Here is a 288,358-nt window from a genome sequence, read left to right as displayed (position 1 = left end):
ATCTAGATAAAATGACTATCTTGCCCTTTCATAACTATAAGGACCCGTAATGCATTTAGCTATATTTAAATGTCAAGGACTATTTTGTAAATTCCAAAAATAATAGAACAACCCGTAAGGCTGGCCAACCTCGCCGTTTCCTCTTCTTCAAACATCCATGCCGAATCTGGCTCGAATTAAAGCAACCATCACAACAACAATGATGACCTAATCTTTGAAATCTAAAAAATCGCATCAACGCCATCTCCCCCAAAATAACCATCATCATCATCTTCATCAAGATCCTCCTCTCTTTACTCTCATCTCACAATGATTGAAATCAAACACCAAATCAACAAACCCCTTACGAAGCCATCGCCGACATCATCAACAAACCAGTATTTTAACAGTACTGTACCGAAAGTACCGGTACCTAAAACTCCAAAAAGTGAGTACCGAATAGCTACCGAAAAATAATTTGGTATGGAAATTCGGTACCGGTACAAAGTACCATATGCCCATCCCTAATTGTGACAACTTGTAATAATAACATAACACTAATTATAACAATATATATATTTTGTATATGCTAAATTTAGTTAAATTATCAGCAACTCATCTAGTAAATCTATAACTAGACAATTATATTTGTCTTGTAGTTTTTAATTAAAAATGATTTAAATTAATAAAAAGAATTAATTTATTTTATAATTTGATTAATCCTTTTATTATTAAATAAATTACCAAAAATTATTACATTTGATATAAAAATTCCATGTCTTATATACATGAGTAAACTGTCATTTTGGTCCCTGTGGTTTGGGCGGTTTTGCCATTTTAGTCCAAATCTCAAACTTTTTAAATCTGGGTCCCTGTGATTTCACTTTTATTGTCATTTTAGTCCAAAATTCAAAAAGTCCCATTTTTTACTGTTACCAGCTGTCTATTTTGTCTTTTTGTGCAGTGGTATTTTTATCCAACTGCTTTAAATTTAACATTTTCTTAATTAAAAAACTAAAGTAAATAAATTATTAACTCATTTAAATAGCCTTCTTAATATTCATAAACACTATTTTCATCATCTTCAACCCATGGATCAAAACCCTAACCAGAGACATCTTCAACCCCCTAGTAAAACCCTAACACACAGTAGATCGAAGCACATCATTTTCAACCCAAAACCCTAACACACAGGGTATGCCATCTGTTCCCATCATTTGCAACTGAACTTGCCGAACATCCAACACCTGAATCACCGGTTTCGCGTCCGTCGTTTGCAAATTTCCGCTACATATCTCCGATATTGCGCCTACCGTCAGTCTCACCGCCATTGATGGAGGTTAATTGCAGTTGTGTGTGTAAGAAGATTTGTAATTCTGGAAACCCTAGAGAGAGAAAGTATGAGAGAGAGGGAAAACAGGAACTGAATCTTGGTGTTGGATGTTCTGCAATTTCTGGAAACCATAACAGAGATAGAATAATGTAACACACAGGGTATGCCGATGATGAAGATGATGACGCCGGTTTGATTGAATTCGTGTGAATCCTCATTGTTGATTGAATCAGGTTTGTGTCATAAGTTACCTCATTGTTTATTGAATCAGGTTTCATTGAATTGGTGTGATTCAGATCTGAATCGGTTGGGCGAAATGGAGCCGGAGATGGTTAAGAAGGAGTTTGAGAAGGTGGTGGTGCTGGTGCGAGAGGGTGGTGGCAGGTGTTGGTGGGGGTGGGGGTGGGGGTGCGAGAAGGGTGTGGCAGGTGGTGTTCCATCGGAGATGCGATTAACCAAATATGGATTCACCAAATACCAATGTCGGAACAAGAAGGAGCCATCTTCTAGGTATTTGGTGAATGAAAATATATATTATATTAAAATCAGAATGACCAAAATGCCCCTGCACAAAAAGACAAAATAGGCATGTTGGAACAGTAAAAAATGAGGGTGTTTGAATTTTGGACTAAAATAGCAATAAAAGTGAAACCACAGGGACCCAGATTTAAAAAGTTTGAGATTTGGACCAAAATGGCAAAACTGCCCAAACCACAGGGACCAAAATGGCAGTTTACTCTATACATTTTTTTTGGAAAATTCAGATATAATATTTGTGAAGTTTTATTTTGATAAATTTGTATTTTCTATAATTTTCTATATGATATATATCACGAATAAAATTCGTAATAAATCCATATGATATCCATAAATTCCCAAAAATTACACAAACTAATCTAAAATGATAATGAACAATAACATAATTTCAATTTCACCACAACATATGTCGAAGATCAAAAGCCCCAAATTCTAAAGTCCAAGAACCCTAATTTAACATGAAATCAGATTTGGATTCGTGTCCTTCTATCACAGAAATAGATAGAAGGGTATTGTAGAGCATGAAATACTAAGAAAAAAGACTCAAGAATCACCAGATTTGGCTTCAGATTGAAGGAGAAATCAAGGAGAAAATATACAAGCACTAGAAACTTCCTTGCTTAAATTTATGAGATTGGATGCTACTTTGCAGGTTTTGAGAGTGGGGAAATTGTTATTTTGGATATTTTAACCAAATGGGCCAAAAGTCACAATTTGGTAAATTGATTGACCAAATTGGCTAAAAATGGATTTAAAAGTCAAAATACACTTCCATTAGGATTTTCAAACTTATAATATGAACCGTGATTTAACTCGGTTTGTAAGTTTTTAAATCAACATATCATATGAGGATGAAAGTGAGTATTTCAAGCTAAATTCACTCTTTGGTTCCTAAACATGACCACAAGAATTCTAATACTTGATATAAGATAATTGGTTTTGATTAAGTCATGTAGATGATGAAAATGATTATAAAAACATTATATGCAACTACTGCTAAAGTTTGCGTATTTACCAAAATTGTAATGAACCATATGCGATTAAATACAATTGGGATATTGTTAACTTATTGGAAGCTTAATTTGACAATGTGATGCATAGAATTCTAAAAAAGAGTTCTCAAAACAAATATATACTAAAGTTTCCAAACTTGTGTATAAGCTTATATACGTAGCGATTATTAAGTAAAAAATATAAAAAAAAATTTGTGTGTTTTTTTATGTTTTTTTGGGGTTTAGCTTTTAGCATTTAGTTTGGGTGAGGGTGTGTGTGTGTGTGTGGGGGGGGGGGGGGAGGGGTTAGGTTTTTTTGGGGGTGGAGGGTTTAGGCTTTTGGGGTGGGGGGAGGGTTAGGTTTTTTAGGTCTTTTTAGGTTATTTTGTTGTGTTCACATTGTTTTTTGCGGTTCTCACAATAAAGGTGGTTCTTAAATGAACCTTACCCTATATATATATATATATATATATATATATATATATATATATATATATATATATATATATAAACTATATATAGGATTAGGTTCAAGAGTGAACAGTAGTGTAGTTTGTGAACAGAGCGAACTAATCCTGGCCATACATGTGTGTAGATCAATGGCCAGGATTTGATGATGAAATACACTAGTGTATTTTACAATTTGATGATTAAATCCTGGCCATCCACGTGTGTAAATCAATGGTCAATATTTGTTCACTCAGTTCGCAAATATATTAGTGTTCACTCTAGAACCATACTATATATATATATATATATATATATAGAGAGAGAGAGAGAGAGAAAGTATAATGTACAAAAAGGCTTATCCTACATTAACGTACGCGACAACATATATAACTTGCGTGATTTTTTTTTGACCAACTATAACGTGCGTGATTTGTATCCCATGCGTGATTATAAGGCTCTCATGCGTGATTTTGTACCTCCATGCGTGATTATCACAAAAACTAGGGTTCCATGCGTTATTTTTCCCTGATCTGATGGTTGATGCTGTCGCGTACGTGAAGTACGATAAGGCGTCTTGTATGTTAACCGCACTCTATATATATATATATATATATATATATATGGTAGAGTTAATCTACAAAAGATGTTTTCATGATTGTCACATTTCAATCTCTTGAGCTTTCTTATATTTCTTAGAACTTTGCTAATTAGTAGGGGAACCTTAATCTTTATATATGGGAATAAATAATTTGATAACGCATAGGGCTGTAAATGAACCGAACGAACACGAACAAGGCCTTGTTCGTGTTCGTTCGTTAAGGAAATAAATGTGTTCACGAACGGTTCATGAACACTTACCGAACGAGATTTTATGTTCGTGTTCGTTCATTAAGGAAATGAGCGTGTTCGTGAACGGTTCACGAACACAAACGAACACAAATAAATTTGGCGAACGCGACGAAGGATAAAGAAAGATGGCCCAGAGAGTAGTACTCGAACTTGAATCCCTTATTGTGGAACGGAGATCGATCGTATTCGCCAATATAAATAATGAGAAATGAAAGGGAAATGATGAATAAACAAGGTGAAAGTGGGTTTCCAAGTTTAATTGTTAGGGTAATAAAATATATAAAAGTTTAATAATATAAAAGTACAAATAAAATATAAGAAAGTACAAAGATCTTCAATTAAAATACAAACACACGAACATACACAAACACAAATCAACGAATGTTCACGAACACGTTCACGAACACCTTACCGAACGTTCACGAACACAATCGAACGAACAAGACCTCTGTTCATGTTCGTTCATTTAACTAATCGAACGAAATATCTTGTTCATGTTCGTTCGTTTATTGAATGAACGAACATAAACGAAATTCCCGCCGAACGGTTCACGAACTGTTCGCTGAACGTTCGATTCGTTTACAGCCCTAATAACGCAGTTAAGTTGTGAAAACCCAATAAAAAGCCTATATAACAAACCGCTTTTGTATTAAAATTTTAGCGCATGTAATATATATATTTTTGAGTATTTTTAGCTAAGGCTTGAATAACTCCAAAAAGCGCTGAGTTAAAAAGAACAATTTAACTTTTAACATGACAGGTGTGTAACATCATTTACTGCTAAACAACGCTTTCGTTACATCCTTGTTAGATCGTGGTTATGGTGGGGCTTGAGTTGGGGCATTTGTTGACACGTGGAACGGGAGCCTCCCACCGGCTAGTGACGTGTCCGCGAGGTATGGCGGGACGTGGGTTGGGTGCACCGCGTGGCAGATTATTAAAAAAAATTACAAAAAATTTATAAAATTCACACAACATTTAAAAAAAACCTACAACTTCATTAAAATTTTAAAAATTACATAATCCTAAAAATTACATAATTTCTAAAAATTACAAAAATAACAAGCCTAGAGCGTTAGATAAATTTCAAAAGGGCGATCTTGTCGAATGCCCTTGGCTCCTTGCCTCGAAACTCTATGTTTGCCACCGACACCCGGTCCTCGTGGCTTAACACGCCGCTCGGAACGGCTCGTAGTAAGCCTTGAAACGATCGAGCTTGGGCCGTAGCTCACGCCATTTGTGTTGGCACGCGTTGAGGTTGTGGCGGTCGTTACCGACGTTATGTCGGTAGGTTGCGAATGCTTCCGGCCAATATTTTGTTTGGCCTGGTGGCCGACCCTTCATAGCGTCAACGACGCTTGTGACGAGAGCCAGTTCTTCTTCGTGAGTCCAAGATGCCATGTGGATTAGCGGGTTCGAGAGAAGTGGGTAGCCGGGGGGACCAGTAGGTTAGCGGGTTCGAGAAGTGGGTAGCCGGTGGGGTAACGGGTTCGTGGGATGGGGGGACCAGTGGGTTGGGGGTTACATTTTATAGGGGCTGTTGGGACCCCCGGGTGGCGGTTTGGTTTTCCCCCAAACGGTTTGAATTTAAAATTCAAACTTTTGAAATGGCCGCTATGACATGGCGGGGTGAGCGAATAGGAGGAAGCCAGCTAGGTTTGTCAAGACCGCCCCACGCCCGTCTTGAAAGCGAAGCCCCAAAGGCCACGCCCCGACCCAAGCCCACCCGGGGTGGTGGCTTGGGCGTTTTCCTCCAACCCATGCCCCATACCCGACGGCCTTATAGGTTCTTTACTTATTTTTTAAAATAACTCTACTTGGATTTTTTATTTAAAACGCTTGAATATATATATATATATATATATATATATATATATATATATATAGGGAATGAATAATGAGAAAACTGGCTTAAATGAGAAAACCAAAAACTAACAAAAAAAGCCTAAAAACATACCCAATTTTTTTTACAATTTTTTATTAAAAAATCGCTATTTTGTATGTATGAAAAAAAATTTCAATTTTTTTTGTACTGCACATGTGCACTAATACGGAAAGCCTAAACCACTTAACCCACCCCCCACCGACACCCCCAAAAAACCTAACCCCCCACCCCCACCCCTAGAAACCTAAATTCACCCTCACACCAAAAGCCTAACCCCCCCCCCACCCCCAAAAACCTTAACCCCCACCCCTTCCGAAAACCTAAAACTAAACCCTAAACATAAACCCAAAAAAAACCTAAACCCCCCACCCCCTAAAAACCTAAACCCCCTCCCCCACACCCAAGAACCTAATCCTAATCCTAATCCTAAACCTCCAAAAAAACCTAACCCTAAAAGCTAAACTAGATTCAAAAGCTAATTTTAAGCATGTAATGCATATGTGTAGTACACATATAATGCACATGTGGAGTCCTAAAAAAATTTTTGTTTTTTTTTAAACTTTTTTTTTCATACACAAAAAATAGCGATTTTTTAATAAATAATTGTAAAAAAAATTGGTATGTTTTTTTGGCTTTTTTAGATTTTTTTAGTTAGTTTTCTAGTTTTCTCATGATTCTCTCTCTCTCTCTCTATATATATATATATATATATATATATATATGTTTATTGGTGAACAACCCCCTTGATAGTGAACACTAGTAAACTACTTGTAAACCTTGATTATCAATACACAAGTGTAAATTAATGGTCAGGATTTGATGATGAAAATACATTAGTGTATTTCATGATTTGATGATTTAAATCAATGGCCAAGATTTGTTCACACAGTTCACAAATAAATTAGTGTTCACTCTAAAACCCCACCCTTATTGCGAGAACCGCGAGAACCAATGTGAACACAAAATAAAATCTAAAAAAAATAAAAAAAAACACTCAATTTTTTTAATATTTTTTAAAAAAAGTCGCTATATTTCGTTACCAAAAAAAAAATCTTTTTTTTTCGAGTAACATTTATCCATGCACATGTGCATATGTATCATTACTTCAACAAATTCGGTAATTGACGTGTGCGCGTATATACATGTTTTTACAAAGAATATAACACACGATTCAGTTTTAAGTTTATAAAAATGATTTATACTTCAACATTAAAACACACACGAAAGGGCAAGTGTACCCCGTCATATATGTAGTAAAGTATCGGTAAGAACCAAGTGTCGAACCAAGGATGTGGGCGGAGAAATAATACTAGACCTTTGTCATTAAACTACCGGTAGGAAGATAAGTGAGTGATTTTCTAAAAACTAAAATAAGCATAAACAAGTATTTATAAAAACATAATAGACTCCAAATAAGAAAATATATATATAGCCTTGCTTTATACACAACCAAAGTATATGAACTAAGTCGGTTTTGTCACTTGAAACATTTGATCAATTTTCCATTTTCAAGACTATTAGTACCCCTTTCGGGAATCCTAACATGACAATCATTCGGAAAGCTGAAACGATAAACACATTTTAACCACCTAAAATTGTTCTTTAACGTGCAATTGATAAATGTCTATGAAAATCCCCTAAAGATAAGTTAGTCATCCGTTAGGAGTTTTCTAACCTCACTTAATCAAGGAAAGTGACACCAATAGACACAATGCAACCACCGAGACAAGCATATACTAGATTAAATCACAACCGAGTTCATTTTACAAATCTTGAACATAAATTCACCAAGATAGCAATTTTGGCCTGAACTACTAACTAAGCTACCAATTTATATCAAGAATTCATAACAACACCATTTAACCCGTTAAGGTCCTTCCGTGAGGGAAAGCTTTCTTAAGTAATAATAATTACCCCTTATTAACCCACTAACCATTTCTAGTATCATGGTGTACACATTTTAAACAAGTTAAACAAGTTAAGCATGTTCAAAGTCTACTAATACATGATTAATTAAGCTTCATCTTTCAATTATCTCAACTAACCACATACTAATCATCCAAGATAATTACTTATAATCAAGAAATCAACATCAATAAACAAGGTTGCAAACTAATCATCAAGGATTAACATAGAAAATGCTCCAAAGTGTCATTACAAACATAATTAACATACCAATGGTTGTAATTAAGCAAGGAATACTAGTGTTTTTGTCCTTAGGCTTACAATAATACATAATCATCAACCTTAAATGCTTGAAACAAGAACAAAAACATGGAAAGATTGGAGAATCAAACCATAAACAAGCACAAGATTGAGAATCCGGATAGTAACGGAGCTAAACGGCACAATGGGGCTTGAATCCGGGTGAAAGCTAATGCCTCCGGAGCCTGTAAAATCGCCTGTTAAGCTCCCAAAAGTCCAGAATTGCGAATAGAATGCTGCTGTCTTTTTTTATAACTTTTTCAGATCGCACGGTCGTGCCAATAAAGTGCACGACCGTTCACTTTTAAAATCCTGTTCACCATACCGAGTGACATCATCAAGTCTTGGTTCGGTCTTCGTATCCGCACGGTCGTTCCATGGATCGCACGATCGTGCATATCCGAGTAAAGGCCGGAACGGGCAACTGCACTGGCAGTGCATTGCCGGGCTTAGACTGGTCATCGCATCTGCACGGGGTACCAACTGATGAACGGGCGTGCGTCTCCGAGTATGCCTTGCATTCCTGATCGCACTGGCTGTGTAATGCCGGGATGGGCTCTGTTGTCGGATCCGCACGGTGGTGCCACCAACTGCACGACCGTGCAAGTTGCCAAGGTCAGTTTTCTTCACAGAAAGTTCGCAGCTTTGTCGTTTCGCCCTGAAAATCCTCGTTTTCACCATCTTCTTGTTTGGCACGCTGTTTTAGGCCTGTAAACACAAATACACCCAATTCAGTATCTGATTCTCGGTTTTACGGCCAAAAATGCGTAAAATAGGGGTAAAATGGGGAAATAAAACATAGGTAATTTGGTGAATATCAAACCTCCCCACACTTGAACCTTGCTTGTCCTCAAGCAAGCTAAAACTAAAATGTAATAAAAGCTAGATTCTAACAAGAACAAGTATTTACCAAATTACCTACTAATATAACTACAAACGCTTAGCCGTTTTTTCGAAACGCAACATCAAGTGATTTAAACCAAACAAGCACATTCAAATGTATGTATGGATAACCAAAAAGCCGTGACTTCACTCCGATTGACTTAGCACGCTAATCTTCACACACCTCACAATGTTCACACACACACTCGGTTTTATTTTTGTGAAACATACATAAAATGTGTATGTGTAAACACTCAATGCCTCGACAATGAAACGTGTAATGTCATAAGCTTGTCACAAGATCTCAGCTTCACCAACTAACATGCGAAAAAGTGCAAATCAAGAGGTCTTTACGGGTTGTAACGATAGGCTTGGGTGAAGGGTATGGAATGGGAATTTTAAAGTGACGAAATGGTTAAAACTCGGTAATAGCGTTTAACTAGCGTAAAATAATAAAACTCTACATACTAACGCCTTAAAAAGGCGACTTTTGCGCAATCGAGCTCATCAACGAGATTTAAAATTGCTCGAATTTTGTCGACTTCACCCTATTTTAGGGTGTTTAATTTTCTAATTTTTTTTTATTTTTTTCACATATATATATATATATATATATATATATAATCTAATAGCTTTGTACAATGAACAACAAACTACAAGAAACGCTAGTTAAACGATTTTTAACCAAGTTTTAACACTAAAGGTTTAAAAATAAAAAGGCTAAATTTGGCTAAGTGGGTGATTTTGTTGGGTAAACAAAGGAAAACACGGGAAAGGCTCAACATGGTTAATCCTAAGGGGTAATGTAGGGTTTAGGGAAACATAACACATAGAACATGGCTAAAAACAAATGGGTTCTCTAAGTGCCTCTATCACTTCTACACGATTTCACACGTTTATGGTCTTAACAAGCATGCTAGTGACAAGTTCTAAACTATGCGTGACATCCGGCTCACTCCTACTCCAAAATGAACAAACATATAACAATTTTAAGGCTCAAACATGCTCACATAACGGAAGGAATGGGTAAAAGTGTGAAAATAAACATGCAAGTCTTTCTTTGTTTGTTACGTTTTCTAGTTATCTTTTTCAAAATTTATTTGGCTTGTCGGGTTTTTATCATATCTGAAGCTTTCTAAAACAACTAACCGGTTTATTTACTAAAAATATATACAAATTACTGATTTTTTTATATATATGGAGGACAAACAAAATCAAAGTCAAAATGTTAAACCCCCTCCCCACACTTGAATTCGCATTGTCCCCAATGCGAAACCCGAGATATAGAGAAAAAGGAGAATAACACTCCCCTGAAGATGATTTAGGTGAAACGAGTCTCCAAAGCTGTTTCTGTGGTGTGCTCCGGTCCAAGATTTGCTTCTAAAATCTGTAATGATGTCACAAAGCAAAGTAAAACAAAACAGAAGGCAGAGACAATCTAAACGGAAACAAACCATAATCTACATAAATAAAAAGCATACTAAATATCCGTACATAAAACATAGCAAATAAACTAAAATGTCTGAAAAATACAATACATAACCGTGGGTGTATGAAATGAAAACCAAAATGAACACCCGAAAACATACTACTAACATAACACCACATCCACTAGCACAGAACTCCCACTACTGCTCATCATCCGCACCTCCTCCTGTGCCGGATGGGCCTGCCCCGCCATAATCACCTGGGTTCCCGAATGGGAACTGTGGTGGGGGCCCAAAGTGGTTAGGGTAGGCGTTCTGAAGCCCCCCAAATATGTATGAAAATCCAGCATGCACCTCCTGGCGCATGAACTCTTGGTTCGCCCTCAGCTAATTTTTTTTTAATTCGCAGCTACTCTAGACTGGCCCGCTGCTGCTCATGGCTGACCTGCATCTGCTGGAACTGGCCATAAAACTCTGGGTAGGAGGGGATGCCAGGAGGCCCGTGCTGGTACTGCGGGGAGTGATGCTACTGTGGTGAGTGTGGTGGTGTGTGTGGCGGCTCCTCATGATGCTCATGTTGCTCCTCGTCTTCATCATGCATAACCTTGTCCTCACCATCCCCTGGGAGTGGAGGCAACGGGTCCCAGACCTCGTTTTCCAACCCTTTCAACCGATCCTCGTGGTCGGTTTCTGCTATAATCCCCATGGCTTTCAAAGAACGGATGTCAACATACATACCCTCGGTAACCAAAGTAAGACCCTGAACCACCTCATCAGTCATTATACCCATGCCGTAGGCGAGGTTGATGTGGACCCCCTCCGCGAGCGCATAAAGAAATATAATATCCGGTGTTGGACAGTTTCCCAAACTGTCCATGCGCCCAGCTATGTATGGCTAAAGATGTGGTGCATAACTTTGTGCAAAGGGTCTCGTAATCTTGAAGCCTTGGACATCCGAGGATCATACGGCCCGCCAATTGCAACTCGCTCCCAAAACTCACCCCGCTCGTCTTCGCTAGGGAAGGTGAACTGATTAGTAAAGAACTCGGAGTCCATGTCTTCATCGGTATAAATACCGAGTCTTCGACCTAACCTTCCCACGGTCCAACTGTGCCAACGACCGCCTAACCTGAAATTTATCCGTTTCTTATAGCAGAAGTTTGGAACTTTACTCGCTTTTGGCTTGTCATACGAGTAGGTAGCGAAGAACTCTAGCGTAAGCTCTAGATAGATTGGCCGGTCAATGTTGACCAATCGTGCAAGCGGAATTGTTAACATGTTTTCGAGCCGATCGCGTTGATTTCATTCAGTTATAACATCCTAATCCAACCTTCTAGGGATGCCGAACTGATTCCGCCTTTGCCATAGTGCATTAAGTTTCGGAATGCAAAGACTTTCTCGCGTGTCGTTTTCATTGAATTGGAGAAACGGATGGTTCATCTGCATGAGGGATTACAATTAGAATAGGAGAAGCAGAAAAAATATCATTCGGAACAGCCTAACACATAGTTATGAAGGTTCTGTCTTACTGATCTGGGCGATTCGCACGGGCGTGCGACCAGACGCACGGTCGTGCATCCCCGAGACCAGTGCCTGTTATCAGAATCTGCCGGAAATACACGGATAGTGCCAAACTCGAACGACCGTGCGACTCCGAGATCACAGCAAAACCTCGTGAACATCCGTAACTGAACGACCGTTCCACCCGTGGAACTATCGTGCGACAGCGATTTCTGCAGAATTCGAACCCCCGAACCAGAACAACCAGACTTTTTCGAAAATTATCAAATTTTTGGCAAACAGGGGTTGGAAATCCGACCGGATGTTCACGAATCACATAAATCTTACAAGGGTTAGGGCTTCAATTGTATTTCTGAAGGGAACCCTAAAAGGCCTTGAAGAAATCGGACAAATCTACCCTAGAACAAGGATGAAACTGAAAATCGAAGAGAAAAAACATACCATGCCGAAGGATCTGAGAAGCCGTGCGAAAAATGGTGCGATTTTGTGGAAAACTTGGTCTGGAACAGCTGGTGCAGTTTAGGGTTCGCGAATGAGGATGGGGGCTGCAGATAAGGGCTTTTATATAGCACAAATGACCAAACTGCCCCTGGCCTCTCGCACGGTCGTGACGGCATCCGCACGGTCGTGCGTCTCCGACTTTGACCGATCCTGGCACGCTGACCTCGGCAAGGCACTGAAGGTGCGACTCGAGGTGCTGGCTCACAAACGCACGGGCGTGCGGTCGGTGGCACGGTCGTGCCAAATCTGCAGAGCAGCCTGTTTGCTGCAGAATCCATTTCTAGCTGTTTTTCCGACCTTTTCTCGCTATTTTTGCACTACACTAACTGTTTTAACATTGTTCCAATATAGAACCTTCGCTCGGCACGTTTAAAAACTGTACAAACCTACGAGATCTACCAAACACGCGAAAAACACATAAAAACGATAAAATCACAAATATGGACAATTTTACCCCTAAAGCGCCAAAGACACTCTTGCTACATTTTTGATCCTCGAGTCAGTAGCATAGACTCTCCTCCCCACACTTAAGCTATATGCGGAGTGTGGAGCTCGATAACCTCCACCGCCGACTCGATCGGCCCTCCAACGTAAAGCTTCAAGCGATGCCCATTTACCTTGAAAATTACGCTGTTCGCGTTCTCAATTTCGACTGTCCCGTATGGAAATACCTCTTTTACCGTGTACGGACCCGTCCAACACGAATGCAATTTTTCCGGAAATAGACGCAACCTCGAGTTGTAGAGTAAAACAAGATCTCCCGCTTGGAATTGTTTATGGTCCTTCAAGTGTTTATCATGGAATCTCTTGGTGCGCTCCTTGTATAACACGGAGTTCTCATAAGCGTGTTGTTGTAGCTCCTCTAACTCGTGAATCTGAAGGAACTGGGCTTCACCTCCGGTTTTTAGATCTAGATTTGCAGTTTTTAGAGCCTACATCACTTTGTGCTCCAACTCCACAGGTAAATGACATGCCTTTCCGTAAACAAGCCTAAAGGGAGTAGTCCCAATAGGCGTCTTGTAAGCCGTAAGGAAAGCCCAAAGCGCTTCATCCAGTTTGTCTGACCAATCCTTGCGGTTTACACCTACCGACCGCTCAAGGATCCTTTTCAACCCCCGGTTCGTGACCTCCACTTGCCCACTTGTTTGTGGATGATAGGGCGTGGATAAACGGTGATGCACACCATAATGGGACAAAGCTCTCTCGAGCTGAGTATTGCAAAAGTGTGTCCCTCTATCACTGATTAGTGCCTTTGGTGCACCAAACCGGGCAAACAAACTCTTTAAAAATCTCACGACTACCCTAGCATCATTGGTGGGCAAAGCCTGTGCTTCCGCCCACTTCGATACATAATCAACCGAAACCAGGATATATTTGTTTCCTCGTGAGGGGGGAAATGGTCCCATGAAGTCTATCCCCCAGATATCAAAGACTTCACATACCTGTATCCAGTTCTGAGGCATTTCATCGCGTGCCGATATGTTTGCTGCCCTCTGACAAGCATCGCACGCACTGACCCACTTCTGCGCATCATGAAATATTGTCGGCCAATAAAACCCCGAATTGAGCACCTTCTTAGCGGTGAAATTGGCACCATGGTGACCTTCTGTAGGTCCCTCGTGACAGTGGCGCAGAATGTCAGTCGCCTCTTTTCCCGAAACACATCTTCTTTTCACCTGATCAGCACCAACCCTAAACAAGAAAGGGTCATCCCAAATGTAGTGCTTGACGTCCGAAAAGAATTTCCTCTTTTGTTGGTGAGTCAATCCCTTAATCAGAATCCCGCAAGCAAGATAGTTCGCAAAGTCGGCGAACCAAGGTGACTCATCGCACATCTCAACACTCATTAATGACTCGTGTGGGAAATTGTCATTGATTGAGTCCCAACGCATGTCCTTGATGTCTCCATGCTCCAACCGAGATAGATGGTCAGCCGCTACATTCAACGCACCCTTTTTGTCTTGAATTTTGATATCAAACTCCTGCGGCAATAGTATCCATCTGATGAGACGTGGTTTAGCGTCCTGTTCGCTGAAAAGATATCTGATGGCTGCGTGATCAGTATACACAATTGTTTTTGAAAGCACCAAATACGATCTAAATTTGTCAAATGCGAATACAACCGCCAAGAGCTCTTTTCCTGTCGTGGTATAATTCTCCTGAGCGTCGTGAAGAGTCTTGCTCGCATAATAGATCGGGTGAAAGTGCTTTTCTTTCTTCTGTCCTAAAACGGCCCCTATAGCGAAATCGCTCGCGTCGCACATAATTTCAAAGGGTAGACTCCAGTCAGGTGCGACTAAAATAGGGGCCTCAATCAAATTTTGCTTGAGAAGGTTAAAAGCCCTCAAGCAATCATCCCCAAAGATAAACGGAGCGTCTTTCTCCAACAGACGGGTCATGGGCCTAGCAATTTTTTAAAAATCCTTGATGAATCGCCTGTAGAACCCCGCATGACCAAGAAAGCTCCGAATCGCTTTCACAGAGGTGGGCGGTGGAAGTCGTGAAATAATATCAACTTTGGCTGGATCGACCTCTATACCAGCACGCGAAATCTTGTGTCCCAAAACTATGCTCTCTCGTACCATGAAGTGGCAGTTTTCCCAATTTAATACAAGATTCGTCTCTTCGCACCTCTTCAACATCTTCTTTAAATTTTCCAAACAATGATCGAAGGAATCTCCAAATACCGAAAAGTCATCCATGAAAACCTCCATAGAATCCTCGATCATGTAGGATCGTTTTCAGACCCGAACGAGTCGTTCAGAGGAGTTTTTATCTGTTTCAGAGGCGGAAACTAAGAAACAGACTTCGAAACAACTCGCAAATCACTTTAAACAGCCTTTTGGTTGATATAACACTGTTTACAATTACAGGAAAAACCGGCAGCACCTCGGTATCCAAATCCAGAACTGATACATATGATTTCACTTGAAACCCTTTTATAGGAAAGAGGTTCCGCTGAAAGTGACAATGTGCATTTCAAGCGGAATCAGAACTTGTTGATTTTGCTTGAAAGTAACACATGTCATTTCAATCGGAATCACACTAATTAACACCTAAATCTGCTATTTTCTCGTACAACATGCCCTGATCTAACATATCTAGTGTAAGACTCGATACAAGACGAAGTCGATAGATGTATGCACCAACAGACTCCCCCTCAGATGTTGACGAGTCTTAAGTGTCGAGTCTTCGCATCTTCAGTCTTTATCAATCTTCGGGCTTTACTCTTTCTATCAGCACCAACATGCTCCCTTCAAATACTAATGTCTTCCAGGGTCCGAGTCTGGCTCTTGAGCTTTCTAATTCTCTTGATCAGATCTCTTGATTCCTTAAGTTCATCAGCATCATCTGCTTCAGGATCGTGATCTGGTTCATATATCTTTCCATAGAAACCTCAGGTATCAGAAACCTGGCACTTTCTCAAATTCTCTTTGATGTTGTTCCAAGATCGTGACCTGGCTCTTATCCAGCTCAGGTTATCTGCACATTCTCTACCTCAAAGTAAATTTCACAAATTTAATCATTTGACAAAATTTAGATATTCAGACTTCCCTCAAATTTAACCATAAAGATTTATCAATGATAAACCAGATGAACCACTTATAAATTTCTTTTAAAACCTATTAGTGTGAAAAACACAGACCCCCCCTCAATACGTGCTCATCATGTCTAGAACTTGGAATTTTGAAAATCAGCTCTCCAACACCAGTTGTCAACAATCTTTTTGAATCTTTCAAAAATTATGTTAAAACACACTGAAAATCTTTTTGGATTTTTATATGAAAAGCAGAAAAGAGATATTTACAAACAATATTTTTTTTGTGAGTTTGTGTAAGAGGATCATTATCAGTTTTGAGACACATCACTAACACCGTTAAGCTTCATTTCATTTTAAGTTATAAACAATTCACTTAGATTGTCAGTATGTTGATCCACTTAAATTCTCACACAAAGTTAACTGCTTCGAGATACGATATTAGTGTTTTAAGCACTTAAACTTACCCGTGTGTCCCACTACTTGAATATACTCCTGTATTCAGATCCCAATATTCAGTCTTATAGGTGAGTATACCACAGATGATATCTGTAAAAGGGTTAGATGCGAAACCGTGAGAGCTCAGGTCAGAACTTCTGTTCAGTAGAGAGATGACGGCTCGACTTTTGGTGTGTCCCCTTTAGAGGATCTTTTCTTCAACAACAATGATTATCAATTTTATTGTTTCATCATTTTTGCTGAGGGCGGCGCTATATTTCAAGCATTTGCAGAAAGTATTATACGGGGACTAGGCCATTGCTTCCGCAAAATCAGAAGTCCCGGGATAATACCCCAGATATCACTGAGTATAAAGACCTAGTATCTCAGAAAGAGGGACCTTTCAAACAAGATTTCGGTGGTTATCCATATATCCAAGAAATATTACCCTCGAATTAAGCAAGTTTGAATTTAAGTTTATATCTCGTCACAATTTACTAAATGTGCAAAAACCTACTGGCATATCATCAGTGAGATTGTTTATCACATTTTTAACTTTCCATTTCTTTAGCATGTTGTGACAGTCCACTGATGTACTATCATTTCCTCTTTTATACAACGAAACTCATTTTTGATTTTATCATGTTTTTGGCTTTTTCAAATTTTCTAATATTTTTGGTTTTTCTGAAATTTCTTATTCCCCCTAAAATTCAAACACATTTAAAGAAATTTGACAACAAACTATATAAGAAAATTGACAACTGATATCGAATTGCTTCAAATCGCCATCCACTTGGCATAAACAATCAGAACTCCCCCTTTCAACAAACTATTTTCCCATTTAGATTTCAAAACACTTAAGTTTGTTTTAATCAAAATGGTTTTTTCCGGAAAATAAGTTTTGTTTTAACTACTTGTAGGTTCGGGGTAAACTCATCACATTGTCCATTTTTAACCACATATATGAGATTACATCAAGTTCATATGAATGACCTTGAGTAATCACTTTGTCAGAACAAGCCTCTGTACCACTTGTAAGTAAACACTACACTTGTAAGAAAATCAAGTACAACTTAACGTCCCTGATTTACCTCTTGTAGGAATATTACATCTATACAAAATCATTTTACCAATCAAGATGCCGATTCCTGCTTCACACTTACCAACCTGGAAGCTCCGGCAATTCACAACCTGTAAAATTTAAACAATTTTAAAAACTTTCATAAAAACTATTTTAACAAGAATGATGCCGATTCCTGATCCGCGATTACAAACTTGGGATCTCCGGCAAGTCAGGTTTTTCAATGAAAGAAAATGTCCACCAAAGCCTGACCAGCCTTGGGTGATACCAACTCTTCTTTAGTTGGGGTGTAGGTTGCTTTTTTTGTAGCACAAAAGTCTTTTACCCCTTTAACCTTCCCATCGATCATTTTTCCAAAAATTTTCTTCACATTTCCATTAAAAGTTTTCTCAACATCAAATTCATTCTTTTCAGAATAAAATTGATTCGAGATATCAACTTTCCCAATTTTTTGTTTAAAATTTTCAGTCCTCAATGGTGGAAAATTCTCATCATCCATTGGAGGAACTGAGTTTTTACTCTTTTTAACAATCTGTGGCTCCTCTGATTTTGTGGAATCAGATTCATCGCCAGATTTTGCCTCAGATTTCTTAACAACCCACTTTTGGTTGTCAAGCTTCACACTTCTCCTGTAAAACCTTTTCGAACATTCACCAACTTCATATGTTGAATTTTTAAACACTTTAAATTTCTCAATTGGTGGTTCGGTTTTATCAACAACTACTTCTTTCAGTTTTTCTAAGACTCCCTGTTTTGTGTTGGATGCTTTGGGACAATTCCAAGCTATGTGTCCAACTTCCTGACACCTATAACAGGTTCTAGTCTCTATTCTCTGATGAGCTTCACTTTTCTTCTTCTCAGCAAGAAATTCTTGATTTGATTGTCTCCAAAATGAGCTCTTCTTTTCCTCTTCAGCAGATGGACCTGAAACAAATTTTGTATTTTTAGAAATTTTCTCATTTTTATAGTTTTCTGGAGGAATAAAACCAAGACCTTTCTTTTTGAAATTACCATTATGGTTTGGTTTCTTTTGAGAACCAGAACCAGAATTGTAACCCTTTTTCTTGTTTAAACGCTGTTGAACTCTTGAAGTGTATTTTTTAGGTTTTTCAGTAAGATTTAAATCCTTTATTTCAGAAATATTAATTTCTATCATTTTGAAAACCATTTTAATCATTTCAATTCTAACACTTCTTATTGGAAACTCTTTATCAAAATATAATTTGTCAGAATCATTCAAAGTATATGCAACTTCAAATGTTTCGTCCTTCAAATTAGATTTTGACAACAAAAATTCTATACTATAAACCCGTTTTCCCGACGTTTTTGAACTTTTTCCAGACGAACTCAAACTTCCGACTGACAAACACGAACTTTCGGATTCGGACTTTGACTCTGACTCCTCGTCCTTATCCAGCACCTGATCGACCAGTCTTTTTATTAATTCGGACCCATGATCTGTGTCGGACGCTGTGAATGTGATGTCAATGTTGTCTGGTAATACATCGGTTAACCCGGAATCTAACTTTATATTGACTGCCTTTTTTACTTGTTCCTCATTCGGTTTTTTAGGCGAGTACCCTTCCCAAATTGGAGGCGGACACTTATTATAACAGACACTCTATTTTTTACCAGTATCCTTTTTCTTCTTTGGTTGTTCGTCTTCAAACGCTTCAAAACCTGCAACAGTTGGATAAATTCGGTCAATTAAGTAATCAGAACTTGAGTAACTTCTTAGTAATCGTCTAATTCTTTCATTTTCAGCTTTCTCAGTTTCCAACTCTTGCTTCCATTTAGCACATTCTTCGATGTAAAAATTTATCTCTTTCTGCTTCGACATCATTGTTGCATTCATCATTTTCAAAGCATCTTCTCTCTCCGAATTTGTTTTCTGCAAACTATTTAAAGTTCTGTTCAATACATCGTACGACTCTTTCAAATTCTTGACATCAAACAACAACTTTTCTTTTAACTTTTCTGATTCACTAAACCTCTCGTCTTTTTCTTCACATTGTTTGCAAGATACTGAACATGTAAGACATGGTTTTGCGACTTCAACAATCTTTTCGACCTCCACAATCTTCTCTACTTCAACTATTTTCTCCACTTCAACTATCTTCTCAACAATCTTGATTTCTTTCATTTCTTTTGCAGCTTTTCTCTCTTTGAGTTTCTTCAGTTTATCTGCAAAATAAAATTCAAAACTGTCAGAAGATAAATGAGTTTTTCCAACATTTATCTGTTTAATTTCTTCATCATCATCATCACTGCCTTCTGTTGAACTGTTTTCTGAAGAAACAGATTCTTCATCTTGACTTTTCTCTTCATCAGATAACACAGCTATCCATTCCTTCATCATCTCTGGCTTTTGAACAATCTGAGCAATGAAAGCCTTAAGATTGGGATTAGCTGGAATGTACTTGTCCCAGCTAAAACCTTCAGCCACTTTCTCATTATCTTGATCAATAATGCCATAATAAGCTTTCTTATTTGCATCTTCGATCATTTTTCCATGTGCAGTTTGTGAATCCTTTTGTTGATGCGGTTGATTGGTGATTTGTTGATATATTGCCTTTCGATAGTAATCATCTTTTCCAAAAGGATTCTTTTATCCACTATTCTCCTTATTTTTTCACTCTCTTTTGAAGTGACCTTTCTCCCTGCATTTAAAACAAGTAACTTTAGATTTATCAAAACCTAAAGCTAAAAGATGAGCATCCAAAAAATCATTTCTTCCTGTGATCATTTTGAACTTTTCAGCTCTTCTCAGAACACTTGCTAAAGCCCATTTTGTATCCATAAGCTCCAATTCCTCTGCATCAATCTAGTCGTAATCTTCTTTTGTTAGCATCGGATTGCCAATTCTTCCAGCAATCAATCCTTCATAAGATTCCAACGCTGTAAGCAGCAATGCCATATGACTTTTCACAACTTCTTCTGAAAAATTCTGTCCATTTTGAAGATGTAATGCCACATTGCACTGAATCATATGTCCATTACCAACATTTGCACTTTGAACACTTGGAGGATTAACATTTGAAAATCCACTAGTGTTGACTGAACTTTGACTGACTAATCCAGATGAATTTCTTGCACTAAACGCGGTTTGGATCTTTGGACTAGCTTCAACAGTTTGAACATTTCCTTTGTAGTACAGTTTGATATCTTGTTGATGACTTGAGCTGTTCATTCTTGCAATCTTCTGCTGTTCAAGATCTTGTGCCTCAAGTTTTTCAATAAACTGTCCGATTGACAATCTGCTAAACTCTCCAGAATTCTTTAATATCATGAGATAAGTACCCCATTCTTTCTGCGGTAATGCGTCAGCTAACTTCTCGACCCATTCTGCTGGAGTTTTAGTAATTTTCAACTGAGACATGGTACGCACAAGATGACAATATCTCTCAATGAGAGTCTTTGTAGTTTCCCAAGCATACTAGTAAACAACTCAAACTCCTTTTTCAGCAATGATGCTTTACTCTTGAGCATTTCTGTACTTCCTTCAAATTTCTTCTTAAGTGCTTCCCAGATCGAAAACGCACTCCCATCATGCTGAAGCAAAATAAATATGTCTTCTTTGACAGCTTGTTGTAGGAGACTAATCATCATTTTCTCTCCTTTATAACTGTCTCTCTCTTGTTCTGTGAATTCTGAAAAAATTTTATCAACTTCCAACGCAGACTGTGGTCTAACATACTTGGTTTCAATACTTTCCCAAGCTCTCAGATGGTTTGCCTGAACCCAATTCTCAAAACGATTTTTCCAGCCATGATACTCTTCAATTCCCATAAGTTTCAGGGGTTTTTGTAAAGTTCCTGTTTCATTTTCCAAGTTCATGTTTTGAGCAATGGCAGCTGGAGTACTTGAAGATGTAGCAAACGCGTTATAGAACTCTTCTTCCATGATTCGGTAACACGTTTTTCAAAAAACAACACTTTTCAAGCGAAATCAAGTTCAAGCGGAATACACTACTAAGCAGAATACCCTGAAATAACATTTTCAAGCGGAATACCCAACTAACAGTTTCAAGCAGAATCAGGCAATTTGGAGCGAAATCACTGATTTCACTTGAGCTTTCAAGCGAAATAACTATTTTCAAGCGGAAACAGACTATTTCAAGCGGGATCACTGATTTCGCTTGAAAATTTCAAGCGGAATAACACTTTTGGAGCGGAATCTGAAGGTACTCATTCAAGCGGAATCACAACTTAGGTCCATTTTTACCATTTTTAAGCCGTATTTCGTCCTGAAACTCTCAAGGGTTTGTTAAAACACAGTTTTGCACAATATATGAGAAAATTAGCCGATTTTAACCGTGAAAACTTGTTAATTTTGAAAAGAAGGTGTAGAAAACAGAAATTTTAAGCTGAATCGGTAAGAACTCCTCCTCCTAAGCTCTGATACCACTTGTAGGATCATTTTCAGACCCGAACGAGTCGTTCAGAGGAGTTTTTATCTGTTTCAGAGGCGGAAATTAAGAAACAGACTTCGAAACAACTTGCAAATCACTTTAAACAGCCTTTTAATTGATATAACATTGTTTACAATTAAAGGATAAACCGGCAGCACCTCGGTATCCAAATCCAGAACTGATACATATGATTTCGCTTGAAACCCTTTTATAGGCAAGAGGTTCCGCTTGAAAGTGACAATGTGCATTTCAAGCGGAATCAGAACTTGTTGATTTCGCTTGAAAGTGACACATGTCATTTCAAGTGGAATCAGCTTCTTCAAGCGGAATCACACTAATTAACACCTAAATCTGCTATTTTCTCGTACAACGTGCCCTGATCTAACATATCTAGTGTAAGACTCGATACAAGACGAAGTCGACAGATGTATGCACCAACAGATCATATCATGAAAAATTGCAACCATGCATCTCTGGAAGGTCGCCGGTGCATTGCACAACCCAAACGGCATACGCTGGTAGGCGAATGTGCCAAAAGGGCAGGTAAAGGTAGTCTTCTCCTGGTCCTCAGGAGCAATAGGAATTTCAAAGTATCCAGAAAACCCGTCCAAGAAACAGTAATACGAGTTCCCCGACAGACGTTCCAACATCTGGTCGATGAATGGAAGCGGGAAGTGTTCCTTGCGAGTAATGTCGTTGAGTTTATGGTAGTCAATGCAAACTCGCCACCCAGTGACGGTACGGGTAGGAATCAGCTCATTCCTATTATTTGGGACTACAGTAATACCACCTTTCTTGGGTACTACCTGCACTGGGCTGACCCACACAGAGTCAGATATAGGATAGATCAATCCGGCATCTAACAACTTATTCACTTCTTTCTTGACCACATCTTGTATATTTGGATTCAACCGCCTCTGAGGCAGTGCACAGGGCTTATACTCATCTTCCATCAGAATCTTGTGAGTACAAAAAGAAGGATTGATGCCTTTGATATCCATAATCTTCCATGCTATTGCTTTCTTATGAAGTTTAAGAACCTCGAGAAGCTGTTTCTTCTCCTCTTTCGCCAATGATGCTGAAATGATGACCGGTAAGTGACACTCCTCGTCCAGAAATGTATACTCGAGATGTGGTGGGAGTTCTTTTAACTCCAAGGACGGTGGATCTTCAATCAAAGGTTTTGATTTCTCGTCATCTACATGGCCAATGTCTACAAACTGATCCGGACCTCGGGAACCATCATCACTGACTTGGAAAGTCGGCTGCTCGAAATCGTGGCCCTCCTGCGTAATGCCAGTCAGGTCACCACACGACAGACGTGTGTCCGTATCAATCTCTTCAATAGTGCCTTGGAAATGAGAGCACACACATGCGTCGACAATGCCGACATAATAAAGCATGCCATCGTGACTTTGCGGATGCTGCATTGATCTTTTAATATCAAATGTCACGTGCTCGTCATTTACTCGGAGCGTGATTTGGCCAGCTGCCACATCAACAATCGTCCTCGCAGTATTGAGGAACGGGCGCCCAAGTATCAGTTGCACTTTTGAATCTTCATCCATGTCAAGAATAACAAAATCCACGGGGAAAACAAGTTTATCGATTTTAACAAGCATGTTTTCGAAAAATCCACGTGGATACTTGATTGAACGGTCTGCCAATCGAATACTCATTCTAGTGGGTGAAGGCTCACCCAGATCCAGTTTAGTAAAAACCTTATAAGGCATAAGGTTGATACTCGCTCCTAAATCAGCCAACGCATGGCTAACAAACATGTTTCCAATCAAACAAGGGAGCGTGAAACTGCCGGATCTCCCATCTTCGTGGGCAGACAGTTTTGCAGAATGGCAGAACAACTTTCATTCATCACCACACAGGATATATCCTCGAGCTTCTGCTTATTCGAGAGGATGTCCTTTAGGAATTTCGTATACTTTGGCATTTGGGCCAGGGCTTCAACAAAAGGTATGTTTATGTGCAGTTGTTTAAACAATTCAAGGAACTTACCGTATTGTTCTTCGTTTTTCTGTTTCTTCAGCCGGCTAGGGTATGGAATTGGAGGAGTGTACTCTTTGACTGGCTCCTGGACTTGTGCTGTACTTGCTGGGCGTAGCCTAGCGTGCACCTCGTCCGGTGTATTAGTCGGGACCGTTTCAGTGATCGGTGGTGAGTCCGATATGTTGGGTCCTATAGTCTTGCCACTCCTGGTCATAACTGCATTTACATGCCCGCACGGATTTGGCTCTGTGTTGCCTGGAAGACCACCTGGGGGTCTCTCCGACATCATCTTCGCCAGCTGACCAACCTGGTTCTCGATATTCTAATCGAGGCTTTCTGACTCCTCATTTCTCCCTCCTGAGCTAGAAAACGATCTTCGCTTTGTTGATATGGTTTTTCAGCCAATTGATTTGCACTCGTGGAGCTAGAAAGAAGCTGAGCCATCATTTCCTCCAGCTTAGAACTTGATTGAGGGGCCTGCTACTAGGAACTACTCCCGGCACCCTGATTCGGATTCGAATATGGATGTGGCTGGAAAGGTTGGTTGTACTGCTGGAATTGCTGACCGTGAGCCTGCTGCGGTGCTGGAGCGCGCTGGGCAAATCCTTGTGGGTTCTGATTACCTACGTTCGCTCTCCACCCAAAATTTGGGTGATTCCTCCATCCCGGGTTGTATGTATTGATGTACGGGTTGTTCTGTGGTCTCACCTGATTACTCACAAAATTGACCTCTTCTTGGCCCTCATACACAACTCCCTGAAAGCATGCACCAAGCTCGTGTGACACTCCGCACTGGTCACATCCAGAACTAGCCTGTGCAGCCATCTGGGACTTATCAAACTTCGCCGACAGAGCTAAGATTTGTGTAGTAATTGCTGTGTAGTCGTCCACCGCGTGAACTCCTGGGCGAGATGATGATGATGATGTCCGACCTCTCTCTCCCTCTCGACGTGAGCTAGACTTTAACGCAGCCTTTTCGATGATAGCATAGGCTTCATTTGGCGTCTTTGTTCCTAGGTCGCCTCCTGCATTCACGTCTAATCTCTCCTGCGTATCATAATTGAGTCCTTGATAGAACGTCAAGACCAACTGTCTTTTGGAGAAGCCATGATGTGGAATGTCACACCCCCAAAATCCACAAGCGGAGTATCACCGCTTGGAGGCGTGACTGACCAGGATCAAGCCACCAATCATATTGAACAATGTAAGTAGTAAATATAATTCAACCAACCAACATGAAAGGTGTTCAAAACCAAAACATAGTTAAGTATTTAGCGGAAGCATAAATGTAAAACCCAATGTAAGTATTAAGTATGAAATAAGGTAATGTACTTAGCATGGCACACACTGCCATGTCCCACAACGACCGCGCCTCCCTGTGCAAGCTCCATGAGTAACTAACGACCTGCAAGGCATGTAGCAACGAATCAACAACAAAGTTGAGCGAGTTCACAGTGGGTTGTTTAGTTAGCAGTCGTTTCGAAAATCGTATGTTCGTTTGTAACCCATGTATCATGTTAATTAGTATCACGGTCTCCCGGAGACATGTTGTGAAGATTAGTGGGGGCTTCCCATGTATTACTAGACCACACGTATCGACTGCTACGAAAATGTAAGAGGTGCCCTAAGTCAATGTCTATCAGCATTGACCCTTTGCCCATAGTCCATTAGTACACGCCCGTTCGGACGACACGGTGTGAGGTTTGTTAAACCTAATAGCGCTATCTACTAATGACCCACTCGCCATAGGCCTCGGCGATTAAGTCGATAATTGAGGGACTTCAATTGATAGAGTTGATGGTCTTAAAGTCGTGTACGTAGGTTTTACGTACGTGCCCTTCAATCCGAGGACAGTAGTAAGTAGTTCATAGTAATGATAGTTCGAGTAGTTATTCAATCCCATTCCCAACCCCTGGGAATCCCATGCCTTGGAAAGAGTGTGAACTCACCTTGGTCTGCTCGGCAGATAAACAAAAGGTCACTTGAGCTGTATGTGGTCAACCACGTCCTAACATGGTTACCATACAAGTCAGGTCTATGGTTTAAGTAGTGCACGTATATGTTCTACACGTATTCTAACAAGTTGTATATAAGTATTGATCATGGCTTACAAGTATAATCATGGTAGTTAACAGTTCATACGAGTTCAACAGTTGAAATCACATAACAAACAAAGCCCAAGTATGCAGCCCAAATGGTTGGGCTGGTAACAGTTCACAAGTCCAAACAGAATGTGTGATTAAGTGGTCTCGAGTCGAGACTAGAGATCTCGAGTCGAGACAGTGTGGTCTCGGGTTGAAGTCTTGATGTTCTCGAGTCGCAACTAAGGGTCTCGAGTCATGCATTTATCACTCGAGACCGGGTGGTCTCGAGTCAGGTCTCGAGTCGCAACCAGACCAGCAACCGTGGTCTCGAGTTATGCTGTTTTTGTACTGATGATGCGTGATCTCGAGTCGAGACCGAGAGTTCTCGACTCGCAACCCTTGTCGAGACTAGGTGTGTAACAGATTCCTAATTTGCAGCTCATTAATTCCGTAACACTTGCTAGCAAGTTTCGCAGTTTCAATTTGGATCAAATCAACAATTAACTCAGAAATCATGCAATATCATATCACCCTAATAGTAATCAAACCATGAACAGCAATCATCGAATCATTCGAATCAGTGATTTCAATATCTATTATGCAACCTTAATCATTCCAACTTGATTACATAAAAAACAATCATATGTATACATACAGCCGATGATCTTATATCCATTCGGTTCCATATCAACATTAAAGCATTCATCGATATCTTAAAGTAATCTAACAGACTTGCTCATCATGCATTTACAAGCATAACATATTAACATCAAACATCAAATAATACCTAGTTACTCGATCAACAAACATCAATCATAACCAAAACCAAACAAGGATATAACACTAACCGGTTAGAGAAAAGAGCAATGATTGATCCAAATCACAACAGCTTCGATAGAAGGAGAATGTTTGCTCTCGCACAAGGGTGAGAGAGGGAGAGAGAGAGCTTAGGGTTTGTGTGTGTTTTCTTATGTTTGTAAGTTATGAGAAACAAGTCCTATAATGGGTATGTGTTGCGCACACAAGGGGAGTGGGCCGAACCCTTTCATTGGCTGCCCCTTGGTCTCGAGTCTTAGTATAGTGAGTCGAGCAAAAGAAGTGTACGGCCCAAAAGGGCTTTGTGCGATTAGGACAAGTGTTATGCAACTATACTTATAACATTCACATAAAATCACGTAGCACATAATATAACAACGTCGTAGCATACATTGAAATCAAGCACATCAATCCATCAAGTAACGTTCATACAAGTTGCGTCAAAACACAAAGAAAGGTTCTGGAGTACGGGTTGTCACATTATCCCCAAGTTGAAAGAAATTTCGTCCCGAAATTTGGTACGTACTCACTGAGGAAGCTAGTTAAGTTGCATGGTTTTCCTGGTTTTCCTGGGGTGTCACATCCTCCCCCCGTTGGTTTGGAATTTCGTCCCGAAATTCCGCAGTAGCTTCAGCCTCAGTAGTGGTTGTACTGTTTGCGAACAATTGGGGATACTTTTGTTTCATTTGGTCTTCGCGTTCCCAGGTGAACTCTGGGCCACGACGGGAGTTCCAACGAACTCGAACAAGAGGTATTCTGGTGTGCTTGAGGACCTTAACATCCCGGTCCGTGATTTCGACTGGTTCCTTGACGAATCGCAACTGTTCGTCGATAGTGAGCTCCTTCAAAGGAACTATAAGGGTCTCATCTGGCTGACACTTCTTCAGATTCGACACGTGGAAAACGTTGTGAACTGCACCGAGTTCTGCTGGTAGGTTTAGTTTGTAGGCCACTTTGCCTATTCTTTCTATGATTTCGAAAGGTCCGACGTACCGCGGATTCAGCTTGCCTCGTTTGCCAAAACGAACTACACCTTTCCAAGGTGAGACTTTAAGTAGCACTCGATCCCCAACCTGGAACTCGAGTGGTTTCCTGCACTTATCAGCGTAGCTTTTCTGACGGTCACGAGCTGCCGCCATGCGTTGTCGTATCTGAGCAATTCTTTCCGTTGCGTCTATCACAAGTTCTGGACCAGTAACCTGACTATCACCCACCTCTGCCCAACAAAGAGGTGATCGGCATTTACGCCCGTACAATGCCTCAAATGGAACGGCTTGAATGCTCGTGTGGTAACTGTTATTGTACGAAAATTCCACTAGCGGAAGATGTTTTTCCCAGCTGTTGCCGAAATCGATTACACATGCACGCAGCATGTCTTCTAGAGTTTTAATAGTGCGCTCAGACTGCCCATCCGTCTGAGGATGATAAGATGTGCTCATGTCCAAACGTGAGCCAAAGGATTTGTGCTTTGCTTGCCACAGTTCAGAAGTAAAACGTGCATCACGATCGGAAATAATGGAGGTCGGCACCCCGTGCCTTGAGACAGCATCCTTGAGATATTCGTCTGCTAGAGTGGAGAACTTATCCGTCTCCTTGATAGCCAAGAAGTGTGCAGACTTTGTGAGTCGATCCACGATCACCCAAATAGTATCATTCCCACGTTGGGATCTAGGCAGGCCAGTAACAAAATCCATGGAAATTTCTTCCCATTTCCATTGGGGTATCCTTGGTTGCTGAAGTAGGCCTGATGGTTTCTGATATTCCATCTTGACTCTCGCACAACTCAAGCACTTGCCGACGTAAGTTGCTATGTGGGCCTTCATGCTAGGCCACCAGTACGTAGTTCTGATATCGTGGTACATCTTATCTGAACCTGGATGTACTGAGCAGCGAGACTTATGTGCTTCATCCATTACCAGCTCGCGTAAGTTTCCATAATGTGGGACCCAAATGCGTTCAGTTACATAGTAGGCGCCGTCTTCCCTTTGTTCTAACTGTTGCTTTGAGCCGCGTAGGGCTTCAGCCCTGACGTTTTCTGGTTTTAATGCTTCCATTTGAGCATCTCGTATCTATGCAGGAAGATTAGACTGGATGGTGAGTTGCAATGCTCGTACACGCCTAGGTGTAGTATCTTTTCGACTTAGGGCGTCAACCACAACATTGGCTTTGCCTGGGTGGTACTTGATGGCACATTCGTAATCGTTCAAAAGTTCGACCCATCGTCATTGACGTATGTTTAATTCCTTCTGCTTGAAGATATGCTCGAGACTCCTGTGATCGGTGTAGATGGTGCACTTGGTACCGTACAGGTAGTGTCGCCATATCTTAAGCGCAAAAACAACAGCTCCCAGCTCTAAATCGTGCGTAGTATAGTTCCGTTCATGGACTTTAAGTTGACGTGACGCATAAGCAATGACCTTGTCACGCTGCATTAACACACATCCAAGACCCTGAATGGATGCGTCGCAATAAACCACAAAATTGTCTGTGCCCTCTGGCAATGAAAGAATAGGTGCGCTGCAGAGCCTGTCTTTTAAGTGTTGAAAAGCGGTTTCCTGATTACTACCCCAACGGTAGGTGACACCCTTCTGTGTCAGTAGTGTAAGCGGCTGCGCAATCTTTGAGAAGTCTTTGATAAACCTTCTGTAGTACCCTGCCAAACCCAGAATTGGCGAATTTCCGTTGGTGTACGCGGTGCAGGCCAGTTCTTAATCGAGTCTACCTTGGATGGATCCACATGAATCCCGTCCTTGTTTACCACGTGGCCTAGAAAGTGGACTTCACGAAGCCAGAAGTCGCATTTCGAAAACTTGGCGTATAACTGTTCTGTTCGAAGGAGCTTCAAAATGAGCCGTAAATGCTGCTCGTGTTCCTCCTGACTCTTGGAGTAGATCAGGATGTCGTCGATGAAAATAATCACAAACTTGTCCAAGTAAGGCTTGCATACTCTGTTCATAAGATCCATGAAGACTGCAGGCGCGCTTGTTAACCCGAATGGCATAACTAGAAACTCGTAGTGGCCATAGCGAGTCCTGAATGCTGTTTTGGAGACGTCCTCATCCCGGACTCTCAGTTGATGGTAGCCTGACCTCAGATCTATCTTCGAATAATAGCTCGACCCTTGCAATTGGTCGAACAGGTCGTCGATGCGTGGAAGAGGATAGCGATTCTTCACGGTCACCTTGTTGAGTTCACGGTAGTCAATGCACATCCTGAAGGTACCGTCTTTCTTTTTCACGAATAGTACTGGAGCTCCCCAAGGCGAAGAGCTGGGACGAATAAATCCCTTATCCAAGAGCTCTTTTAGTTGCTTGGACAGTTCTTCTAATTCTGATGGAGCTAAGCGATACGGTGCACGAGCTATTGGTGCTGCTCCTGGAGCTAGCTCGATCTGGAATTCGACTTGGCGATAAGGCGGTAGCCCAGGTAATTCCTTTGGAAACACTCGAGGGAAGTCACACACTACAGGAATATCCTCAAATCTCTTCTCTTTCGTCGAGGCGTCAGTAACGAGTGCCAAAATGGCAGTGTGGCCCTTTCGTAAACACTTCTGGGCCTTCAGGAAGGAGATGATGCCAACCACGGCACCACTCTTGTCGCCTTGAACTTCGAGAGGTTCTTTACCAGAACGGGGAATACGAACAATCTTCTCCTTGCATAGGATCTCTGCTTGTTGTTGGGATAACCAATCCATCCCAATGACGATATCGAAACTACCCAAAACTATGGGAATGAGATCGATAGAGAAGGTCTGACCAGCGAGGACAAGATTACAACCTTGAACTATGTGTGTGGCCTCTAGACTCTTACCATTAGCTAACTCTACGACATGCTTGGTGTTCAAGGGTGTTGGCGTACGCTTTAACAATTGACTAACTTTTTGAGACACATAACTGGTATCGGCACCCGAGTCAAATAATACAGTAACATAAAAGTCGTCGAGAAGGAACTTACCCATTATCACGTTAGGATCATCCCTTGCATCACCCTGTCCAATCACGAACACGTGGTCCCGGCGTCATTGTTTCCATTGTTTCCCCCGTCGCTATCCCCATTGTCGTTCCTGTTTCCATGGTCGTGGTTCTGATTCTGGTTCCAGTTCAACTGTGGACAGTGTCTCTTGTAGTGATCTTTAGCACCACACTGAAAACATCCTCTAATACTCTGTTGTTGCTGCTGATTCTGTGGAGCTTGAGGCTGCTGTTGTTGTTCCTGGTTTGCACGACGTGAGTTTCGGCAACCCTTGGCTTCATGACCAAGCTTGAGACACCTCTGACAACGACCCTTGTTGCGCTGGCCACTGTGGTGCCTGTTACAATTGTTGCACTTTGGGTGATTTCCTCGATAACTACCCTGCCCGTGACTACCAGAAGACTGCTGACTGGGACTCTGGTAGTCATCTGTCTTTCGCTGCTGCGCCTGAGACTGAACCGAAGTTGACCCCTTGCTCAGGTTTCCATCCCACTTGCGTTTGTTGTCACTAGGAGTGTGACAACTGGCACAAAACCGGTAACTTCCGTACACTTTAATTATTATTTAATGACTGCAATTATGTGCTTAAATGTCAACATTGACTGATTAGATGCTAAGCAAGTGAATTCATGCACGTTGTATACTACAAAATATTGCTTTATGCATAAACGAGAGCGTTGCGTCAGAAATAATAGTAAACTCACCGGTAAGACACACTGTGTCAACAGAACTGCAGAAAGCAGTCAGACATTAGAATTGAGGCCTAGGTGTAGGTCCTACGACAAAAGTACATTAAAACCCAAGAGTACATATAAGGGTTTAATTTATAGACGTTGCGAAAGCAAAAATAAGCACTAAAAAGCACCCGAAACGCACTTTAAGTGCAGAATTTTGTATAATTCAGCAATAATTCAGCATTTAGACATATAAATATTATGCAGAAATTTCGTTTTATCATCCAGAATATTTCCCTAAGTGTTGGGAATTGAAAGGGTACAAGAAGGGTACTTAAAAGACACTAAAAAGTGTAATTTAGCACTTTAACGGATTGATATCCAACCGAACCACCGGACTTTACCCGGAGCATAAAAATATTGTCAATGACATTGTTTATACTTTACTGAGCTAGTTAGGGTCCCCGAACACCCTAACACCCGTTATAAATTACAACATACATAATACACTAAATTAATTTCCTAATAAAATAAGCTAGCACTAACTTTTAGTTAAAAACAAACCAAACCACCCTCCCTTGTAACCGAACGGTTCCTCTAAGAGAACCACCTCCACAAGTCTTTGATTTTTTTTATCTCATTTGCCTAATATCTAGAGGACATAAGACCCTATGGGTAATTGTGAATTCTAGTTTATAAGATAATACATGGGATCACAATTTTCATGCACCCACCAAATTACATTTCCTTCTTTTCCCTCTTTGAAGATCGGCTGAGAGCACACACACACCCACCTCACTTTCAAATTTTGAGCTTGCTATTTTACCAACTTACAAGTGTGTTAGAGTTCCTACACACAAGCTCGGTGCTTACGGAATCGCGAGGACCTCACCACAACGCTATTAACCACCCATTTTTCGTCTAGTTTCTTCCCTAGCCTTGTGCTAGTAGTAAGTGACTCTAAACGCCTTTTTGACCTTGTCTAGAGTGATTAGTAAGAGATTTGGCGGTTAAAAATCATAAACACTAAAGATCACCAACTAAAAGTCTTGTAAAATGATGAACTTGTTGGATAAAAGGAAAGTAATGGTGTAAAACTTGTTAAACTTGTTTTGTGATGATTATTTTGTGTTGTTTAATGCTAGTAGTAGTTCGGATCGTCATCTAACCCGACTAGGTTATGTTCATAAAACATGACCTAGAGTATGTTAAAGTGTGAAAGTGGTTAGATAAAGAACACTACTACATGGTAACATGAACTTGTGTAAAAATAATTTTTCTTATGAAATGGAGTTCTAAACTAGTAGATCTAAAGATCTAGAAGTGGTATTTTCGAAAAACCAACTGTAAGACGAAACCATGTTTTAAAACCGGATCTTTCATGAACTAGAGGTGTTTTTATGAACAAACAAGTGTGTGGACACTTGTGTAACAAAAGTTTTAACAAGGAAATAATTTTCGTAAAAACCGACTAGAAGTTGTGAAACTTCATATTCTTTAAAAGTAAAGTTTTTAAGAAATTAAACTTATTTTTAAAGATAACAAGACTTACTAAATGTGCTAGTAAGTTACTACACATTTTTGTAAATATTCAAATTCATGAAATGGAGAAATTAGTGATTGTTGTTGATGATTATTGTTGATAATTGTTGTTGATGATTGTTGACGATTTAAAAGAAAATAAACACATGTTTTGAAAACATGGGAAACCTCCATTTTTAGGGGAAACTCTGTCAAAATTTTTATAAATTTTGACACTTAGAAAAATATAAGTTTTTGAGAAACTTATTCCCTAAAAATGTATTTAAGAGTATTACCAAGGTTTCCCTAATTTTTGGTGATAAGAAATGAGGATTTCTTTAAGAATAAAAATGGATATAAGTATGTATTTTTGAGAGAAAAATATATATTATTTTATCACCAACTTTTGTGCTAAGTGTATATAGTATGTGTTATACATGCTAGCGTATTAAGACTTAAAAATACACTAAATACTCATGAGGAGTATAAACATAAAAATAAACATACAACATACAAGATACATAATTCGGGTGCAAAGTGTAAAACACGAGATACTTATATTAATTTTAGAGAAAATAATACAAGTAAGATACTTAGTTAAAAATATAAAATATTTTTAACACAAGAATATATACACCAAAGAGAGTGACTGTACTTGTGCGACGCAAGTCTAGAAACTAACGTTGAGAAAACGCGTATAGGTTACGACGTTAATTAAGCAAACCCGGTGAAGTTTACGACGCAAGGAACGCAAAGTTGTGAGTTCATGCTCCCCTTTTTCTCTTTAACTGTTTTCAGTTTTTATAACTTCGGGGGTGAAATACATGTACAAATGTACAATATTTATAATTGGTATGATATAAATACAAGAAGTACACTTGGTGAGAACGAGAACCAAGTGTGACGAAATATAAGAATATGAGAAGTACACTTGGTGAGAACGAGAACCAAGTGTGACGAAATATAAGAATATGAGAAGCGCACTTGGTGAGAACGAGAACCAAGTATGAGGCGTTATGAGAAATGATGCGAGAAATCGTGTCACGAATAGGGTACAGAAGCACCATTAATCAACAATATACCTAGACCACAGAACAAAAGGTTAGATCTAACGGGTGCCGGGCAGCCACACTCTCGGTGAGGGCGAGAATCGAGTAGTGCTTTTGTGTCTCAGAATATACCAATTAAATGCCTAAGGTTTGGTGACTTCCTATGTCGTGTCACATGTTAATGGCTTTGCAACCCATTAACAATCCTGATATTTACAGGAATACTTTATTTAGATAATATTTATACCATACTAAAACTTGATTAATACTTGAAGTACGTGGGGTACTCAAGAAAACGGGAATTAAACTTGAGTACGTGGGGTACTCAAGAAAAACTTGAGATATACATGTGTACGTGGTGTACACATGAATACATGATTTATATTTGAAAACTTGATTTTTACATAATACAAACTATGTTTTCATACAAAGTATACAAACGTGAAATACAAAAACTGCATGAATTCACACCAACATTATGTTGACGTTTTTTCCAAAACTCACATGTATTTCAGGTAACTAAGGTGGATGTGCGCGCGGTCTTACTTATGCTCGTGGATGTCGCTTATGTTTGTCTTTAAATAAAGTGTAAACCTTTTAAGACAATGTTTTATGTTAACTCGCGATGCAAACGCTAACTTATGTTTTCAAATTATGGTATTTGAAGTTATTATCATGAGCATATAGTATGTTTACTCTTCGTATGCAATGAGAACCTTTCATGATCACACCTCGTGCTTCCGCCGCAGAAAGGGGTGTGACAGATTGGTATCAGAGCAGCGATTGTAGTGAACCAGGATTCCTTCTCGAGTCTAGTCTACAATCTCTAGGATCCTTTCACGAAAACATTTTTTCAAAGAGTTTTCATTGCATAAAACGTCCCGCGACATCCACTACCTGAAACTGTTTACATGAGTCTAGAAAAGACACTACGAGACTTAGGGTGCACAGGAGTAGCACTTTCCTTTAACTGAGAAATTACTTGCAATTATGTGTGATAATTAGCATATACTAGATGTAGAATACCACTAGTACACATGACTTTGCCTGGAAACAATGGCCCATCTGAAGGAAGAAATACGAAGATGAAACGAACTGTGCGGACTGTGCAAGGAGTTACGTAATTATGGATGCATACATAATTATGGAATTCAGTGCACAGAAACCACAACAAGTCTTGTCACGTGTAGATTCCCTCAGTGCAAGCCTACTAAGTACTCTGCTAGAGTAATAATTGTTTGATGTCACTTATGTGGTATATCCCTGTGAATATATATGCTACTACTCAGTGTTGTAAAAATCGCGACTAGGCGACGATTAGTCGGCGATTAATCGCTAGTCGTCCAGTTACTGAGTAATTTTTCTTAAATCGGGCCATTAACCGACTAGGTCCGACTAGGCCAGCCAAAAGTCGACGATTCCAGCAAAAAAACCTGTATATTCCGGCCAAAACCTCTAAATTCCGGTCAGTTTCCAACCAAATCATTTGAATTCCAACAATTAATCATGTATACTTAAATAAATGAGTTGAGTAAGATTTAAAACCTAGCTACTTAAAATATTTACCTATAAAAATGTATATATTTATACATGAAACTGAAATTTACATATAAAAAACCCGATCCGATTAATCCTGATTAATCCCGAGTAATCCCGAGTAGTCGCTAGTCCCCACTTCACCGGCCGACTAGCGACTAGCGAGTTCTCCAACCTTGCTACTACTGTTTAGTTCGACGACATCAAACAAACGTTTAACCCTGTTGTGTTATGTTCTGTCAGAACATGGCACTCAGGAAAGCTGTGAATGCTCGGAATGGTGATCAACCTCCTCCTCCCCTACTGCCAAAGACTGCTGAAGAACTGAACGCTCTACTAGAAGAGAGGATCTCTGCTGCTATCGCTCAGTACGAGGCGAACCGTACCCAAGACAGTGGAGGACCAAGCAATGCTAGACGTGACGGGCATGGAGATTCGTCTAGAGGAAACGCAGCTCAAGGTAACCTTAAAACAATTTACTAAGCATGAAGAAATTATTGAACGGTCCTTGTTTCATTATTTCTTCGATTGCTCATAAGTGAATTGGTTGGGTTAATTACAGGCTGCACCTTCAAGCAGTTCCTCGACTGCAAACCAATGAACTACGATGGACTGGAGGAGGGGTAGCATTTGTGCGTTGGACGGAGAAGACTGAGGCCACTATCCGCATGAGCAAGTGTACCGCAGATCAGCAAGTCACTTTCGCTACTGGACTGTTTGTCGATGAAGCACTGACATGGTGGAATTTGCAAGTTCAAACGCTGGGTGATGAAGCCGCGTACGGCATGACTTGAGATGAACTGAAAGAGAAAATGAGAGAGAAGTACTGCTTTCGTGCCGAACTCCAAAGATTGGAGACGGAGTTCTGACACTTGACTATGGTTGGTGCTGACATCACTGGGTATACACGAAGGTTCCATGATTTGTCAAGGGTGATTCCTTATATGGTGACTCCGGAATTCAAACGTGTTGAACGCTACATTTGGGGACTGGCCCCAGAATTTCGCAGCATGGTGACTTCAGCCAACCCCCAAACAATCTCTGAGGCTGTAACTCTGGCTGTCAGCCTTATTGAAGACTGTGTTCGCATGCAGAAGCTATCATTGAATCCGACAGAAAACGCCGTGACGCATGCTGAGTCGTCCGGTGACAAGAAAAGGAAGCATGCAAACCTGAATCAAGCAACTCGCAACAACAAGGGTTCCAACAAGAAACGTGACACCAACCCCTCTAAGGAGGCAAATGCTGCAGCCAAAGGGTACCAAAGCACCATGCCTAAGTGCCAAAAATGTAAGTATCATCATGATGGAGCTTGTCGCATTCCAAGGTGCGACAAATGTGGTAGATTGGTTCATCAAACGGAAGACTGTTGGGGTAAGGGAAAGAATCGAAATGGAAACGGTGCTGGTAACAAGAATGGTAACGGGAAGGGGCGGAACCAAGGATGCTTCCGTTGTGGAAGCAATGATCATTTCATGAAAGACTGCCCAAAGAAAGACAATGCTCTGGATCGAGCATTTGTGATTGGAGCAAAGAACGCACGCGAGGACCCTAACGTGGTCACCGGTACGTTTCTCGTTAACAATCACTTTGCATCCATATTATTTGACACTGGTGCCAATTATAGTTTCATGTCTGTGGAATTTAAACGTACGTTTGGAATAGAGTCTAGTAGATTGGATATTCCATACTCCATAGAACTAGCCAATGGTAAACTTATTGAATCGGGCGAAGTTGTCAGAGGCTGCACATTAGGACTTGGCGAACGAAATTTTAGCATCGACCTCTTACCTATTCAATTGGGTAGCTTCGATGTAGTAGTCGGAATGGACTGGCTGTCCAAGAGCAAAGCTGAAGTTATTTGTTATGAGAAAATCATTCGCATCCCTTTAGCGGATGGTGAAACTCTCATCGTACATGGAGAAAAACGAGACGCGCCTCTTCGAATCATCAGTTGCATGAAGGCACAGAAGTGCTTAAGGAAAGGATGTGTTGCCTTCCTAGCACACGTTGTAGATAAGAAGACTGAGGAGCCGAAACTCGAAGATATTCCTGTGGTGAAGGAATTCCATGATGTTTTTCCCGAAGACCTGCCAGGACTACCTCCGCAACGACAAGTCGAATTCCGTATAGACTTGGTTCCAGGAGCCGCTCCTGTAGCCAAGGCACCCTATCGACTTGCACCATCCGAAATGCAAGAATTATCTACACAACTCCAGGAGTTGTTGGATAAAGGATTCATAAGGCCAAGCTTCTCGCCCTGGGGAGCTCCAGTATTGTTCGTGAAGAAGAAGGATGGAACTCTGCGAATGTGCATCGATTACAGAGAACTGAACAAGCTCACTATCAAAAATCGGTACCCACTACCGAGGATTGATGACTTATTTGATCAGTTGAAAGGATCAAGCTACTATTCCAAGATCGACCTTCGATCTGGATATCATCAGTTAAGGATACAAGAAGAAAGTGTACCAAAGACGGCATTCAGAACACGCTATGGACATTACGAGTTTCTTGTGATGCCATTCGGGCTGACGAATGCACCAGCGGTCTTTATGGATCTGATGAACCGTGTATGCAAACCATATCTCGATAAATTCATGATTGTATTATCGACGATATCCTGATCTACTCACGGACGAAAGATGAGCACGAGCAACACCTCAAAACCATTTTAGAGCTGCTGAAGAAAGAGAAACTGTACGCAAAGTTCTCAAAGTGAGAATTCTGGATTCGCGAAGTACAATTTCTTGGTCACGTGGTGAATGAGAAGGGAATTCATGTAGACCCGTCCAAGATTGAAGCCATAAAGAATTGGGAAGCTCCCAAAACCCCGACTGAAGTTCGGCAATTTTTGGGCTTAGCGGGCTACTATAGGCGATTCATCGAGAATTTCTCAAAAATAGCTCAGCCGCTAACTGCCCTTACGCAGAAAGACAAGAAGTATGACTGGGGTGTTAAGCAAGAAGAAGCTTTTCAGCTACTCAAAAACAAGCTATGCGATGCACCAATATTGTCACTACCTGAAGGCACGGAAGACTTCGTGGTATACTGCGACGCCTCGCGACAAGGACTGGGTTGCGTGCTCATGCAACGCCAAAAGGTCATCGCTTTCGCTTCAAGGCAACCGAAGGTGCACGAAAGAAACTATACCACTCACGACCTGGAACTGGGCGCAGTAGTATTCGCCTTGAAAATTTGGCGACACTATCTATATGGTACTCGATGTACAATCTTCACAGATCACAAAAGCCTGCAACACATATTTGATCAGAAGGAATTGAATATGCGCCAGCGGTGATGGGTCGAGCTGCTAAATGATTACGACTATGAGATCAAGTACCATCCTGGAAAGGCAAACGTTGTAGCGGACGCATTAAGTCGAAAGGAAAGAGTTAAGACCCTAAGGGTTCGAGCATTGGAAATGACTATCCGAACGAACCTCACTTCACGTATTCGTGACGCACAACAAGAAGCCCTTAAGGTGGAAAACCGCAAAGCTGAATACCTCCGGGGTGCCTTGAAATATATGGTGCCAAATGAAGAAGGAGCCTTATACTTTAAGAAACGTATATGGGTACCGCTCTTTGGTGGCTTACGAGAAGTCATCCTTGATGAAGCGCACAAGTCAAGATACTCGATCCATCCAGGATCGGACAAGATGTATCAAGACTTAAAAGAATATTATTGGTGGCCAAGACTCAAAAGCGACGTTGCTGTCTATGTTGGAAAGTGCCTGACCTGCGCTAAGGTTAAGGCTGAATATCAGAAACCGTCTGGCCTACTACAACAACCAGAGATTCCCGTATGGAAGTGGGAACAGATCTCGATGGACTTCATAACAAAGTTACCTAGGACCCCTAGAGGGCATGATATGATATGGGTGATAGTCGATCGGCTAACGAAATCTGCGCATTTCCTACCAATCCGGGAGAAGGATAGCACCGGAAGGCTTGCAGAGATATACCTAAAAGAAATTGTCACGCGTCATGGAGTGCCAATCTCCATTATTTCAGACAGAGATGGACGCTTTGTCTCAAGAATCTGGCAATCATTCCAAGAAGCCTTTGGGTCTCAGCTAGATCTGAGCACGGCATTCCATCCACAAACAGACGGCCAGAGCGAACGGACTATACAAACGTTAGAAGATATGCTTCTCGCATGCGTCATGGATCTAGGCGGCAGCTGGGATACTCACCTACCTTTAGTTGAGTTTTCCTACAATAACAGTTATCATACAAGCATAAAGGTCGCGCCGTTCGAAGCTCTTTATGGCCGCAAGTGCCGATCGCCCCTATGTTGGGCAGACGCTGGTGACAAACGTATGGTTGGTCATGAACTTGTACAAGAGACAACCGACAAGATTGCGCAGATCCGAGAGCGCATTAAGGCGGCTCGAGATCGACAGAAGAGCTACGCTGATCAAAGATGAAAACTATTAGAGTTCGAGGTGGGGGACAAAGTGTTGTTAAAAGTCTCACCTTGGAAGGGCATAGCCAGATTCGGAAAGCGTGGGAAGCTGAATCCACGATACATCGGACCATTCAGAATCTTGGAGAGAATTGGTACCGTGGCGTACAAGTTGGAGTTACCGGAAGAACTTAATGGAGTACATGATACATTTCATGTGTCCAACCTCAAGAAGAGTCCAACACAAGAGAACGTGACCATCCCTGCGGATGAAGTGCATATTGATGACGCCCTCCGATTTACAGAACAACCCGTCGAGGTTACTGACTGGAAAGTCAACAAGACCAGGAGGAGCAGTGTGAAACTAGTCAAAGTACGTTGGAACTCTAAGCATGGGCCCGAATACACATGGGAGCGCGAAGACCAGTTCAAGGAAAAGTATCCCCACCTATTCAAGAAGACTCATGCGAGAGTTAGTTTAGTCTGAATTTCGGGACGAAATTCTTTTAACGGGGGGAGACTGTGACAACTGGCACAAAACCGGTAACTTCCGTACACTTTAATTATTATTTAATGACTGCAATTATGTGCTTAAATGTCAACATTGACTGATTAGATGCTAAGCAAGTGAATTCATGCACGTTGTATACTACAAAATATTGCTTTATGCATAAACGAGAGCGTTGCGTCAGAAATAATAGTAAACTCACCGGTAAGACACACTGTGTCAACAGAACTGCAGAAAGCAGTCAGACATTAGAATTGAGGCCTAGGTGTAGGTCCTACGACAAAAGTACATTAAAACCCAAGAGTACATATAAGGGTTTAATTTATAGACATTGCGAAAGCAAAAATAAGCACTAAAAAGCACCCGAAACGCACTTTAAGTGCAGAATTTTGTATAATTCAGCAATAATTCAGCATTTAAGCATATAAATATTATGCAGAAATTTCGTTTTATCATCCAGAATATTTCCCTAAGTGTTGGGAATTGAAAGGGTACAAGAAGGGTACTTAAAAGACACTAAAAAGTGTAATTTAGCACTTCAACGGATTGATATCCAACCGAACCACCGGACTTTACCCGGAGCATAAAAATATTGTCAATGACATTGTTTATACTTTACTGAGCTAGTTAGGGTCCCCGAACACCCTAACACCTGTTATAAATTACAACATACATAATACACTAAATTAATTTCCTAATAAAATAAGCTAGCACTAAACTTTAGTTAAAAACAAACCAAACCACCCTCCCTTGTAACCGAACGGTTCCTCTAAGAGAACCACCTCCACAAGTCTTTGATTTTTTTTTATCTCATTTGCCTAATATCTAGAGGACATAAGACCCTATGGGTAATTGTGAATTCTAGTTTATAAGATAACACATGGGATCACAATTTTCATACACCCACCAAATTACATTTCTTTCTTTTCCCTCTTTGAAGATCGGCCGAGAGCACACACACACCCACCTCACTTTCAAATTTTGAGCTTGCTATTTTACCAACTTACAAGTGTGTTAGAGTTCCTACAAACAAGCTCGGTGCTTACGGAATCGCGAGGACCTCACCACAACGCTATTAACCACCCATTTTTCGTCTAGTTTCTTCCCTAGCATTATGCTAGTAGTAAGTGACTCTAAACGCCTTTTTGATCTTGTCTAGAGTGGTTAATAAGAGATTTGGCGGTTAAAAATCGTAAACACTAAAGATCACCAACTAAAAGTCTTGTAAAATGATGAACTTGTTGGATAAAAGGAAAGTAATGGTGTAAAACTTGTTAAACTTGTTTTGTGATGATTATTTTGTGTTGTTTAATGCTAATAGTAGTTCGGATCGTCATCTAACCCGGCTAGGTTATGTTCATAAAACATGACCTAGAGTATGTTAAAGTGTGAAAGTGGTTAGATGAAGAACACTACTACATGGTAACATGAACTTGTGTAAAAATAATTTTTCTTATGAAATGGAGTTCTAAACTAGTAGATCTAAAGATCTACAAGTGGTATTTTCGAAAAACCAACTGTAAGACGAAACCATGTTTTAAAACCGGATCTTTCATGAACTAGAGGTGTTGTTATGAACAAACAAGTGTGTGGACACTTGTGTAACAAAAGTTTTAACAAAGAAATAATTTTCGTAAAAACCGACTAGAAGTTGTGAAACTTCATATTCTTTAAAAATAAAGTTTTTAAGAAATTAAACTTATTTTTAAAGATAACAAGACTTACTAAATGTGCTAGTAAGTTACTACACATTTTTGTAAATATTCAAGTTCATGAAATGGAGAAATTAGTGATTGTTGTTGATGATTATTGTTGATAATTGTTGTTGATAATTGTTGACGATTTAAAAGAAAATAAACACATGTTTTGAAAACATGGGAAACCTCCATTTTTAGGGGAAACTCTGTCAAAATTTTTATAAATTTTGACACTTAGAAAAATATAAGTTTTTGAGAAACTTATTCCCTAAAAATGTATTTAAGAGTATTACCAAGGTTTCCCTAATTTTTGGTGATAAGAAATGAGGATTTCTTCAAGAATAAAAATGGATATAAGTATGTATTTTTGAGAGAAAAATATATATTATTTTATCACCAACTTTTGTGCTAAGTGTATATAGTATGTGTTATACGTGCTAGCGTATTAAGACTTAAAAATACACTAAATACTCATGAGGAGCATAAACATAAAAATACACATACAACATACAAGATACATAATTCGGGTGCAAAGTGCAAAACACGAGATACTTATATTAATTTTAGAGAAAATAATATAAGTAAGATACTTAGTTAAAAATATAAAATATTTTTAACACAAGAATATATACACCAAAGAGAGTGACTGTACTTGTGCGACGCAAGTCTAGAAACTAACGTTGAGAAAACGCGTATAGGTTACGACGTTAATTAAGCAAACCCGGTGAAGTTTACGACGCAAGGAACGCAAAGTTGTGAGTTCATGCTCCCCTTTTTCTCTTTAACTGTTTTCAGTTTTTATAACTTCGGGGGTGAAATACATGTACAAATGTACAATATTTATAATTGGTATGATATAAATACAAGAAGTACACTTGGTGAGAACGAGAACCAAGTGTGACAAAATATAAGAATATGAGAAGTACACTTGGTGAGAATGAGAACCAAGTGTGACGAAATATAAGAATATGAGAAGCGCACTTGGTGAGAACGAGAACCTAGTATGAGGCGTTATGAGAAATGATGCGAGAAATCGTGTCACGAATAGGGTACAGAAGCACCATTAATCAAAAATATACCTAGACCACAGAACAAAAGGTTAGATCTAACAGGTGCCGGGCAGCCACACTCTCGGTGAGGGCGAGAATCGAGTAGTGCTTTTGTGTCTCAGAATATACCAATTAAATGCCTAAGGTTTGGTGACTTCCTATGTCGTGTCACATGTTAATGGCTTTGCAACCCATTAACAATCCTGATATTTACAGGAATACTTTATTTAGATAATTTTCATACCATACTAAAACTTGATTAATACTTGAAGTACGTGGGGTACTCAAGAAAACGGGAATTAAACTTGAGTACGTGGGGTACTCAAGAAAAACTTGAGATATACATGAGTACGTGGTGTACACATGAATACATGATTTATATTTGAAAACTTGATTTTTACATAATACAAACTATGTTTTCATACAAAGTATACAAACGTGAAATACAAAAACTGCATGAATTCACACCAACATTATGTTGACGTTTTTTCCAAAACTCACATGTATTTCAGGTAACTAAGGTGGATGTGCGCGCGGTCTTACTTATGCTCGTGGATGTCGCTTATGTTTGTCTTTAAATAAAGTGTAAACCTTTTAAGACAATGTTTTATGTTAACTCGCGATGTAAACGCTAACTTATGTTTTCAAATTATGGTATTTGAAGTTATTATCATGAGCATATAGTATGTTTACTCTTCGTATGCAATGAGAACCTTTCATGATCACACCTCGTGCTTCCGCCGCAGAAAGGGGTGTGACAAGGAGCACAAGTTGTAGCAGCATTAACACGTTTCGGTAGTTTGTTTTGTTCTACCGCCTGATCTTTGAGACGATGAGCAAGTCGAGTGACTTGCTGGATAGTGCCAAGATTAGCCGCGATCAAATGACTCTGAACTTCTGGCACCAGACCCTTGAGATACAGCTCGATACGTTTGGTGGGAGGGTCTACCATAGTGGGACACAATGTGGCTAATTCATTCGATCTCTTCGTATAAGCCTCAATTTCAGACCCCGTCATCTGTAAGTTGAGAAACTCCACCTCTAGTTTGTGGATGTCATCCCTACTGCAAAACTCTTCCTTAATTAGATCCTTGAAGTCGTTCCAGGGGGGTGGCATTAGCAGCTGCCAGCCCTAACATTTGAACTTGTGCTTCCCACCAGGTTAACGCGGCACCTTCGAGTGTTCCAGCAGCAAACTTTACCCTACGAGACTCAGGGCATTCACACATCTCAAAATCAGTTTCGAGCCTTTCGAACCAATGGAGGAGGCCTACAACTCCCTCAGTACCACTGAAGGTACTAGGTCGGCAATCCATGAAAGTTTTGTACGTGCTTAAGGGTGGTTGAGCGTTCTGACCTGTTGCGCGAGAAAGATAAGACAAGGTTAAGCGCGAGAGTTGGGTCACGAGAGTGGGATCTAACATCCTAGGATAGGTTTGGAATAGCAGGTTATACCTCCTGCCTGAGCGGCTGCAAGTGCCGCAGCAACTTGTTCGTTAATCAGAGCCGTCAACTGGGCTTGAGTCATGTTAACGCGTCCACTCATGATCTTGATAACAATAGGGAAACATGAGTGAGAGAGGTTCGTGAAAGTGCGATGACAAAAGAGAGTAAGCACGCATGCATTTCAAACAATAGTCGCTACGTTTATCTAAGCATACCATGAGCAAAGTTCTATGTAATCTAGCAAGTAGGCAATGTAAACATGAATAGTAGTAACTAGAGTGTTGAGTCTTGCACGTGGAGCGAAGCGTCGTTGTGGATCGTCGAGTACTGTTCTGGTTATAGTCTGGTTTTAACAAAAACTTTTCCCCTTTATTAAAACCAAGTTCTCTATAACCAATGGCTCTGATACCAATCTGTCACACCCCCAAAATCCACAAGCGGAGTATCACCGCTTGGAGGCGTGACTGACCAGGATCAAGCCACCAATCATATTGAACAATGTAAGTAGTAAATATAATTCAACCAACCAACATGAAAGGTGTTCAAAACCAAAACATAGTTAAGTATTTAGCGGAAGCATAAATGTAAAACCCAATGTAAGTATTAAGTACGAAATAAGGTAATGTACTTAGCATGGCACACACTGCCATGTCCCACAACGACCGCGCCTCCCTGTGCAAGCTCCATGAGTACCTAACGACTTGCAAGGCATGTAGCAACGAATCAACAACAAAGTTGAGCGAGTTCACAGTGGGTTGTTTAGTTAGCAGTCGTTTCAAAAATCGTATGTTCGTTTGTAACCCATGTATCATGTTAATTAGTATCGCAGTCTCCTAGAGATATATTGCGAAGATTAGTGGGGGCTTCCCATGTATTACTAGACCACGCATATCGACTGCTACGGAAATGTAAGAGGTGCCCTAAGTCAATGTCTATCAGCATTGACCCTTTGCCCATAATCCATTAGTACACGCCCGTTCAGACGACACGGTGTGAGGTTTGTTAAACCTAATAGCGCTATCTACTAATGATCCGCTCGCCATAGGCCTCGGCGATTAAGTCGATAATTGAGGGACTTCAATTGATAGAGTTGATGGTCTTAAAGTCGTGTACGTAGGTTTTACGTACGTGCCCTTCAATCCGAGGACAGTAGTAAGTAGTTCATAGTAATGATAGTTCGAGTAGTTATTCAATCCCATTCCCAACCCCTGGGAATCCCATGCCTTGGAAAGAGTGTGAACTCACCTTGGTTTGCTCGGCAGATACACAAAAGGTCACTTGAGCTGTATGTGGTCAACCACGTCCTAACATGGTTACCAAACAAGTCAGGTCTATGGTTTAAGTAGTGCACGTATATGTTCTACACGTATTCTAACAAGTTGTATATAAGTATTGATCATGGCATACAAGTATAATCATGGTAGTTAATAGTTCATACGAGTTCAACAGTTGAAATCACATAACAAACAAAGCCCAAGTATGCAGGCCAAATGGTTGGGCTGGTAACAGTTCACAAGTCCAAACAGAATGTGTGATTAAGTGGTCTCGAGTCGAGACTAGAGATCTCGAGTCGAGATAGTGTGGTCTCGGGTTGAAGTCTTGATGTTCTCGAGTCGCAACTAAGGGTCTCGAGTCATGCATTTATCACTTGAGACCGGGTGGTCTCGAGTCAGGTCTTGAGTCGCAACCAGACCATCAACCGTGGTCTCGAGTTATGCTGTTTTTGTGCTGATGATGCGTGATCTCGAGTCGAGACCGAGAGTTCTCGACTCGCAACCCTTGTCGAGACTAGGTGTGTAACAGATTCCTAATTTGCAGCTCATTAATTCCGTAACACTTGCTAACAAGTTTGGCAGTTTCAATTTGGATCAAATCAACAATTAACTCAGAAATCATGCAATATCATATCACCCTAATAGTAATCAAACCATGAACAACAATCATCGAATCATTCGAATCAGTGATTTCAATATCTATTATGCAACCTTAATCATTCCAACTTGATTATATAAACAACAATCATATGCATACATACAACCGATGATCTTATATCCATTTGGTTCCATATCAACATTAAAGCATTCATCGATATCTTAAAGTAATCTGACAGACTTGCTCATCATGCATTTACAAGCATAACATATTAACATCAAACATCAAATAATACCTAGTTACTCGATCAACAAACATCAATCATAACCAAAACCAAACAAGGATATAACACTAACCGGTTAGAGAAAAGAGCAAAGATTGATCCGAATCACAACAGCTTCGATAGAAGGAGAATGTTTGCCGTCGTACAAGGGTGAGAGAGGGAGAGAGAGAGCTTAGGGTTTGTGTGTGTTTTCTTATGTTTGTAAGTTATGAGAAACAAGTCCTATAATGGGTATGTGTTGCGCACACAAGGGGAGTGGGCCGAACCCTTTCATGGGCTGCCCCTTGGTCTCGAGTCTTAGTATAGTGAGCCGAGCAAAAGGAGTGTACGGCCCAAAAGGGCTTTGTGCGATTAGGACAAGTGTTATGCAACTATACTTATAACATTCACATAAAATCACGTAGCACATAATATAACAACGTCGTAGCATACATTGAAATCAAGCACATCAATCAATCAAGTAACGTTCATACAAGTTGCGTCAAAACACAAAGAAAGGTTCTAGAGTACGGGTTGTCACATGGAACATCAAGTAACAAATCTTTAAACCGCTCCCAGGCCACGTGCACCGACTCTCCCTCATCTTGACGAAAGGTCACAATCCGGTTTCTCAACTTGGTTGTTTTCTCAGGCGGAAAGTATTTTTGCATAAATAACTCCGCCAGCTCATTCCAGGTCCTGATGGACCCAGCTGGAAGTGACATAAGCCAAGCTCTCGCTTTGTCACACAATGAGAATGGAAACAACCTCAACCGAACAACATCCTCCGAAACATCTCTAATGTTGAACGTCGAACATACCTTGAGAAAAGCAGCTATGTGTCATCCGGGATCCTCATGCTCGCGCCCGTCAAATTGTACCGAATTCTGCACTATATTAATAATGCTAGATTTAATTTCAAAAGTAGGTGCATCTATAGTAGGTCTAATAATACTGGGCTCCAAGCCTGTTCCTCCGAGCTGATTCGATTCATTCAAAGGTCGCTCGTCGTCTGCCATGATTACGTCTCCTTCGTCCCCTGAGCCCTCGGCTTTAGCAGGTACCACCGGCTCCGGCTCACCAGCTGCGAGCAGCAGCCCAACCGCACGAGATCTTTCGCGAAGACGTCTCCTCAGATCACGTTCAGGTTCGTCTGACGGCTCAACAGCGTCTGGAGCAGGGGTTGAGGACATCAACCTACAAACGAAAAAATGACACAATGAATATTTTATTATTATAATAAGGATGTTTTTTTTTTGGCTGAAATGAAACAGACATTTTGTAAATGGGGCTGAAAAATTTTATAAAAATTCAAGAATGGGCCCGAAATTTTATACAAATTAAAACAACTAAAATAATCAAATCGGCTAATGTAAAAATGAATTTTCGGAGCCGAAAGCTCAAATAATAAATGAATAATAAGTCCGAATTTGAACAAATAAACGGAATAAAAATTCACAAGTGTATGAAATAAGCGTGAAAACGAATAAATTGAATTAAAAACAAGAAATATTAACAAATATATAAACGAATAAATAATCAAGAAAATATTCACAAATATTAACAAGTATATACACCGATAAAATAATGACTTGGGTCGTTCCTAAAGCTCGCCACGTCCCCGAAAATGGCGCCAAAAACTTGACGTGTGCGCGTATATACATGTTTTTACAAAGAATACAACACATGATTCGATTTTAAATTTATAAAAATGATTTATACTTCAACATTAAAACACACACGAAAGGGCAAGTGTACCCCGTCATATATGTAGTAAAATATCGGTAAGAACCAAGTGTCGATCCAAGGATGCGGGCGGAGAAATAATACTAGACCTTTGTCATTAAACTACTGGTAGGAAGATAAGTGAGTGATTTTCTAAAAACTAAAATAAGCATAAACAAATATTTATAAAAACATAATAGACTCCAAATAAGAAAATAAATATATAGCCTTGCTTTATACACAACAAAAGGATATGAACTAAGTCGGTTGTGTCACTTGAAACATTTGATCAATTTTCCATTTTCAAGATAATTAGTATCCCTTTCGGGAATCCTAACATGACAATCATTCGGAAAGCTAAAACGATAAACACACTTTAACCACCTAAAATTGTTCTTTAACGTGCAATTGATAAATGTCTATGAAAATCCCCTAAAGATAAGTTAGTCATCCGTTAGGAGTTTTCTAACCTCACTTAATCAAGGAAAGTGACACCGATAGACACAATGCAACCACCGAGACAAGCATAAACTAGATTAAATCACAACCGGGTTCATTTTACAAACCTTGAACATAAATTCACCAAGATAGCAATTTTGGCCTGAACTACTAACTAAGCTACCAATTTATATCAAGAATTCATAACAACACCATTTAACCCGTTAAGGTCCTTCTGTGAGGGAAAGCTTTCTTGATTAATAATAATTACCCCTTATTAACCCACTAACCATTTCTAGTATCATGGTATACACATTTTAAACAAGTTAAACAAGTTAAGCTGTTCAAAGTCTACTAATACATGATTAATTAAGCTTCATCTTTCAATTATCTCAACTAACCACATACTATTCATCAAAGATAATTACTTATAATCAAGAAATCAACATCAATAAACAAGGTTGCAAACTAATCATCAAGGATTAACATAGAAAATGCTCCAAAGTGTCATTACAAAATAATTAACATACTAATGGTTGTAATTAAGCAAGGAATACTAGTGTTTTTGCCTTTAGGCTTACAATAATACATAATCATCAACCTTAAATGCTTGAAACAAGAACAAAAACATGGAAAGATTGGAGAATCAAACCATAAACAAGCACAAGATTGAGAATCCGGATAGTAACGGAGCTAAACGACACAATGGGGCTTGAATCCCGGTGAAAGCTAATGCCTCCGGAGCCTGTAAAATCGCATGTGAAGCTCCCAAAAGTCCAGAATTGCGAATAGAATGTTGTTGTCTGTTTTTTATAACTTTTTCAGATCGCACGGTCGTGCCAATAAAGTGCATGACCGTTCACTTTTAAAATCCTGTTCACCATACCGAGTGATATCATCAAGTCTTGGTCCGGTCTTCGTATCCGTACAGTTGTTCCATGGATCGCACGACCGTGCATATCCGAGTAAAGGCTGGAACGGGCAACTGCACTGGTAGTGCATTGCCGGGCTTAGGCTGGTCATTGCATCTGCACGGGGTGCCAACTGACGAACGGGCGTGCGTCTCCGAGTATGCCTTGCATTCCTGATCGCACTGGCTGTGCAATGTCGGGATGGGCTCTATTGTCGGATCCGCGCGGTGGTGCCACCAACTGCACGACCGTGAAACTTGCCCAGGTCAGTTTTCTTCACAGAAAGTTCGCAGCTTTGTCGTTTCGCCCTGAAAATCCTCGTTTTCACCATCTTCTTGTTTGGCACGCTGTTTTAGGCCTGTAAACACAAATACACCCAATTCAGTATCCGATTCTCGGTTTTACGGCCAAAAACGCATAAAATAGGGGTAAAATGGGGAAATAAAACATAGGTAATTTGGTGAATATCAGTAATACGTAATCAGGAATAGACAATTGCACTTTAATTTACAATACCATCCGTAATACACTACTTTTTACATTACCAATATTCAAATGCACATGTGTATCATTAGGTATAACCATGATATAACGTGTTTTGGTACAAAAAGTTTGTGATTTTGAATGGAAAAGTAGGCCCATATACATGTTTTTTGGTTAGTTATATCTAGTGGTTGATGGTTTGGTTATAGTTGTCAATTTATGATGTAATATGTTGATTGGATGGTATAAATGGTGTTTACATACGTGTAATAAAGTGAAAATATTGGTAATGGTATTGTATTATGGATGGTATGAGGTAATGGTATTGTATTATGGATGGTAGGAGGTAATGGTAGTGTATTATGGATGGTATGATAGATGAAAGGGAAAGTGTATTCAAAGTAGTGTAACAAAACACCTTATTTCATGTTGATACATATAGATGCACATGTGCATTTCTAATATTGGTAATGTAAAAAGTATTGTATTACACATGGTAGTATAAATGAAAGTGCAATTGTCTAATATTTGTAATGAATTACGGAATTTGTCAAAGAAATGACAAAAATGCACATGTGCATGTTTGTGTATTATGGATGGAATGATAGATGAAAGAGAAAGTAGTGTACCAACACACCTTATTTCATGTTGATACATATAGATGCACATGTGCATTTCTTATTTTGTTAACGTAAAAAGTAGTGTATTACACGTGTTAGTGTAAATGAAAGTGCAATTCTCTAATATTTGTAATGAACTACGGAATTTGTCAAAGAACTGATACAAATGCACATGTGCATGGATAACTATGACTCGAATTTTTTTTTGAATTTTTTTATTATAAACGAAATATAGCGATTTTTCCAAAAAAAATAGTAAAAAAATTTTTTTTGGGTGTTTTTTAAATTTTTTTAGGTATTACTTTTTGTATTCACACTGGTTATCGCGGTTCTCGCAATAAAGGGTGGTTCCTAACGGATCCTTCTCCTATATATATATATATATATATATATATATATATATATATATATATATATATATGGCGGGGCTCATGCGAGAACCACCTTTATTGTGAGAACCGTGAGAACTAATGTGAACACAACCTAAAATAGCTAAAAAAACCTAAAAAAAACCTAACCCCCACCCACCAAGCTAAATGCTAAAAACTAAAACCCCCAAAAACCCTACCCCCCCCTAAAAATAAACCTAAACCCCCTCCCCCACCCCCACCCCCAAAACCTAAACCCCCAAGCTAAAATGCTAAAAACTAAACCCTCAAAAAACCTAAAAAAATATAAAAAAATCAAAAAAGAATCTAAAATTTTTTTTAATATTTTTTATGCTTAAATCGCTACTTTTAGTGGCAAAAAAAAATTTAAAACAATTTTTTTTTAATTTTTTTTGACTTCAAAAAGTAGCGATTTTTATATAAAAAATATTAAAAAAAATTGTTTGATTTTTAGGCATTTTTGGTTGTGTTCACATTGGTTCTCGCGGTTCTCGCAATGAGACGTGGTTCTCGCATGATCTTCTCCCTATATATATATATATATATATATATATATATATATATATATATGGTAAGGTTCATGCGAGAACCAACTTTATTGCGAGAACCGCGAGAACCAATATGAACACAACCAAAAATAGCTAAAAAAACCTAACCCCCCCCCTTAAAAAAAAAGCTAAAATGCTAAAAGCTAAACCCTCAAAAAACCTAAAAAAAATCAAAAAAACATACAAAAATAGTTTTTTTTTTTAATATTTTTTACATTAGAATCGCTACTTTTAGTAGCCAAAAAAAAATTAAATTTTTTTTTTGCTACTAAAAGTAGCGATTTTTTTATAAAAAATATTAAAAAAAAAAATTGTGTGGTTTTTAGCTATTTTTAGGTATTTTTGGTTGTGTTCACATTGGTTCTCGCGGTTCTCGCAATAAAGGGTGGTTCCTAACGGATCATTCTACTATATATACATATATATATATATATATACACATATATATATAGGGGATGGTTCAAATGAAAACCACTTTTATTGTGAAAACTTGAAAACTAACTAAAAAAGCCTAAAAAAACCTAAAAAACATACAAATTTTTTTTTTTTTACAATTTTTTTTAGAAAAATCGCTACTTTTTATATATGGAAAAAAAATTTCAAAAAAAAAGAAAAATTGGTTGTACTGCACATGTGCACTAATACGGAAAGCCTAAACCACTTAACCCACCCCCACCGACACCCCACCGACACCCCCCAAAACCTAAACCCCCCACCCCCCCCCCCCAAAAAAAAACCTAAATTCACCCTCCCACCAAAAGACTAACCCCCCCCCCCCAAAACCTAAACCCCCCCACCCCCCACCCTCCCGAAACCCTAAAACTAAACCTTAAACATAAACCCGAAAAAAACCTAACCCCCCTACCCCCCCCCCCCCACAAAAACCTAAACCCCCCTCCCCCCCCCCCCCCCCCCACACCCAAAAACCTAATCCTAAACCTCCAAAAAAACTAACCCTAAAAGCTAAACTAGAATCAAAAAGCTAATTTTAAGCATGTAATGCACATTGTAGTACATGTTATATTGCACATGTGCACTACTATAATAATAGTATTGAAAACAAGACGACACTATAAATCTTTTTTTATGTTATAAAAAATATGCTCGAATATACTTGAATGAAAGATAAGAAAATTTGTGATCTTATGGTGCCATTTTTGTTTTAAAATGATAAAGTATGGAGAAATGGGAAATGTTTGAAAAGTTATATATTTTTTGTTTCAATTTTACTCCTCTTTCATTAAAAGTCTTCCCCCTCTCCTTTTTAGTGGGTTTTAGTTAGTTTTCTAGTTTTCACAATAACTAGTGGTTTTCATTTGAACCTTCCCCTATATATATATACATATATATATATATATATATATAGGGGAGAGTTATTTTGAGAACGCTAAATATTGCGAGAACCGTGAGAACGAATAAAAAAACCAATCAAAAACAATTTTTTAATACAAACCTCATTGTAATTAAGATACAACATCAAAAAATGAATTTACAACATTAAATAATTCATCTCTCCTTTCAAAATCAATTTTTTTAGATTTTTTACACATGTGTAAATATAACAGATCTACACATGTGTAAATGGCAAACTTACACATGTGTAAATTTTCTTTATTTACAAATTCACGTAAATTTATACTTGTAAACTAAATTTCTAACATTGTATTCGAATAATAATGATACGTGTAGAAAAAAAATTTGAATTTGAATTGTTTTTGACCAAGTTCTTGCGGTTTTTTCATTTGTTCTCACGGTTCTCACAATATTTAGCGTTCTCATTTAAACCTTCCCCTATATATATATATATATATATATATATATATATATATATATGTATATGTATATGCTTTAAATATTTTTATAAAAAAATGATGTTAGAAACATAATGTTACATAGGTGTTACATAGAGTTTTCAGGATTTTCACACATTCATTGAGTTTTTAATATAGCATTATCATATATTACTCGTAGGTAAGGATTTCTTACTTATCCAACCTTGTTGAACGATTAATTACACACATATTTATATATGTTAGATGTTGAAAAAGTTTTCAATTTATCTTTTTACAAAGTCATCTTAAAGATAAATGATTGAAGAAAAAGGGCCCATCCTTTTTGACTTCATCCTCCAGGTATTGAATTAAAAGGAGGGGAACTGTGGACAAGTTTGATTCTTAGATTATACTCTTTGTCTCTTTTAAAGAATGATAGGTAAATCAGCATACCATTTTCTTCAAAACACATGTCCAGAAAAATGAAAATTTTGATATGTAAATTTATATCTTTATGAACAATATACAAAACAAACCGTTATATATATTTAAGAAACAAATGAAGCAGGTTTAGAATTTTATTTTCCATTCTGCTATGGGATAACAGTTCAAGTGCAAATGAGTTGAGATGATCAGCCGAGCCAAAGCTCGACTATGCTCGAGCTTGAGCTTGTTTAACTTATTAAAGCTTGAGCTCGGCACAGTTCGAGTTTTGTTTGTTAAGCTCGAGCATGGTTTATCATAATGTTATAAATAATAATAATTATTATTATATAAATATATATTTAGTTTATTAAATAAATGCTATAAAAATAATAGGACTTGTTTAGGCTCGCTAGCCAGTTCGACCTCGATAAGTGAAGCTGGGCTCGGTTTGTTTACACTCCTAATAACAGTGTTATTTTTAACTGATAAGAAAGTTATTTATTTAATTTTTAATTATCTAACTAATGTTATTCATTAAACTCGCCCATGTATTTAGTATTAGCAGATCAAAACAACCAAATAAAATTATAATCATTGGTTCACTGGAAACCATACTGTTCACTTTAAATACATGAATTACTAGTGAATACTGAATATATTGTAATACATTAATGATTTTACAGAATAGTATATTTTATACCTACACCAATATGACAATGATGATTAATTAGCAAATAATTTTATATTTAGAGTATCGTAACAAAAGTATAATATATAAAAGTCGGCTAGCTTATTGTAAACTCATGATAAGACGACCATGAAAACACATTTAGTTTTAGGTCATATATTCTAGGCCCTACCGAACAATGAGGTTATTTTCAACTCCAAAACCAAATAACAAAAAGGCAAAACCCAGCAATACATGGCCATAAAGTCTTGAATTAAGCTTTTCAGATTCTGTAGGTGTTACGTGAAGTAGTAATATCCACACGATGTTCCTGTATGTTGATGATTACACGATAAGTGTTTGTATGCATATCGTAAAGTTCTTTGTTAGGAATTGCCTTTTTAAATTAATTTAATAAGATGTATTCAACACATGGAAATATTTATTTTTTAAGATATAGTATATCATGGTCCAATTAAATAATCCAATTAAATAAAAATGTTTTTAATAATGAAAGTTGTATGAAGGATTGTAGTGTTGATATAACTCTCATCATGATGACATACCATGCATCATAAAAGAATATTGTGAATATGAGTCAGATGAATCAAATCTATGTTTGTTGTGAGTATTTGTCAGATAAATCAAATCTATGTTTCAGTATTTAGATTTTCAGAAACATCAATTTTAGTTATAAACAGTCCGGTTATTCGAACTTAAACACAGTTGGTTAGTTCGGTTATTCTATGGTCAATCCCCTGGTTGTAGGTGTGAGGCAATTTAAGCTTATTCCACTTTGGGCAGGCGGGGTAGTGAGTGATAAACTCCCACCACGTGTGATAACAAAGAACACACCACCCCCACCCCTCAATTTCCACGTGTTAAACTTAATTCGTGTGATAAACTTCACGCGTGAAAATGTCGACCGTTTGAAAAGGTTGTGAGTGTTGTGAGTGATGGGTATATAAGGAATGTAGATCATAATTTGATAATATCAATTATGATCTAATATCAATTATGATCTACATTCCTTATAGGGTATTGTTGGTTGTTGTGAGTAATGAACATTTTCACTAAAAAGTTCGTGAGTGATGGAATAATGGTTGATGACGTGGCAGAACTTGATTGGATGTTGTGAGTGATGAGTGAATGATGAGTGATCAGCACCCCCACCCCCTTAGTAAATTCAGTTATATATGTTTTATAATATATAAAAATAAGAAAGTTTAAGCTTCTAAATTTAAAATAGGTGGAAAGTAAAGTATATATTATTTATCATGAAATTTAAAATAGCTGGAAAGTAAAGTATATATTATTTAGGGTGATGGTATCTACACATCCCCTAAATTTTTTGTACATCCCTCAATAGAAACTATATAGGCCAATACGCTTCCCATAGGGTTTGAAGCATTAAATGCGACACCAATAGGAAGCGTATTGGGCAATACGGTTCCTATTGGTACAATATTCTCTGACACGCACGCTGTGCAAAACTATACAGGTCTGAAAAGTGACCCAATATGAAGCGTATTGCCTAATACGATTCCCATAAGTTTAATAGGAAGCGTATACACTTCCCATAGGGCTTGGGTTGGTGAATGCATTAAATCAATAGGAAGCGTATTGGGCAATACGATTCCTATTGGTATAATAGGAAGCGTATGGGGCAATATGGTTCCCCTAGACCCAAAGTATAGGAAGCGTATGGGGCAATATGGTTCCCCTAGAGCCAATGTATAGGAAGCGTATGGGGCAATATGGTTCCCTTGGTCCCGTAATCTGAATTATTTTTATAAAAATGTGTCAAAAAAACGTTTATACATTATTTGTATAACTTAAATTCTTTTCGTTTTAAATTTGCAGATATGGCGTCAGATGATGAGATGGATGGCGCGGGAGATTTCGATCCATGGGCCGGTGACGATTGTTCACGATATCCATATATGATATACCCTTCCCAAACGTATGAAGCGAAATGGTTCAATAAACTTAGGGAGATGAAGGTGGGGTGCATGAGAGGGATACATTGGGATTCGTTAGAGACATGTGGGGTGGCGGACACTGTTCGACAGGTATTTGAGATGTCGCTTCGTCAATTTGCCGTCGCCACTGGTTTTTACACAGACTTGGAGTTGGTTCAGGACGTGTATACCACGGCTATCGATCGTATGCCCGAGGATGAGTTGATTGCCTGGTGGCCCACCATCAGTGAAGGTCCATACACCAAGGCGGAGGAGGTCCGATCCTCGGAGATTCGCGACCCGTTAATTCGTTACTTGCATCGTTGCTTTAGCACGGGCATCGCGACCCGTGACAAGAGTTGGTTATAGGTTTGTCGGGACGAACCGTCAGGTTTGGGCATGGCAGCCGTTGGTACATCACCCGCGTTTGGAGGCCGAGGAGGTTCAGATGCCTCAGATGGCTGAGCAGGATGGCGGGCATGATGATGTTGAGGTCCCGCCTCAGCATGAACAGGGGGATCATCAGCATCCACAGAGAGCTTATCGCGCGGTTAGGTTGCCTCGGTCAACCAACCGTCTTCTTGATAGGATTTTGCGTAACCAAGATAAGCAAATGCGACTTCTAACACTGCATGGTCAGGAGATAACATCCCACGGTCGCCAGATGGATCAGATGCATGATGACATAGGGTGGCTGACGACTGGCATGGGTGAAATGTATAAGTACATGGGTATATCGGTTCCACCCCGTCCACCACCACGAGTTTATCCGGACCAGGGCCCGTTCTTTACGCAGCAGCCCGACCCGTCCATGCCATCCTTATAGCCTTACGACCCGTCCTGTACTCAGCCCGACCTTTCCTTGCCACATTTTCCTCGGTCCGGCCAGACCATGCCGTTCTTTCCTCTGTCCGACCTTTCCATGCAGGTATGTTATTTTGTTTTATTTCATTTTCTACGAAAAATTTTAATGTTATGTAATGAGTATTTTGTTTGAATTTTTTATATGCTCCACGCACGTCCTATACATGGCACAACCCGTCACCCTCTACTAGGCGTGGCTCGAACTTTACAGAGGAGGAGCTCTCTGAGTCTGACGAGGAGTCTGACGAGTATTGATGATGATAATGGTTTTATTATCATATTATGTAGTACGGTACGAACAATTGAATTTAATTTTAAGTATTTGTAATATTTGTTTAATTTGGATATGTTTAATTTGTTTGGATTGCTTAATTTCACTACGTCTTTTATAAAATTTATAACAAAAAAACTAACATCATTTTATAACAAAAAAACAACTTAATTAATGTTTAAAAAAATAAAGTTAAAAAAGATACTAATAACAATATGTTGTTCTTGCAAAAAAAAAAAAAAAAATTCCTGCAGGGAACGTATGCCCTATATGATTCCTCTTGTCTTTTGAAAAAAAAAAATCATTAAGGGAGCGTATGGCCCTATACACTTCCTTTTAGCTGACCATCTTTTGAAAAGTTTGGTACACATATAGGAAGTGTATTGCTTAATACGTTTGGACCCAGAGGAACCGTATTGCCCTATACGCTTCCTCTGGTCCCCTAATAATTAGCTGACCGTCTTCTGAAAAGTTTGTACTTCAAGTACACATATAGGAAGTGTATTGCTCAATACGCTTGGACCCAGAGGAACCGTATTGCCCTATACGCTTTCTATAAGGTTCAAGGGATGTGCAAATAACCAAGGGGGGATGTGTGAATAACCAAGCCCATTATTTATCATTATTTGCAACACAACCATAAATGTATGATAATCTGGGTAGCCCACATGATAGATGTACATGGGAAGATTTTAGATTTAAACTTAGCTAAAGGGAAATAATTAAAGGAATCACATTTGCCGTTCAAAAAAAAAAACTATAAATGTATAAATAATTTTATCTATAATAAATAAAAATCTCAAGGTTGGTTTTATTAATGGATCGGTTCGGTTAGGATTTAAAAAAAAAAAGCTTAGTCATCGTTTTTTAAATTGGTTCAGTTTTTCGACTATGACATCGTCAATTATTTTGAATAGACGACATGGTTCCAAAAGTCGCTAGGTGCTCTCTAGTCGATCGACCGGGGAGTTGAGAGTACTCAGCCTACGCAGAAAGTACTTGGAGATATTAAATTATAAAGAAATTACTTTTCGGAAATTAAATATATATATGTCAAATAACATAAATTTACTAATATTTATAACAAAATACGTGAAAATGATATTTATTCTTTAATATGATAAGCATAGATATTATGTTTTATTTTTTTAAAAGTCAAATTCGGCCCGAGTTAATCTACTAGATCTGATTCTGGCCGAGGTTGACCGCGTTTGATCGATTCCGAGTAATTAGTCGGAGTTGAAGAAAGTTGTGTCAACAATCTACCTTGTAGCGATTACTCAGAAAGTACTCAGCCTTGGAGATCTTATTTTGCAACTATGGTTATCATGATTTAAGCTGACACTATAACATAATCGTTTTTAACATAATTGATTTAATGTTCATCAGTTTATGTACATGTGTGTGCCCGATTTTGCTCTCAAACTTTGCTGAACTTACATTGTAGTAAAGAAACACACCCCATCAGTTTATGTACATGTAATTAGTCGAAGTTGAAGAAAGTTGGTATATAATTAAGCCATTATATATATGGGATTGACTTGCAAAATTAAAGCACAGTGAACATATTTAAAACTAAAGTTGGTATATAATTACCCCCAAACATTACAAAATGAAAAGTTAATATCTTAGAATGTGATTTTAAACTATTAGTACCTAAGTATGTTACTTTGTGCAAACCACAGGGACTAATTATGTAATTAACTCATATATATATATATATATTGTTAGTGAAATATGATGAATAGTAATTTCAATTTTATAATAATATATAGCTTTTTATTATTTTATATTTTTAATAACATATTTTTAATTTTTTTCCTTTTTTAAAACCATATATTTCCTATACCGTTTTTTTTAATAATTCTCTTTTCTTTTTTAGAGCATATATTATCGATTAATTTGATATTTTTTTAATAATTTATGTTTATAACTTTTTTCTAAAAACTTAAGTACGTAGTTATGATTGATTTTTCCCGGACATTCCGTTATAAGTTTTGTTAAAAATGAAATTGTACTTATAATAAAGTATTTATTTGGTATCATAAAACAGTACGATGATAAACTAAACCGTTCTAATTGTTTGGCTTTCTAAACAACATTCTATATTTTCAAATCACGTTTATTTTACATTATCGTTTGCTCGGTTTCGCCGTAACGCGCGGCGAAAAAAAAACTAGTTATATATATATATATATATATATATATATATATATATATTGTTGACGAGGATTGATGAATAGTAACTTTATTTTTATAATAATATATAGTTTTTTATTCTTTTATTATTTAATATATATATATATATATATTTTATTTTATTTTATTATAATAGTTGACGAGATTGATGAATAGTAACTTTATTTTTATAATAATATATTGTTTTTTATTATTTAATATATTATAATAGTTTATTATTATATTTACTTTTAATAATATATTTTTCTTTTCTTTTTAAATATAAATTTCCTTTATCTTTTTTTAATAATTGTTTTTTCCTTTTTTGAACATATATTAATTTATTGATTAATTTGATACTTTTTTAATAATTTACGTTTATAACTTTTTTTATAAAAACTTAAGCACGTAGTTGTGCTTGATTTCTTTCCCTGATATTCCGTTATAAGTTTTGTTAAAACCGAAGTTGTACTCAAAATAAAGTATTTATTTGGTATTATAAAACGGTTCGATAATAAACTAAATACTTCTAATGGTATGACTTTTAAACAACATACTTTATTTTCAAATCACGTTTGTTTTACATTATTATTTGCTCGTTTTCGCCGCAACGCGCGATATAAGAAAACTAGTTCTATTTAATTTATAACACTAATTCAGTGATTTACACCGATGCCATCCAAGAATAATTTATTTTTGTTAGGTGACACAAAAGAACTTTTTGAACATATAGCTGTAATACATAACGGGAAGGAATACCGAAATTTGACTCCACACCTTCACAATTCAGAAACGTTTTTCTAAAATTTAGTCTTTTTTTCATAAAATCAAACTAGCATTAATTTCTCTGTATTAAATCTTTTGAGAATGTGGCTATCAAGCTATTATTAATGAGTTTGATATTACAAAAAAAAAAATGAAAATAGTATTTCATATCTTGTTACCGTAAGAGTCACTTTAATGTGGAAAGATTGCCAATAAGCTAGTGGTGATGTGGTAAGGGAGAGACCTTGTGTTCCAAGTGATTCAAGTTCAATTCCTGCCCCTAGCATTTAGTTTCTGCGGCACTTGGTGATGATGGGAGACTAGGCGAGTAGGCGGCGATTGCTAGTTCGATCCTTGAACTGAGCGGGTTTTACCTCACCGCACTGTCGTGCCTTCGGGCGAGTGTTCACGGGCTTCGGCCCTAGGTGGGGGTTTTCCCCGGTTCGGAAGGCGAGTGTATCCCGATGTGGTGAATTTCGCCAGTAGCCCATTTAGAGGATTCGTTGGCCGTTCAAAAAAAAATGTGGAAAGATTGAAGAGAGAAACAGGCACTCAAGGGTAAGTATATTAACCCTGACAAACTATCACTCGCTACATCAAATTTGGCTTAAAGTACCCTTTAGCTATTAGGTACCGGTGGCGCCCACCCTTCTCGTGAACTATATATTTTAAAAAATTTAATAAACAAACTATTTATATACATGAATTTTGTATCATTTGATTTTTATAAAAAGCTGTTTTTTAATTACTAACAATAAATATACTTAGATTATATAGTTTAAAAAGATGTAAATTATAAAAGGAAAACAAAGTTGAAGCTGAAAATGTAAATAGCTTTTAATAAATAGTTTTTAGGAACACCAAAATTATAAATAGTTTTTAATTAAAAAACTTGTAAGTTCTTTGTAAAGTCAAAGTTGATAAAGTTCTATGTGGCCATGTATACACCGCACAAGAGTTGAAATATGTGTATTAAAATAGGGTTTTATTCATATTAACTATTTTTAACGCATGACAGTTTTCATTTATTTAACCATTAGTTTATTATATACTTAAGAAAACTCTAATATAAGAACAATATTATATAACTCATAAAATTAGATATACTAAAAGGTTTAAAGGACAATAAGAAAACATTTTTTTCTCATCCAACATTTTAATTATATCAACTTCTTTATCTAAGTGTATTTGTTAATTTAATGCATTAAGCTATATAAATCATTTGAAATTGTCACCTTGAACTTTTATGATATTTCTTTTATTTTTAAATTGTTGGCATGGTTATGATAAAATGTTTGTTGGCTGCTCAAAAAAAGAAAAAAAATGGAACAAACCGTTACATTAAGTTTTGAATTTGTTGATGCGAAAAATAGTCGTGTAAGAAAACAAAGTTAGCAAGACCCACCTCAAGGGATGTTGTCTTACCAACATTTTTCGATCTAGACATGATAAAGGTGTGTTAAAATACGTTTAAGAAAGCAAAACCGATTTCTTATCCATTTATCAAATTAACTACCCTTTTTATACCTTCACATAAGATTCAAATGTTATTGAAATTAATAATTAAGAATTGTTGAAAATTGTTAAGGTTTTTTTCTAACTTATTATTTTTTTTATATATTAATTTCTGGTTTTGTCTTCCAGGGTAACAACCTAAAGTCTACTTGAAATCCTTTTTTACAACACATGAACATAAGAGATGAACCCACACCGGTGTAAACATTTTATAACCTTTGAAATAAAAAAAACATACCATATGAAACTAATAATGTGTCTCAATCAATTCAGTGAATCTAACAAAAGGATATAATTGATATGATTGTGTGTTTATAACTGTCATTGATGCATTTTATCATATTAATACATAGCTCAAAGTCAAAAGCATAGAAATAGATCGCATTTTTTTATCTGTTTTGTATATTGCTTTTAGATGGAAAAATTGGCTGAATAAAATATTACCTTATCAGAAAAATAAGAACAAGAGAAAGATAATTGTAACATGACGATATTGACCGAATCTGTATCCTCTGATAAACGACTTGCCTTTTGTTTCCTATACGGCAATCTCTAGGATGTCAACTTTGACTAATATGTAAGGCTATAGGAACATGAATGGAAGGCTACACCACCCCCTTGATTGATCCACCATGGTTTGCATGGATTAAACCATGGCAACCATGGTCCTCCTTTCCATTTTTCAACCAATCATTTCCTTTTTGTTTAGACAAAGATAATAAATAAGGGGCTAATGGTTTGGGTCATGACCATACCCTTAGGGTAGTGGTTTTGGATGGTGGATTAAAGATGAGTTACATGGCACTAACATGGAGGGTCATGGTGGTCATGAGGGTCATGACCACACCCTATAGCCTAAATAATGATTAGTCGAACTTTTAGTTTGAATGTCTACGTGCCCCACATGCTCAGGATTTTCTGTCTGTCGCACCTATTGAAGGCTTGGGGCAACACATGTCGGCTGTGGAATACCGTGTTATCCTTAGATACCGACTGATGATTCCTTTGTTCCCAGTTGACGAGCCGTGTCCGGTATGCCGCAAAGCGTGTTTGGATTCTTTCGGCGAGCACGCGATCCACTGTAAAGAGCTACCGGGGTTTAAATATCGGCATGATTGGGTGAGAGATGTGTTGTGTGATGTTCTTAAGCGGGCCGGGATCTCTGCCAAAAAGGAGGCTCCAGTAAATTTCCTGACTGACCCCTTAGAGGGGAGGTCCACTTTACGCCCGGCGGACATCCTTGTGTTTGGATGGGAAGGGGGGAAACACGCTTGTGTAGATCTAACTCGAGTCTCCCCCCTTGTCGGGCTCAAGGACAAGGGCTTTGTCGTAGGGCAAGCGGTGCTCAAGGCAGAGGCGAGCAAAGTGGCAAAACATGAGAAAGCCTGCCTGGAGAATCAACATGTGTTTGTCCCGTTTGCGTTTGATACCTTTGGTGGTCTCGCTCCTGACGCTGTGCGACTTTTGAATCGGGTTCAAAAAGTCGTTAATAGTAATTCTTCGTCGCCAAAGGTTTCAAACTTTGTATTTAGTAGAATTGGTTTTTCTATTCAAAAGGGGGTGGCGGCGCAACTTGTTGCCCGACTACCTGCCATGGCTTTGTAATTGTCTTTTTTTCGTGTGGAATGAACATTCGTTTTTCTTTCAATAAGTACCGAACAACAAAATCACTCATTTGCGCCTCATGAGAAAAAGAACGTGCCATTACTTTTTGCGATGGATGGCAAAGAAAGTTATAATGTTATATAGCTAATTAACAACACATGATGTCGTCACTATTTGGAAACAGAAGTTATCGTTGCAAATTAGGGAAGGATTTCTCAATTGATATGTAGCGATGAAATTAGCGACCAGTTTTTGGACAAAATAATGATGGGCTTACAGACAGATTATAGCAACAAACAGGGATGGGTTTTACCACGACTTTTGGAGTAACTAGCGGTGGCTTAGCTGGAACGCTTTGTGGAGCACATTGCGACGGAATTTGGAACATTAGCGACATAATTTGCAACATACTTTTTGGAACAAGTTGCCATGGATTTTCTACGATTTCTGCTACCGGATTTAGTAAAAATATATTTAAAAAAAATTGCGGTTTCTTTTTGTCAACCACTCTCATTCAAATTCTCATAATTATTAATTTATAACGATTCACAAAATGATAAGGATTCATAAGATGAAACAAAGAGTGAATTGCAAGTTTTGTCCTTTATCTTTAGGCCATTTTGCAAGTTTTGTCCTTTATGTTTAAATTTGACGAGTTTTGTCCTTTATGTTTGAAAATCAAGCACGTTTTACCCTTTGGGGCAAAACGTGCTTGATTTTTAAGGACAAAACGTGCTTGATTTTTTAAACATAAAGGACAAAACGTGCTTGATTTTTAAACATAAAGGACAAAACGTGCTTGATTTTTAAGGCCCAAAGGGTAAAACGTGCTTGATTTTCAAACATAAAGGACAAAACTCGTCAAATTTAAACATAAAGGACAAAACTTGCAAAATGGCCTAAAGATAAAGGACAAAACTTGCAATTCACTCTGAAACAAATCATACATTAAATATCATATATTGTAAAATAGTATATTCCTAACTTTATGTGGGAGCGTTTTACATGTTGCCTAAATGTACTCGAATTTTCGCTTTCATTTAATTATTGTGCTTCTTTTCTATTTTTGTTATTTTTAATGACTAAGTATATATTCCATTAAAAAAACTAAATCATCCCAATCTAAATAAACTAAACCAGCCCTACTTTCCACGCACATGTAACTCACCAACTTGCGCTTTCTATCTCCATTATTAACTTGTTGAAAATTCTTTCATAATATCGTTTTTTTAAACTTCTTTCAACAAAGTTTTTTTTTTCTTATGACGCAAAAGTGTTAATTCTTCTTTCAACATATAACTAAGATCTGTTATTAATCATTAGAAGAGAAAAAGCCCATTGAGATCCGTGATAACACAACATTACCACTAAATATAAGTCATTACATGCGTATATGGCCTATTAATTACTATTACACAAAACTACAATAAAATCTTACACAATTTAAAACAATACATAAAATATGACCAATTATAATAGTTTACAGTCAAAGTTAATAGAATTCACTTCACTAAAAAGGAACCATTAGACTCATTATTACTTATTTCGAGCTAAAATAACCCATTAAGACTCGATATAATAATACAATATGGTCAAATATAAGTCGTTACACCAAAATATGACCCTTCAAATCTTGTTATAACGAAAATTATAATCAAACATCTCCATAGATAACAATACATACATATATGACTCGTTATAATAAGTTTTAGGTAAATATGATTAAATATAAGCCTCTTCACATAAAAAAAAACCATTAAGAACCACTATGATCCATTATAAGCAAATATAATCCATGAGAACCGGTTATAACCAAATATATAAGTTACTAATCGCAGATATCAACGCTATAGAGCATTACAACCAAATATTACTTAATATAATGAAATACATACAAATATTACCCTTCAGTGTTAGACGCATTACTACCACACTACTAGAAAACTGGATATTTGCGACCGCATTTCCGGTCGCAAAATAGTCGCAATTGCCTTGTTGCGACTGTTTTGTGACCGGGAATGCAATCGGAAAAACACACGTCGCAATTGCCCTATTGCGACCTAGTTGCGACTACTGCTACGTTTTACAACCTGTTTTGTGACCATAAGAGTGGTCGCAAATTTTGCCACCATCATGACTTTTCAACATCTTTTGTCTTGTTGCGATCGTTTTGCGACCGCCTGATCTTTTGTTTTTTTGCGATGGTTTTGCAACCGCTTGCCATTTACAAACTGGCGACCGCCATTTTGCGGTCGCAAAATTTTATGTTATTTTTTTTTCCATTTTCAGCTAGTTTCTCTTTTAAACCTACTAATAATATTCATATTTTCAAAAGTTAAGCATTTATCAAATTTTCAAAATTATATAATAACATTCCACTTAGAGTTACAAATTCAAACATCAAATACTCGAGTTATCCTAACATAATTCAATCGTTTCTTGGGCTTTACTCTCAGCATCATTTATATAACTAAAACATAACTCCATCAAAAGTGACCCTCATGTTTAAATGGATCATAGAAGAGGTTGTAGTGAACATGAGAACTCCCCCCGAAGCACGCATATCATCTAAATACATCCACAAGCATCAACACGCATCTAATACACCATATTGTTCTCTTTCCTTCTCACTGAAATTTAACATACACAAGTTTTAGGGTTAATAATTGTTGGTGGTAGCAAGAATATAGTTAGGACATAGGGTAGGCTCCTAACACGAAATAAATGGGTTAGGGCTGAGGCTAAGCGAAATGGCTTTTTGATAAATGGGTCATGCTTCGGTTGACCTAAACGGACCCATCTCCAGTGGTACGGATCGATTGGGTATATCTAATTTTGTTAAAAGCAATTAGGGTGCAAAATATAATTACAAAATCATATTACTTCAGGAATAATAAAAAAACATATGATGCAAGGTGTTATATATTAACGTCAGACGACTAACGACCCATTTGACAAATTCGGCCAGTTTGATCTCGTTCCTTTTATGCTATTTTTTATTTTGCCCGTTTGAGACAAAATGTAGGCCGAATAGATCTATTCTTGCAAACAATTGAGTCTGCGTGCGAGAGAGGGATAGAGATACCTGAAACGAGCTGAGCTTCAAGATCTTGAAATGAGACTAGGGTTTGGATCTGGATCTATGTTTTTGCTGAAAAAGAAACAGAGAATATGAAAATATATCTATTCTAATATACTCTTCTGTCTTCTCTCTCCCACACACACATGCACAAAGAACCAAACAGCGAGTGTTGCATTTGATAACCAAACAACATGAAACTAAACCCGCGGAATAATGCATGATATGTGGAATGTTGGCATTGTTGAGTGTTGATACAAAACTACAGTGGCATGCTCTTTTAAAGTGGTAGCTTTATCCCCAAAGTGGTAGATTTATTTAAAAGATTTGACAAATAGTCCTTTGAGAAAAATGCAATTTGCGTCCCTGTGGTATGTCCCAAACATCAACTTGAGCCCCTAAATTAAATTTTTGGTTTTTTTGAGCCCCCTGACTTCATAAATTCATAACAGTATGAGTACTTCTGTCAAGCTGCCGTTTGTTTGACTGTTTGAGCCAGGGGTAAGACCGTCTTTTTACTTTATTTCCCTTCTAAAAACCCCAAAATTCACTATTAAGCCCTAATTTACTCCCGCCAAAACACAAAGACAGTTGATTGTGCAAGAGAGAAACCCTAATCAATGGTGTTCACATGGCGACTTCGTCCTCAAGGTGAATACTACGATCCTGAAGATATATATGGTAAGTTGATTGTGTCTTCTTCCTGAGAGGTATAGTTTGTTTTCGGTAAGTTGAATATTATCTGATGGTTTGATCATTTGTGTTAATAGGGAATGAACCCAGACTATTTTCTCTAAAGATTAACCATGGAGGTGAGTTTACTGATTATCCAGGAAGGGAGTATGTCAACGGTAAGGTTAGTTACATTGACTGGGTTGAGTTTGAAAAGTTAAGTGTTGATGTTCTTCGTGAAATGCTGAAAGATATAGGTTACTCTATAGATGATGTGTTGAATTATTTTGTTAAAGATCCTAATGTGTGTTTGGATTTTGGTCTTAGACACTTTACTGATGATGATGATGATGAGTTAGATTATGTGTATGACCAACTTAGAAAAGGATGCAAGTTAGTAGATTTGTATGTTGAAATAGGAGAATCTAGAATCAAGGATTCAACTGCAATGAGCTTGGCTTTACTAGATAATGTGGGTGAAGATAATGTGGTTGAGGGTGAGTCAGAAAGTAGCGAGGCAGTTTCTGATGGTGAGTCAGAAAGTAGTGATAAAGAGAACAATGATGAAGAAGATCCACATTACACATTTGATCAAGAACCAGATAATCCAGTGTTTTATTATGAAGTAGATATGAGTCAGTTCAAGGCATGTGTTGACTTTGATCCTGATGAAGTCAATGAGACAATTAAGGATGCTAGAAATGAGAATACTGAAGAAGAACTTAGGCAGAAAGATATAACTTGTGATCATGAGGATTTTAGTGATAAAGATGATAACTGTACACTGCTGGACAAGGTTGCCAAGAAGGTAAGGAAGAAGAGAAAAAATACAGGTAATGTTAGTGACTTATACCTCCCATTTTCAATCGGTCAATTAATACCAGATAAAAAACAATTGAATGACATGGTTAAGACATATGCTGTTAAGAGTAGAAGGCCTATTTATATATTAAAAAAATGATAAGTTGAGGTTCAGAGTTACTTGTCTTGGGACTAATCCTACTTTGGGTTCTGGTGAGGGGCAGAATAGTAAATTTAGAGGGCTAGGGTTAAAACAAGATAAAAGGCACTTGAAGCCCACTTCCTTGGGCGGTTTAGATCTCCAGGAGAACCTGAAAAGGAATCTTGGTGTGTGAAAACCATTACCTCACAACATCATTGCCTCCAAACAAGAGAAGTGGGCCTGTACACCATGTCTCAGATAGCTAATGAGATCCAACCCATGATCGAGTCAAACCCTGACATGCCTTTGCCAGCCATACAGGATATGCTTGTGAAGAACCATCAGGTGAATGTTTCAATCCAGAAAGTGTTTAGGGCTAAAAGAATTGCTACAACAAGGATCATTGGAGATTATAGAGAGCAGTATGGTATCCTAAGGTCTTATTGTGAAGCACTGTTGAGGGCAAATCCAGGTAGCACAATTAAAATAGATTGTGAACCCTGTGCTAACCCTTGTCTTCCTACTAGGCAATTCAAGAGATGTTATGTTTGTTTTGTTTCTATTATGAGAGGGTTCAAGATGTGTGGTAGAGAAATATTGGGACTAGATGGATGTTTTATGAAAGGTCCATTTCATGGACAGATTTTTACTGCAGTTGGTGTTGATGGCAACAACGGTATATATCCTGTAGCATATGCTTTAGTGGAGGCTGAAACTTTTAAATCTTGGGAATGGTTTTTGGAATTACTCAAAGATGATCTTGGCTTAGCAAACAGTACCAACTTCACTTTTATCTCAGATAGGCAAAAGGTATGGCATTTTATCATTTAAATGTTTATGCCATTTTATCATATCTAACTTACATTGTATGAGGCAGGGACAACTGCCTGCATTATCCAAAGTGTTCCTAGACTCTGAATACGGGTTCTGTTTAAGACATATCCACCAGAATCTGAAAAAGGATTGGCCTGGTGATGTGTACAAAAACTTGTTGTATGGAGTAGCATGCAAGACATCAATGCCATATTTTTAGAAGGCAATGGAAGAAATGAAGATTGCAGAGCCTGGTTTCCATGAAAAGCTATCAAATATCTCAACAAGCAGTTGGTCAAAAGCACACTTTTCAGGTAGGGCCAAATGTGACATATTGTTGAATAATATATGTGAAGTGTTCAATAGGCAGTTGATAGGAGCCAGAGACAAACCTGTAATCACATGTTTAGAGTTCAAAAGAGTGTATATGACCAAAAGAATTGTGAATGTAAAGAAGATTCAAACTAAAGCTCATGGTCCATTAACTCCTCATGCTCAAGAAGTGTTTAATAAGATCAAAGAAGAAGCCTCACAACTCAATGTTTTAATGGTGGATGCAGTACAGTACCAGGTATGTGTATTGCAGTTTGACCAAATAAGACCCTTTACTAGGTGAGTAACTCAATGTTTCAATGTTGGATACTGATTTTGTGTAGGTGAATAGCTCAAGATCCCAGTGTGTTGTTAATATGAAGAACAGAACATGCACCTGCAGAAAGTGGGATTTAACTAGCATGCCATGTAAACATGCAGTGGCTGCTATCAATGATATGGACAGGAATGATATTAGGATAGGGGTGCCAGAAGAATTGGTTGATGAAGTGTATTGGTTATCCACATGGAAGAAGGTTTATGAGAATGTGATTAATCCAATTCCCGGGCCTGAGAATTGGATACCCTCACAATGTCCCACCAAACTTCTACCTCCCAAACACCATAAGCAGGTTGGGAGGCCACAAAAGAAGAGAAAGAAATCAGTTGGTGAGGCTGAAGTTGAAGCTCCTTTTGATAGTGAGGGAAAAATGACCAGGAAGGGAAATACAACCAAGTGCAGCAAGTGTGGAAATTTGGGACACAACAGTAGGACATGCAAGGGGCAGGGTGGGGAGAATGTTGTACATGCACCAAGTGAGGATCAAGTTGCAGGTGGAGAAAACAAAACCAGGAAGAAGTGTAGCAAGTGTGGAAGCTTGGGTCACAACAGTAGGACATGCAAGGGCCAGGGAGGGGAGAATGTTCAAGAATCTCAAACTGTATCACAAGGTGCACCAAGTGAGAGTGAAGCTTAGTTAGGTTGATTTCAATGGCTTAAGACTTGTTTATGTATGGTTTAAGACTTGTCTATGTATGTTTATGTATGGTTTAAGACTTGTAAGGCAGTTCAACTGCAGTTTATGTTTGTAATGGTTTAAGACTTGTAATGCAGTTCAACTGCAGTTTATGTTTGTGCTGCAGTTTATGTTATGCTGATCTTGGTAATCCAGTTCAACTGCAGTTTATGTTCAACTGCAGTTTATGCAGTTTATGTTCAACTGCAGTTTATGCAGTTAATGTATCATACACATTGAGTCTCAACCAACTAAATTTCATTAAACGTATCAATACAAACACATGCAGTTAATGTATCAATACAAACATTTAAAACCCTAACAATCTACTTCCAATGAGCATCATCATTTGACTATTCGGAGTCAGAAGAATGCTCCCCCGGGTACAGATCATGGTACCAATCATCCTCCGGTGGTTGAACTGCACATTCCCACCTATCCTTTTCCAACTCTTCTGAGTCGTAGTCCGCTGCTGGATCTGGAAGAGACGCTTCATACTCTGCTTTCAACACTTCTATCACAGCATCATAGTCATCAAACCACTCCTCCTTCAGCACAGACGACACTAAGTCCAACTCATTGTCAGCCACTTCCTCAACCAATTCGTTATTCTACACATCAACGGCAACATTCATAGCATTAAATTGATACTAACCAAAACTTGTTCAATGCTCATTCATACATTAACCAAAACAAGACACATAACCAACATTCATTACATTAAGAGACTCTTACATTAAACTAAAAATACATATAAACAACCACAATCATTAACCAACTAAACAATAAACACATCTTCAAAAACATCACTTCGTTAGCTTTCTTAATTTCCAAATCATCTTTCTTTTCCATGCTCCTTAACAATGCGGGTATTACCTTCTCAAAAGTAGAGCATGAATTTGAAGGTGGAGATGAAGGTGTATCAGCCCACCTTATAAATCCACAATCTTTCTTCTGTAAAAACAAATCAAGCAGGAAATAGCCATATAAACTTCAATCTTTCTTCTATAATTTTAACTTACATAGCATAAGAAGCGTCGATTTGGGTTAGCTTCCGTCTTTGATACCTTGTACCACGTAGGTGCACCACAAGAACACAGGAATTGAGAAGCTTCCCCGCCAGCTGATTTCTTGTTGGAGCTTGAAGCTGATTTTTGAGACATCTTCACAATAGTTTAAGACTGGATCGATCGATTAGGGAATTGGGGTTAGGGTTCGTATCAGATCAGTGTTCTTATGAATCAGTTTGATGAATTTAGGGGATAAGGGATTATTTGTATAAGGTCATAAGGGTATATTAGACATTTAACAATAGTCAAACAGTCAAACAGACGGAACCTTGACAAAAGGACTCAGAGTGTTATGAATTTATAAAGTCAGGGGCTTAAAAAACCAAAAATTTAATTTAGGGGCTCAAGTTGATGTTTGGGACATACCACAGGGACGCAAATTGCATTTTTCTCTAGTCCTTTTGTTTATTTAAAAAAAAAGAAGTAACAAAATTGTCGTGTAGAAAGATGACGATTTTGTGAGCATTTACCTGTAGTTACAATGAGCACCAGCCCATGTAACATTGAGCACCATCCCTGTTCAAGTAGCCATGTTTTCATCTTTAATACGCGATACATACATAGTTAACAAGATTAAAACTAAAAAAAATAAAACATAACTGACCGGGATCAGCTTGAGGTCACATGAAACCACCACTCTAGCAACCTAGGTAATCCTCAGAACAAAACAAAAGCTCGATGTTAGAATTTCAAGATTCTTAACCACAGTATGTATCGAGAAAACAAAAACAAACAGTTCATCGCTGAAAACATAACTGTGTACCAACAAAGTGGAGTTTTATATGGTTACAAATGGGAAAAGGAGAGTCGGGTTCGGATCAAAACGGGACTAAATAACCTGCCCGGGCATAACTTAGCCATGGAACCTCCTCTTCGACTTCCGATTGCTAAAGATCTCGGCAGCAGCACACGTCTTGTTAGTCAATATTGGCTCACCAGCCAAGCATCACACATCACCTGAAACACATTCATTTTATGAAATCTGGTTAGAAAGCTACAATCTGTACACAGTATTAGTTATTTTGTTGCCACTTATCTTTTTTGTCCCATGTTTATTAGTATATATCAGCCACAAGTAAGACTGTGCTTTCTAAGGGCCAAACCCGCCCAACCAAACTAGAATAGGCTCGACACTAGCTCGATTACATATATATGATCCATTGATCCTCCTGCAGCATATCTCTCAAATTCTACATAATCTATAAAGCAAATGAAACGAATCAATACAAGTTCAACCACAACATGTGAATTGATGACATCTACTGATTAAGATGATGATATCATACCTCATCATGAAGAATAAGAGTAGGAGGATTTGGCAACAAAGAAAAGGCTCTTTTCGAGGGGATATAATATACCATCATCATTCTTCATCTTTCAATGACGATTTAATAGCATAACTGTCTTGACAGCTTCGAACTTTCCAGGTCTAGTCAACTTTGTACCAGACAAGATCATCATGAATACTTCATGAATAAAACCCTGTTAATTTGAAGCCCGTCGAATCATTCAATCGCATGCACATTGCGTAAAACTACATGTGGTAAAACATGTGGGTTAAGCAGGTTAAGTAACAGGTAATTTTGATACTTGTCGGGTCAGCTTAAAACACTTTTCGCAAAACTAGTGTGCATTTTGCTATAAAATTTGGTGCGTCAAACTTGGTTTTTTTAAACCATGTTGTTTAAATAAACAATCTAATCTTTAGAAGAAAATGATTTATGAGGTTCAATGCACAAAAATCACACTTTAAGGTTTACAGCTGTAGGAATTATTACCTTATAAGATGGTTCTAGCTTGTCTTTGTATTTGGTAGTATACAAGTCATTATTCATCATCAAAGTGCTCTCCACCACATAATCAGTTTCAAACCGCAACAAAATAAAAGATAAATCATTAAGTGGAAGGTGTAGGAACATGCGTATGAGAGAATAAAAAATAACTAAAAAGCATGGTAGGAAATAGAAATAGTACCTGCATCACAATATGTGGGTACAAGGTTTGACCTTTACTGATAGGAGGATCCAGAGTAACAACAAATGTATGAGGTTGGTTAGACTGCAAAAACAAAGAGAGATTAAAATCTAAAGATGTTTTTCCAAAGATTAATAAACATAAAAAGGGAAACCGCGACTCTAAAACATATCTATTACAAGAATTAAGCAACTCAAAACACGGTCTCTCAAGATTATTTCAGGAACAAGCAATTCGATGTTCTTTTTCTCTAAGGAGTTAAGGGCAAACTAGTTTGGTAACAAGTTAACAACTAACATGATAACAGGTTAACTACACTTCTTCCTCAAAAGTGATTTATTTATTCAATGTTCTTTTTGTCTAAGGTTAAAACTTAGAAGTCACCTACGAAAACAGACGGTGATACTTGGAGACCGGTAATGCCACATACCGTGCAGACTCGAATTAACAACACTGCAGCGGCAATGCGACATACCGTGTCCTGTCCGAGTGGAGCTTTGAGAGCCAGCTCGTCAAATGTCAAACATTCACCACCGGCCTTCTCAATCCTTGCCCTAGTAGTCTCTGTAAACTTGTAAACCTGAGAGCAGTAACCTTAATGCAAGGGATCTCATGAACCCTAACATCATTCGTAACTGTGCCCACACCTATAACAATCTTGTCTTCCTGTTTTCATAAAGCCAATCGTCGAACTTAAATGCACGGAATCTCAAAACATAAACATATTCACAGCAAAATGCAGTAAAAACAAGTAAGTATCTAGAATAATTTAACAAAATCAATAAAAGCATAAAACAAATTCACACTTTATAATGCTAAAACATGTGAATTCATGTGAAATTTGAGACAAATATAAGTACCGATTCTGCAATCAAACTGAGAAAACTGACTTCTATTAATAGAAGGATCTATGATCTATCTAACGTATAAACGGTTACAATCTAATCAAGACATGAAATACCTTGCAGGACATGCAATCGCATCCGCAAAACATGAACACATTAACAACAAATCGCAATAAAAACAAATAAATATAGACAACAATTTGGCAAAATCAATAAAACATGAAACAAATTCACAGTTTATAGTGCTAAAACATATGAAGTCAGTGAATACAAAACCAATTACATGACTCATGAATCTTTATCAATTTTCAAATACCGATCGATGTAATTTACCCTAAAATCTATATATGTACAATCAATGCAACTAGACTAAGAACCTAGGGTTTAAAACACAAATCACAAATAGGCGCTTTTTTAAAATTGAATAGGAAATCTGAAGAAGAAATTATAAGATTAAATCGGAAGAGTAGATGGAGAAACAGAGCAATATACCTGTGCGTATGAGGCAACACAGATGGCGAAGGCGGTGATCAATGGTGCAGACGGTGATCAGCGGTGGCGGTGATTCGTATGCTGCAACACATCCGATTTAGGGTTTGGAGGCAGGAGCGGGAAATTGGGGGAATGATTTTGGGAACTGAAAATTTGGGCGCAGATATATTTACATTTACGATTTTAAGATTAAGTAATAATTTATAATTTTGCGACCGCGTTGAGACAATAGCAACTTTTGCGTTGCAACTGGGTTTGCGACCACTATTTATAATTTAATTGTTATTAAATATTTATAATTAGTTTTGAGACTGATTTGCGATCGAAGCAAGGCGGTCGAAAAATTTGTGACCGTTTTGCAACCAAATGTAAGTTGTTCATAATCGTCCGCGACCATCTTAATTCCGGTCGCAAATCGGTCCCTAATTTTGCGACTGTTTTTTTCGCTCGCAAAATTTAGTCGCAATTGCCAAGTTTTCTAGTAGTGCCAGTTCTAACAATTGATGTAAAAACCCTTGAAAAGCTTGTTGAAATAACCTACTGTTGCAAATCCATTGCAAAGTAATGATATGTGCCTACCCATGTTTCATGCATAATAATAGGAGTGGAGTTTTCCACTTCTACATGTTTCCCTTAATGTTTGCTTTTATCTCTCACGTTTCCATTACCTGCATTATTTTAGGCATTGATATTTCCTTTGCTTTTCCTATATATGTATTATTGGTTTGCTATGAAAAGATATGAATGAAAATTATGAAAGTCTAATATTCTCTCTAAATTGCTACTCTTGCTTCTTGCTAATTTCTTTTGAGTTTGATCCACTCAACGGATTATCTATCAACCGATTGGTACATATCAATTGGTATCAGAGCGGTCTTGATCCCCTCATGGACGCTCACGAATGGAACGAGTCGTTGGATCGAATCATATCAAGGATTGCTGAGATGATCGATCTTCTCAAAAACGAGTCCCGGAGATGGGCAACTTCACCCATTTTTTCTACACCGCTACCGTCACCCGCTGTCGCATCACCACCACCAACTTCCGCTCCCGTACCTACACTTCCACCACCCGTTTCCGCCACCGCACCAACAACTTCAGTGACACCAAAACAAGCCGCTCGCATAGCCCTTTTGCCACCGAAAAGTGCACCATTCACAGTCACAAAACCCACAACCCCACCTACCAGTTATCCTCGTGAAGCCACTTTCATGCGAGATCTCAAAATCTCATACAAAGCTTCACTCCATCCTAAGTTTAGGGTGAATAATTATACTCCTTTCACAAAGAAGGAAAAAATGGTAAATGCAGTAACCAAAACTCTTCATTATGAGCATTATGTGAAGGACTACCACCATGAGAAGTCATCTTCAAAAGAAATGGTCACACCCTCATTTAATCATTATCTACCCTTCCACGTCAACAACGGTATCTTGCTAATTGTCAATGAAGCGTTGCTCGAGAGGTTAGTCGAAAAACATGATTGGCGCCCACCGTGGCGTTTCACAAAAACGACTCTGAATGCTATTGAAAGAGTCGAGTGGCGCCCGCCGTGGGGTCACCAAGTCCTATCAAAATTTTCACCTTGCGGACAAGGCGAATTCGAGCAGGGTGGATTGATACGTGCCACACAAGTTTTGGTCAAGACCCATTGATCTCGTCAATCACTCTTCCCACGTTGCTAGTAGTTTCATTTGCATTAGAATAGGGCCACTTTCCCATTTTGCATGCATGATTTCCTAAACTTTAGCAAGAAGTAGTTTATTTGCATATTTAAATTAGTGTAAGTTAAATATTGAAGATCATGAATGAAAAATTATGAATTAAGTCTGAATTCTCTTTAAATATTCTTCTGGTTTCTTACTATTTTCTTTGGATCATTTGATTACGACTTGGTTCGTATCAATTAATGATATGTGCCTACCCATGTTTCATGCATAATAATAGGAGTGGAGTTTTCCACTTCTACATGTTTCCCTTAATGTTTGCTTTTATCTCTCACGTTTCCATTACCTGCATTATTTTAGGCATTGATATTTCCTTTGCTTTTCCTATATATGTATTATTGGTTTGCTATGAAAAGATATGAATGAAAATTATGAAAGTCTAATATTCTCTCTAAATTGCTACTCTTGCTTCTTGCTAATTTCTTTTGAGTTTGATCCACTCAACGGATTATCTATCAACCGATTGGTACATAACAAGTAACCGCTCCTCAACTTCGTGACGGTTTTTCTAATCACTATATCGTTCCTAAATGACAGTTTTATAGTAGTGATAGATATAATATTCTGATATCATTTATCATAACACATTTTAATTATTAGTGTTTTTAATAGTAAATTATATTAGAAGAGAAGCAAATACAAAAGTTTGGGATTACAATGTAGGAAGGATTCTCCAAAAGTCTGAACATCTATGACAGATTAACCCTTCTGAGCTCTATTGTAGTTATTGTGACATTATATACTCTATCGTGAACCATTTGATGTATCTAGAAAAGTACCAAAAGCATCATGAAGTGTCAAAACCGCCGAGTACATAGTGTCAAAATAGTCATCTTTAATTTACATGTTAGTCTGTGTATGGTAGAGATACTAGATGAGATTGCATAGAGAACCAAGAAAGAACAGAAATAAAGAAACATACCATACTATTTTTTAAGAAAATCAAAGATATCAAATTATTAAAATAATGAAGCAAACTGTTAGGAGAAATACAAAAGAAAATTCTTTTCCTTTTAATTTGTATATGACTAACCAGTAATAATTAAACCAATGATTGATGAAATTATGTCCCACACTTCCACCCTTTTAGTAATAATTAAACGAATGATTGATGAAATTATGTCCCACACTCCCACCCTTTTGACTCTTGAACCTCTACATCCTTTGAATTACATGCAAATTGGAACGTTTTAAAATGATAAATGCTTCCAAGTCTCATTGTTTATTCTAACCCCTTGTGCCTTTGTGACAAAAAAATAACCCTAAAAATCTCTTAATACCTTGTGTTATAATATATTTTTATGAATGAGTTATATTAATCTACAAAAATAAATTGAGACATATGATATAATAAAAGAAAAATAACGAGTAGATAATTAAGAACATGGGTTGAGCTTTTCACAGGCCAGTCGATCCCTAGCCCCATGTTTATTGGCTTCGTAGTGTAAATTTTAGTGAACTTCTTTTTATATAGTGTAAAATTTTGGATTTTGAGAGTCTGTCTCTCCACCATCACCATATTGATTTTACCGAAAACTAAGTTTAAGATCCGTCAATAAATAGGATATACTTGATCTATATGTTAAAGATTAAATGAATTATACATATATATGTTGATGTTTTAGACATATGGATATGAATCTCTAGTGCTTAAGGGGGGGAAGCTTTAAGAGCCCGACTAACGTTAAAGTTAGTATACGTTAAAGATGAGGACGCGTATGACTTCACTTATATTACCTAACTCGTAATAAGTGGCCCTTTCGTGAATCATTCTTGCATCGTTTTTATCGTTGCGGTCGACATGAAAAAGAAAGAAAGAATATTGAATGGCTTCTATGATAATAATATAACTATCAAGACCAAAGGTAAAAGCATAGTAGGTGGGTCGTGTTTACACATATGTTAATTTGACAAATTTTTTAAATTGATTAATCAGCTAAATACGTATAAAATCAGATAATAACTTTTCGAAAGGAATGTATGCTTTTAATCCCATGTGCTATTTGCTGGTTTGGACCATTTGCCACCCCCCTTGACTTTTAGTTTTGCTTTTAGGTTACATTTGACTTTATGATTTGAATCATTTTTAGCAAATTTAGAAAGGGTGGTTACTAGAAAACTAGTGTCCTCTTTTAAAATAACAGTGCCGTGTAAGATGATATCAACATATTTATTTACTTTTTCTATTTAATGAATGTGCGTTATTTTAACTTGATTTTGATCAAACAAACTTATTGATATAGCTTTCATGTTAACTAGTTTATTGGGATAATATATGTATAAGCCGACAAAGTATTGCTAATGTTATAGTAATGGTATCAGAAATTCGAAACCGTACTTCCAATCACTAAAGTATTAATCAAAACAATGGTATCAATTTTGAACAAAATCATGCCGTAAGTGAGGACAGCAGGTTGCGAGTTTCATAACTAAATAGACTTTCCCATGGGTTCTCGGACTTTACAGGTTTTGGTCGACACGGGCACAACTGTACCAAATTAATACTTGGAAGACTTCTAATTCTTTGATTTTTTGGTGGACTTGGTTTAGTGTTTTGAATTCATGGGTGGCATGTGAATAACTTATTCTTAGGTATTTTTTTTAACAATCTTATCAAACGTGTATAATACGGGATGTATTTTATAATAGAAATACCACTTTATGCTGTACTTTTTTTATGATATCTATAGATGAACAATGAACGTGATTATAAAACATCATCTGGATAAACACATCTTATATAAAAGTTGTATATGTTGGCAATGCCATGTTGGATATACATATATAAAGATCCCAATATGATACGAGTTCTAGTGATTATAAAATGACCCATTATGAGTTTTATGACTCAAGATACAAGGTATTGGGCTTTTAAAAAAGATCCATTATGGTACAAGTTTGGGCTTACCAAAATGACCCAAGTTCATATACTTTGGGCTTAACATGGGCCTTTCTGGCCGAATGTTAAAAAGAATATATCAAGATGCAGTCCATAAAATACAATACAATAAATAGGTATTGCTAATCTAGTGGCAATGTGGCCTCTGATTATCATTAACAACATCATTATTGGTATTTTAAAATAAAATATGTATTGTGATAGTTTGGCGCTTGTTTATAAAGGCGTAGCATTAAGTCATTTGCGTTTTCATTTTAGTTTTTGTACCATATTGTGATGGATTATGTATATGTAACTGTGTGTTGTTGCAACAACGGTCTATCAAGCGAGTCTTGATAATTGGGTTCGGTCTATTGATGATTGGAAGGGGTCCTAAGACAGGAGATGTGGGGATCACCCTCCGGCAATAAAATAGGATCGGTGTGAGACCGATTCATATGTATGTGTTGTGTTTTGTTTTGTTGTGTGCTTGTTAATTTTAAAATATGTATGTGACTAGATTTCTAAGACTCGCTTCTGCCTTAATATTTTATTGGTCATGTGTAATGTCAAGTGACCGAGAATGGTACTATTAGTCACAATAAAGTCTGAAATGGGTCACGGGCCAGCAGATTAATGGGTCATGGAACAGCAATTTAGCTTTATTTGTCACGTTTATTTTTCTGTTATTGGATCAACGTGCTGCATTTTTTGTTTGTTTATCGATCAGTTGCTGTTGTCATCTCTTTTAGGGCCTGATAATTAACACTTTTAAAGCTATATTCTATGGATTCAAGCCACCTTCTCTGAGTTCATTTCTTACAACATCCATACTTGAGATTTTATACACTAACCTTCCCTAGGACATTCTAAGTATTCATGAGTTCCTATGAAGGATCTGAACTCTATCGCATTCGCCCAAAGGTTGTATTAAAGGCAATATTACATAACATTCTCCTACTCATTATGAGATTTATTTTTAGACACAATTTGTAATTATGCTTGTAATTATTCTCGTCCTTTTGACCAGCCTTTTACTTTGCCTTTGTTTTCTCATTTCCATTATAAAGTCTTTTGTACAGGCCTATTTAAAGCCATTGTAATCATGTATTGTAATCAAGCTTTTCTAAATAATATCAAAGCATTATATGGTATCAAGAGCCTACTAAGCTCAAACGAGTCTGTCCTTTTTTTCCTGGCTACCACTTCTGATCACTCAAAGAAGCCTGTTCCTTTTTTTTCCCTGGCTATCACCTCTGATCCCATGGCATCTCAGTCAATTGTCCAAATCAATGCTGCTACCCACTTCAACACCACCCTAACATCCGACAACTTCTCAGTGTGGCGAAAACAGGTCCAGTCTACGTTAATCGGATTCGACTTGGTTCACTTTGTCACCGGCTCCAAAACAGTACCGGCGGAATTCCTCGACGCCGAGAACACAAAACCGAATCCAGCCTTCTCTGCTTGGTATCGACAGGACCAAGTTATTCTTGCTTCCCTCATTGGCAGTTGTGCACCGACCATTCAACCTTTGATTGCATCAGTCGAGACCTCACAACAGGCTTGGGAACGTCTCGTCGCGAGCTATGCGAACTCATCCCGGTCCAGAATCATCTCCTTAAAGTCAAAACTTGCATCTAATCCGAAAGGAAATCGCCCCATTGCGGAGTACCTACGAGATATGAAAAGTATTGCTGACGAACTTGCTTTGGTCCAAAATCCGGTCACGGATGAGGATCTCATGGTTCACATTTTGCGGCAATTAGGAGATGACTACAAACCCATTGCCACTTCTCTACGCCTACTTGACTCCAAGATTACTTTTCCTGTTTTGTTTGAAAAGCTAGTAGACTATGAACGTGAACTCAACATTACAACAGTCTCATCACCACCAATTATGGCCACGGTTAATACCACACAACGACAACCACGGCCCGGACGACCCAACAACTATGGAAACTCAAACTACAAATCTGCCCGTACTCAGTGGTCCACCGGATACAATTCTAATGGTGGAACTCGTGACACTCGTAACAATCTTTATTGTCAATTTTGTCATTTTGCAGGTCATGAAGCGAAAGAATGTCGAAAACTTGCACGTTTCCTCAAGGAAAATCAAGTTACTATAGGAGGTTCAACGACCCAAAACAAAGCCTCACCCACTGCCCTCACATGTTCGATTCCGGTGCCTCTCATCATGTTGACCCCGATCGTGCGTCTTTCCACTCCGTCTCCGAATATGGAGGTCCGGATGAAATTGTTCTTGGAAATGGTAATACTCTTTCCATCACCCATATTGGTCAAAAATATCTTCAAACGTCAAATGGTTCACTTTCTTTACAAGATGTTTTATGTGTTCCTCATTTCAAAAATAAATTAATTTTGGTGGCCAAATTATGTAAAACTAATCAAGTTTCTGTGGAATTTTTTCCAACCCATTTTTTTGTCAAGGATCTTCGCACGGGGGCACGTCTACTGCGGGGAGAGAACTACCTTTATGTCTACTATGCAAATTTGCCTTCGTCACCTCAAATAAATGCGGTTTCAACTACCTCACCTCTCGATTGGCATCATAAACTTGGACACCCGTCGGTTCGGATTCTTAAAAAAATAGCCAAATGTTTAGGTCTACAATTCAATCTTTTAAATTTTCATCGTAATTCGTGTTCCGTCAATAAATGCCACAAAGATCCTTTTGGTATGAACTCTTTTACCACTACAAAACCCTTACAACTAATTTACTCGGATGTTTGGGGGCCTGTAGAAAAATCAATTGATGGTTTCATCTATTATGTGATTTTTGTAGACTATCACACTAAATACATTTGGCTTTATCCAATGAAACAAAAATCCGATGTTTCAGTCCTATTCCCTCAATTCAAATTGCTAGTAGAAAATTTTTTTCAAACACCGGTCATTTCTCTTTTCACCGACAATGGTGGAGAATATGTCGGTCTCACTCCTTTTCTACAATCTCAAGGTATCTCTCATTTCACCACTCCCCCGCATACTCCAGAACAAAATGGCGTAGCCGAACGCCGTCATCGTCACATTGTGGAGACAGGTCTAGCACTTCTCCATTATGCTCACTTGCCCCTCTCTTTTTGGACACATGCTTTCCAAACCGCGGTGTACCTTATAAATCGTCTCCCTACCCCAATCCTACACTTTCAATGCCCATATTCCCTACTCTACAAGACCGACCCAACTTATAGCAAATTAAAACCTTTTGGTTGCTTATGCTACCCGTGGCTACGTCCATATGCAAAATCCAAACTTCACCCACGTTCGGAACCATGTATCTTCCTAGGGTACTCGCCATCCAAGTCGGCTTACAAATGTTACGATTACAAAAGTCGACGCTTGTATAACTCCCGACATGTGGAATTCATTGAGTCAACATTTCCACTAAAACCTTCCACCAACTCTCCCTCAAAACCTCCCAACAATATCACTATTGATGATTTTCTTGCTTTGTCAAAGTCCCACTCATCTACTACTATCCATGACACCCACACTAAATCCTCAAAACCCTCTACACCACCATTTTTCTCATCACATGTACCTCATGCCCCTACTGTTTCACCTATAGACCACCAGCCTCCTATTGGGCCAACAAGCCAATCTACGACACCTCATCCCTTTCCATCCCACTTGGTCCACTCCCACCATCAAACCACTCCTTACCAGGCCCAACACGTCTCCCCTCAGCCCAATCCAACCACACCCCCATCATCTCACTCAGACATCACACCCAACCTCCATACGGTTTCCCCTTCGCCTACACCTACCTCTCCCGACAACGTCTCAACCAACCCTCAATCTCCTACATCTAACTACACTCCCACCTCCTCTTTACCATCCTCTACCGATGAACCCATCACCCTCACACCCACTCCCACACCCTCCTCTCTACCTACTCGCACCCGCAAACCTAACCCAAAGTACTACAACTCCGCATTTGTTAACCACACCACTACCCATTCCATCCCTCCCAAACTTGAACCATCCACCTACCAACAAGCCTTAAAAGACCCGGAATGGCGGAAAGCTATGGATAATGAGTTCAATGCCCTACTAACAAACACCACATGGGAACTTGTTCCTCCCTCCCAACACAAACCTATCGGTTGCAAGTGGGTGTTTCGTGTTAAACGACATCCTGATGGATCCATTGACAAATATAAAGCTCGTCTCGTTGCCAAAGGCTTCCTTCAAGAATATGGTAAGGACTACTTTGAGACGTTTAGTCCTGTTACTAAACCCGTTACAATCCGCACCATTCTTACTATTGCATTGTCCCAAAAATGGCCTATTCGATAACTTGACGTCAACAATGCCTTCTTACATGGCACTTTACATGAGGATGTTTACATGACTCAACCTCCAGGTTATGTGAATCCGGACCTTCCCCATCACCTTTGTCGCTTGAAAAAGTCTCTCTATGGACTCAAGCAAGCACCACGTGCATGGTACATGGAACTTACCTCATTTCTCATTGAACTTGGCTTCCATAAGTCCTTCGCTGATCCATCTCTATTTATCTATAAAAAGGATGGCATTGTCTCATACTTTTTGGTTTATGTTGATGATATTGTTTTAACCGGCAGTGACGACGCCTTTGTTCAACATATCATTCATGCCATGTCCAAAAAGTTTTCAATTAAAGATCTAGGCATGCTCCACCACTTCCTTAGCATCGAGGTCATTTCTACCACTAACGGTTTGTTCCTATCCCAACATGCTCACATTCAAAACATTCTAACCAAGTTCAAAATGGAAGGTGCTAAACCAGTTGCCACACCCCTCAGCTCTACCGAACCACTCTCGCCAGTTGATGGCTCGCCTAGTGTTGATCCTACACCATACCGCCAATTGGTGGGTTCTTTACAGTACCTTGCCTTTACTCGACCAGATGTATCCTTTGCTGTGAATAAGTTGTCCCAATATATGCATGCTCCCACTCAACTCCATTGGCAAGCCTTAAAACGAGTTCTTTGTTATCTCAAAGGCACCATTCACCATGGTTTATTCCTCAACCGTACCTCACGCATTACTCTCACAACCTTCACTGATTCTGACTGGGGTGGAATCACCGATGGAGGTCGTTCCATAACTGCCTATATCATCTATCTTGGGTCTAACATCATCTCCTGGCGCTCGTCGCGTCAAAAATCTGTTTCTAGATCCTCCACTGAGGCAGAATATAAGGCATTAGCAAACGGTGCGGCTGAACTATCTTGGGTCCAGAATCTCTTATTGGAACGTGGTTTACACATATCTAAACCCCCTACATTACTCTGTGACAATGCGGGTACCACTTATCTATGTGCCAACCCCGTATACCACTCACACATGAAACATGTGGCACTTGACTATCATTTTGTTCGGGAAAAAATCACTGATGGTTCGTTGAAGGTCCTTCACATACACTCGGCCGATCAGTTGGCTGACATGCTCACCAAACCATTAGGACGGGGTCCGTTTCAGAACTTACGGTCCAAGATTGGAGTCTCCGATGGATCCTCCATCTTGCGGGGGCATATTAAAGGCAATATTACATAACATTCTCCTACTCATTATGAGATTTATTTTTAGACACAATTTGTAATTATGCTTGTAATTATTCTCGTCCTTTTGACCAGCCTTTTACTTTGCCTTTGTTTTCTCATTTCCATTCTAAAGTCTTTTGTACAGGCCTATTTAAAGCCATTGTAATCATGTATTGTAATCAAGCTTTTCTAAATAATATCAAAGCATTATAGGTTGCTTATGTTGTGAGTAGGTTTCTCATTTTCAAAGTACTAGTTCTCAAAGTTTGGCTCTTTCGACGCTTAGCCGGTGCTACCTTACATGTTCCTGGATACTGTGTCCTCTGGATACTGTGTTGTAGTTCTAAGAAGCATCACTTAGAAAATCATAGGTAGGTAGTTTGAGTTTGGGATCATTAGCGGTGAGGTTTGTGGTTTATAATTATGCATACACACAGGTGATATAGGAATCATATGATCGAAAGCCTTTTTTATTTTACAAAAGGGTCTCAATTTTATTATCTGCTTTTGGACCCTAAAATACTTGAGACGACCTTGGTTTCTAGATGAAGTATTTAGTTTGAGAATCATGCATTAGCTCCTATTTCTGCTAAGAGTCGTTGGATTATGCTTGTCTTACATATTTCTCCTGTGTCTACACACTGTGAAGTCACAATATTAGACCCACATATTAAGATTGATTCGCATTCTATTCGAGACATTTTTTTATATCTCAAGACGCGCCTAATTCGTCATGTTTCTACAATTGATCAGCTTGGTGATCTATTGTTGATTATCGATATATCAGCATATACTTATTCTATCCAATAACCACACATATCAAAATAGTTATTCTATCCAACCACCTCTGTATGTATCATCAAGCAAGGATCTCTTTCTATGCTTTCCAGCAGCTCCATGGTCTACGTTCTTGCTATGTATTGTTTTTTAGTACCAGTATATAAACAAACATTTAATATATATTGAGGCCCTTTCGTTAAAAAAAGGGCATGTAATAGAGGAGAGTTATGGTGACGTGTTGTGTCTGTAATGAATGATGTATGTTCCAATATATGAACAAACATTTAATATGTATTCTTTACTCATTTGTTTAATCTAATACAATGAATTAGGAGAATATGATTATTTATTTTTCCACTAGTCACAACTTGAGTTAAACCATCACAAATCAAGTCCTGTTTAAGTATAAAGATGCATGCTAGTCGCATTTTATAGACCCATACAAGTAGCGCACAAATAGAAACGATGCATAGAAACCCACAGTTCCAAGTGCTAGAAAGATTCCATACCCGAGGCAAGCCATGTAACCAAAGAAGAAGGTCGTTTGCATGAAACCGTTCATTTCTAATAGATGGAAAGAGTGATAGATTGAATAACCATACACATACAATCCAGTAGACCCGCCACAGAAAAACGACCTGCATCAAATATGAAAGTCTTATTATCCCGTACACTTCAAGACCAAGTGATAATGAGCAAAAGGGAATATTTTAACACACCTCCACCACCATTCATGGTTTTCAGCGGCAAGCTGGAAGTATGTCATCACTATTGAAACTAAAGCAGTCATGATCAAAAGAAGAAACAACATTATTAACATAAAACCATAAGATGTGTAAATCGTGTAGCCCCAGACAACATTAAGTATCTCAATCGTCTGAAGGAAAATGACGCTGAACGAAAAAATTCCAGCCAAAGCCATTTGAGGGAGGACACACTTGTACCAACGCGGTTGAGGAACCTCTTTCGGACATTTGGCGGTTCTACATGGAGCTTGAAAATCCGATGCACTATTTTTCCCAATTACCATGCCTAAAATAAGCAATGGCAGTGCCAAAAATACCCATAATAAAGAGAATTCGATTATATCACCCAGTGGCAATGCGGCGGTTGATTCATAAAAAACCCCAACAATATTGTTAACGATAAATACAAGAAAAAGAGGTCCAATATGTAGTCCTCCTGTCAGCAATATGTTCTTTGTCTGTCAAGAAAAAAAGCAAGAGAACCTATGTATGAGATTAGTAAATTAAGTGCAAACTACATAAATATGTGGACATACCCATTTTGTTCCTTCCAATTGATGATAAAAAGACGTTGATGTATAGCCCGAGTTTGCAAATGTAAGTGCATATACAATGGCAAGTGCGTACACGAATACTGTTGGACGATGTAACAGGAAAAGATCCGTGAATCCCAACACAAGAATGGCTACCATGCTGTAAAGGAGACGAAGCCAGCATTAGAAAACAATTTTTAAAACATGTTTTGGTCAAAATAACATAAAAAGGTTTTTGAAATACTAACACTACAAGTAGCTGGGTGCCAGAACCAAGAGCTGCAGCAAATAAAGACTTGTGTTTTGGAAACCTAAACACATCACCATGGATGTTCTTCCATCCAGTCTCTTCCTGATTACCAGCCATTTCAGCTTCTTCAACATCACATGCATATCTTTTATTTCATAAAATACGCAAAACATTATCATTAGATCATGAACATAAAAAGGCAAAGAGGATTGGAAATGCATAGTTATTAACAGTTAATAGAAAGATAGAACCAATACCTTGAAATGTCTTTGCGAAGAACTCGAATGTAAAAGATGAGTAGGCAAACGATCAAAATGAGGATTGTGAAACTTGAATTTGCAATCGAGTAACCAAATATATCATTGGCTTGAGGTACACTAGAATAATTTGTGTATTTGTCCATTCCCTTATAATGTGATTGTTGTGTGTCAAACCATTTAACTGAGTAGGTGAACACTACATCAGCTTCGATGTCATCTGTTACATTTACCATGTAATACGGATCTACTTGAAGAAAAATATCAACAACAGTTCCATTGCGATGAACAAATTCAAAATCATAATGATTGAAAAGGAAGTACTCGGTCTTAATTATTTGATTTCTATGATCCATATGAACCCCTCCAACCTAAGCCCAAATTTATATGTCTTCATGATGCCATTGCATTCTGTAATTCTTCTGAATCACACTTCGAAACATAGAAACATCCGTCTTGCTCAGTGTCTTCTTACACAGCAACTCATAAGTTAGAACGGAAAACTCCGAATGGGTCCATACAAGAATGACAAACACATTGAGGAAAGTAGTACCTTGAGAACAAACTGGGAGATTATAATAATCATAAGTTTCTCTAGAGAACATATCCAGAACGATAAGAGGAAATGCAATTAAACAAGAAAGCTTTAGTAGTTTTTGTAGATGGGATAAACCTTAACATGGTTTTTATTAAACTACAAATTAATTGCAGCCTTGAAGGCACATGAATGTCATCAAAGAAAATTGTATGAAGGGAATGTGACTAACCTATGATTAGAGTAGGAGTAAGCTTTGCTGGCATAAATGGGAACTGTATCTCCACTACTGTAGCGATAATCGAAGGCACTAGATTTTACTTGGCTCCCAAAAAAGATTAACAGAAGAGCGATACAAGGGATTGTTGATAATCCTACCATCCTGTGTCAGTCTGGCAACAAAATATGATAAGATGTTCATTTAGGAGTAGTTGGGCTATCACACACCTAATTATCATCAACGCTAGTTGATGTAAGGATGAAATTCAACAAAATAGCAAGATTTTACAGATGTAAAGTAACAACACATCTCAAAATTATTAGACAATATAAGCTAGATATTATTTAGTTAGATTATGTTACTATAATATGTTAATATAAGTTTAGAGATAGTTAAATTTCAGAGCCGGTTATGGACATACATCCGCTCGAGTATATATGTATCAAATATCACATTTTATCATTTACCAATTCTTAATACAAGAACATATTCATATTTTACTCTCAAACCCTAACATTCATACACAGAAACCAGATTTAGATTCAATAAAGTGGTATCAGAGCCACATCGAATCCAGAAATCTCAAATCGTTTCAGAGGGTTACGAATATAACTACAATCAGAAACAAGTTCCTGTATGGCGACGACTAATGGAAATCTTCAAACCAGATTCCAAAACTGCAAGGGCAAAATTATTATCACTGGCACATTCAAATGAAGGTGTTACTAGAATCACAGGATCTGTGGACAATAGTTGAAGAGGGTTACAATGATCTTCCTGCCCAGGCATCGGAGAATGACAGAAATGTTCATAAAGAAAAATTAAAACGAGACAAGAAGGCATTGCATATAATATTTCAGGGAGTCAGTGAAGTCGTATTTGAAAGGATTGCAATATGCAGAACATCAAAGGAGGCATGGGACGTTCTACATAAGGCCTACAAAGGAGAACATAGAGTAGAAACGGTAAAACTCCAAACCCTAAGATGTGAATTCGACGCTTTAAGAATGAAGGAAAACGAAACTATAGAAGAATACATGAATAGAATTATGATCATAGTCAATCAATTACGGATGAACGAAGAAAATAGTACTGAACAACGAGTGGTAGAGAAGATTCTTAGAAGTTTAATAAGAAAGTATGAAGCGGTTGTAGTTGCAATAGAAGAATCAAAAGATCTGACTACAATTTCGACAGAAGAATTACTCGGTATACTTCACATGAATTAAGATTAAGACAATATGATGACAATCCGATGGAACAAGCATTTCAAATGCAAAGCAATAATGGTGATCAATCAAGGCAAAATAGATACGAATTTGCCGGTAGAGGACGAGGTAGAGGAAGAGGAAGATCATATGCCCAAATCCGATGTTACAACTGTCAAAAATTAGGACATGTAGCAAGATTTTGCAGGCGAAAAGATGAAGGTAACAAGAATGGAAGTGCCTTATTACATGAAGAAGAAACCGAAGAAAAGGATGATGAAACAATGTTCATGATATTTAACATGGAAGAAGTGACAAAAGACGACTGCTGGTATCTCGACAGTGGATGTAGTAACCACATGACTGGAAACAAAAATCTTTTCATTACACTAGACGAATCAGAACGAAAGGAGGTGAGAACCGGAGATAATAAGAAGTTAAATGTGTTGGGATGTGACGAAGTCTCAATCAAAGTGAAGGGCACTGAAAAGAAGGTACCTAATGTATTTTATGTGGAAGGATTAAAACACAACCTCTTAAGTGTGGGACAATTAATAAAGAAAGGGTATGACGTGAATTTCGCAAATCAAGCATGTGCAATTAAAGATTCTACTGGTGCATGTATCGGCCTAGTTAAGATGACAGGAAACAAGATGTTTCCACTCAATCTCAGTCATGATATTATACCTCGTGTGTGTAATGTAATGACACAGGATATGCATGTCTTGTGGCACAGAAGATATGGACATATAAACTTCGATACGTTACACAAAATGGGAACCCATGATGTCACACCCCTAATTTCCACGTGTCACCGGTGGGCCCGGTGGGGAGTATAGTGACGTAGTTGGCATCATCATAGACAAACAACACAATGTATAAATGCACAGCGGAAGCAAAGATAGATTCATTTCAACTTTAATAGAATGTAATATTAAATATCACTAGTAGTTGAAACGGATCCACAGGCGGATCAAAAATAAAATAAGATGTTGTTCAACAGTTTTATTGTCATCCAAGCTTGCGAGACTTATTGTGGACGCTCTAGAAGACAGCCAGCCTATTACGTGTAGTACCTGCACTTAACTTTTTGGGAAAATACGTCAGTTTACACTGGTAAATACAATTTAACTGACTCATTTTGAAAACGGTTGAAAATTGATTTAAATGCACATGGCATAAAAATATCTTTATAACTTGGGACAATTATGCAATATAATCTTGTAATGGATTTACATGTTACTTATGCGTTCAGTAGCCCGATCCGTAGACCTGGTTAAAGATTAATAGACACACCACAATATAGAGTTATACACTGACGGGTGTACGCCTACACCCCATGCTCAGGTCGTGGCCATCTCGTAAGATGATGCCAAGGATATCCGGGACATGGTCATTAACCCCCCAAAGGCTTTAAGCAATAAAACACATTCAAAACAAGGCATCTCAATGAATTTAACCACTATTCGATTAAAGAATTCAATGCCGGACCAAGCGGTATTTTATATACCGTACCCCAAGCCCGTATAGGGAAAATAAGTTAAAAGTATTTACCTTGGTAAGTATGAATCACAATTAGCAAGTGAAGGTAGCTTTTACTGGGTCTCCTATTCTGGAACAAAGGTTTATAATAACCCATTAGATTCCTAACGGGTCTTTATTTAAGCTTAAGCTTAGACCGGTTAGTTTTAAGGACGATACGGTTCAAGCGCACGATTAAGCGAAGACCGGATAGAATGTGATTTAGACCCGACAAGTTTGAATACTTGTATAATTTGGGTATGCTAAATACATTCTGGATTTTGAGACAAAAATGATAATGTTTGACCCGTTTCGGTCAATTTATGCAAACTAGTTACATAAACCGAACCGAACGCTAAAAGAGCGTTACGGGTAACCATAAGAGTCATATGCAAGTTCCCTGAGATAATATGTCTTAAATATGTCATAATATCAGCAAGTTATGTTCTATTATGCCCCGAATGAATTTAAACTCAATTTATGCCTTATAAGGGCATTTTGGTCATTTAAAAGATTATAAAAGAGTTAAACTGGAAATCTGAGTTACAGGTCTGATTTATACAGTAAATATACTTAATTTGACATATTATAACAGTAGGGTATGACCCATATATGGAACTTATCATTTAAAATCGAACTATGCACCTTAGGGGTATTTTGGTAATTTCACAAGGGCTTAAACGGTCAAAACTGGAAACCTGAGTTCAAAAACTTATACTTACTGTCATTTTATAAAAATATGTTAAAAACATCAGTGGGTATAACCCTTATACGCTTAATATGGTTATAGTACATACTGTGCGTTAAAAATGCTTAAAAAGGCGATTTAGAGCCGTTTCCGGGTTTTCAAAGGAAAGCTGATATTTTTATATTTCCAGAATGCTCAAAATATTTTATTTAACAAATAAAATCAGTAGAAAAAGGTTTGGGGTCAAAAAGATTTATAAAACTCATTTTATGGCTTAAAAGGTCAAAACCGGTATTAACCGAATTAAACTTAGAGGCCTATGATACGATCAGCCAAAAATTAAATAAAAATCTTCAAAAATCCCAAAATATTATATAACATCAGTTGGTAAAAAGTTTGGTATAAAAAAGTGGGCTTAAATAGGTTATATGCTATTTATGCCGTTTATTCAACATAAAGCTTTAGATTTACGATATCGGGCATAACTCTAAATCTGGACCTCCAGCTGATATCAAATTTTCGGTGCAAGTTTATAAATCAGTAATAAAGGTTTCTACTCTTTCACTTTTCCAAAAATCACATTTTATAGCAAAAAGGGCAAAATAGTCATATTTAAGCATAAACCGGTAACATGCATATGAATCGGACAAGTGTTGAATCAAGTTGTAAAATCTCAGAGAGTTGCACATAATTAAAAATGGTCCAAAATAAGCTCTAAGGCAGATCTCAAACATGCATGCACGGATCCGAATCGAGAGTCAAAGAAAAAGTCATTTTATAAGACTTTCGGTTCCGATCCGGGTTTATACTAAAAATTATCGAGTTGATCATGATAAAACATATTCTTACATTCATTACAAAGTTATTTTGATGATCAAACTGATTGCATGTAATCTATATTACCATTTATGCTAGATTTTGCAAAAACACGTTCTGTTGACTTTTTAAGAACAACTTTGACTCGACAATAATCATGCTTAGAGTGGGAATCAGAAAATACCCTTTTGAGGGTTTGTTTCCCACATAAATACCAGCTTGTAGGTACTTTCAATTTGAGAAATGACTGAGCCATTTTCGTTTAATCAAAAAGTCAAACTAGAGTTACGACGGATTGACTTTCGGCTAATAATCTAAGCTAGAACGAATTAGAGAAGGTTATGAATGCTTACAAGAGTCCTAATGAAGCTTAGAGATCACTATGAAGCAGCCTTGTCGACCAGAAAGCTCCAGAATCATTCTTGTGAATTTTTGAAGGTTCAAGTGTTCTTGGTTTCTACCCTTTGTGCCTTCTATGCAAGTTTTGATCTGATTATAAGGTGTTCCAGGAGTTGTAAGAGGGTTACAGGTGTCCTAGCATGCATGAAATTCGATTGGTGAGTTTGGGAGGTGGTAAAAGCTGTCATCAACTCGCAAAACGGACCCAAATGCTGTTGTTCGTGATTTTCTGGAGCTGGGCGTGGGTCGCGGCCCGCTTAAGGGTGCCCAGGCGGGCCGCCTGGGGCTTGCAGACCCACAAAACTTGTTTAACATTTGCGATTTGGTCCCTGATCTTTGGTTACGAGGTTTTGGCCCTCTATCTTGACCCTTAGACCCTCAAACCTGATTTTTATGGAACTTGAGACACTTACAAACATGATAAGGTCCTCGGTTTTCTTTGCGCTCACCCGAAAAGTCATGAAATTCGACGTTGACGCTTTTAACCCTTCATGCACGGTTTTGGTCATAACTTTCTCATACGATAACGAAACTTCATGAAATTTTTACCACATATTCTAGTGAGTATATTTTATCGTTACAAAGCTTCGGGTCTGCCAAAAGATCACTCAGAGGTATAAATTCAACATGTTGACACTTTTAGTCCCTGTAGTTTGTAATTCCTCACTTTCTTATATTTTCCGCTTCGTATGATCCATGATTCATCCGTTTAGGGTTATAAACACCATGTAGGGTTATTGTAGAGCCTATTTATCCATTGTTGACACTTTGGACCCTTATATTCCATAATTTCACTGTTTGTCAACTTTAGTCCCTCTAAAGTATATTTTCACATATCCAAAGCTTATGCCACGTGTCAATACATTATTGGACGTAAATTTCCGAGGTGTTACATCCTCACCCCCTTAAAAGAAATCTCGACCTCGAGATTTACTGGAACAAATGAGGGTATTTTTCTTTCATTGTGGATTCTACCTCCCAGGTGTATTCGGGACCTCTACGGGCATCCCACTTGACCTTAACAATAGGTATGTACTTTCTTCGGAGCTTCTTCACTTGTCGATCCTCAATCGACAATGGTTTTTCCACAAACTTCAAGCTTTCATCTATGTGTACATCTGTATGCGGTATGACCAGTGATTCGTCAGCGACACTTCTTCAGATTACAGATGTGGAACACATTATGTATAGCGCTAAGTTCTTCAGGCAAGTTTAACTTGTAAGCAACTGATCCGACGCGTTTGATAACCTCAAAAGGTCCTATGTATCTCGGGCTCAGCTTACCTTTCTTACCAAATCGCATCACTCCCTTCCAGGGTGATACCTTAAGCAATACTTTGTCACCTACTTCGAAGTGAAAAGGCTTACGCTTTGGATCCGCATAACTTTTCTGCCTATCCCTGGCAGCTTTCAAACGATCGCGAATTTGGACAATCTTGTCCGTCGTCTCAAAAATAATCTCTGGTCCTGTTAGTTGGACATCTCCAACTTCCGCCCAACAAATAGGCGATCTACACTTTCTACCGTATAAGGACTCAAAAGGCGCGGCTTTTATGCTGGTGTGGTAGCTATTGTTGTAGGAGAATTCAATCAGTGGTAGGTTCTTATCCCAACTACCACCCAAGTCGATCGCACATGCACGTAGCATGTCTTCCAAAGTTTGAATAGTACGCTCGCTTTGACCATCAGTCTGTGGATGATAAGCCTTACTAAAATTTAAACGAGTGCCCAAGGATTGTTGGAAACTCTTCCAAAAATGTGACGTATATCTAGTATCTCTATCAGAGATAATAGACACAGGTATACCATGCAGCGCTACAATCTTATCAACATACAATTGAGCTAACATGTCAGAGCTGTAAGTTTCCTTAATGGGAAGAAAATGTGCTGACTTGGTTAGCATATCCACTATAACCCATATAGTATCGTTTCCCTTCCTTGTCTTGGGCAATTTGGTGATAAAATCCATTGTCACCATCTCCCACTTCCATGTGGGAATTTCAGGTTGCTGAAGCAAACCTGACGGCTTCTGGTGCTCAGCTTTGACTTGCGCACAAGTCAGACATTTAGCTACATACTCAGCTACAGATTTCTTCAAACTAATCCACCAGTAGTTTGCCTTTAGATCCTGGTACATCTTATCAGCACTAGGATGAACGGAATATTTGGAGCTGTGGGCTTCCTGGAGGATAACATCTCGAAGTCCTCCATAAACTGGAACCCATATTCGCCCATTCAGTCTTAGCATCCCATCCTTGTCATAGGATAACTGCTCCTCAGTTACTCCTAGCTTTTCTTCAGGATAGTTAGCTTCCAACACAGCTTCCTTCTGTGCAGCTAACACCCTTTCGTTCAAATTATTCCTTATTTCTATGCGCTTGGCATTGATTCTTATCGGCTTCACTCTTTCTTTTCTGCTTAAGGCGTCAGCAACTACATTTGCCTTGCCTGGATGGTATCTTATCTCACAGTCGTAATCATTTAAAGTTTCCATCCATCGCCTTTGTCGCATGTTCAAGTCCTTCTGATTGAACAAATGTTGAAGGCTCTTGTGATCCGAATAGATTACACACTTGGTTCCATACAAATAGTGTCTCCAAAGTTTCAATGCAAATACAACGGCACCCAGTTCCAAGTCGTGGGTGGTGTAGTTTTTCTCGTGCACCTTTAGTTGTCGTGAAGCGTAGGCAATGACCTTGCCTCTCTGCATGAGTACACAGCCCATGCCAGTGTGTGACGCATCGCAATACACCACAAATTCTTCCATACCATCGGGCAATGTTAACACTGGTGCATTGCTCAACTTCTTCTTCAAAACGTCAAAGGATTCCTGCTGCTTAGGGCCCCAATCAAACTTGATCTTCTTACGTGTCAACGAAGTTAGGGGCGCAACAATCCTTGAGAAATTTTCGATGAATCGCCTATAGTATCCTGCTAATCCTAGAAAGCTGCGAATCTCGGTAGGTGTCTTTGGCTCTTGCCAATTCATAACTGCTTCTACCTTAGCGGGATCTACTTGGATACCACGCTCACTTACCACATGTCCAAGGAATTGGACTTCTCGAAGCCAAAATTCGCACTTTGAAAATTTGGCATAGAGTTTCTCATGATGTAGAATTTTGAGAATACAACGAAGGTGTTTCTCGTGGTCAGCCTGGTTCTTTGAGTAGATAAGGATGTCGTCAATAAAGACGATGACGAATTTATCCAGATAAGGCTTGCAGACGCGATTCATGAGATCCATGAATGCGGCTGGTGCGTTAGTGAGCCCAAAAGGCATCACTAGGAACTCGTAATGTCCATAACGAGTCCTAAACGCTGTCTTGTGCACATCTTCATCCTTGACCTTTAACTGGTGATAGCCTGACCTCAAGTCGATCCTGGAAAAGTAGCTTGCCCCTTGTAACTGATCGAACATATCGTCGATCCTGGGCAACGGATATCTATTCTTGATAGTGACTTTGTTAAGCTCACGGTAATCGATGCACAGACGCATCGATCCATCCTTCTTTTTGACAAACAAGATTGGCGCTCCCCAAGGAGACGAGCTAGGTCTAATAAAACCTTTAGCTAACAGATCATCCAATTGCGTCCTTAACTCCTTCATCTCCGTTGGTGCCAACCTATATGGAGCTCTCGCTACTGGCGCCGCACCGGAATGATGTCAATTCGAAACTCCACTTGCCTGTCTGGTGGTAAACCAGGTAGTTCTTCCGGAAACACTTCAGGGCATTCCGAAATGACAGGTATATCCTCAATCTTTGGCTTTGGCTCATCAACAGTAACTTGTGCCATGTAAATGACACAACCCTTCTGCAGACATCTGGATGCCTTGAGCATGGACACCTGCTCAGGCAACCCATGCTGGGTATCTCCTTGAATAGTGAGTGACTCACCAGACGGAGTTTTAACTACCACTTGCTTTCTGTTGCACACAATCTGGGCTTGGTTGTGTGACAACCAATCCATACCTATCACTACATCAAAACCGGCTAGCTTAAAGGGAAGTAAGGATAATGGAAAAGAGTGATTCCTAATGGATATAACACATCCATCTAAAACGGTTGAGGCGGTTTCTATGGTTCCATCAGCTAATTCCACCTCATACTTCACACTTAAGGCCTTTACAGGCAATTTTAACAACTCACAGAATTTATTATCTACAAAAGACTTATCTGCTCCAGAGTCAAACAATACTCTAGCAAAAACATCATTTACAAGAAAAGTACCTGTAATAATGTTGTCATCTTGAACTGCTTCCTTAGCGTCCATCTTGAAGACTCTTGCATTGGTCTTCTTTCCATCATCAGTTTTCTTAGCGTTCTTTGGGCAATTAGACTTAATGTGCCCCTTCTCGTTGCAACCGTAACATGTTGCATCCTTCAGACCCTTACACTTCAAAGTCGTATGATCCGTAGATTTGCAGATTCCACAGGATCTCGTGAGGGACTGCGATTTCGACTCTAAGCGACACTTCCCAGAATGGTTTTTCTTACAGGTTTTGCATTTGGGTTTATCCCCTGATTGTTGCCACTCCCTCTCAAATCCCGACCCTTTCCTGTGGTCGTTATTCCCTCGGTGTCTCTTCTCCGATCTCCGTGAGGTATCGTCCTCACGTTTCCTCTTATTCTCTTCCGAGTTCTTAAGTGCTCTCAATCTGACTACGTCCTGGGTGAGAGAGAGAGATAGATCAGTTACTGATCTGAACGTTGTAGGCCTCGATGCCTTAACACTTGCCTTAATCTCAGGTGCCAAACCCCCAATAAAACGGGCAATCCTTTTCGATTCTGGGGTTACCAGGTAGGGAACCATTCGAGATAGAGTATTGAAAGTGGTGAGGTATGCCTGGCAGTCTAGATTCTTCATCACCAAGGATACGAAGTCTGACTCGATCCTTTCAACTTCATGTTGTGGGCAAAAATTTTCTTTAATAAGGGCTACGAACTGATCCCATGACATACTGTAAAGTGTGGCCTTTCCGGCAGCTTGTAAGAGAGATTTGCACCACGCCAGTGCGTCCCCTTTGAATGATTGGGATACGTACTTCACTACGTCCCGATCAGCACACCCGCTGATATCTACAACTGTATCCATTTCGTCTAACCAGGTCATGCAGTCGACCGCTCCCTTCTCCCCAGTAAAGTCCCTGGGTTTACATGAGACGAAGTACTTATACGTACAGGACTTACTGTGCGATTCATGTTTCTGCTTGATCTCCTTTTTCGGGATACTGCTGTGGTTAGAGGAGTGATTATCCTCATCATTCTTCTTTAGCTCATCTTTCTTAGATGCATCCTTCTTAGAGAGTGGTTTGGTATGAGCCTCCGAATGATCCTTGGTCTTGGAATGTGGCGCGGATCGGGCCCTACTTGGGGTCCTACTTGGTTCACTATATTGCCTTTCAATGGCTTTGGCAACAGCATTTTCTACTAATGCTTGTAGCTCCGCACCAGTTATATGTATTCTAGTGTTATCCGGGCCTTCCCCTGAGTGACTGTTTACTTCTTCAGACTTAGCCATGTGGCTTTAGGTGCTACATAAAAGTAAGGACAAGGTCTATTTAGAAACCTAACAGTATTATCGTTCTTGACGATATATTAACCATGGTAATTAAGAGCCATATTAGTTAATTTAATTGATTTCATTCAGGTCTGTTTATTAGCAATGTTACCCTAGAATGAAATATATGTATTGGCACAATAGGCCTAGTCACTTGGACAATTTCTAAATTTTGAATTCAGATTTTTATAGGATTAAAATTTGAATAATTAAAACAATTAATCCTTTTCTTGGCAGGGGGTCCCTAAACCACGACTGCCTTTTTGTTTTATATGACATTAGTTATAACCCGTAGGCATTATGTCACAATCAAATATATATATAGAATATAAATTTCTGGATAATTTATTAAAAGGGTGACATGTGTGATTTTGCGGATCACACTAGCCAAGAATGCTAACATGTTTACAGATGTTAACAGAGATTGAATCTTTTTAACAGGTTCTACCATATTGGCCAGGTCTTTAATATGACGTTCAAGCTAGGTTTTACCTTTTTAAGATTCTTATTATTAAAATGGTAAATTAAAATAATAATTGCTATTTTTCATTTATTCGTATATTATATTTATGCATATAATTTAAAAATGAAAAACTTAAATTAACCATTTCAAATAGAATTAACTAACAAAAGTTTGCCCTAAACGGGACTTTTACTCAAATAACATACCCACGCAGGGGCTAAACTAACAAACAAACCCACGCAGGGGTCAAACAGAAACAACATACCCACGCAGGGGTAGAACAGAAAGGAAAAACATACCCACGCAGGGGCAGAGTACAGAAATAAATGTCCTCGCAGGGACATGATTAAATAACTAGCAAACAAAGGATTTAGTAGTCCTTCTTGCCTTTTCCCTTGATCAAATCCACCATATTCTTAAACATCCCACGATTATGCCGACGCTCTTTCCGCAATTCATGCCGCATCTCACGTCGCACATCATTTATCCCTTGAAGGATTTCTTAAACTTGTGGCGGCGACATCATCGGTGCCGGCGGTGGTATCTGATATTGCGGTGGTTGAGGAGGCTGCGGCTGCTGATATCCATATGATGGGTATCCATAGGTCGGTTGTCTCGTAGCCCAGGGACCTCCAAAAGTACCTTCCGGATTGAGAGAGTTGTAGTTCGCAGCTACCCAGTAGGGATCCTCTGAATAGTTATAACCTAGGGGAAAAGTCGGCTCGAAGGGGTTATATGCGGCCGCGCTAGTATAAGCGGGGATTGGGTTCCCAAAATCCTGTGGTGGTGGTGGCGCGATTGGCGCAGATGTTACCTCTGAGACGGGGTGTGAAGATTCTCCCATCTCTGGTTCTTCGTGAAGTGGCGAGTATCGGCTGCTACCTGAATGTGGAGGGGTGCCGATGCGTATTCCCCCTCGTGTGGACATACGAGCGTTCCTTCCTCTTCACCTTGGAGGCGGGGGAGGCAAAACCGGAGGTGGTGGCGGTCGCGGAGTGACCACGTCGCGCCAGAAACCCTCAGAAGGATTCTGCTGCTGCTGAGGCTGCTGCTGGGAGTGCAATGGAGAGCTGTGATGCGACTGGTGTAAGGGAGAGTTGTGGTAACTAGGGGTAAATACCCAGTCATGCTGCTTGAATCTCTCCTCATAACTGTCGGGACCATGGTAAGGTGATCCCACAAACGGTGACCCATCTGAAATCTCGATGGGGTGGTTCGGTGTTCCGGACGGTGGCATGGAAGGATCGGTATCCTCATCGATATCCATCTCGTTGCCACCCGGAAAGTGGTCTTCCGGTCCAAGTGGGTTATGACCCATTGGTTCTCCCAAGTAATCATCAGGGTTGAACAGGCCCTGAAAGACAGGTGCTGGGTAATCAAAAGGTGATTGGTGGTTTTGGAGAGGTATGTAGGATTGATGGGAGTTGTGGGGCTCATTTTCTGAATGAGGCCCAAAGGAGTGTGGGACAGAAGGTGAGGTACTCAGTGAGTGCCTTGCGGGTTCAGCAAAAGATCTCCACAGATTTTGAGCATCTGTGTTATGGGAGCCTGAAGGTGTTCGCCTGTGCGAAGGCCCGGCTTCATGGTCGTGTGAGGTTGCGTATGCTCCTTGTCCCCTTCCTCTTCCTCTCATACGTGGCGGCATTTTGGTGAACCTGTCAAAAATCAAACAAGTGACACAACAAAATATATATAAGACAAAGTTAGAAAATAAAACAAATTTTGGATATTTCCTAAGTTCTTTGTCTAGACTCGCGAATCGAGGAATGTGCAATTGTGTAACTGAGATTAAACACAGAAGGCTAGTGTTTAATTCACTCAGCGTTGGCTCTGATACCAACCTGTCACACCCCTAATTTCCACGTGTCACCGGTGGGCCCGGTGGGGAGTATAGTGACGTAGTTGGCATCATCATAGACAAACAACACAATGTATAAATGCACAGCGGAAGCAAAGATAGATTCATTTCAACTTTAATAGAATGTAATATTAAATATCACTAGTAGTTGAAACGGATCCACAGGCGGATCAAAAATAAAATAAGATGTTGTTCAACAGTTTTATTGTCATCCAAGCTTGCGAGACTTATTGTGGACGCTCTAGAAGACAGCCAGCCTATTACGTGTAGTACCTGCACTTAACCTTTTGGGAAAATACGTCAGTTTACACTGGTAAATACAATTTAACTGATTCATTTTGAAAACGGTTGAAAATTGATTTAAATGCACATTGCATAAAAATATCTTTATAACTTGGGACAATTATGCAATATAATCTTGTAATTGATTTACATGTTACTTATGCGTTCAGTAGCCCGATCCGTAGACCGGGTTAAAGATTAATAGACACACCACAATATAGAGTTATACACTGACGGGTGTACGCCTACACCCCGTGCTCAGGTCGTGGCCATCTCGTAAGATGATGCCAAGGATATCCGGGACATGGTCATTAACCCCCCAAAGGCTTTAAGCAATAAAACACATTCAAAACAAGGCATCTCAATGAATTTAACCACTATTCGATTAAAGAATTCAATGCCGGACCAAGCGGTATTTTATATACCGTACCCCAAGCCCGTATAGGGAAAATAAGTTAAAAGTATTTACCTTGGTAAGTATGAATCACAATTAGCAAGTGAAGGTAGCTTTTACTGGGTCTCCTATTCTGGAACAAAGGTTTATAATAACCCATTAGATTCCTAACGGGTCTTTATTTAAGCCTAAGCTTAGACCGGTTAGTTTTAAGGACGATACAGTTCAAGCGCACGATTAAGTGAAGACCGGATAGAATGTGATTTAGACCCGACAAGTTTGAATACTTGTATAATTTGGGTATGCTAAATGCATTCTGGATTTTGAGACAAAAATGATAATGTTTGACCCGTTTCGGTCAATTTATGCAAACTAGTTACATAAACCGAACCGAACGCTAAAAGAGCGTTACGGGTAACCATAAGAGTCATATGCAAGTTCCCTGAGATAATATGTCTTAAATATGTCATAATATCGGCAAGTTATGTTCTATTATGCCCCGAATGAATTTAAACTCAATTTATGCCTTATAAGGGCATTTTGGTCATTTAAAAGATTATAAAAGAGTTAAATTGGAAATCTGAGTTACAGGTCTGATTTATACAGTAAATATACTTAATTTGACATATTATAACAGTAGGGTATGACCCATATATGGAACTTATCATTTAAAATCAAACTATGCACCTTAGGGGTATTTTGGTAATTTCACAAGGGCTTAAACGGTCAAAACTGGAAACCTGAGTTCAAAAACTTATACTTACTGTCATTTTATAAAAATATGTTAAAAACATCAGTGGGTATAACCCTTATACGCTTAATATGGTTATAGTACATACTATGCGTTAAAAATGCTTAAAAAGGCGATTTAGAGCCGTTTCCGGGTTTTCAAAGGAAAGCTGATATTTTTATATTTCCAGAATGCTCAAAATATTTTATTTAACAAATAAAATCAGTAGAAAAAGGTTTGGGGTCAAAAAGATTTATAAAACTCATTTTATGGCTTAAAAGGTCAAAACCGGTATTAACCGAATTAAACTTAGAGGCCTATGATACGATCAGCCAAAAATTAAATAAAAATCTTCAAAAATCCCAAAATATTATATAACATCAGTTGGTAAAAATTTTGGTATCAAAAAGTGGGCTTAAATAGGTTATATGCTATTTATGCCGTTTATTCAACATAAAGCTTTAGATTTACGATATCGGGCATAACTCTAAATCTGGACCTCTAGCTGATATCAAATTTTCGGTGCAAGTTTATAAATCAGTAATAAAGGTTTCTACTCTTTCACTTTTCCAAAAATCACATTTTATAGCAAAAAGGGCAAAATAGTCATATTTAAGCATAAACCGGTAACATGCATATGAATCGGACAAGTGTTGAATCAAGTTGTAAAATCTCAGAGAGTTGCACATAATTAAAAATGGTCCAAAATAAGCTCTAAGGCAGATCTCAAACATGCATGCATGGATCCGAATCGAGAGTCAAAGAAAAAGTCATTTTATAAGACTTTCGGTTCCGATCCGGGTTTATACTAAAAATTATCGAGTTGATCATGATAAAACATATTCTTACATTCATTACAAAGTTATTTTGATGATCAAACTGATTGCATGTAATCTATATTACCATTTATGCTAGATTTTGCAAAAACACGTTCGGTTGACTTTTTAAGAACAACTTTGACTCGACAATAATCATGCTTAGAGTGGGAATCAGAAAATACCCTTTTGAGGGTTTGTTTCCCACATAAATACCAGCTTGTAGGTACTTTCAATTTGAGAAATGACTGAGCCATTTTCGTTTAATCAAAAAGTCAAACTAGAGTTACGACGGATTGACTTTCGGCTAATAATCTAAGCTAGAACGAATTAGAGAAGGTTATGAATGCTTACAAGAGTCCTAATGAAGCTTAGAGATCACTATGAAGCAGCCTTGTCGACCAGAAAGCTCCAGAATCGTTCTTGTGAATTTTTTAAGGTTCAAGTGTTCTTGGTTTCTACCCTTTGTGCCTTCTATGCAAGTTTTGATCTGATTATAAGGTGTTCCAGAAGTTGTAAGAGGGTTACAGGTGTCCTAGCATGCATGAAATTCGATTGGTGAGTTTGGGAGGTGGTAAAAGTTGTCATCAACTCGCAAAACGGACCCAAATGCTGCTGTTCGCGATTTTCTGGAGCTGGGCGTGGGTCGCGGCCCGCTTAAGGGTGCCCAGGCGGGCCGCCTGGGGCTTGCAGACCCACAAAACTTGTTTAACATTTGCGATTTGGTCCCTGATATTTGGTTACGAGGTTTTGGCCCTCTATCTTGACTCTTAGACCCTCAAACCTGATTTTTATGGACCTTGAGACACTTACAAACATGATAAGGTCCTCGGTTTTCTTTGCGCTCACCCGAAAAGTCATGAAATTCGACGTTGACGCTTTTAACCCTTCATGTACGGTTTTGGTCATAACTTTCTCATACGATAACGAAACTTCATGAAATTTTTACCACATATTCTAGTGAGTATATTTTATCGTTACAAAGCTTCGGGTCTGCCAAAAGATCACTCAGAGGTATAAATTCAACATGTTGACACTTTTAGTCCCTGTAGTTTGTAATTCCTCACTTTCTTATATTTTCCGCTTCGTATGATCCATGATTCATCCGTTTAGGGTTATAAACACCATGTAGGGTTATTGTAGAGCCTATTTATCCATTGTTGACACTTTGGACCCTTATATTCCATAATTTCACTGTTTGTCAACTTTAGTCCCTCTAAAGTATATTTTACATATCCAAAGCTTATGCCACGTGTCAATACATTATTGGACGTAAATTTCCGAGGTGTTACACATGAAGTGGTAACTGGTTTGCCAAAGATATCCAAATCAACTGCAAATATTTGTGATGGATGTTTGTTTGGGAAAAACACAAGAAAATCATTTCCAAAACACACGACTTGGCATGCTGAAAAACCTCTTCAACTGATTCATTCGGACATCTGTGGGCCGATGAGAACATCGTCAATAGGAGGATGTAAATATTTCATAACCTTTATTGATGATTACTCCAGGAAGACATGGGTTTATTTTCTAAAACAAAAGTCTGATGCACTAAGTTTCTTTAAAGTTTTTAAAGCATTAGCGGAGAATCAAGCCGGAAGTACGATAAAGACTATTCGAACAGACAGAGGAGGAGAATACTGCAGTCACGAGTTTCAAAATTATTTAAAAGAAAATGGCATTCACCATCAGCTCACTACGAGTTACACTCCACATCAAAACGGAGTGGCAGAAAGAAAAAATAGGACTCTCATGGAACTAAGTAGAAGCATGTTAAGGATGAAGAACTTGTCTCACTCATACTGGGCAGAGGCTGTAGCGTGTGCAGCTTATCTAATAAATAGAGCTATCACCAAAAGTATACCGAATATCACACCACAAGAAGCATGGAGTGGAAGGAAACCAAGTGTCGGACACTTGAAAGTATTCGGATGTGTGGCCTATGCCCATGTTCCAAAACAGAATCGTGGGAAGTTGGATGATAAAGTAGAAAAGGTAATATTCATCGGATACAGTGAAAGCAGTAAAGCTTACAAGCTTTATAATCCAATAACGAGGAGAACAATCATAAGTAGAGATGTGGTGTTCGATGAAGAACAAGAGTGGAGCGAAAGAACTACTCATAAGGAGGTCTCATGCATTGATTTGAATGGTCTAGAAGAAGAAGCAAGTCAACCGAATGTTACTGAACAAAATGAAAGTGTAGACTCAGAAGTAAACAATCAAAATGAAGCAACGCCGAGTGATGATGAATATGACAACACAACTAATCAACATGAGAATGAAGAATCATCGTCATCATCTTCCGAAAATGAAGAACTGAGAACAAGGCAAATCACCGAAATCTATCAAAATACTCAACCCCTTACAGACACACAGGTTGAGGAGTTGTATCAAGGAGTTCAAGATGTGCAAAATGAAATGGCAGATTTCGTTCTGTATGCCGATGCTGATCCAGTAACATATAGTGAAGCTTTTAAGGATCAAAAATGGAAGGATGCAATGGACAAGGAGATGCAATCAATACAAAAAAAACGAAACATGGAATCTGGTAGATCCACCAAAAAACCAAAAACCCATTGGTGTGAAATGGATCTTTAAGACCAAATACGACGAAAACGGAAATATTAGCAAATATAAGGCTCGACTCGTTGCTAAAGGATACAATCAAAAATATGGGGTAGATTACCAAGATGTGTTTGCACCGGTAATAAGGTTCGACACCATCAGACTTATATTGGCACTGGCTGCACAATACGGATGGCATCTGCACCAGATGGATGTGAAGACAGCCTTCTTAAATGGAACCTTAAAAGAAGAAGTATACACCGAGCAGCCTGAAGGCTATGTCAAGAAAGGAGAAGAAGGAAAAGTATGTCACCTAAAAAAGGCACTCTATGGATTAAAACAAGCCCCGAGAGCTTGGTATAGCAGGATTGATGAGTACTTTAGGTCTCATGGGTTTAAGAAATGCGTATACGAGCACACACTGTTCACCAAAATCACAAGTCACTCTCGAGTAATAGTATGTCTATACGTGGACGATATTATATTAGCAAGTGAATCTCTGGTCTTGATCGAGCAACTAAAGAAATCCATGCAAAGTGAATTTGAAATGACTGATTTAGACACTCTTCACTATTTCTTAGGTATGGAGGTTAAATATGATAATGGAAATATTATGCTTACACAACAAAAGTATGCAAAGAATTTGTTAGCAAAGTTCAAGATGGAAAACTGTCGTGAAGCTCTAACTCCAATGGAATATGGACTCAAGTTATCCAAAGAAGATCATGAAGATGAAGTGGACCAAAACACTTACCGAAGACTAGTGGGATGTCTCATGTATCTGACCAACACAAGGCCGGATATAATGTTTGCAGTAAATAAAGTTAGTCAATTCATACAGAGACCAAAAAGGAGTCATTGGGAGGCAAGCAAAAGGATATTAAGATATATCAAAGGAACGATAAACCATAGAATCATATACTCAAAAGGAAGTAAAGGCAAATTAGTGGGCTACAACGACAGTGATTATGCAGGCAATGTAGACGACAACAAGAGCACATCAGGTTATGTCTTTAACCTCGGATCAGGAGCAATAGCTTGGCAGTCAAGAAAACAAAAGGTAGTGGCTCTATCATCAACCGAAGCAGAATATATTGCACTTTCACAAACTGGGTGTCAAGCTCTATGGATTAAAGGAATTCTTAATGAACTCAACATTAACATAGACTGTCCACCAACTATCTTATGTGATAACAAGTCGACTATAAGTCTGGCCAAAGACCCAGTTTATCACGGGAAAAGTAAGCACATACGGGTCAAGTACCATTTTATTCGAGAACTTATCAAGAATGATGATGTGGAAGTCAGATTCTGCACCACCAAAGAACAAGCAGCGGATGATATACTGACTAAGGCACTGCAATTAAAGGATTTCAAACGATTTAAAGATGCTCTCTATGTGGTCATGATCTAGCTTACGGGAGGGAATATTAGACAATATAAGCTAGATATTATTTAGTTAGATTATGTTACTATAATATGTTAATATAAGTTTAGAGATAGTTAAATTTCAGAGGCGGTTATGGACATACATCCGCTCGAGTATATATGTATCAAATATCACATTTTATCATTTACCAATTCTTAATACAAGAACATATTCATATTTTACTCTCAAACCCTAACATTCATACACAGAAACCAGATTTAGATTCAATAAAAATTTATCAAAGGAGAAGTAATTCAAATGGTACCTAAATTTACTCCAACTTACAATTGAAAATATGAATCTGTTGTCATCAATAGAATTGAGTATTTATTTAATGTAAGCAGGCATAGACACAAGGGGATAGAGTGAAGACAAAAATGACCAACAACCAAGCAAAAAAAAAAAAAAATTCCATCAGTTGTTAGCAGTAGTTGGGCTATCAAACATCTAATTATCATCAACATTAATTCATGTTAGAATAAATTTTGAGAAAATAGCAACATAACGGAAAATTATGAAAATTGCATATAGGCTAGTTGACCAACATATTTAGCAAAATAGGCATTGAATTTGTGGACTTGTAAGACAAGCAAACCTATAAGAGAAGGACAAATAAGCAGAGCCGGCACCTTCATAGCCCATACTCCGATAAGTCAGCATGTACATAGCGCACACTAAGGATAAGCCGGCACCTTCATAGCCCATGCTCCAATAAGTCGGCACGTCCGTAGCCCACGCTAACGATAAGCTGGCACCTTCATAGCCCACTCTCTGACAATCCGGCACCTCCATAGCCTACTTTCACAGCTCACATTAAAAAATCAATGCCTATTTTGCTAACATTTTGGGTCAAGATGCCTATTTTCATGATTTTGCCGACAAAAATTAGTAACCGTAGATAAATAATGTAAATGCCAAAAGCGCATTTCGATTGCATTTTGCAAGAGGATTAACAGATTATTAAACACGGAAACATGGGGGATTAGTGAGAAAACCTTAGTTGCGAAGGAGCTTCCTGAGAAGAAGAAAATGAAAATGAATGTAGGGGAAGGAGCTGGGTTGAACTGGGAGCACGTTGATGAATCCCTTTCCGCCATTATTGCCGCATCATTTGAATATAATAATAATACAGTTGACTCTATGTTCTTTCATATAATATTATGTTTTGGGGACAATGATTTGGCGGGATAAATTTTTACCTCTTTGTTTTTTTTTTTTTGAACGGCAACTTTCATTCAACCAAAAACGCAACTAGCAAATCGCTAGCGCCCACAACAAAACAAACATTACAAAGCAAAATTACACCAATCTTTCCATTCTAAATTTGAGCATGGGGATCGATTCTTAACCCAAAGATATCCCAGTGCTTTAATGTTTTCCTTCATCTTATTAATACCTATCACCTTGTTTTGAAAAACTGCCTCGTTCCTAGCGTTCCAGATACACCATGCAGCCGTAAAGATCACTGCTTGTATACCCTTCCTCTTGTTCTTGCTAGCCTTCACATGGCTGTGAATATTGATCAAGTCTTTTGTTGAGAAGGCAAACAGACTTGAGATGTTGCACCATTCACTAATAAACTGCCACACAATTGTAGTTACCAGGCAAGAAGTCAAGAGATGGTCTGCGTCTTCATCCGCTTCTCCGCATAGTTTACATAAAGTGTCGCTCACATTCACTTGTCTTCCTTTAAGAGCCAGCATTGTAGGGATGTTATTGTTCACAGCCTTCCACATGAAAGTATTTACTTTCTTTGGAACCCATCCATTCCATTTCCATGAGAAGCTATTTGGAATTTTAGAAGACTTGATTAAAAGACTTTTCATCGAAGCAACCGAGAATATACCTTTATCATCCTGTTTCCATATCCATTGATCCGCGTCGCCCGAAATGTTCACCTGTTGTAATAATTCTTCTAAATTCTTTAGGTCATCTTTCTCTTTTTGATTAAGTCTTTGTTTCTTCCATCTCCATTTCCACTTCATATCCCCATTTTCCTTGCTGAAACAATCTTTAAGCATAATCCTTTTCTTTTTTTCAATCTTATATAAGTCTGGAAAAATTTTATACAGCGGCTCGTTCCCCGCCCAAGTGTCCCACCACATCCGTATTTCGTCACCCATTCCAGCTTTACATTCTATTAATTTTTCCAGGTCAATATCTTTCTGAATTAAACTTTTTTGCAGTCCCACAATAGTCTTCCAGGCACCCGATATGGACTTAATCACCGGCATATACGAGTAGTCTTTCTTGTTGTTATGGATCGCTTCAATAACCTTTCTCCAAAGCGCATTTTTCTCTATTTTAAACCGCCACCACCATTTAGATAATAAAGCAATGTTTGTATCCCGTAACGGGGTAAGGCCAAGGCCCCCGTCCTCTTTCGGTCTTGTCACCTTCTCCCACTTAACCCAACACATTTTATTTTTGCCTTCCGATACTCCCCAGAAAAAGGATCTTCTTTTCGCTTCAAGTTGTTTTATAATCTTCACGGGCGCTTTATAAAGCGAAAAGTAGTAAGTGGGGATGGTTTCCATTACCGCTTTAAGGAGAGTTAGACGCCCCCCTTCCGATAATGTTGTTTTCTTCCAAACCGCCAATCTTTTATCAAAAGCATCCAAGACCGATTTCCAGTTCACCACTTTATTCATATTGGTTCCAATCATTAACCCGAGGTAATTACATGGGAAAATTCCGTTCTTGCAACCAACCTCTCTTGCTACCCCCACAACCTCTTCTTGCACCACATTGACACCGAGCAAATTTGATTTCCCATAATTGATACTTAGACCCGAGACAAGGTTAAAGCATCTTAGAAGGCGAGCCATATTTTTCACGTTCTCTCGACTCCATTCTCCCACCAAAAGAGCATCATCCGCAAACAATAAATGAGACAATAACGGGCCATTATTAGGAAGTTTAAGACCACGAAAAATACCTTCAATCGTCGCTTTTTCCATCATCCACGAGAAAGCTTCCATGCCAATGAGGAATAAAAATGGTGAAATAGGGTCACCTTGTCTAACACCTCGTGTGAATTGGAACTCGAAAGAAGGAGATCCATTTATTAAAACCGAGGATCTAGCCGACGCCAGAACAGCCTTCATCCATCTACGCCATTTTGAAGGAAAATTCATTTGAGCTTGAATTTCTTCCAAAAAATCCCAACTGATGTGGTCATAAGCCTTTTCAAAGTCAATTTTGAAAAGTAATAATTTCGCCTTCTTTTTTTTAGCCCACGAGATTATTTCATTCATAATTAGAGGACCATCGATGATATTTCGATCTTTGATGAAAGCCGATTGAGATGTCGAAATAACCGATCCAATCACTCTCTTTGTTAAGACATATACATATATTTATTTATTTATTTTTACATCAACCATACTGATGGTAGTGACCAAACGTGTGTAGATTATGTGTCCTATCTTCTGTGTTTGTCAACTGCTATGATGAAATTAAGTGTATATTTAGGAGTAAGGGTTGAAGAGTGTGAGTTAGCTGTGCAAAACAATAAAGAAATAGTTAGTGGTTTAAAAATATAAGTGCATGATCATATATAATTAATTTTTCGGCAATTAGTGTAAACTTGAAACATAGTAATAATTGTTTCATTACCTGTAAATTAATTGTACCGCAACTATTACTACTTTAGTTCAATTTTTTACTAGAAAACTATATATTTTCCTACAAAAGTTTCTCACAGCTTAAATTTTGTTATAAGTTTTCTACTGTTTTCTAACAAAACTGAAAAAAAAACCCAAAACTTTTATACAATTTTCCTCAAAATTTCCACACAACAACCATTTGTAGCAATTTCGTCACAACATTTATTAGCTTTTTGAGAAAATTTAGACAAAATACATTAAAAGTTTATATACTTTGTAACCACAACAAAATAAATAATTAAAAAATAAAATTTCTAAATTTGTCGAAAAGTTGTAACAAATTGATACCGTTTGCTACATATTTTCGACAAAAAAAGTTAATCTATTGTTCATTTCTTAATTTTTAAAAAGCAAATAATTTAAAGGAAAAAAATTAAATTTGTCGGAAATTGGTATCAAATTCACATTAGTTGCTACGGATTTCCTAAAAAAACTTAATTTATTTGTAATTATTCATTTTTAGAAAAAATAAATAATCTTAAAATAAATTGTCAAATTTGTCGAAAATTTGTAACAAACTAACACCATTTACTACTGATTTCCTACAAAAAGTTATTTTATTTGTTATTTATCAATTTTAGCAAATTTGTAGCGAACTAACACCATTTACTATAGATTTCCTACAAAACAAGTGTGTGGACCAGTATACTTTGTGATTCTAAATGATCCACTACGATTACGTTTACTTAGACAAAGGTGCCATTTGCATCTTTCTTAATGTAACTTACACCTTATACACCAAGTGGTTGGTTTTGATTCAACAATCTCAAAATGTTTATGTGTTTTGATAATCATATGTCCTTAAACACTAACTTAACATATTTTTTTTGATCGAACAATTAAATCACTGGATAAGTATCCTGGATGCCCTCAATCGAGCAAATGCATCACTTCCTCCATAACGGTCAGAATTGGATGCATACCTGAGCCACCAAGCCATCAGTTCCGGGGAAAACCCGCCCGCCCGAACGCCCACTACAGTAAAACCCGGTTCTGCTCGGTTTCGAACTGGCGACCTCCAGAGAGGCCTAGTTGTAAACTTTATTGGCACCACCAATGTCCTTCAAAGTGTTGTTAGTACGAGTTGAACTTAGAACCTCAAAGAGAGAAATCAAATGACTAACCACTAGACCAACTTGTCAGGACTGACTTAACATATTTAACCAAAACTAAATATTCTAGACATATAATACCACCAAAACACTTATGACTTATTGACCTACCGGCTATAGAGATTAAATTGCATCTACACCATTGTTTGTATTCACTGATACAAAATCGGTTGGTATTCGAAATACACAGTAACTAATAGAACGCTTATTTATGTTATCAATAGGCAGGGCTGTCCAAAATGCTCGCGGCTTGATGCTCGCGGCTTGGAGCTCTCTTGAAGCTCGGAAAAAGCTCGCACTATGTGGCTCGGTTTAAAACTGAGCCGAGCCGGCTCGGCTTGGTAAGAAAGTGAGCCTAGCTTGGCTCGTAACGAGCCAAATTGGCTCGGTTTGACTCGCTTTTTAGCGGCTTGGCTTAGCTTGTATTGTTTTACTTTTAATGTATTTTATTTTTATATACTTTATAATATATTACAAAAAACTAACTATTATTCACATGTATTTATGAGTGCAATTGTATACCTATGGTATATTTGAAGGTGGATTACCATGCTAATACACTTATATTGTATTTCGTTGAAATTTGAAACTTTTTTTTTGTTGTTGAACTTGATTTTCGCTTGTAATGTATGAGGTTGAACTCATTTCGGATATGCTCTTTTAACTTTCGAATAATGTTTTAGACTGTTGAACTTTGAGAGCTATGTATTAATTTTTCTTTTTCAATTCGAGCTAAACCAAGCCGAACCGAGCCAGTTTGGCTTAAAACCAAGCCGAGCCCGAGCTTAGATTTGCAGATCGGTTCGAGCCGACCCAAGCTGGCTCGATTTATAATCAAGCTGAGCCCGAGTTTGGCATAGCTCGGCTCGGCTCAACAAAGTGGAATCTCGGTTTCCTCTTATTACACCATGCTACGCGGGATATGGGATGAGATCGAATCTGTTTTACCGGCCCCTCATTGTACCTGTGACAGGTGCGTTTGTGGAGTCGGGAAGAAGATGACCGAACTTAAAGAAAAAGAAAGATTGTATGATTTTTTGATGGGTCTAGATAATGAGTTTGTTGTAATAAAAACTCAAATCTTAGCCACAAATCCCATACCAAATTTGGGAAACGCTTATCACTTGGTTGCTGAAGACGAGCGGCAGAGAACCATATCGGGAGAAAAGAAGCCACCCACCGAGGTCACTGCCTTCAAGGCGTTTGTTCCTAATAAACGAAGCAACAATTTCAATCATCGACAAGATAAGACAACCTCAAAGGACCAGAAGCGCGGAGATGTGACTGAGCAGTGCACTCATTGCGGGAGAAGTGGACACAACCGAGATGGATGTTTCAAAATAATCGGTTATCCGGAATGGTGGCCAGGCAAGGTAAAACGTGAAGAAGGAAAACCAAGAGCTGCTCATGTTGAAACCGATGCGAGTCCCATACTGGGCTTGACAAAAGAACAATACCAATCCTTCTCGAAACACTTTATCGAGAATGATGTCAAAGAGGACACGGTTAGGATGGCAAGCATGGCCGGTAAAAGGGGTTGGGATAAGGAATGGGCTATGGACTCAGGAGCCACAGAATATATAACCTATGATGAAACAATCCTTAATAATAAAACCTTTTGCCAAATGAGGAACCTGTCATCATTCCTAATGGAAGCACCATTCCTGTACAGGGAAGAGGTGAATGTGTTTTAAAAGGGGGGGGGGGCAAAGCTAAAGGAAGTTTTATATATTCCTGAGTTTAGTTGCAATCTTTTGTCCGTTAGCCTATTAACTAACGATCTTCAATGTTTTATGACATTTTATCTGGACTTTTGTGTCATGCAGAAGCTTCACATGAGGAGCTTGATTGGTGTGGGTAAATGTAAGAAAGGTCTGTACCGAATGGGGATGTTCGACGGGGAAAGAAGAGCTATGATGTGTGACAACCCTCACCAAAACAGGTATCCGTACAAGTTAATTAATATTTAATTAATGCTTAATTACTGTGCTTGCTTACAATTGTGGTTAAACTGCTTCTTGATTTCTGATACATACATATTCATGCATCATACCTTATTACTGTCACTCCATTTATTACACAGAACTATAGTGACAAACTTGATGCACAAAAGCACAGTTAGCACAGTGAACGGATAACCCAGTAAACATGCTGACATTGCCAGCACTAGGCAGACACTGTCTCTAAGGCCAGTACGAGCCGGGAATGGATTACTACACTAGTAGGGAGTGTAGGGAGGTGAGGATTGTAAAACTGCGTCATTAGGTGATAGTTATAGTGACCGGATGTGCCTAAAACATGTGTTAATTATAAAATTCTGCACTTTATTACAAAATTCAGCATTTAACTTAACTAGTAAGGTGCAAAAACATGGAAAATAATACTAGACATTTTCCAAAGTGTCGGGAATTTATTGTGTCACTAAAAACACTAAAAAGGGCACTTTAAATGCTTACTTGACACTTTAACGGATCAATATCCAAACCGAACCACCGGACTCTACCCGGAACATAAAAATATTGTCAATGACATTGTTTACACTTTTCTGAACTAGTTAGGGACCCCGAACACCCTAACACCCGTTATATTACATATCACACTAATAACCAATTTAAATTCCTAACTAACATAACTAGACACTTAACTATACATTTGAAATCTAACCAATAACACCCCCCCCCTCATCCGATCGGTTCCCCATGTGGGGACACACTACCCATTTCCTTGATTATTTTATTAACTTGGTCTAATATCTTGGAGGCACTTTACATATTGGTTAAACACATAAGATGGTCTATAAGAATGCTTAGAGGATAAGACTTTCATTCATTTCCACACTTAACAAAAAAAATTGCTCTCCCTCCCTCTTGCCTTATCTTCGGCCGAAACCCCCAACCAACATCCACCCATCATCAAGTTTGATTCTAGCAATATTACATATACACAAAGGTGAAAGGTGACATACAAGGAGGCTCGATGCTTTCGGAATCTCAAGAACCTCTCTTCATTGCTTTTATCCACCTTGTTTACGCTTTGATTCTTCCCTAGCCACGAGCTAGTAGTAAGTGCTTCTAAACACATCTTGTTCTTGTTTAAAGTGGTTAATAAGAGATTTAACGGTTAAAAATCAAAAACACAAAGGATCATAACTAAAAGTCTTGAAAGAATGATGAACTTGATGGATAAAGAGTAACTAGTGGTGTAAATCTTGTGAATCTTGTCTAGATATGATTAATTTATGTTGTTAGTTACTAGTAGTGGAACGGATCGTCATCTAACCATGCTAGATCATGTTCTTGGAACATGAACTAGTAATATGTTAAGTATAAAAGTTGCAAGATGATGAACTCTTCCACACATAAATATGAACTTGTGTAAAAGTGATTTTTCTTGTAAAATAGAGTTCTAAACTAGTAGATCTAAAGATCTACAAGTGGTTTTTCGGAAAAAACAAGTGAGATATACAAGTCTTGTTAAAAACCCGGATTTTACATACACTACCAACATTTTGGCGAACAAGCAAGTGTGTAAACACTTGTGTGACAAGAGGATTTAACAAAGAAATATTTTCATAAATTTTGACTAGAAGATGTAAAACAACATATTCTTTAAGAATAAAGTTTTCAAGAAACTGATTTTATTTTTAAAGATAACGAGACCCACTAAATATGTTATAAAGTTACTACGTACTTTTACAAGACTTACAAGTTCATAAGTTTGCGATTTATACTTATTTTTTACTAGTTTGATGCTTGAATATTATATATTGATGATTGGAAAATTGTTTGATTGAATTTTGAAAAGAAAATGATACGCTAGTAAGCGTGGCCACATCCAGTTACAGAGGAAACTCTGGCGAAATTTTTCCTGAATATAACACTTAGACATATTTTTGTGACAAGTGTTCATGAATATATTTTTAACTTATTTTTCCAAACAAACTTCGCCATGATTTTTATTATAAAATAACCAAGTATTCGGAGGTGGATTTTCATAAATAAAACTTGATAAATATATATCTAAAATATATATTTCATAGTAAAACACTTGTGTGATGATATGATCATTTTGTGAACTAGAGATATATTATTTTTAGAATAAAAATAATATTACTTGGAATATCATGAAATACGACTCCAAAATAATACCAATGCCCTCACAAATAAATATTTAAAGTTACACCGGTACTGTTATTACCACACGAACTCTAAAATGTAACTTATGTATTTTCGAAAAATACTCTTAAATGTGTATTTTGATAAAGTATTATTTTGGAAATAATGTTAAGTAAAATATAATATTTTTGGGGAAAAATATGTATATTTTGGAGATAGAATATTTTAGACAAATGAATTAAAATATATTCTTTAAGTGAGACTTAAAAATATATTTTCGGAATTATAAAACACACATGTATTAAAACCCTCATCATTGGGAAGGAATATATTTACTAAATAATTAAGAAGTGTAAATACGAAATAGTTGCCTAACTATTTCCCAAAAACGTTAAACCTTAAACCAAGGCACGGCCGTCCGTCTAATAGAAGTTAGTACGTGTAGGTCGTCACGCAGCAGGTTGATTGGGATTTACTATTTCGAGACGCACTTCAGTGAGTTCATGTCCCCCTTTTCTCTTAATGGTTTTCAGTTTTTATACTTCGGGGGTGAAATACATGTTACTATGATTACGAATACTTTTTTACATGGCATGGTTAGCGTAAGGAGGGTTACTACTTAGATCATGTGAGTGGGTAGGCGGAAACTAGAGGCCATTAATCCTCATTGTAGGACCGAGGGTCATTAGCGGTAGATCTATCTGGGTGTAGCGAGCCCAACTCCAGGCCCAACTGTACGGACCTCGGGGTGACTTTGAGCCCGACGCAAAAATCTGCTAGGTTTGAGTCCTTGCACTTCACACATATCATTGTCCTTGCAAACCAATGGTGATCTCATTTTTCCTTATTTGCTACATACCAGGGATTTTTATACTTACATATGTATTACAAAGGTTTTACATACTCACTTTCACATGAACTCGCTCAACATTTTTGTTGATTTTTCAACTTACATGTATTTCAGGGAATTAGGGATCTGGCGAGGTATGCTATGTCTTCACGCTGCGTAAGAGGAGTGATGTCATCCAAGTTTAGGGGTTGTGACTTTTACCTGGACGAGTCACAATTCTTAAACTGTGTTTATTTCATGTTTGTGGTTGTGTCTTATGAACAAGATTTTATTTTGTTGTGTTGTATTTTCGTTGCATGTGTCGACGTTTGAAAACAATGTTGTCGTATTTTACTTTTAAAACTTGAATCAATGGATGATCATCATGGTTTTACTTTCATATAGCTTTGTTGTGATTAGCTATGGTATTAAGAAGTCACACCAAATAAACCCACGCTTCCGCAAAGCCAGGGTGTGACATGATGATTACCGGGGACATCTGGCATAAAAGGTTGGGACATGCATCTGAACAAAAGCTTGCAACTATTGAATTCCTCAAAAATATTTCTTTAAACGATTTATGTGACTCTTGTTCTAAAGCTAAACACACTAGGCTTCTTTTTTCAAATAGTTTCATTAAGACAAATACTTGTTTCGATTTGGTGCACTGGGATATTTGAGGAAAATATCGTACCCTGTCTTTTTCAGGGCAAATTACTTTTTAACCATTGTCGATGATTATAGCAGGGCCACTTGGGTGTTCCTTTTAAAATTCAAACATGAAGCAAGTAAGTGGTTAAAGTTTCTTTTTTTTTTTTGCAACATGGTGAAAACCCAATTTAAAAAATCTGTTAAAAGAATTAAATGTGATAACGGGGGGAATTCACATCCAACAAAATGACTGAATTTTATGAGGAACGGGGTATTTTGTTTGAAACCACTTGCCCTCACACACCTCAACAAAACGGAGTTGTTGAGCGGAAACACCGACACTTGCTCGAAGTTGCTAGGTCCTTACGGTTCGAAGCCAACTTACCCAAAAGATGTTAGGGCGAGTGCATCCTTACGGCCACTTACATTGTTACCCGATTACCATCCAAGGTTATTGGTGACAAAACAGCTTTTGAATTATTATTCAACCAAAAGCCCAATTATGACAATATGAGGGTCTTTGGTAGTTTGACGTACTGTCGAAATACCGACACGAAAGGAGACAAATTTGAAGAAAGAGGGAGGCCCGGAGTGTTCGTAGGCTATCCCGAGGAACAAAAGGTTTTACAATTCTTGACATAAAAACGGGAAAATTAGAGACACTAGATTTTATGAAAAGAATTTTCCTTTAAAAATGATATTTTAATTTATGAGGAGGTTGATGCCCTCGATCCATTAAATAAACCCATTTGTAATGAAAATGAGGAATTTAAGGAGCCTACCGTTGATAAGTCCATGGTTAATTGGCCAAATGAAAATAATGAACACAATACTGAATATGTTGGTCAAGAAACCATAGATACAAACAACGTGGGCCACAGTAATGAAAATCAAGATATGGCTACTAGTAATAATGAAGCCCAACATGAAGAAAATTTCTTTTTTCATGAAATGCAACATGAAGACACTACAGAGAACAGTGAAGTCCATCCAAATTTCGAGCAGGCCAGAATCAAAAGAACCAGGTCTCAACCAGCTCACTTGAGCGATTATCATGTCAAGCTTCCCTCGTCCGTTGACCATGCAAAACCCGCACCAAGTCAAGAGTCCTCCACGGTACATCCTTGTCCAATTTTGTTTCTTACGAAAAATTTTCCAAATCTCACAAAAATTTTTTTAGCGGCCATTAGTTCTACCAATGAGCCCAAAACTTTTAATTAAGCTATTCAGGACGAAAGATTGAAAGAAGCTATGAAAAAGGAAATACGGGCTCTTGAAGAAAATGGTACGTGGACCTTAATGGATCTTCCAAAAGTGAAACATGTCGTTGATTCGAAATGGGTATATAAAATTAAATATAAACCGAATGGAGAAATAGAAAGGTTTAAAGCCCGTGTTGTTGCAAAGGGATTTACGCAGATGGAGGGGGTCGATTATCACGACATTTTCGCTCCGGTCGCCAAATTAGTTACGGTTAGAACGCTTCTCGCCGTAGCTAACAAAAAAAACTGGGCGTTCACCAACTTGACGTTAATAACGCCTTTTTGCATGGAGACTTGAACGAAGAAGTCTATATGAAGCTACCTCAAGGATTCGCCAAGGAAAATGACACGAGAGTTTTCAAATTGAATAAATCTCTTTATGGCCTAAAACAAGCATCTCGTAATTGGTACCAAAAGTTCACCTCTTCTCTTCTCGAACTCGGTTTTAAGCAATGCAAGGCCAACTACTCCCTCTTATTTTCAGGCAAAATAAATGTTTTGTGACAGCTCTCATATATGTTGATGAGGTCATTATGGTGCAACGACGTGGGAGAAATAAAACATACAAAAGAAGAACTTGATAAACGTTTCAGCATCAAAGACTTGGGTACCCTAAAGTACTTTCTTGGCATTGATGTTGCTCGTACGAAGGACGGCCTTGTTCTAAGCCAACGGAAGTACATTCTTGATATCCTTGATGATTGTGGGATGCAAGGATGCAAGCCAAGTCCTTTTCCTTTTGAGCAGAACCTAAAGTTGGATAAAGGAAGTACCGAACCCAAGGCTGATGCAAATCGTTACCGCCGCTTGGTGGGAAGACTACTCTACCTACAGGCCAGGCCACAAGGCCTGATATTGCCTACTCCGTCAATGTACTAAGTCAATTTGTGGCCGACCCAAGGCAAAATCATCTGGATGCGGCTTATCGAGTCCTACGTTATTTAAAAGGGACCACCGGACAGGGCATCCTTTTGCCTCGGGATGGCGGACATGATTTAATTGCATATTGTGACTCCGATTGGCTCGGATGCCCGTTTACTAGAAGATCTCGAACAAGATATGCTCTTCTTCTTGGCGGAGCGCCCATGTCTTGGAAGACAAAAAAAACAATCTGTGGTATCTCGCTCTTCCGCGGAAGCAGAATACCGGTCTATGGCTTCCACCGTTAGCGAAATATTATGGATGAGATGGCTCCTCAAGGAGCTCGACATTGTTCTACATGAACCAACTCGTCTATTTTGTGACAATCAAGCTGCAACTCATATCACTAGCAATCCCGTTTTCCATGAGCGAACCAAACACGTTGAAATGGATTGTTACTTCGTCCGCGAAAGAGTCCAGTCTCGTGAAGTTCATCCTCTTCGTATTGACACTCGCATGCAGATCGTGGACCTTCTTACAAAGGGATTGGGCTCCCAACATCTTCGTTTTTTACTTGCCAAGTTGGGCACTACAAATCTACATGCTCTAACTTGATAGGGAGTTTTGGAATTTCTATAAAATTCCTCCCTTTATTTTTGGTCTTTCCATTGAATCCTCTGACCCAATCATTTCCTTATATAGTTCATTTTGTCAGCCTCCTTTATGACCTAATTTCCCTCCATTACCAAGTTTTGTTTTTTATGTTCTTCTATTTATTTGAGGATGTCATTCGATGTTATAATAAGAAATATATGAATCCCTTTGCCCATCTTATTTTAGATACAACGATACAAAATGTTGACGTATGTTACTTCTTTTTTCAAATCGGACCCTTCGTCTTTTTTCTTTATACCAGTGTAAATGTTGTATAACCGATTTATAAAAATCACTACGAATTTTCTTGTGAATGTCATTGGGTACATGACTTTATTTACACTTTATAAGGTTTAATAACAATCTATACCAAACGCTTAAGGTAATTTGTTAAAATCCATTTAAACACACAATAATTAGTCTTATATTTTTATCTTTTAACAATAATTTTTCAGGATTTAGATGTCCCTCTAACGAAAGTGTCCTTGTCTTTATTCATGACGATCTCTTTAGTCAAAAAAGTAAGACCGTTCATACAAAAAAAAAAAAGCAATCTGTCATTTAGCGTCAAAATTTATTAAAACATGCGCCCGCATACAGCGCCATTACATCAATAAATATCTGTGTGCAAGTTGTAAAAGAATTGCGACAAAAGAAAAAAAGGCTAGAACAATGGCAAGAATTCCCAGTGCGACTATAAGCTCTTCTGATGGTCCACGACCCATTCCTGTTATCGGATTGGGGACCGCGACTGTTGGAAGAAGTGATGAGGTGAAAGCGGCTGTGGTCGAGGCCATCAAGATGGGTTATCGCCACTTTGACACCGCGGCATTCTATGGAACCGAGAAACCTGTCGGGGAAGCCATCGCTGAAGCTTTGCAAGCTGGTTTCATAAAATCTCGAGCGGAGGTTTTCATTACGACCAAGCTGTGGCCTAACTCCACCGAGCGACATCTGGTTTTACCGGCATTGAAGAAGAGCCTCCAGTAAGAAACTTTCATTCTTTTTTCAGTTGTTTATTTACGTAATGATCAAGTAATTTAGAAAATTTAGTCATTTGGTGGTTATATGGAGTTTTTTGTGATGCAGTGAAAGTTTGGTTTTTGAATTTTGGTTTATTTTTGGGTTCTTATATGTTGGTCTCTTGCCTCTGGTCATCAAACAACTTCCGTTCCTAGAAGCATAAGTAGGGCTACCAAACGGTTTGGCAAGTCGTACTGGAATCGTGTCACACACGTGAACCCAAGCATGTGTAATTATGGGCCGACGGCCCAAGACGAACACAGCCCGCATAAGTCTTAACCCAAAAAATGTACATACTTTCTTTTGCATATTGATAAAAAAATCTGAATTTACTTATTGTTTTTTACTTTTGTTGAAGAAATTATACTTCAGTTATACCAATTTATAATTAAAATTTTAGATTTTGTCACAAAAAAATCAAAAATAGTTTCAGTTATTATATAAAAAACATTTTAAAAGACTAAGACAATGATAATGGGGGTAAACGGGTCAACCCATGAATCGGCCAGGTTGAGACGAACGCAACGTGTTTAGCTAACGTGTTTGGATGCTCTACCCGAAACTGACCGAAGCAGGTTTAATTAGACTAACCCAAACTCACAATTTTGTGTTATGCTAGTGACGTATCAGAAATTCACACCCATTACACCAAGTTATAAAAATATATTGAAACCTATGAAAAAATATTTTTGGACAACTTAGGTAAAACAAATATTGAAACCTATTAACAGAAAACATTTTTGGACAACTTAGGTAAATTAGATATTGACATTTTATGGATTAATGTAGGAACTTGGGACAAGAGTATGTGGACCTCTATCTTATACATTGGCCACTCAAAATAAACTACCCGCATATCAAAATCCCGGTTCCAACGGAGTGTGTGACCGCAATCGATATCAAGTCAGTTTGGGAAGCAATGGAGGAGTGTCAAAATCTCGGACTTACAAAATCCATCGGTGTCAGTAATTTCTCGTCTGACAAAATTCAAGAAATTCTTTCATTTGCCAAGATTCCTCCTGCTGTCAACCAGGTGATCATCCCACTCTACTCTTCAACTTCATATGATATTGTTCTTTTTTTGTTCTTGGGATGACATCTGTATCTTTGATCTATGGCACTGTTACACAATACATTGCCTTTGAACTGAGCCGGTTTTACCTCACCGCACTGTCGTGCCTTCGGGCGAGTGTTCACAGCCTTAGGTGAGGGTTTTCCTCGGTTCGGAGGCGAGTGTATCCCGATGTTGTGAATTTCGCCAGTAGCCCAATAAAGGATTCGTTGGCCGTTCAAAAAAAAAAAAAACCTAAGTAGGGTTTTTTTTTTTTTTTTTTTTTTTTGACATTGCCGAAAAACAATTTACAGCTTTTTTAATTTGGATTTCTTTGAAGGTTGAGATGAACCCGCTTTGGCAGCAAAAACAACTGAATAAATTTTGCAAAGAGAATCACATCCTTCTCACCGCGTACTCCCCTTTAGCTTCATTCGGCAATTCATGGGGAAACAATAGCGTTGTTGAATGTAATGTTCTCCAAGATATTGCTAAGTCTAGAGGGAAGACTACTGCTCAGGTACTCCCTTTCATTTCTAATTTACATCTTCTACACCACAACACCATGATTACACCTCTTCATTTAAAAAATATATTTACACTTTCTAATATTCAGATTAAGAGTGTGTAATTCTTCAAATTATAAAGTTGTCATTTCTTGAGGTATATATAACTTATCTATACTAATTTATCCAATATCATTTTTTTAATCTAAAATGATGAAAGATGTATGCAACTATGATTTTCCATGATGAATCATATCCTCTATGAAACTCATATGTTTTTTAATGTATAAATAAGTCTACTCAATATGGTTATGTTGTATATTTAATTTTACAAGCTAATGATATGTTCGTATACCAATATCAACATGTAGATTTCTTTAAGATGGTTATATGAGCAAGGGGTTAGTTTCATAGTAAAGAGTTTCAACAAAGAGAGGATGAAGCAAAATCTTGATATCTTTGATTGGGCATTGACGCAAGAAGACTTGAACATTATTAGCCAAATTCCTCAACGCAAACTCGTTTATCTCCTTGGTTTTGTGGTGACGGAGCCTAACGATGTAACAGTTGAGATTGATTCGAAGCTTTGAGTAAGCATTTGCATTCGGCCATCGTCATGATTGTTCACAACATAGTACTTTGTTTATTTATAACTGAATTTGTCGGACGCTTATATTAGATTGCTGATATTGCACTAATGATGCACTACAAGAAAGGGACACCTTTAGCGGCGACAGGTGTCGCCGGTATTGGTCGGATTTGTCGCCGCTATTGACCTTTACCGGCGATATGTCGCCGGTAAAGGGTCGCCGGTATTGATAGGCCGCTATTGTCCACTTGTCGCCGGTAAAGGTATGTGTCGCCGGTATTGCTCTTAAACCTTTAGCGACGACAGCTGTCGTCGCTAAAAGGTCGCCGGTATTGCTCTTGGTCGCTAAAGGGTATACGTCAATAGCGGCGACACATGGCGCCGCTAAAAGTCTTTTTTATTTTTTTAATGTAGCTGCTGTATTTACAGCACCCAGCCATTTTTTCGGCCGAAAAAACAGAACCTGCCTATTTCAAACAATGCAAACATACGCCACGAACATATACTCAAGGTAATATAATTAAAAACTACGTTTAAGTCGTACATTATAATCCTACAACGTTTAATTAAATCTAAATCATACATTAAAAACAAGTCACTCTTCCTCGGATTCTCTATCGTATAAGTCGTCAGAATCGTAGTCTTTTGACTTTCCTTTTCCTTTCCCTTGTGAAGCAAGATAGTTGTTAAGTTGGCTAAAAAATGACGGGGTTTGGAAGAAGTTGTTAACAAAATCCTACAATAATAGATATCAAAACGTATATTAGCGTATTAATTAACGCTACCAACTTATATTTAACAAGGAAACATGCGTTCGTTTGTCATTTTATAAATTGCGTAGTTTACCTCGGAAAAGGGTTCTTGCGTCCGAGCTTGCGAAGACGACATGTTCGAGGACGTGTTCGAGGACGTGTTGGAAGAAGGTTTAGGCCCCATCCCGCGGTACCATCCTCCCCGCTCTCCCAACGCTTCTTGATACGGGGCAATTGGAGGACCATCGCCGCTCCATTCATCTGTGGCCTGTTGTATGTTCCGCTGTATTTTACGAAGATGATTAAATATATATGTGTATATACATATATATATATATATATATATATATATATATGTTATAGAAAATAATACTTAAAAGAAATATTTACGTAATTTTGTTCAGCAACCGGATCAACCCAATTCCCTTGATTGTCCGTGTGGGTTTTAGCATACGTAGGTACCCAATCCAAATTCTGTTTAACATTAAACTTAGATTAGACATTAAATAAACAAAAGCTTACACACATGCACACATACATAAAACATTACATTTTTATAGGCGGTGCTACCGTACGACGATGTCCCCCCACGGTATGGGAATTGTTGTTTGTCGCGTACTAGTTTGTTGGCCTTGCTTTTTTTAATATATTTTTCTTGCCGGAAACCTTCGATGGTTCTCAACCAGTTTTCATAGCCCTTGCCCTCTCAAGATCATCGTAACCTCCCTGGCTATCAAATAATTGTCTAGCTTCATACTTGCGGTCAGAGTACCGCTTCACAAGCACACTCCTAATACCACCCTTCAAGTTTTTCGCCTCATAATCATGTTCCACTTCATCAAGATTGAAATTTTCCTACAAATTAAATAAAAAAGTTAAAATATCATATATAAATTAGATTTGCATGTGCTATAAAATTTTATGCATATAACTTATTTACCCGTAAGTGGTTCATGACGGCATCCTTGTAATGTTGTTCAACATTATCCCATCCAATTTTATCAAACGGGATGCTCCGCCACATATATATGCCGGCCTCCCTTGAAAACATGTCTCTTGATTTACCAACAGGGGTAAACGTGACCTGTCTATCAAACGTAAGCGATACAGCCCCCCCCCCCCCCCCCCCCGCTTTTACTAGACGCCGTAGTTTCTCGTTTTTAGCTTTCCCCCTAACCTTCTTTGGGGGAACCGCTGCAATTAAAACAAAAATAATAGTAACAACATTTATAATATATAAAATATAAGGACTACAAAATAATTTAGTAAAAGACTTACCGTCTGTCTCGTGTGTGCCACGAAATCCACCAGGAGGAATCGGTGGATCACCAGCGCCGTCACCCCCATGTCCCCAGGGGGCCACATCCGCCATCAAATATGCGAATATCAGCAATACCGAAAACATAATCCCTATAAAGTTACAAATGTTACAGCATGTGTATCTAATAGAAATTAAGGGAAAGTACAACAAGTGTAACTCAAATTCAAATAAATATTTCAAACAAGTGTTTATCAATTATAAATCAATATAAATTACAATAACTTTTCTTTTAGTCAGACTCCACATAATCGGGATCATCCTCATCACAATCAGCCTCTACCTCATCATAATCAGTCTCGACCTCAAACACTTCATCGACGGTAATCGTTGGGGGATCAACTTCAATTGAAGGCTCACCCGCAGTAACATGAGAAGATCCAATTTGAAAGTATTGGGTCAAGTCAATGACAAGTGGACAGTCAGATGAAGAGTTGTTGTCGACAACGTCAATATCTTCTAAGCCTTTGTCAACATTTTGAACCTTATTGACGCGGTCATCACTTAATGGCCGATCCCAAATTCTTTGATGATTAACATTTTCGACTACCCACCTATGTTTATTTTTTTGGTTTCGAGACGTTTCTTGGATGAAGAACACTTGTTTGGCTTGCGAAGCAAATATGAGTTGATCGTCTTTATCCCATTCATGTTCAGTGCTTATACTGGTGATATTATTGTCATGGTTTACACCCCTTTGAGTATCAAACCTCTTGCACCGAAATAGGACAGTGGAATAATTATTTGTATAACGCAACTCAATAATTTCTTCTAATTGGCCATAAAATTTCACACCGTTCTCTCCAACCACTTCCACCCCAGAGTTTTGCGTTGCGCATTTCGCATCACGTTCAAGTGTCTTAAACCTAACACCATTGACTATGCAAGCAGTGTAAGTGTAAGCAGTCATTTTCGCACAAATTGAAAGAGCATACAACTCCGGGTGGAATTCTGGAGAATTTTGTGTTTTCATCGAATGGACCTAACAAATATAGAGTAATAATGTTTGTTATATGTGTATTACCTAGCAAGTGTAGAGTAATGAGTGTTATATATGTATTATACCTTATGGAGAAACCATCCCGGAAATTTGGTTTTAAGATCATCTTGGGGATGTGTATGTTTGAATTCACTACATTGATGACAAATATAAGAAAGGAATGAAAAATACCAATTAACAGATTATGAAAAGTTAAAGATAGAAGCACTCACTTCATGTACTCCCTAGCTTCTGCGTAGTTTTCGAGGACAAACCATTCCACTACCGTGGTGAGTATAACCGGCCATGTGCTATGAGTCGAGGATCCACTACCGTTGTTAAAGGGATTAAAACCGTCAGCTGCAAGCCCTAAGCGAACATTTCGTGGCTCCATCGCGAAGTTTGGGTACTTTTTATCAAAGTCTTGCCATGCAGATCCATCAACTAGATGACGCATAGTCCCATCTTCCGATCGTCCGGTACTATGCCATATCATATCTTTCGTTGTGTGCCTTGAACAATACAAACGTCGTAGTCTAGGCGTCAAAGGAAAGTATCGTAACACCTTACGAGCCACCTTCGTGCCTTTTGTGTCTTTATCGACCCATCGACTCTCATTACAAACGGGACAATTTTGCAAGGACTCGTTTTCTTTCCAAAAGAGAGCACAATCATCTGTGCACACATCTATCATCTCATATGCCAAACCAATCTTCTTAAATGTCTTCTTAGCTACATAATACGAAGGGGGAATCTTGTTGCTTTCTGGCATTGACTCTCGCAACAACGAGAGGAGTCGATCTACTGCTTCATTTTGCAAATGGTACGTATCCTTTATATTCAAAAGCTTTGCTAAAAAGTCGATAGATGAAAACTTGGTACAACCAGGATATAATTCTGTTTCAGCTTCCTTTACCAGGTCTTCAAAATCATCAACAACACCGCTACTATCTCCATTCGAGTTCTCTTGGTTAAGGTATGTATCTTCTTCCATACGCTCCCCTCTAATGTCTTCAATAACGTTTACCATACCGTCTTGTGGCGCAACATCGTTTACTTTTGCAATTGGATTCGTGTCCCCGTGATAGGTCCACTTCGTGTATTCCTTCAAAAAACTGTTAATACGCAAATGGTATTTCATTTCTGCCATAGTTTTTAAGCCAGAATTTTTACATTTGGTACACAGACATCTAACTTCATCGTGGTTTTTTATCACTCTTTCACACATCTCAATAGATGACTTGAGTCCTTGCTTGTAGTGAGGTGAATGACGTAGGGAATCAATCCAACTTTTTTCGATAGGCATTATGCAACTGAAAGAAAATCTAATTTAGAACAAAACAAGGGTAGGCTGCTAAACCCACTTTTTGAACACTTTATCTCATATGTGAATGTGTATTACATGATTGTTTGATTAAGAAAAATTCGGTAGCATTTCCTCTTAGCTCCCAAGTATATATGTAATGATATATATATACCCGAGGAGCAAAGAGAAAATGATAACCAAATCCTTCTTAAACAAACAATCATGTAATACACATTCACATCCTAAATGAGATAAAGTATTCAAAAAGCAGTCCCAAGATAAACGGCGACAACCCGAAATTAATTTCTAAATCAATTTCGGGCGGGTATTTCTAAGCTCGTTATGTTTAAAATGATTAATTCAAACACGGGCACAGTTTTTTAAGCTTGTTATGTTCTTAATGATTGTTTTAAATTTTGGGCGGAACGTTATGTTTTAAATCATGATTTCAATTTCGATTGGGTGTTTTTTTAGCTCGTTATGTTTGAAATGATGAATTTAATATCAGGCACAATTTTTTAAATATGTAATGTTCTTCATGATGGTTTAAATTTTGGCGGGTATTTTCTTAGCTCCTTTTGTTTTAAATGGTGATTTCAATTTTGGCGGGTATTTTCTATGTTCGTTATGTTTTAAATGATAATTTTAATTCAAGGAGGGTATTTCCTAACTAATATATATCTTTCAAAGGTAAATATAAATGTTTTCAAACCTAAACACAAACATACTAATTATCAAACTTAAACTTTTTTTTTCAAACCTACACATAAACATACTACCAACACACATACATACTTATAAAGACACATTTACATACGTACACATACATACCTACAAACACACATTTTGACCAAAAACACAAAATTTATACTTACTTACATACACATTTGCATATTTTATACAAAAATACATAATAACATACACATTTTCACCAATTACAAACATTTACATGCACAATTGTTCATCATTTATATACACCTACATACTAACATACACCTACATACATACATTCATAGACTTACATACACACATACATGCTTACATACACCTACATACACAAATCAATAGATTTTCATATACACATTTTCATCAAATACACCTACATTATACATTTGACATACTAACATACACCTACATACATACATTAATTCATAGACTTACATACACACTTACATGCTTACATACACCTAGATAAAAAAAATACATAGATTTCTATATACACATTTTCACCAAATACACCTACATTATACATTTGACATACAAACATTCATCCTTACATGCACATTTACATACCTAAACCAAAAATTATACAATTTCTAAACTTCAAAAAAAAAATACATATAAAACTAACCGTATTTTTCAAGTTTCAAGGAGACGAAGACCGAGGAGACGAAGTGGTGCCGGAGAAGTGATGGTGGTGACCGGAGAAGAGATGGTGGTGATCCGAATTTTCTTCCACAAACACAAAAATACACAAAAAAGAGCAAAAATCAAAGCCTATAACATGTTTATAACAAATGTAGAGATAAATTTTTACATAAAACAAGTTAAACTAACCGATTGGGCAAAAAACGAGTGTCTCTGGCGGTAAGATGAAGAAATTTGGGGGGAAAAGTGAAGAAAGAGGGAAGAAATGGCGCTGTATAGGCTGTTTACGGAACGATTTTTACCGGCGACGACATGTCGCCGCTACTGAGGTACGTGTCGCCGCTATTAGGTTACATAGGGTTAACCAGGATAAGAAATGTGTGGCTGGGGATTAAAGTGGGGCACCTACCTTTAGCGGAGAAAGGGTGTCGCCGCTATTGATCATAACCTGTCGCCGGTATTGCCTCTTTAATCCCCAACCGTTAGATCAGAATAAATGATCAACGACTGGGGTTTGGGTTTGGCGCGGATCGATCAATAGCGGCGACAGCTGGCCTGTCACCGCTAAAGGTGTCGCCGCTAATAGTGGTCTTTTCTTGTAGTGATGTCATACTCACTTTTTTTAAGCTTAATTTATTTGGACATCCGCTGATGCCCTATATGCGTTGTATAGTTATTGATATTATTTTCTGGTTGAGAAAAGTAACGGTAGTGAAAACATTGGAACTATACAAAGTGTATAGGGCATACGTGTCGTATAGGTAATTAAAAAAAATTATTATAAATTGTTGCTTTTTTGGTTAACTATTATTATAAAATGTTGTTGATAACAAGTATTATCTATTATTATAAAATGTTTTTGATAATAGGTATTTAAAAAAAAAGCCATTTTTCTATAAAATGTTTTTTTGGTTAATTATTATTAAAAATTCTTCTTAATAAAAGGTATTTATTATTTAAAAACATTTTTTTATAAAATATTTTTCTTTTGGTACTATTATTATAAAATGTTATTAATAATGGGTATTTAAAAAAAAACATTTTTTAAATGTTGTTTTTCGGATAACTATTATAATAAAATATTGTTGTAAAATACTATTAAAATCAATTTTTTTTAATAAAATGTTGTTTCATTATTATTATTATTATTATTATTATTATTATTATTATTATTATTATTATTATTATTATTATTATCATCTAATTTCATATTTTTTTAAAGGGGAAATGAACTGTATCACCCTAAACTATGCAAATTGGCCAATACCACGCCCAACTTTCAAATTGGCTCCCACCACCCTCTACTTAACATTTAAGTTGTTGTGTCACTCACTCGTTAAATAATCACTAACTCTATTGTTTTTAATCCTACGTGTCATAATAATGTGACGTGGCTTGCCTACGTGGCTCACCCCTTATAACCCCTCTCTAAACCTAAATTTTTTGTTAAACTCCGGCGGTAAATCAACTACCCACAACCACATTCGAATCACCCTCAACCACAACCACCCTCCAACCCACACCACTGACAACCATCATCTTCACATCATCTCTATGCCTTTAAACCCTTAACAGAATCCGGCAACAAAAGCTTAGAAGACGATGAAAACCCCAACCTTTCAGCGTCTGTTAGCTAATCAAATCCTTCATCGCAAGAATCGACCCAGAAATCACCATAGCCCGGACCATTTCTTACCCAAAAACCCGCACAAATCCAATTTCAAGCTCAAACTCACGAATGCTCCAAACCCCTCTTCAAAAAATGTCGAATTTGATGAACTTTACAACCACCAAGACACTCTTAAGCACCGCCAAGATGTTAACTTTCCACACCGCCGGTTAACCTGCTCTGTCGCTGAAACGTCGTGGTCGGTTCCAAACCCCCACCAGATTTAATCAAATGGGTGAGAAGAGAAGGTGGGTTCGTACACCCATCTGTCCGAATTGCTGAATCTGGTCCTCATGGGCTTAGATTGGTTGCTTCTAAAGAAATACCCAAAGGGTCTCAACTTATTGGGCTCCCGGAGTGGGTACCGTTGAGGTTTCCAGTAGTTGAGTCTTGTGGTGGAGATCAACGCAGGCAGAGGCCACACCCTAGATTGATGGGTTTATTGCAGAGGTGTGGCGGCTGGTGTAAGTGGTAATGGTGGTGGTGGATGACTGGATAGTGGAAGGTGGGGCGGTGGTGGGCGGTGATGGTGGGGCGGTGGTAGTTATTGTTGGTGGAGCGAGGGTCTGAGGGAGGGAGGGAAAGGGAGATCTAGACAGAGAGAGGTAGAGAGAGAGGGATCTGCATCTGCTTGTATACACATATTGTTTTATATATTATGTATAGACTATATATATTAATTATAATTTAAATATAGATTTCTACAAAAAAAATTAGCCACCTCAGCATGACACATCATCAAAAACAAGACACATCATCAAAAATTAGCCATGTAGGATAACCAAGTTAGTAGCTAGTTAACGACGGGGTGACAGGTACACCAAAGTGTTAAGTAGAGGGTGGTGGGAACCAATTTGAAAGTTGGGCGTGGTATTGGCCAATTTTGCATAGTTTAGGGTAATACAGTCCATTTCCCCTTTTTATAAAACGTTTTTTGTTATCGGTTCCGTCTTGATAATCATGTCAAGCCTAAGTCAACTATTCAAACTCGATAATCGTGTTATATTTATTATTTATGATACAAAATGTAATATAAACCATTTGTTGGTACAACAAAAAAAAACCAACACTTTCATAGAGAATGTAATACATAGATAACTCTAAACCACTAACTATTGTTACATCTTTTTATTTTTTAGTATACGACACTTTCATACAAAATGTAATACAATATTAACTGATGAGGGCCATTAGTTGATCCAACAAAAAAAAACACCTACTCTCAACGACTGTCTTGAAATTGCGTGTGCCAGTTGTCGAGACCATGATGCAATAAACTCTGGCACCACGTGTGCTGATTGATGTGATCATGATATAGAGGGTGTTTGTGATTACGTTTTGAAATGATTATTTAATTATTGAGTTTGTAAAACATAAATAATCTAAAAAAGTATTTGGATGAAAAAGTGATTATCTGCCTCTAAAACGCAGTTTTGGAGAAGCATGTACCTACATGCTTTTTCAAACCGCAGTTTTGAAAACGCAAAATCTATTTTGAAAACGCATAATCTATTTTGAAATCGGAACACAAACACCCCATAATCAACTTCAGCAAACACATCATTCCAACCCGGTGTGCCGGTGCATCAATTTGAAACACGGACGCAACATAGATCTCCATAGGGATTACGCTACCAAAAGCACTAACTTTCGACATTCTGTTAAAAAACATATAATTCTATCGTTAAACTTGGCATTCGAATTTATATTATAAAAACAATAAACAACCACCACCACCACCTCCACCACTACCTCAACCACCACAACCACACCATCACCACAGCTTTCCACCCCCACCTCAACCACCACCCATTGCCACCCCACCACCATAACTCTCTTCCACCACCACAACCCACCAAAACCACCCCCGAACAACCACCACAACCCACCGTCATCACCTTCGTCCATCATCAACCACTACAGCCGACCACCACGCCCACCCAACTATCACCATCCACCACCAACCATCACCCACCACCACCACCACAAACAAACAACAACCACCACAGCCGACCACACCACCCTTAAGTGAAAGAATGAGATGTTGACGCCTAATTATGTATGTTTTAGTTTATGTATGATGTCACCAATTACTAATCATTTGGATGTACGTGGTGACTACAAGTTACACGACTTATGTTGGATCATCATCATCATCCTCATGAAGTGAAAGAGGTCGAAGATTGAGCTTGAACGTGGATTGTACGGGAGCGAGGTCATGTAGTTTGTAAACATATGTCATGTTTTATTTTTAGATGAGAACGGAAAATTTATTTATTGTAAAAGATCATTTTAAAATGGACCTTCTAGTATGTCAGAATGTTTATAATGAAAGAAATATTATGATTCGCATTTTCCGCTGCGTCTTTTTGGTTAAAATGTGTTAGTGCTTTACGTTAACTTAGAAAACAGAGTATCAGAAACAAATTAATGATCCAATTGGTATAATTCTTTTCAATGTCCTTTGATCATTCAAATAGTTTTCAATTTGAACAAGTTTATCTTCTGAATCAACGGTAAAGTTAATTTAGTGAAACAGGCTTTGATACCAATTGTTGGATCTGAGAGGTGTGTAGTGTGTGCTTTTGATAGAACAGTTGAACAAATTTAGAAATTCAATTAACCTGTTATAATAAACACATCAATCTAACACAACTGGTTTTGGGAATGATTGCAAAATGATTTCATATTAAATTCAATTATGATGTAATACAATCACAATATATAAAGGTACTCCCCTCACTAGTTGCATTCTCTGTCACTAAGTTCTTATGCTCTAAGGCTCTTAGCATTCCCATTACATTGAATACAAAGAATTATATATAGGAAGAGAGAACTGCTGGTGACGTCACCATGAAAGCGACCCCTAGCAACTCATTAAATGAAGTAATTGCGAGCACTTAGTAAAACTGCTGGTTATTTACACTGTTACATTGAACTACTACTTCTAGTGAGTATAAGAGGAAACAGTTGGAAGTGTTGCACTTCTAGGAATCCAAAACTTCTAGTCTTTGACTTATTGACTGGTCTTCTAGTCATCATTCTTGACATTTGTTGACTTGACTCTTTACTTGTTGATCATCACTTTTGCATTCAAGCACTTGTTCTTCTGTTCTCTATTCTTGAAGGCAACATTTATGGATAAGTAGTTTAGGCAGTTGTTTTGGGAGGCCTTCATGGGGGGAAACTTCTGAACCAATTATTGTACTTCACCTTATTTCATTAGGCAGGTAAGATGGTTCCCTTAGGTTTTGGCTTTCATTATCAACAAGTCTTATATAACCCAACAACATATGTCGACAGGGGTATATGAGATCCTATTATGCTTAATGGGGTGTGCCACTGTAGGATGGGTAACGATGTGTTGTGTCCACAAACACTTTATGGTTATAAAGTCCGCCAATACACGTTCAAACCTACGTGACAGCCGTAGGGGACATAACCAGAGGACCTATATATCCCTAGTACGATACTTTGCGAAAAGTCAAAAGTGGCCTACAAGGTTCAATGAGGCCCAACCTGAATATGAGTGGTCACAGTCCTATGTTTTGTATTCATATAATGTAAATTGTGGCAAGTCCTTATAAAATGGTATACAATGAGCTCACCAGATTATCTGATGTCATTTTGAGTATACTTATCTTAGGTGAGCTATAAGGATAACTATAGAAACTACTTGGCAATTGTGGAGCTTATAACACCAAGGAGTTCTTAGTTGTTAAAAGTATGTAAATATTGTACTCAACCATTTTTAAGTTTTAAAGAAAGTTCAGTTTGCATCCTTTGTAAGTTGTATCAACTGTGCATGATCACCCGAATTACGGGTGAGGTGTTACACACATGTTTTCTCATTGCCGATGGGTTCTTACAAAACCATTCCATGCACCCTAAGGCCTTCTGGTATACTCTTAGAAAAGGGGGCAAGGGAGCCATGTGGGCGTTTGGGAAGCAGGGAACACCGCGCCACCTCAAGCTCTCACCCCGGGTGGTGCCTTCCTAGTCTTCTTCTCAATTCCATTTGGAAAAGGGGGCCATGGGAGCCATGTGGGCGTTTTGGTAGCGGGGAACACCTTGCCAACCCCAACTCTCGCCCCTCCTAGGTGGTGCCTTCGTGGTCTCCATGCCAAGCCCATTTGACAGTTAATTTGGATCGTTGCATGTTTAAAAAGGTTAATTTACTTATTCTTACACTAAAATATATCGCACGAAAATACATTTAATACCAACTTATACCCTTGAACCATCTCTATCTTCCAATCTTTAAGATTATTCTATTTGAAAAATGATGGATGCAAGGAACCCTTTAAATGAATGTTGTATTATTTTCTCAATTCCGAAACCGCTTCCACAAGATGTACCTGAAAACATTCTGGAGGCCGAATTAAACAACACACCGTTGGTCGAAGAGGAAAACGTGTTGATGGTTGAATTGTACAACTTTCTGGTAGTCAAATTGGACAACACTCCGTTTGTAGAATTGGACAACACCCCAAATAATGGTCAAGTCTATAAAGAAGAGTCCCAGATATTGAATTACCATATATAGATAGTTTCGTTCGATGTCATAATGAAACCGAATTAGATGGTATTGTAACGAATAAGAACATCTACACCTTGATCCATACAACGACACGTATGATACGGAATTGGATTGGTCAAATAAGAATTGCCACTAGACGGAATTAACTCATGTATTTTTTTTAAATTATATGTATGTATTTTTTGATTTTTGTAGATGTGGGTTGTATTAATTTTATTCTATAAATGTTTCAATTTATTTATGTATTTTTTATAAATGAATTCATTTAATTTTAATTGTTAAGTGTTTAAAATAATATACAAAAATGGTCAGGGATTAGAGAGGGGTATATAAAATAAGTTCTCAGATGGAGGAGGTCAGGCATGAAATGAGGGATGAAAGGAGATGCTGATGTGACGTTGAGCTGAAAATTTAGGATTTAGGATGGGTATAACATGTAATCTAATTAATAATTTATATCGATATCGATACTATATTATAAAAAAAAAATATTGGGCGACACTTGTCATAATTTTAGGCTATCTACTTTTTGTTTTTTTCGCCACTCTTTTCTACTAAATTATGGATAATTATTATTTATTTATTGATAGTTATTACGTTTATTAAAAGTTAATTTGATATGAAATTAATTATGAATATTTTAAACGTACTTCTCTTTTTACATAAAACTTGTATTTAAGTCTCAAAATATCACAAAATTTAAAATTATGTTTATTAAAATATTATAAAAAAAATAATGATAATAATTGTTTTGATGAGTAATTTAAAAAAAAAATGATATTTAATGTGGTTTGATAATTTAAATGGTAAAAATATGTCTAAATATAAAGAGAAAATGTGGTCTTAAAAGATCCAAATCTAGACCTTATTTTTTATATGAATTAATTTATCTATATAGTATATTAGAATAGATTGTAATTTTGGTTAACTTAAGTGTGTTAAAATGGTATTTAAAGAAGAAGTACATTTAAGTTGAATTAACATTTATTAGTTGCATAAAAAATAGTTCACAATTGAAATAAAAACGTGTTAAAAATTAAGTTAACAAAATTTATAAATGTCATGTTAAATTTTAGTTTTTTAAAGATATGACACTACATGTGTTAACAAATCTTATTTTGTTTTATTCAAATTTATTACTATTAATTATTGATTTTAATTTCATTTCTACAAGATAAGGGGAGCGGGGCACCCTCGGTGACCCCGTGCGGGGACCAATTTTGCCGAGTGGGGCGGTGCCGCCATCCAGGCGGTGAGCCAAATCGGGAAGGAGGCACCGATGAAAGGAAGGAGAGAGGGAAATCGGGGACCAATGAAAACTTTTCCTTTTTTTTTTAATAAAAAAACAATTCCCCTAAGAGGGGTGCACCTCGTACGTTTTTGGCAAGAGGGAAGTTATAGAGGAGAAATGACATGGCAACGTATGATTGGGTTAAAAAAAGTTTCCCCTCACCTAATTAGGGAGGTGCCCCCTTCACCCTAAGACATTTCCTTAGATTTGAACTAATTCGTACTCTATACAGAAATTATACAAATTGTTTTTGAAGGCAAAACGAGTCACGGATCTATATCACAAATGTGTTTGTCCCGTTTTTTCAAAGTGACAATCCATACAAAAAATGACAAAAAAAAAAAGCTCTATAACTCCCCACAAGATCATATTCGCTCAAAAACCAGCATCAAAGTTCCCAAACAAATCACCAAAAAAAAATGGTAACTATTCCAGAGTTAATGATAAGCTCTTCCGAAGGTGCCCGGCCTTGTCCAGTGATTGCAATGGGCACATCATCGGAATCAGGCATCGCAGGGAAGGAAGCAGTGTCACCATCGACTCTAGTTGAAGCCATTAAGATGGGTTATCGTCACTTTGACACTGCAGCACTATACCGAAGTGAGAAACCCGTCGGGGATGCCATTGCAGAAGCTCTAAGATTGGGACTTATAAAGTCTCGATCGGAGATTTTTGTTACGACCAAGCTGTGGTGTAATTCCGCTGATCGCCATCTTGTTTTACCGGCTATCAAGCAGAGCCTCAAGTAAGATATCTTTTATAAAAAATACATCAAATTAAAATTAATAATATTCTCTTTATTTTGGTGTATATTTAGGTATGAAAAAGTTATGCCAGTTTAAAAATAATGATGAAAAAGTAAAAAAAAAAAAAAAAAACACTAAGGTTGATAACACTTGACAACTTCTTATTCGATAGGATTACTACTTTTTTTTTTAACGGCAAATTTGGATCACTGACGGACTAGTAGAGTATCATCGTGCCATCAGCAAAACCACCCGATCATATCCATCTCCACTAGGCAATAATGCCTATACACCAATTCAAGAGGAAACCCAATAAATCTGGGAAAAACCCTCTTTATGTGAATCGAACCCATGACCTAATGGTCATAAGCCTTATCCCACCACCAAGATCCCACTAGCCTATAATGCCATGGGTTAGGATTACTACTACACACGAAATCTCTAAGACTATATGTGGTTCCTCTTCCCACATGTCCACATCAGCGCCACATCACCCTACGCTGACATCTCATCATCCTCCCCTAAACACGGGGTGTGGTTCCCCCTTCCCCTTCCATTTTTTTATTTTTTTTAATACCAAAATTCTTAAAAGTATAAAAACTTTTTCATTAATTAAAAATAAAATTACATATCGTAGAAAAAAGACATAATTAAAAAAACATTATTAAAAAATAAAATAAAACAAAGCCCTCTTCCACTTCCTCCTAGCCATTTCTATGCGATTTTGTCTTTCATCCTTAAGAGCACCGCACGGTCTCTTTCGGGTACGCTTTCAATGTCAGTTCTCATGAGTCGGAACTCTTCGGCTTCTTGATTTTGTATATCAAATTTGAGTCGCCTCTTATCAAACTCAAGTCTCTCCCTTTTCCCTCGCTGCCGCTTCTTCCTTTTCCTCCTGCACTCCCATGAAATTGTTGAATTTTTGTAGAATTGTATCAATTTTAGACGTATCACTAGAGCTCGTTCCCTTTGAACCCGAAGCCTTCTGAGCGGCTACTTTTTTAGCACTATCCCTTTCAGTTTGCAGCTCTGATTCAAGAGTTGGAGCTTCATCTTCGAACTTGTTCGCTTTAATCTCTTCCTTTAAAAAGTTTTTAAAAGTGGGGTGTTTGTGAGTACTTAAAAGGGATGTATTAGAGAAACTCTCACGCGAATATATACCCAATAATAATAATAATAATAATTCGTAACTACAAAAATTAGTTTTATAAATAAAAGAGGTTAATAACTTGATATCATTAATATAAAATATAATAACTGAAATAGAAAATACGTAAACTTCAGTACAATTTTCATGGTCGTAAAAATCCTAACTAGACACCGATTAATCCCGGATTAACCATTGATTAATCTTGATTAATATTAATCATTGATTAATCTTGATTAATTTCCGATTAATTGCAATTAATCCCCGGTTAATCCTAATTAATCACTAGTCCTTACCCTATAGGCTAACTAGCGATTTTTTTTTAAAAGTTTTACATTGTTTTGGGCGTTTGAATGTCCCTTTGTTTGAGAAAAAAAAACAAGATTACAAGGGTTCGGATTGGGTGCCTCTTTATAAAAATTAATAATTAAAATAATACGTAAAATTCTAGTACAGTTTTTACATAGTTTTGGTCCTTTAAAACTTAGTTATAACATTTACTTGTACCTTTGGTTAGAAAAAAGAGTTAAATGTCATTTTAGTCCTTTTGGTTTGAGTCATTTTGCCAGTTTAATCCAAAGGTTTCATTTTTAACCTGTGGGTCCAAAAAGGTTTCACAGTTGCCATTTTAGTCCACTGGGTTAACTTTATCCATTTTTTCTGTTAACGAGAAGGCTAATTCGGTCATTTTATATGGCTGAATTGCCTTTTTAGTTAACAAAATTACATACAAAATGACCAAATTGGCATTCTCGTTAACAGAAAAAAATAGATAAAGTTGATCCAGTGGACTAAAATGGCATCTGTGAAACCTTTTTGGACCCACAGGTTAAAAATGAAACCTTTGAACTAAACTGGCAAAATGACCCAAACCACCACAGGGACTAAAATGACATTTAACTCTAGAAAAAAATAAGAAGACAAGGGATTCCCGATTGGTCCTAAACCAAAAAGAGACCATTCTTCTTGGGAAAATCACTAAATAACCTTTTATCAAACAACTTTACCAAAATAAACATTATTTCTATTTGGAAGGCGCAAACACGGAAATAAATTCAAATTTTGTGTCCGATACGCAAAAGTGTAAGTCTGAGACTCTCACTTTACGTATGAGATTGTACCATGAGCTTCTCTGCCTATTTTTTTTTTCTTTTCTACTATTATTTTTAAACGATAATAAGTCTTTTCATATGATAAATATCTTTTATAAAAAATACATCAAATTAAAATTAATAATATTCTCTTTAATTTGGTGTAAGATATTGTAAAAAATATTTAGGTATGAAAAAGTTATGCCAGTTTAAAAATCATGGTGAAAAAGTAAAAAAAACTAAGGATGATAACACTTGACAACTTCTTATTCGATAGGATTAATAAGGCTACTACAGACGCCATCTCTAAGGTGCTGTTTGTTATTTGATAAAACGTCTGCGCAGGCTCTTCTGTCTGCGCGGCGCAGACCACACGCAGACATGGACACGCGCAGACTGTTTGTTTTTCCGAACACGTTTCATTAAAAAAGGTCTGCGCGAGGTCTTCTTGGTGCAGACTTGATCCAATCACTTCTAAGGTGCTGTTTGTTTTTTCTGCACGAAAACCTCTTCTGCTGCAGGCCACATCTGCAGACATCTGCAGGAGAAGAGGTGGACCAAATGTCTGCAGTCTGCAAGGAGAAGAGGGTTTGTTTTTTTTTTTATATAAAACCTCTTCACCAACACACACACACAACACACTGATCTCTCTCTACTCTCTCTCTACTCTCTCTCTACAATCTGCACCACCGCCATCATCATCACCGCCACCACTTCACCACCGCCACCACTTCACCACCGTCATCATCACCACCGCCATCATCACCACCACTCTCTCTCTACACTCTCTCTAACAGATCTGTCTCTACTCTCTCTCTACTCTCTCTCTAACAGATCTGTCTCGGCGGAGGTGGGGGTTTCGGAGGTAGAGGTGGGGGTTTCGGAGGTGGAGGTGGGCGTTTCGGAGGTGGAGGCGGAGGTGGGGGTTTCGTTTCTGATCGTTTTGGGGTGTTTCGATTTAGGGTTTCGGCGGAGGTGGGGGTTTCGGAGGTGGAGGCGGAGGTGGGGGTTTCGGAGGTGGTGGCGGAGCAGTGGTGGTGGTGGCGGAGCAGGGGTGGTGATGATGATGATGACGGTGGCGGAGCAGGGGTGGTTGTGGCGGAACAGTGGTGGTGGTGACAGAGCAGGGGTGGTGATGATGATGATGATGGTGGCGGAGCAGTGGTGGTGGTGGCGGAGCAGGGGCGGAGCAGGGGTGGAGGTGGAGGTGGTGCCAAGAAGAGGTAAACCTCTGCTTGGAGAAGCTTACCTCTCATCTCTTCCCCAAAAAGAGGTTGGGGAGAGGTTAAAAGCACTTCTCGAAAAAAAAACAAACACTCTTCTGAGGCTAAACCTCTTCCCGCGTCTGCACGGTGCAGACAGAAGAGGCCAGGAAGCTCTTCTTCCAAAAAACAAACACCACCTAAGATCTTCTAAGGTCTGCAGAGGGTTAAACACCACCACCCACCACCACCACCGGCCACCACCCACCACCACCAACCACCACCGACTACCACCACCACCATCCACCACCCACCACCACCGACCACCACCGACCACCACCGTCCACCACCACCACTGTCCACCACCCACCACCACCACCGTCCACCACTCAGCACCACCGTCTACCACCACCACCGTCCACCCACCAACACCATCACCACCGCCACCACCACCGTCCACCCACCACCATCGTCCACCACCGTCCACCACCCACCACCACTGGCCACCACCACCGTCCACCACCCACCACCAGCGTCCACCACCCACCACCACCGTCTACCACCACTACTACCACCGTCCACCACCACCACCGTCCACCCACTATCACCACCGCCACCACCACCGTCCACCACCACCGTCCATCACCACCACCATCCACCACCCACCACCACCACCGTCCACCACCATCACCGTCTGTATACCTCCACCAGTTTATTTTATAAGACTACATATGTTAAAAAACAAACAGTTTTCTACTTGCAGACTGCAGACATTTGGTCCACATCTTCTTCAACAGATGTCTGCAGATGTGTTTCGCAGACTGCAGACATTTTACCTTCAAAAAAAACAAACAGCACCTAAGACTATAAGGTGTGCTTCCTCTTCCCACATGTCCACATCAGCGCCACATTACCCTCCGCTTACATCTCATCATCCTCCCCCAAACACGGGGTGTGGTTCCCCATTCCCCTTCCATTTTTTATTTTTATTTTTTAATACCAAAATTCTTAAAAATATAAAAACTTTTCATTAGTTAAAAATAAAATTACATATCATAGAAAAAAGACATAATTAAAAAAAAAACATTATTAAAAAATAAAATAAAACAAAGCCCTCTTCCACTTCCTCCTAGCCATTTCTACGCGATTTTGTCTTTCATCCTTAAGAGCACCACAAGGTCTCTTTCGGGTACGCTTTCGATGTCAATTCTCATGAGTCGGAACTCTTCGGCTTCTTGATTTTGTATATCAAATTTGAGTCGCCTCTTATCAAACTCAAGTCTCCCCCTTTTCCCTCGCTGCTGCTTCTTCCTTTTCCTCCTGCACTCCCATGAAATTGTTGAATTTTTGTAGAATTGTATCAATTATAGACGCATCACTAGAGCTCGTTCCCTTTGAACCCGAAGCCTTCTGAGCGGCTGCTTTTTTAGCACTATCCCTTCCAGTTGGCTGCTCTGGTTCAGGAGTTGGAGCTTCATCTTCGAATTTGCTGGAAGTATAACTCGATCCAAAAAAACGGTCAAAAAAACAAATGGCCAAACCTCGGGGTGGACGGTAGAATTTCCCCGATTGACACGGTCCACGTCGTCCTCCTGATATGTTTTCCCGAACCCTAGGTTTATTTGCTGGAAGTATAACTCGATCCAAGAACACCTTTTCGTCGCCAATACACTCTCGATGTAAAGTTGTATTTGTGTTGGGTTTGGATTCATACGCTTTACTCTTTGACAAAACCTATTATCACCCCTATCTCTCTCTCTCTCTCTCTCTCTCTATATATATATATATATATATATATATATAGAGAGAGAGAGAGAGAGAGAGAGAGAGGAGCTTCGGATCAAGAGAAAAACCTATCCGAGTTGTGAGAATTGAACTTAGAGAAATCCGACTTTATGTGCGAGTCTTGCCACCATTTTTTGCACACATGTAGATGAAAATGTAAAAAATCATAGCGGTATAAAAAAAAATTCTGAGCGGTGTTTTCAACCTTTTTATGCTGGTGTAAAAAGCTGCTAACATCAGCATTTACACATACTCTATGGTAGTGTTTGGAAAAGCGGATTTTTTTAGAATTTTGGAAAACGTTTTTTTTGAAAAAACCTTCGTTTTGGCAGAGTTCTCTAAGTTTTTGTAACTCATTGGAGTTTTCATTTTACGCTAACCTATATATATATAGACACACACACTAGAGTAGATCTTTAAAATCATATTAGTTGTTAAAAGTAAGCCAACTTTACAAACACAATTGAAAGAACACATTAACTATATGAACTAATTAATGTAGGAAACTAGGACTGGAGTATGTAGATTTGTATCTTATACATTGGCCTTTTAAGCTGATCCAAGACGATATGAAACTCCCGATTCCAAACGAGTGCATAGCCAGTATCGATATAAAAGCAGTATGGGAAAGCATGGAGGAGTGTCAAAATCTTGGACTCACCAAATCAATTGGTGTCAGCAATTTCTCTTCTAAAAGGATCAAAGAAATTCTTTCGTTTGCCAAAATCCCACCAGCTGTCAACCAGGTGAGTAACATTCAAGCCACATATTGATGTTACCATACGATGATATTTGATAGTAGAAGAAAAGTCAAAATGGTGCTAGTAACATCATTTTACACTACAACAAAAATGGCTTTTTAGGACCTTTTCTGTGGGACGCTTGTAAAAAAGGGTCCTAAAAAACTATTTAATAGGACTAATGAACTTTTGGGGTCCTTTTATAATATACTCTAGTAAACCGGTGTCCTAAAAAACTATTTAATAGGATGGATGGTTTTTTGGGGTCCTATTATCATATAATTTAATAGGACACTTAAAATGTAGATCCTAATAAAGTACTTTATAAGACATTTAATTGTTAGTGTCCCATTATGTGGTACTGTATTAGGACACTTGATCATCTGGGGTCCTATTACAATATAACTTAATAGGACACATTGTAGTTAAGTCATAAATGTTCAGTGTTATAGGACCCTTTCTAGTCGAAGTCATATTAGAACTTAACTTAATAGGACGCTTGACACTTGGGTCTTATAACTTTAAACTTTATAGGACGCTTAATCATTATGGTGTTATTATAATACACCGTAATAGGACACTTGATATTTGAGTCATAAAACATTAGTTTTATAGGACGCTTATTCGTTAGAGTTTTATTATAATATAACTTAAAAAGACACTTGACACTTGGGTCTTATAAATTTAACCTTTATAGGACGCTTAATCATTGTGGCGTTATTATAATACACTGTAATAGGACACCTGATATTTGAGTCATAAACATCAGTTTTATAGGACGCTTATTCGCTAGAGTACTATTATAACATAACTTAATAGGACACTTAACACTAGGGTCTTGTAACACTACTAGAAAATGAGTCTAATGCAACTTTTTGAATGCAACCCTTTTTAATTGTGTTGCATTTGACTCTAATGCAACTTCTTTAAACACAAAGGTTGCATTAAAAAATCTAATGCAACTTTTAGCAAAATTTTATTGGAATTGTAACCTTTTTATCTAAAAGTTGCAAATTTTACTAATAAGTTTAACTTTTTTTAAAAGGTTGCAAATTTTATTGATATTAGTAACTCTTGTTAAAAGGTTGTAACTTTTCGTCACACAAAATGTGCAAATTATCATAATATTTGATTTACAACAAATAAATAACACGAGAAAGCATAGTTTAATATTTGTTTAACCAACTCAAACAGTTAAACTTTAAATTTTTATTATTTCTCTTTAATTTAACATACTGTTAAATAACATTACACAAAATAACGAACTGTTAAATTCAAATAATTAATAACAATATAATAAAAGTAAATAATGGCTGGTTATAGAACAAACTGGAAAAAAAGGAGATTCAAGTGAAATGGGATAAAATAGAATTATATCTATATTATATAACAGAAGTTTTCGATGTAGATGATTGTGATTAGTTAATGCATGAGCGTCAAATACCTTCATATTTTTTATGTATATATTAGAAAACAAATTAACTAGCAAGAAATTTAGTTGGTTGAGTGGCTTTGATTTTAAATGATAAACCAATTGGCGCACTTTCGAATCCCATCTTGAGTCCCCCTTTATTTCAGTGTAGTTTCGTTATTTTAGCTTTTTTTTTATCTTACATGTTTGTTTTTTCTACTTTTTATTTTCTCAAAAAGGAAAACCAAAATTAATTACGAACATGTTGGTTGGTCTTATCTCAAGATTTTTTTAAATTACGATATAACTCTTTTGTGTTTATGTTTCGATGTGCAGAGCGGAGCCACCGCCAAATACCAATAAAATTCCCATAGTGTATGTAGTTATGGTATTGGTACTATAACGAGCTTATCCGATAGCGATCAAAATCAATTGCGTCCTCATCGCAATGTGTGCGTTTAGTGAGAGATAAATGACAAAAAGTAACCAATTAAAGATCGACCGCGAGTCTGCTCGAAAAAAAATAAGTGTAACTAGAGACTAGAATCGCATTTTAGTTGAATATAATTAAATTACAATATATATTACTATACAACAATATTAACTTTTTAGAAAAAAACAGGGCCAGACCCAAAGCAGTTGATTATTTTAACTCGGTTTAGTCAGCTCTGGGTTCTAATCTAGCAGTAAGTTTTCAAGATTTCAATAGTAATCGGTTTCAAGAATTCAAGGTTGTAATTAGTTATAAGATTGCAAGCTTCAATATAGATGTTTCTTCTTGAATTATTAACGAATATATATATATATAGGGTAAGGTTATTGTAAACAAGGTTAAAAGTGTGAGAAATGTGAGAAATATTGTGGAGATGACATGTGTTCTCAATCTAAATTAATTCAAAATGGTAAACAACTAATTTTATCATTAATTCAATTAATTCAAAACTTTCCATAATCGCCACCTTAATTATAGGAACACGATTTTTTTAAAAGATCTCCAAAAAAACACTATGAATAACATTGCACCCATCATTCAACACATATATAAAACCATTCAATAATTATATAACACCATTCAATAAGTATATAATACCATTTTAAAGTTCTCTATAAAAACACTACGATAACACTGCAACCACCATTCGGCACATATATAACACCATTCAATAATTATATAACACCATTTAATAAGTACATAACACTACAAAACAAGAATTATATAACAACATTCAATAATTATATAATACCATTTAATAAGTACATAACCCTACAAAATAAGTATATAACACCATTTTACCATTTAATAGCTCTGTATAACACTACAACCCCCGTCGTTCCACTACCGGCACCACCACTGTCGCTCCGCCGCCGCCATCAGGAGAGGTGGCCGACACTACCGCTACCGTTACCATTACTCTTACTCCTAAACGACGTAGGTTTAGAAAACAGGAACCCTAGGTCCAATGTTGTAGAAATCGTTTTTAGGCGGCGATTAGGCAGTCATCGGAGGTCTGCCGCCTGGATTTGGCCAAATCGGCCAATCTAGGCGGTCAAAGTCAAAATTGGCCCAAAATCGCCCAAAATTAGGTCAAACTGAACCAAATCAATCATGTGGAACACATTCTTACCTCATTTCGATCAAAGATCAATGCAATGAACGGTCAAAATTGGGGCTAGGGTTTGTATTTTCCTGTGCGTCTGGTAGGTGAAGGAGGGAGAGGCGGCGTACGGGATGAACTGATGGGAATTAGGGTTTATTATGTTAAAATATTTAACATTTAACCCCCTACATCTTTACTAGGTTATATTTAGTCCCCAAACTTATAAATTTATACAATAAAAAACATAAAGTAATGTTATATATATATATATATATAAATTTGAAAAATTATACATTAAAAGTTCATTCCGATTAATCCCGATTAATCCCTAAGCGGTACCTCACCGCCCGACTAGCGCCTAGCGCCTTCTACAACATTGCCTAGGTCATCATCATCATCGGTAGTCTGAAAGGCCATAACTTGCGCTAACCGCCGGAGATGATGAACTGGTGCTGCTGGAACCGCCACTCCACTGCCGTGTGTATGACGGCCTCTCACGGTGGTTGACAGAGACATCATCCTCATCCTCATCATCATCTGCGCGTGCGATGTAAGAGAGAGAGAGAGATCGAAATTGTAGGGATTTCGATTTACAGTTTCCTATTTTGAATGGATATAAAGACTTTTATTACCCCTACAATTTTCAATTCAGTCCAAAAAAATAAAACAAATTTTACAATTTGGTCCCTATTGATCTCAACCATTAGATCAAAGATCTAATGGTGTAGATTTTTTCTTACCCTTCTCACAAAAACTCTCTTTTTTACATGAACCTCTTATATATATATAATCATCAATTTAGTCTTGATTAGAGGTTCATGATGTAAGCCATGTTTGAACCTTCAAATCAAAGTGATTGATTGTTCCATCGGTTTATTTGAAGTGTATAATTACTTAAATATTGCCATTATGATACGATATGACTCGCTACAAAAGGTTCTAATCCTTTAAGACCTATACGACCTAATAAAGCCCATCATGGTCTACAAAGACATTTATGATCTATTATTGCCCACAAACATAATATGGTTCCGCTAAAACATTTAAATCCAATTCGGCGGTTTAAGAACCAATACGACCTAATAAAACCCAAAATGCCTATGTCTGATCTATTACCGCCAACTATAATCTAACATGGCTTGCTACAACCCAACCTAATCCTCTAAGACCCAATATGATCTAATTAAGTATAATACAAATAATCAAGACATGTATGATAGACTATTGGCATTATGATATAGTATGGCTTACTAGAACAAGATCTAACCATTTAACATTCAATATGACGTAGTAAAGCCTAACCGTTAAGACCTAATACATTCATACACAAATTATACTATAAATATACTATATATTTTAGTAAAAAAAATATAAGAAATACATAAGTTTCAATGTTACTTATTATAGCTGTGTAAGTATACTTAATAACATTTTCATATTAATTAAAAACCTGTTTTATAATTAATTTATAAGAGTAGTTTTATAATTTAAAAAATACCTCTAATTTTTTTTCCACCAAAAATTACTTCCCTCCTAAATTTTCCTCCAAATTAAACCCCGTAACCTATTTCCCTCCTACTCCAAAATTCATCATAATCGTTTTCCGCCCCAATCGATTTTATGATTTTCCCTAACCCTGTTGATTTCATTCATAACCATGAATCGGTTTCATTGAAAAGCTTCCTCCTTTTGCGCGTATTTTGGACGATAAGTTTGTGAGACCGTCTTCTTCCTCTCTATCTCTATCGGTGCATCTGTCTTTTGGAAATCCAAACTGCCGACTAACCACCATGAACCACTACCCCACCACATGTCGACCCCTACCGCCGCTCCACCCCGATCCACCACTGCTACTATCGACAAACCATCACTGTATCCGGTTTTAACAGCTTGTTTATGAGACGAAATTGAACTCTTTTTTTAGTATGCATTGTATGAAAAACATTGATGCTTTGCTTTCTATTGGTTCTCTTGATGATTTGCTTTAGCAGATTTGTTTTTTATTTTACGAGTTTGAAGTTTGAACAGGGCTGAAGATGCACGCCAACTGTTCGATGAAAGGCATCAAAGAGCCGTAGTGTTATAGCGTTGGATTTCATATTTGTTAATTTCACCTCTATGAAATTGATTGATCTTATGTCTATGTACATTTACATTCATAGAGTGTTGTTATCATAATGTTGTTTTTTAGAAAATTGGTTCACTATTTGATATATAAAAGTTAGTTTTGTCTGTATTTGGTTTCAATCTCGATACACATTTGGATTATTCTTAATTAGGTTAAATTTGTGTCTTGCTTCTTAGTAAAATTGGCTGCTTTCATTAACCTGTAAATAAGAGTGTATGTTACTAGTATTATCATGTAAATTCATAAATCTTCTTGGGCTTATAGATTGGTTTTCTCTCTAAAGTTGCCTTTATCATGCACAGGAACATTAAGGTATATTTTAACTTTTTTTATATGTATGTATTCATCTAGAAATCAGCTCATGTGATCGAATGTAAGTTTGTCAAGCTGTAAAGTATGGAGTTAGCATGCACCCTATATTGGATGGCTTCTGAAGTTATACTTTAGATTATCCATAGTTTGTAAGTGAATTAATACAATTACAAGAGTCTTTTTATTTGTGTTTGCTCTATGAATTTCCATTATCATTAGATAATTTTTATCAATTTGTATGTTTTTCACATATATGTCCAACTTTTTTTTGGTTTTGGCTGAAGTAGTTTGAAGCTCTATTAGATTACACGGTGTGGGTGTAGAGGCCAGTCCACGCTCACCAAACCACCCCGTGCTTGGCGTTTTTGACGGCGTTGCGTGCAGGGCAACAGGATTTCCACTGGCGTGGAAGGCACACGAGGAGACGACGTGACACGTTTGTGTTGGTTGGTTTAAACTAGCCGTTGAACGGCTAGTTTGATTAAAAAAACTTAAAAAAAACCCTATGTATAATCACATCTTTCACCCCATTTTTTAATTTATGTTATTTGTTTTAGTGTATTTTATTTAAATTTAAAAGTTTTTATATAATTTTTAAACGTAAAATAATAATCAACAGTGTGTGCCACGTGTTGAATAACGCCGCCCTTTCACGCCCCGTTCCACTCCTCCCTTTTTTGCTCCACGCCACTTTTCTTACGTGTGCTGACGTGGCTGCCACATGTCACATAGTGCCCTATTTTCATGCCCCTCCTCACCGAATTGTCTTACCAGGTACATAATACTCAAAGGCTCAGACCTATCTACTTTAGAACAATCGAACAGCCACTGCGCTTTTCTCCTACTGAATTTCTCATTTTGTTTTGGCAGTGGGTCAGTCGATTCTAGCGTTGGAGCGGAGCAGTCGTGATTCTACTTGTCTAGGCATCGAGCGTTAGAGAAACTGAGCAGGTCAGTGAATCAGATCATTACTGTTCACTTGTTCCATTCTTTGATTTGTATATTATTTCTTGTATTGGTGTCCATTCCTTCATAATGTATAATCTATTGCTTATCGTTGTTGTTTGGTTCATATTTTGGCTAAATTAGTTCATATTTGTTTAGTATTCGCCATTTCACTGTTTAGGATGGTTTAGCATTTTTAACATAAGTTCGGTTTGTAAGACTTGAGTAATTTGTGATGAGTTTTTTGAATGCTTTAATAAATTGTGTTGTAGAAAAAGAATGCTCTTTTAATGTGAGAGTTGAGTAATTTGGTTATTTTAGTAAGGCATACGTCTAAAGCTTATTTAGTTTGTTGTTTTCCGTTCCTTATAATGCTCCTAGTTTTGTTCCTAGTTCAAACTGGGCAATTTCATTGCTAGTAGCTATGACCGCCATTCATACATGCACGCTTCACATTGGACCAAAAAAAGGAGTCACAAAAATTGTTTTCAATTGTAGATGCTATTTGATGACATCTGCAACAATAATTCCACCCATAGGAGTTTTGTTGGAGACAAAAGTTGTCTGAAACCGAAAGTTCACCAAAATCTCTCATGGGTAGGATGCTGACTGGGATGACATGTGGTATAAAAGTAACAATGGTTAGTTTTAAGTTAACTGGGACCATTGGGAAAATATTTTAAAAACGTGGGATTATTATGTACTAAGAGTAAAGGTAGGATTATTGTGTACAAGATTGTAAACGTGGGATTATTAAAAACCAATTTTCCTTAGTTTTTCTATAAAAATGTTAGCCTGCTAGTGTAAAACTTTATTTATTTTTTTATAAAATGATTTTTGCACTATTATGACTAGAGTTTAATAAATATTTGTGGAAAACTAAAATCTAGGTCGGAGATGAAGTTTTCCTCAAAAGCATTTTAAACTCTACCGAGACTGTAGCAAGAGGAAGGGTCTAGAGCTTGGACCCAAATGATCTAGTTGGTGGTATAGAGATTGGACTAGAATGGTGTGAGGTAAACGTTCAAGTACCAATAAAAAAAGATGAAAACTTGGTAAGACCATATGGTTTATTTTCTACAATTCAAGATTGTATTGGTGCATCCATCACATGGCCCTATCCAATCATCTTGGTATGTATTTGTTAAGCTTGTGATACAAATAATTTTAATATCATGGAATTTAATGCTTATACATGGATAGTTTATTTGTAGGTAGTCCATGAGGATTGAGGACGCATGATGACTCAAGATTTTATGCTTCTTATTTCTTTAATTGCTTTTAATTTCTTTGTACAATGTTAAGACTTTATGTTAGATAATGTTATAACTTATTTATGGTTAGTGTTTTTGTTATGAACATGCTTATTTGAAATATAATGAAGTTTTATTTCTTTCATTAGTTGATGTTATACAATAATTATCAGGATGTTATATGTTAATTGTCTGTATATAAAAATGGTTTTATAATCTTATTTGGAATATTAGGACCATTTTCTTTATATTAAAGTAGCTATAACGTTGCATCATAAGGGTTCTATAAATTAGTTTTTAAGGACGCTTGTATGTGTATCAAAAGATTAAAAGTATGTAATCACATATTAGAACATTGTAAAAGTGTCCTAATATGTTCTTTTTAGGACGCTATTTAAGTTGTCTATAGACATATTATGCGACCATAAAATTGGTTTCATAATCTTATATGGTATATTAGGACCCTTTTCTTGGTACTAAATTAGTTATAATGTTACATTATAAGGGTCCTATCAATTAATTTCTAAGGACGCTTGTAAGTGTATCAAAAGATTAAAAGTATGTAGGCACATGTTAGAACATCGTAAAAGTGTCCTAATATGTTTTTATTAGGACACTATTTTGGTTGTTCAAAGACATATTACGCAACCATAAAATTGGTTTCATAATCTTATTCGAGATGTTAGGACGCTTTTTTAGTTCCGGGACTTATTACGACTCCTTTACATAAAACGCTTTTACTGTTGGTCCTATTAAATGAAAGGTCCTATAAAATGGCATTTTAGGACGCTTTTACGCGTACTAAAAACCCAGTTTTCTTGTAGTGTTAATTTTATTTGAAGGTTGAGATGAATGCACTTTGGCAACAGAAAAAACTCAACGAATTTTGCAAAGAGAATGGCATTGTTGTAACTGCTTACTCCCCATTAGGTGCAGCTGGCAATAGTGCATGGGGAGATAACCATGTCATGGAGTGTGATGTTCTTCAAGATATTGCCAAGTCCAAAGGGAAGACAGTGGCTCAGGTATTCTTTAGAACAACTTCAATGCACCAAAGTGGACACTCAGGTGGCATCGAAAGCGTTGTACCCATTGGCAGAGCCGTCCGCTTTGGTGTTCATCCTTTGCCGTCTTACACACAAACAATGTGGGTATTCGCTTTAATTAAAAAAAAATATTGAAAGTGGACAAAATATTAGAAGGAAAATTAGTGTGTTTGAAGGATGGATAGGAATCTGATGTAACAGCTTACATGATGTAACAGCTTACATGACGCATTGGTAATCATTTGGAAAAAAAGTTGAAAGTCGTGATGCTCTTAATTAACCTTTAGTTTCAAGGGAAATGATCAAATAGAAAGTTTATTTTGGCTAGGAAGGTTAGGAATCAATAAGATTATGACATGTGGCAAAATTTAAAATAAAAAGAAAGGGTATTGTAGTCAATCATATCCTTTCTTCAACCTTCTTCTCCCTAGTAACTTCAAAACTCACCATCTTCAACCATTTCTTCACTTTCTATCTTAAGAATCTCTATATTATAGTGCGATTTTCAACACCAATCAATGATTCAAACACCGATCAACGTGTTCTTCAGTTTTTTTTTAAGAAAACTCAGTTTAATTTCATTTAAAATCTCGTTTTTTCCCGTGATTTTGAAGATAATCACTCGATCCGTTCGATTCGATCGCTCATAAGTGTTTCTATCATTCAAATTTCGTCAATCGTTCAAGAAACCGGCTTCGATCCATGTAAGAAATTCTTTAATTTCATTTTTACGATCTAGGTTTTTGATTTAGTTATTGCGTTTTACGATCTTGGCGGGGTCCGGGCCGGGACGACAGCCCCTGGTAGCAGGGACCAATGGGCGGCAGCCCCTGGCGGGGTCCAAGGGGCAGAGCCCCTGGCTGGGGTTGAGCGTTTTTAGAGAGAACACTTTCTTTGGTATTTTTATGTCATTGTGTTTTAGAACTAAGACATTTTTATGCGTTTTCTGGTTATTGCGTTTTAAAAAAACACATTTTTGAAATGTTTTTAGTCATTGCGTTTTAGGTAAAACACATTTTTAGGTGTTTTCAGTCCATTGCGTTTTACAGAGAACACTTTCTTTTGTTTTTTTAGGCCATTGCGTTTTAGAAATGAGACATTTTTAAGTGTTTTCTGGCAATTGCGTTTTATAAATAAGACATTTTTTTGTGTTTTTTATGCATTGCGTTTTAGGTAAAACACATTTTTATGTGTTTTCAGTCTATTGCGTTTTAGAAACTGCACTTTCTTTTAAGTTTTTAGGCTATTGCGTTTTAGAAATAACACATTTCTTTGTGTTTTCTGGCCATTGCGTTTTACAAATAAGACATTTTCTTTGTGTTTTTGATGCATTGCGTTTTAGAAAAATGTCATTTTTTAGGTTTTTTTTTCCATTGCATTTTATGCAACTGGGTTTTTTCCATTGCGTTTTACGCCACTGGGTTTTCAAATTTTTTTTTCGAAAATATAGCAATAGTATACTCGTTTTAAGGATAAAAAAACGCTCGTTTTTTTGGTGCAATTTTTATAAAAAAATAATGTCGTATGAAACAGTTATTAACGTTTAAAAAATTGGGGGATTTAGAGGTGAGAGAAACTATTGCCTTGGATTAATTAGAATGCCCTAAACAAACTTACGCGCCTTTTTTCTTCCCTTCAATTTCCATCATTTAATCATTTAATCATTTGAAAAAAAAAGTTGAAAGTCGTGATGCTCTTAATCAACCTTTAGTTTCTATGCTCTTTATTTTTCAATCTTACTCTTAAGTGGGAAGATATTCTTTAAAAGTAACGTTTTTAATCACACTTATTTATTTTTTTCTGTTCAAAATTAAAGATAACTAGGATTTCGACCCGCCGCAATGCGGCGGGGATTCTTTAGTTATAACTAAGTCGATCTAGGACCCGTACGTTATGTTAAACCTGTCAAACGGAGAAAAAATACACGATGTAAAAACGTTCACCCACACACGCACGTTGCGTCGTGTTAACTCGCAAAATTTAGAACGAAACGTAAAAACGTTAAACCAAAGACGCACGTTACGATGTGTTAAGTCACAAAATTCAGAACCAAGCATAAAGCGAAAATTTTGCGGAAAATGAAAACTACTATAAAGGACTAAAGTTGAAAGTAAAAAAAGTTATGAGGATAGATTGCAAAAGATAAAAAAGTTTTGGATTAAAAGTAAAAAAAACAAATAGTTTTGGGTTAAAAATAATTTATGAACTACCTTTGGGTGGAATGTAAAAAAAAATCAATTTTTTTTGGAAAACCCCCAAAGCCAAGGTTACAACAACCTTATGCATAACTATTTTTTCTTTGAAAACCCCCAAAGCACACCCCGCGTTGCGGCAGGGTGTAAAACGGTGTCAAATAGTACTAATGCCACACAACCGTCATCGACCATCAACACTGACTCGACCCAGGATATGCGTGCTGCGACGAACCTGTCAACATGAAAAAATAGAGGTAAAAACGTTCAACCACACATGCACGTTGCGCCGTGTTACCTTGCAAAATTTGAAACAAAATATAAAAAAAGTTGAACCACAGTCGTACGTTGCGTCGTATTAACTCGAAAAATTTAGAACTATACGTAAAACGAAAATTTGCGAAAGATGAAAACTAAAAGCGACAAAAGTTGTGAAATTATAAATTGCAAATAATGAAAGTTTTGTGTTAAAGTTAAAAAAACAAATTGTGTAGGGTTAAATGTGCAAAAGGCAAAAATCTTTGAACTAAAAGTAAAAAAATCAAGTTATTTTTTTGAAAAACTCATAAAGCATAATGTACAAGTTCTATTGCATGTTTTTGTTGCTTCTTTATAGTAGTTTTAATAATACATTGATTATGAAGTCAAAAACTAATAGGTTCACAGCAAATGTACAGATTTCTTTACGATGGTTATATGAGCAAGGTGTAATTATAGCAGTAAAGAGCTTCAACCCAGAAAGGATGAGGCTGAACCTTGACATCTTTGACTGGTGTTTGACTGAGGAGGAATTGGGTAAAATTGCCCAAATTCCTCAGCGCAAGCTTGTTTATCTAATCGGATCACTAATGACTACCGAGCATAACGATTTATTGGCTGAGATCGATGCAGACATTGATTGAAGAAATAATTTGATCAGTTGAAGATTATGTTATGAATACTTAATACGATTTGATGTTGCCAGTTTGGGAGTATGCTTATCTATAAATTGCTTATGCAGGCTACAACAATTTGAATATAGATTTACAAATAATTAAATTCTAAAATTATGTACGTTGTGGATTTAATATTGACATATGGTGAATGTTGGGGAATTTCCAGAAACCGGACGATCAGAGAGGCGTGTAATCACTCTCAGATCAAATTATTTCGGTGGTTCACCCGAATAATTCAATCGGATACAACTCTGATTTCGAGAAATTGAACTAGTGTATGTTCTTTTGTGTGAATTGATGAACCAGAAGAATTGTAATAAAAAATTGAATACGAAAATAGGGTTTTGGGGTGTAACTGCCCAATGGCAGTTAATCCAATTTTTGGACAAAACTGACATTTAACTGCCATTTTCAAACATTTCGAAAATGTGGCAAAATTCAGAAAAATAAAATTTCTGTCACATTTTTATTAAAGCAATTTAATAAAAATAAAAATTTTCAAACAGCTAGACCCTAGCCAGGGGCTCTGCCCCTTGGACCCTGCTCCCAGGGGCGCTGCCCCCGGACCCCCGCCATGGGGGCGCTACCCCCTTGGAACCCCCGTAGAGTACGGGCTCCGCCCGTACACTTCGAATAATAATAACTCAAACAAGCGTGCACTCCCGCACCTCCTAACTTGCTTGATGTGTATTATTATTCGCTTTGATCACCAAGTCAATCCCCGATTACACTAAAATATCTAACATTCCTCCCCCATTTTAGCGTAATCCTTGATTAACTTAAGAAATTCACAACAAATCAAACTTATGCATAAATGAAATATCGCGACGATTGAATTTCACCTTAGTATATTACACATTCCAAATATTCGAATATAGGGGTGTCGCTAAGGATTGAACCCTTTCTATTCTGTGAATACATGAAGATAATATACACACAAGTTTACATACTCTAATGTTCTTTCTTGACACTATTTTTACTAGCCTGTGTCCCATCCTTCAATGAACATATCAAAGCCAAGTCCTAGCTTCTTGAAGCGGCTAAGCTTCATGCTCATATAGGTAGCTCTTTATTCTTGCACCTGCATATGCAATTTTTCAAAGAACTATTAAGAAGAGAACCTTCAACCTCCTTTAACTTGCAGGTCTGAACACATACCTTGGGATGATGCTACTAATGTGTTCCAATTTCTAGATGTTAAGCTTTCCACATTGAATTCAGCACCTAACGTCATATTAGGTGGGAATTGGGTATCTTAACACCAGAAATCTCAGGTGGACTTTAATCCCATCCCTACAGCCGCCTTGTGCACAAGATCTCTACATAACTCTTTGGTTAAGTGGTCGGCTAAATTCTGTTGAGTTCTCACAAACTCCACCGATATCACCCCTTGTGTGATGAGCTCACGAATCATGCTGTGTCTAACACCTAAGTGTCTAGACTTCCCATTATACACTTGGTTATATGCCTTAGCCAAGGTAGCAGCACTATCACATCTAATAGATATTGGTGATATAGGTTTGGGCCACAATGGAATCTCATAAATCAAGTTTCTTAGCCACTCAGCTTCTTTGCCAGCTGCGGCTAATGCTACAAACTCAGACTCCATTGTCGAATCAGTTATGCAAGTCTGTTTCTTAGATGCCCAAGATACGGCACCTCCTCCGAGCAGAAAAGTCCATCCACTCGTGGAAGAATGATCTTCCTTGTTTTTAATCCAGCTTGCATCCGAATAACCTTCTAAAACCGAAGGAAATCCAGTATACGTCAAACCATATTTCATGGTTCCTTTCAAGTACCTAAATACTCGATTCATTGCTTGCCAATGACTTGCACCTGGATTGCTAGTATACCTACTAAGCTTTCCAACAGCATAAGCTATATCCGGTCTAGTGCTAATCATGGCATACATGAGGGATCCAATGGCCCTTGAATATTCAAGTTGGCTTGAATATTCAAGTTGGCTTACAGCTACACCTTCATTAGGTGAGAGCTTAAAAGCATGATCCATTGGAGTGCTAACCGGAGAACTATCATGAAAATTAAACTTTTTCAATATCTTCTCAATATAATGAGATTGAGAGATAGATATGCCATTGTTCTCCCTTTTGATCCTTATACCAAGGATCACTTCCGCCTCCCCCAAGTCTTTCATATCAAAACAAGATGACAAAAATTTCTTTGTTTTATCAACTTGATCCTGGTCAGTACCGAAGATCAACATGTCATCTACATATAGACAAATTATGACTCCTTTCCTAGAATCATCAAATTTGCTATATACACACTTGTCTGCTTGGTTTAATACAAAACCATTAGACAAAACCACTTCATCAAACTTTTGATGCCACTGTTTTGGTGCTTGCTTTAAGCCATATAATGACTTAACTAGCTTACACACCTTATGCTCATTGCCAGGCATAACAAAACCCTCTGGTTGTTTCATATATATCTCCTCATCCAAATCACCATTCAGGAAAGCAGTTTTCACATCCATTTGATGAATTACAAGATTGTGTATTGCAGCCAAGGCAACCAACAATCTAATAGTGGATATTCTTGCTACAGGAGCATATGTATCAAAGTAGTCAATTCCTTCCTTTTGTCTAAAGCCTTGGATAAACAATCGGGCTTTAAACTTTTCAATTGAACCATCTACTTTCATCTTCTTCTTGAAGATCCGTTTACAACCAAGTGGTTTACACCCAGGGGGTAGATCAGACAGTTTCCAAGTGTTATTCTGCATAATAGAGTCCATCTCATCATTTATAGCTTCTTTCCAGAAAGCTACATCTCGAGATGCCATGGTTTCACTATAGGTTTTTGGATCTTCCTCAATATTGAAGCAATATAGATATTGAATTTTAATTTCATCTCTAGATCCTTCAACCAAATATAGCTGAAAATCATCACCAAATGATTTAGCTTTTCTTGCTCTACCACTCCTCCTAAGTTCCGGAGGAGCATCAATCACTTGATCAGCCACGTGAGAGTTACTAGAGCTTGGAACCATGTCTCTAGGTCTAGGCATTGAAGAGAATCTATTCTCATCATACTCTGCAGTTCTTGCCTCAATAACCGTATGCACTGACACATAGTCATTTGGTTCTATAACATAGAACCTGTGAGCAAATGAATGCTCCGCATACCCAATGAAAATGCAGTCAATACCTCTTTCCCCTATGTTCCTTATCTTAGGATCAGTGAGCCTCACCACGGCTCTACAACCCCAAACTCTCAGCTTATGCAGCTCAGGTGGTTTTTTATATCAAAGCTCATAAGGGGTGGTCTTGTTCCTTTTATTTGGAACCCTATTTAGCAAATAGCAGGCTGTCAACATAGCCTCACCCCAAAAGCCCTCACTTAGGCCCGAATAGGATAACATGGTATTGACCATTTCCTTTAAAGTCCTATTTTTCCTTTCCGCCACACCATTTTGTTCCGGTGTGTAGGGAGCTGTGGTATGGTGTATTATTCCAGTAGATTGGAAATACACCGGATCAAAGTACTCACCACCTCTGTCCGTAGGGTTTTGATTAACCCACTCCGATGAAGCTCTACTTCTTGTTTATAAATCTTAAACTTTTCAAGAGCTATGCAACAAATAAACGTAACAAAATCTAGTAGCATCATCTATAAATGTTACTACATATTTTTTATTACCTAGAGATGGTGTAGCATGAAAATCACATAGATCACTATGTATCAAATCTAACACTTTAGTTTCCCTATGAACATGTTGCATGAAAGGCTTTTTGGTTATCTTATTCAACTTGCAAACATGGCATTTATCGTTGTTTATGTTAATAGGCGGAATTAGGCTCATTTTAGACATTTCTTTAACCCTTTTATAATGTACATGTCCTAGTCTAGCATGCCATAATTCCGATTCAGTCAAGTTGTTTCTACTACTAGTTGAAGCTATACAATTTGCATTACTAGTTGAAGCAACACAAACAGATTCATTCATGAACGAGACATCAACATTCAACATAAACATACCATTACATAGATAACCGAAACCAACAAAGGTACCATGTCTTGACAAGATATACTTGTCACTTTCCAATACTTGTTTGTACCCACAATTATTCAACACAGTGCCACTTAACAGATTCTTTCGAATCCCGGGCGCATACAAAACATTGTTCAAAAGTAAAGTTTTCCCAGAAGTAAACACAAGATTAACAGTTCCTATTCCCTTGATTGGTTCAGTTGCAACATTCCCCATCTTTATGATAGACCCGTCTTCGATTGGTTGAAAGTCTTTAAACCAACGAAGATCCTTGCACACATGACTTGTTGCACCTGAATCAACCCACCAAGCAATGTCATCATTCTGCACATAAAATGCCTAAGAAATTAGTGACACATAATTCTGAACCGAATTATTAAATTGTACTAAATTCTGACCTTGCTTGCCCGGGTCCTTGGACCTGCTAGAACCAGCCTCTTGCTTGTCCTTTGAACCAGATTTCTTGTTTTTCTTCATCAACTTACAGTCCTTCTTAAAGTGACCAACCTTACCACATTTCCAGCAAGGGTAATTCGGCTTTTTGTTTGAACCCGAATTGTTGTTTCCTTGAAACTTGCGTTTCCCTTTGAACTTACTGTTTCCTTTGGATGATTCACCCGTTTCAACCATGTTCACAGAACTTGATCCAGCCCGTTTCTTTTCATCATTGACCAACACATTTTCCTGTGCTCTCAAGCCTTCTTCAATTCTGAAGTGACTTCCAAGTTCAACCAAAGTTAACTCTCCTTTCTGATGTTTCAGATTATGTTTAACATCTCTCCAGGAAGGAGGTAACTTGTCAATGATACTCGAAACAGAGATGGATTCATCCATCTTCATATCATGTTGGGCAAACTGCCCCAGAATTCGTAGCAATTCATGATATTGTTCCATCACAGGCCGTTCATCAACCATTTTGTAATTATTGAAATTACTGACAAGAAACTTCTTACTAGAAGAATCTTCTGCCATGTATTTGGCTTCCAACGTGTCCCACAGTAACTTTGCAGTTTCAACATTTTGATAAACATCAAATAAGGGATCAGACATACCGTTCAGGATGTGGCCAAGACAGATATAATTGTCGTTCTCCCACTTCGACCTCTTCCTGATTTGCACCAAATTTCCCTCCTCTTGTATCTCCGGGATTGGAGTAGTCAACACGTACACAACCTTCAACGAACTCAGAAGAAAATGCATCTTCTTCTGCCATCTTCGGAAGTCCACACCTTCGAACTTCTCCAGTTTGTTCTCCTTGATTATCATATCCTTCATCGATCCGCTTGCCATCTTCATAGAAATTAATTTGATCTTTGTTGGGGAATTTCCAGAAACCGGACGATCAGAGAGGCGTATAATCACTCTCAGATCAAATTATTTCGGTGGTTCACCCGAATAATTCAATCGGATACAACTCTGATTTCGAGAAATTGAACTAGTGTATGTTCTTTTGTGTGAATTGATGAACCAGAAGAATTGTAATCAAAAATTGAATATGAAAATAGGGTTTTGGGGTGTAACTGCCCAATGGCAGTTAATCCAATTTTTGGACAAAACTGCCATTTAACTGCCATTTTCAAACATTTTGAAAATGTGGCAAAATTCAGAAAAATAAAATTTCTGTCACATTTTTATTAAAGCAATTTAATAAAAATAAAATTTTTCAAACAGCTCGACCCCAGCCAGGGGCTCTGCCCCTTGGACCCCGCCAGGGGCTGCCGCCCCTTGGACCCTGCCCCCGGACCCCCGCCAAGGGGGCGCTGCCCACTTGGAACCCCCGTAGAGTACGGGCTCCGCCCGTACACTTCGAATAATAATAACTCAAACAAGCGTGCACTCCCGCACCTCCTAACTTGCTTGATGTGTATTATTATTCGCTTTGATCACCAAGTCAATCCCCGATTACACTAAAATATCTAACAGTGAATGTTTCATTGACATGCTTTGCGCTTTACATACGTGTTAGTTGCTTTTGAACTCCAAAGGAAAATTTACGAAAATGTCATTTGACCAACGTTCTTTACGAAAATGTCACGTTCATGCGTCCGTGGACGGACTCCTACACATGGGATGCGTCCGGATGCAAGGGATGCGTCGGGGAGGCATGGAATGCGTTGGGGAGGGCATGGGATGCGTCGGGGGAGGCGTGGGATGCGTCGAGGATGGTCTCTTCAACATTTGAAAGGACACGTGTCAGCTCCTCTTTCATGGACTCTTCAAGGTGACACACAGACTCCTCCCATGTGGAAGAGTCCGTCCACGGACACATGAACGTGACATTTTCGCAAAGAACGTTGGTCAAATGACATTTTCGTAAATTTCCCAATAAATAAATAAATTTATTACAGTAAGACAACTGCCACATAGCCAATAGAAAGGAGGTTTGAATAAAACCAGTCATGGTTGATCTTCAGAAATAAAAATAACTAGATTTGTTGGTGTTACGCGTTGCGGCGAAACGAAGCAAATAATAAGGCAAAACAAACGTTATTTGAAAAAAGAAGCAACTTGTTTAGAAAGGTAAACCGTCAGAAAATCAGTTCAGTTTATCATCGTACCGTTTTATAATACCAAATAAATACTCTATTTTGAATACATGTTTGTTTTTAACAAAACTTCTACGGGAATGTTAAGGGAAAAAATGACAAATCTAACTTATTAAAAAATATCTAATTAACTAAAAAAAGAAATATTATCTAGAAAATGAAAAAATAATTATTAAAAATAGAAAATAAATGAGAGAGGAAATATGGTTTAAGTAAAGAAAAAAATGAAAATATGTTAAAAAGTGTAGGCAAAAATAATAATTAAATATTACACTATTAAAATAATAAATAATTTAAAACTATATATTATTATAAAATTAAAATTACTATTCATGAATCTTCGTCAACAATCTATACTTTCAATAAAAGGAGAAATACAAGTGACATAAGAAAAGCTGATGTGTCAGCTTGAGAACATGTCCAACAAGGCTTTTCTTATGTCATTATTACATCATAAAGGCTAATAAATAAAGACTTTAAAATTCAAAGTTGGTCCACTTTCACCATTTCCAAAGGTCTGCCCATTCAAAATTACCACTATTCATCAGTGGTAATCAAACCACTGATGATTCCAAAGATCTGGCCCACATTTAGATTCCAAAGGTCTGCCCATTCAAAATTACCACTGTAATCAAACCTCTGCATCAAACCACTACCCATTCAAAATTTTGGCTCCAGTTTCAAAATTTAAACATGGCTCCAGATTCAAAATTTAAACAACAGACGTATAAAAAGGGTAATCTTTGTTTCTCTATGCTTTATCACCTCTCAACTCTCTCTCTAAAATTCACTTTCGTCTCTCTCTATCTTCTTCAATCTCATTTCACAAACCCTAAACCAATTTCATTTCACAGAGAACTTATTAATTTACAATCAACAGACCTCATCGTTTCCGTTATACTTGCTTCTTGGAGGAAAATCAAAACAAGCGCACAAATATCGACATAAATAAACCATTTCTAGATCTCACCACTTTCTTCTTTATCCAGAAACAAACACAATCTGATTACACAAATGGAGCTACCGGTGATCGATCTACAGCCGTATTTATCCGCCAGTCACTCCGGCGATCGGAGCCGTTCTCCTTAGCACCAGGTAAGTAAGTATTCACTATTTTATTTGTTGTTCGATTTGTTTATCTTGGGGTTTGCTAGGGATTTGAAAGTTCAAATATGAAAATATGTGAAATTTGAAATAATATGTTTGTAGAATGAATGGTGGAATGTGAGTAGCAGCTTTATTACTAATTTCTGCATCGGTTCCGTGATTAAAGGATCTGTGTTGAATTGTTTCAACGGACTTTAGTGTTTCTCTGATGGTTGTGTTTTTGGGGATTGTAGTCACTGGTACTTGATAGGAAACTAGGTATATGTTATAATGCATAATGTACAAGCACTTCTTATTGGTCTACTTTGTAGGAGGGAAAAAAGTATACTGGTTTTGATGATTAGATGGTGGAAGTATGTAAATGTCACAACCTCCGCCCCCCATCTGTCTCGGGAACGGGCAGCTGCGAACTTAGTGGCGGTGGTATCGGTTATTAATTAATTATTTTGGCAGCGGAAATTTCATCAGAACCGTAGTTAGGAAATATTTTATCAGAGTAAAACCACCATATTTTTAAATATATAATCACATGAGTAAAACCCAAGTTTCTTGTTATAACATGTTTATAGGGATAACCCTTATTTTATTGAATTTAAAAGATCGTCTTTTAGGTAACTTTTATCGGCACATTTTTCCAAGCCGTCAGTGCTCACGAGGTGGCTTTATTCTAATTGGCTTTCACATTGTGTTACCTGAAACGCGTTTTAAAAACATTTTATCAGCAAGAAATACTGGTGAGTGAATCCCAGTTTAATCAAGAAAAATGTTATCAATTTAAACAGTATTGAGAGCGATTACAATGTTTATATCTACACAATTACTCATTCAGTACTTGCCACTCGACCGTATCTGTGGCTATGGTCATATCACACATTGGCTAACTCGTTGTCCAATTGTGAAGGTTATCAAGTAATGTATAAAAAACCCCATAATACCGGCAGTAATTGAAGAATTACAAAGACTCAATGACTGCTAAATTGCATTGTAAAATATTTAAGATTTTGTAAAAACTGTTTATAAAAAGGAGATTACTCACATTTCTATTATAGGGCTTTCCTTTGGGACTTCCTGGTTATAATCTAGTAATTAAACAATGCACATGTGTTAGTATGATAACCCGTTTCAACATTAGTAATACCCTTCCCGAGAACGGCATTCCAACGACTACGTCGGGCAGAACAACGACAGCCGTTACGGAACCCTAGATCAATCGGGCAGAGTATCTAATACGTATCCAGGGGTTATGATACTTACAACGAGACAGAGCTTCGCTAATAAGGGGGGTATTATACCCGTGTATAATGCCTACACTTTAGAATTGAGAGAAAGAAATGAATTCTGAACGAATTGAAATGGACAGCCGATGCCTCCTTTATATAGTGTCTGACTTAGCTTTTCTCGCTGCCTGCGTAATACAAGACCAGGGTTTGCGCGGCCCGCGTCAACCCGGTCAACAGCGTAGCCTTGAGGTGTCACTACCCTAGCTTCGCCACGTGTCGCCACGTGGTGGCTTCCGGAGGAGGGCGGGTGGCCTGCCTTGTCGCGGCCCGCGTCAACTAATGGTGTGGCCTTACGCGGCCCGCCTAAACTTATTTTTTTTGTTTTTTATTTATTTTTAATGCTATATTATATTTCGGGTTCATTTTTCACGTATGGGGCGTATTTTAAGAAGTGTAGGGTGTCAGGGGTGCTTTAGGAGGGTTGTATAACTCTTGGGTTATTTAATACAATATATAGTGCACTTACATTAAGTATAGTGACCCAATTCCACTTATCCCTACGTCACGAGACAGAACCCCAACGAATTTAGGCAGAGCCTGGACATACGTTACGGGGCCCTACGTCACTTGGACAGGGTACCGGTGATCAGGGGTTAAAATACTTAAAATAGGGTAGGGCTTTGTAGGATTTAAGAGTGAATTACTAAGGAAAATTGGGTACGTATAAAGTGACAGTGAGAAAGTGAGGTGAAGACATGAAGTTTGAGTAAAATGAAAGATGAACTTCATCATCTTATTTATACTTGAATTTCTAAGCTTGGTCTTTACGTTTCATTAGCCACGTATCCATTTGTATTGAATTTCTTCTTATCCATGCAATTCTATCAAACTTTAAGTTCTATCCTTTGATTTAAGTAAGACACGTACTGCTTAATATAAATTTTCGATTCTTTCTTTTTAAATTATACATGCAGACGTAGGCATGTAATTCTCAAATGAGTTTTAATTGTAAGTTTAGATTAATATATTATTATTATAATTATTTTAATTAATATATATTATAATTAGTTTAACTATTTTACTCCTTTGGCGCCTATAACTTTAAGAGGACCCGGGGTGGGTTGTTTTTGTTCCATGATGAATTCCACCACGCCGTTATACACGGCCGCCACTCACATCCACCACGTGTGGAAGAGTTAACGCGTTGTGGTGGTCACGCGTTGAACTTTGGAACTTTGTGTATGGTGGGTTGTACTATAGTGCTGAGGAGTTGTACACTGATGGAATAAATAAAAAAGGTTGTGATACCATCACTAGTGATACCACCCCCTCTACATTTCTATCACTAGTGATAGAATATTGGTTGTGCACATGGCATGACTTGATTGGATAGTGGGAGTGATAGATTCTATCACTAGTGAACCACCCCTAGTCCCCTAAAAGTATAACGTTTTATAAAATACTGAATATGCCATTAGAACAAAAATAATTTTATCTATATTTTGAACCAAGTTTCATTAAAAACAGAGCAGGTTCAAATATAATGTATTTTTGCCAAAACATCTTATATTTTTATTGGTCAACTTACCCATGATGCATCCTTTAAATAACATAAGTTTTTTATATATTTTATATAAATAAAATTTTGGGAATGTTACAGGAAAAGACACAGTTTCTAAGCAGGAGTGACAGATCATTCATTTGGCATTAACATTGTTCTGATAATTTTGAGTGCTAGGTTTGACATCAAGTCATTAACAGTGTTCTATTTAGTGTTTTTTGTTATAACGATGAACACTATGCATATTGTTATAAATATTAAATATAAAACTTTGAAATCCATGCTGGTTTGCTGGTTGGAAGGCAACTTGTGTGGCATAACAGTCAAAGTCTAACTTAATCTTAAGAAATGAAGGGATTATATGAGAAACTCTTAGCAAAAACTCAAACTGTGGTATGTAAAGTTTTATTTCAGTGTTCAGTACCAAGGAGAGCATTGATAGTTACCGTTTTTTTGTTTTTGTGATGAAAGTTTATTGTGGAACTTGAATTTTGACGATCAAGAGCTGCATCTGCTGTTTCCGGTTCGATCGAGTTGTTTTACACTCTTACTACTCAATCATTCTTAATTATTTGCATCTGTTGTTTCAGGTTAATAGACAGGGAAAACGAGCTTCGGCAATCTGCTCAAAGACCACCGTTGGATACCTAGACAAGATCTAAGCTTTGCAGGAGTTTCACATCTCCAAAAGAAGCCAAAAGCTCAGAAGCAGAGGATTAAACCTTCTCGTCACTGAAATCATCCCTTCTAAATGGTATTAAATAATGTCCACACCAGTTTTCAAACTTCTAGATTAATATTCGATTTTTTTTGCAAAAATAGTGGACTTAAGTATCAAAAGAGTGCTTATAGGTGGCAAGAGAAATTTTAAGCGCTTTTAGGTACTTTGCTCATCCAAACAGCGAATGATGTGTGCTAAACAGACTATAAAAATTAACCAAATTAGACTCTCTAAACTAGACACTACAAAGCTTTAATTCTAGACTCGACCTAAAACCACACAATTGGCAAGTGTACCGATCAATGTAGTATAATCTAGGAAGTCCGGATATCGAACCACAGGACTCTATGTATCACGTAAATTAGACTCTAACAGATGCTGACAGACACGACTTAACTTGTTTATTTGTTTTAGGGGGGGGGGGGGGTTACGGAAAATCTCGGAAATCTATATTACTACTAAATTAAACTAGAATTAGACTAAACACGAATTAAGACTGAGGACTTTCCTTATATGAGAACAAGGCCACCTAGACAAGAATCCTGGATCATTTTTAAGAGATTACCAATTAAATTAACTGTATGAATTATGGAACCGGGATCGTATGATACTAAACCTATTAAGAACCAACTAAGCCCCTCGACCCTTCTCAAGGAGAAACCTGTGGAACTACCTAGGCCGTTAATCCTACCGGTTATAAGACGTCTTCCCAGTTGTCTAATTATTGTATAAGTACCCTAATGTAAACTACTCTTTCCCAATCATAGATCTAGGGTAGTTTGGAGTAATTAATTTGACTTGATAGACTAATAAAACCGACATGTAAACCAAGACATGACCTTTTCCAAGGACTATCTAAAGCAATTCGCCGGGTAAGATCTACCAATAGCCCCTCACTTCCCAGGTATTAGGACTAGTAGAACACTAAGACTTAGCAAATTATTACCATTTACTTCTAGAGATTACAGGCCGATTCTCCCTAAAGAGTTAAGGTTTTCTAACGTGATATAGACACTCACCGAAATCCTAAACCCTAATATGACTCTATGTTGTGATATAGACCGTCACTAAGAATCATATGAAGCAAATAATAACAATAAACCGAATCAAAGCACGCATATACATCAAACCATTAAACCAAACCGTTTACTAAACACAATTAGTTCATAAGAATCATGCAATTAATAAAACCGGTAAAATCTTTACATCAATCCATTCATCAAGTCTAGGTGGCTTAAATGTTTAGCCAAGCATACTAAAACGTGAAAACAAAACAAAGATGTCTAACAAAGAATTCATTGCAACAAGTTCTAAAGAAAGAAATCGACAAAACAAGGGATTAGAAAACCCGATAGATCCTCCGATTCTTCGCCCTTGACTCGTACCAATGATTCCAAAGCCTTGAGATCTCCGATTCTGCGCCAAGAATGCTCCAAGTTCGCCCAAAAAAGTCTCAAATTCGTAATTAGGGTTATATGTTGTTTTCTTGGGAATCATTCCTCAAAACCCTAGCTGCTAACAACAATTTTACGAAATAGAGGCTTGGCGTGGCGCGAGGGGGGCTAGGCGTCACGCGGCGTCCCCCTCTCCTGAATATTTTATTTTTTCTTGATTTCAGCTTTCCGATTCGCGTACGGATCCCGTTTTTCTTCCAAACTGCTCGTTTTGACTCGTTTTTAATCACTTTAAGCTACGGGACCTGAAATCAATGCTTAACGTCAGCAGTATCGAAATTCTAACCTAACCTAGACTCAAAATAACCGAAAACTGACCAAAATATACACTATAAACATATGTACTTTGCAGTACATCAAACATCCCCACACTTACTCTTTTTTCGTCATCGAAAAAGAATTATGCAACGGAATCATAGACAAATAATCACTCGGGTCGAAAACATAGATATATTTAATTAAAACCAAGGCTTGCGTTAGCTGCGATTGCGAATATACTTGTCCACTTTAAACCTGAATCCAATTCTAAGCCCTTATCATGTGAATTTAATTTAAGTGCGGTCAGTCTACCTAGGGTCTCACACTAGAATCTACAGTCCACCTACTCCCGCCTCAAGCTTATAGGACTAAAGGAACGATCACTGGACCAATTCCCAACCGTCTTATATCAAAACCAAGAGAGTTTACAATCAAATTTTTTTTTCTTTTTTTTACATCATTCGTGAGTCTAGACGATGCTTTCCCTAACCAAGAGGCAATCCGGCTGTAGAGTCGCTATCCTCAACCACAGATTACTTAGGTTTTCGGTACTTTTTACTTTTTCTTTGCACATTCAATTTCACACACCCTAGCGGTAATCTTGCTGTAGAGTCGCTATCCCCAGCTCAGATTACATAGGAATGCATTACTTTCATTTAGTTTCTAGCTCACTTTTTATTCTATTTTTTTTCATAATCACAAACTCCAACGGTTTTAACTTATAACAGTGCCCCTTATACTATTATTGGCAGTTTTAGTTTCCCACATCTCCAAGGCGAAAACCCACTAGCAGACCAACAATTAAGGTATATTAACTCAAAGGACTTAAAACCAAACCCGGGCCTATCCACATATCCCTAACTAGATGCAAGCTCGATTTATTTAAGTCTCATATTATTATTATTTCAACCCAAGCAAAAATTCACCTATTCTATCATTTTCCGTTTTAATTGCAAACTTCTTTTATTCGAAAGACATTTTCTGATTTTTTTTGTGTTTTTCATAAATAAGACTCGATTATTTACATGTATCCCATCCCCACACTTAGAGATTGCATTGTCCCTAATGCAAAAACGAAAATACGACTCAACAACTACCTAAAAATAAAAACTGCAAACGAAATGTAAATAAAATATACAACAACAACAACAAAAAGGGAAAACGACTTAACTGAATATGTGAGACTGTCAAAGTGCCAGTCGTTTCCACATAAACGCCCTCCAATACCGAACGTGCTCAGCAAACAATACCAAAAACTCTCTCTCACACGAACGGAAAGTGGCTCCAATCATCAACCTAAAGCAAACATACCATACCAAACAACTATCAAACGTTCAACGTACAAACATCCGAAATTCAAAAGAAAAATAAAAACATATGTCTTACTAGTACAACCAAATCGAACTACTAAAACAGCATAAAAATAAAATAGACATGAAAGGATATATGCTGCTTCAGTCTCTCTCCATCACTCCTCATCTGTATCCTCCTCTATCTGCTGCACTCCTGAACCTCCAGCCTGCTGCCATCCATACTGTCCAACATAGCCATAACCACTTTGTCTTCCCCACTGATCGTACCCCGGGTACTGTCCATAGACGTACGGGGTCTGCTGCTCACCTCCATACTGTGGTGGAGGAAGTAACCTGGAAAAAGGTGGAGGAACCTCTAGGCTCACACCTGCCATCATATACCTGAGCATGTCATCCTGGCGGTGGTGGCTCTGCATCGTCCACTGGTGATCAACTCTCATCCTGTTTTCCAACTGATCAAATCGCTGCTGGGTCATGTCATACGCAGCCTCAGGAGTGAACGGGCTAGGTCGTGATTGCCTAAGTGGTTGCTGTGGAACTGAGACCTCACGCCTCTGCCGAGGTACCGGCTGACGTGGCGGAGGAGCGCCCTGTGATTGATTCCATTCCGGCGGGTCCGAAGATGTTAGAACACCCGCTAACTGTAAATCCGCAACACTCCAATAAACCGTTGGAAAACTCACATGCATCTGTTCCACCTTATATTTCGTGAGAGCCCGTACATTCCTTGCCAACCTAGCTATGTAAGGCCCAAGATCCATTGCATCCCGTTTTCCTCCCCTACGAGGTCGATTGCACGACCATGCGAAGAAACTTGCCAAGTTCCAATTCCTTTTTTTCCACCATACACATCAACGCAAAAATATCCAACCAATTTGCCTTATTCTCACCCGACTTTCTCGCCACACCCGTAGTCGCCAATACCTTCAGAATATACCTATGTATCGGATCGCGAACCGATGTGATAAGGTTCGTTTGGGCGAACTGTTGAGTCGCACTTGTTTCCCAAAATCTAGCCAAATCCGTCGAATCCAAACACTTCGGCCGAGGATGATTGTACACACCCCTTAAACCATTAACAAACTCATCTGTCTGCACCTCCTCCTCCGTGTAAAAACCCAAAACCACTCCAAACTGAGCAATACTCATCTCATACAAATTCCTGCCCAATGAAAACGAAACCGCGCTTTCTCAGCAAAAGTACCTTCCTTGTGATGAAAGGTACAATGGAACTCAAGTGTCAGTTCCGTATACTGCGGCCAATCACAATCCGTTGCCGCTCTCAGTCTTGGCCCCAACAACTCTGCTACACGATCACTAGCTCCCATGCTTTGCAACCACTCCCAATCGATCGTGCGATGCTCCAACATTTGAGTTACCACATATTTCTTTAGCTTTACCCTTTCTTCACTATCCTCTTCAAAATCTAAAACCGGGTGATCAACTATCCTCTCAACTCGAGAGTAAACTCTTCTGTCATTTCCACGATACTTGATCTTCCTTTTTCTTGGGTTAACCGATGAGCCTTCACCTGACATGTTTCTGCAAAACAAGAAAGATTTGACACGAAACCAATGCAGAATGTTAGTAATCACAAACTATTTTTGGTGTTTTTAATTATTATTATTTTTTTAATAGAATAGCCGTATAGCATTTTATTCACGGCTAATTCCGAAAACATGGGTTACTGTTTACAAAAGCTTAAGTTACACAACATTCTACCCGAATGGAGATTGAGTACGGGCAAAATGTTGTGAACTTGTACGTGCATATTAGTAAACCCGACACTAGACTCAAAGTACTACTCTAAGAAAGCTACTAGACTCAACAACTCGAACGACCTAAGATTCAATGTACACTATCTCCTCCCGACACTTTAATTGTCCTCAATTAAGCATAAGTGCCAAAATATCACCACACTTGAGGCTAAACAAGTGAGAGTTTGAACCTTTTAACCCGTAGGGCAACGTTTTGTGCAACAAAAGCCGTTTAGAAAACTAATTCGACTTGCAAAAATCAGTTCAAAAACCTATTTCTTTTAGCAAAAACTTCTTAGTGTTAGCCAAACAACCCCTTGTAGTTCAAACATGTTGCCTAGATGTCCACACATAACTCACAAGTTTCAAACAACCCCAAGTAAACCAACCCGAACCATCCGCAAACCGCATTCTATGTAAACATCCCAAACAAAACCACCCGTATACCACTAGCATCATCAACGGCTCAAAAATCCCAACTTTAACAAACTACCTAAACCCTAGACCTAAAACATGACTGACCCGACACTACAAATAAGCAATAATGGTACCTACTAATGAGAAATCGCAGAAAACATACCTTGGAGTCGGATTTAGCAAGAAAAATGAAGCCTTGAACTTGTGGTGCACGAGTTTGTCCAAAAATGCGAAGATTTATCGCGATGTCGGGTGAGATTGATGGTGGGTATTGTGGGGAAAGTGATTGTGGTGATTTAGGAAGAAGAATGGAGTGATTTGGTGGAAAAATGAGCAAGATATGATGATTTTCGTGTTCTTGCGATTAGGGTTTCGTATTAGAGAAAGGGAAAGGAGATATGCAGCGAACAGGGTCAAAAACAATACTTAAACCGACTCAGGGGGGCCTCGCGCGACGCTTGGGGTGGGGGGGGGGGCGTCGCGTGACGCGGCGCTGCCAATTTTAATTTTTTTTGAACCTTTACCCTAGACGTGACGCGAAGGGCCCAGGCGTCACGCCTAGGGTCGTTTTTCACAGAAGGTTTCGAAAATTTGTGTTGTTCATGCCTTAGAATTTTTTTCAAAGCCTTTCCCCACCATCCAAAACTCCTAAAATTTTTTCTAAGTATCAATGAAACATACCTGGGACCTCTTTTCTCTTGATTCTTCCGTTCCATAGCGGTGACGAAACCTGCAAAAATCTCAACGACACAAAACAAACACCGAAAATCTACGAAAATACTTGTTAGAACACGAAAATACTCAAACGAAAACACTTATACAAACAATACAAAATGTACACTTGGGCGTTCACCCAACACACTAATTGGCGGCTTTAGGTGGGATTTCGAGAGGAATTTCCTCCCGCTCATCCTTATTTATCGCTCCTTCAATGTACTGTTTCAAACGATGGCCGTTCACCTTCCAAGTACGGCCATCCTTCTCATCCATGATTTCCACCCGCTCCATACGGAAACACATAGTGAACCATAAAAGGTCCCGACCACTTCGATTTCAACTTACCTGCAAAAAGCTTCAATCTTGAGTTGTAAAGAAGCACTTTGTCGCCCTTGCTAAACTCCTTCTCTTTTCTCAACCTTCTATCATGCAACAACTTCATTTTCTCTTTCATTCCCAATGATCGAGCATACGCTGTATCCCTAAGCTCTTCAAGCTCATGAATTTGAAAGAAACGCTTCCTAGCGGCTTCGGTCATGTCTAAATTAATGGTTTTTAATGCCCAAAGCGCTCTATGCTCTAACTCTACGGGAAGATGACAAGCTTTTCCATAGACGATCATAAAAGTTGTGGTTCCTAAAGGTGTCTTGTAAGCGGTTCTAAATGCCCAGAATGCATCGTCTAGCTTGTCCGACCAATCTTTCCTATTTTTACCCACCGTTTTCTCTAAGATTCGTTTAATACCGCGATTTGCATTCTCCACTTGTCCACTTGTTTATGGATGATATGCGGTAGACAAACGATGAGTGACACCGTAGCGTGCAAGCAACTTCTCCATCAATGCATTGCAAAAGTGAGTGCCACGGTCACTAATTAAGGCTTTAGGAGTACCGAATCGGGAAAAGAGCTTCTTGACAAGTTTCAACACTACTCGGGCTTCGTTTGTGGGAAGAGCTTGAGCCTCAACCCATTTGGACACATAGTCAATCGCCACGAGTATGTAACGGTTTCCTTTGGAGTTTGGGAACGGTCCCATGAAGTCGATGCCCCAAACGTCAAAAACTTCTACTACTTGTATGGGGTTTTGAGGCATCTCATCTTTGGCGGAAATATTGCCGGTTCGTTGACATGCATCACACATCTTCACGAACTCCTCGGCATCTCTAAGAACGGTAGGCCAATAGAAACCACAATCGAATACCTTTTGAGCGGTGGCGTGTGCACCATGATGTCCTCCCGTGAGACCTTCATGCACATGCTTTATGATGTTCCACCCCTCCTCTCTCGACACACAACGTCTAAGAACTCTATCTCCTCCTATCCTAAAGAGAAAAGGATCATCCCACACATACTTCCTTGCCTCACTAATTAAACGCTTCTTTTGTTGTGTGGACATCCCCTTCACAACACTGCCACTAGAGAGGTAATTTGCTATGTCGCAAAACCATGGCAATCCTTCTTTCTCAGCCTCAACAAACTCTATAGACTCGTGAGGGAACGTGTCTCCAATCTCCTCCTCATGAATCTCTTCCCTCTTGGGATCCTCTAGACGCGATAAATGATCGACCGCCACATTCTCGGCCCCTCTCTTGTCCCTAATCTCAATATCGAACTCGCTAAGCAAAAGAATCCACCGAATGAGTCGGGGTTTAGCGTCTTTCTTTTGAAAAAGAAAACGTAATGCGGAGTGGTCGGTGAAACCAATTGTCTTGGATAAAACGAGGTACGAGCGGAACTTATCAAAAGCGAAAACTATGGCTAGAAGCTCTTTCTCCGTGGTAGTGTAGTTCTCTTGAGCATCATTGAGCGTCTTGCTCGCGTAGTAAATGGGGTGGAAGTGCTTATCCTTTCTTTGTCCTAATACCGCTCCAACGGCATAGTCACTCGCATCGCACATTAGCTCAAGCGGCAAGCTCCAGTCGGGCGAGATAAGAATAGGTGCACTTACCAACTGTTCCTTCAAGAAGTTGAAGGCCTTAAGACACTCCTCGTCGAAGACGAATGGAACATCTTTCTCTAGCAAATGGGTCATGGGGCGGGTGATTTTTGAGAAATCCCTAATGAAGCGCCTATAGAAGCCCGCATGCCCTAGAAAACTCCTAATCGACTTAACACTCGTGGGTGGAGGTAACCTACTAATGGTGTCTATTTTTGCACGATCTACCTCAATACCCTCTCTCGATATCTTATGCCCTAACACTATACCTTCAGTCACCATGAAGTGACACTTCTCCCAATTTAGCATGAGCTTCGTCTCTACACACCGCTTCAACATCCTTTCCAAATTTTTCAAACACACATCGAAAGAATTACCATAAACTGAAAAATCATCCATGAAAACCTCCATGGAAGTCTCTATCATATCCTGAAATATGGCGACCATGCAACGCTGAAAAGTAGCTGGAGCGTTACATAACCCGAATGGTATGCGTCGGTACGCGTAAGTGCCATAGGGGCATGTGAAGGTGGTTTTATCCTGATCCTCCGGTGCTATGGGGATCTGGAAGTAACCCGAAAAGCCGTCTAGAAAACAATAGAATTGTTGACCGGTGAGACGCTCCAACATTTGATCTATGAAAGGCAATGGGAAGTGGTCTTTACGGGTGGCATCATTCAACTTTCGGTAGTCGATGCACACGCGCAAACCCGTGACCGTACGAGAAGGGATAAGCTCGTTCTTTTCGTTCATGACAACGGTCATCCTGTAACAACTCTCACTAAAATTAATACTTAGTAGGTTAATTATCTATTAAGGAAACCCTAATTGAGAAACCCAAGTAATTCTGCATAAACCCTAAAATTTTCATAACAATCGGAATCAGGATCAGGGCCCCTAAAACTCAGGGGGTAAACCCTAGCTGGTGATTATCTTCAATACTTGCTGTAGAAGTTAAAATTCGTTTAATTGTGACTCACCCAAGCTACCTGGACACGAACCTACCCTACCCTAGAATTGTCATCTGTCGCGACACGCGACAGGACTTATGTCCTCTGTTGCGACACGCGGGGGGAACAAAAATTCAGTATAAATAGGTGGGGTTGGCACTTGAAGTTTACTGTTCGTTCGACGTACAAATTCATAATATTCACTGAGTTATAGTTCGATTACTACACAACACACACTAATCTCGAAATGCTGCCGCAATCAGGGTAATAACTCGATCGCTATTACGATTCAACGTCCGATCGATTGAAACTATCCAACGATTGTTTAAGTGCTGCTCAAATTGAGTTTATACTTTGTTATTCATCGTGATTTCGACTTGAATGTTTGAGTGCTGTTCGAACTCGGACTATACTTTGTCATTCGTTGTGAATCCGCTGAATTGTTAAGTATTGCACTTGTAAATCGTTGTGAGGGTTTAATCTCGGGAATTGTCGTAACTGCTATATTAGTTACTAACCCGTTTGTGTGTGCATTGTTATTTAAATTAGGTTAATCAAGGCTAATCAGTAGGCTTATACTCTGCTCGTTAAATCTGCAATGTGATTCATTCTCTTTTTATCAACTGTTTTACAAAACTCCAAGTTATTTTCAAAGTTATAATTACAGGGATTAAGTCTTTGTAATCACCAAATTACAGCCGGTATGTGGGGCTTTGTATACATTACTTGATAACCGTCACTATTGGACAAAGAGTTAGCCAATGAGTGATATGACCATAGTCACAGACACCATCGGGCAAAGAGGCTACCGATGGATGTTCGAGTGACAAGTACTGTGGGTAGTTGGTTTGATATCAGAAACATTGTAATCGCTCTTAATACTTTAATTTATAACCAATGTGTCATTTTTAGTAAAATGAATGATTCACTCAGTATTTCCCATGCTGACAAAACCTTTTTCAAACATGTTTCAGGTGATCTGTTGTGAGCAAAGAAAAAGTGCCGTGGAGCACTACAAGCTTAGAAAAGTGGCTCAATGTAAATAAATAAAGAAACATGTTTTGAGAAAATAAAGATTTCCCAGTGAAATCACCTTATTGTAAATTATGGGATTTATCCCTATATTATATATATACGAGCAGTTTTAATATTTAAAGATCCTGTTTTAAAAAGACTTCCGCTGTCGCCTAAAATAAATACCACGGGATTCCTGCCTCGCGGCCCTGGACCGGGTCAAACCGGGGCCGAGGGCCATGACAGGAAAAGGTGGTATCAGAGCCACTGATTTAAGCTTAATATTGATTTTTAGCCTATTAAAGTAATTAAGAAATACTTAGGAAATTTAATTGCTATTCTGTGAATATATGTTTTATTAACTGATTAACTATTGAGTTACAGTATGGGTAAACAAAAGCTTTCTGCTATCTACCACAAATTAGATACTGCACCCACAGAAAAAGGAACCTCTTCCTCAAAACGTCCAGCAGATCTGGAAGAAGGGATTTTTGTCCGTAAGGTAAATTATGAAAATCCTCTCACCCCAGATAAAAGAAATTCGATTCTTATGAAGGGACAGGAGAAAATAAAGAAACCCCAAGACAAGAAAGTGATGTTTAATCCAGAAATTCAGGAATTAGGCAATAATCCACCTTGGGAAGACAAATTAGATGAAAAATGGGCAAATCTTTATATGTTAGCTACCGTAGCAGAGAATGCAAACCTCTAATATCAATAAGCCTGGTGTAGTAGAAAATTACTACCCAGTAAATAAATAAATCCTAGTGTGTTCTCTTTCCTGTTATCTTTTGTACAAATTAGTATGCAATAAAACTTTAATGTTTACTTGTAAAACTTTGTTCCAAAGTTTTAACTTAGCATTTTTGTGCATTTTGCATATATGCTATCCAACATGAATGAGATATCGGAAGCATTTCAGAATCTCAACCTCTACCCAGTACCAATTGAAGTCTCCCACGACTTTACTGGTTATATTGCTGACATAGAGGAACCTCTGGAATTCCAAGCTCCACCGCTGGAAAAAGCAAAACCTAAAAAGAGAAGAAGATATGTAGGATGGAGGAAAGTGCGCAGAAGAAAGCCAGCCACTAGGAAACTCCCCAAAATAGAAAACCCTATAGACAAAGGAAAAGGAATTGAAACCGGAGAAAGTTCTAAGCCAGCAGAGATAGAAATAAGGAAAGATTCTAAACAAAAAGGAATAGAAATTGGAGAGAGCTCTAGACAACCTGAGGAAATCACATTTCAAGACGAAATAGACCGTCTACTGGCAAATTGTGATGTCATTAGCCCTATCCATAATAATCTATATCCTTACCCGGCCGAAAACCAACTTCCTGTAAATCTGGAACCAGCTATTCCAGACCCACTAATCCACACTCGACCTTTAGGCCAAATGGAAGAATGGTGGACGAATGACTGGCAATTCCAAAATATGATCAACAGTCCTTATTCCTTCCTCCCACAGTTTAATCCAGAACCTATCCCCAATCCTCCAATGAGCAACGAAAACTTAGCCGAACTTCGTCAGTTTGGTGAAGAGCTGATAGGTACAGGGAATAGGATCCGAGAAATGGGGGAACAAATCTCCTGGAAATACGACGAAAGGGAGCGTCACTACTAAACTGTCAGTTGACCAAAGAATAGTGGGGTTAGGAAGAATGTCTGTATAATAACAGTAATAGTAAAATATAACTTTGTAAAATGGGAAATAAAACATTGTAAGATAAACAGTGTGTATGGATGCCTATATAATCTATAAAAATAGAAGTCGAAACATCGACAATTTTGACTATATATATGTGTGATGTGAAAAAGATTTATGTGATTACTTACCTTTGTTTTAGTTATAATCATTTGATACTAATAGTTATATCTATAATAATTAGCAGATGGAAAACGCTAGTAATGAACCAGTTAATGAAGGGAATCAATCTGAGCAAAATCAGGAAAACCAATATATGACTAGACAAGATATTGAAAATATCATCACTCAAGGGATAGCTAATGCTATTCCTGCAATCATGGCTGCTGCTCAGAAACCTGTTGAACCGCAACAAATTATCCCTAGTAAACGTAGATAGGAAGACAATTTTAGTCATAGTGTAAATGGAGGCAGCAATCATGATGATAATAATCCACGACAAGCTCCACTTCTTAAGAAAATGAAAGCTGCAACGCCTGGTTGCACTTACAAAGAATTTCTTGCTTGCAAACCCGCTGAATTTGCAGGTAACGAAGGAGCAACTGCAGTACTGCGTTGGTTAGAGAAAACCGAAGCAGTAATTGCAATAAGTAAGTGTGTCGAAGAAGATCAGGTTATGTATGCTTCAAATCTGTTCAAAGAAGGGGCGCTAGAATGGTGGAACACGGTATTACAAGCAAAAGGAAGAAGGATGGCTTATGCTATGAGATGGGAAGAATTTAAGATTCTTGTAGAAAGAAAATATTGTCCTGAATATGAAAAGGAACAAATGGCAAATAAGTTCCTAAATCATCGTATGACGGGTGTAGATTGTCGTGGTTATACTTCGACATTCTTTGAATATGCTAGAGTGGTACCAACACTGGCTTCGCCAGAACCGGTACTCATTTCCCATTATGTTTGAGGATTAATTAGTGAAATCCGTAACATCGTTAAAGTTGCGAGACCTCGCACTATTGACGATGCTGTGGAATTAGCTAATACCCTAACTGATGAACTGGTACGTGCAAGAGAAGAAGATCGAAAGAAGGAATTGGCACAAAAGATTACCCAAGGATTTCGTTTGGGTAATAATAACAATAGGTTTAAAAAGAGAGGAATGAGGCAAGCCGCAAATCCGCTTTTTTGCAGAAATTGTAGAAAGAATCATTTTGGAAGGTGCAATGTAACCTGCAACTTTTGCAAAATGATAGGACATCGCGAGGAAGATTGTAGGAAAAAGACCAGGGTCTGCTATAATTGCGGAGAAGCTGGGCATTTCAAACCCGAATGCCCTATTGGTTAAACCAGCAGATAACAAAGGCAAACCAACTGACGGAGCTACTAAGAAAAATGCTAGAGCATTCCAGCTAACTACCCAGGAAGCAGAACTCATCCCAGATGTAATAGTTGGTACGTTCTTAGTTCACGACGTTTATGCAAAAGTATTATTTGACTCTGGTGCAAACCAAAGTTTTATCAATACTTCATTCTGCCAAGCTCTTAATTTACCTTTAACCACCCTTAGGCAAATTTTTACAGTCGAAACGGCAGATGGGAATTCTGTTAACGTAAATAAGGTTTTGCAAGAAGGAAAGATAGAACTGTTAGGCCATAAGTTTTCTGCAAACCTGTTACCTATGAAGTTAGCCGGATTCGATGTAGTGTTAGGAATGGATTGGTTGATAGCCAACCATGCTCGGATCCTGTGTGATAAGAATTCCGTAGAAATCTGTACTCCCATAGGGAGGTAATTTTAATTACAGGAGATAAACCACGAAAGCCACTGAAATTCATTTCAGTAATGAAGTTGGCTAGTTATTCAAGAAAACAAGAAATGGTGTATATGATTTTGGTAATCATTAACACTAAAAGTAAGGAACTCCAGGACATCCCTATAGTTTCAGAATACCCAGACGTCTTTCCAGAAGAATTACCTGGGTTACCACCCGATAGAGAAGTAGAGTTTAGAATTCATCTAATTCCGGGTACTACACCGATAGCCAAGGCACCTTATCGACTAGCACCCACCGAAATGCTAGAATTGAAAAAGCAGTTAGATGAATTATTAAGCAAGGGATTTATACAACCTAGTTCATCCCCTTGGGGAGCACCAGTGTTGTTTGTGAAAAAGAAAGATGGATCGATGAGAATGTGTATCGATTATAGGGAACTAAGTAAGGTTACAATTAAGAATCGGTACCCATTACCTAGGATTGACGATCTTTTTGATCAACTTCAAGGCGCTAGGTATTTTTCTAAGATAGACTTGCGCTCCGGATATCACCAGCTAAAAGTACAAGAAGAAGACATACCTAAAACTGCTTTCAGAACTAGGTATGGTCATTATGAGTTTACAGTCATGCCCTTTGGACTAACAAATGCCCCAACAACATTTATGGACATGATGAATCGGATCTGTAAACCATATTTGGATAAATTTGTAATCGTTTTCATCGACGATATACTTATTTATTCCAAAAGTCAGGAAGAACATTGCAAACACCTACATGCACTCTTAACTTTGTTAAGAAAAGAAAAACTTTACGCCAAATTCTCGAAGCGTGAATTTTGGCTGCAAGAGGTACAATTTTTAGGTCACATGGTGAATCACGAAGGAATTCACGTAGATCCTGCTAAAATAGAAGCAATCACCAAATGGAAGGTTCCGCAAACAGCTATGGAAATTAGAAGTTTTCTAGGCTTAGCTGGATACTACAGACGATTTATTAAGGATTTCTCTAAGATAGTTGTACCTATGACTAAGTTAACGTGTAAAGCCGCTAAGTTTGAATGGGAACATAGACAAGAAGAAGCTTTTAAAATTTTAAAGCACCAATTGACGAATGCTCCAATTTTAGCCTTACCCGAAGGAACAGAAGATTTTGAAGTATATTGTGATGCTTCAAAATTAGGATTCGGATGTGTGTTGATGCAACGCAAGAAGGTAATTGCGTATGCCTCCCGGCAGTTGAAAAAGCACGAGGAAAATTATACGACTCATGATTTAGAATTAGGAGCCATAATTTTTGCCCTTAAAATCTGGAGACATTATCTGTATGGAAGTAAGTTTACTGTTTATACAGATCATAAAAGTTTAAGGTACATATTTGGGCAAAAAGAGTTAAATATGAGGCATAGAAGATGGATGGAAATCCTAAGCGATTACGACTGTGATATTCAATATCACGAAGGAAAGGCGAACGTAGTCGCAGATGCCTTAAGTCGTAAGTATCAGGAAAAACAAAAGCGAGTCCGTGCTCTTAGATTAAATCTACAAATAGATTTAAGGGAACAATTAAAGAAAGTTCAGGAAACAGCAATCAAGGACGATGCTGAAGGAATGAAAGGTTATATAAAGGAACTAGAGCAAGGAAATGATGGAATTTGGAAATTCCACAAAAAACGAATTTGGGTACCTAAGCAAGGAGAATTAAGAAATAAGATTTTAGAAGAAGCTCATAAATCTAGGTATACCATACATCCAGGAAACAATAAGATGTACCAAGATTTAAGAAATTTCTGGTGGATAGGAATGAAAAAGAATATAGCTGAATACGTATCTAAGTGTCTTACTTGTTCACAAGTTAAAGCCGAACACCAGAAACCTTCCGGACTACTACAACAGTTAGAAATGCCTATATGGAAATGGGAACTCATAACAATGGATTTTGTTACTAAGTTACCCAAAACCAAGAAAGGTAATGATGCAATTTGGGTAATTGTGGATCGATTAACCAAATCAGCTCATTTTCTACCAATGAAGGAAACCTTTAGCATGGAAAGATTAGCCAAATTGTATGTGGATGAAGTAGTATCTTTACATGGAGTCCCACTCTCCATTGTATCAGATAGGGATAGTCGTTTCACTTCCCATTTCTGGACTAGTTTCCAGGAAGCAATGGGAACTCGACTCAATTTGAGTACTGCATATCATCCTCAAACGGACGGACAAAGTGAAAGGACGATACAAACCTTGGAAGACATGCTTCGAGCATGTGTAATTGATTTTGGTGGTAATTGGGACAACCACTTACCCTTAATTGAATTCTCCTATAATAATAGTTATCATTCAAGCATCGAAGCCGCTCCATTCGAAGCACTGTATGAACGCAAGTGCAGAACCCCAGTTTGTTGGGCAGAAATAGGAGAAAGTCAATTATCAGGTCCAGAAATTGTGCAAGAAACTACTGACAAGATAACTTAAATCAAGGAAAGATTAAAGACTGCTAGAGATTGTCAGAAAAGCTATGCAGACAACCGCTGCAAACCACTAGAATTTCAAATCGGAGACAAAGTACTCTTGAAAGTCTCTCCTTGGAAAGGAGTAGTACGATTCGGTAAGAAAGGAAAGCTGAGTCCAAGATACATAGGACCATTTTTAGTAATACAATGAATAGGACCAGTTGCTTATCGCTTACAACTACCAGAAGAATTAGCTGGAGTACATGATGTATTTCATGTATCCAATCTCAAGAAATGTTTATCTGACGAATCCCTGGTAGTACCTCTTCAAGATGTAGAGGTAAATGAAAAGCTGAAATTCGTAGAGAAACCACTACAGATAGAAGATAGAAAAGTAAAGTTTCTCAAACACAAGCGACTAGTGCTAGTCAAAGTCAAATGGGATTCAAAGAGAGGACCAGAATATACTTGGGAGCTGGAATCAGAAATGAAGCGGAAATATCCTCATCTATTTTGAATCTCGAGGACGAGATTTTTCTTAAGGTGGGGAGGATGTAACAACTCTCACTAAAATTAATACTTAGTAGGTTAATTATCTATTAAGGAAACCCTAATTGAGAAACCCAAGTAATTCTGCATAAACCCTAAAATTTTCATAACAATCGGAATCAGGATCAGGGCCCCTAAAACTCAGGGGGGTAAACCCTAGCTGGTGATTATCTTCAATACTTGCTGTAGAAGTTAAAATTCGTTTAATTGTGACTCACCCAAGCTACCTGGACACGAACCTACCCTACCCTAGAATTGTCATCCGTCGTGACACGCGACAGGACTTATGTCCTCTGTCGCGACACGCGGGGGGAACAAAAATTCAGTATAAATAGGTGGGGTTGGCACTTGAAGTTTACTGTTCGTTCGACGTACAAATTCATAATATTCACTGAGTTATAGTTCGATTACTACACAACACACACTAATCTCGAAACGCTGCCGCAATCAGGGTAATAACTCGATCGCTATTACGATTCAACGTCCGATCGATTGAAACTATCCAACGATTGTTTAAGTGCTGCTCAAATTGAGTTTATACTTTGTTATTCATCGTGATTTCGACTTGAATGTTTGAGTGCTGTTCGAACTCGGACTATACTCTGTCATTCGTTGTGAATCTGCTGAATTGTTAAGTATTGCACTTGTAAATCGTTGTGAGCGTTTAATCTCGGGAATTGTCGTAACTGCTGTATTAGTTACTAACCCGTTTGTGTGTGCATTGTTATTTAAATTAGGTTAATCAAGGCTAATCAGTAGGCTTATACTCTGCTCGTTAAATCTGCAATGTGAGTCATTCTCTTTTTATCAACTGTTTTACAAAACTCCAAGTTATTTTCAAAGTTATAATTACAGGGATTAAGTCTTTGTAATCACCAAATTACAGCCGGTATGTGGGGTTTTGTATACATTATTTGATAACCGTCACTATTGGACAAAGAGTTAGCCAATGAGTGATATGACCATAGTCACAGACACCATCGGGTAAAGAGGCTACCGATGGATGTTCGAGTGACAAGGTAGTTGGTTTGATATCAGAAACATTGTAATCACTCTTAATACTGTAATTTATAACCAATGTGTCATTTTTAGTAAAATGAATGATTCACTCAGTATTTTCCCTGCTGACAAAACCTTTTTCAAACATGTTTCAGGGGATCTGTTGTGAGCAAAGAAAAAGTGCCGTGGAGCACTACAAGCTTAGAAAAGTGGCTCAATTGAAATAAATAAAGAAACATGTTTTGAGAAAATAAAGATTTCCCAGTGAGATCACCTTATTGTAAATTATGGGATTTATCCCTATATTATACATATACGAGCAGTTTTAATATTTAAAGATCCTGTTTTAAAAAGACTTCCGCTGTTGCCTAAAATAAATACCACGGGATTCCTGCCTCGCGGCCCTAGACCGGGTCAAACCGGGGCCGAGGGCCGTGACACATCCCCCCCTTCTTGGGGACAACCTGAGTGGGACTAACCCAAGGTGAATCGGAAATGGGATAGATTATCCCGACATCTAGGAGTTTAAGAACCTCCTTCTTCACTACATCTTGCATGTTGGGGTTAAGCCTTCTTTGGGGTTGCACCACCGGTTTAAAATCATCCTCCATGAGTATCCGGTGAGTGCAATAAGAAGGGCTTATGCCCTTTATGTCGGACAACATCCATGCAATGGCCTCTCGATTGGCCCTCAAAACCTCTAACAACCTCAATTTCTCACTTTCCTCTAACGCGGATGAAATAATAACGGGTAGCTCGGAACCCTCCCCTAAGAAAGCATACTCTAGATGAGATGGAAGTACCTTAAGTTCTAAGGGTGGGGGTTGGGTGGTATCATCACTAACCGCTAACACATTGGGGATTAAAGGAATCCCCTCCTCTTCAACTTCAACTACACTCTTCACCTCCTCTTCTACCGTCTCTCCTACCACTAGGTCCGCACCACTAATATATTCTAAGCAATGATCGACACATGAGATGAACGAATTCAAGAAGTAGACGGAATGGCAAGGACCACTATAGTCATCCGAACCACTCAGGTGGTTCATGGAACGGTCTATCTCAAACGTAACTCTCTCCTCACCGACCCTAAGGGTGATCTTACCATCGTAAACGTCTATGAGAGCTTTCGCGGTACGTAAGAAAGGACGACCTAGTATAATGGGAACTCTCTCATCCGCTTCCATATCAAGAATTACGAAATCGGCGGGAAACACGAATTTGTCTACCTTAACTAGCAAGTTCTCAACTATACCCCTAGGGTACTTAATGGACTGATCGGCTAAGGACAATGTCATTCGGGTAGGTGCAAGCTCTCCTAGGTCTAGCTTCTCATAAAGAGAAAAGGGCATCAAGTTGATGCTGGCACCTAAATCGGCCAAAGCTCTAGTGTTGGTGTTGCTACCGAATAGACAAGGAATGGTAAAAATACCAGGATCGGTAAGCTTTTCGGGAAGCTTATTTAACACAACGGCAGAACATCCCCCATTCAACGGGACGTTAGATAACTCTCCTAACTTCTCTTTGTTCCTAAGGAGATCTTTCAAGAACTTCGCGTATTTAGGCATCGATTGTGGTGCCTCTATAAACGGTAGATTAATCTTCAATTGCTTGAAGATGTCTAGAAATTGTCTGTATTCCCTTGAGTATTTTTGGTTCTTAAGGCGTGAGGGAAACGGAACATACGCATGGTTCACTAAAGGTGAAGGTCTAACGTCTATAGGGGTATTCTCAACTTTCTTCTCACTTTGAGACTCACCGGGCTGTGCGATACTTGTTGGGCTTAGCCTCTTTTGCACTTTGCCGGGAGCCTCCATTTCGATCTCCTCATCTATCACATCTCCCTCTTCATCAACTACTCTCTCCTCGACTCTAGGGTTTCCTACGGTCTTGCCACTACGAGTGGTAATGGCTTTAGCATGGGCATTGGGATTGGGTTGGGTGTTACCTGCAAACTGACCGGGTAGCCTCTCCTCTAATTTTCTAGACATATCCCCTACGACTCATTGAAGGTCTTGGAATGAGGCTTGGTGGTTCCTAAGCATGAGATCGTGTTCACTAAGGGTCTTTTGAGTGGTTTGGTCCCTAACAATTAGTTGACTCATCATGGACTCCATCCTTTCTAAACTACCCCCTAGATCATAGTTTGAACCTTGACCTGTTTGACCTTGGTTTTTTGACCCCCCATCCTTGACCTGCCCATTGAACCCTTTGTTGAACTGCCCACCTGAACCCCACCAAAAAGTGAATTTTGGCCCCTATTTGGGTTTTGAGCCATTTGAAAGCCATGGGGTCCATTTGAGCGAAACGTGCCATTATTATTAAAGTTATTATTATTATTTCGCGAACCCGACCCAAAATTATTATTACTACCAAAACCGCTAGGTTGACCTCTACCAAACCCTCCTCCTACAAAATCGACCTGCTCCTCACCAACAAGTAATGGACACGCATTCGTGTCGTGACCCCCTCCACAAAACTCACATTTGTCTACCTTAGCCTTGATTTCTTTAAGTTCCCTAGACATGTTTTCCAAAACAGAGGCTAAACTAGGATCCATTGTGACATGGTTCACCCCTCGGGCGGGTGCACTAGTAGTTGTGTTGGAACCACCACTTTGATACCTCTGATCGGATCGTGATTGGAATTGAGACTGAGCAAATGCCTCAAAACGCTCTAGATACTCAGCAACTGTAAGAATACCCATCATATGCCCCCCGCATTAGTATCGAACCTATCACGAGTCTCTTGGGTGAGACCGTTGTAAAATTTCTCACATAAAGCCCAGTCGGAAAGACCATGCTGGGAGCAACGAGCACACAGGTTTTGGAAACGCTCCCAAGCAAGGTAGTAAGGTTCGTCGGGCTCCATGCGAAAAGAGTGGATTTGGTCTCTAAGACGTGAGGCTTTAGCGGGCGGGAAATACTTATTCAAGAAGGCTTGACGAAGCCCCGCCCAAGTGGTAAAGGTGCCGGTTGGTTGAGAGTCCAACCAAGTAGCCGCACGGCCAGCTAGTGAAAATGGGAAAAGCTGTAAGTAGGTGGCATTATTGGGTGCACCGTGAAGGCTAAAGGTAGCTACCATACGAGAGAAACGGTTGATGTGGGCCGGGGCGTCCTCATCGTCTCGGCCATGGAATTGGATGGTATTGGTGATGGCTTGCATGGCATAAGATGGAATCTGCCATGAGTTTTCATTGACTATGGGTGGAACGATGATGGGTGAAGCGAGGCCGGTGAAATTTGGGTGGCTTGCTGATGGACGGTTTGCCTAGGGTTTGCCATTGGTTCTAAGTTTTCTGGATTACTAGAGGTACTAGAAGTAGGACTATCGGGTGGGGAAACCTTGGGTAAAGTTTTAGGTGAATGGTTTGGCGAAGGTGGTGGTGTAGGAGGTGGGGTGGGTAACGGGGTGGAATCGAAATTGGGGAACCGAGTAGAGGATGAAGAAGTAACCTGAGGGCCTTGGCCCAATTGAGATGATGACTGCTTGACTGGTGGTGGTGGTCCGTGCGAGCGCAGATGTGGCATCCACTACAAGCAAAAACCTGAACACAAGAAAAGCAAACAATAGTTACTACGACTCAAGATGAAAATAAAAGACACAAAACAAAGTAAACACGTAGCACGTATTTGTCAATGAAGTCTATCAAAGCTAGTGAACGCGATTGCCAAGAGTCCCCGGCAACGGCGCCAAAAAACTTGATGTGTGCTAAACAGACTATAAAAATTAACCAAATTAGACTCTCTAAACTAGACACTACAAAGCTTTAATTCTAGACTCGACCTAAAACCACACAATCGGCAAGTGTACCGATCAATGTAGTATAACCTAGGAAGTCCGGATATCGAACCACAGGACTCTATGTATCACGTAAATTAGACTCTAACAGATGCTGACAGACACGACTTAACTTGTTTATTTGGTTTAGGGGAGGGGGGTTACGGAAAATCTAGGAAATCTATATTACTACTAAATTAAACTAGAATTAGACTAAACACGAATTAAGACTGAGGACTTTCCTTATATGAGAACAAGGCCACCTAGACAAGAATCCTGGATCGTTTTTAAGAGATTACCGATTAAATTAACTGCATGAATTATGGAACCGGGATCGTATGATACTAAACCTATTAAGAACCAACTAAGCCCCTCGACCCTTCTCAAGGAGACACCTGTGGAACTACCTAGGCCGTTAATCCTACCGGTTATTATACGTCTTCCCAGTTGTCTAATTATTGTGTAAGTACCCTAATGTGACCTACTCTTTCCCAATCATAGATCTAGGGTAGTTTGGAGTAATTAGTTTGATTTGATAGACTAATAAAACCGACATGTAAACCAAGACATGACCTTTTCCAAGGACTATCTAAAGCAATTCGCCGGGTAAGACCTACCAATAGCCCCTCACTTCCCAGGTATTAGGACTAGTAGAACACTAAGACTTAGCAAATTATTACCATTTACTTCTAGAGATTACCGGCCGATTCTCCCTAAAGAGTTAAGGTTTTCTAACGTGATATAGACACTCACCGAAATCCTAAACCCTAATATGACTCTATGTTATGATATAGACCGTCACTAAGAATCATATGAAGCAAATAATAACAGTAAACTGAATCAAAGCACGCATATACATCAAACCATTAAACCAAACCGTTTACTAAACACAATTAGTTCATAAGAATCATGCAATTAATAAAACCGGTAAAATCTTTACATCAATCCATTCATCAAGTCTAGGTGGCTTAAATGTTTAGCCAAGCATACTAAAACGTGAAAACAAAACAAAGATGTCTAACAAAGGATTCATTGTAACAAGTTCTAAAGAAAGAAATCGACAAAACAAGGGATTAGAAAACCCGATAGATCCTCCGATTCTTCGCCCTTGACTCGTACCAATGATTCCAAAGCCTTGAGATCTCCGATTATGCGCCAAGAATGCTCCAAGTTCGCCCAAAAAAGTCTCAAATTCGTAATTAGGGTTATGTGTTGTTTTCTTGGGAATCATTCCTCAAAACCCTAGATGCTAACAACAATTTTACGAAATAGAGGCTAGGCATGGCGCGAGGGGGGCTAGGCGTCACGCGGCGCCCCCCCTCTCCTGAATATATTATTTTTTCTTGATTTCAGCTTTCCGATTCGCGTACGGATCCCGTTTTTCTTCCAAACTGCTCGTTTTGACTCGTTTTTAATCACTTTAAGCTACGGGACCTGAAATCAACGCTTAACGTCAGCAGTATCTAAATTCTAACCTAAACTAGACTCAAAATAACCGAAAACTGACCAAAATATACACTATAAACATATGTACTTTGCAGTATATCAGCGAACTTCCAGCCAATTCTAAGTCCGCTGTTTGATTCAAATGACTTCTGCAAGTCCGCTGTTTGATTCAAATTACTTCCGAAGTTCGCTGTTTTATTGAAAGGACTTCTGAAGTCCGCTGATTGAATCCTATAACCTTATTAAGATCGTTGTTTCATCGTTATAACTTGCATAAGACCGCTAATTTGTTTGTATATGATAAATGCAGAAATTTAAATAATTTAAATTATTTCAAATTATTTGTTTGGATGTAACTAGAATGTAACCCTCCAAATATGCATTTCAAAGCTGCATGTAATGACGAAAAGCTGGTTTGCTGGTTGGAAGGCAACTTGTGTGGCATAACAGTCAAAGTCTATCTTAATCTTAGGAAATGAAGGGATTATGTGAGAAACTCTTAGCAAAAACTCAAACTGTGGTATGTAAAGATTTATGGGCATTATGAGTGTCTTTAACCTTGAGGGAATCATTAAAATGAAAGATTTATGGGCATTATGAGTGTCTTAATTTATTTTTTCTTATATGATTACATATCTCAGGTCCACATAGTAATCATAACCCTCGAGATTATCAGGTCGAAAGATTTCTCACTATATATTTGTCACATTTTATTTAATCTAATCTTTATGATAATCCAATTGATTATGTGTAAATAACAAGGTTAGATGTCTATATTGTACAGGTTGTTCGGGAAGATAATGTTGATCCTGACAACATGACTTATGAGGTTTGATATGTTTATTCTTTAATAATTACATTTGCTCTCCACATGTGTTTGTGTATGTAATGGTTATTCGTATTTTGAAATGAAAGTTTAAGATTTGTTACAAATGATGCCATCCCAATTGTAGGAACTGCTCGAGTTAGGCAAGGATGTTGGAAGTCAAAGTCAGTGTCTATCTCAAGATGCTATTTCCACGCTTCCTGTTTCAAAGTTCAAGTGTGGTTTCTTCTGGAGAAAAAAATTAAAAAATGAGAGGCAGTCAGAAGTTCATTTTTATAATTCTCTCAGTTTAACATACGGCTGTCAGTCGTGTCGTGTTTAAAAATGTTGTGTGCATACAGCCTTCCGTTGTAAATAGATGAGTGATTACTTGGTTCTGGATGTGAATCAACCCATTAAAAGGAGTTAGGAGATGGCGTCTTCTGATGAGAAAGGCCTTTATTATCAACGGCAGAGTGTCGAATTTGTCAGGAGGAGGATTCCATTGATGCTTTGGAGACAACCGACACATGGTTGCAATGGCAGTCTTAAGGTAATTAATGTTGGTTTTTTTATTCCATGGTTTATTATGTGCGGTGGAACTGGTGGTTGATAAGTTTGTTGTTTTTTGTAGTATGCTCACAAGAAGTGTTGCGACTAAAAGGACTACATAACTTGTGAGATAATGCCATCATGTATATTATCTAATCAAATGTTTAAAACCAACATTGTTTTAATTCAATGTTGAATCACTTTTGATCACTGAAGTAAACCCTTAATGTTTGATATTTTATATGATTTATATGATAACTAACTAACTAACGAGGATCTTTTGAACGAGAAATAGCTCAAAAAGCATTCTACTTTATGTTGATTATATCTTTAAACATGGGTTAAAATAAAGAACCCTAATCATGTTTATTCAATCATAACGTAAATATAGATGCCAAGTTAGAGATACTTACTTGTAGGGATGATTATCTTTGAGGATAAAGATGAAGTCATGATTCCCGTTATGGTACCTTGTGTTGATGGATCACACTAGAGAGAATTGATCATGGTGTTCTTCTAGAGAGTTTTGATCACCACTTATCACCAATATATAAAGATCAATAAATAATGATCATGAATGGTGATCCGTTATAAAACTCTATGTTTTCTCTATTAATGGTACCTAAAGGGAAATCATAATTTCCCCTTAATACTAATCAATAATTACAATTACTACCATCAAGTAATTGTCGGGGACTAGTTATGTCATATTGGTAATGTTACGAAATGATCCTTAAGGCCACATCAACGGGTTATTTCTAACATTCTCCCACTTGGCCGAGTGATCATTTGTGATAAGTATAAGTAAGTTTGGCCAAGTTAAAACATTAATCAATGTTTCAAATTGAAATTGCAACAGAAAAATACAGTCATTGATTTACTGTCAACTCAAAACCCCCATTAATCATGTTACAACCCCAAATCAAAACATACGTAAATTTAAGACCAGAATGACTGAGGTAAGCCCTTTGAAATTAATTTGTATAATTATTGTCTATACGTCATCAGGTGCACATACGTATTTATAGACAAACAAATTTAGTGAGGAAAAATAATAACTAATCATTCATATGTACGATATGCTATTATGTAAGGCCTTTAGTAAAACCTGTCTTTATTATGAGCTCTTAAAAAGACTTTGGGTGTAGACCTTAGTTATCGGATCCGCAAGCATATCATGAATGTAATGTATTCGATACAAATAATTAGTTTCCTCTTCTTGTTCATAAACGAACAATAATTTGTATCGAAGTTTAATGCAGCACCTCTCGAACTGTTACTGTTCGAGGAAATAAGGTAGCTGACTTTTCACAGTAAGTCTTCAATATAGTATTTATATGGAGTTCATAAGTTTATGAGTCCACTGATAAGTTTTCAACAACACTTAGTGACAATTGCGTTGTTAATTAACAACATATTATGTCATTATAATTTATGTTGTTTTATCAGTTTCTTATGACTCCTCCATGAGACAATTATATCTGCTGACGTAAGGATATACCCCGAAATTGACATTCAAAGGAAAAGTAATTAACCTGTTTGAGTTCTCACTTCGTCTTACAGTCTTTCTCGTTTCTAAAGATATCGTAAGATGCTTCACAATAATCTATAGTGGTCTAATGTTCATCAATGTGAGTAAAATCTAAATGAGTATAGACTTGAACCTTCGTAAGGCTTCTAATTAACGAAGAATAAGGAAGTAATCTCATTTATCATTTTATCCTCTTAATGAGAGCAATATTGTTTGTTACATATGTAAGGGCCCACTTTAGAGTAGAGCTTATGGCATGAAACTAATGCCCCAATGGGTCTATCTCGGTATATTTTGATATCTCTCACGTAAGTGGTATTTCCGAGATTCATTATATCAAAATATTTGTGAGAAATTATTTGACTTATGTAACATATACTTATCAAAAGAGTGTCATCTATATAAGGATAAGTTTACATTAATTGCTCCCACTCATCCTGAGGTTGGTACACATAAATCCACTTAATTCGTGATGAAAAGAATTGCATTAAGATTTCGTCACATTTTGATGTTTGCTTCAACCCATATATGAATTTCATCGACTTAGAAACTAAGTGTTCTTGACCTTTCAGTTTAGAACTTTCAGGTTGTTTTGAACATGTAAGTCTTTGTTTAGGGAAAGTTGTTTTAATATCCATTTAATGTAGCTACAAAAGATTATAAGCTACAAGAACAACAATGATCCTCAAAAAAAACTTTTGCAAAAAGGTAAGATGATTCTTTGATAACAAACATTATTCTAAACAAAAAATTAATTTTACTAAAATAATTTTTATTCCATTTAGAAAATTGATTAACGCAAATGGCTTAATTAGGAAAGGTAGAATCAGTAAACTTTCCAATATCCATTTCAACTTCAGTCAAGTAGGATACATAATCATCAAAGTTAAACCTATATAACCTCCGTAGTTGATTATTGGGTTGTATAATTAGTTTCAGATTTATGGATTAACTCTTGATTAAGTTTCTATCGCTTTCAAGATTCTAAGTGTGTAAGAGTTGGTGGAGTATGGTGTACAAGAGGTGTAATCGGAGTAAAAATTAATAAGTCTCTTCCCCCCGCCTCTTGTACTTCTTGCAAGTCCCTATAAGGACTATTACTGCTCCCACTGACTTAGAAATCTTTAACAATTTAGCATGCTTATGGTCAACATTAGGAGACCAATAAATTCTAATAGAGTAACAAATTAATGAAGTTACTCCTTGTACTTTCTCTGTTTGAGGATTCCAATTATGGCAAGAAATCTGATTGTGCCCACGTCTAAGCAACAATGAAACTTTTGTTAAAGTAGCAGTATATTCTTAAAGAGAAAAGTTGTGAAGGAGCAGTGTCTTGCAATGTTTTAAAAACCGGTTCAAACCGGCCGGTTGTACCGGTTAAACCATTCGGTAAAACCGGTTAAACCGTCTGATACACCCGGTTGAACCTCCCGATACACCCGGTTAAACCGTTTTTGAGTCAAATCCGGTACGGTATAAAAACCGGATTTTAAAACATTGGTGTCTTGTACAAGAGGTACAAATTGATGTAACAACAAGCTTTCACTCCCCTACCTCTTGCAACTCTCGCAAGTTAAGATAAAGACACTTAATGCTCCCACTAACCTTTTAGATCTCTAGGAATGCTACAAGATGAGTTTCAGTGATGTACGTGTTGTGGGAACCTTTCATATATGTTAGACTTGATTTCCTTAATGTCCAGATGTTATAAAATATTTGAGGACATATTTAGAAGGAATCATAGTATACATGAATTAATTTCTTTAATATCTTTATTCATATAAGACATATTAAATACAAGTAAATATTATGATAAATGAATTATGTCTGAATATTCCATTTTGGGATAAGTTCCAATGAAATATAACTTCTAATGGAACTTAATTTATTCCCTTAGCCATTTAAATATTAAGGCTTATAACACATGCTCATAAGTCACTAAGAATGAGATTTGATAATATTTCATCCTTCATTAACCTAGTCATGATTTCTCATGAAATTTGGTCTTAATGGATGGAATTTGTAAGTCTCATTTTTCTTTTGTTAAATTTTCATTTTCATGATAACAAAAGATTGTGAAAAAGTGTAGCATCATCTAGTGCTATCTTATAAGGTTTCTATCCAGATTGAGATGACAAATAATATGAGAGTTTAAGGTAAGAGTGACTTTGTTTTAACCATGCAAACCTCACAACTGTCATAATGTAGCTTTCATATTGATACTAAATTCTGAATAATCTACAGAATATATAAGGTATCATAAAGCCTAATTATAAAACAGTTTATTATGGTTCTTATAGTCTTAACATAAAATTTTGCCACTAACTCTCATATTAATTATTTGTTGATTTCTGGTAAGGAAACACAAAGAACTAGAGTCAACTCGTCATGTGTTGATTGGAATATCATCATTAGCAGACTTAAATATCATAAATTTCTGACTACTTATCTTAGCCAGCTGTTCCATTGAATAATGGATAGTCTCGATGCTCATGTCTGGTTTAATGACACAAATTTGCAGCGAGACTTTCCTTTTGAAGAAACTTATAGCTGGAAATAGTACTTGTACACTATCGCTGAATCTTAAAAGTATCCTCCTTTAAGGTTTAGTGGCGGTGAGATGAACAGCATCTAATTTTCCAGTTTCATGCATTCCTTTTCCTGTACATATGCTGCTAATCAACACACTCGTTTTCCTTTGGTACTCTTGAGTGGTATAGTTGATTCTTAAGGCAACTTATGGTATTGGTGGAAAAGTTATATGTAATGCACCGGAAAAGTGTATTGATTTCCATGTGTAAACCTTTAAATTATGGGTCATGGTATTGTACACCATGATGTACTCGCATATGCCACTAAATTTATAGTAAGAATCTAGAGTAATGCATGCATCTTAGGAGTTATTTTGATTCTTCCAAAAAAAAAAAAAACAAATTAGTCTTCGGAAATTTAGAATCTAGAATAGCTCACATGATAGCAATAATTAAGTTAGTTCTTGATTATCATAAGAGATATAATGGTTGACTTATCCCACTAGTCATACTCTAGTTGTCTTCTGGAAAACTTTTATCAGAAAAGAGCAGTAGGATTATCATATCTTAAGAAATAATCAACAAAATAACAAGAGCAAATTTTGTAGAAACTCTTTAGTAAGCAAAACATTTTAGGTTTTGAAATTAGAGTGGAGGAAATAGATGAGATACAAACCTAAGAAGAAGCTTGGAGTGATTTACATTATGGGGTAATCAAGTAAGGCATAAACAAATTATTATATTGAAGATATAGTCTACTATAACACCAAAATAACAGACTAATTTAAGATTCTACCTGAATTTTGGCTTCGCTTTGGCTTTGACCAAAATTCAGACATTATGAACGTACATAAATAACAAATTGTCTTGATGTTCTATAATAAATCTGGCTTCGCTTTGGCTTTGACCAAAATTTATGCATTATGAACATACATAATAGACTGACTTATTGTTCTACATGAAATTTGGCTTCGCTTTGGCTTTGACCAAATTTCATGTATTATGAACATAAATAAATAAAACCAACTTAATGTTCTGCCTGAATTTTGGCTTCGCTTTGACCAAAATTCACGCATTATGAACGATATAAAATAATAAACCTCGGCTTAATGTTCTACCTAAATTTTGGCTTCGCTTTGGCTTTGACCAAAATTCAGCATTATGAACGATATAAATAATAGACCGTCTTTAGTGTTCTACATGAACTCTGGCTTCGCTTTGGCTTTGACCAAAATTCACATATTATGAACACACATAAATATAGACTGTCTCAATGTTCTACATGAACTCTGGCTTCGCTTTGGCTTTGACCAAAATTCATGTATTATGAACACACATAAATAATAAAGTAAAGCACATAAATATAACATAACACCTTTGGGCCAGAAATGAAATATTTATGTAAATTAGGCTGATAATTTATTATGTGCATCATCAAACAATTCGTTGTTGGTTTCATTATCCAACAATACACATAATCACATAAAATGGTATAAATTAAAGTTGGGCCATTCGCAAAATAAGAATCTCACATAAGAGTTGCATATAAAGGGCTTTAAGTGTACAAACATTTAGGCACAAAATCAACTATTCAGTTCATGGATTATAGTCTAGAATTTCTATAATCAATTCATTAATTGCAATCATTAAATTCAAACATTAATTCATGAGGACTTTGTAACCGATTAATTCAAGAATGCATGAATACATAATCAAGTGCATTGAAAAATTATTAATTATAAGTTCATCCTCATTGCAAAAGATTTTAAATTGCATTACTTTCATTAATCCAATATTACATAAAACTCTCATGTCAAATCAATGGAATTAGTTGTAAAATAACTCAAATAAAACATTTATGAATACATAATCAAATTTGTAACTGATGGAACCTATACTTGAATACATAATCATCTATCATGACTTAAAAAATAAAATTCATATCATCAACCAAATATTCTGTTGATTATTTAATACACAATTTCATGAATTTAAAATATCGTATGGTGTCATTTTGCATGAAACAATTCTTGACTAAATTATTGCAAAATATGATAACCAATGCTATATCATTATTTGATGCCCATAGTAAAGGCAAAATAACTATCCATAATATCAAATTGATGATTAGACGTTTCAACATTAAGTTGATCATTGATGGTCATTTATGGAAAAATAATAATCAAGTTGAATAAATGATTAGATTAATTAAGTTTGGGTCATGGAAAATAATTTTGATTCATGGTAATGAGTAATGAATTGAAAAGGAATTGAGTTTTAAATCACTGTTGATTTTATCAATAAAAGAAGATAACAAACGACAACAATGTCAACCATAGTATTTCCATTGTGTACTTTTGAATCCCATGATTGGATTTTATTAAATACATTCTTCAATTTCATACCCTTATTCATAAAAAATGATTCAACAATTATTTTGAAGAAACTAATCATCAAATCACATGATTGAATAGATATAATCGACATTGCTCTGATACCACATGTTGATTATATCTTTAAACATGGGTTAAAATAAAGAACCCTAATCATGTTTATTCAATCATAACGTAAATATAGATGCCAAGTTAGAGATACTTACTTGTAGGGATGATTATCTTTGAGGATAAAGATGAAGTCATGATTCCCGTTATGGTACCTTGTGTTGATGGATCACACTAGAGAGAATTGATCATGGTGTTCTTCTAGAGAGTTTTGATCACCACTTATCACCAATATATAAAGATCAATAAATAATGATCATGAATGGTGATCCGTTATAAAACTCTATGTTTTCTCTATTAATGGTACCTAAAGGGAAATCATAATTGCCCCTTAATACTAATCAATAATTACAATTACTACCATCAAGTAATTGTCGGGGACTAGTTATGTCATATTGGTAATGTTACCAAATGATCCTTAAGGCCACATCAACGGGTTATTTCTAACACTTTATGCATCTTTTTGCTTAAAGTTGTGATTTTTTGGTGATCTGTCATTACATGCAGCCTTCTAAAACGATGAAACCGGTGAATGACCCAGATCTGATCTGCTTCTTGGTCATAATGATGGAGATGTTGATGATCCCAATATGCCAAAGTAAGTGCATTTCTTCAAAATGATTTTGTAATATATTTTCATAACTTGTGCTCATCAATTAAAAACCACTGTTGTCGATACATCTGTTGCTACAGTGGTTGATGCATCTGTTGACTTTGGTCATTAGATGGATGAAAACAGATGTTTGAAACCACTGTTGGGTTAAAACACTGTTTTGTGGATAAAACAGTGGTTGCTTTTTTTGCAAACAGTGGTTTGACTTTGGTCAAACAGACTTTTGAACCACTAAGAATCATAGTTTTGCAAACAGTGGTTTGATTTTGGTCAAACAGACTTTTTTTGAAAACAGCGGTTTGAATTTGGTCAAACAGTGGTGATATATAGTCGGCGTATTGTTCGATAGATTGAATTTGTTATTTTGTTGATTGAATTTGTTTGATAGATTGAAAGATAGGATGATATACACTTAGGATGTTTGAAAGTTGATTGAATATGTTATTTTGTTGATTGAATTTGTGTGATAGATTGAATTTGTTGATTGGCTTTGGTCATCCAAGTTTTTTGAAGTTGATTTCATTATTTTGTTGATTGAATTTGTTTGATAGATTGAATTGAAGGATGGGATGACAGATAGTCGGAGCAAAAATTAAGTAACTAAAAAATTTACAAATTGTTCATATAGTTGACTTTCAAAAGTTGACTTGGGTCACTGTTTCACGATAACAGGTAACTTTGTTCATATAGTTGACTTTTGAATGTGAAAGCTGATATAATATTAAAATATATAATATGAAACATACAGATGAGATTGTGATAGCTTTGGCAAACAATTGCTTACTTACGAGGTCTCTTAATCTATACGACTGTGAAAGTATCATGGATCGGGCAATGTACGCTTTGGTCCATAGCTGAGTAAAAAACAAAGATGAAGTATTATGGGAATCGGTTAAAACCCGAGGCGAGGAAAAAGGCCTCATGAACCTCAACATCAGTTTCTGCAAGGCTGTAATGCCACGCACAGTTCAAGCTCTCTGTCGTTCGTTTCCTACACTTCATACGTGCTTACGTAGGCCTTCTCCATTATGCATGGCTGCAAGAAGTTAACCTCGGTCCATTGCGCTTGTGCTTCTCAACCGCATCATGTCGTTCGCCCCGCTTAGTCTAATGGATGGACAATTCGTATCAATCATGTGCTTATAGTTGGATTACTTAAAGATTACTGGATGTTGGTTCTTTTTTATATTCTGAAAATATGATTTATCATGAGTATGCCATTAAAATAGTTGAAATAATTAATCAAATATGAAAAATCAGCTTTATTTAGTTTTTATAAATGATTGTATCAAATTACTATTAAAACCAACCTAATGTTTTTATTTATCATCTTATAAATACTTGATTGATTTCATTATGGTTGAAATTCATTTTTTTGTCCAAAACTTTCCTGGACAGTGGTTTAACAAAACTATTTTGCCCAAAAGCTTTATGTTCATTTCCTGGACAGTGGTTTAACAAAACTACTTGATGAGCATGACACTAAGGAGCTTAAGTTGAAATGGTTAAGGCATCAAATTGGGTTGGTTAGTTAAGAGTCAGCATTCTTTGTTAAAAGAATTCAAGAAAACATAGGTCTATCTGATGATAGGTTGGTGAAGAAGAAAAGAGAAATAGAAGTGAAGTAACAATCATGAGAGAGATGGATTGGTTATCTTCTCCAACTAACTACATGGTTCAGTTTCCAGCTAAGCAATGCAGGCTTGATGTTTATATTATCTATAATAGATAACAAGTATTCGAACAATATCTATATAACTATCTATACTTTCTATTAAAATGTGTTATGCATGGTTTTCTAAGAAACGACCCGTGTTTGCACACGGGTCTTACCGCTAGTATATATAATAATAATATATATAATAATGGGCATAATAAGTGTATAATAATAATAATAATAATAATAATAATAATAATAATAATAATAATAAACCTTTATTAGCTGATGTAGTGTGTGGTACGATAAATGAAGATCAAACACGTTGACTCAACGAATACCCGTGTAGTTCTTCCCCAACCCCCAAATTGCAACCCAAAGGCCACAGAATTTGAAGTGAAAATTCGATAGTTACAAAATTCAAATCTGATTCTTTCAATTACTAAAGGGACTAAATAAGAACAGAAATTCGAAATGGGCCTAAAAAAGATAACGGGCCAAACACACGGCCTAAAACAAAATGCCCAAAATAGTCCAAAAAACATAAAAATGTAAATAAGTAATGGAAATAAGCGTTTTTTGACCCGGACGACGACCCAAACTGCCGTAGGCTGTTTGCAGCAAGATGGAGTTCGTTCTCACGTTCGTTTCGCCTGGTCGCACGCCCAAAACGGACCTCCGTAGCCCAAGTTAAAGCCATTTTAGTGAAGCCCCTTTTGTTACGCGGTCTTGGGCCTCCAAATACAAAATAGCCCGTTCCTCCACACTTGGGCCCGCATCATTAGCTCATTTGAATATGTACGTGATTCAAGAACGAGTAACTTTGAGCAGTTATCATAACGGTTAATTTATTTTATAAAAGTTCCTAAAAATAAGAATTGTAAGAAGTGTCAAAGAACCTAAAACCTAAACACGCTACACTACCCAAAACCTAAACACCCATCCCCACCCCACCACCACCCAAAATGGGCGGGTTCGCCCGTCTCCACCAAATCAAGGCCAACATGGCTTCCGCGCCTTTCCTGCCTACTGAAAGGGATGTGAATGATCGTGACAGTTCTTAAAATCCTATTAAGTCTATTAGATATGTCACTGAAAGAAAGTGATTATGTTCCCTCTCTTTTTTTAGGATTCCGAGGATAGGCCGGCCCATCCTAACATGAGAAGCCGGACGATGAAGCCTCCTCTTCAGATAAAGATGTATCCGACGCAACCCTCCCGACAATAAAAACTTGATCTATTTATCTTTTTTTTGCGGGTTCGGTCAGGAGGGACAAAAGAGAGATGCTTTCTATCAGTCAAAAGCAGATACCCCATGCTCTTACGGTCCGCTTACCCCCCCCCCCCCAAAAAAAAAAAAAAAGAAAAGAAAAAGAAAAAACCTAACCCCTCAAATTACAAATGAATATAATCCTCTCTCTCAAAGTATAATGTACTTCAAGGCTTAACCTACATTAACATACATGACAAAAAATATAACGTGCGTTATTATCATCGAACGTGCGTGATTATAGTCCCATACGTGATTATACCTCTGATCCAACGGTTACCATTGTCTTCTACATGATGTATGATAAGGCTTTTTGTATGTTAACCTTACTCCTCTCTCTCTCTATATATATATATGTTTTGTTTTAGTTATAATAGAACAATTAACCATGGTATCTGGCAACATAACTTGATCCATAATCCACGATATGCTTCTTTTGAAATTCCCCGATCATCTCTTTATGTTTTTCTATACTCAAATCATCGTTTCCTTATTTCCTATGCAATCTACTGAACGACTATTCGTTACTAACTATTTAATAGTTTTTTTTATTTAACCCGTATAAACTAAATAGAAGAAGATGCTTTAACAACAGGACTCTTCAATTTAGGAAAATTTAAGAAGTACGGTATCCTAAAACAAATACAAGAAAGTCAGCAATATAAAAAAAATTATAAAGTTAGCTTGCGCCCGGTTAAGATAACATTGTTTTCGAAGGAACACCCAAGTCAAACTCTAAAGTTAGTGTGCATCCAGTTAAGACAACATTGTTTGGCCAGAGTAGAACAACAGAACTCTCCAATTTAGGGAATGCGGTAGGCTAATACAAAAATTCAACGATCTAAAGAAATTTATAAATTATACAAACTCCTCACATGAAATTTCGGCCATCGATTTTACAAAATGTTTATCCACTTGAATGTATTTTTAGTCCCATTTCTTTCTAGGAAATAATACAAATAGAAAAAACCAAAATCCTCGCATGAAATTTCGGTCATTGATCTTACAAATGTTTATCCACTTAAATATACTTTTTCCCATTTCTTTCAGGGAAATAATACAAACAGAAAAAACCAAAAAAATACTACCCCATAAAGATCACATAATCTCATAATGTATCAAAGAAAAAACACCAAAAATGACAACTATTCCAGTGACGAAGATAAGCTCTTCGGAATGTTCTCGGCCGGTGCCAGTGATCGCAATGGGCACAGCTACAGAATCAAGCATTGCTGGCATTGAAGTGGTGAAACCATCGATTCTAATAGAAGCCGTTAAGTTGGGTTATCGTCACTTTGACACAGCAGCAATATACCAAACTGAGAAACCTGTTGGGGAAGCCGTTGCAGAAGCTCTGAGATTGGGTCTCATAAAGTCTCGATCAGAGGTTTTTATAACCACCAAGCTGTGGTGTAACTCTGCTGACCGCCATCTTGTTTTACCAGCCCTCAAGCAGAGTCTCAAGTAAGTCTTAGGGTATACGGAGTGGTGCGGTAAACGTGTTCGGCAAGGGGGTTTGCCACGCGGGAAAACCGCTGCAGATCCCCCTTTACCGCTCGGTTTCGTTAATCAGCGGTGACCAAATGCGGCTGGGGGGAGGGTATGAGTGAGAGAGGAGGTAGTGTGGGGTGGGGTTCATTCCAATCTCAACCAATCACACATGTTTCTTTTTCTTTTAAGTTTACCACTTCATCAAGTTTCTAACCATTGCCAACACTTTTCAGCATAGTTTAAACACTTTTTACTGATTGACGTAGCGCACTCTGATTGGTTGATTTTTTAGTTTGTCACTCTCAAGTGTGTAACCACTCCTTATACCCTTAACTCTTAATAATTTTTATGGGTTGATATCAAATTTTTTTCCCGAACCAAAAGATTTTAAGTACCAATTAATTCGGTACCGACTTTTGACGCCTACCGATTTTTACCTTCATATAGTACCGGTACCTTAACCGGTATTTTCAGTACCGGTACCGATTCGGTATGGGTTGGCACCGAACTCAACCCTATCCTTGAAACTAAAAAAATGTTGTTGTTCGTATGGTACTCGTGATCACGGATGAGCAAATAGTATAAGGTAGCAGTACCGAATTTCCCAAGCTAAAAGATTTTCAAAATCATTTCGGTACCGACTTTTGGCATTTTCTGTACCAGGCAGGAGGTGCTGGTTTTTATCTTCACGTACCGATAACGAACCGGACCATGCCAGTATTTTCGATACCAGTACCGGTTGACACCATACATATGAAACTTAAAAATGGAAAAAAATGATTATAATATTAAAACAATAAAAGTATTAGAAACCTTTATATATTATTATAATTTGAAAAGCATTATTAATTGGCTTCTATTATTAATAGACAGGGCATGTGTCTGATATAATTTCCCAGTTTATATATCTGAGTAGATGGAAAAACTTTTGGATTGATGTTGGGTTCAATCCACGAATACATCCCATTTAGTACACATATGTATATGGATATTATACAACTGAGCTGATATTTGAAAGCCCTTTTTTAGTTTATGGTAATATATTAGCTGTAAAAGCTAACACTTACAAACACAATTGAAGAAAGGCATTAACTTCACTAATGTAGGAATCTGGGACTAGAGTATGTTGATTTGTATCTTATACATTGGCCATTTAAAGCGAATCAAGAGAAATCCGAACTCCCTATCCCAAACGAGTGCATAGCCGCTATCGATATAAAAGCAGTCTGGGAAGGCATGGAGGAGTGCCAAAACCTTGGACTCACCAAATCTATTGGTGTCAGCAATTTCTCTGCTAAGAGGATCGAACAAATTCTTTCCTTTGCCAAAATCCCTCCGGCTGTTAATCAGGTAAACATCCACTCATAATTAACTAAATAACAAATAGCGTTCAAGCCACGCTAGTAACAGTTTTTTTAATTTGATTTGAAGGTTGAGATGAACCCACTTTGGCAACAGAAAAAACTCAACAGATTTTGCAAAGAGAATGGCATCGTTGTAACTGCTTACTCCCCGTTAGGTGCCACTGGCAACAATGCATGGGGACACAACCGTGTCATGGAATGTGATATTCTTCAAGGTATTGCTGAGTCCAAAGGAAAGACAGTGGCTCAGGTACTCTTATTTTCCAACTTCGATCCACTTTAACATGGAACATTGAGCTTAAATTGAAGTATAAGTCACGTTTTAGTTAAAGTTGTAATTTTAATTCAAGATAAAAATGATCATACACTAATTATGAAGTCAAAAACTAATAGTTTCAGATCGATCAAGTATCAAGCGTCTGACATTAGAGTAACAAAAGCACATGTACTGAAGTTTTAGTATTGACATTTAACATGCAGATTTCTCTAAGATGGTTATATGAGCAAGGTGTAATTATTGCAGTAAAGAGCTTCAACACAGAAAGGATGAAGCAAAATCTTGACATCTTTGACTGGTCATTGACTGAGGAGGAATTGAACAAAATTGACCAAATTCCTCAGCGGAGGCATCTTTATCTATTTGGATTTATAAATACAGAGCATAATGATTTGTTGGCTGAAATTGATGCAGAACTTGGCTAGAGAAATAATATGATCAAATAAAGAGAATGATATATTACATTGCATGTAAACTAAACTATAGTATAATTATGATCTATTTATCAAGATTAGCTTAAATGATTTATGTGTGTAAGATCATGGCCAATGCATTAAGCTTACGTGGATTTAGCATTTGAGAGGGAATGAATTGGAGAGTTTTCATTAGAGTGGAATGTTTTTGGGAAGAATGATGCATTTTGTGCGATAGTTGAACCTTATGGTTGTTTTGTATTTATTTTATTCTTTTCTTGTTTTAATCTATTTTAATATGCATAAATAAGTTGTACATGTAGAATTTAGTGACTTGACTTGTATATCATTTTTTTTTTCATTTCAAATATAGTAATTACACAAAATAACAAAAAGATTTAATGTGTTTATTTTAAAACATAAGTTTATTTATGCTACTTCAACAAAAGATAATACAAAAGTTTAAGATACTTATATATTAATGTTCATGTTTAGAAGTTTAATATTTTGTTTTTATAACTTTCTATGTAAATAATGCGAAAATAAAGACAATGTATATTGATAGAACTAACTTAATTATTAAAAATAAATTAAGAGTGGTGATGATGTGGAAACATAAGTATTGATAAAAATGTTTGTAGGATTGGCCAGAAAATGTGTATTTTTAGTGTATTTGTAAAAATCCGATGTCAGCTTACTAAGCACGTTTGTGAATGCATTTATCATCTTGTATTGGTGATGATCTAAGTATTTGTATTAATACTCGAATAATATACAGTTGATATGACAACGTCGCGTAACGGCTAACTACATTATTACGACGGGAACACAACCACCTTTATCTGCGGCTAATAATCTAAGTATAAATCAATGTATCAAAGCCAGATTTGCTTCCAATTCCACAACAATTAAAATCGTATTCGAATCAATCCAATTGGTATATAATTAATAAATTTGGTGGATTAGGCAATGATACATAAAGCGTAGCCTCCTTGTAGAGGTGTCAAGTTTTATCCTGAGCTCACCTGTGTTTTCGTCCCACCGTGTGTTACGTCAGAGAGTGTTTATCCACTTAAATATATTTCTAGTTCCATTTCTTTCTAGGAAATAATACAAACAGAAAAACCAAAATCCTCGCTTGAAATTTCGGTCATTGATCTTACAAATGTTTATCCACTTAAATATATTTTTAGTCCCATTTCTTTCTAGGAAATAATACAAACAGAAAAACCAAAATCCTCGCTTGAAATTTCGGTCACTGATCTTACAAATGTTTATCCACTTAAATATATTTTTTTGTCCCATTTCTTTCTAGGAAATAATACAAACAGAAAAAAACCAAAAAAATACTACCCCATAAATCCCCAGAAGATCATATAATCTCAAAATGTAGCAAAGAAAAAACACCAAAAATGGCAACTATTCCAGAGACGAAGATAAGCTCTTCGGAAGGTGCTCGGCCGGTGCCGGTGCCAGTGATCGCAATGGGCACAGCTACAGAATCAAGCATAGCTGGCATTGAAGTGGTGAAACCATCGATTCTAATAGAAGCCGTTAAGTTGGGTTATCGTCACTTTGACACAGCAGCAGTATACCAAACTGAGAAACCTGTTGGGGAAGCCGTTGCAGAAGCTCTGAGATTAGGCCTCATAAAGTCTCGATCAGAGGTTTTTATAACCACCAAGCTGTGGTGTAACTCTGCTGACCGCCATCTTGTTTTACCAGCCCTCAAGCAGAGTCTCAAGTAAGTTAGGTTTAACTCTTAATCATTTTTTATGGGTTATAGATATCAAATTGTTTTTATGCATATAGATTAAAATTAATAAAGATATATAGTAATCGAGACATGCTACATCCCACATGTATCCCCGTGTACGATCTTGAGCAACATGAGTGAAATGGTAACCGATAACGGCCCATAAATAAAATATGCATATAAAGTATGATAAGTAGTTTTGGTCCTTCTATATTTATAGCAATTGTTTGTCCTTTGCGTTGTTTGACGAAAATAATAAGATGGCAAAGTTTCTGTTTTTTCTTTAATTTGTCATGGTTATAAATTTAAGGGAATTCTATTGGCGCATCGGCCAGCCAATACGCACACTTTGTTTTTTCAATACGGGGTCGTATAGGCTTACACGGGTCGTATAGGTTCAAAAGTAAAAATGTCAAATTTGCAGATGTAAGTCCTTGTCTAGTGGTTGGCTGATACGGGTCGTATAGGTCTATACGGTCGTATTACATTGGTTTTATTTTTACAAATTTTTTTATACATTTAATCATGGTTTTAACAAAAGTTTAATACCATAAATCTTTTACTTTTTAAACAAAAAACATTTTTAAAAATTTATCATGTAGTATAGGTCGGGTACACTATACTATAGTATCTATTTGTTATAACCGTATTATATGTCACACTTATACTTTAATTTATTATACTATACTACACATATACTATATTATACTACAACTACAAACATATACCAGATCTATACTACAAATATAGGCTTATACAGGACCTATACACACCTATAGTTTATTATAATATACTATACTTATACTATTGTATCTATGTTATAATACGACATGTAACGACAAAATACGTCAAGTAATGATACGGTACGACGCGTAAAGATACCATTCAGACATTGTATAAATCTGAATCATTGACCAACTCAGATTAGATGTCTTAACCATTTAGACTTTGTATAAATCTTAAGCATTGAGAGACAAATGTCTGAACCATTCAGATATCTGCTCGTGAAACAAACAGTCTGAACCATTAAGTGCTGAACCAGTAAGAGATTTGAATCATTAAAAGGTAAACAAACAGCCCCTTACCCTCATTTTAGGAGTGTATTTATAAATTAAAAGGAAAAAAGTTCTTATTTTTTTGGTATGTTCAAATGTCCCTACCTCATGAATTATAATATAGTATAACTGATATTTGAAAGCCTATTTTTTAGTGTATGGTAATATATTAGTTGTAAAAGCTAACAATTACGAACACAACTTAAGCAAGACATTAATGTAGGAATCTGGGACTAGAGTATGTTGATTTGTATCTTATACATTGGCCATTCAAAGCGAATCAAGAGAAATTCGAACTCCCTATCCCAAACGAGTGCATAGCCGCTATCGATATAAAAGCAGTCTGGGAAGGCATGGAGGAGTGCCAAAATCTTGGACTCACCAAATCTATTGGTGTCAGCAATTTCTCTGCTAAGAGGATCGAACAAATTCTTTCCTTTGCCAAAATCCCTCCGGCTGTTAATCAGGTAAACATCCACTCATAATTAACTAAATAACAAATAGCGTTCAAGCCACGCTAGTAACATTGTTTTAATTTGATTTGAAGGTTGAGATGAACCCACTTTGGCAACAGAAAAAACTCAACAGATTTTGTAAGGAGAATGGTATCGTTGTAACTGCTTACTCCCCGTTAGGTGCTACTGGCAACAGTGCATGGGGGCACAACCGCGTTATGGAATGTGATATTCTTCAAGGTATTGCTAAGTCCAAAGGAAAGACAGTGGCTCAGGTACTCTTATTTTCCAACTTTGATCCACTTTAACATGGAACATTGAGCTTAAATTGAAGTATTAGTCACGTTTTCTTCAAAGTTGTAATTTTAATTCAAGATAAAGATGATCATACATTAGTTATGAAGTCAAAAACTAATAGTTTCAGATCGATTAAGTATCAAGCGTCTGACATTAGAGTAACAAAAGCACATGTACTGAAGTTTTAGTATTGACATGCAGATTTCTCTAAGATGGTTATATGAGCAAGGTGTAATTATTGCAGTAAAGAGCTTCAACACAGAAAGGATGAAGCAAAATCTTGACATCTTTGACTGGTCATTGACTGAGGAGGAATTGAACAAAATTGACCAAATTCCTCAGCGCAGGCATGTTTATCTAATTGGATCTATGAATACTGAGCATAACGACGTATTGACTGAAATCGATGCAGAACTTGACTAGAGAAATAATATGATCAAATAAAGATAATGATATATTACATTACATGCAAACTAAACTATAGTATAATTATGATGTATTTATCAAGATTAGCTTAAACAATTTATGTGTGTCAGTATTTCATGTATTTATATTTATGTGTGTAAGTATTTATATACAGTTGATATGGTGGTTATGTTAACGTCGTGTAACGGCTAACTAGGTAATTACAACGGGAACACAACCAACTTTAACTGCGGCTAATAATCTAAGTATATATCGAAGTGCCCGCCCGGAACTTTGTTCAGTACCAAGGTTGGTTATTCATACTCAATCCTTTGCAAAATTAATAATCAAGTTTGATTAAAGATCAAACTTTATGATCTCTAATTCCCTATTTATCATTCGATTTCATTTTTATTCTTCCGCTGCAATTCTTTTTGACATTAAACTGGTATCAAAGCCAGATTTGCTTCCAATGGCGCGAAATTTACACAAAAGGGAACGATCAAATCACACTATGTACGACCAAAGATTGTGCTTTTACTGCATGGAACCAGGTCACTTGATTTAGAAATGTCAAGTGAAAGAAAGGGACGAGGCATCATTATTAATTCGACAAGTAATTAGCACCGATACCCAAAAGTCACAAGAAAGAAATGACGACTACATGGAGGAGTATGTTGTTGAAGGTATTCATCATGGAGAGTGGCCAAAAAGCTTGTATGTTAAGACACAATTTAAGAATAATTTCTCAAGAAATCTGTCTCAACTCTCAATATCACAAGATCAACTCTTCTTTTGGTGTTGAAACCAGATTTAATTCGGAAATTATGTCCATAAGAGGAATAGGATGGATTTTGTTATCATCAGATGACAATGTCATCGATGAAAATTACAAGTGTGTTTTACACACAAGATTTGGATAGAAATATTCAAATTAGATCAACTTAGGGGTTGTCTGGCAACTTCGTGCTGAGCTATTAAAAGTGATAGTCCCGATTTGATCTTGTTCTTTGTGATTAAAGTTCGACAGAACACAATTATCTACTTAGAACGTCACTCAAAGTGAGGAATCCATCGAATAACGTGTGAAATTGACACAAGAAAGCTAAATAAACGTTCTTTGATTACATAAGAAATTTTGGCAAACTTTCCTTACACTTGACCTCCTTTCAAAAATAGATGGGTGAGGTTATGAAATTTGGGCACATCACACTTGTATTTATAGACTCTACACTGACTAGCGCATCACCAACCACACATCACACCTGAGCAACATTGATGCACTGCACATGACTCATGCGATGCGCATCACTTCATGTGCTCTTACAAACATGAATTAAAACATAAAACAAAACAACACAACAACTTTGCCATACATACATAGACTAAAAACAAAAGACGCAGGCATTAGACATTTTGCTCCAATAGACTCCTCCTTGGATGATGCTGCAGTCTTGTCTCTTGTTCAGTCTTCAACCCATCCCGAAAAACTTCTTTCATCTCTTCCCTTGACTTTTCAAAACTCTGCTTCGGAATTTAATTTGTCTTCTTTGGCCATCTGAAATCATACTTTATGTTCTTTGCCGACTTTCTTTTCGTCTCTATTCTTTCCTTTCTCTTTGCTTGCTTCTGCTTTTCCTTCTTCTCTAATTTCTCCACCTGGTCTCCTACAACCTTCCCGAGTGAATGTCTTAAGCAAAGCAGATCCATACGTCTCTTTGAAATTGCAATGCTATATTAATATCTCTTGCATCAAAGTTGATTTGATTAAAGGATAACACTTCAATATCATTCTCTGACATGTTAATATCTCTTGCATCAGAATCCACAACAGGTCATAAATTTCTATCGTTCTCCGGTTTATTACACCTTCACATAGAACAATTACTGCCTCACCGGTCTTTTCATTGTAGTACTACTGTTGGGTATAATCTTGATGGTCGGGTCAAGTCGGGTCAGTTATTTATTAATGAGTATTTTAGCTTGTTTTTAATTAGTGATCAAGTAATGGTAGAAAGTCTTAGGTTGACCGAATTAGAATTAGTAAAATAGAACGTTGGAGAGTGGCTTTGAACTTAGGAAAGTGTGTGTTTTCTTTTACAAAAACTCTCGATTATATCTCAGTATATTTTGTTCCTTTGTAAACTTACTTAAATAATTGTGAGTGTTTGTTGAGTGCTTGAAGGGGCCTGAACCAACAATTGGTATTGATGACGGGGGTAGCCCAAGATCAAATAAAATGACTTAAGTACACACACGTCCGAAAGGTTAAATGGTTCAAAGGTTAAAAAGTTGTGAGGTGGGGAAAAGCAATACGGGAACAGTAACCAGTCACATCCCTGGATTGCTTCACCAACCCACCAGCCGTAAAAGCAATGCAGGTCAGCAGGAACACATGCTATTATCCGGGGGACAAAAGGCTTCAACCCCCGAAAGGGTAAGCCCCTCACTGCAAGTGAGGTCACTAGTCAAAAGCACTCTTCTTTGGGAGATATCTTCTCCTATATAATTGACACTTCATTTACTGAGTTGAGACACTCCGGACCAGACTTGTTTCCTTAAACTCTGGTCATTCACATCGTGTACTTGCTCCATGCAAGTTACTCCCACTCACATCCAACTCACACATATTCTATTTGTTTCCTCATCCTTTTCTAAACACACTTCAGAGTAGGATCTTCAACAAACAACAAAAACAAACTAGTGAACCTCCTTCCACGTCTTGCAAACGTGGGGGGATCCCACGACCTGCGTTAGGCAAGGTTAAACCCTTTAACCCTTTTACCTAACCATCCTCGCTACTACGTTTGGTCTATTATTTGTTGCTTCAACAGGTATCATAGCAAGGTGAGATTGGAGGGCCGTTTTGAGAGTCGGTGGCGAGAATGAGTGCAGCCCTTTCGCTGTAGGGCAAAACGCATCAGTAGGAGGAACTGAAGATGAAAGATAGGGAGATGCAAGGGCTAATCTCTAATCTGATGAACAACAGAAGAAAGTAACCGGATAGTGAAGAAAGAGCCTGTAGCCAGAAGGAGATACCGGTGTAAGAAAGACCGTTACCCGAGAAGAAGAACGGAAGCCGTGACAGACCAAACGGCGTGACCGAAGACCGAATTTGTTCTCTTCACCGGGAATAAAGACCGAAGACCGAAGTAGGTAACCGAGACCGCGGTTTGCCTAAGAAAGAAGACCGATAAGCTGCAACAAAACGGCGGCTAAACTAGACCGAGACCATGGGTGTGACATTGACCGAAGGTTCGCACCATCATAGACCGAAGAAAGCTTTTATCGATAGAAAGATTAGACCTAATGACCGAAAGAAAGACCGTGATTGTGAACAAAGACCAAGAGTTCACATTAGACCGAGTTGTGAACCGAAGGCCGAAAGTGTTCACGTTAGAATGAGAAAGACCGAACCTGTGCGGTTCATCTAGAAAGAGGAAGAACGGATCATAATGGTTCGAATAGAAAGTGAGGCTAGACCGACATCAAGATTAAGGGGGTGAATGTTGGGTATAATCTTGATGGTCGGGTCAAGTCGGGTCAGTAATTTTATTAATGAGTATTTTAGCTTGTTTTTAATTAGTGATCAAATAATGGTAGAAAGTCTTAGGTTGACCGAATTAGAAGGAGTAAAATAGAACGTTGGAGAGTGGCTTTGATTTAGGAAAGTGTGTGTTTTCTTTTACAAAAACTTTCGATCATGTCTCAGTATATCTTGCTCCTTTGTAAACTTACATAAATAATTGTGAGTGTGTTTGTTGAGTGCTTGAAGGGGCCTGAACCAACAACTACCACTTGAAGTATCCATAGATATCTTATTCCATTTCACGAAAAGGTACCATTGTCTTTAGCTTGTACTTAAGTGCACCAATGGTTTTCAAGTTTCTTTATCAATCTCTGTAGCAGAAATAATTCTTTTAGTATGTTGTGGTTTCCAGTTCTTCCACCTTGTATGGCTTTCATATTTAATCATCTTCAGAACATGTTGATTATAAGCATTCGTCTTATAATTGATCATCTTCAATCTACAGATTAATTAAAACCGAAGTTCAATTCGGTTATAATTCAGTTAAGGAAATTCAATAACCCAAGCTAGAAGTTATGGCTAGGGTAATAACTGAACTGAACCGCGATTTGCACACCACTAATATCTACTTCCAATCAAAACGGCTAAGTAATTTGAACACCCACTTTTTAATCTTTATCTCCTAATTATCCACAACCATCCATTATTGAAACAAACTTTTGCATTATGATAACTTCAAGTCGGTCCCTTAATTAATATGCCCAAGAGGCAACATGTCAAATAATGCCTAATTTGTCATTTGTTTCAACTGGATAGAGATGAGACCCATCTTTCTCATCGTTCTTAAATTTTTTACTTCATAAAAAAAAATTTATTATTTTTCGATGGTCAAAAAGATACAATCTCCATGATTACATTCAACCTATACATATATATCATGTTATATATATACTGATTGCAAGTTCCTAATTAGTATGATCTGGTTAATCTTTGAAAACTTTAGAATTAATCGGATTTGATGGGTTGCATTTATTCCACTGTTGCCAAACATACCCCTGGGTATGAGAATCCTGCTCTCTTAGCTGACGAAACCCTATGTGAGTTCTCAAATTTACCCACTTTATATATCTTTATTTCCCATGTTGAAAACATTCCTATATGGTTTGGTCTTACTTTTTTTAGTGTAGAAAGCATGTATAAGGTAGAAAGATTGTACTCAGAGAGAGCTCCTTAATCTTTACATGTACAAAACCTTTTCATTGTGCAGTCACAATGATTGAAGTTGAGGCTTTGTATGAGCTTTTTAACAAGTTAAGCAGCTCAATCATCGATGATGGCCTCATTCACAAGGTATTATTGAAGTGACTTTTTATTTGGATCATCATTTTGCATAGCAGCTGCGAATCCCCATATTGTTATGTTCCGCGTTAGAGATATTGTGTTGTTAAAAGTATAATGTGACTTTAATGCCATCAAATATTGTGATTTGGACACATTAGTTGTGGATAAGAGGAGTACTCCATATTTAAAGTATAACTTGACTTTAATGCCATAAAATAAATGTTTGAGTTCCATGTGAGCACTAGTAGATATGAGATGTCGATGTTACAAAAATAAAATTAGCAACTTGCCATTCATTTAACCTGAGTTAAGTGTTTTTTACTCCCATTTCTCATTTTATCAATCAATTCCCTTATCAGAAAACTCATCGAGCCAGTTGTATTAGACTTGATTATAATTCTAATCAGTTACTTAAAAAACTTCCAAGCATCACTTTAGTTTACATCACAATGACTCATAGTAGATATAAGTGCTATCTTGTTTGATAGTTTTATATCCAGGAAGAATTCCAGCTTGCACTTTTCAGAAACAGAAAGAAGCAAAATCTATTTGCCGACAGGGTATGTGAATGTCATGAATAAGTATCATAGAGCATGTAAATCTCCTAAAATGATTGGTTAGATTCAAATACAAATGAATATAAACTCTATTTTGTAAATATTCGATCTGATCTGATCTGTTCGATGTGAAACATATTGGAGTTATTCAGGGGCGATGCTTTGAAGGGGCCGGGAGGGGCGCCCGACCCCCCGAACTTTTCGGCCAGTAGTGTTATATATGTAGTTTTCGTATAGAAAATTTTGGGTATATATGTTTTCGACCCCCGGTTCTTTAGAAATTTTTGGGTATATACATTTTCGACCCCCCGTAAAAAATTTCAAGCTTCGCCACTGGAGTTATTGAATGTGAAGATTTTGATCGGTCATTAGGCGTTTTCCATCTGAATGCACCAGTAACAGACAAAATCACATGTGAGTTTCCTCAATCAACATGTTTTGCTGTGTAGATTAGCATGAATTTCTCTGGATCGACAGTTGTTTTCAGGCTATATGATCTCAGAGGTACCGGTTTTATTGAGAGAGAGGAGGTTAGTAATATGCACCTCTTATTCTTAAGACTGTTTTATACTAGCAGGTGGTATAGGGACGCGACATGTACTTTTAGGTGTTTTTGTAACCTCTTGTACTTTTTAGGCACTTCGTACCCCTCTAAACGAACTCGGCAAGCTCGTTTGGGTGGCAAGCAAACCACATAGAGTTTGGTGAACATGTAGTAAAGTTTATTGAAAAACTCTATGAAGTTTGCTTGCCACCCAAGCGAGCTTGCCGAGTTCACCTAAACCGGTTGTGAACTACCTAGAAGTACAATAACTTCCAAAAAAAACCTGGAAGTACTAGTTTATAAACAATCTACTTATGTAAAAAAAATCATTCTTGAAGATGACGTGAATGATCAACAAAAGAAAATTGAATTTCTATTTTAAATTGTTTTGTTTCCATGCAATAGTTAAAAGAGATGGTACTCTTACACGAGTCAGATTTAGTGTTGTCTGAAGACATTATCGAAATGATAGTCGAAAAAACATTCAGTGATGAAGATATTAAAGGAGATAGGAAGATAGATGAAGACGAATGGAAGCAATTTGTGGCAAGGAATCCGTCCCTCATTAAGAACATGACCCTTCCTTACTTGAAGTGAGTATGACATGTTTCTTGATGATTTGCATAATCATTTATATATTAATGTAATCTCTTCAGGGACATAACGTTGGCATTCCCCAGTTCTGTATTGAGCTCTGAAGTAGAAGACGCGAAAATATGAAACATAGAGTATTGAGAACAGAAGTGATTCGATACTTCTACACGTGACTTTAGTATGCATGTGAACATTGGAGGTGATCAAGGATTTGTGCAAGTCTTTGGTTCAGTTTGTTATTCCCGTACTTCCTTTTGTTCTGGAATAAGTTTGCTGATAAAGGAGTTGAGTAGTCATATTCCTTTGGTAGTTCACGTTTGCTTTTTCCCTATTTAAGGTTATGCAATTGTTGCTTTATGTATTCAAAAATTTCCTGATTAATAAAGAGATCTCTCTCTCTCTCTCTCTCTTTTTGTTGGTATCTTTTTCGCAAGTTTATTCAAACTTAGTTGCGTTATGTCTATAGATCTAATACTGATATGCTATCAGGTCTAGAAGCCGATCTCTGAGAGTTGTGTGATTCTATCTAGCACCATCCATGGCAGAACATATAGATCGATCCAAGGAGACCATGAATTCAACCCATCAATCAAGAACAAAATAACAAGAACAAGATGAAGGGGATAAACCCTAATATGCAATTGTATTGAAACTGAACAATTGAATCTAATTGTTACAAGGTACAAAAACAAACTGAAAACCTAATCCAATTTATACATACTGAAGAGTTGCGTCTGAACCGTTGTGTCTCCTCATGAAACGACATGACTCTTCATGAATCATCGCGACCCTTTCCTCCATTCGACGTGATGTTGTTCTGGCGCCTTTTCTGAACGGCGTGTCTCTTAATACGTCGTATCGTTTATACTAATTACACTTATGCCTGAATCTTTTAATCAAACTTTGATCAACAAGACTTAGACAATTAAAGTCCAACAGTTCACCCTTAATTGTTTAAGTCATGTTCTTCCAATCTTCATGCTCTTTTATGGGCAATCTCTGAACCCAATGTCTTCAACCGTATGCGGCTTCAGGATCAGCTTCTTAGGAGACTTGTTAATTGCTGATTTCCATGAATGAAGGATGATGTCCCCTACGCTACTTTCTTCGCATTGTCACTGCCTTGGCCGCTCTTTCCTCCATTCAGACTCGCACCAACATGCTCGGTTCGCCCGATGATTTCATGTCTTCCCTCATATGATTCTTCCAAAACGTGAAACCCTTGCCTTGATTAAAGAATTGAATCCATGATCTTGATTCTTTGATCCTTGGCTCTGATACCACTATAGATCCCAGGAGACCATGAATTCAACCCATCAATCAAGAACAAAATAACAAGAACAAGAAAAAAGGGATAAACCCTAATATGCAATTGTAAAGAACTTGAACGATTGAATGTGATTGTTACAAGGTAGAAAATCAAACTAAAAACCTAATCCTATTTATACATACCGAAGTGTTGCGCTCTTCACAAAACGACATGTCTCTTCATGAATCATCGCGACCCTTTCTTCCAATCGACGTGATGTTGTTCTAGCGCCTTTTCTAAACAACGTGTCTCTTGATACGCCGTATCCTTTATACTAATTACACTACTGACCCGAATCTTCTAATCAAACTTTGATCAACAAGACTTAGACAATTAAAGTCCAATAGAACAGGCAAGCACGCACGCTTCCCACATCATCAACTCAAATTCAAGTTTTCACATGAGAAGGTTACGATCACTGGAGCATCAAAATGAAAACTATCTTGAAGTCTAGAGACCTATGGGAGCTTGCTAAAGAAGATACTAATGAACAAGAAACAAATCTGGGTCGTCTCAAGAATGTAAGAGAGATACTCAAGCAATGGCTCTTATTCAACAAGTCACATGTGACCATTTGTTTTCCTAAATTGCATATCAGCTGAATATACAAAAGAAAGCTAGGTGATTCTCATAATGGAGTACCAAGGAGACAATAAAGTGAAAGCAGCGAAACTTCTATTAGGATTAACGAGCAAACACACACATAATTAGTAAGGATGAACACAAGATTTACGTGACTCAGTCGCGATCTGCAACCTACATCCACGGGGGGAACTAGGGTATTCTTTTATTTGGGTGTTAAACATTACAAGCACAAGAGATTATTTTTATAAAGTACACAATTACAGTTAAAACCCATAATTAAAGAATAAGCTCGTGGCCGACTACCCTTACTATCACGCCACACCTACTAGTGTCGAGAAGTCTACAACCCAACAATCTCCCACTTTGAGGCTTCAAAGACATGATCAACTACGCTCCACCGTACTTCTACAACCTGTCAACGGAAACTCTAAGCTCCAAATCTAGTTGCCACCTGCCTTCTCATTAATTAACTTAAAGGCTCGTTGAAGCTCCCACTGCACTTCAGCTTATCTGTCACTACTTCTTATATGTTCTCTGTCCCTTCCGGCTCCCGCGCTCGTTGCACGTACTTATCGGTTATTAACCAAATTCGGTGAACAATAACTAAATCGTTAACCTAAACCAAACCGAAAACAGATGAAACAGAACCAGATTCGGTTATTATTATTATTATTATTATTACTACTACTACTACTACTGCTACCACCGCCACCGTAACCACTACTACTACTATTAGTGCAACCATCGATGTGTGACCTATTTTCAGAGTTTTTTTCTCAAAAGGGTGTTGGTGAAACAAATATTTACCAAAATGGGTGATTTGAAAAATATTTACCAAAATAGGTATTTTTTATTTTGATTTGATTTTTTTTATCTTAGCTTAAAAAAGAAATAGCCGCTCCTTTTGTTCGTTCGCAAATTTGAATCTGGTTTAATAGGTTTGATTTGGGATCCTCAATCACGGGTTCGAAGGTTCGATTCAGGTTCAACCGGCTTCATACTTTCAGTCAGCCCCCCTGTTTCACTTGCTCGATCGGTCCTTCTATAACAAATTTGATCCAGTTCTTCAATAACAGGTCCGATTTTAATTCTTCGATCACAAGTCCGATTTCCATTCTTCAATCAATGTTTCAATGTTTCGGTTCTTCAATTACAAGTTTTATTCCGGTTCTTTAATCACTATTTCGAAGGTCCGATTCAGGTTCGACGGGTTTCACACTTTCAAGCAATAGGCCCCTTGTTGATATTTTTTTTCTTGTTGGTTGTATGGATGAACCTTGATTTACTAGCATCACAATGATCAGGCGTGCTGACATCAAGTAGTAAGATAGGATGCTTTATTTCTAGGGACTTTGAATTTTTTTTTTGATGATCATCCACTGCACCTCATTTTAATCATAGAGCGACGACTTTGATGATATTTATTACTCCTACAGAAACACAAATCAATGGATCATTTGTATGCTCCTGGTGCACCGTGCATGTTGTAGTTTTATGATATAAAATCAGTTTTTATTAACGAATCATGGATTAAACTCATGGTGCATATTTGGTTAAGAACTTTGAACATCTAAATTGATTAAAGTAGTGTATAATGGATCTTTGTATGCTCTTGAAGAAAGAATGTATAAAGTTTATACAACAATGATAAAATGAATAAATGATGCTACTATAGAATACTGCAGATTATCTATACTTTAGAGATCGAGAAAGATTGCAAATTCGAAATCCCTACAATACTGCTGAAGTAACGAAACTAAAACTGGGATTTGAGAATGAACAGAAGGAACAAGCGGTTTAGAATATGAAAGAAAGAAACTGAATCAATGTTTTTTTCGAGAAAGAAGTGTCTATTTTTCTTTTTTAGCTAAAAATTATGTAAAACGCCTATTTTTGGTAAATATTTTTCAAATCACCCATTTCGATAAATATTTTTATCACCAACATTCTTTTGGGGAAAAAAACTCCTTTTTCCATCGGTATTACCATGTATAGATTTTAGAGTAAGTGAGATCTACAATGGGATCACTTGTGTAAATTTAAGTAACAAAAAAAATAATGAAGACTAGGGGTATGTTTGGCAAAAGTAGCTGGTGGCTGGAAGCGGGTATCTATAGCTGATAGCTAGTAGCTGTAGCTTTTTAGATATATATTTGGTGTTTGGCAGAGTAGTTGGAGCTTTTAATAAAATTTATAAAATGACCAAAATGGATATAATTAAAAAGTTAAAAAGCTTATACATTAAAAAGTTCATTATCTTTAAAGGTTAAAATAATCATTTTTTTTCTAAAAACTTGTAGCTCCTTCTAAACGCTACTAGTAGGAGCGTTCAACCAAAAGCTTCAAGCTTCTAACCTAAAAGCTTCAAGCTGCTTCAACCAAACAAGACTTTTTATTGAGTATGAGCTTTTTCTTAAAAGCTTAAAGTTAGAAGCTCCTAAAAACTCTATGCCAAACATACCCTAGATGCTAAAAGTACAAATGTATGGGTTGGTTATGGGTTTGAATTGAACCAAAACCAAAATTCGGTTTTCGTTTTACATTTGGATCTGAATAGTTTGGGCCAGGAACATTGACCCAAATTAAAAAGTTAGGCCCTAAACTTTTGTTCAAACGTAACAGTAAATATGGGTCTTAAACATTTGACCAAAACTAATAGCTTAATTGAGCCATAAATCTAATAAAAAAAACAGTTAAACTAGTTTAGTGTGCTTTGGTTCAGTTTGGTTTTGGCGGTCGGGTTCGGTGCGGTGTGCTGTGGTTCGGTTTTGGAATTAGGTATAACCAAAACCAAACCCTAAATCCGAACCGTCGATTATTAGTTTGGGTCAGTTATCTAGGTTCGTTTAGTCGGCTATTTTGATTTATTTTTTTATTAATCTTTCTTTTTTCTCAGCTCTACTTGGTTGGTAGATAAACGTGGGATGGGGTGAAGCAGAACACCGAGGGGGTTAAGTCTTAAGAGGTATAATATATAGCTTTTAAGTGTCTCAATTCAAATCCACGACTTAAGGTCTAGTCCGGTCAAACTAACGGTATTTGAACAACACTGCATTTTGGTTTTAATGCGGGAATCTTATCTTTAGACCATAGACTTTACCGCTAGGGTTCGTGTAGTTCTGCAATGATTCCTTGCAAGTCTTTATGATGATCAGTTATTGAACATTCATTCCTACACAGATAATATATGAATTTCATTTGACTATTAGGGTGTGAGGGGCAATGCAAAATGTGTTGGATTTATATGTACGGGTTCGATAAGTCAACGCTGCTGACCGAGCTATGACCCGTAAGAGTTACACCTTGGGCAACGAACATTAAATCCACTTAACTTGGTTAACTGGTGACCACGAACAATTAACCGAACGAAATATATAATTATCTAGAATAGTTATATATCCGCGAGAAACGGGACTAATTATTTATACGGGTTATAAATAATATAATGTTTAATTACTTATTTAATTAGACTTTGTTTTTCGGGCTTCGTATCACATTTGGGATTGTACTAGATGTGTTGGGCTTTAGTAGCCTAAGAGATAATTAGGGTTATTGTAGTTAACCTCAATATATATATTAATATATATATATATATGGTTTTCAATCACTCCTAGTTGTGTGATATGCTACTGCCGTAAGAGATCAAAGAAAAAAAAAGGTGAATTCATTTTTTTGATTGTGTAAGACAATCACAACAGAAAAAGGAAGTTGCCGTCAAAACGAAATACGGCCACCACTTTGATATTATAGTGCTGCCCTATTTCTTTTTCTTTGTATTGTGACGACCGGCCAAGCAAAAGCCGCCGCCGCTCGGTTCGTGTTCGTGTCTAGCACTCGTTCGTTGTATCTCGGTGTCTCACACGGTTATTATTAACCAAAAGGGTATAATTTTTCTCATCGGTAGATTAATTATTTTATGTATCGTATTTGCATGTTTGTAACCATGATCCTGTTCGATTCACTTTTGGTGTTGATTAATATATTTATTCCGTTGCGTTTTCATTAATTACATATTTAATTAATAAAATATGTCAAACCCGTTTTGATAAAAAATAAAATTGACACCACTGAATCCCAACAGTGGTATCAGAGCCACGCTTACAACATGCAAATCGGAACCGGTCCTTTTAACCGGTTATAGATCTCAAACTTTAACTTGTTTAAAGTTTCAGATCTAAATATTTCTTGGGCAAAAAGTTATTTGGTCAAAAGTTTTATTTATTTTTATTTGACCAAAAGATTGCCCACTTTAATATGATTGTGTTGAATATGTAAATCTGCCCGACCTTGTACTTGTATTTTTGTTATTGTTTTGTTTTATGGTTTTGGCCCACTTTGTGGCTCAAAGTTGTAATCGATTAGGGTTTCAATTTTGTTATATTTTATATTATAATATAAAGTTGAAGACCCGAAGACAAAACATAAGACATTACAGGAATCAAGGAGCTGCTGAAGACAACTAGCTGCACTAGGTCCATCCTTGTGGTTGTTTGTTACCCCGTGACCCAGTTTGGTCTTGCTATTTGGCTCTAGCAAAATCAAACAAAATGGCCTAAAGATTTACATATTTATTTTTGCTATTATGGTTGCTTTAATCATATAAGTTGTTATATTACAACCAACCTAATACCAAACTTTTAAAAGGTGTTTTAAAATGTTCACAATCAATTATAACAAGTTCTAAATTGATTTTTACAACTTGTAAATATTTGTGATAAAACAAATAGTTTATTTTAAAATAAATAATAACCATTAGAGTTTTTGAAATTTAACAAGTTTTAACCTTCTAAAACTCATAACTTAATAGTTTTAAAACTATTAACTTTTAAATGGTTATACAAGTCGCGACAAACTTAGTTTTAATAGGTTATTTAAAATTAAGTGTCCTGAGAGATGAAAGGGTTCATCAAGATGTCACGACTAAATATGTACTAAAATTGGCTCTTACGGCCCTATTTGGTAAATATTAAATTAACCCATAATTAAAATCAATAGTCTATGCCATCCTATCACAAGCTACACTTGAAACGTAAAAGCGAACCATCAGTGTTTGGAGCCACAGCACCACACTTGATGTCTAGCATATCCTTCCAAGGTGCAAGGGTTTCGTTGACACATCCGGCCCTTCCACAAGTACCTCTTTTAGGACGACTATTACTTTTTCTTTTCTCACCACATGCTCCAGCTGTCTCGAAAGTAAAAAGTCGGCATAGATGAGGCTAAACGTATCAATGCATAGACAAGAGTTGTCTTAGCGGCCTCATACTTGAGAGTTGTGCAATTCTCACAATTGACACTCGTTGTCAGTCTGCCTAGTCACTTACTAGAGTGCATGCCACAGCTGCCTTTACTACTGACATAGCCAGATTCTCATTCCTTGTTCTAATTACTGTAATGGGTCATTAATTAAATAAGGAAATATACATCGAAAATACTAATTAAAATCTCTTTGCTTATGTAACAGATGTCTAATGAAAACAACTCCTTCGTTCTCAAGTCTACACTTGAAAAGGAAAAACTTAATAACACCAACTTTCTCGAATGGCACCGCAATCTGAGAATAGTTCTCAAGATGGCTAAAAAGCTATACATCTTAGATGGCCCAGTCCCTACCGAGCCTGAAAGTAACACTACTGCTGCTCATAAGGCACTGGAAAAGCATAACGAGGATGCCATTGAGGTAGCCTGCCTTATGCAAGCCACCATGTCTCCTGAACTTCAGAAGAACATGGAAGATAAAGATGCTTATGACATGATCCAGCAACTGAAAGGCATGTTTCAGAAAAAAGCCCGACAGGAGCGATATGACACCATGAAGCAGCTCATAAGCTGTAAAATGCAAGAAGGATCGTGTGTCAGTACTCATGTGCTTAAGATGAAAGGGTACATTGACCAGATGAACAAACTTGGTTATCCCCTGCAAGATGAAATGGCAGCGGACTTCATCTTGAACTCTCTCCCTAGCTCGTATGACCAGTTCATTATGAACTATAATATCAATGCTTGGGTAAAGACTGTGCCTGAGCTACATGGTATGCTCAAAACGGCCGAGATGAACATTCCACATAAAACCAACCAAGTTCTGATGGTCAAGTCTGGTGGTGTTAAGAAGCCCAACAACAAGAAAAGGGCTCATAACAGCAAAGGCAAGAAAATGGCTGTTGTTGCTGCCAAATCTGCCACCAACAACAAGCAGGTTGCTAAACCACCCCCTCCTCAGGAGCGTCAGTGCTTTGAATGCAACCAAATGGGGCACTGGAAAAGGAACTGCCCACAGTATCTAGCCAAGCTGAAGGCGAACAAGGCCAATAACATTGGCACTTCTTCAGGTATTCTCATTTATGTTATTGAGCTTTTTACTGTCTCTAGCAACACATGGGTATTTGATACCGGGTGTGGTTACCACATCACTAATGTTTTGCAGGAGCCTGAAAAGTGGAGGAAGCTGAAACAAGGCGACATGGAACTCATTGTTGGTGATGGGAAAAGAGTGCCCGTTCTTGCAACTGGCAAATTTCATTTTTCATGTCCCTCTGGCCTTGTAGTTAATTTAAACAATTGTTTGTTTGCACCTAGTATAACCAGAAACATTATTTTGGTTTCCCTTTTGTTTGAACAAGGTTTCAAGTACGTTTTTAATGGTATTTCTATTTCTGCCTACTTGAATGATGTCTTTTATTTTGAGGCTAAACCTCGAAATGGTATTTATGAGATTGATGTTCAAACATGTAATAACATATATCATCTTTCTAAGCGTAACAAAGCTGGTATTAATGAAACCTTTCTATGGCATTGTAGACTTGGCCACATAAGTAAGGCACGCATAAAATGGCTCCAATCCGAGGGGATTCTTGAATCCACTGGACAGGACTCCTTTAATGATTGCGAATCTTGCTTAGCTGGCAAACTCACAAAGCATCCCTTCACTGGTGTTGGTGAACGGGCCAATGGTCTGCTAGGACTCATTCACACTGATGTATGTGGCCCTTTCAGAACCATGACAAGAAACCATGAAAGATACTTCGTTACTTTCATCGACGATTATAGTCGATATGCTTATGTCTATCTTATGAAGCACAAGCATGAAACTTTTGAAAAGTTCAAAGAGTTTCAAAACGAAGTAGAAAACCAACTTACTAGAAAGATAAAAATACTTCGATCAGATCGAGGTGGCGAATACCTCAGCTTAGAGTTCCTCAATCATCTCAAAGAGTGTGGAATAATTTCAGAACCCACTCCACCGGGCACACCCCAACTTAATGGCGTGAGCGAGAGGAGAAATCGAACCCTACTTAATATGGTTCGATCGATGATGTGTAGAACTAACTTGCCTCACTCCTTTTGGGGTCATGCTCTTATGACTGCCGCCCGCATTGTCAATCTGGCTCCGACTAAAAAGGTAAACAAAACCCCATATGAGATATGGCATGGGCGTAAACCCAATTTGGAATACCTAAAAGTTTGGGGATGTGATGCATACATCACAAGTGATGCTGATGATAAGCTCGATCCTCGAGGCGAAAAGGTTGTTTTCGTCGGATACTATAAAAGAAGCGGATATTATTTCTACCATCCTGATGCAAATGTTATTTCCATCAAAAGGAAGGGGCACTTTCTCGAGGAAGAACTTCTTAATCGAGGAACTGGAAATAATGTGGTTGATCTTGAAGAAATTCGAGAACCAACAACAAATGCCGATGAAGTCGGAACGTCTGAACAACAAGAAATTGCTGCTGATGAATCAGACATGAACACAGGCGTTCGCAGAAGTAGCAGGACTCGTAAAGAACCTGATAGATACCTTTGGCATCTCGAAGGTGCTGAAGTCTTGGTAGTAGATGAATCTAATGACGAACCTACTAACTACAAATCTGCTATCTCAGATCCTGAATCTGCGAAATGGTTGGAAGCCATGAACGCTAAGATGCAATCTATGCGTGATAATCAAGTCTGGGACTTGGTTGAGCTACCCCCCCCCCCCCCCGAATCTCGGGCAGTAGGGAGCAAATGGGTTTTCAAGAGAAAAACCGATATGCATGGAAATGTACACACCTTTAAAGCACGGCTAGTTGCGAAGGGTTTCACTCAAACTCAGGGTATTGACTTTGATGAAACCTTCTCGCCCGTTGCTATGATCAAATCGATCAGGATATTGCTTGCAATAGCCGCGTACTATGACTACGAGATATGGCAAATGGATGTCAAAACCGCTTTTCTTAATGGGCATCTCTCTGAAGATGTCTATATGGTTCAACCAGACGGTTTTGTTGATCCAAAATATCCTAATAGGGTGTGCAAGCTGAATAAGTCCATTTATGGACTCAAGCAGACATCTCGTAGCTGGAATCTTCGTTTTGACCAAAAGATCAAAGAATTTGGTTTTGTCAAAAATGAAGATGAGCCTTGTGTTTACAGAAAGGCTAGTGGGAGCACTATATCATTCCTCATCCTGTATGTGGATGATATACTGATTATTGGAAACAGCGTCCCTATGCTTAACGAAGTTAAACAATATTTGGGAACTTGTTTTGCAATGAAAGATCTTGGAGAAGCAGCTTATATTCTAGGAATCAAGATCTATAAGGATAGATCTAAGCGGCTTCTTGGGCTAAGTCAAAGTACATACATAGACAAAATGATGACATGTTTTAAGATGGAAAACTCCAAGAAAGGAGGTGTTCCTATGATTAAAAGGACTGTGTTGAACAAATCGCAATCTCCTTCAACGGACATTGAAATTAAGCGAATGGAAGGAGTTCCATATGCTTCAGCGATTGGTTCTATCATGTATGCTATGTTATGTACTAGACCTGACGTCTCACATGCTTTAAGCATGACTAGTCGTTATCAGCAAGCCCCTGGCATCGCCCATTGGATTGCTGTCAAGAACATTCTGAAGTATCTGAGAAGAACTAAAGATATGTTCTTAATGTTTGGAGGAGTAGAAGAAGAGCTCACTGTAAGATGTTACACTGATGCCAGTTTTCAAACTGACCGAGATGATTCTCGCTCACAATCAGGATTCGTATTCACTCTAAATGGAGGAGCTATCTCATGGAAGAGCTCCAAGCAGAGTGTGGTGGCGGATTCAACCACTGAATCTGAATATATAGCCGCATCAGATGCTGTAAAGGAGGCTGCTTGGATGAAGAAATTCATAACCGACCTCGATGTGGTTCCAAGCATTAAGAAACCCATCGAGATATTCTGTGATAACACAGGTGCTATTGCTCAAGCCAAAGAGCCCAGGTCTCATCACAAGGCCAAGCGCATTCTAAGAAAGTTCCACTACATACGGGAAATTGTGGAACGTGGAGACATCGTGATAAGCAAAGTGGACACAGATCAAAACCTAGCAGACCCGTTTACTAAGCCCATGACTCAGGACAAGCATGATCAGCACATGGGTGCTATCGGGCTTAGATTAGCTAGGAGTATGTTTTGATTTAGTATTTGGATGTACGAACTTTTAACAGTTGTACTTTTGAATTCAATTTTGATTTACTGGTTAAATGCAATTTTGAATCTTATAACTGTGTTCGATTTTAATACGTTTAATCCATGAATCTTGCATTCTAAACTATCCGTAGTCGGTCAGATTCGTGGGAACGATTCTGAATTAAGACTATTCTGACTTTGGACTCAAGGAGTTGACTTCCAAATTCACAGACCTCATTGAGAATGACGTTGGATGTAACTCGCATCAAATCATCTTCATGGATCTTAGTCAGATGATTTGATATTGGTATACTCATTTAGTATCCTTTGACCTGAGATACATATTAGAGCTTCCGTTTACCAAGGATTATTCTTTGATTACTGTCAACCGCTGTCGCGTAACTGCCAGTCATAAAGGCTTTAATTGGGAATGGTTCTGAAGTTCAGTGGGAGTTGTATGTAGTCGATATGGGATTCTGTACTCTTACATGATATGTAACAGTTAGACATTGTGGCGCCCTCGTTGATTCAAACTGGTGAAGTGTAAGGCCTTACCCAAACTTACTGTGTGTTTGTTCGGACCACTTTGACTCTTGATCGAGAACAATAATAATTGAACACCATATGAGAATGAATTTAATCCATGTCTCATTGATTCAATTTATGTCTTTTACAGAAAGGATGAATGACAACAATTACGATAAGTCTATCGTCTTGCAATAGTAAGTTGTTACTAATGGCAAGTTATTTTGGTTAATGACTTTAAGTGTCATACCTTGTTGGGGGTAGCCATGTGCAGCTAGAGCGCCGCTGACTGTCTGCGTTGAGGATTTTATCGAAGGCCGTCAAAGTGGGAGATTGTTGGATTTATATGTACGGGTTCGATAAGTCAACGCTGCTGACCGAGCTATGACCCGTAAGAGTTACACCTTGGGCAACGAACATTAAATCCACTTAACTTGGTTAACTGGTGACCACGAACAATTAAAAGAACGAAATATATAATTATCTATAATAGTTATATATCCGCGAGAAACGGGACTTATTATTTATACGGGTTATAAATAATATAATGTTTAATTACTTATTTAATTAAACTTTGTTTTTCGGGCTTCGTATCGCATTTGGGCTTGTACTAGATGTGTTGGGCTTTAGTAGCCTAAGAGATAATTAGGGTTATTGTAGTTAACCTCAATATATATATATATATGGTTTTCAATCACCCCTAATTGTGTGATATGCTACTACCGTAAGAGATCAAAGAAAAAAAAAAGGTGAATTCATTTTTTTGATTGTGTAAATCAAAACAGAAAAAGGAAGTTGCCGTCAAAACGAAATACGGCCATCACTTTGATATTATAGTGCTGCCCTATTTCTTTTTCTTTGTATTGTGACGACCGGCCAAGCAAAGGCCGCCGCCGCTCGGTTCGTGTTCGTGTCTAGCACTCGTTCGTTGTATCTCGGTGTCTCACACGATTATTATTAACCAAAAGGGTATAATTTTTCTCATCGGTAGATTAATTATTTATGTATCGTATTTGCATGTTTGTAACCATAATCCTGTTCGATTCACTTTTGGTGTTGATTAATATATTTATTCCGCTGCGTTTTCATTAATTACATATTTAATTAATAAAATATATCAATTAATTACATATTTAATTAATAAAATATGTCAAACCCGTTTTTATAAAAAATAAAATTGACACCACTGAATCCCAACAAAATGAACCCATATGAAGTTATGAACCCACTAATAAGAGAGTGTTATCTCATTTTTATCCAAATTGAATCCGATGAACTAAAATTGTAAGGTGCATTCCAAAAGTGAACCCGAATCCCGTCTAGAATTCTCAAATTGTTGTTCAACGGTCATTATCTTCGGATTCCATCTCGGGTTCACCATCAAGAATTCTCATCCCAAATCTCATCCCGTGTCATTTGCAGGGCCAATCCCGCCCAACACGATGAGCCCGTACCCCTTCACCCTTACGTTCGTATTTCATAGTTTAGGTTTAAGGAAGAAGATCGATTTCCTAAGTCCAGGCCTTATACAAAACTAAAAGATAATAAAATTGGGCAATAACTTTTATAGGTAGAGGATCCTGTAAAAAGTGCTCAAAGTGTGAGAAGTGTATTATAACACTATATATAATACTATATAACACCCTATAAACACAGTATAACAATATGTAACACCATATAATACCATATAACACTTTGTAACACTATATATCATTATATAACAAATATAACACTATAGGTTGTCTGATAGCATGTCTATGATAGATGTATAGTGTTATATTTGTTATATAATGATATATAGTGTTACATAGTGTTATATGGTATTATATGGTGTTACATATTGTTATACGGTGTTTATAGGGTGTTATATAGTATTATATATAGTGTTATAATACACTTCTCACACTTCTCACACTTTAGGCCCTTTTTACACTATCCTTACCCACTTTTATATTACACACAAATTATATGTTATTCCATTTTTTAAAGAAGAATCCTTTAGATCAATATATTGAGTTGATATTATATATATATATATATATATATATATATATATGGGGATGGTTCAAATGAAAACCACTTTTATTGTGAAAACTCGAAAACTAACTAAAAAAGCCTAAAAAACACACAAAAAAATTTTTTTTCAATTTTTTTTATAAAAGTCACTGGTTTTTATATATAAAAAAAAATTTTCAAAAAAAAAAATATTTTGTAGTACACATGTGTAGTATTACACATGTGCACTACACAAAAAAAAAATTATATAAAAAAACCTGCGAAATTTGGTTTGCAAAAAAAAAAATAATAAAAAAAATTTTTGAATGTTTTTTTGGCTTTTTTAATTAGTTTTCGAGTTTTCACAATAACTAGTGATTTTCATTTGAACCTTCCCTTATATATATATATATATTGTTGTTGAGCAACCATGAATAGTAACCTTAAATTTATAATAATATATAGTTTTTTTAATATTTATTATTTTAATATTATACTACTTTATTATTATATTTACTTTTAACATATTTTCTTTTTTTTTTCTAACGACATTTTTTTTCTAACGATATTTTCTTTTATCATTTACTTTTTATTTTTCGTAATTGTTTTTTTTTTCTGTTTTTCAAAAGATATTGCCTTAATCAATTAATTTAATATTTTTAATAACTTCCGTACGCTAATTTAAAAAAAAAACTTAAGCATGTTTATTTTTCCTCTGGACATTTGATGCGGGAATATCAAGTGTCGACTCAATTATGTAATGAATAAATCCACATTTAGTGTTCATTAAGTTTTGTTTTAATTTATGTCCATTGAGTTGATCATAAAAACTCTATATAAGTTCTCATGTAATTTGTATTGGGGGGTAGTTTTTGAGTTTTAAAAAATAATTGATTTTTCACTTCAAATTCCGTGCCTTTTGGGTGGAATCGTGGGGGTTGGGGAAGAACACACGGGTATTCTTTGAATCAACGTGTTTGATCTTCGTTTCCGTATCACGCGCTACATCAGTTGGTATCAGAGCTAAATTCCTGGCTCAAAATGGCTTGTGAGAGGGATTATCGCTTGTACCACACTCTACCATGTTTTGATGAATACGAGGATGAGCAATGGTATTCTTGGGCATGCGACGATGATTCGGGTGGTACTAGTGTGCTCACCATTAGACATGACCACAAAAAAGAGACGACGATCATGGTAGCCGGTGATGACGAATCAAGTTTCAAAAGTCATAGCGTTAAGGGTGATGGTCCTACTATGGTAACGGGTGGTCCAGCGGCTACATTAGGAACTCAACCTGTTAGCATGAGGGGCTTGCAAAAAAATTTCATGAGCAAAGCAATGAAGTCGAAGGCATTAAGAAACACAATAGATTTTGGTGCTTCTCAAATTTACTTTTGTACAGTTTTAAAAGGTAATTTTCCAACAAATAGTTTTGAGAAAATTATTTTGGATGATGAAAACCATGGTATACAAAATTCTCATGCTGTAAAAATCTGGTACGAGGTTCTATTTGAAAATTTGGTTGATGGCCAGATTGTGGAGGTTGGAGAAGCTATGTCGTCAAAAGATGCCCCTCATATTGATCAAAATGAAGAAAAAGTTGTTAAACTTGATGGGTATTTTGTAAAAAAAAATACAATGAGGTCCATGGTTTACGACTATATGGTTATTTAGTTGGAACTATATTAATTGAGAGGGCCAAGACAATAGCGAACAAGAAATGGTCCTATGCTCCGTTCGACCCAGGTGGTATAGGTTCAGAGTCAAATGAGATAACCCATGAAGTAGAACTACTTGGGCGGGCCTTGATAATAATCGAAAAGAATCGGATTGATGTTCCTTTCGATCCAGGTGGCTTTAGCCTGGGACAAAACTCGAGGTCGAGTTTTTCCAAAGGTGGGGAGAATGATGCGGGAATATCAAGTGTCGACTCAATTATGTAATGAATAAATCCACATTTAGTGTTCATTAAGTTTTGTTTTAATTTATGTCCATTGAGTTGATCATAAAAACTCTATATAAGTTCTCATGTAATTTGTATTGGGGGATAGTTTTTGAGTTTTAAAAAATAATTGATTTTTCACTTCAAATTCCGTGCCTTTTGGGTGGAATCGTGGGGGTTGGGGAAGAACACACGGGTATTCTTTGAATCAACGTGTTTGATCTTCGTTTCCGTATCACGCGCTACATCAACATTCCAATATAAGTATTTTTAAAAATGAAGTTGTATTTAGAATAGAGTATTTATTTTGTATCGTTTTTTACTATACGATGATAAACTAAACCGTTTCTGCTGGATTGGCTTTTGAAACAACATGCTATAATTTCAATTTCAAATAACATTTGTTTAACATTATCATTTGTTCTGTTTCGCTGCAACGCGCGACACCAATAAAATCTAGTTCAAATTAATTACAATTTATGAGATATTTTTAGAACAAGGACACACAATAATTGTATACTATTTATATACCCACCCATAATAGGACTTGAACTTCACCATTCGGTTGTGGGAGGTCATTGGGACAAAGGTCTTGGCAGTTGCATGGTTGAAATATTAACATATTGTAACACATTTAACGAAAAAAAAAAAGCTTATAAGGTGTACATATTAATTTAATTAGTATGATTTACGCATGCTTTTACTTACAGTCATAATTTAAATAAATTCCTGTCATATATTGTAACTTCAAAAAAAAAAAAATTGCAAACCTGTTAAATCTAGAAACTTTTTATAAAAGGCACCTATCATATTGCTTTTGGTTCATTTCCTTCTGCTCTATGTCACTATATGCAAGGTTGGCCCCGAAAATCCTTGAAAACTTTTGGGCTCGGGCAAGTGTAAAAACGGACCCCCTATTAGGTCAATTTTAATGGGTTTAAAATTTAATTGGGTTTAACTTTAAACTATTGAGCCAATTTTAAACTGATTTCAACTTTACTAATAGGGTATTGATTAGTAAAAGAGTAATCAGCTTACATTAAAATGAGTTTTAGTGTTGGGCTTAAATAAATAAAATGATAATGGACTAAGTATTGAACTAAGTATATAGATTTTTCTTTTTAATATATATATATATACATATATATATATATATATTTACCGGTTATTGTACAATAGGGGTTAACGTACGCTGCGGACGAGATTGTTTTTCAACGTGCGAGTTTTTGCTTCAATATGCGATTTCTGATATAATACAACATGCGAAATTGTTTACCACAACATGCGATTTCTTCATATACACAAACATGCGATTTCGCAGCTTTTGTATACACTAACATGCGATTTCTTCATATACCACAACATGCGATTTTCATTTTTTGTAACATAACGTGCGATTTGCCATCGCGTACGGAGCGTACGTTAAGACATTTTGTACGATACACTTATATATATATATATATATATATATATATATATATATATATATATATATATATATATATATATATATATATATATATATATATATATATATATATTTATGTATATAAGAAGTTCGGTACTCCTGCAATACACGGGTTAAACAATACAAAATATGTAACTAAAATCTCTATAAATAAAACAATGATAAATAGAATTATGTATTACATTAACTTAGTACAAAACTAAAATAATTACAAAGTAACTACTTATTAAGTGAAAATAAGTTGACAAAGGAAATGTTACTTTGCTGCTAATTAATAGGTGAGACATTAAAAAGTAAACAAAGATAGTATTTTCATAGACATAGGTTAAACAATCAATAAATACTTGTTAAATCGTGTATTTTTAAAAATGATTTAAAAGATTATGTTATGGTAATAAATAAATTTTAAATTGACTGATTGTTAGGTAAGAAAACTTACAAATTTAGAAACTTAAGTATACTTTCTTTTAAAACAATAGATAATTACATCAATTTCTTGTATAAAGAAAAGAAGTTGATCTAAGTATTTTATGAACAAAACAGAAGACATATGTCAACATTAATTATAGAATACAATTATTTTGCAGAAAATAAAGAGGAGTATGAAAAACAACCATGTGACAAGTTATTTTTATTTATTAGGTAAGTGTATATATATAAAATCATAAGAAAACTATTTCTTTGTGAGAAAACTATATTAGACGATTGATACTCGTGTTGAATTTTTTCAAGGATTTAGTTTTTAGGTTTAATTTTTAGAGTCTAAGGATTAACTTTTAGGGTTTTGCTTTAGCTTTTAGTTTTTAGTTATTATGCACTATCCTTTAGAGTTTAGTTTTTTGGAGGGTGTAAGGTTTATTTCTTAGGGTTTAGGGGGATTAGGGTTTAAAGTTTACAGTTTAGTAATTGTTAAATAGAGTTTTCTGATTACCTCCCCCAGCTACCATGGCTATGTTTTAATGATTCATCCATAATCACCGATACATAATTCCTTCTGTGATATTTTTGTGTCGTTGGAAGTCAACATTGTAAAAGTGTATGTCTTTACTTGCCTAAAACTAAAATGGGACACGAAGTAGTTTCTAAGGACATGTTGGCAGTAAATCAACAAAACTAAATATTTTTTATAAGAATTACTAAGACCAACTTCAATGAACAGCATATAAGAGTGAAAAATAAAACAACAAAATTTGTATATTGCCCAAGACCATGATAACTTTATATTGTCTAAGCAAAGGTTTGAAAATGTATAAAAACCTCAAAGAATTGTTTATTCATTGTCTTATTGATTGCTTATATGTAAAACATACTCAATTTTCAAGAGAGCACACATTCTTCTAACAGTTAACAGTTGAGAGGTGATAACAGTTGTTCGAGTATCAAGTAAAACACTCGCTTTTTCCTGTCGTTGTGACACATTATGGTTATCAATCCACATTGATCGCGACCCAGTTGAACCATGTGTTAAGGGGGCTTGGATGTCCCCTTAAGATCTTAACATCTATACTTTAGTAGTCTAACACTTATAAGCAAAGGCTATTTTTTTAGAAATTAATGTTGTATATATTGAGCAAAAGATGAAAACCGGATGGAAGAAACAATGATGAGGAAAACAAACAACTCCAAAGACATAATCTTTCTTTTACTTTTGTAAAGTAAGTATTTGGTATTTGTTCACGTTTCACGAAAAGGAAAAATAGGAAGAGTCAAGAGTGGAATGATTGAGGTCTGTAGTTTCTCTAAATTAATGAAATGGAAAAGTGCCCCCACCTGCTGAGATGCTGACTGGCTCTTCCTCTGATTCTCATAATTCAAAAAGTGAGTGCCCCATGAGAGCCTACCACTGTGCACAGCGAGAAAAGAGAGAGGAGGGTATTTGTGTTTGTGCATTGTGTTGTATACATCCATGAGAGCGACGAGTGACTGCCTAAAAACCATTCAACTGTGGCACTGAAAAACATGGCGGGTTTGTGCAACACATTATTATAATAATAAAATATTACTTGAGAGAGAGAGAGAGGTTGCATGTAGTAAAGGCTCTGCATTGCATCTTAATGCAATATAATGTTCACGTGACAGCAAAGAAGAAATCAAATAACAATAAGACCTTTATCATTTATATGTCATAATGATCATGACAAAGTAACGAATCTGGCCCTCGTATATTCTTGATAAAGTATTTTCATCATTTCTCTCTTTATATGTGACGTTCTAAAAATACTCCGTAATATTTAGCGTAAGAATTGTACCAGGTGATAAAAGAATATGTATGGAAAGACATTTTGTAATTATGATAGTTATTATAACTATTGTACCTCTCAAAATGGGCGTCTTTAAACAAAAAAAAAAATCCATTCCTTTCGACTCTCCAAGTTTGATGATTTAGTTTTGGACGAACTCTTGATTCCAACACTTGCTTGATTGTCGTTGTTTGATTTAGTTCAATTTCATAATCGATTAATGTACGGCTCAGTCGGTTATTATTGTACGCTTTTAGACAATGGTTCTTATTTATTACTTTTGTTCAATTCAAGGTAACAACTCAAAATGGGTGTCTTTAAACAAAAAAAAAAAATCTGTTCCTTTCAACTCTCCAAGTTTGATGATTCAGTTTTGGACGAACTCTTGATTCCAACACTTGCTTGATTGTCGTTGTTTGATTTTGTTCAATTTCATAGTCGATTAAGGTACGACTCAGTCGTTTATTATTGTACGCTTTTAGACAATGATTCTTATTTATTATTTTTGTTCAATTCAAAATAACAACTTTGTTAGTATATAATCAAGTGATTCTATATAAATAAAATTAAATAGTGATATAATAGATAATAATAAATAAAGATAAACACTCATTTTAAGAAATATTTTTAAATCATCCTATTTCTTAAATATTTTCTTCATCAACACTCTTTTAGAGAAAATATACACATGTATAAGGCGCATGTAAAATGGTTTATTTTACAGTACGAATCAAAGGAATAAAACAGTTTATTTTACCGTACGAATCGAAACTAGGGATACATGGATTAGTATACTTCTACAACATTAGTGTATAAATTACCTAACATATCAGTTTTATATGTATGTAATATAAAACGTATAAACGTGTGTACCTATTACAACACTTAGTCCAGTAACTGCATAACATTTATTGAAGTAGATGACATGATTGGTCAAGTTCTTGTTTATGGTGTATATTACTGATGGGTTTACGAGTTCTGAGGAACTCGTGAATGATGGAGAGAGATCGAGAGGGACAAATTTGATTAGGGATGTTCTGTTGTGTAACATTTAAGGGGTGTTTGGGATTGCTTATTTTAGTGACTTATTAGCTTATTGACTTTTTGAAAAGTTAAAAAGTGTTTGGGTGAAACTATTTTGTGAGGGGAAAAGTCAATAAGTCACTTCATTGTGACTTATTAACTTTTCCAAAAAGTTATAAGTTGTTTTGAAAAGCTAACCCAAACATGGCCTTAATCTCTCTAATTTTCTCCTTATATAAAGATAATTTGGTCCATCAACAACTACCAACTAATATATTAATAAGGTATAGAGTAAATTGTCATTTTAGTCTCTGAGGTTCGTCCTAAATTGTCATTTTAGTTCAAATAGTTTTTTTCCTCCTATGGGTCACGAGTTTTCCATTTTTTTTTTGTCATTTTGATCACATTGCCCAATTCAGTTTATTTGTAAACGCTAAGTCAGGGCTTATCTGTTATTTTACCTATTTGTTTTGTTTTTCTTTGTTATTTACTTTATTTACTTATTAAAAAACCAAAATATTTTTTTATTATTACATAACCTACCCAACCCCCATTATCTCTCTCTCCCTCTCCTTTCAGTATAAACACCCACCATAAACCACCACATCTTAACACCCACAACTATCGACCTCCACAATTGACTTCCACGACCGACCTCCACCACCGTCACCCTCTTCACCGTGTAACCACCATCAGCCGCCACCCACCTCTACCACATCAGCCGCCACCACATCACCCGCCTCCGCCACCACCTAAAAATCGTCGGACCACCATGCCAGAAATCAAGAAAAAGTTTGGATTTGAAGTCGAAAATCAAAAACGAAATTTGGATCCATGACCACCACCATCGTCATGGATCTGGACTCAAATCAAAATCGGCAACTAGCCCCACCACCACCTCTTCTCTCTACTTTCTCTCACTACCTACGAAACCCTAGACCACCGTTTCCCACCCTCTCTTCCATGTAACTGCATAGACGTTCAAACACTCTGCACAGTCGTTCCAGCCGCTTTTTCAAGCCCCTAAGGTTCCGACGAAGTGTAGCCACCGACGAATCAAGGGATAGTGTTCTAGGTCTTTAATTAGTCAAGAATAATGTGTGCTGGGAATTGGTGAGTTGTAGTGGCTGGTTGTTTGAACAAGATTTGTATTTTGGTTTGAATGGTGGTGCTGATGGGGGTCACGATGGGCTATGGTGGCAGGGAATTTGAACAAGATTTGTGGTGGTGCAAAAGAATTACAGAGAGAGGTGGGTGTTTATACTGAAAGGAGAGGGAGAGAGAGGTAATGGGGGTAGGGTAGGTTATGTAATAATAATAAAAATATTTTGGTTTTTAAATAAGTAAATAAAGTAAATAAAAAAGAAAAACAAAACAAATAGGTAAAATGACAGATAAGCCCCTGACTTAACGTTAAAAATAAACTGAATTAGATAATGTGATCAAAATAGCAAAAAAAATAAAAAACTCATGAACCCAGAGGAGAAAAAAACCATTTGGACTAAAATGGCAATTTGGGACAAACCTCAAGGACTAAAATGGCAATTTACTCTAAGGTATAATTTAATATTTTGATCAGTTTTATATAAATGATTAATGATGGAGTATAATAAAATATATAATTCATATTTAATCTTACATTATCCCCCTTGGCCAGTTAATTATTTATTATGAGAATTAGACAAGCCTGTTGAGGAGCTGATACTCATGTTAGCTTTAAACCAAAACCGGTGCAAAGAAATATAACCCTTGAGTTAGGATTCAACTCAGAACCCCCATTAATCATACTACAGCCCAATTTAAAACCTAAGCAGTTATGATCAAAATTTTATAAGTAAGCCCTTTAAACGTTTGATTTGTATTCTTATTTGTGTATTTGTCATTACGCTAGCAGAACATATTTAGAGACATACAAAATCAAAACTAAGATTAATTAAAATGTAAATAGCTACAATTTGCAATTAAATAAGGTCTTTAGTAAATCCCATATTCGAAAGATGTTCTTCGAAAACTTTTGGTGGGAGACCTTATTCATCAGATCCACAAGCATATTCTTAGTACTTATATACTTAATACAAAGATTATTTTTCTCAACCTGCTCACGTACGGACACGTACTTTGTATCAAGATATAAACCAGCTCCAGTTGAACTGTTACTGTTTGAGAAACTAATGGAAACTGTATTATCATAGTAAAGCTTCAATGGTCTAGAAATGGAATTAACTACTTTGAGTCCAGTGATCAGATTTTTAAGCAACATTCCTTGGTAGGTTATGTTGTAAACACAACAATGTATCTTGCGTCATTGTGAAAGTTGTAGTTAACTGTTGTTTATGACTCTTCCACTAAGTGGGTCCACCTACTAACATAAAGATATAGCCCGAAGTGGATTTCTTGTCATCTTTGCAGTTAGCAAAGTCAGAATCAGAATAACCTACCACTTCTAAAATATCACTTATTCTATAAGACACTTTATAGTTTTTCATCCCTTCAAGATATCGAAGTACTTTCTTAGCTATTTTCCAGCGATCTGCGCCATGATTAGTTTGATAACGGCCTAGCATTCCAACAATATAAGCGATATCTGGGCGAATACAAACTTGAGCATACATCAGGATACCGACTAGTGATGCATAAGTTATCAATCTCATTTTCTCCTTTTCAACCTCTGTTTCGGACATCGGAATAAACCAAAAAACGTATCCCTTAACTACCTGAGCGACAGATGGGTTGCACTATTGCATGTTGTAACGAGTAAGGACACGATCAATGCAGACCCTTTTGAGATAATCCTAAGATCCTTTTGTGTCTGTCTCGATGAATTTTGATGCCAATAATGAAAGAAGCACATCTGAGATCCTTTATGTCGAAGTTATGCGAGAGTAGACAGTTCGACTCATGCAACAAATTTAAACTATTACTTGCCAATACAATGTTATCTACGTAAAGGACAAGTAAAGGAAAGTTGCTCCCACTAATCTTGAGGTAGGTGCATTGATCCACTTGATTCTTTGCAAAACCTTGTTTCTTCATGACCTTATCAAACTTGAGATACCCTTGACGTGATGCTTGTTTCAACCCATATACAGATTTCTTATACTTACAAACTAGATGTTCTTGACCTTTAGGTTTAAAGCCTTTAGTTTGTTTGATGTACACATCTTCATCTAAGTTTCTGTTAAGGAAAACACATCCATCTAATGCAGCTCTAAATCAAAATGAGCTACTAGGGCCATAACGATCCTTACTGGATCTTTTCGAGAGACAGGTGAAAAGTCTCTTGACAATCAGTTCCATCTTTCTTAGTGTATCCCTTTGCAACCAATCTTGCTTTATAGCATCCAACATTCCCATTCAGATCCAGTTTCGTTGCTCATCATTTGTTGCTTTATTCAATTTAGAAGACTGATCGTTGCTAAAAGCTTCAATGTAAGAGATAGGATTATTAATCTTTCTGGCATCCATTTTAGCTTCAGTCAAGTAGGTCACATAATCATCGCAATTAGTAGGCCTTCTTGGCCCAGATACCTCATGAGTTGATTATCGAGTTTAGTATTATCTTGGTTTTGAGCTTTTGATGTGCCTTCATTATGTGGTATAATGGGTCCTAAGTAAAGAGGTGGAGTTGATGCAGTAACATTAGGTGTAGTTGTTGCATCGGGTACAAGAGGAGTAACCAAAGTTATAATAACCGACGAGTCTCCCCCTCCTTTGCGTCTTGTACTTCAAAATTCTTTATAAGGGTTGGTACTGCTCCCACTGACATGGGAAGGACAATAGAAATGATAACCCTGTGAGTTTTCAAGATACCCGGTAAAGAAGAAGGTAACTGTTTTTTGGTCAAGTTTCCTTAGTAAAGGGTTATAAACTTTTGATTCTGCAATACAGCCCCATACTTTCATATATCTATCATTCAGTTTCCTTCCTGTCCAAATAAGGAGTTTTAGGGTCAGACTTAGAAGGAGCTCTACTGAGTATATGAACGACTACTTTTAATGCATCGGTCCAGACGAATAAAGGTAAATTAGTGTTGGCTAACATACTTTGTACCATGTTCAAAAAGGTTCGGTTTCTCCATTCAGTGACACCGTTCTACTGAGGTGTACTTGACATGGTGTATTAGTTCACAATCCCCTGGCCCTTACAAAAGTCATAACATGGGCCAACAGCCTGACTCACATCAACATGTCTTCCATAATATTCATCTCCTCTATCTTATCTCATAACTTTAATTAATGACCTAGAAGTGTTTCAACTTCGGCTTGATAATCTTTAAAAGTTGTAAGTGATTTAGATTTTTCCTCAATGTGATACAGGTACATATAACATGAATAATCATCAATCAAAGTTATAAATGAAGTATTCCAGTTATGCCAGCGATGGGGTAAGGACCAGTAATGTCAGTGTGAATGAGTTCTAATAACTTTGAGCTCCGAGTGGCTCATTTCTTATTTGTTGATGTCATTTTACCTTTAAGGCATTTAACACATGTTCCAAAGTCAGTGAAATCAAGGGAAGCTAAGACTTCAACCTTTACGAGTCGAGTTAACCATTCTCGAGAGATGTGGCCTAAACATTGATACCACAACATGGATGAAGTCTATAAGTCTCATTTATGTTTAATCTTTGTGATTGGTTCATCAATATTATATGACAACAAAGATTTGGAAAAATTATTATCTAGTTCTAATCTATATAGACCACCATCCAGAATGCCAGTACCATACACTTGCGAATCAAAAGAAATAAAAAGCTTACCGTGGCCTTGAGAAACATTAAAATCGTCTACGTCTAACTTTGGTCATGATAGAAGATTCCAAATAATCTCAGAAATATATAAGATATATAAAGTTTAATGCATAAACCATTTTTCATAATTAAATGTAAGGTTCCCACATACTTGACTTCAAGTTATTTATCATTCCCCATTTTTTTGTGGTTTTTGGTTTCTTCCCAGCTTTTGGATTGTAAGGAATTCCTTGGTAGAATTAGTCACGTGAACCATAGAACCAGAGTGAAACCACCAAGTATTAGCTAGAACATTTAAATTATCAGACTCAAGTATCATATATAGATTATTACCTTTCTTAGCTAGCTACTACTTAAAGTCAGGGCAGTCCTTCTGCTTATGTCTGTTTTTTACAGAACTTGCAGTATGGCTTGCCAGTGGAGATCATAGAGCTGAAAGGTGTACTTGGATTAGTCTTTTGGACTTTGGTAGCTTCCTTTCTGGGAAAATTGTTCTTCCTCTTCTTGAAATTTAATTTGAGGTGCAAGGTAAGAGACTTTAGTCTTGTACACACATAGCGATCAGCTCACTCATCGTCCATTTGTCCTTCTGAGTGTTGTAATTGATCTTAAAGGCTTCATAGGATGCCAGGAGAAAAGTCATGATGAAGTGCACGAGAAACAATCAATGATATCCATGTTCAGTCCTATTAACTTATTAGCCATGTCATTCATTGTCACACCCCAACCAATGGCGGAAACATCGGGATGAGACGAAGTGTGAAGATTGCTCGAGACATCATAACGCTAATAATTGTGACAAGTATTTAACATTTCATTTCTAAAGAATCAAGTACAAGGTTTTGAAACAAAGTATAACAACATGAATAATAAAATGATACAATACAAATACAATTCTTTCTAAGTGGGTATCTAAGCATCCTACTAGATTCCATGCATCGTCAACATCCACCTGTAACATGTTAAAATAAAGTTCAATGCAAAAGCAAAGGCGAGTATACAAGTTTGATACGTACATAGCAAAAGATAAGTTTTGAACAATTCCTCATAGCAAGCATGTGATTCAAGATAAACGTTTAAACATGGCATGTGTCTAACATATCAAACCAAGGAAACGCAACTTGCTCATGACATAACCAAAGTTTCAGTAGAGGCGGGTCGTTAATCCTATAGCGCTACATATGTCAAGGTTTGGCTCGTACGAAGTTAATGATAAGTTCAACACATAAGAATCACCCAAATTTAAAGTATCAAGTCATCACATATACAAGCATGTTATAGGAATGTTCATGTGTTTAGACAAAAGTTCATGTGTAAGTTTCAATAGGTAAACATGTTACACCCCAAAAGTGGTAAAAGTAAAAAGGGGGAAAGTACGAGTATACTCACAAAGTTTGCATATGTTTTCCGATTATCCAATTGTTGACGAGTTGATGAGGTTAGAAGGTTGAATGTGTAGGGTTAAAGTTCATGTATGCTTAGAGTCGAGATTCGGTATTTAAAAACAACATAAAAGTAAGATATGAGAATAGCATGTGAAAGTAATCATCTTCAACCCATAACACTTGTATGACACTTGGTAACCACAAGGGTTATGATAATATTTTCATGAGTTGAACACCCATAAGAATCACAACAAGGTTTAGGTCTTATGTGATGTTCTACTACTTTAACATATAAACATGAGTTCAACATTAAAGGTTCGAATGAGTGTATATATATATCTAGGTTAAGTACTACATATTATTTAGTCCAATAATTCAAGTAGGAGGTAAAAGATTAGAATCTTCATTTAGGCACCTTGTGTTATCATAGATGTCATGTATGGGGTAGGAAGGACATGCTTCCATTTAGGAACCCCTTGAATGTTCACCACTTCACTTGGTGTAACAACAACCAAGGAGGGTCACGAACTAGAGTTTGCACAATAACATAAACAACCTAACTATTGAGAAATCATCAAATCATGTGAGGATTGTATGTAGGACAACCCAAGTTGTTCCATAATCACTCATGTATCAAAGGCTATGTTTGACATGATTTGTGGGTTGAAACCCTAAACAAAACACCAAGTTTATGAGGTTTAATCCTCTGATTTTAAATGTCTCAACCTTGTTTTTAAGCTTAACCAACCATGGGATAAGTTGTAAGCATTAGGACATAGGTATGAGATGTGTTGAACACAAGTTACATAGGTTTAAACAAGTTTTTGATGAACATAAAAACAAACATAAAGTTTATGGACGATTTCGGGGCATTTCCAGGTCTGATTTCTCCAAGGAGAAGTCTAGGAATCGAACCCCATGATTATACAAGCAAGTAGGAAAAAGAATCGAGTGAATCGGATAAGAATTGAGTGAGTTATGCTCATTTTCGTGAAGGGGTGTCAATCTACTCGAACCCTTGCTTTCAGCTACGGTTTGGTGGATGTTTTGTGAGTTTTTAGGGTTACAAAAGTGGTAGGGAGGCTGGTTATAAGTGGTATTTATAGGGGGAAGGATTAGGGTTTCAATGGGTTGGGCTTTGGAAGTGTTTAGAAGGGGTTACACCTTGAAACTAGCCCACAAAACCCAACTATATGGGGCTGAATTTTGCTGAATTGGGCTGCCATATTTCTTTATTTTTTTTATTTTTTTAAAACATTATAATGAGTAATTTAGTTAATTAAGTTGTGTAATAATATGCAACAATGTTTCCCCTAACTTGTAACAAGGTGAAATATGAAATAAAACATGATTTAACTAGGTAAAAAGTGTAATGTACAAGTTTTATTTACGAAGCAAGTTCCGTATTTTACAACGATTACGATGAAAGAATGGTTATAAGAACACAAGATTTCCAAAGATAGAATTTCACGTAAGGTTTCTAAATGTAGGATGTTTGAAAACGCAGGGCGTTACAGTCTCCCCTCCTTTAGGAAATTTCGTCCCGAAATTTATTCAAGAGGAAGGCTTGAAAGAGTTTTTGGCATAAAGGTGATCATTAAGAATTGAAACTTGGGAAGTTTGAAAGTTTTGAAAAGTACCAAATTTTGGAGAACGTCAAGGTAGATTTGCAAGGGGAAGTTTTTAAGGATAGTATAAAAAAATCATACTTTCGTAAAACCTGTTTATTGAGAGGAACGAAAAGGTTTGTTACTTTAAATAAAGCAATAGAGGTATACTAAGTATAGTTTCACAAGAATCAAGAATAGGGAGGCTATTTTATAGGTAACGAGGTAAGTTAGGACTCAAATGTTTAAAAAAGCTGGATTGCGAACGAGTTTTGTATAAAATAATACGAGTATAGAATGAACGAATGACTCTTAAAGAGTACAAGTATGTGAATAGCATAAGTGTTGGATAGATGAACGTAGTGTGTTAAGGATGAAGTCTCGTCATGAATAATCGGATATAATGCGTTTGTGAGTTGCGTGAAGTTGTATTAGGTCCAAAAGGTCTGCAACACACTGAATTTCTCATGGCACGTTTTACGAAAGTTTGGTAACATGGTGAAAACACTTATATATAGGAAGTACCAGCGGCGTATCCACCATGTTTTAACCACATCACGTCCGTTTCGTTACTCGGGGTCATGTTACGTTCCGTGTCTTACCATACACAGTAGTACACTCTATGGTTCTCATATGCCTATCACTATAATCCCGTGTGCACCTGCGATTATACTGATCGTCGCATGATCCACATAGCTTGTACTAGTTATGTATGAATCAAGGTATACATGAATTTGAAAATAAGAATGTGTACGTAGAAGAATGTCGTATGTAAGCATGTTTATGTTTAAGCATGTATGGGACCCACGTAAGCGAATCCCTCGGATTACGCTCGCGTATAGGTACGAATGTACGAATCATGAGTAAGGATGAAAGTATGAGCATAAGTTCAAGTATGAATACGCATGTATGTATGAGCATAAACATAAAACGTGTAAGTTGTATGTGTACAAGTAGAAGCGTAAAACGTATAAGTAGTATGTGTATGAGTACAAGCATAAAACATATGAACATAGGTGTAGGTATGAAAAATAAATATTGCGTATATGGTGTACGTTGAGACATTGCGGAGAAAAAAAAAAGTTAAGTATGTAGATACGAACGATATAAATGATGTTATCGCGAGATATCGTCTAAAATGTGTATGATGATGTGCATGTATAGTTGTTTAAACCAAACGTTGAGTTTGTCGAATCAAAATTAGATTGAGCTTGGTTTGAAAGGTAGAATATAGTTTGTATATGTAAAGGAACATAAAGTACTCATTGGTCATGCTTAACGTATTTTGTAATGATTGAAATGCTACTTTTGTTTAAAAAAAAAAAGAAGTTCACGTATGTTGAAAATTGTCGGTCCCCATGAAGTCTTCTAGCCCACGTGTTTTGAAATTTGGATGACGAGTTAAGCGTTGTAGAGAAGGTTTTTTTTTTTTTTTTTTTTTAAATAACGGGTTTGTTTCATTTGCATCAAAACATGAAATTTTGAACTTTGAAAGTTCTTGTGAAAACGTCGGCCCTTAGAAAAGAAATTTAGTAAAAGAACTTAGTGATAGTTTAAAAATAATTTTAACAAAGGATTTATTGATGTTGGAAAGAGTATTTGGTAAAACGATCATATAACAACTATGAGGTCTTATAAGTAATTGAGAAAGGTTAGTTTGATTTCGATTAAGAGTGGAAGTCTCTAGTATGATGATATAATGTGAACGTGTTTCAGTTAATAAATCAGATGTGAAGTTCATGGGCAAGAGATTCATTAGACCGATTAAATTGATAGGTAGCATTTCGTAAGGTTTGGAAATTCGTGTAGTAAAACGGTAAAGACATGATTAAGAATCTCGTGTATATGATTTGAGTGAAAATGGATGGTAGAATAAGAAGTACGTTTGATAAACAATGTATTTTGAAATCAGTATAAGTAGGTATTTTGAATAATGATAAATGATTTAGGTATAAAACATGATCGGGTTTGCATAATAAAATATTTTGAAAGAGAAGTTTTGGGTAACGGTCACCTAAGTAAGGGAATCACCCCTAACTCGTTGGTGAGGTCGTTTTAAGGGAAGAGGGTGGAGTCAATCGTCAAGGTAAGGAAGTCACTCCAATCTCGATGATACCTCTCCACTAGTTGTTACAAGGAATATGAATTTAAATTATATGAAAATCATGCATATATAAATGTATCGAAAAGGTTCGATATGTTGTGCGTGTGAAAAGAGAAATCAAAGGTAAACTCGAGGTTGAAAGATTGCATCGTATAAAATGAACAATAGAAACACATGTTTGACCAAAGTTTGGAGTGTTCCAAACGGAACTTTGACTAACCAAAGTGGTCGAAAAGTCTTTTGAATTTGAGGAGCATGCTTTGGCCTAATAGGTAAAATACTCTCGCCGACAAGTCGGTTAACGGTATTTACCCTTCCGGTTACTACATGTCCCAAATCAATCGAAATTTCGAGACTTGGCGGGATTTATGAAAAAAATCAAGGAGTGGAACTAGTCGACAAGGTGCGGGTTTCACCCCTATCTTGACGATTTCGTATCCTAAGTGTGGTTGGTACTCGTCGGGTCAAAATTTAAATTTCGACATGTTGACGAGGGTCCACTAGAATTTGAAATTTGAGATTTGCCATTTAGATGTGGATTTCACTCCTAGCTCAATGGCGATATCTCGTGTAAAAAAAGAATAGGTAGATTGAGAGTCGTTCACCAAATTGTGGGTTTCACGCCTATTTTGGTGAATTCGTCTCGAGTGTTTACGAATTTAGAATAGTCGAGTAAAATGCATGAGGGAAAGAGTATGTTAAAGGAATAAACAAACAAATTTAAACGCACAATGAAGCATATTAAGAATACCACATAATGAATGGGACAATAAAACATGTATTAGCACATAATAAAGCAAATATAGCATGCCAAGTGTTAACACATAAGCGACATATATGCTTAAAAGATAAAAAAAAAGGAATAAATAAGAACAAATAAGGTAGCATGCAAGTAGTTTCAAGCAAACATAAGAATAAATCTCTAAAACTATAGACTAGGCTAAAGAATTCCTACTTTCCCTAATTCCCTATAGTTATGGCTCTGATACCAATCTATCACACCCCAACCAATGGCGGAAACATCGGGATGAGACGAAGTGTGAAGATTGCTCGAGACATCATAACGCTAATAATTGTGACAAGTATTTAAATAATCATTTCATTTCATTTCTAAAGAATCAAGTACAAGGTAAACAAAGTATAACAACATGAATAATAAAATGATACAATACAAATACAATTCTTTCTAAGTGGGTATCTAAGCATCCTACTAGATTCCATGCATCGTCAACATCCACCTGTAACATGTTAAAATAAAGTTCAATGCAAAAGCAAAGGCGAGTATACAAGTTTGATACGTACATAGCAAAAGATAAGTTTTGAACAATTCCTCATAGCAAGCATGTGATTCAAGATAAACGTTTAAACATGGCATGTGTCTAACATATCAAACCAAGGAAACGCAACTTGCTCATGACATAACCAAAGTTTCAGTAGAGGCGGGTCGTTAATCCTATAGCGCTACATATGTCAAGGTTTGGCTCGTACGAAGTTAATGATAAGTTCAACACATAAGAATCACCCAAATTTAAAGTATCAAGTCATCACATATACAAGCATGTTATAGGAATGTTCATGTGTTTAGACAAAAGTTCATGTGTAAGTTTCAATAGGTAAACATGTTACACCCCAAAAGTGGTAAAAGTAAAAAGGGGGAAAGTACGAGTATACTCACAAAGTTTGCATATGTTTTCCGATTATCCAATTGTTGACGAGTTGATGAGGTTAGAAGGTTGAATGTGTAGGGTTAAAGTTCATGTATGCTTAGAGTCGAGATTCGGTATTTAAAAACAACATAAAAGTAAGATATGAGAATAGCATGTGAAAGTAATCATCTTCAACCCATAACACTTGTATGACACTTGGTAACCACAAGGGTTATGATAATATTTTCATGAGTTGAACACCCATAAGAATCACAACAAGGTTTAGGTCTTATGTGATGTTCTACTACTTTAACATATAAACATGAGTTCAACATTAAAGGTTCGAATGAGTGTATATATATATCTAGGTTAAGTACTACATATTATTTAGTCCAATAATTCAAGTAGGAGGTAGAAGATTAGAATCTTCATTTAGGCACCTCGTGTTATCATAGATGTCATGTATGGGGTAGGAAGGACATGCTTCCATTTAGGAACCCCTTGAATGTTCACCACTTCACTTGGTGTAACAACAACCAAGGAGGGTCACGAACTAGAATTTGCACAATAACATAAACAACCTAACTATTGAGAAATCATCAAATCATGTGAGGATTGTATGTAGGACAACCCAAGTTGTTCCATAATCACTCATGTATCAAAGGCTATGTTTGACATGATTTGTGGGTTGAAACCCTAAACAAAACACCAAGTTTATGAGGTTTAATCCTCTGATTTTAAATGTCTCAACCTTGTTTTTAAGCTTAACCAACCATGGGATAAGTTGTAAGCATTAGGACATAGGTATGAGATGTGTTGAACACAAGTTACATAGGTTTAAACAAGTTTTTGATGAACATAAAAACAAACAAAAAGTTTATGGACGATTTCGGGGCATTTCCAGGTCTGATTTCTGCAAGGAGAAGTCTAGGAATCGAACCCCATGATTATACAAGCAAGTAGGAAAAAGAATCGAGTGAATCGGATAAGAATTGAGTGAGTTATGCTCATTTTCGTGAAGGGGTGTCAATCTACTCGAACCCTTGCTTTCAGCTACGGTTTGGTGGATGTTTTGTGAGTTTTTAGGGTTACAAAAGTGGTAGGGAGGCTGGTTATAAGTGGTATTTATAGGGGGAAGGATTAGGGTTTCAATGGGTTGGGCTTTGGAAGTGTTTAGAAGGGGTTACACCTTGAAACTAGCCCACAAAACCCAACTATATGGGGCTGAATTTTGCTGAATTGGGCTGCCATATTTCTTTATTTTTTTTATTTTTTTAAAACATTATAATGAGTAATTTAGTTAATTAAGTTGTGTAATAATATGCAACAATGTTTCCCCTAACTTGTAACAAGGTGAAATATGAAATAAAACATGATTTAACTAGGTAAAAAGTGTAATGTACAAGTTTTATTTACGAAGCAAGTTCCGTATTTTACAACGATTACGATGAAAGAATGGTTATAAGAACACAAGATTTCCAAAGATAGAATTTCACGTAAGGTTTCTAAATGTAGGATGTTTGAAAACGCAGGGCGTTACATTCATCATCATGATGTGCTTATGAATGTCGCTTTATCCATCATATTTAGTAGTCACCAGCTTGAAAATAAGAGTACTAGCATGCGCCTTTGGACCTCCCTTTAAACTGCTCCTCCCAGAAGCCAAATAGGTTTTAGCATCTTTAGAGTTTGGAATGGCTCCTCTGATTGCAATGTTTATGGATTGCATCATAAACATGAGACACATGTGATTGCACCTTGTCCACTTTTCTAAAGCTATCTACTGAGCAAGTGTGCTTTCAGGAGTAAGTGCGGCAGGTTTAGCCTCTCTTAGTGCGTAGTCAAAATCCAGCAAATTAAGAGTAAGCATGAGAAAGTCCTTCCAGCCAGCAAAGTTATCACCGGTCAATGGTGGAATCCTGCAACTTGGAGCTGAGAGTGGAAATTTAGATGAGAATGTTAAGATACTAAACTAGAAGTCATAATGTGATCTAGGGGAAAATAAACTAATTCACACATAGGTAAGGACCATTTTAATTATGAGGTTGTCATATAATATATATATATATATATATATATATATATATATGGGGCCGCTAAAATGAAAACCACCCCCAGTTGCGAGAACTACTCTCCACCAATCAGATAATAACAACCAAAAGGGTAATATAGTCATTTAATCAAAACCATCAAATCATCTCTCTTTTCTTTAAATTCACTTTTTAAAGTCATTTCAATTTCACTCTCTTCAAAACCATCAAATCATCTCTCTCTCTCCTCTTTAAAATCTCTTTTTAATCAAAACAATCAAATCATCTCTCTCCTCTTTAAAGTCTTTTTGTAAAAAAAAAAATTGTAAAAGATTTTTGGTAAAAAAGTTTTTGTAAAAAAGTTTTAAAATCGTAAAAAAAATTTCGTAAAAAAACGTAAAAAAGTTAAAAAAAAAAACGTGTGTGAAAAAAAAAGTTTTTGTTAAAATTTTTTTATAAAAAAAATTGTAAAAAAGTTTTTTTGTAAAAAAAAGGTTAAAACCGTAAAAAAGTTTCCGTAAAAAAAGTTTAAAACCGTAATTTTTTTTTAAAACGTGTGTGTAAAAAAACGGCGCGTAAATACGGGGCGAAAAAACAGGGCGTGAAAAACGGCGCGTAAAAAAACAGCTCGTAAAAACTAGTCGTAAAAAGCTGCTCGTAAAAAAACTGGGTGATAAAACGGCGCGTAAATATAGGGTGTAAAAATAGCGCATTAAAATGGGGCGTAAAAAACGGCGCGTAACACCGGGCGTAAAAAAACACCGCGTAAAAAACTGGGAGTAAAAACGGCGAGCGAAAAACGGAGCGTAAAAAAACATCGCGTAAATACGAATCTTAAAAAACGGTGCCTAAACAAGGGGCGTGAATACGGGGCATAAAACGCCGCGTAAACGGGACGTAAAAAACGGTGTGTTAAAACGGGGCGTAAAAAACGGCCCGTTAAAAAAAAGACTCATGGAAAAGTCGGGTGTGAAAACGACGTGCGAAAACGGCGCGTTAAAAAATGACGCGTGAAAAGCCGGGCGTAAAAACGGTGTGCAAAACCCGGTGCGCAAAAAAAAATTGTTTTGTTAAAAAATCTGAATTTAGAATGGTTTTTAATAAAAAATATCATATTTAAAAAAAACAAGTAATATAATAATACCAAAAAAGTAATAAAACACAATTAAGACAAAAAGACAAAAATGAGTAAATTTACTAAACTAAACTTTTGGATTAAAATATTAAAAACATAATAAGACAAAAAGTATTTAATATTAGTTTTAATTACTTTTAATCTCATCCATCCATTTTGAAGATCTAATGGTTGAAAAAAGGTTCTCTTGGTTTTTACAACTGGAGGTGGTTTTCATTTTAGCGGTCCCTTATATATATATATATATATATATAGGATAGGAGTTGGCCAGAAAGTCCAAATTTCCTAAAAAGTGTAAAAAGTCATCAAACACCATAACGTCAACTATAAAACACACCAAAAACTCAAAAATAATATGATGAAGATTACTAAAACATCATGTATGTGGGTTTTGTGTTGTGTTTTAGATGTTAAGGCTCTGATTGTGGAATGACAAATATTATTGTGTTTTATGTTGTTTAGCATTGTGTGTTTTATATTCATAGTTCTACGATGGTGTGTTTGAAGTTTTTATGGACTATTAGAGTTTGAATATGGTGTTTTAGTAATATTCATTCTATTATTTGTGAGTTTTAGGTGTGTTTTACGCCTGAAATTATTGTGTTTTATAACTTTTTACACTTTTTAGGAAAAACACACTTTCCGTAGGATCCCTACTCTATATATATATATATATATATATATATATAGGTTGAAGATCATGCGAGAACCACCTCTTATTGCGAGAACCGCGAGAACCAATGTGAACACAACCAAAAATGCCTAAAAATAGCAAAAAACCACACAAAAAAAATTAATATTTTTTATATAAAAATCGCTACTTTTCGAAGCAAAAAAAAAAATTAAATTTTTTTTTTAAATTAAAAAAAATTTTTTTGCCACTAAAAGTAGCGATTTGAGCATAAAAATATTTAAAAGAAATTAGATTTTTTTTAGGTTTTTTTGGGAGGTTTAGTTTTTAGCATTTTAGCTTGGGGGTGGGTTAGGTTTTTTTTGGGGGGGGGGGGGGGGTGGGGGAGGGGGTTTAGGTTTTGGTTGGGGGGGGGATAGTTTTTTTTAGGTTTTTTGGGGGGTTTTAGTTTTTAGCATTTAGCTTGGGGGGGGGGGAGGGGAGGGGGGGTTAGGTTTTTTTTTTTTTTTTTTTTTTTTTTTGGGGGGGGGGGGGTTTAGGTTTGGGGGGGGGGAGGGGTTAGGTTTTTTTAGATTTTTTTTTTAGGGTTTTTTTAGCTATTTTAGGTTGTGTTCACATTGGTTGTCGCAGTTCTCGCAATAAATAGAGTTCTCGAATGAGCCCCTCCCTATATATATATATATATATATATATATATATATATATATTATTAACATCTAAGTAATAGACTAAGTTAATTAAAATTTCTACTTAAATAAAAACAAATCATTTTTGGGCAGAGGTGAAATCATTTAAGTATGTGTGCAAAACAATTATAACACATCACATTTGGGTTAAAGTGAAACACTCATGCATATTCGACACAACTAACAAAAAGCTTTTAATTAGACTTGAATGATAAAATAGATGTAACAAATTACCTTTGGAACCTAAGACCTCCCTCTCCCAATGTGTTTAAAGTTTTTTCTTTTTGTCAATGGACCACCACCAACTATTTTAGATATGTGTAATATAAGTGTTTAATAAATATTGATGTGTGTAGGATAAAGTGTATAATAAATTTCGATATGTGTAGCATAAATTTAAAATGTGTATGATAAAATGTTTTTACCTGATTTGTGAGAGAAAAATAATTAATGAAATAAATTATAAACTATTTATTATTTATAATTATTGTGCCCTTTCTTCTTTTTCTTTTCACATTAATAAAAGTCAATCTTTACATAATAGAAAGTCATTATTTGATCATATGATTTATAAAACCTTTCAAGTATATAAAAGTTCTTTTACTTTAAAAAATTGATTAAATTAATTTAACAAGAAGGCCAACTAGCTAGACTAATTTGTTGTATGTTCTCTTTGTCATATTTCATTTCATATTCTAGTAGGTAGTTTTCATCCACGCGTTGCGATGGAGAACTAATCTTTTTTGAAAAGCAAAAATACTCATAATAATTAAAAGTATAGTTATTGATAACGATTTATGTTTCGGTTACAAATTTACAGTACAATAAGATAAATTAATATTATTTGAAACTATATATAAAGTGAAAAAACATGTAAAAAATCATGACGTCACAACCAAAATTCGTTTAAAATTTAAAGCGGTAACTTTTTTTAAAGTTCGGGGTTATAGTGTAATGCGGTTTTAAAAAAGTAAAAATAACTTTATTAAAGTTCATGAGACGTGTGATAAATTTATTAAAACTCAGGGAGAATGTAAATTGGTATAAAATACTTAACAAAATTTGAAAGGGTCAAAGTGTAAGAATCAAAACCTTTGTGGTTAAAACATAGAAAAAAGAAATAATAAAGTGTCTTGTAGGATGGTTACGAATGCCAAAAAAAAAATTAAGTAAATTACATAAATGCCATAATAAAGAAAAGTTAAATATATGAATGTAGATGATATTATTGTAACTAAAAGCAAAATGGAAGCAGAAGCATGTAAAATAGCACTATGATGTGTTTTAATATGTATTGTAAATGTAAATTTTTTTCTTCCAACTTTCTTTTTTTTTCATTTCCCTTTTGATATTTTTTTCAAATAGAATTTTAGTTGGGATATTAGAGTTTTTATAGTTTTCTGTTGCTCGTATGTAAAAAACCATGATAAAAATTTGGATGTAAAAAACATTTACATCAATGTAGAAAACATTACACTTGTTTTTCGCTTTTTTCTGGTCTGGTAAAACGTTTTTCGAATGTAAATTCCAGATTTACATTAGGTTTTAGAGAAAAAATAGATGCAAAAACGTTATACGTTCATGTAAAAGTTATTTATATTAGTGTAAAAATGGAAAATTTTGTTTTAGAAAATATTTACATTAGTGTAAAAAACGTTAACTACCTAGGAATTTTTTTTTTTGATTTGGGTGTTTGTGTTCACGTGGAAAATGTTGATAAAAAGGTGGTAAAAATCGGATGTAAATAATCCTTACGTTGTTGTAGGAACAATAGTTTGTTTTTTGTAAGTTTTTTTTGTCTTCTTTACAAAAATTATTATATGATTTAGAGCATTCGTATTAGATTATTTAACCATATTTATATAATTACGTTAAAACTCGCTACTTTTTTCCTCCCTTTTTTCAATTAGATAATATTTTGTATATATTTATTATTATTTTTTCTCTCTCCACCACTTACAACCACCTTTAAAAATACTAAAAAAAAATAAGGGGTGAACAGAGTTTCCCATATATTTACAGATAAATGACGTGAGCAAGAGTGTGTATATTTTTATTATATTTTAAAGTACTTTTTACTCATTTATCAAGCTTTACATTTATAAAACACGATATAACATTATCACTCTCTACAAAACGCTAGGGCAAGTGCACACATCGTTGGCGTAGTATAATGATGGTAAGATACCGAGGTCGTCCAAGGACACAAGAGCTTTTAATACCGGTTTATCGTCAACGTCTACTCGACCCAAATTTTGAGAAAGGATTTTTAATAAGTGAAACAAAAAAAATAAACTAAATTAATAAAAGAAACAAATAAACAAGATATAATCACTTGGTTCTGACTCATCTTTCATGTATCCTTTGATGATTTCCCCACTTTAGGTTTTTTAAGAGATTATCATGGTTATAGTGGTATGTCCCTCTTTTGGAGGCAATGCTACCCTCGGCCATATTGGTCTGAGTCAGCAGAGATACAGTCCTGCAAGGCCGGAATATTGAAAGATAATTAAGTAAGTTATTAATGCAAAATGTGGCATGTCCTTCTTTGGAGGCAACGCTACCCTCGGCCATATTGGTTTGAGTCAGCAGGGAAACAGTCCCACAAGGACGGTTTAAAGTTTTAATAGTAGTTTGTTTATAAGGGATTCAAGCCGTTTTTACTTCCCCCGATTTGATGCTATCTATCTCAAAGGAAGTCTTAATAAGCTTGAATCAAGTCCTCACGGGATCTATACACTAAACAAGGTAAGAACTTTACCCAAACCACGCTTCTAACCCCCTTCCAGGCAGTTAACTTGCTTTATATAGACCGTAAAGACACGAATGAGTGAATTAACAAAAATGAAGAGATGATAGGATAAAATTTACTTTCAATATAAAAAACTAGTTATCAAAGTCATTAATACAAACTCAATTAAAAAGTTAACCAAAGGTTGGAAATCAAAAGTAATACATAAAGATTTTGTTTTCACCAAGTGATGTAAGAGATTAGCCAAGCATGGCCATAGTTTGACAAAGGCTCTTACGATCAATCTTGAATCCCGCGACTACTACACACTCTAACTCTAATGATTGTGGTAGATGATGGTGGTGGAATGATGGCAAGTGTGAGAGAAATGGTTTGCCAAAGGATGGATTGTAATTGAACTAAGCACCCTTATTTATAGTTGGAAACATAAGCTTTACACTGCCCTATGCCCAGTGGGCACGACCCCGTGTCCCCTTCTTTTCTGTCTTCATTTAATGAGTTGTGTCAGTCCGGATGCTTGCACGACCCCGTGTGTCAACGCCACGGCCCAAGATTTGTATATCTGGAAGTTGACAAGGGCCCGTGTCCATGGGACACGACCCCATGTCTCTTGTCTGCTTCTGTTTGTCTTCTTCTTTCTAGAATCTTGAGTGGGGCATGACCTCATGCCTTGGTGGCATGACCCGTGCTTGTTTTTAGATTTGTTGTTTTTGGTCTTGGGGTGAAGTTTGGAGGGTCGGTACGATGTATCAACTTTCCTTCTTTTATATTTATGCTGGTTTTTGCTGTAAATTTGTTCCTTTTGTATATTTAAGCTCTTTCAATCTTGAAAATCAAAAGTATACAAAGAAACGCATTTTTTCCAACATTAGTACTAGAAATGATTGATTTTATACCTTATTTAATATAATTTATATGTTGCATTTGGTGCATATCAATAAACTGTAACATTCCCATATATTTTCTCTCTCATCCACTCACAATCATTCCTTATGATATAACTAAACTCACTCACATAAATTTAAGAGATCCATTGTGAATGCTCTTACAACGTGTAAATTTTGTTACATACATGTAAAGTCAATTTTGTACACTTTTTCGTTTTTTTACATTTTTACCTAGAAATACGAATGTGTCGTGATTTTTTAACATAATTTTTATATGGTTTTACGTTGTAAATTTTTTACACTAGGCAACATAATTTTTCGAATGTAAATTCCAGATTTACACTAGATTTTTTGGAAAAACTGGATGCAAAAACATATTACGTCGATGTTAAAAATTGTTGCGAAACATTTGGGTTTTGTTTTCTAGATCTGGTTTTTTTTTTTTTTGTTCAAAACGGTGTAAAAAATCCGATTTAAATAATATTTAGATTAGTATAAAAATCGTTACACTGGAAATACGAATGTTGTGACTTTTGAACATAATTTTTTATATAATTTAGAATGATGTAAATTTTTTACATTAGGCAAGATAATATTACTCTAATCACACATTTTGAAATGTATATTGTTTTTAGAGTAAACTACCAACCATTGGGTGTCAGCCCAATGGCCACCAGCCCGCATTCTAACCCGAAGGTGGCGGGTTCGAGTCTTGCTCGTTCCCAATGCCCCTGCGGTAGCGGATTTACCCCCAGACTCAGGCTTGCTGGGTGGCGGTCTGCGAGGTGGGACCACCTCGGCGGTTGGGAGGACCGTGGAATATCCCCCCCCCCCCCCTAGAGTAAACTACCAAAATGGTCCCTAATGTTTGGTCACTTTTGCTACTTTAGTTCAAAACTCAAACACTTTGAATCTGGATCCCTGTGATTTCAATTTTGTTGTCATTTTAGTTCAAAAGCAAAACCTGGTCAGATTTTTCAGTTAACATCCGGTTTTTTTGTCTTTTCCCTCCCTTTTAATGAAGGACAAAATGGTCTTTTAACTATATATAACCCAACCCTATCATTTTGTTCTTCTTCTTCACCTGCCACTACCACCACCCACCTCAACACCACCACCACCAGATGAGTGCCACCTCCACCACCACCTAAATCATCTACCAAAGCTTTGAAACAACACCCACTTTCACCATCTTTTGAAAAACACCATAACTTGCAGAAAACCTACAAATCAAACCCAATATCCATACTGCTTTATCACTTACCTAATGAGAAACCCTTAAGATCTTCTTGGGCACCGTCGTGTGATCCACGAGCTTCCCGCCCCTCCGCAAACCAACTAATCTGTTTAGTGCCACCAGCATTAGCTCACATCCCTGTTGGTCCGAGCTATTGATTAGAAGGTCGATAAGTACCCAAACCATCCCTGATTCGGTTGTTTTTATTCGGTTTCTACCCACATTGATTGATCTCAAAGATGTAGTAAAACGAATGGAGTTAGGGTTTGGTTTGGGGATTTGGGGGGTTTTGAATTGGGTTAGTGGGGATTTGGTGAAAAAGATGTAGTAAAAAAGATGGCGTTATGGTAAGGAAGTTAGGGTTTGAAATTGAGGTGTTTAGGGTTTCTTGTTGCAGATTTAAATCGAGGTAGAGAAAGGCAAATATGTTCCTATGTTCATCAATTTGAGTTTTTTTTTTTTGCAGATCTAGAGCAGTATGGAGGTGGTGGTGGTTGCAGGGTGTGTAGGTGAAAAAACCATTTTGCCATTCATTAAAAGGGAGGAAAAAGAGAAAAAAAGTTGGATGTTAATGAAAAAATCTGATGAGATTTTGCTTTTGGATGAAAATGGCAATAAAATTGAAACCACAGGGACCCAGATTCAAAACGTTTGAGTTTTGGACTAAATTGGCAAAAGTGACCAAACCTCATGAACCATTTTGACAGTTTACTCTTGTTTTTAATATTTACATGAGTTTTTGTTATAAGTGTCCCTTTTTTTTAACGTAACAAGTATTACATAAGTGTAAATACGATATTACACACATGTAGTATCCATTTACATAGATGTGCTGGCCCTTTTTTGGGCCGAAGATGATGATGACCAAGAGAAGGAAAAAAGTTCGGATGTATATCTTTCTTGTTTTGTTTATATTAGATTTTGAATATTATTGTTACTACATAATGTAATTGTAAAATAAAATAATGAAAATTATGGATATTGGTTCTTTTAGAGTTTCTTATATTTTTATAAAATAATACATAAATACTTGATTGACATGACCTTTAATAGTGGAACGAGATTGTAATGTAAAAATTATATGTCTACTATTTTGGGTACAACTAAACTATTAAAAAACTGAGCAAATAAGACAAAATCGAAAAGCTAGATCAAATCTTGGTTATTCATCTGTTGAAAATCAAAGGCTATAATGAGTTTTTATGATTTTTACAACTCATAAAAGTTCTCATTTTACCCAATCTCTCTCTCTATATATAGAGACACACATGACACACATATTTGTGTGTATAGGAGGATCAAATCTATACTTTCTATAAAAAGAGAATCAACAGTGACATAAGAAAAGCTGATGTGCCAGCCATAGAGGCTGTCGAACAATGTTTTTCTTATGTCATTATTGTATCATAAAACTTGATATTAAAACACTTTAAAATTCAAAACTCTGGTCCACATTCAAATTTCAAATGTCTGCCCACATACAAAAGGGCAAAGGTTTGTCATTATTGATCGAACGCCTTTCTTCTTCAAACATTTGCCCATCATTCAAAATTCAAACCTGTGACCAGATTCAAAATTCTGGCTACAGATTCAAAATTCAAATCATATACGTATAAAAAGTTCTTTTTAATTTCTCTGAGCTTATCAACTCTCAACTCTCTCTTTCAAACTCACTTTCTCTCTCTCAAATCCAAGTGTGTAATATACGTTTCCACAGCTTAATTTCTTGAATTTGATCTCTTTATGTGTATATATATCTGTAGTTTGTTCAATTTTTCGGTTTCTGAAACCCTAATTTCGGTTTGAAGGTTTTGTGGTTGGAGATGTGCTTCGGATTCGTAACGTAGCTCAGCTCCCATGGCCTCCACCACCGACGCCGCAGAGTCTCCGGCCGCCGCCATGAACTCTGACAACAGGTCAGGAATTACTTCCATCATCCTCGTTAAATATGTGTTGAATTATCAAAATCAAATCTGTTTATGTGTATATATATCTGTAATTTGTTCAATTTTTCGGTTTCTGAAACCTAATTTCGGTTTGAAGGGTTTGTGGTTGGAGATGTGCTTCGGATTTGTAACGGAGCTCAGCTCCCATGGCCTCCACCACCGAAGCCGTAGAGTCTTCGACCGCCGCCATGAACTCCGACAACAGGTCAGTAATTACTTCCATCATCCTCATTAAATATGTGTTGAATTATCAAAATCTGTGTTAGAAACCGGTGAGACAACCAATTAATCAGATCTTTGGAAGAAGAAAGGCGTTCGATCAAATTCAAATCATCATATTCGTTCACAATCCTGCTGCCAGAGTCCTCCATTCATTGGAGCTTTCGCAACAGAAGAAATCATGTGTAATTCTCTCTCTCTCTCTCCCTCACACACACACACACACACAATTAGATAACGATTCGAATTGCGAGTAAAATTGTGGAGGATTTGAAGCAAATTGATCGTTTCGTTGTTAGTTATTGAGCAGTGATTATACACATAAAAACACGCAGTTAATTCATATAAATGTCATGTCTACTAAACGACTCGAATTCCGAGTAAAATTGTGGAGGATTTGGAGCAAATTGATCCATTCCGAGTAGAATGGATCAATCGATTGGAGCTTTCGAAGCCACAAACTCATGCAAAAACATAGAATCAAACAATTCATTGTGATATTGTACATGAATCAATCAATTGATCTAGATGATCTTAACACGGCGTAATTGTTGTGTTTTTTTTGTAGATTTATCCGATGGGAAATCTGATCTCATACGGTACCGAAACCGCTGGAGTTGATTGCCGATCTGTCTTTTTCAGGTATGTTTCGGTTATCTATTTATGAATTTATGTTAAACTAATGCTTTGAAGAATACTGCTAATTAATCAACAAACTGTTTTTACATTAGAATGGCTCAATAATTTTGTTGTGGTTGTCTCATGCTAATGTAATTCTACTTTATATAATGTGACAATTAACAAAATATTCATGTAATATGGCAGTTGTGTGATTTAGGTATCAATCTTGCCACAACAGATACTGTCATCATATTTGATTCGGACTGGAACCCTCAGAATGATCTGCAGGTTTGGGACTGTATGATATCTATCTCTATTTTTAGATTGCATATTTGATGGATGTTCGTTACATACTAATTTCATGGCTTTTGTTAGGCAATGAGCAGAGCTCACAAGATTGGACAACAAGAAGTGTTAATATTTATAGGTTCGTGACTAGCAAAAGTGTTGAGGAAGACATCTTGGAACGTGCTAAAAAGAAAATGGTATATAACCTATTGGTTATTTTGTAATCATTTAACTGTCCATTGTATCACTTCTCAGCTCTGTTCTATTATGAACTCAGCACATATTTAGCTGATTACATAACTGAATTATCCGAGGCATCGATTAAAGAACGCGTTTTTTCGCCATTGCTTTATCCGGTGCTTCCATCATTACCTTGATGAGGTAACAAATGATATTTAAGTTAATATAATCAGCTGTTGATATGTCAAAATATACATGTGTTATATAGTTTTAGGTTAAAACAAGATTTTGTTTAGTGATTTTCAGTTGTCCTTATGTTGAGTATGTAGATCTAGCTTCTAATTGTTGATTAGTGGCAGTGATTAAGTATAATTTATGAGAAAAAGACCATATGTGGTTGTCGAAAACTTGATAGTAATAGTGACAAAATATTATTTTAGAAAGATCTGTTGGAACTTGGAACTTCTTTATAGGTCGAGTGAAGATTGATTCTCTACTCCTTGAGCAGAAGCCAAGAGCAATTACTTTGAAGCATCCAAAGGCTAGATGTCAGAAAGTATTGTGATTTGTCATCCATTTGAGATGTTGAGCACAGACGTAACTCTTATATCAGAGGTGCAATTGCTAACACTTGTGGCCGATATTGGCTCAATTGCTTTACTCAATCACCATGAGGTAATCACACATGTGTTTTTATTACATGTTTCTAAACCAGATATAAAAACGAATAACTAAAGAAACTGCAATATTTCTCTTCATTTTTATCGGTTTTGGCATTTTTATCGGTTTTGGTCCTTTTTGCAGAATGAAGAACAGGGTGTTTGTTGAGTAGAATTTCTGCAAGTTGTTTGCAAGAATGATGCGGAATTGGTGGTGAAGAAGCTAATATATATTACTATCACGGTTATTAAGCGTTATTATGTGGTTAGCTTGTGTTGCAGGTTAATGTATCTATTTCTTCAAAGGACAGTTCCTGTGTCGACATTGCACATCGGTGTATGGCAATAGAGAGTGATGGATTTTGACCAAATGAACTTGCCGATGGTGGTGTTCTTGTTGCAGTTATTGCAGCTGGTGTCAAAGGTTTGTGTAAATCAACCCAACTATAAGACTAAACAAAATCAACAAATGAACTTGCCGATGGTGGTGTTCTTGCTGCAGTTATTGTATTTTTTCAACTTGTCATACCAGTTTCTGTTGAATTAACGTTAACGATTAATCTTAATGTTTATCCTTGTCAGGTTGTGAATGATGGCCATGAAGAGGTTTGTATTTTTTCAACTTGTCATACCAGTTTCTGTTGAATTAAAAGCTATGGCTCTCTCTCGAGATTATTAAACCAAAAAGTTCTAATCTCGGATGGGGAAAAGGACACTATGCTACTTGTAAAAATGTTGAGGTAAAATTATTATTATTTGATGGTTTTTGTTATGGAACAAAGGAAGTAGTAATGTTCAGTGAACATGCTGGTCAATTTGACCGGTACGCATTAGTCAACATTGTGAGTTGATTAATCTTGTGGTGAGTTTTGAATGATATATAAGAATGGGTAGAACATTTTGTTGCTGTTAATATTTTTGTGAAGTTTTATAGTATTTTTTTAATAACTAACGTGTTTTGCACATTTGCTTTTGCGATAAAACGAATCGGAGCGCTACAAGCTTTTTAAAACCATGTACTTGAGTTCGTTGTTTATGTTGGCCTTCTAAACATCTGTTCTAAACATCTGTTCAAAACATCTTTTCTAAACATCTGTTCAAAACATATGTTCTAAACATCTGTTCAAAACATCTGTTCAAAACATCTGTACAAAACATTTGTTCTGATTATAAGATCAAAACACCTGTTCTAAACATATGTTCTAAACATCTGGCCTTCTAAACATCTGTTCAAAACATCTGCTCAGCATTTTTTAGTTATGGTAAGTGTTAAACAACGTTTTTTAGCGATGTTTGAAGAGGTTGCACACGGAGTGAACTAGCAATGTTTGAGGAGGTTGCGTCCGATGAAATCATTCATCTTTCGTGATTCAGATTTTATTATTGTCATTGAACATCCGATTAAATTATCTTATTTTGTTAATCAGTTGGTGAATCAGCTCAAGATGTTAGATGCAAAATGCAAGAGGACATTTTAGGTATTTAATCTTTTCATAATCTCGATAACTATAAATTTTAGTACTCTTTGTAAGTTGCAATGATATTGTTTCAGGACACCGAATTTAAAGAATGGAAGCTGGTGATTCAAGAAATAATCAAGTTGGACACATATAAGGGGACACACGTATAGGTGCATTCCAAGTGTTTGATAAAATGTTTGTTTGAATTTTGAAGGTTCACCAAATTGGTAAATCATCTTAGGTAGATTCTTTGAGAGGGAACCAACTGCAATCAAGAAGTTGGTTTTGTGTTCTTTCAAAGGACACAAACAAGCACCTCTTTGCATGAATTTGAGAATGGAAAGACGGTTGATAGGTGAGATAATAATATTTTTCCATATATACTTGGCTGATATTTTTTTCAATGTTTTTTGTGTGGATATAAGAGCTGCTAAGGAAAAGCCAGTTGCTTGACTTGCATAATTTATGTGTCTATTAAATTGTTTAGAAAGTATCTAAGGATAAGTCAGTTGCTTGACTTGCATAATTCATGCTTGACTTGTATTTAATGTGGAATATTGGTTTACAAACTTTAGTTTCATTAATAATCTACTTTCAGTTTAGGAGGATGTTATGCATTTAAATACATGTTTCGATACTAGCACTAAAATTTGGTGATTTTTGGTATCGATATCGGTAACAAACTCATCCCTAAGATGCATATATCTTCTTTTGACCAGCCTTTTCTTAGACCATATGATTTAAATTTATGTCTTTATGTTTGTTAAAGGTACTGCAGAAAGTAAAGTATTAAGTTCAAAGAAGTTGCATCCAGTAATATGTGATTCACATGTACACACCATTCGTTCCATTATGTCTATATGTGATTTTCTAAAAAACAATTTGGTCATTGAGTATACTATCATCACAAGTGGTTTTACTTAATATTATAATTGAATGCGTTGTGCACTGAATCAACAGAATGTGTACTCGCTACTCACTACAAATGAATATCAAGAATGGGTTGCTGATGTAAAAATTCTTGTGCTTTTTCTTGAAAGCGTCCAGGTACGTTCTGAGCTATTTCATAAATTTTATCTTTTTTGTTTGGATTCGAATATGACGGTTGTTTAATTTACAGTGTTAATGATTCAACCGGTAGTCGACAAACCCTAAGTCTTATTTGAATAAAATTCGAATAACGAATTCAAATTTCAAACAATTGCATCAGTTTTGAATTATTTGTATTTAAATTTGTTTGAAATAAATCCGAGGTTCAATAATAACAAACTGAATAACCCAATTAAAATAGAATTATATACTATTTACTTTTGTTGAGTAAATTTTCAAATATTCTTACACATTTACAAAACACTTCCAACAAGGTTTGAGAAGCATAGAGGACTTGATTTAAATTGATTTATAAATCTTGATTCGTATGTGTCACACCCCCAAAATCCACTCGCGGAGTGCCACCGCTTGGAGGCGTGACATGACCAGGATCAAGCCACCAATCATATTGAACATGTAAATAAGTAGTAATCGTTATTCAACAATACGAAAGGTGTTTTCAAAACCAACATAATCAAGTGTAGCGGAAGCATAAATGTAAAAACCCAAACATAAGTATTAAGTGTGTAATGTCATAATCATTCACGATCCATTGCCCACAACAACCTGCTCCTCCTTGTGCAAGCTCCATAAGTACCTAAGGTCCTGCAAGGCATGTAGCAGAGAGTCAACAACTAGTTGAGCGAGTTCACAGTGTACAGTTCAGTAATTGTAATAGTATGAGTAGCATTATGTTCGTTCGTTTAGTCACGTATCGTATTAGTTTCCATCGCGGGCCCTCTCGGCATGTATGCGAAGATTTGGGGAAATACTCCCAAATATCCTAGACTATGTATATTTGTATCGCGGCCACCCTGGCATTACTTGCGAAGTTTTAGTATTTATAGTTCGCGGCCTTCCCAAGGCATGTGTGCGAATGATTAGTCATAATATCGCGGCCAACCCTTGGCGTGTATGCGAAGATCAGTTCAATCGGTATACTAGTCTAGCCGTATCTTATCATTTCTCTTCCTCACCCGAGGACCATATCATTAGGTTCTATTAATTAAGTATGTACGAATAAATCATCCAAATCCCATTCCCACCCTGGGAACCCCATGCCTTGGCTGTGTGAACTCACCTTGGTTTGCTCGGTATGCTAAGTATGCTCAAAGTAAATCAATCACGTCCTAAAGTATGCACGTATACACAATCAGTTTGTATTCATGAAGTTGGCACGTAAGTATATTCATAGTAGACATCGCATCAGTAAACACCGAGTATCACATTGCACGTATTCGTAATCATACAAGTACTGTTTTATACTTAACAGCAGTTAAATATCTCAGTTAACTTTTAACAGGATTAGACTGAGTTACTGGACAGATTATACATTTGGCGAAACACATTGTTGGCGAAACACACTTTGGCGAAACACTTATTGGCGAGACACATTCTGTTTCGTCAACCACCCTTGGCGAACCACCCTTGGCGAAACAATATTCTGTTTCGTCGTGATCCCTTTGGCGAAACACATTCTGTTTCGCCGAGAATTCCATTTCGCCAACCAGTCAGTTACGTCGACCAGTTAACATCGTTCAGCAGTTACACACGTAAACCCTAATCATCTACAACCGTTACACATCAAATCATACGATCATACTATCATCATCAATCACAGTTCATTATGCAGGAATCATAGAGAAATCATTCAGAAATAATCATTCAACAAAATCATCAATCACAGTAACTTAGTTCTCATCCCTAGCACTCGATCAACAAGAACATCTAGCCCCTATGCATACTATCATGGTTTCGAGTTCAATAACAGATTCATCTCACCAGTTAACCCTAAATCATACAATCATGTATTCACAGACCATCATGATAATCATCAGCAATACATAGATCAATAATCAATAGTAATAGTAATGACTAACCGGAGAATTAAACGATTAACACGAATGGAACGGGTGAATATCCAGATGATGGGGCTGCCGACGTGCTCAGGAATGCCTCTAGGGTTTCAGTTTTGCTAAGGGTGTGAACTAGAAGTCGTTACACGTTATTATACTCGTATTGACGTAATGGGCCCTTTGTGGGCTTTGGCGAATCTGGGCTTCGGCGAAACACAGTTCTGTTTCGTCGAAAATGTCTTGACGGAACGAGTTCTGTTTCGTCGGGATGTTCTTGGCGAATCAACTTTCGTTTCACCGGGTTCATTCATGTGTTAACAGTTTAAGGTTTTCCATCAGGTTTCATGTTATACAATCAAACACATAATCATGCAAACACAATACGTTTCATTATAACACAACATGTATCGTTACAAGCCAAGCAAGTCAAACCACTAGACTGTCAAAGTCAACGTGCATTTAATGCGAAAGTGAAAGTCGGAAACTCGAGTTGTCACATTATCCCCAACTTGAAAGAAATTTCATCCCGAAATTTAGCATGCGGTTACTGAGGAAGCTAGGTAAGTTGTATCGTTTACTGGTTTTCCTGGGGTGTCACATCATCCCCCCGTTGATTTGGAATTTCGTCCCGAAATTCTGCAGTAGTAGCTTCAGCCTCAGCAGTGGTTGCATTGGTTCCGAATAACTGGGGATACTTGAGTTTCATTTGATCTTCACGCTCCCAGGTGAACTCTGGGCCGCGACGGGAGTTCCAACGAACGCGAACAAGAGGGATTCTCGTGTTCTTGAGGACCTTAACATCCTGGTCCGTGATTTCAACAGGTTCCTCGACGAACTGCAACCGCTCGTCGATAGTGAGCTCCTTCAAGGGAACTATGAGGGTCTCATTTGACAGGCACTTCTTCAGATTCGACACGTGGAAAACATTGTGAACTGCACCGAGTTCAGCTGGTAGGTTTAGCTTGTATGCCACTTTGCCAATCTTCTCTATGATCTCGAACGGTCCGACATACCGCGGATTTAGTTTGCCTCGCTTGCCAAAGCGAACCACACCCTTCCAGGGTGAAACTTTAAGTAAAACCCGGTCCCCGACCTGAAATTCCAATGGCTTCCTACGCTTATCCGCGTAGCTTTTCTGACGGTCGCGCGCCGCCGCCATGCGTTGTCGTATATGTGCAATCTTTTCCGTGGTGTCCACTATAAGCTCTGGACCCGTGATCTAACTATCCCCCACCTCTGCCCAACAGAGAGGTGACCGGCATTTACGCCCGTACAATGTCTCGAATGGAGCGGCTTGTATGCTGGTGTGATAACTGTTGTTGTACGAGAATTCCACTAAAGGGAGATGCTTTTCCCAGCTGTTGCCAAAATCGATGACACATGCCCGAAGCATGTCATCTAAGGTTTGAATCGTGCGTTCAGACTGCCCGTCCGTCTGAGGGTGATATGCTGTGCTCATGTCTAGCCGCGAGCCAAAAGCCTTGTGCATTGCTTGCCATAGTTGTGATGTGAATCGTGCATCACGATCCGAAATGATAGAGGTGGGCACCCCGTGCCTTGAGACTACTTCCTTTACGTATAGGTCTGCTAATGTGGGGAACTTGTCCGTTTCCTTGATAGCCAGGAAATGAGCAGACTTGGTGAGTCGATCCACGATCACACAAATCGTATCGTTCCCACGCTGGGATCTGGGTAGGCCTGTAACGAAATCCATGGAAATTTCTTCCCATTTCCATTGCGGTATCTTGGGTTGCTGAAGTAGGCCTGAAGGTTTCTGGTATTCAACTTTGACTCTCGCACAAGTCAAACACTTGCTGACGTAAGTTGCGATAAGAGCTTTCATGTTTGGCCACCAATACGTTGTTCTGAGATCGTGGTACATTTTATCCAACCCTGGATGTACCGAGTAGCGAGACTTGTGCGCTTCGTCCATCACAAGTTCGCGTAGACCGCCATAAAGTGGGACCCAAATACGCCCCGTTACATAGTAAGCACCGTCTTCCTTCTGTTCTAATCGTTGCCTTGAGCCGCGTAAGGCTTCAGCCTTGACATTCTCTGGTTTTAATGCTTCCACCTGAGCATCACGTATCTATGCAGGAAGACTGGACTGGATAGTAAGCTGTAGTGCTCGTACACGCCTAGGTGTAGTATCTTTCCGACTGAGGGCATCAGCCACAACATTGGCTTTGCCTGGATGGTACTTGATGGCGCATTCATAATCATTCAAAAGTTCGACCCATCTTCGTTGTCGCATGTTCAAATCTTTTTGCTTAAGGATATGCTCGAGGCTCCTGTGATCGGTGTAAATAGTGCACTTGGTACCGTACAGGTAGTGTCGCCATATCTTAAGCGCGAAAACAACAGCTCCCAGCTCTAAATCGTGTGTCGTGTAGTTTCGTTCATGAACCTTGAGTTGACGAGAAGCGTAGGCAATAACTTTATCCCGTTGCATCAATACACAACCAAGACCCTGTATTGATGCGTCACAATACACCACAAAATCGTCCGTGCCCTCTGGCAATGAGAGAATAGGTGCGCTGCAAAGCCTATCCTTTAAGTACTGGAAAGCGGTTTCCCGGGAATCTCCCCAACGGTAGGTGACACCTTTCTGTGTCAGTAATGTAAGCGGCTGTGCGATCTTCGAAAAGTCTTTGATGAATCGCCTGTAGTAACCTGCCAAACCCAAGAATTGGCGTATTTCTGTCGGCGTACGCGGTGCAAGCCAGTTCCTGATCGAGTCTACCTTAGATGGATCAACATGGATCCCATCCTCGTTTACCACATGGCCTAGGAAATGGACTTCTCGAAGCCAGAAGTCGCATTTCGAAAACTTAGCGTACAGCTGTTCCTTCTGAAGGAGTTCCAAAATAAGTCGTAGATGCTGCTCGTGTTCCTCCTGACTCTTGGAGTAGATCAGAATGTCGTCAATAAACACTAACACAAATTTGTCTAAGTAGGGTTTGCACACCATGTTCATAAGGTCCATAAACACGGCAGGCGCGTTCGTTAACCCGAACGGCATGACAAGAAACTCGTAGTGGCCGTAGCGAGTTCTGAATGCGGTTTTGGAGACGTCCCCATCCCGGACTCTCAACTGATGGTATCCTGACCTCAAGTCTATCTTGGAGTAGTAGCACGACCCTTGCAACTGGTCGAATAAGTCGTCTATGCGCGGAAGAGGATAACGGTTCTTCACCGTCACCTTGTTGAGTTCCCGGTAGTCTATGCACATCCTGAAGGTACCGTCCTTCTTTTTCACGAATAACATTGGAGCTCCCCAAGGCGAAGAGCTTGGGCGAATAAAGCCCTTTTCCAAGAGCTCTTGCAGCTGCTTTGACAGTTCTTCCAGTTCAGTTGAAGCTAAACGATACGGTGCTCGAGCTATGGGTGCTGCTCCTGGAGCGAGCTCGATTTGAAATTCGACCTGACGATGAGGCGGTAGACCAGGTAAATCTTCAGGGAACACCTGAGGGAAGTCGCGTACAACTGGAATGTCTTCCAATTTCTTTTCTTTCGTCGATGCGTCTGTAACGAGTGCCAAGATAGCGGTGTGACCCTTCCGCAAACATTTCTGAGCCTTCAAGAAAGAGATGATGCCAACCACAGCACCACTCTTGTCGCCTTGAACTTCGAGAGGTTCCTTGCCAGAACGAGGAATGCGAACTATCTTCTCCTTGCATAAGATTTCCGCCTGGTGTTGGGATAACCAATCCATCCCAATGACAATATCAAAGCTACCCAAAACTATGGGAATGAGATAAATATAGAAAGTCTGACCAGCGAGGATAAGATTACAACCCTGAACTATGTGTGGCCTCTAGACTTTTACCGTTAGCTAACTCTACGACATGCTTGGCGTTTAAGGAAGTAGGTGCACGTTTTAACATTTGGCTAACTATCAAAGTCATATAACTTATATCCGTACACGAATCAAACAGTAACATAAAAGTCGTCGAAGAGGGACTTACCCATTACTACGTTAGAATCATCTCTTGCATCACCCTGACCCATCCCGAACACACGGCCATGGGCGTCATTGCTTCCATTGTTTCCTCCGTTGCTAACCCCATTGTCGTTCCTGCTTCCATGGTCGTGGTTCTGATTCTGGTTCCAGTTCAGCTGTGGATAGTGTCTCTCGTAGTGATCTTTAGCACCATACTGAAAACATTCTCTAAAACTTTGCTGCTGCTGAGCCTGTGGAGCTTGAGGCTGTTGTTGTTGTTCCTGACTTACAGGACGTGAGTTTCGGCAATCCTTTGCTTCATGACCTATCTTGAGACACCTCTGGCAACGACCCTTGTTGCACCGGCCACTGTGGTGTCGGTTACAATTGTTGCACCATGGGTGAATTCCCTGATATCTTTTCTGCCCGCGACTACCAGAAGGCTGCTGGCTGGGGCTCTGGTAATCATCCATCTTTCGCTGCTGCGCTCGGGACTGAATCGTAGCGGAACCCTTGCTCAGGTTTCCATCCCACTTGCGTTTGTTGTCACTAGAAGCACATGCTGTAGCAGCTCTAACACGTTTCGGTAGTTTGTTTTGTTCTACGGCCTGGTTTGTGAGACGATGAGCAAGCCGAGTGACTTGCTGGATAGTGCCAAGATTAGCTGCGGTCACATGGCCCTGAATTTCCGGCACCAGACCCTTAAGGTACAACTTGATACGTTTGGTGGGAGGGTCTACCATAGTGGGACACAATGTGGCTAATTCATTTGATCTCCTCGTATAAGCCTCAATTTCCGACCCCGTCATCTGTAATTTGTGAAACTCCACCTCTAGTTGGTGGATGTCGTCCTGACTGCAAAACTCTTCCTTAATTAGATCCTTGAATTCGTTCCAGGGGGTGGCATTAGCAGCTGCCAGCCCTAACATTTGAACCTGTGCTTCCCACCAGGTTAATGCAGCACCTTCGAGTGTTCCAGTAGCAAACTTTACTCTACGAGACTCAGGGCGATCATGCACCTCGAAGTCAGTTTCGAGCCTCTCGAACCAATGGAGGAGGCCTACAACTCCCTCAGTACCACTGAAGGTACTAGGTCGGCAATCCATGATCGTGCCTACGGGTGACTGAGCGTTCTGATCTGCTCCTGCCTGTGCGGCTGCAAGGGCCGCAGCAACTCGTTCGTTAATTAGAGCCGTCAACTGGGCTTGAGTCATGTTAATATGTCCAGACATGATCTTCATAGTAAAAGTAGCGTAGGTGAGAATGGTTCGCGAGTAGCGCGATGACAGAAGAGTGTAAGCACATAAGTATTCTCATGTAATAGAGTCATGTGTATCCAAGCATACTACGAGCAAAGTTCTATGTAGTTCTAACATGCAGGTAATAAACATACACCATATTACCTAGGATGTTGAGTCTTGCACGTGGAGCGAAGCGTCGTTGTGGATCATTGAGAGCACTGTTCTGGTTATAGTCTGGCTTTAATAAAACATTTTTCCATATTAAAACCTAGTTCTCTATAACCAATGGCTCTGATACCAATCTGTCACACCCCCAAAATCCACCCGCGGAGTGCCACCGCTTGGAGGCGTGACATGACCAGGATCAAGCCACCAATCATATTGAACATGTAAATAAGTAGTAATCGTTATTCAACAATACGAAAGGTGTTTTCAAAACCAACATAATCAAATGTAGCGGAAGCATAAATGTAAAAACCCAAACATAAGTATTAAGTGTGTAATGTCATAATCATTCACGATCCATTGCCCACAACGACCTGCTCCTCCTTGTGCAAGCTCCATAAGTACCTAAGGTCCTGCAAGGCATGTAGCAGAGAGTCAACAACTAGTTGAGCGAGTTCACAGTGTACAGTTCAGTAATTGTAATAGTATGAGTAGCATTATGTTCGTTCGTTTAGTCATGTATCGTATTAATTTCCATCGCGGGCCCTCTCAGCATGTATGCGAAGATTTGGGGAAATACTCCCAAATATCCTAGACTATGTATATTTGTATCGCGGCCACCCTGGCATTACTTGCGAAGTTTTAGTATTTATAGTTCGCGGCCTTCCCAAGGCATGTGTGCGAATGATTAGTCATAATATCGCGGCCAACCCTTGGCGTGTATGCGAAGATCAGTTCAATCGGTATACTAGTCTAGCCGTATCTTATCATTTCTCTTCCTCACCCGAGGACCATATCATTAGGTTCTATTAATTAAGTATGTACGAATAAATCATCCAAATCCCATTCCCACCCTGGGAACCCCATGCCTTGGCTGTGTGAACTCACCTTGGTTTGCTCGGTATGCTAAGTATGCTCAAAGTAAATCAATCACGTCCTAAAGTATGCACGTATACACAATCAGTTTGTATTCATGAAGTTGGCACGTAAGTATATTCATAGTAGACATCGCATCAGTAAACACCGAGTATCACATTGCACGTATTCGTAATCATACAAGTACTGTTTTATACTTAACAGCAGTTAAATATCTCAGTTAACTTTTAACAGGATTAGACTGAGTTACTGGACAGATTATACATTTGGCGAAACACATTGTTGGCGAAACACACTTTGGCGAAACACTTATTGGCGAGACACATTCTGTTTCGTCAACCACCCTTGGCGAAAAACCATTGGGTGTCAACCCAATGGCCACCAGCCCGCATTCTAACCCGGAGGTGGCGGGTTCGAGTCTTGCTCGTTCCCAATGTCCCTACGGTAGCGGATTTACCCCCAGACTCAGGCTTGCTGGGTGGCGGTCTGCGAGGTAGGATCACCTCGGCGGTTGAGAGGACCGTGGAATATCCCCCCCCCCCAACCACCCTTGGCGAAACAATATTCTGTTTTGTCGTGATCCCTTCGGCGAAACACATTCTGTTTCGCCGAGAATTCCATTTCGCCAACCAGTCAGTTACGTCGACCAGTTAACATCGTTCAGCAGTTACACACGTAAACCCTAATCATCTACAGCCGTTACACATCAAATCATACGATCATACTATCATCATCAATCACAGTTCATTATGCAGGAATCATAGAGAAATCATTCAGAAATAATCATTCAACAAAATCATCAATCACAGTAACTTAGTTCTCATCCCTAGCACTCGATCAACAAGAACATCTAGCCCCTATGCATACTATCATGGTTTCGAGTTCAATAACATCAGTTGATTCATCTCATCAGTTAACCCTAAATCATACAATCATGTATTCACAGACCATCATGATAATCATCAGCAATACATAGACCAATAATCAATAGTAATAGTAATGACTAACCGGAGAATTAAACGATTAACACGAATGGAACGGGTGAATATCCAGATGATGGGGGCTGCCGACGTGCTCAGGAACGCCTCTAGGGTTTCAGTTTTGCTAAGGGTGTGAACTAGAAGTCGTTACACGTTATTATACTCGTATTGACGTAATGGGCCCTTTGTGGGCTTTGGCGAATCTGGGCTTCGGCGAAACACAGTTCTGTTTCATCGAAAATGGCTTGACGGAACGAGTTCTGTTTCGTCGGGATGTTCTTGGCGAATCAACTTTTGTTTCGCCGGGTTCATTCATGTGTTAACAGTTTAAGGTTTTCCATCAGGTTTCATGTTATACAATCAAACACATAATCATGCAAACACAATACGTTTCATTATAACACAACATGTATCGTTACAAGCCAAACAAGTCAAACCACTAGACAGTCAAAGTCAACGTGCATTTAATGCGAAAGTGAAAGTCGGAAACTCGAGTTGTCACAATATGCTCTTGTGTAGTTTTGTAAATACTTCAAGATTCTTTCTTTTATTGTTATTTTTGTAAAAAGTAAAGATTTTTTTGTAAAATTACTAATCTTGAACTTGTAGGTACTTCAACATCTTTTGTTTAATCCCTCTCTCTATCCTATGATTAAATAGGTTATTATTTGTATTGTAGCTGGAAAAAATCGTTGTTTAATAAAATGTGGTATGTAAAATTTCTAAAAACTACCCGTGTTTGCACACGAGTTTTACAATATCGTAAACTAAAAATTACAATATCTATATACCTATCTATACTTTCTATTAAGATGTGCTATACATGGTTTTCTAAAAACCACCCGTATTTGCACACGGGTCTTACTACTAGTGATTAATTATAAAAGTAACCACGTTATGATAATGATAAAACATCAATAGCTGCAGTGGCGGAACTAGAACAAAAATTCAGGGGTATCCCAAAAAAAAAAAAAAATTTACCGTGCAATCGTACAATATTAAAAAAAAACAACAATACATAAAATAAAGTAAAACAAATACCTAATAGATTTGTCCTCTTCTTTTTTTCATAGCTTGAATTCCGGACCGATTCGATTGCGTAAATCCGACTTCACAAGCTTCAATTTCGAAAAACATCTTTCAACGGTTGCGGTTGCCACCGGTAAAAGCAAAGCTAGCTTAACTACCCGATAAACTGTAGGACAAGAACTATGCATTCCCGTTTCAACCATAACACGCGCAAGATCACTTATTCCATTCAAGTCTTCAAAGTTATCATCATCGCTTATTGTGTGACGAAATGACTCAATATCACCCAAAAGACTCCCTATTTCTTGTGTAGTAAAATCATCCGGGTACATCTTAGCAAACGCTAATATCTTCGATGGGTCAAACTTAGATAAACCGTTAGAAGGATTTAAACCCGACATATTTTTTTATCAAACTAGTTGTTACCTCACTAAATCGATTTCCTAGTTCTTGAATTTGCATGTCCACAACCTCATTAAAAATGTCTACTTCAAAATGATGTCGATTTGTAATGACATTCTTTCGGTTTCTTGGATTACCATAACTTTCCGTCATGTCAACATTGTAATGTCATATTTTTTACAAAAGGAAGTCACTTTTTCCAACATCGGCTCAAACCCAATTAAAGCTTGTTTTTTGGATTTTGGTTTCGTCATCACTACAAAGAATTCAAACAATAAACGATCAAACTAACAACCAATTACCAATAAGTAACAATATTCATAAAACTAATCAAACTGCCATTAACAATAAGTAACAATATTCATAAAACTAATCAAACTGAAAGTCTAAATATTCATAAAACTAATCAAATATTCAAACTGAAAGTCTAAACAATCAACTAACAAACCTAAATACCTAATCAAACATTAATATTCATAAAGTGATAAAACTAATAAAACTTCTTTGTTCGTGACCTTTGATTATCTGCAAGTGGAAAAAATCAAAGGGAAACTAATCAAAGTGGTAAAACTAATAAAACTTTAATATTGAAAAAATTAAAGGGAAACAACCAAAAAACAAACCTGCAAGTGGAAAATAATCGACAACTGCAAAGATGAAAGAATCAAAGCGAGACTGTTCTGTGTTCGTGTTCTGTGACTTCTGTTCGACTGTTGAACTGTCGAACAAACCTACAAATCTTCGAGTTCGACCGACAACAGCAGTTCAACACTTCAGCCAAGCCAATTCTGTTCGATTGTTGAACTGTTCCCGTGTTCCGCCTGTTTGTTCGTGACTTTGATTATCCTTGCATAATAATCTGCCGCCCAATGTTGTTGGGTTATTATTTTGCTATTTGGGTTAACTAGTATTGGGCTATCATTTGATTATTTGGGCCAACATAATCAGAATAAATTGGGCTTATTTCAGTTTGTAATTTTTTTGAGGGGTGTCATAGTAATTGTTGAGGGGTGTCCTTAGTATAAAAAACGAAAAAAAAAACTTTTTTTACACTAGCGGATAAAAGTTGAGCCGTAGCCCGGGCTACGCCTCGGACCACATTAGGTCCGCCCCTGAATAGCTGACTATCCTAATATAAAAAAAAAAACAAAAGATACAATAATCTTTCTATACTAATAAACAAAAATCCTTTTTGGACATGTGTCATTCTCTGGTAATTTCTTACTCTTATTTTTTTATTTATCTCTTTTATTAAATAATAATAATATTAAACATCAATTTAACTAAATCTATTTATCTCTTTTGTTTACATAATCTGAAATTGATTTCTTTTTTAACTCTAAAGTTTCAATCTTTTGCAATTTAAGTCTAAAGTTTCAATCTTTGATATTTTAACCCCTTTGATTAATTTGATTTTTCACTTCTAATTCAAAAGTTTCCATCTTTTGCAATTTAACCCCTTTAATTTTTTTCACTTTCAACCCAAAGCTTTTCATCTTTCGCAATTTAATCTCAACACTTTTTTTACTTTCAACTTTAGTCTTTTATATACTTTTCATGCCAAGTGAGGCTAGCTTACTTGGTAGAGGCTCTTGTCTCTTAGTGAGAGGTTTTGGGTTCAATCCCAAGCAAGAGTGAGTTATTTGTAAATATAGTAGTGGGAGAGTAATGTTAGCCATTAAAAAAAATATACTTTTCATCTTTCATAAGTTCTCCGTACGTGTCATAAATTGAAAAGTTACATAATTAATCTCCATTTATAAATATACGGAACATGATCTTAAATTGCATATTGAGGATTATAATTGATATATATATATATAGGGGGCTGCTAGAATGAAAACCACCCCGAGTTGTAAGAACCGCGAGAACTACACCCCACGGAGCGCCGTTCGCCATGATTTTTTTTTACAAGTAGATGTGTGTATTATAAACACAGCCGTAAAAAATCATGGCGAACGGCGCTCCGTGAGGTGTAGTTTTTTACACCACAAGTTTGGTGTTTTTAATTTTTTTTTCTTTTTTCTTTTTTTTTCACCAAACTTGTGGTGTAAAAAACTACACCCCACGGAGCGCCGTTCGCCATGATTTTTTACGGCTGTGTTTATAATATACACATCTACTTGTAAAAAAAAATCATGGCGAACGGCGCTCCGTGGGGTGTACTTCTCGCGGTTCTTACAACTCGAGGTGCTTTTCATTCTAGCGGCTCCCTATATATATATATATATATATATATATATATATATATTGCATTAGAATTCTAAAAGAAAAGATATTTGTTTATACCCTAAGTTATAATTAACGATAGTAATTACTATAAGACATCTTACATGCTTATATAGCTTCTTCGTATCAGAATTCAAATATCATTTCTGAAACAATACCAAATTTTTAAATCAAAGTTCATATCAAATATTTGTTAATTTTTATTTGATTTACAATTAGTATTAGTATGCACAATGTATTAATTAAATAGAATATAATCAATAAATAGAGCTTAGTAAATATGAATCATATGATCACACTAAAAGTATATTTTTTAGAGTAAATTACGTTTTTGGCCCTTGTGGTTATATCACTTTTACTATATTAGCCCAAAATAAGATTTTTTAACATTTGTGCCCCCATGATCTCTGTAACTAACTATTTTGGCCCCTGAGTCTAACTCCATCCCTTACACTGGTTAAGTATTTGTCACAGGCAAGTCACATGATGGGTATTTTTGTAATTTCTCCTCCCCTTTAAATCTAACCCAGATCTTCAAGAACATCATCATCTTCTAACCTAGATATTCAAGAACACATCATCATCTTCAAGAACACATCATCATCTTCAAGAACACATCATCTTCAAACCCAGATCTTCAAAAATATGACCACCTTCAACCATCTTCATCATCCCCTAAACAAAACCCACATTTCAGTTTCAGATCTTCATGAACAACAACAAATCAAAAAAATATATTAACATCCCGATTGTTATAAATCTGAAGATTCCCCCAAATTAATTATTAACCCACACATCATCTCCGCTACTTTTAACATCCCACACATCATCTCCGCTATAAATCTATAAATCTGAAGAACAAACAAAACCTGAAGAACAAAAAACCAACACATCATCTCCGCTACTTTTAACATCCTGATTCCCCCCAATTAATTATTAACCAACCCAATAATTTGTTTAGTGGGACTTCCATGGCAACATCAATGTCAGATTATTCGTTTCAAATCCTTGATTGTTGGTTATGACCAAATCGATGGCCTGGAACATCAAAAGTAGATTTAGGATTACTTTTTTCAAAGAGTGAATTACGTGGTTCTGTAGTTATTACCGAATCGATGGTCGGCAACATCAATAGAGACGGTTACAGAGAAGTAGGAGAGAGATTGACGGTGGTTCTGTAGTGGTGCTATGGAGGCGGCAGTTCGGTGGTGATGTTGTGACGGTGGTTCTGTGGTGGTGCTATGGAGGCGGCAGTTCGGTGGTGGTGTTGTCCGTGGCGGTGGTGTGGTGCTCCCTTCTTCTTCGATCCTCTAGGGCTAGGGCTTTTGAGAGAGTGGAGAGGGAAAGGATAAAAGAGATGAAGATGATGTTGTGTTCTTGAAGATAAGGTCTGTGTGATTTGTAGATGATATGATAAAAATTAGTTTTAGTATAGGATGAGAAATTACCATTATACCCATCATGTGACTAATAATTAACCACAGTTTGGGGTTTGGTTAGATTCAGGGGCCAAAATAGTTAGTTATAGATACCATGGGGGTACAGATGTTAAAAAATCTTATTTTGGGCTAATATAGTAAAAGTGATATAACCACAGGGGCCAAAAACGTAATTTACTCATTTTTTATGTATACTAATGGATAAATCCGCCTATAAGAGAACAATTAAACTAAGCCGATAAATATTAATTCAAAACTTAACTATACCTCTCGGTATCATCAATCTCCAACTTTAAATCTTTATATTTTTTTTTAATATTTAATTAAGATTAACCCAACATATAAACAATTTATGAGATGAATATAATTTTTTTATTACTTAATATATGAAATTATATTTGTTCAACTGAATATAATTTTTTATTACTTAATATATGAAATTATATTTGTTCAACCCGTATAATAAACGAGATTTTTAAAGATATGTTGTATTACCATTTAGTACATAAATTACACTTATTCAACCCGTGTAATACACGGGATTCTAACCTAGTGATTAACAAACAAGCTTAAAGATCGATGGTTTTTGTTAACTTAAACACTTCTAAACTTACTTTTAAAAATTCATCAATGTTCACAACCATATTTAAACCACGAGTCACTAGAGAAAAATTATATTTACTAGAGACCTTGATGCCGATAGATGACTTAACTCTTTTTTCTTTTAAGATAAATGATAAATTAAATAATAGTTATTTTAATAAATAATAAGCTCAGATAAGACTTTATCACATTCCTAAAATTATTTGAGATACTAGGTCACTTTCTTATCATTGAATCAATTATCAGTCACATGAAACGGAAGTGTCATTGATTTAGATTGATCGTTGTTGTAGCTTGAGTGCATCTTCAGTTGTATCAATAATTTCTTTATTATCGGATTCACAATTTCGGCCATGTACATAAGAACTATATATTCTTCAAATTAATAAATATTAGATTATTGATAAATTTGTAAATATTCATTTATGGATAAAATTAATAATCTGCATGAAAATTCACTTTTCTGGGGCTGTTTCTTTTTTATGCATTTATGATATTGTCTTTAAAACAGTGGCGAAGCTTGAGATTTCTAATCGGGGGTCGAAAACATATATACTCAAAAAAATTATAAAATCAAAGGTCGAAAACGTATATACCTAAAAAATTCTATACGAAAACTACATACCGGACACTACTGAGCGAAATGTTCGGGGGGTCAGGCTCCTCACCCGGCCCCCACAAAGCTACGCCCCTGCTTTAAAAACAATACCTACTGAATTTGTTTCATAACCATCACGCAATAAAAACCCGACATTATAAAGTTGGCTATTAATATCTCAATCATAATCACCTCACCTCACTTAGTTAGATTGTAAGAAATCAAGTTCCTGTTATTGATAGGTTACAACTAAAAACTTAAATACTTTATTAGTCTTTCTTAAACTAAGTTATAGGTTAATTATAACCCTTGAAACTATGTGTAACAATCATCAATATAATAACACGCATGCAATAAGAAAACCTAAACGTTATGAAGTTGACTATTGATGTTTGAATGAAATCGCCTCACTTAGGTTGTTAAATATCGACTTCAGATGGATGGTAATTAGGTTAAAATTAAAAAATAATTTAAATTTGACTTTGTAAAATTTAGTTGTTAACTATAACCTAAGGCCGGTGGGTGTGTCTTAACGCCACCCCGTCACGTCATCGTTCATAGCGCCTCGAGGGCGCCATCAGCCACACCGCGGCAGCGAAAGGGGGGCGCCATCTTCAGCTCGCCAGCACGTTAACAAGAGGGAATTGCTTTGATCGAGGGGTGTTTGGTCAAAGTTACCATTGTAACGGTAACATTCAATTAAAAAAAATTAATTTTGAACTTTATAAATTTCAACTATAAATACCCCACCTTTTCCATAATTTTTATCCCTTCTACCTCAATCTTTATACAAAATCTCTACACTTTTTTTATACAATCACACAATGTTTCCCAACAACCAAAACGTGTGGTTCGAGCGATGTGGACGTTATGACCCAACCCCTCGCCGACTATAGATTGTATCATGGGCATACGTTTACGATGGTAAATTCGTGGGAGCTTCTTCGCAAATCTCTCAAGTGGCATCTTGTACCGTCATTCGACCCAACCGCCCATAGGTCAAAGAGGTCCAAATCAACATCCACTACCGAACCATCCGAGTCCGATGCTCGTACAACAATTAATCTAAACGACGATTTCGACGAATTTGAACAACTGCAAGAGCTGCCACGACCAAAGGGTAGGGATAAAAGTAAGGCAGCGACACGAGCACGAGATCAGTCTTCTTCAACGCCATCGGATGGCCCGTCAAGGTTGGACAAGTTCGAGACAAGTCTCAACAAAATAATCTCGATGAAGGAAAAAGAGCCAGAACTAAAAATGGAGAAACAAATCCAGAAAGACATGGAATTTCTCGCAAAAGACTTTTCACATCTAGCAGAGGAAGACCGAGTCATTTTGGAGGCTCGTAAGGCACACATTCGAGCGAAATATATGTAGTTTTTATTTTCTAGTACCTTATTTTTTAACTTTGCATTTTTTAGGACTTTGTAATGTTTTTCTTTTATTTTAATGAAATTATGTTTTTTTTTTAATTTTCTAGTTATTAAAATTGGCTTTTAATTTAAAAAATAAAATATATAAATAAAAAAATAATTAGGTAATGATGATGAGGGCTTTATACCACACCCTGCAAGTTAAAGGAAGGGACCTTAAAGCCCCCTGTGTGACGTGGACATGACGTGACGCTAAGGTGGCGTGATAAAGCCCCTAGGGGCTTTATACCATACCCTCCGGCCTAAAAGTTCTGATTAGGACTTCCATTAAGAGGGTGTTTGGGATTACGTTTTGAAGTGATTATTTGATTATTGCGTTTGTAAAACATAAATAATCTAAAAAAGTGTTTGGACGAAAAAGTGATTATCTGTCAGTTTTGGAGAAACATGTACCTACATGCTTTTTCAAAAAGTAGTTTTGAAAACGCAAAATCTATTTTGAAAACGCATAATCTATTTTGAAAACGAAACATCAAACACCCCCTAAATAACCGTAATGATGTTAATGCATTTATGTATTTTTTTAGTGTAAATTTAATTTTTTTTATAATTGCATACAAGAATGAAAAATTACCAAGCCTCTTCATCTTTCTAATGTCATTTTTCTAATGTCTGGGATGATTATTCTGCAAATTTATTTTCTAGTCCTTTTATTGCAAACTGGTTGTAAGATTGATTAAAATTTATACATTTTAACAAAGTTTACTTGTTTATTATAAGAGTAAATTACGTTTTTGTCCCCTGTGATTATATCACTTTTACTATATTAGCTCAAAATAAGATTTTTTTAACATATGTGCCCCCATGGTCTCTATAACTAACTATTTTGGCCCCTAAGTTGTAACACCCCAAAATTTCATAATAGATTATTTGAACGTTTAAATGTTTTAAATGATTAGTTAAGTTGTAAATAAATAAAGGAAGTTTAAAAAGTTAGAAAATATGCAAAAATGACAACATAAGCAATTTTGAGGGGTTGAACATGTAAAATATGATAATAAGTATGATAAAAATAAAAACCCAATGTTTGGTGGGTGCGTGGGTCGCGAACAGAGGGCAGGGAAGGAGAAAACCCTTCTTCTTCAATTGAACTCAAGAATTCAGCAATTAGTGATGGTTTGGAACACAAAATCGAATGCATGAGTCCAAGTAATCTCTAATCTAAGTGTATTGAACATAGGGTAAGTTAATTTTATGTTTTGATGCTTCATGATTTAGTGGGTGTTGAACAATTTGTGAAAATTGTATGAAATCGAGTTGCATGTGAATTAGTATCATCATGTAGAATGTGAATCTTGCTCGAATTTGATGAAATTGAAGAACTTGAGTGAAACCCATTTTGTTCTAGTGGCATGGTGGTATGTAGTGATTTTATGATAGTGAAAGCTATGTGAAATTTAAGTATGAATGTATAAATACTAGAATATTGTTAGATAAACTTGAATGTAGACTAAGAAACTATGTGAAATTTGGTTGAATTGATCATTGTGAAAAGAACTAGTAGGTTATGCATATCATACATGTACATAGTGTCACGGCCCCCGACCCGGTTTGACCCGTTTCAGGAGCCGCGGGACAGAAATCCCGTGGTATTTAATTTAGGCGACAGCGGAAGTCTTTTAAAACAGGATCTTTAGTATTAAAACTGCTCGTTACATAATTTAGGGATAAAACCCAGTAATTTACAATAATGTGATTTCCATGGAAATCTTTATTTTTTTAAAACATGTTCCTTTATTTATTTACACTGAGCCACTTTTCTAAGCTGGTAGTGCTTTCTGGCACTTTTCTTTGCTCACAACAGATTACCTGAAACATGTTTGAAAAAGGTTTTGTCAGCGGGGAAATACTGAGTGAGTTCATTCAGTTTTTAGGAAATGACCCATAGTTAGAAATTACAGCATAAGAGCGATTACAATGGTTCATATCTTATTTTTATCTGGCTTTCTGTCACAATGGTGACAAGTCACAATGGTGACGATGGTCATACCACTATTAGGTCAATGAACTCTAATAGTGACGTTTCTCCCTAGTAGGTCAATGAACCTAACTGGGAGAAATAGTAATGTGCACAATACCCCACTAACCAATAAATCAAGATATCCACGACTTAGTCCCTGTAATTATAACACTTTGAAAATAATTTGGAGTATTGTAAAACAGTTGATAAAAAGAAGAATGACTCACATTGCAGATTTAACGAGCAGTGTATAAGCCTACTGATTAGCCTTGATTATTCCTAATTTAACAATAATGTACACAAAACAGGGTTAGTGATTAATACAGCAGTTACGATAACTTACAAGATCAAATTCTCACAAGGAATGACAAAGTGCAATACTTCAACTCATTTATCGAATTATCGACAAACGACAAAGTATAATGCTTCAACTCATTTATCGAACTATCGACAAACGACAAAGCATAACCCAATGTGGGCGGCACTTAGACATTCTTTGGATATATTGATCCCGGAAATGAATCGTAATAGCGATCGAGTTATTACCCTGATTGCGGCAGCGTTTCGTGATCGGTGTGTGTTGTGTGGTAAACGAACGATATCTCTGTGTATATTGTGAGTTTTTACGTCGTTCAAGTGCCCAATTTCAAGTCCCAGACTCCTCTATTTATACCTGAAATTTGACCCTGTCGCGTAGCGCGAGGGGTACCCCTATGGGCGTCGCGCTACGCGAGGGGTCACCCTACTTCATAGGGTAGCCCTTCGTGCATGTAGGCTGGATGAGTCGACAGTTTCTTAAATTTCGAATTTGACAGATAGTTATGAGGATAATCGTAACTAGGGTTTTGCCCCCCCTGAGTTTTAGGGGCCCTGATCCTGATTCTGTTTGTTCTGGAAATTTTAGGGTTAGTGCATAATTACTTGGGTTTCTTAATTAGGGTTTCCTTAATAGCTAATTACCATCCTAATTATGGATTTTAGTGACAGTTGTTACATCCTCCCCACCTTAAGAAAAATCTCGTCCTCGAGATTTACTGAAATAGATGAGGGTATTTTCACTTCATCTCTGATTCCAGTTCCCAAGTGTACTCTGGTCCTCTTCTGGATTCCCATTTGACTTTCACTAGCACTAGTCGTTTGTGTTTTGAAAAACTTAATCTTCCGGTCTTCTATTTGTAAGGGTTTCTCTACGAATTTCAGTTTTTCATTTATCGCTACCAGGGATTCGTCTGGGAGACATTTCTTGTGATTGGATATATGAAACACATCATGTACTCCTGCTAACTCTTCTGGTAGTTGTAAATGATAAGCTACTAGTCCTATGCGTTGGATTACTGGAAATGGTCCTACGTATCAGAGACTTAGCTTCTTCTCTTACCGAATTTATAAATTCCTTTCCAAGGAAATACTTTCAATAGCATTTTGTCTCCAACTCGAACTTCGACGGCTTTTGTTTATTATTTGTATAGTTCTTCTAACCGTCTTCAGCCTTTCCTTCGTGATACTAAATATCACAGTCGTAATCACCAAGGATTTCCTTTTCCTTATGTTTAATTCTTGTTGCTCAAATATGTATCTTAAATTCTTATGACCCATATGGATAGTAAGCTTGCTTAGATAATGTTTCCTAATCTTAAGGGTAACTTGTGGTTTCTAATTTTTAAGCTTACAAGTGGTAAGGCTTTCTTCGTGCTTTTGCAATTGCCTTGATGCATACACAATTACCTTTTTGTGTCGCATTACCATACATCCAAATTTTTAACTTTGAAGCATTTACCGTATACTTTAAAATCTTCTGTTCCTTCTGGTAAGGCTAGGATTGGAATATTTATTAATTTATGCTAGAGGGTTCTTTTTGTTTAGGTTCTTATTTAGAATTAACTGTGTTAACTTAGTTAAGGATGTATCTATCTAAAAAAAAATCCTTGATAAACTGCCTATAGTATCCGGCTAAATTTATAAAATTCCTACTTTCCATTTAAAGATTGCGAACTCTTCCATTGTTATCTTAGCAGGATCTAAGTGAATATCTTCATGATTTATCATGTGACCTTACGTGGTTTATTTCCTATAATCATAAATACTTCTCCGGCGGGTACCTGGATTTTCTATAAAGTTCATGTCACAGAGAATTCGAGTAGGGTTGGCTACTAACCAATCTATTTCTCTCACAACATCAAACTCGGCTAATTTCATAGGAATTAGGTTAGCGAATAATTATATGACCTGAGAGTTCTATATTTTCCTTTTTGCCTGTTTTGAGTGTAAAGATTTGTCTAAGTTAAGAGTTTGACAGAATGAAGTATTTATAAAACTTTGGTGTGCGTCAGAGTCAAATAATACTTTTTGTGTAAACGTTGTAACCTAGGACGTACCGGCTATTACATCTGGAATGAGCTCTGTTTCCTGAGCAGTCAATTGAAAGGCTCTTGCATTCCTTTTTGCTTCTTCTGCAGGTTTGGCTTTAGTATCAGATGGTTTGTTTAGTTTTGGACAATTTGGCCTAAGATGTCCAGTTTCTCCACAGTTGTAACAAACTGAAAATTTCTTCCTTCTGCAGTCTTCTTCCTGATGCCCCGGAATTTTGCAAAAATTGCAGTATCCTTTGCATCTTCCAAAATGCTTTCTTTTGCAAAAATTGCAAAATGGACTAGTAGAAGATTGCCCATTCCCTCCTTTCTTAAAATCGTTATGGTTATCCGAACGGATTACCTGGGTAATCTTTTGGGCTACTTCCTTCCTTCTATTTTCTTCTCTTGTCCGTACTAGTTCATCAGTCAGAGTATTGGCTAAATCCACCGCATCATCAATCGTGCGAGGTTTCGCAGCCTTGACGATGTTACGGATTTCAGAAATCAATCCCCAAATATATCGAGAAATAAGTACTGGCTCTGGCGAAGCCAGGGTTGGTACTACTCGAGCATATTCGAAGAATGTCGTAGTATACTTTCGACAATCTACATTAACCATTCGGTGGGTTAAAAATTTGTTTGTCATTTGTTCCTTTTCATATTCGGGACATAATTTTCTTTCTACCAAGCTTTTAAATTCTTCCCAGTTCATAGCATACGCCATTCTTCTTCCTTTTGATTGTAACACCGTATTCCACCATTCTAGCGCTCCTTCTTTAAAAAGATTTGACGCGTACATGACCTGATCATCCTGAGCACATTTACTTATGGCAATTACTGCCTCAGTTTTCTCTAACCAACGTAGTGCCGCAGTTGCTCCTTCATTGCCTGCAAACTCAGATGGTTTACAAGCAAGAAATTCCTTGTAAGTGCAACCAGGCGTTGCAACTTTCATTTTCTTAGGGAGCGGCGCTGGTTGTGGTTCATTGTCATGATTAACATGATCATTGCCTCCGTTTACGCTATTACTGAAGTTATCTTCAGAAATACGTTTGCTAGGAATGAGTTGTTGTGGTTCTATTGGATTTTTAACAGCAGCAACGATGGCTGGAATAGCGTTGGCTATCCCTTGAGCTATCATTGTTGGAATAGTGTTGGCTATCCCTTGAGCAACGATATTTTCTATATCCTGCCTAGTCATTTATTGATCCCCCGGTTGTTGCTCAGAATTATTAACTGGTTCATTATTAGCGTTTTCCATTTGATAACTAATTTATAGATAAATAATTAGTATACAAGAAATAATCCAATATCATACTTAATTGCACCTAATTACGTATACGAACAAAATTTATAAATTTTCTTATATTTCATGCTTCTATATACAATCGTTTTATTATTTATCTTACACATACTGATTTTACTATTACTATTACACAATAACAGTTTCATAAATCCCCTATCCTTTTGTCAACGATTTTCTAGTAACTGTGTTCCCTCTTATCATATTTCCAGGAGATCTGTTTCCCAATCTCTTGGATCCTATTCCCAACATTCATTAGATTTTGGTCAAAGTGGCGGAGTTCAGTTATATTCTTATTACTTATTGGGAAATTTTGGTAAAGGTTCTAGATGGAACTTGAGGAAAAAGCTTATAGGGATGGTTTTGTAACTGTATTTCATTAATTAACCATTCGTCTATTTGCGAGTGGATTGAAGGGTTTGGAATAGCTGGTTCTAAGTTCATTGGTAGTTGTGTTTCGAGAGAGCGATTAAAAATAGTTTCATTAACAGGCTTAATAGTATTATGGCTTGCCATTATAGAATCTAACTTTTCCTGAGATGGTAACTTTTCAATTTGCCTGGAACTTTCCCCAATTTCTATTTCCTTGGGCTTGGGTTTCTTGGGAGGTAAAGCATTGAATTCTATAGGTTCTTCTATATCTGGTATATACCTATTGAAATCTCTGGAAACTTCTACTCTTACTGGATAGAGATTTAAATTCTGAAGGGCCTCAGACAAGTTACTCATGCTGTTTAGCAAAAATAGACATAGTCAGAATTCATAAAATTTATAGAAGACTTTTTAAATATTAGTTCCTACTGGGTACTATTGAAATTTACATCACACGAGGTTTTATTTGTAAATTTTATGATTTTCTTGATAAGACTTCTAGACTGTAGATAATAAAGGTACTAATACTTGAGTCAAATTATTTAAGAATTTGCATTACTTACTACATTGACTAGCATATAAAGATCTGCTCATACTGTACAAAATTATTCAGATAATAGAACACATAATCACAAAATAGCAACTAAAAAAATTAAGTATTTTCTAAATACTTAATTGGCTTAAATCGGTGGCTTGAGAAGTGGCTCTGATACCACCTTATTTCTGTCACGGCCCCCGACCCGGTTTAACCCGTTTCAGGAGCCGCGGGACAGAAATCCCGTGGTATTTAATTTAGGCGACAGCGGAAGTCTTTTAAAACAGGATCTTTAGTATTAAAACTGCTCGTTACATAATTTAGGGATAAAACCCAGTAATTTACAATAATGTGATTTCCATGGAAATATTTATTTTTTTAAAACATGTTCCTTTATTTATTTACACTGAGCCACTTTTCTAAGCTGGTAGTGCTTTCTGGCACTTTTCTTTGCTCACAACAGATTACCTGAAACATGTTTGAAAAAGGTTTTGTCAGCGGGGAAATACTGAGTGAGTTCATTCAGTTTTTAGGAAATGACCCATAGTTAGAAATTACAGCATAAGAGCGATTACAATGGTTCATATCTTATTTTTATCTGGCTTTCTGTCACAATGGTGACAAGTCACAATGGTGACGATGGTCATACCACTATTAGGTCAATGAACTCTAATAGTGACGTTTCTCCCTAGTAGGTCAATGAACCTAACTGGGAGAAATAGTAATGTGCACAATACCCCACTAACCAATAAATCAAGATATCCACGACTTAGTCCCTGTAATTATAACACTTTGAAAATAATTTGGAGTATTGTAAAACAGTTGATAAAAAGAAGAATGACTCACATTGCAGATTTAACGAGCAGTGTATAAGCCTACTGATTAGCCTTGATTATTCCTAATTTAACAATAATGTACACAAAACAGGGTTAGTGATTAATACAGCAGTTACGATAACTTACAAGATCAAATTCTCACAAGGAATGACAAAGTGCAATACTTCAACTCATTTATCGAATTATCGACAAACGACAAAGTATAATGCTTCAACTCATTTATCGAACTATCGACAAACGACAAAGCATAACCCAATGTGGGCGGCACTTAGACATTCTTTGGATATATTGATCCCGGAAATGAATCGTAATAGCGATCGAGTTATTACCCTGATTGCGGCAGCGTTTCGTGATCGGTGTGTGTTGTGTGGTAAACGAACGATATCTCTGTGTATATTGTGAGTTTTTACGTCGTTCAAGTGCCCAATTTCAAGTCCCAGACTCCTCTATTTATACCCGAAATTTGACCCTGTCGCGTAGCGCGAGGGGTACCCCTATGGGCGTCGCGCTACGCGAGGGGTCACCCTACTTCATAGGGTAGCCCTTCGTGCATGTAGGCTGGATGAGTCGACAGTTTCTTAAATTTCGAATTTGACAGATAGTTATGAGGATAATCGTCACTAGGGTTTTGCCCCCCCTGAGTTTTAGGGGCCCTGATCCTGATTCTGTTTGTTCTGGAAATTTTAGGGTTAGTGCATAATTACTTGGGTTTCTTAATTAGGGTTTCCTTAATAGCTAATTACCATCCTAATTATGGATTTTAGTGACAGTTGTTACACATAGTGCTTAAAATATCGTACGCACACCAAGTGTTCGACGAAATGCCTGAATGATAAATTTGAAATTTCTGGATGAATAAGGTGGTCTACATTGTATAAGAAAAGTTTGAAGTTGTTATCTTGTGAGATATGTTATGGATGCGAATGATGCGTGAATGTAATTGTTATGTAAATGAATGGCGTAATCTAAAATGAGAATGGATTATGTGTATAGGATTGAAGGTAGAAGGTAAAAATCTGTAGGCAAGAACTTATTTGATATGAACTATCTAATTTATGTGTCATGTACGATAGTAATGAAGTATGATGATACATATCCTATATATGCGCTAATAAACTAACGAAAGTCAAATATTCCACGACTTGAAAGCCGAATGAATAAATGTATGTAAGCTAACTGTGTTATGAATGTGACGACATGTACGGATAGGAGTCATGTCAAGATGGATACAAGCATGGGAGCGCCACAGGTCGAAGGTAAACACGGAAGCTATGTACGAATTTGGATGCACGAGGTAAGTAAAATTCCCGGACACCCTCTTTAGTAGAAAAGGAGATTTATTTGTATGATAATTGTTAGAAGTTAAGTTGAAATGTGTTGTTGATGATATATCAAGTAAGTAGTATTAGGTAAGTGATTTTCCAGAATCACTTCTTAGTTTATTTAAGCGAGGTTATGCGCTAATTATTTAAGTATGATAATCGGAGTCTAATAAGGTTTGGTTATATAGAAGTGAAGGTTCCGTTAAGTAGACCAAACGGGTCAAAATAAAGTAAAAAAGCAACCCGGGTAACGGGAGCGTAAACTATATGAATTATGGATCCGGGTAATGGATTACAGCTT

At 37.2% G+C, this 288,358-nt stretch overlaps 8 protein-coding genes and 4 long non-coding RNA genes across 16 annotated transcripts; 8 read left to right on the top strand and 4 right to left on the bottom strand.

Annotated features, from left to right (window-relative positions):
* Positions 1-66,409: 66,409 nt before the first annotated feature.
* Positions 66,410-67,196, bottom strand: LOC110896581. The gene is made up of 2 exons (XR_002568008.2): positions 67,153-67,196; positions 66,410-66,697 (listed from the first exon to the last, which is right to left on the bottom strand). It is a non-coding gene; the product is annotated as an uncharacterized LOC110896581 (long non-coding RNA).
* A 3,148-nt stretch (positions 67,197-70,344) lies between these two features.
* Positions 70,345-70,863, top strand: LOC118485031. The gene has a single exon (XM_035981244.1). It carries the CDS (start codon positions 70,345-70,347, stop codon positions 70,861-70,863), a length of 519 nt encoding a protein of 172 aa, XP_035837137.1.
* Positions 70,864-71,176: 313 nt separating this feature from the next.
* Positions 71,177-73,988, bottom strand: LOC118484858. Of its 2 annotated transcripts, XM_035980895.1 has the most exons (8): positions 73,751-73,988; positions 73,259-73,506; positions 72,729-73,171; positions 72,577-72,618; positions 72,443-72,488; positions 71,970-72,083; positions 71,779-71,856; positions 71,177-71,513 (listed from the first exon to the last, which is right to left on the bottom strand). In XM_035980895.1, exons 6-8 carry the CDS (start codon positions 72,063-72,065, stop codon positions 71,256-71,258), a joined length of 432 nt encoding a protein of 143 aa, XP_035836788.1. In that variant the 5' UTR covers positions 72,066-72,083; positions 72,443-72,488; positions 72,577-72,618; positions 72,729-73,171; positions 73,259-73,506; positions 73,751-73,988; the 3' UTR covers positions 71,177-71,255. The 2 variants fall into 2 exon arrangements, with proteins under 2 accessions (XP_035836788.1, XP_035836789.1); XM_035980896.1 differs by having other exon boundaries at positions 72,577-73,171.
* Positions 73,989-86,009: 12,021 nt separating this feature from the next.
* LOC110892701 (transmembrane 9 superfamily member 3) lies at positions 86,010-88,245 on the bottom strand. The gene is made up of 6 exons (XM_022139852.1): positions 88,010-88,245; positions 87,751-87,897; positions 87,506-87,662; positions 86,943-87,427; positions 86,678-86,861; positions 86,010-86,084 (listed from the first exon to the last, which is right to left on the bottom strand). The coding sequence occupies exons 1-6, from the start codon at positions 88,243-88,245 to the stop codon at positions 86,010-86,012; spliced, it is 1,284 nt and encodes a 427-aa protein (XP_021995544.1).
* A 33,027-nt stretch (positions 88,246-121,272) lies between these two features.
* LOC110894612 (D-galacturonate reductase) lies at positions 121,273-123,927 on the top strand. The gene is made up of 4 exons (XM_022141829.2): positions 121,273-121,635; positions 122,462-122,705; positions 123,064-123,243; positions 123,601-123,927. Exons 1-4 carry the CDS (start codon positions 121,322-121,324, stop codon positions 123,817-123,819), a joined length of 957 nt encoding a protein of 318 aa, XP_021997521.1. The 5' UTR covers positions 121,273-121,321; the 3' UTR covers positions 123,820-123,927.
* An 837-nt stretch (positions 123,928-124,764) lies between these two features.
* On the bottom strand, positions 124,765-125,171 carry LOC118484857. Its single transcript, XR_004874757.1, has 3 exons — positions 125,121-125,171; positions 124,961-125,044; positions 124,765-124,853 (listed from the first exon to the last, which is right to left on the bottom strand). It is a non-coding gene; the product is annotated as an uncharacterized LOC118484857 (long non-coding RNA).
* A 12,244-nt stretch (positions 125,172-137,415) lies between these two features.
* LOC110894613 (D-galacturonate reductase) lies at positions 137,416-155,653 on the top strand. Its single transcript, XM_022141830.2, has 4 exons — positions 137,416-137,786; positions 143,515-143,758; positions 152,242-152,424; positions 155,315-155,653. The coding sequence occupies exons 1-4, from the start codon at positions 137,461-137,463 to the stop codon at positions 155,537-155,539; spliced, it is 978 nt and encodes a 325-aa protein (XP_021997522.1). The 5' UTR covers positions 137,416-137,460; the 3' UTR covers positions 155,540-155,653.
* Positions 149,813-151,397, top strand: LOC110894615. Its single transcript, XR_002566555.2, has 4 exons — positions 149,813-149,975; positions 150,072-150,152; positions 151,037-151,279; positions 151,361-151,397. It is a non-coding gene; the product is annotated as an uncharacterized LOC110894615 (long non-coding RNA).
* Positions 155,654-162,911: 7,258 nt separating the features above from the next.
* LOC118484856 lies at positions 162,912-190,797 on the top strand. 2 transcript variants are annotated; one of them, XR_004874755.1, is made up of 7 exons: positions 162,912-163,228; positions 166,612-166,775; positions 189,595-189,724; positions 189,846-189,880; positions 189,989-190,033; positions 190,158-190,562; positions 190,644-190,797. It is a non-coding gene; the product is annotated as an uncharacterized LOC118484856 (long non-coding RNA). The 2 variants fall into 2 exon arrangements; XR_004874756.1 differs by lacking the exons at positions 189,595-189,724; positions 189,846-189,880.
* Positions 190,798-201,758: 10,961 nt separating this feature from the next.
* On the top strand, positions 201,759-204,472 carry LOC110894616 (D-galacturonate reductase-like). Its single transcript, XM_022141831.2, has 4 exons — positions 201,759-202,128; positions 203,262-203,505; positions 203,587-203,769; positions 204,000-204,472. Exons 1-4 carry the CDS (start codon positions 201,803-201,805, stop codon positions 204,219-204,221), a joined length of 975 nt encoding a protein of 324 aa, XP_021997523.1. The 5' UTR covers positions 201,759-201,802; the 3' UTR covers positions 204,222-204,472.
* A 1,059-nt stretch (positions 204,473-205,531) lies between these two features.
* Positions 205,532-208,347, top strand: LOC110894617 (D-galacturonate reductase-like). The gene is made up of 4 exons (XM_022141832.2): positions 205,532-205,953; positions 207,244-207,487; positions 207,568-207,750; positions 207,974-208,347. Exons 1-4 carry the CDS (start codon positions 205,622-205,624, stop codon positions 208,193-208,195), a joined length of 981 nt encoding a protein of 326 aa, XP_021997524.1. The 5' UTR covers positions 205,532-205,621; the 3' UTR covers positions 208,196-208,347.
* A 31-nt stretch (positions 208,348-208,378) lies between these two features.
* On the top strand, positions 208,379-215,143 carry LOC110894618 (calcineurin B-like protein 1). 3 transcript variants are annotated; one of them, XM_022141833.2, is made up of 7 exons: positions 208,379-208,486; positions 208,635-212,015; positions 212,710-212,803; positions 212,974-213,056; positions 214,054-214,134; positions 214,554-214,741; positions 214,805-215,143. In XM_022141833.2, the coding sequence occupies exons 3-7, from the start codon at positions 212,725-212,727 to the stop codon at positions 214,866-214,868; spliced, it is 495 nt and encodes a 164-aa protein (XP_021997525.1). In that variant the 5' UTR covers positions 208,379-208,486; positions 208,635-212,015; positions 212,710-212,724; the 3' UTR covers positions 214,869-215,143. The 3 variants fall into 3 exon arrangements, with proteins under 3 accessions (XP_021997525.1, XP_035836787.1, XP_035836786.1); XM_035980894.1 differs by lacking the exon at positions 214,054-214,134; XM_035980893.1 differs by lacking the exons at positions 208,379-208,486; positions 208,635-212,015 and having other exon boundaries at positions 212,153-212,803.
* Positions 215,144-288,358: the final 73,215 nt, after the last annotated feature.

This window comes from Helianthus annuus, chromosome 12 (assembly GCF_002127325.2).
Source record: "Helianthus annuus cultivar XRQ/B chromosome 12, HanXRQr2.0-SUNRISE, whole genome shotgun sequence".
NCBI classification, from domain to species: Eukaryota; Viridiplantae; Streptophyta; class Magnoliopsida; order Asterales; family Asteraceae; genus Helianthus; species Helianthus annuus.
Note: the sequence above shows the minus strand (reverse complement) of the source record. Positions and strands in the feature narration are given on the sequence as shown.

Bases quoted from the DNA above. Each gene is read 5' to 3' on its own strand.
- LOC110894618 (XM_022141833.2), top strand. From the start codon at position 212,725: ATGGGTTGCATTTATTCCACTGTTGCCAAACATACCCCTGGGTATGAG. The intron at 213,057-214,053 runs GTATTATTGAAG...TTTGCTGTGTAG, and splicing joins ATGATGGCCTCATTCACAAG to ATTAGCATGAATTTCTCTGG. The intron at 214,742-214,804 runs GTGAGTATGACA...TAATCTCTTCAG, and splicing joins ATGACCCTTCCTTACTTGAA to GGACATAACGTTGGCATTCC.
- LOC110894616 (XM_022141831.2), top strand. From the start codon at position 201,803: ATGACAACTATTCCAGTGACGAAGATAAGCTCTTCGGAATGTTCTCGG. The intron at 203,506-203,586 runs GTAAACATCCAC...TTTGATTTGAAG, and splicing joins TCCCTCCGGCTGTTAATCAG to GTTGAGATGAACCCACTTTG. The intron at 203,770-203,999 runs GTACTCTTATTT...TTTAACATGCAG, and splicing joins AAGGAAAGACAGTGGCTCAG to ATTTCTCTAAGATGGTTATA.
- LOC118484858 (XM_035980896.1), bottom strand. From the start codon at position 72,065: ATGTCTCAAAAATCAGCTTCAAGCTCCAACAAGAAATCAGCTGGCGGG. The intron at 71,857-71,969 runs GTATCAAAGACG...TTGTTTTTACAG, and splicing joins GTGCACCTACGTGGTACAAG to AAGAAAGATTGTGGATTTAT. The intron at 71,514-71,778 runs GTAATACCCGCA...GTTGATGTGTAG, and splicing joins CATGCTCTACTTTTGAGAAG to AATAACGAATTGGTTGAGGA.
- LOC118485031 (XM_035981244.1), top strand. From the start codon at position 70,345: ATGGACAGGAATGATATTAGGATAGGGGTGCCAGAAGAATTGGTTGAT.
- LOC110894617 (XM_022141832.2), top strand. From the start codon at position 205,622: ATGGCAACTATTCCAGAGACGAAGATAAGCTCTTCGGAAGGTGCTCGG. The intron at 205,954-207,243 runs GTAAGTTAGGTT...ACATTAATGTAG, and splicing joins GCCCTCAAGCAGAGTCTCAA to GAATCTGGGACTAGAGTATG. The intron at 207,488-207,567 runs GTAAACATCCAC...TTTGATTTGAAG, and splicing joins TCCCTCCGGCTGTTAATCAG to GTTGAGATGAACCCACTTTG.
- LOC110892701 (XM_022139852.1), bottom strand. From the start codon at position 88,245: ATGGTAAATGTAACAGATGACATCGAAGCTGATGTAGTGTTCACCTAC. The intron at 87,428-87,505 runs GTATGTCCACAT...TTTTCTTGACAG, and splicing joins AATTGGAAGGAACAAAATGG to ACAAAGAACATATTGCTGAC. The intron at 86,862-86,942 runs GTGTGTTAAAAT...TATTTGATGCAG, and splicing joins AACCATGAATGGTGGTGGAG to GTCGTTTTTCTGTGGCGGGT.
- LOC110894613 (XM_022141830.2), top strand. From the start codon at position 137,461: ATGGTAACTATTCCAGAGTTAATGATAAGCTCTTCCGAAGGTGCCCGG. The intron at 137,787-143,514 runs GTAAGATATCTT...TAATTAATGTAG, and splicing joins GCTATCAAGCAGAGCCTCAA to GAAACTAGGACTGGAGTATG. The intron at 152,425-155,314 runs GTATTCTTTAGA...GCAAATGTACAG, and splicing joins AAGGGAAGACAGTGGCTCAG to ATTTCTTTACGATGGTTATA.
- LOC110894612 (XM_022141829.2), top strand. From the start codon at position 121,322: ATGGCAAGAATTCCCAGTGCGACTATAAGCTCTTCTGATGGTCCACGA. The intron at 121,636-122,461 runs GTAAGAAACTTT...GGATTAATGTAG, and splicing joins GCATTGAAGAAGAGCCTCCA to GAACTTGGGACAAGAGTATG. The intron at 122,706-123,063 runs GTGATCATCCCA...ATTTCTTTGAAG, and splicing joins TTCCTCCTGCTGTCAACCAG to GTTGAGATGAACCCGCTTTG.